At 37.5% G+C, this 208,535-nt stretch overlaps 2 protein-coding genes and 2 long non-coding RNA genes across 9 annotated transcripts; 3 read left to right on the top strand and 1 right to left on the bottom strand.

Annotated features, from left to right (window-relative positions):
• Window positions 1-7,435: 7,435 nt before the first annotated feature.
• On the bottom strand, window positions 7,436-12,686 carry f9a (coagulation factor IXa). Its single transcript, XM_048176998.1, has 8 exons — window positions 12,530-12,686; window positions 12,183-12,355; window positions 12,091-12,115; window positions 10,752-10,865; window positions 10,531-10,665; window positions 9,897-10,201; window positions 9,628-9,754; window positions 7,436-8,257 (listed from the first exon to the last, which is right to left on the bottom strand). Exons 1-8 carry the CDS (start codon window positions 12,582-12,584, stop codon window positions 7,677-7,679), a joined length of 1,515 nt encoding a protein of 504 aa, XP_048032955.1. The 5' UTR covers window positions 12,585-12,686; the 3' UTR covers window positions 7,436-7,676.
• Window positions 12,687-12,968: 282 nt separating this feature from the next.
• LOC125259486 lies at window positions 12,969-27,186 on the top strand. The gene is made up of 3 exons (XR_007182831.1): window positions 12,969-13,389; window positions 24,094-24,520; window positions 26,874-27,186. It is a non-coding gene; the product is annotated as an uncharacterized LOC125259486 (long non-coding RNA).
• A 7,396-nt stretch (window positions 27,187-34,582) lies between these two features.
• fgf13a (fibroblast growth factor 13a) lies at window positions 34,583-184,163 on the top strand. Of its 6 annotated transcripts, XM_048175912.1 has the most exons (8): window positions 36,181-36,383; window positions 36,538-36,540; window positions 36,632-36,805; window positions 99,931-100,098; window positions 143,039-143,149; window positions 154,218-154,321; window positions 174,100-174,298; window positions 182,433-184,163. In XM_048175912.1, exons 3-8 carry the CDS (start codon window positions 36,757-36,759, stop codon window positions 182,567-182,569), a joined length of 768 nt encoding a protein of 255 aa, XP_048031869.1. In that variant the 5' UTR covers window positions 36,181-36,383; window positions 36,538-36,540; window positions 36,632-36,756; the 3' UTR covers window positions 182,570-184,163. The 6 variants fall into 6 exon arrangements, with proteins under 6 accessions (XP_048031868.1, XP_048031869.1, XP_048031867.1 ...); XM_048175911.1 differs by lacking the exons at window positions 36,181-36,383; window positions 36,538-36,540 and adding an exon at window positions 34,583-35,002; XM_048175910.1 differs by lacking the exon at window positions 36,538-36,540.
• LOC125258808 lies at window positions 76,826-78,866 on the top strand. Its single transcript, XR_007182683.1, has 3 exons — window positions 76,826-77,458; window positions 78,302-78,411; window positions 78,584-78,866. It is a non-coding gene; the product is annotated as an uncharacterized LOC125258808 (long non-coding RNA).
• Window positions 184,164-208,535: the final 24,372 nt, after the last annotated feature.

The raw sequence follows: 208,535 nt of genomic DNA, 5'->3' as shown, positions 1-208,535 counted from the left end.
GAGCATGGCCAGGGCATGGATGCCGAGCTCTTCCGCATCCTGTCTAGGGCCGTTGAAGAGCTGGACCTCGAGTGGGCCCCTCCAGAGGAGCCGTCTCGCAGCCGCCTGGACGAATGGTTTCTGCCAGGCCGCCGCCAAGCACCTCGCCAGCGTTCAGCGCCCTTCTTTCCTGAGGTCCACGAAGAGCTGACGAAGTCGTGGCGCGCTCCTTACTCTGCCCGCCTCCACACTACGCACCGCTCCGCCCTCACCGCCGTCGACGGCGCCGAGGAGAAGGGATACGAGCACTTGCCACCCCTAGATGAAGCGGTGGCTGCTCACCTCTGTCCTCCCGCGGCTGTGGGTTGGAAGACGAAGAGGGCCCTTCCTTCCAAGCCCTGTCGGACCACCTCTACTCTGGCTGGACGGGCTTACACCTCGGCGGGCCAAGCTGCCTCTGCGCTCCACACCATGGCCATATTTCAAGTATTCCAGGCCAAACTCCTCCGCTCTCTGGATGAGTCTGGAATCGACGCGCCAGCCTTCAAAGATCTCCGCAGCGCCACGGATCTTGCCCTGCGAGCTACGAAGGCTACGGCCCAGGCCATCGGTCGTTCCATGGCCAGCCTGGTCGTGTTGGAGCGCCACCTGTGGCTCAACCTAACGGAGATCAAAGACCTAGACAAGACGGCCTTCTTAGACGCCCCGGTCTCGCCTTCTGGTCTCTTCGGGCCTGCAGTGGATGGCTTCACTGAGCGCTTTACTGCCGCGCAGAAATCGTCTCAGGCTATGAGGCATTTCTTGCCTAAGCGCTCCAGCTCCGCTTCTGCGTCTAGCCGCCCCAGGACTGCGCCGGCTCAGCAGAACAAACCAGCCCCACCTGCAAAACAGGCAGCGCCGCCCCAGGAGCATCGCCAGCGCTCGCGCCCTGCGAAGCGCCCTCCCTTCCCGAGGCGCCAGGGACCCCGGCCCAGGATTGTGCTGGACCCGGTGCCTCCGAAGTCGTCCTGATTCGTCGGACAGGAAGAGGATGGGGGACCGTCCCGTTATGACCGGACCACCCCAAAAGCTCCCACGAGTAATTTCCCCTCCGCCTCGTTTATTTCCGGGCGTGGGAAACAAACTCCAAGTGACAGCTGGGCCCACACCTGTTGCGCCCACTCCAAACGCCGTTTTCACGGCGAACAAATTTTTACCTCATCACAAAAAGAGCAAATTTCCTCTTCCACCCCTCGCGGTGTACGACCCTCTCAACGACGGTCTGTCACCCAACATTATTCAACCCCTAGCCACTCGGGCCGAGGCCTGGCAGGCCATCCCCGGTGTGTCAGAATGGGTCATGGGGATCGTAAACCAGGGCTACTCGCTCCAGTTTGCACGACGGCCCCCCCGCTTCGCTGGGGTGCTTCAAACATCGGTCAATCCGGACGACGCTCATGTCCTCCGGGCCGAAGTCATGTCGTTGCTGGAAAAAGGAGCTGTGGAAATGGTTCCTCCGTCAGAGAGCGAGACAGGCTTTTACAGCCGCTACTTTCTGGTCCCCAAAAAGGATGGCGGTCTCAGACCCATCCTAGACCTCAGGCTTTTGAATCACTCCCTCATGAGACGGAAGTTCAAAATGCTGACGCTGAAGCAGATCCTCGCGCACATTTGCCCCGAGGACTGGTTCTGCTCGCTGGACCTGAAGGATGCGTATTTTCACATCCAGATAGCCCCCCGTCACAGACGATTCTTGAGATTCGCATACGAAGGGGTGGCATACCAATATACGGTCCTGCCCTTCGGGCTGTCTCTGGCTCCCCGCACTTTCACCAAGTGCATGGACGCGGCGCTTTCCCCTCTGAGACAGATGGGAATCCGGGTTCTGAATTATCTCGACGACTGGCTCATCTTAGCCCGTTCGCGAGACGAGCTGGAACGCCACAGATCCGTGCTCCTCAGCCATCTACAATGCCTGGGTCTCAGGGTCAACTTAGCCAAGAGCTCGCTATGCCCCACTCAACGAATCTCGTTTCTGGGAGCAGTTTTCGACTCGGTCCGTATGACGGCAGTAGTCTCGCCAGAGCGCGCCCTGGCAATTCAGCAGCTCACGGCATCTGTCACGAACAAAGCCTATCTCCCTCTGAAGTTTTTCCAGAGGCTGCTAGGGCTGATGGCTTCCGCCTCCCCGGTGCTGCAGCTAGGCCTTCTTCGGATGCGGCCTCTTCAGTACTGGTTGAAGTTCCGGGTTCCTCCCAGCGCATGGCGGCACGGCCGCCTATGTCTCAAGGTCAATCGGGCCTGTCTTCTAGCCCTGAAACCTTGGATGGATCCAGTATGGTTCCAGCGCGGAGTCCCTTTACAGGCGGTCTCACGGAGGACGGTGCTCTCAACAGACGCCTCCAACTTGGGCTGGGGCGCTGTGTGCGAGGGCAGACCGGCCTTCGGCTCGTGGAGCCACGAGGAAAGCCATCTACACATCAACTGTCTAGAGATGCTAGCAGTGATGAAAGCCCTTCAGTTCTTTCAGGCTTACTTGACGGGACGTCATGTTCTAGTTCGGTCAGACAGTATGACGGTGGTGTCATACCTGAACCACCAAGGCGGTCTTTCGTCCAGCCGCTTATGCGCTCTGGCGAAACGTCTGCTGGAATGGGCTCTTCCGAGGCTTCAGTCGCTCAGAGCGACTCATGTTCCTGGCAGGAACAATCTGGGTGCGGACATGTTGTCACGGAGCAACATCCCCTCCGACGAGTGGATGCTCCACCCCCAAGTGGTCCTCACGATCTGGGAGTTCTTCGGGAAGGCAGAGGTAGACCTCTTCGCCTCAGAAGACAACTCTCATTGCCCAACATTTTTCTCGAAGGAAGTAGATGCTCTGGCCCACACATGGCCCAGCACGCTCCTTTATGCTTTCCCTCCGATCGCACTGATCCCCCAGGTCATCAGGCGTATCAGAGAAGACCAGCACAGAGTCCTTCTGGTGGCCCCGCTCTGGAGGAACCAGGTTTGGTCCTCAGAGCTATTCAGGCTCTCTCTAAGAGCCCCGTGGCCGATTCCCCTGAGACGGGACCTCCTCTCTCAGGCAAACAGAACAATTTGGCACCCACAGCCGCAGCTCTGGGCTCTGCACCTCTGGTCCCTCGATGGGAGCCGACTAGCCTCCCCGAGGACGTCCTAAATACCATTTCTCAGGCTAGAGCCCCGTCTACGAGGCGCCTCTACGACCAGAAGTGGTCAGTCTTTGTTGATTGGTGTTCAACACGCAACATAGACCCTGTGGAGAGTGACGTATCTTCCATACTGTCTTTCCTCCAAGAACGCTTGGAAATGGGGCGCTCCCCTTCCACGCTTAAGGTTTACGTAGCAGCCATTGCAGCGTTCCACGCTCCTATTGCTGGCCAATCAGTGGGACGAAACGGGCTTGTGATCCGTTTTTTGAGAGGTGCTAGGCGTTTGAATCCTCCTCGCCCTCTCACTATTCCCTCCTGGGACCTCTCGTTGGTCCTCAGGGCCTTGAAAGGAGCCCCATTTGAACCAATGGGTTCAGCCGACCTCAGGCCCCTAACGCTAAAAACCGCTCTGCTACTAGCACTAGCATCGGTAAAGCGTGTTGGCGATTTGCAGGCCCTCTCCGTGAACCCTGCATGCCTCGAATTCGGGCCTGGTGACTCTAAGGTCGTTCTGAAACCTAGGCATGGCTACGTCCCTAAAGTGCTCTCAACTCCGTTTAGAGCTCAGGTCATCTCGCTCTCTGCTCTTCCTCCCTCGGCGGACGAACCAGAGCTGCAGCTACTCTGCCCAGTCAGGGCATTGAGGACCTACATAGACCGATCACAGTCTTTCAGACAGTCGGATCAGCTCTTTGTTTGTTTTGGCGGCCGCACCAAAGGGTCTCCGGTCTCGAAACAACGCATTTCCCGTTGGATAGTGGATGCTATTAACCTGTGCTACTCCTCACTGGGCACTAATTGCCCCATAGGAGTCAGGGCCCACTCCACTAGAGGAATGGCTTCCTCGTGGGCTTGGTCCAACGGAGTTTCCATCCAAGACATCTGTGAGGCGGCCGGCTGGTCTTCGCCGTCCACCTTTGTCAGGTTCTATCACCTCGATGTCCCGACCTTACAAGCTCGGGTCCTGTCGGTGTGATTAGCGGCCTCCAACAAGTCCCGCTTCACGCCACCATAGGAAGTATCTTCCTTCAGTGTAACCATGGGTTCGGTTAGGCTTTGCCTCCGCTTGTCCTTTTGGCCCCCCTCTGGGTTGGCCAAATGCAAGCTATATCGTTCCCAGCCGTGGCACGGCGTGGTTGAATTCGTTCCCCATACGCAGTACGAGTGAAGTATCGAAAGGGAACGTACTCGGTTACTAACGTAACCTCGGTTCCCTGAGATACGGAACGAGTACTGCGTCACTTGCCGTGCCACGAGGCTGCGGCTCAGGGTCGTCGCTTCAGTCGATTGACACTGAAATCCTATGGCGAAACGCCTGCTTATATAGCCCTATACCCCGCCCATTTCGGCGGGAATATTCGCGCGCTTTGTCGCCATAGGCCGCGCAGCTATGCCGCGCCGCCATTGGTTCAACAACTTGTCTATGAGTGAACCAATGACGGTGCAGTTACACTGCGTTATTGAAAAAGGCTTCAGCAGCGGGGAAAAAGGGAGACCTTTCCCCATACGCAGTACTCGTTCCGTATCTCAGGGAACCGAGGTTACGTTAGTAACCGAGTACGTTTTCTGCTTTAAAGGAAGCTAAACTTACATTGCTGTATTGTTTTTAATCATTCATCAGCTGGAAAAAAATCTCTCTGTGTTGTTATCTTTAGAGTTGTGGTGTGGACTGCTATTCTTTTACTTTCAGAACGGATTTTAGAAGTATCTTTATCTTTATTTTATATAGCTTTCCTGGTTGAATGGGCCTTTAGCCATATGTACTGTCAGTTTTTCGTATTTACATGCTTATTCATGTCCTAATGTCTGAGACCACATAGCATTTAATCCTGTTTTTTTTTTTGTTTTTTTGTTTTTTGGGGAACTGGCTTCTAAATTATTCTTTTTGAGGGAATGTACCTGTATTGACTGTTGTATTGTAACAATGTTCTGTTTAAATTTGTACAGCCTATTGAAAATTAAGAAATACATTTTTTTTAATCAACTTGGGGTCAGTAAGATTTTTTAGAGTCCCCTGTAGTCAATAATTTTATCCCTTAAAACTCATCTTTGATCACCAAAATTACATATTTAAATGTTTTTTTTGTTGTTGTTTTTTTTCATTTTTTTTAAAGCCTTAAAATACCTTGAATGTAACTCTACACCCTTGCCTCATTTAATATACACGGATCTATGAATAAGATAATTAGCCCCGCCTCCACTCACTCGCACGAGCTCAGATGAGATCCACTCGGTCAACTTACTGAGGTAAACGCTGCACAATGATAGAGCTTTTTACAACGTCGGACACATCACGGTAATTAATATAATTAGCGTTTTGGTTTTGCTGATGCTACACAAACCATGTTCACATTTACGAGTTAGACAGCTTTCTTCTAACAATCAGTATCCTTAGAAATGCTTTGAACAACTCAGAACGTCAGTGGAGAAAGGCATAAAGTTCATAACACTGTAATATGCATCATACACCCGCCATATTGCTAAATCTACCTGATTTTTCATATCAACAGAAAAATATACTGGGATAACCTTCCTTTGAGACTCCCTTGCACGGTCAGTTAATGATATGCTAAAGCCTGCTGGCACATTAACTTGATTGGTTACAAGGTAGTTTGTGACGTCAGAAACACCAGCGATTTCAAACCGCAGGCTTCTTTGAGGCCCCGTTTACTCTAGTGTGTTTTCGTTTTAAAACGCATAAGTTTTGCTACGGTTATGCCTGTCATTTACACAACGCTGGCATTTTCGAACCTCGAAAACGGAGACTTTCAAAAACGCTGCAGACCACGTTTTAGTTTAAAAATGCCGGGGTTGCGTTTCAGTGTAAACAGACCAAAATGCAGACTTTTGAAACCGATGACGTGGCTGCCCACGTTTGCTCTGCGTATCCTTGACGACCGTGTAAACAATACCGTTACTGAATTGCAATCTTTGCTGGCTTTGTTGTAATTTTTAGCAGCCATTGTGCAGTTAAACTCAGCATTTTTTTAAATACTGCAGCTGCCTACATGCACAAGAGGCAACTATTTGTTTACACTTATACACGCATGCCCAGTGTGCAACTGTGCATGAACAGTCATGTGACATGCATTTTCGGCCTTGTTGTGTAGACGTGGATCGTTTCTGAAACGCTGTGGAAACGCCAGTGTAGACGAGGATTGTTTTCATTTTAAAACGCCGTTTTAAAACAAAAATGCACTAGTGTGAACGGGGCCTGAGACAATCTTTGGTTTACTGCAGTTTTAAAGAGAAAATACTCACCAATGGTGTTGACTTATGAATTTGCACATGGTTTGTCTTAAAGCATATTAAAAACACCACATAGATATATAAACAACATTAAAAACGTGATTTTCACCACAGGGGGACTTTAATATTTTTGAAAGAGGTCTCTTATGCTCACCAAGGCAGCATTTTTGATCAAAACTATTACAAAATATTACAATATTCAATATTACAGTATTACACACTCCAGTCTTCAGTGTCACATGATCCTTCATAAATCATTCTAATATGCTGATTTGCTGCTGAAGAAACATTTTTTTTATGATCAGTGTTGAAATATTGTTGAATATGCTGCCTAATTTTTTTTGTTTGTTTTTTTGTGGAAATCATGATGCACTTATTTTCAGGATTATTTGATGAATAGGAAGTTAAAATAGAAATCTTTTGTAACATTATAAATGCCTTTACTGTCACTTGATCAATTTGTGTCCTTGCCAAATAAAAGAATTTCTTTAAAAAAAAAACAAAAAAAAAACTTTATAACCCCAAACTTTTGAATGGTAGTATTTATATAATAATAATAATAGTTTAATTTACATTAACAAGATGTGAAGTCAAAGGCACATATACATCATAAACATTAACTTTATCTCCCAGAGATTGGCCTGAAATGATGAAAGGATCTTTCACAGGTGAGAAGTGAGTGATCCGATGCCTCCGGTGTTTATGGGTAATATCCAGTGATTTTCAGAACTAGGGCACGAGTCTTTTTAAGAACGCTGTTGAAATCTTAAGTAGGTTTCTAGTGTCAGATATTTTCAGTTATCCCATCTCTCACGCTCTTCTAGTTTTCCCTCTTAATGCGGTGGCAGTTCAAAGCTTGAGGGGCTACATTTTGTTTCCTTTGCTGTTTGAATGAGAGGTTCTAACCATGTAGCAAGACAGTACTTTGCTTAATAACATACTTGCTTTCATTAGACCACAGGAGAAAACAGTGCTACTGAGCATGTGTCTACTGAGTATAATTATTGATTATTAAATGTCCTTATGGGAAAGTGAAGATACTAAGTAATGCATAATTGATGAAATGCTGCACAGGCTTTAATGATGAAATCTCATTAGCCAGCCAGGTTTTGAGGGGCGGAGCATGATTACAATCTATTACAATGGGATCAATGGATTAGGAACAATGTAATTTTTTTTTTTTTTATTTGACTTGATTAGGCAAACATCAACTTAAATATTAATCAAAACCTTCTCTCAAGGTTTGAGCGTTGCTTTCACCATGTCTGAGATGACATTTTTAAATGAGACTCAAGATCATTGGTCCACATTTTTAAGCAGTACTCCTTTAGTAACACCCATCACATGCTGTATCCAACGATAATAGTTACCAACCTGTGTGTACACACCATACTTCCCTTTCTTGGCACATTCTTCTCCCCAACTGACAATGCCTGTGAGGAACCAGGTGTTGTGGTAGCGCATGGCATGAGGTCCTCCGCTGTCCCCCTGACAGGCGTCTTTAGGAGAATCCGAGTAGCCCGCACAGAACATCAAGTGTGTGATTTGGTCACTGCTGCTCTCCTTACACACTGTTCTGTCCACATAAGGCAATTCAACCTTCTGTAAAGTCACTGCACTTCGTCCTTGGAAGCGCAGACGGCCCCAGCCGCTGACGGTGGCCAGAGATCCAGACTGCAGCAGTGAGTTGGAGAAGAGCATGGGTCCCAGGCAGATGGGACGTATTGTTGGAGTTAACCGGATGGGGGTGCGCAGCCGCAACAAAGCAATGTCATGATTGTAGAGGCTTGATTTGGAGTCATAACGAGGATGAGAGAAGAAACGGGTGACGTCCAGATTCTGTTCTGTGTCTTCAGTCTTGGAGACGTCATGTTCCCCTGTGAAACATGGTTGTTAATAATATTATTAATAACTGGTCTTTGATCAGTAAAATTTCAGTAAAAATATCTAAAGATTTGTAAAACATTCTATTTACTTGATAAGCAAAGCTGCATAAGATAATGTTTTTGAAATGAAGTCTGTTATGGTCTCCAAGGCTGCATTTACTTGATCAAAAATACAGTAAAAATTTGTGGAATATTATTGCAATATTTTGTTTTTTTATAAGGTGTTTTTTTTTTGTTTTTTTATAAGGTGTTCCTATTACAGTGTAATTATGCTAAGTACTGATTATCTACATGTACTTATAATAGGGTTAGGCTTTGCTTTAGGGTCAGTTGCATGTAATTATGGATAATATATAGTTATTACTATAGTAACTACATGTAACGTGTAACAAGGACCATGTAAAATAAAGTGTTACCTAATTTTTCTATTTTAATATATTTAAAAATGTATATTATTACTGTGATGGAATTTCCAGTCATGATTCTTCAGAAATCATTTTTAATATGCTGATAATTTTGTTTTTCATGATTCTTTGATGAATAGAAAGTTCAAATAAACAGCATTTATTTGTAATAGAAATCTTCTGTAACATTATAAATGACTTGACTGTCATTTTTTGCCTGTCTTGAGTAGTAATTTCTTTTTTTATATATATAATCTTAATTACTTTTTTTAAATGGTAGTGTATATATTTTAATATATTTTTATAATTTATCTTATTATTGTTTTTATTGCCCTATTGGCAAAATGTGTTCATGTTTTAAAGATCAGTCTAAAAAAAAATATATATATATATATATATATATATATATATATATTTTTTTTTTTTTTTTTTTTCTTAACAAAGTCTTTATTATCTTCAAATGATTTTGTTCTTATGTAATTTTATCTTGTTGTAAGGATTTAGATACTTTTACTGGAATTTGAAGTGTATAGCCAAACAAGGAATTTGTATTGTATTTTATTTTATTTATTTTTTTACATTACATGTTGTTTTTTTGGTTTGGTTTTTTTTGGTAACGCTTTATTTTAAGGTGAAGTACGTACTTAAATAAGTACTGAGTAATATTAATTAACTACATGGACTTACTAGAGAGTTGTGTTTAGGGTTAGAGTTTGGTTTAGGGTTAGTAACTTGTAATTATGCATAATTTATTATTATAGTTATTACTGTAGTAAGTACATGTAGTAACGTGTAACTATGTCACCTTAAAATAAAGTGTTACCTTATTTTGTTAAATTTTTACATTTTTTTTTATAATATGCTATATAATAAATGTAATTGGCGCCATATATCAGTTTATATTAACCTGTTTCATTGGCTGTAAAATTCTGCTGTTGTTCTGTTGTAGGGTCTTACCAACTCTGATGAAGAAGGATCCATTCTGGCTCCCTACCAGACAGTGCGCTGCAGTAATGACCCATAAAGGGCTCAGAATGGAGCCTCCACAGAACACCTGCTGTGTTGAGTGAGACACCAGCGCCACCTAGGGATCAGCAGTCAACTGGGATAAATGACATGATTTTAGGAGCATAAACAGTTTATATATACAAGAAACTGTTTACTCCTAGATGATTTGATCAAAGACATTTCTGACTGTTAAAACACCTAAAATTTACAGTCTTTACCTGCCAAGGGATTTCTCCAGGTAAGGCTGGATTGCCACCAACAATACGGCTTTTTGGAGCACTTACTGTAGGCATCGTCAAATACTCAGCAAATGTCCATTCAGGCAGTTTAACACGAGGTGACGAGATTTTCGCTTCTTTCTGTTTAGAACCTGTTGGGATTGTCCGATTGTCTGTTTTGAGTATGCTGGAGGTTGATTTGATTGTACGATTGGAAGACTGTGCAGATGTGTTCGTTACAGAAGTGGGGCCACTGGCAATTATTCTCACAGCTGTTTTAATAGCTCTGCCACATGGGAACTTCACTGGTAATACATAAAAAAAAAAAAACACATTTTGGTTACACTTTATTTTAAGGTGACATAGTTACATTGTACTTACTCAAATAAGAACTGAGTAATATTAATTAGCTTCATGTACTTACTATGAAGTTCTGGTTAGGGTTTGGTTTAGAGTTAGTTACTTGTAATTATGCATAATTTACTGTTATTACTATAGTAAATACTCCTTAAAATAAAGTCTTTATGATATTTCATCATATAATACTGTATATGAGAAGCTTTAAGAATGAAAGTAGCTCTTTGAGATGTTTTTGTAGAAATCAGGACAGGAATTTAAGCAGTAAATAAATCACCTATAGGCTCACACGTGAATCCGTCGTCTGTGAGCTTGTATCCGGATGCACACCGACACTCTGTCCCACGAGACTCCAGCAGAACACAGAAATGCTCACAGCCACCATTATCAACATCACACTTTTTGGCAGTCACTGAGAAACAGCACAGAACATCTTTTAACACTGTAAACACGGTGCGCTCAAACTGTGTGTTTGAGGAAAAAGAGATCCTGTCTCACCTATTTCGCAGTTTTTTCCAACAAAGCCTGGTAGACAGTTACAGGTGTATGTGCCCATCTGGTCCTCACACGTGCCTCGGTTCTGACAGGGTGATGATTTACACTGGTCCCCATCTAACAAAAAATTTGCACTTAAATTTGCACTTAAATCTACCTTATTTGTCCAATAGGGTATTGACACAAATGTCAAGATTCTATTCGATTTCGATTCACAAGCTTGCAATTTGATTCGAATCAGCATCAATTATTTTGGATATATCAGGTACATGGTACATGGAAGATTTTCTCAAAGTAAAAAACGTCTCAACTAATGCTGTAAACTAGTGAGAGTCACTTGATAGCTAGACTTTATAATAATACTGAAGGTTAAAAATTAACTGATTTGTTTACATTACACTCAAGGAAGTTTTTATAAAAATAAAGTTATAATGCTAACTTTACAATCACATAATTATATTACTACTGCAGATTTTTGAAATATTAACATTTAAATGGTAGCTGTCATAAAAACTTGACGGATTCAAACATGCATTAAATATCGAAGAACATTAAAGAATTATAATGAATATGTAATATGGTGCATATATATCCTCTCTAGAGTTCATTTTCTAGCTGACTAACGAGTTTATGGTCACTGAATATGGTTTTTCTGAGGTAAATTTAACGTTTTATGTTTTATTGACGTCTTTTAGCGGTTAAAACACTGATTGAGCGATTACATGAGACATGATACGGATTTCGGTAAGTTGTACGGTATCTTTTAAAATACCTTCAGATGTTCATTCACATTTATTTTGCGCTGTAAACGGTATAAAAGCGGAGGAATGGATCAGTTCACGTGCTCTTCGCGTTGCCGCTTATCTTGAACCTGTCACGTCACATTAAACGGCGCCAAATGGTATTTATTTTTTGAATTTCGTAATAAAATGGACAGAATTTGAAAGCCGAGACTTTGTTTCATATCAAAATTAACAATGCACAAAGATTATTGCGATTCATTGGATGGGAGGCGCACTACAAATTTCTGTTCATTCATCAACTGCAAACAGGAAAGACCAATCGATTCTTGAAATTTAAGAATCAATATCGGTTCGTAAAAATGAGAATCATTTAATATCGAGAAATCGATATTTTTTACCCAGCCCTATTGTCCAATAATTAGGTCTAAAACTTTGTATAAATTGTTTCCTTAATTTCTGAGTTAAAGAATGAATGGTATTAATATCCATTTCAAATATTATCCTATAATTTATGTCTTTAGGTGGAACAGAAACCAACACACATTTGCCTCCCTGTTTAGTGTAGGTAAATATAAAAGTTAATGATCTAACAGACTTACCAGTATAACTCGCCCAAAACTCCATCTGAAAAACACACATTTGCTGTTACACAATACAATGACAAATGACGAACCACAACTTTTCTACTCACTGTCTTTTCGTCATTTTCAAAGGCTTCTCGGGCCTCCTCCAGGACACACTTTTCCTCCATACACTCCCTCTCCACATTCCCCTGCAGAAACTCCTCGAACAGTCCTGTGTTTGCTCGTCTGCGTCTCAAAATGCTGTCAGCTTTCTCTCCATCTAGAAACACTGAACTTGGGGCTGTTACAGAGTTTGAAAGTTACTAATCTTTAGAGGGGAACTACTCAAAGCTTTCTTTTTAATTTGATTATTAACCCGCAGAGAGTAAGGCGGCAAATGCCAGGTCTGTCTGTTATGTTTTCTGTCAGCTTTCAGAAGTGTGATTTATGAGGTAAATGGTTTTGTAGGTCTTACCTGCGAAGGCCTGCAGCCAAATATATGGGAAAAGAACAAGAATAAATGAAGCCATGTCAAACCAAATTCAGTCCCTTATTATTCCACAGTGATCTGACAGATAACCCGATCCTACGCTCCAAAGTACACACTGGCACAGGACATTCTGTCGAGAGACAGAAATAAAAGTACAACAAAATAAAATTGATTTTACTGAACATTTCACAATCACACTTAAAGTTAATCAAAATTAATACTATTTCACTATCATTATGTTTTCTTATTCAGGGTACTTTCAAACTGGTGGTACTGTTAAATTTAATGTTAGATAGTTTTTAAAAAAAAAATAATTATTATTTGTTTTTTTACATTCATATACCATTTTATTTTGCTTTATGAAGACTGGTGTAATATGTAAATCTCAGATATGCTGTTAACTTAACCTATTTAAAGTAATTGCAATGCAAATATGTAAATTTAATAACATGTATTTACTTTGTAGTATTTATAATATTACATTTAATATTTTCCCATACAATATAGATGGATTTTTGTACATTGCTTTTATATTTTAGGAAGAGTGTCCATCGCAAACAGATCGTCATGTTCGGGAGTCCTTGGCATGAAAAAGTTTCAAAATCAAATCTCCACTAGATGGTGCTGCTGGTTCCAATGACTAGATCAATAATGAAACATAGGTTTTACTTCTTCTTGACACAGTTTAGCATTCACTGGTTTCCTTTTTCACTAATAGAGAAAAGAGATGACACTATAATGCAATATTGTATGCGATATTTCTCCACAGACGGGCTCTGTATTGGGGACTGTGGGAGGGGCTCAATCGGCATGTTGGAGATCAGCCCAGTACGCTTCAGTTCACTGTAAGTGCTCTTGATGTCTTCTCTCCCCATGGGAATCGGTTATCTTCTCAGATGGAGCTTTTTTATTGACTGTGGGCTTTTCGTTTTCATCCATCCATTACGAGGCTGAATTATTCATTTCTAAGTAATTAACACTGGTCATCAATCCCACTGTATGAGTGCCAATCAATCTGTAACTGAGATTTTTCATTGCTGAAATGGGCTTTGGCTCACAGCCTCTCAAGGAGCAATCAACAGACTGTTATTGCAGCTATAAGAAAGAACATGAGTAAAATGACTACATCACTCAAAACTTTCTCATTACTTGGAAAAGCTTTACCCCCAGTTAGCCTTGAATTCACAGCCATTTTTAAAAACCAACACCACCACCAGTCAGTGAAGCTGAACTCTCTAAACGCAGAGATACATTCAGACATTAACTACTACCACGGCGCTCTGGAATACTTTGTGATTGGTCCATCGCGGACTGGCCCCCTGTCCAAGGTGTTTTCCCGCCTGCGGCCCGAGATGCTGGGATAGATTCCAGCCTCCCGCGAATCTAGAGAGGACATACAGTATGGAAAATTTCATACAACGCAACTGCCGCCATCTTGCGTCTCAGTTATCGTGAAAGTTACCTCAGATGACCTAGGTATTTGTATACCTGTAATATTGTTGCACTGTTTGTTTTGGACTATTTTTTTTTTTAAAGTTGTCGGTCATCCAGGTACCTTTTGCCTGCTGTTTTATGAATACTATGAATTCAGGCATAGGTATAGCCTACTACTTGGCTCACATACTGTTTTTACCTTAGTAGGGAAGTAGGCATATTCAGACACAGGGACGGTCATTGTACTTGACCTGACAACTTGTCAACTTACTCTAGCCTACATGACGTATTTCTTGTATTTGATGTTTAAAGGGTTAGTTCACCCAAAAATGAAAATAATGTCATTTATTACTAGGGCTGTGCTCAGAATATCGATACAACGATATATCGTCATGAACTCCTGACGATGCGCGTATCGATACAGCAGCTGCCGTATCGAGTCTGTCTTGCTTTTAAATCTAGCCAATCACGTGACGTCAATTGACGCTAGCAAGCAACGCAAGCAGACATTCACGTTTCTGTGAGCTTTCATTCGTAAATAATCAAATGTTTTGTCGCGGATGTGAACAGGAAATGCGCTCTCGAACGGAGAAACACGCGATCTCCAAATCATCGATCAAAGCGTGCTAACGTTTTAGGACAGGTCGATGGTATATAAATCATGCCCGAACGTTAGCGTTTGTCAATCAAGCCAAACCGTCCATTCAGAAACCGAGAAGTTTGGAGGCTGATATCTCAGGTTGACGCGCGAGCTGGCTTGACTGAAGTTTTCGTGAGGATATAGTTTATGGACTGTTTTGATTTCGGTAATTACATCTAGAAAGGTAAAAGCAGTGATGGCATATATAATAGATATATCTGAAAGCGAAACGAAAATGATATTGGCCTCGTCCAGTGGGGAGGACGCACGAGAGGATACCTGCGCATTTAATTGGTATGTGTATACTGTAATACTACATTTACAATGCTTATCAGTGGCGTGCACTTTGATCGTGAAAGTGAAAGTGCCCTTTGCGGTCACATCGCATCATTTAAATCTTGTTAACATTAGTTAATGCACTGTAAACCAACATGAACAAACAATCAACAACTGTATCTTTTATTAACTAACATTAACAAAGATGAGCTAATACAGTAACAAATGTAGGCTATTGCTCATGGTTAGTTCATGTTAATACATTATCTGATGTTTAATAAATGAACCTTATTGTTAAGTGTGTATTGTAAACTCATGTAGCCCATATTTTGTAGACCACGTTAATAAAAACGTATGTTGTTCTAGAACATATTTTGAGTTGATATCCAAAAAAATCTTTTTTACAGATGGAAAAAAAAAACAGGCAGTATAGACATTATTATAGCCGATATAATTAACTAACTTAGTTTTCTTACAGTCAACTTACTGTTGCAAGTGAAATTAGTCATTGAGCTTTGTTGATATGCTTCAGTGTCACTATAATTGTCAATTCAGTTACTGAGGGAGTGACTTTAAAAGCAAAAGGAAGAGCCATTCTAAGCTTTTTTTGTGACAATTTTTTTATATTTAATTTAAATCATTGTTTTTTTTAATGACAAAAACAAAATAGTTTTTTCAGTTATCACGACATGTTATAACACTGGTTATTCAATAAACGCATATTACTGTTACTAAACTCTGCTCAAAAGAAATTTAAATTCTAAATTGAACCATATCGTGATACGTATCGTATCGTGGCTTTAGTATCGTGATGCGTATCGTATCGTGACATTGTTGGTGATACACAGCCCTATTTATTACTCATGTGACTTTGGCGCTCCGAACCGCTGATTCGACACAAAAGATTCATAACGCTCTGAAGCTTCATGAATCAGTGTTTTGAAATCGTCCATCACTATAAGTCGTTATTTTGTTTGTTTTTTTGGCGCATCAAAAATATTCTCGTCGCTTTATAATATTAATATTGAACCACTGTACTCACATGAACTGATTTAAATATGTTTTTAGTACATTAATGGATCTTGAGAGAGGAAATGTCATTGCTGGCTATGCAGGCCTCAGATGAGCCATCGGATTTCAACAAAAATATCTTAATTTGTGTTCCGAAGATGAACGAAGGTCTTACGGGTGTGGAACGGCATGAGGGTGAGTAATAAATTACATTATTTCAATTTTTGGGTGAATTAACGCTTTAAGTAAGCATGAAGACTGCAAGTTGTGAATAACTTTTCATTACACAAAGAGACACAATTGTAAAATCGCATACTCTTAGTTACTTATTTTGAATAATAATTACTTTGCGACTGCTAAAAAATGTTCTAAATAATATGAATGTGTGTAGTATGAACTATGAATGAAATGTGGACATACTACATCCGTCAGGTTGTCATTATCACGTGACCTATAAGCGTCATTTGCGTCGCTTCACTGCCATTCACAAATCCTCTCCAGTGTCCTCATGGGATAGTAAAGTAAAGTCTTTTATGAGTTCTGTGAATTCTTTTGTCACATACTGTTTTTCGCCTACTATACAGGGAAGTATGTGCGATTTTGGATGCATCCACAGTGTTATATAAATGCAAGTTAAGCTTTATTTACACATTTTAGTTTCAATAGCCTACTTAGTTTGCAATTTAAAATAAACTTGTAAATATCTGGTCAGTAGTCCCTACTGTATGTAACAGATGACAGTTTAATTGTAATGCTTCTAATTAACTGATAAAAAGCAGTTGTAGACATTTTACAGATACACAATTATCTCTGTACCAATAAAATGTAGAATATAACTCTTTATGTTTCACTAACAAATAATGCAATAGCCTATCTAACACTGTAAAGTTTTACTCAAATCTTGCAGTTTCAGGGCAAATAAGTTTCTGAATGTGATGAATAATGGGATACGCTTAGCTTTACAGAGTAACAGCTTTTGCTTGATACCAAGCATGTGGGATGATAGCAGGGCAGGGTGATGTGGTTATTGTGGAGCATGTGGGAACTACAGCTGATTTATAACACAGCACCATTGATTTCAGCAGTGATGTGCGTCTGTCTAGCTGCCCTGTGCTGCTGGGAATTGGTGCCGTCTCCAATTAGATTAGAGTCTACTGCGAAGGATCAGCCCAGTGCAGTAGATAATAAAAATGTAACGCCTGTTCAGTGCAATCGATTATGGAGAGCATCTTCACTTTGGGTAGGTAAGCAGATTGCAGAGGTCCCAGGCCTTGTGAACTCTGCGTAAGTCCAGTGTAGCTCATTAGAGTCCCCAAGCCATTTGTACAAACTTATTTTTGGCTTTCGAAACAGCACCTGACTGGGTGTATCGTAATGTGCAGATAGAAGGGATGAAGAGAGGTGTAAAGTTGTGAATTTTGCGGTGTTAACTATATCAGGAAATAATAACAGGTACAAGACTGCACTGTTTTCAGATGCTTCATGTTCCCATGATCCACACTACATTATTAAAGGAATAATTTCATCATTATTTTCTAACTCTCATGTTGTTTCAAACCTAGTTTCTATTTTGAACACAAAAGGAGATGTTAGGCATAATGCTGCTCTTTTCATGCAATGATAGCAAGGGACTGTTGAGCTACAAAAATAGATCCAAAGCACTATACTGTAAAAGTGGTACATACAACTCATGTATTATATTGGCAGTCTACTGAAGTCGTATTATAGCTGTGTGTGAGAAAAAAAATGAAATTAAAGTTTTGTTTAAAACTCTACCTTATATCATAAATCTTACTGTTTTGGATATATTTAAACACTGTGCATCAAGACATGCTAAACATTATTGGTTCTTGTGTGTCTTGTAACCAATCTGGATGTGCCACATTTAAATATGCGCTTATTTAAATAGCACAAATGAGATTTGTGAACTACAGCACCAGGAAATATTATCTGGGGATAATAAGAAATAACTGTAGTCTGTTTCTTGCATCAAGCTATTGTTTGACTTCAGAAGACTAAAAGCATCTGGTAAATTAATAAATGCACCGATCATTTATATGGTACTTTAATGAAGTTGGGGGTTTTTCTTTCATTTTTGGAGCTTGACATGCCCTGCTTTCATTTGTAAGGAAAAGAGCAGCATGAATATCCTTTCTAACATCTTTTTTGTGTTCACTATTAACTCTAATGCTCAAAGTAATTCATTGGTTTGAGTAGGACAAACTTAAATTAGACAAATTAGTTCAGTAAATTATATTTTTTAGTAGTATTTAGCACTTTCTTTTTCTTCACGAACTGACATATTTTAAGTAAACTGAACTGTTTCAATGATTTGAGTTTTATGAACTTATTTCTTTTTTTATTTAGATGAACTTGATTTTTACTGAAACTGGGTTGGGATTTATATTTCCCAGAATGATTTGCCCATGGCACTCAAAAGGGAGAGTAAATGTTAAAATTAAGTGTTATTTCATGTTTTTTTGTGCAAGATTAATGTTAAGAGGGAGATTTAGTAGTGATTAATGTTTTGTTATGCTAATAAGTTTCTGTTAATGTGGGTTTTTGGAGAGTTACCATCAAGTGGTGCACGCGGCTTGGTTTGAGAGCAGGTATGTTAAAGTTTTTATATTGCTGTATTCATTCAGCAAACCATGTTAGCAAATTATTAAGTTATCATTTTCTGAATTAGCTTGTTATAGCTATAGCTACACTGTAAAACCTATCTGTGAAATTCACTAAATGAAATAAGTTTTACATTATTTTACATTACAAAACATTGACGTCAATTTGATGATTTTTTTTTTTTACATCAATTGGACATCAGTGTGTGGACATCAAATTGACATCAAAAAATTTGTCAATTTGATTTTTTTTTTTTTACATCAATTGTACATCAGTGTGTGGACGTCATATTGACATCAAAAAATTTGTCAATTTGATTTTTTTTTTTACATCAATTGTACATCAGTGTGTGGACGTCATATTGACATCAAAAAATTTACGTCAATTTGATGGGTTTTTTTTTTTACATCAATTGGACATCAGTGTGTGGACATCAAATTGACATCAAAAAATTTGTCAATTTGATTTTTTTTTTTTTTACATCAATTGTACATCAGTGTGTGGACGTCATATTGACATCAAAAAATTTACGTCAATTTGATGGTTTTTTTTTTACATCAATTGGACATCAGTGTGTGGATGTCAAATTGACATCAAAAAATTGACGTCAATTTGATGATTTTTTTTTTTTTACATCAATTGGACATCAGTGTGTGGACATCAAACTGACATCAAAAAATTTACGTCAATTTGATGGGGTTTTTTTTTTACATCAATTGGACATCAGTGTGTGGACATCAAATTGACATCAAAAAATTTGTCAATTTGATGGGGTTTTTTTTTACATCAATTGGACATCAGTGTGTGGACGTCAAATTGACATCAAAAAATTTGACGTCAATTTGATGTTTTTTTTTTTTTTTACATCAATTGGACATCAGTGTGTGGACATCAAATTGACATCAAAAAATTTGTCAATTTGATTTTTTTTTTTTTTACATCAATTGGACATCAGTGTGTGGACGTCAAATTGACATCAAAAAATTTACGTCAATTTGATGATTTTTTTTTTACATCAATTGTACATGAGTGTGTGTACGTCATATTGACATCAAAAAATTGACGTCAATTTGATGTTGTTGTTTTTTTTACATCAATTGGACATCACTGTGTGGACGTCAAATTGACATCAAAAAATTGACGTCAATTTGATGTTTTTTTTTTTTTTTACATCAATTGGACATCAGTGTGTGGACGTCAATATTGACATCAAAAAATTGACGTCAATTTGATGTTTTTTTTTTTTTTTACATCAATTGGACATCAGTGTGTGGACATCAAACTGACATCAAAAAATTTACGTCAATTTGATGGGGTTTTTTTTTACATCAATTGGACATCAGTGTGTGGACGTCAATTGACATCAAAAAATTGACGTCAATTTGATGTTTTTTTTTTTTTTTACATCAATTGGACATCAGTGTGTGGACATCAAACTGACATCAAAAAATTTACGTCAATTTGATGGGGTTTTTTTTACATCAATTGGACATCAGTGTGTGGACATCAAACTGACATCAAAAAATTTACGTCAATTTGATGGGGTTTTTTTTTACATCAATTGGACATCAGTGTGTGGACGTCAAATTGACATCAAAAAATTTACGTCAATTTGATGTTTTTTTTTTTTTTTTACATCAATTGGACATCAGTGTGTGGACGTCAAATTGACATCAAAAAATTGACGTCAATTTGATGATTTTTTTTTACATCAATTGGACATCAGTGTGTGGACGTCAAATTGACATCAAAAAATTGACGTCAATTTGATGATTTTTTTTTACATCAATTGGACATCAGTGTGTGGACGTCATATTGACATCAAAAAATTGACGTCAATTTAATGTTTTTTTTTTTTTTTACATCAATTGGACATCAGTGTGTGGACGTCAAATTGACATCAAAAAATTGACGTCAATTTGATGATTTTTTTTTTACATCAATTGGACATCAGTGTGTGGACGTCAAATTGACATCAAAAAATTGACGTCAATTTGATGATTTTTTTTTACATCAATTGGACATCAGTGTGTGGACGTCATATTGACATCAAAAAATTGACGTCAATTTGATGTTTTTTTTTTTTTTTTTACATCAATTGGACATCAGTGTGTGGACGTCAAATTGACATCAAAAAATTGACGTCAATTTGATGTTTTTTTTTTTTTACATCAATTGGACATCAGTGTGTGGACATCAAACTGACATCAAAAAATGTGTCAATTTGATGATTTTTTTTTTTTTTTTTTTTTTACATCAACTGGACATCAGTGTGTGGACATCAAATTGACATCAAAAAATTTGTCAATTTGATGTTTTTTTTTTTTTTTTACATCAATTGGACATCAGTGTGTGGACATCAAATTGACATCAAAAAATGTGTCAATTTGATGATTTTTTTTTTTTTTTTTTTTACATCAATTGGACATCAGTGTGTGGACATCAAATTGACATCAAAAAATTTGTCAATTTGATGTTTTTTTTTTTTTTTTTTACATCAATTGGACATCAGTGTGTGGACATCAAACTGACATCAAAAAATTTACGTCAATTTGAAGTTTTTTTTCCGACATCAATTGTACATCAGTGTGTGGACGTCAAATTGACATCAAAAAATTTACGTCAATTTGATAATTTTTTTTTTTTTTTTTTTACATCAATTGGACATCAGTGTGTGGACATCAAATTGACATCAAATTGACATCAAAAAATTTACGTCAATTTGATGATTTTTTTTACATCAATTGTACATCAGTGTGTGGACGTCAAATTGACATCAAAAAATTGACGTCAATTTGATGTTTTTTTTTTTTTTTTTTACATCAATTGGACATCAGTGTGTGGACATCAAATTGACATCAAAAAATTTACGTCAATTTGATGTTTTTTTTTTTTTTTTTACATCAATTGGACATCAGTGTGTGGACATCAAACTGACATCAAAAAATTTACGTCAATTTGATGGGGTTTTTTTTTACATCAATTGGACATCAGTGTGTGGACATCAAATTGACATCAAAAAATTTACGTCAATTTGATGATTTTTTTTTACATCAATTGGACATCAGTGTGTGGACGTCAAATTGACATCAAAAAATTGACGTCAATTTGATGTTTTTTTTTTTTTTTTACATCAATTGGACATCAGTGTGTGGACGTCAAATTGACCAAAAAATTGACGTCAATTTGATGTTTTTTTTTTTTTTTTACATCAATTGGACATCAGTGTGTGGACATCAAACTGACATCAAAAAATGTGTCAATTTGATGTTTTTTTTTTTTTTTTTACATCAATTGGACATCAGTGTGTGGACATCAAATTGACATCAAAAAATTGACGTCAATTTGATGTTTTTTTTTTTTTTTACATCAATTGTACATCAGTGTGTGGACGTCAAATTGACATCAAAAAATTGACGTCAATTTGATGTTTTTTTTTTTTTTTTTTTACATCAATTGGACATCAGTGTGTGGACATCAAATTGACATCAAAAAATTTGTCAATTTGATGATTTTTTTTTTTTTTTTTTTTTACATCAATTGGACATCAGTGTGTGGACATCAAATTGACATCAAAAAATTTACGTCAATTTGATGATTTTTTTTTTTTTTTTTTTTTTACATCAATTGGACATCAGTGTGTGGACATCAAATTGACATCAAAAAATTTGTCAATTTGATGTTTTTTTTTTTTTTTTTACATCAATTGGACATCAGTGTGTGGACATCAAATTGACATCAAAAAATTTACGTCAATTTGATGTTTTTTTTACATCAATTGGACATCAGTGTGTGGACGTCAAATTGACATCAAAAAATTTACGTCAATTTGATTTTTTTTTTTTTTTTTTACATCAATTGGACATCAGTGTGTGGACATCAAATTGACATCAAAAAATTGACGTCAATTTGATGTTTTTTTCCGACATCAATTGTACATCAGTGTGTGGACGTCAAATTGACATCAAAAAATTGACGTCAATTTGATGTTTTTTTTTTTTTTTTACATCAATTGGACATCAGTGTGTGGACATCAAATTGACATCAAAAAATTTACGTCAATTTGATGTTTTTTTGTTTTTTTTTTACATCAATTGGACATCAGTGTGTGGACATCAAACTGACATCAAAAAATTTACGTCAATTTGATGGGTTTTTTTTTACATCAATTGGACATCAGTGTGTGGACGTCAAATTGACATCAAAAAATTTACGTCAATTTGATGATTTTTTTTTACATCAATTGTACATCAGTGTGTGGACGTCATATTGACATAAAAAAATTTGACGTCAATTTGATTTTTTTTTTTTTTTTACATCAATTGGACATCAGTGTGTGGACGTCAAATTGACATCAAAAAATTGACGTCAATTTGATGTTTTTTTTTTTTTTTTTTACATCAATTGGACATCAGTGTGTGGACATCAAACTGACATCAAAAAATGTGTCAATTTGATTTTTTTTTTTTTTTTTACATAAATTGGACATCAGTGTGTGGACATCAAATTGACATCAAAAAATTGACGTCAATTTGATGTTTTTTTTCCGACATCAATTGTACATCAGTGTGTGGACGTCAAATTGACATCAAAAAATTGTACGTCAATTTGATAATTTTTTTTTTTTTACATCAATTGGACATCAGTGTGTGGACGTCAAATTGACATCAAAAAATTTACGTCAATTTGATTTTTTTTTTTTTACATCAATTGGACATCAGTGTGTGGACGTCAAATTGACATCAAAAAATTGACGTCAATTTGATGTTTTTTTTTTTTACATCAATTGGACATCAGTGTGTGGACGTCAAATTGACATCAAAAAATTTACGTCAATTTGATTTTTTTTTTTTTTACATCAATTGGACATCAGTGTGTGGACATCAAATTGACATCAAAAAATTTGTCAATTTGATGGGTTTTTTTTACATCAATTGGACATCAGTGTGTGGACGTCAAATTGACCTAAAAAAATTGACTTGCTTGTTGACTTTATCCTGCTGGTGTGGCTTACTTGGAAGAAATAGTGAGGATTACTGATCTAGGTGGTTATCCATGCTTGTTTAGTTTCCACTAATAAAAATGTTTACATTGAGAATACATGATCATTTTAAGTTAAATGTATTAGTTTACTCAAATATTTTAGATATTTCAATTTAATAACAATTAAAATGTAGAGTACAAAATAAAAATCTGCCAGTTCTGCTTACTTAAACTTTGAATTTCTTAACTTAAAAATTTTGATGTAACCGATTGAGTTTTGCCAACCATTTTTTCTGAGTTTTGCCAACTTTTTCGGGTTTACAATGTTCCATGGAAGAAAGCAAACACAGGTTTGAAACACTATGAGAAAATGATGACTATAATTTTTTGGGAGAATTATTACTTTAAAAATCTTGGCACAAAAGTACTTGTTTATAGCATTATACTATATGTGTCCATTTAGTATCATGTACATTTAGTAGCCAGAACAAGTAGAGTAAGTATATTGTATATTGAAGTTGTTTTAGATGATGCACTTAATAAAACCGCAAACTGAGGTTGAGTTTCACATGAATTCCTTTAGTGAGATTGATTATTCTCCAGAGACGGCGAGGCAGCAGGCCAGACCACAGATATATAGCAGCGAACATCACAGTGAACAGTGAGAACAGAGAAACATCACACCAAACGGCACAGAGAAGACTAAGAAAGGTTGTAATTACTTCACTTTCCTTTGTACGTTTTTGGAAGAAAGAGAGAAAAATAAACTTTGCACCATCTCAGACGAATGCAGACAGCCTAAGAATAGCAGGCTGTCTGAGAATAACCTTCACATCACGCACGCACACAATATCTGCCTCTGTTTCTGCGGTTACAGGGATTAGCAGTGACTCACCATGTAAGTCCTTACTGTTTCCCTCCCTCTCGGAGAGCGCAATACGGACATCAGTCATTCCACACCGTGTGTTTACCCTGCTGCAGGTCCTGCGGGATCATGGGAGCGTGTGTGGGTGTGTTTTCAATCACAGTGGCATAATGAACCAAAGCTATTATTTATGCAAATTATATATAATTTTATTGAAGAACCACTTCACTTGCAGAACTTTGCCCTCCTTTGGGTCATGTGCTGGGTTACAAGTCTTGATTTCTGCTTCTGAAGTAGTCACTTCATCAAAGCAATCTTAAAATTATAAAATTAGGAACTGTGAAATAACAATGAATAAATTAAATGAAGAATTTGCTTCTTTTTTTTTTTTTAGTACTTTTAGTAGTTCAACGTAAAAGTTATTTATTTCAGTTAGTTGTCAAGGCAGCATTTCAAAGTTTCATTTTTTTTAAGTTTAAGTTTTCATCTAATATTTAGATTTTATATGATTTCAGCTTTATTTCATTTAACAGAAAGCTTTAGTTTAATCATGTAGTTTAATAATATTTATCAAGAACAACACTGGTTGTTGCTGGCGTCATATCAAAGTAACTATAAGGTTTTAGATTAGAACCACAATTCAGGCAGATTTTAACAGAAAGTACTGTATATTATTGTCGGGGCAGGTTGTCACATTTTTGAAGGGCAAGTCATTTTTTTTTAAATTACCATTTTTTAATTAAATTGAAAATGAATAAATTAAAATATATTTTTGATCAAATCTTCTTTTCATTTTTTGCTTTTTCATCAATTGTTTTGTGTTTCATTAAGCTGATAATAAGCCATTAAATGGCAGGTTTCCATTGAGACAAAACCATAGTAACTGGGTAACCATGTGTCAAAAATAAACCTTAAAGAGATAGTTCACCCAAAAATGAAAATTCTGTCATTAATTACTCACCCTCATGTCGTTTGACACCCATAAGACTTTCGTACATCTTCAGAACACAAATGAAGATCTTTTTGATGAAATCTGAGAGATGTCTATCCCTCCATAGACAGCTACACTGCAAAAAATGCTGTTCTTACTTAGAATTTTTGTCTTGATTCCAGTCCAAATATCTAAAAATTCTTAGATCAAGAAGCATTTTCTTGACAAGTAAAAATTATTTTCTTGTTTTTGGGAAAACTTTTTCCTTAAAACAAGCAAAATAATCTGCCAGTGGGGTAAGTAAAATAATCTTATATCAAACCAAAAATAAGCAGTTTCAGTTTGGATTAAGATTATTTTACTTACCCCACTGGCAGATTATTTTGCTTGTTTTAAGGAAAAAGTTTTCCCAAAAACAAGAAAATAATTTTTACTTGTCAAGAAAATGCTTCTTGATCTAAGAATTTTTAGATATTTGGACTGGAATCAAGACAAAAATTCTAAGTAAGAATAGCATTTTTTGCAGTGTATGTGACTACCACTTTGACGCTTCAAAAGTGGTAGTCGCATAACTGTCTAACTGTCATAATTTGTTCATAAAGCGAATGGAGTCCTTTCAGAAAATTTGGACTAAACCACTCAATTCATATGGATTAGTTTTATGATCATTTTGTTAACTTTTTGAAGCGTCAAAGTGGTAGTCACTTTGCCATCTATGGAGGGGCAGAAAGATTTCAACAAAAAGATCTGCATTTGTGTTCCAAAGATGAACGAAAGTCTTACAGGTTTGGAATGACAATGAGGGTGAGTCATTTTCATTTTTGGGTGAACTATCCCTTTAAGAGATGTTGAAAATAGTGGCCTAAATAGTGGTTGAAAAAAAGTGTGACTAGCCCACATCTCCCCTTTATTCTCTGACCTGAGAATCAGGGGCTACCTAAGGTACAGTAGCACTGGTTGTTCATATGACAAAAAAGTGAAAAGAAAAAAAGAGTATCTGTCCCCTTATAAGATATTTAATCATGTCAATGACATGTTAAGATATGTGTTCCAGTGTGTTTAATCAGTTTGGACTGATGACCGCTTGTTTAATCTCTCATGCTAGACATGTGTCATGACATGGAAGCATCCCATTTATTTTCTTAAGGTGAGTATGGGGGCATTTACTGCTGCTGGCTCTGACATCTGTCTCCCTTTCCACCATTAAATCACACGGAGCGCTCAGACTCCCTTCCTGTGGGTGCAGTACTGCAGTTATAAATGGAACCTCTGCAGGCTTGAAGAATCTGCCCATGCCTTATATAGTCTCCTGGATGTGGCCATTGACATTAATCTGGTATTTGTTCGAGTGCACCTTTGTTAATTAGCACAGTCATTCTGTGAGTCTGAAAGGGTAATGTTTCACACCCACAGCCCCTGTGCACCACTCCAGTCCGGCCCAATCTAAGCAGCTGACATTTAAACAATCTGCTTGATATTTAGTGGGAGGATGAAAAGAAATAGCCACTTTATGTGTGCTCAAAACCGTAAACACATCTTTTGACTCTCTCTCTTTCTCAATTTACAGACTAGCAGTGCTTCATTTTATTGGATGGGTCTTAACTGAAGAGCTGTGATGAGCCATTGCAGTGGAGATGTCTTTTGCTCTAGAAATGTCTGAATTTGACACTGAGTCTGAAAGTAAATGAAAATCCCACTGACACTGAGAAATTATTTTGAGTCTACTCTATGGATGATCAACAGTTAAGATTGTAAATGAACTGCTAAGTTAAAATATAAACCATGTCTAATTTGTAACTTTTGTGGTAATGGGCATTCAAATTTTTGTCAAAAAATTTACTTTTAAGACCTCTAAAACTGTTTTTGGGACTCCAGTTCATTCGTCCACCCTGTCTAAATTAAAAAAAAAAAAAAAAAAAAAAACTAATCAAGACCAGTATCATTGGTATTACATATTATCGTTATCATTATCAGCAGCTGGTGATTAAAGTGGCTAATGCCTAAAAACAGTGCCAATGCTCCCATGTAATTCTCCGATGACCCAGTTCACAAGTTTCCAAACATTTTTAAATGCAGGACTAATTTTTAGATTGCAGTGGGCAACTGCAGATAATGTTCTTACCACAGTACACAAAATCTTCTCCCCATATTTAAGAAGATATTCTGCTAAGCTGTTAACATTTTAGAAAGTTCTCAGACCTCCGGGATTCATCAAATGCCAAAACAAGACAATCGCACATACTTTGTTCGTTCATTATCATGAAGAAAAGTTCACATTGTGCCTAACAAAATATCACAACACTTCCAGCTCTATAACAGAATCTTTTTCTTCCTCTAGTTTCTTCCCGAGTGTGTATTTCCAACCCTCTGCAGCTTTGCTGTTTAGACTAGTCTTCTGGGGATCAGTCAGGCCAGAGCTCCTCAGCTCCGAACCCTCCAGGACAGACCTACAACAAAGCCTAATGTTTACCCATGGAATGTTAAACAAAACTCTGCTCAAGGCTCTATAGCAGAGATGGAGGACTACAGAGGAAGAAACAAGAGGGAGATAGCGAAGGATAGGGAGTCATGCCTGTTCATTCCAAGGGATATTTCATGTATCAAGCTCAGGTTAACTAATTGACAGGAAAACAAATAGTGTTTCTGCCCTGGCCTTTCCTTATTTCTTAAAGGTCCCGTTCTTCGTGATCCCATGTTTCAAACTTTAGTTAGTGTGTAATGTTGTTGTTAGAGTATAAATAAAATCTGTAAAATTTTAAAGCTCAAAGTTCAATGCCAAGCGAGATATTTTATTTAACAGAAGTCGCCTACATCGAACGGCCAGTTTGGACTACATCCCTCTACTTCCTTCTTTAATGACGTCACTAAAACAGTTTTTTGACTAACCTCCGCCCACAGGAATACAAAGCGTTGCGATTGTAGAGTGTGTTTGTCGCCATGTCGTCGAAACGCTGTTATTTTCATCCCGCAGTCCAATCACCGGGTCTGATTCCGGCTCAAATTGATAGGGTAAAATTAAAGACATGTTTACAATAACACTGAGCGCGTTCATCTCCACGTTATGGTAAGAGGCGTGACCTTTCCGGGCAAGGTTCGCTCAGAGCCATATAGAGATGGCTCTGGGTTCGCTAAGCTGCTGTCGAATCACAACACAGGAACCGCTGGCACAATCAGAACTCGTTACGTATTTCTGAAGGAGGGACTTCATAGAACAAGGAAGTCATCAGCCCGTTTTTATGACAGTGGAAACAGCGGTATACAGATAAGTAAATTATGTGAAAAATACTGTGTTTTTTTACACGCGAAACATGAACACGTTATATTGCACACTATAAACACAATCAAAGCTTCAAAAAAACCACGAAAAATGGGACCTTTAAGCCTCGTTCAGACTGTCAGTCCAAATCTGATTTTTGTGGATATTGAAATCCGATCAGATTTAGCAAGTGTGAACAGCAAAAAATCACATAAAATGTGATTTTTACAAATACGTTTCAAGCTACATTCAATTGTGGTTTGAAATCCGGAAATTTCCGGAAATCCGTTTCTGTCTGCCTGCTCTGATCGGATTTTGCCTGGTTTATGACTAACGTTCACACTGTCAGTCCAAATCCGATTATTTGTGTATCCAATTGGAATCTTATCTAAAATTATGATCTGAAAACATTTCTCTGTTATATTGTCATTTTCTGCTCATCCTTTCACTTTGCAACAACACAACCTCATTTCAGCAGCAACTTTCAACATGTTTCCTATAACAACGTATGACGTTTATGTGTTACATGGTGTGAGAAAGTCCACGGAAAATCCGATCAGAGCAGTCAGACTGAAACAGATTTCCGTTTTCTGAAATGCGATTTGAATAGGATTTCAAACCACATATGGAAGTTGCTCAAAACGGATTTGTAAAAATCACATTTTATGTGATTTTTTTGCCATTCACACTTGCTGAATCTGATCGGATTTCAATCGGATATGCACAAAAATCTGAGTTCTAGGAAATATGCTTATAGGGTTAGTTCACCCAAAAATGAAAATTATTTCATTAATGACTCACCCTCATGTCGTTCCAAACCTGTAAGACCTCCGTTCATCTTCGGAACACAGTTTAAGATATTTTAGATTTAGTCCGAGAGCTTTCTGTCCCTCCATTGAAAATGTATGTACGGTATACTGTCCATGTCCAGAAAGGTAATAAAAACATCATCAAAGTAGTCCATGTGACATCAGTGGGTTAAGTAGAATTTGTTGAAGCATCGAAAATACATCTTGGTCCAAAAATAACAAAAACTACGACTTTATTCAACATTGTATTCTCTTCCGGAATCCTTTCCATTGAATTGATTCCATTGAATTGATTCCATTGAATCCTTTCATCTGTCGGCGTTGGTAATGCACTTTTACGTCGCCGTGATTGTTTTTGGCGATTAGGACATCCACGACATTTTGAAGCATCGAAAATACATTTTGGTCCAAAAATAACAAAAACTACGACTTTATTCAGCATTGTATTCTCTTCCGGGTCTGTTGTCAATCCGCGTTCACGACTCCGCTTCTTCTTCTTCTTCTTTCCTGTTTTACTGCGGTTGGCATCCAGCTTATTGGTGCATTACCGCCCCCTTCTGCTCCGGAGTGTGGTTCACGACTCCGCAGTGACGCTGCTGATGTAAGAAGCTGCTGACGTGTATCTAGTGCGCCTGAGCTTCGTTTACAGTCTGAGGGAGACGCACACTGTATTCAAGCTATTCTACAATGTTTGTATTTTGGTATTGCTACATTTTTTAAAATGGTGCGTAAGTGTGCATGTCGCGGATGTCCTAATGGCCAAAAACAACCACGGCGACGTAAAAGTGCATTACCAACGCCGACAGATGAAAGGATTCAATGGAATCAGTTCAATCAATTCAATGGAAAGGATTCCGGAAGAGAAGACAATGCTGAATAAAGTCGTAGTTTTTGCTATTTTTGAACCAAAATGTATTTTCGATGCTTCAACAAATTCTAACTAACCCACTGATGTCACATGGACTACTTTGATGATGTTTTTATTACCTTTCTGGACATGGACAGTCTACCGTACATACATTTTCAATGGAGGGACAGAAAGCTCTCGGACTAAATCTAAAATATCTTAAACTGTGTTCTGAAGATGAACGGAGGTCTTACGGGTTTGGAACGACATGAGGGTGAGTCATTAATGACATCATTTTCATTTTTTAGGTGAACTAACCCTTTAAAGCTGGATGAGCAGAAAATAACATCATAATGGAGACATGTTTTGAAATCGGGTTAGAGACGACAGCATGAAATAGAACCCAATGCAGATATTCCAGAAAACGAAAGAGTGGCATAGGACACACAAAAATCAGATCTGAACAGTTGCGATACACAGTGTAGACAGCCAATAATTTTAGATTGGATTCCAATCGGATACACAAATGATTGGAATTGGACTGACAGTGTGAACGTAGCCTTAGATTCTTACATGTATCTCTACCTTTTTACACCTTTTGAATAACAACAATGTAAGATAAAATTTTTATGGTATGTATACACCATGGGTTGATCACACTCACTGACTGCCAGAAAGCAGTAGATCACCAAAGGTTTAAGCCCCCGATATACTTCAAGCAAAATTGAAGAATGAACTGTTATGACGTCAACTTCGAACAAAATCAGGCCAAAACAAAGTTTGTTTGGAGTTCGTTTTGCGAGTTCAAAACAGCTTGAACTTTCTGGAAAAGTTTGCTTCAGTTGGTAAACACCTTCAAGCTGCCGTTGGTCCATGGCTATTACATAATAGGTAGGGGCTCCACCCTGTTTGATGTAGAAATCTTGTCCGGTTCATTTCCTCTGTTGAGTTTGTCAAGGTCAGACGTCTGCGAGTGAAAACAAACACTGGAGAGTTGCTTTATAGTAAAAATTGAAGTGTAATTCTAATTGAAAGCAACACTGATACTGTTTTTTCATGTTGTAAAAATGTTTGATTCTGAAGTGTTGTATTGCAAAGCTCATGGAAATGATCAGATGTTTTCTTAACTGCTGTTTTCTCACCGAACGAACTTCTCTGTGAGTATATAGGGGCCTTTATGAGTGATGACACTTTGGGTAGAAAAAGCAGCCGTAAACCCAGTGGGGACAATTGTGCCAATTTTAGACTGAGGGGATGACAGAATTGTGGTGTCAGGTCAAGGCTTTTGACCTCAATTCTAACAGTTGCCTAACCCCATTGGGACCTGTCGTTGCTAGCATATGTGCAGCATACAGCACTGGAAGAAAACAGTGCTGATGCAGCAAAGACAGTGAAAATTAGAGATCCTCTCTTAGATATTTAATAAATACCTTTGTGGGTGGTGGGCAATTATCTATACTACAATGTCAGCCATATAACCCTTCAGTGTGTATGCTCTTGGTATGATGTCATACTGTTGTAGCAGAAAACTGATCATAACAGTAAGTTAATTACTCCCTTATCAGCCTCGCCCACAGCACTGGACATAACAATATTTACAAAATAAGTCTTCTAACCTCAGCATAACAGCAGTCCATAAATCACTTGCACTTAAAACTTGCACTTTTCTCTCTGTCCCAGAAAATTATTTTAGGAACAATCCCATATGACTTCTCTAAGATAACACTTTTCAAATGACATATTTTCCCATCCAGCATTCGGTTTGTAAAAAAAAAAGAAAAAATCTATTTGATTGACCATTGACTAGCTTGTTGATTTGAGCTCAGATGTTCATAGACTTTATTTAAAGTACACTTAAAAATACTCAGATTAAATAAGACAGAAAAGTGTCTATGACTTCTTTGATGAAACTAAAAACTTCTACAAAAGTTATTCTTGTGTTCTCCAAAGTCACTTTGAAGTGTGTGCTTCCTAACAAAACAAGTTAGAGAAAATCACCATGACTGTGTCCTGGCTGTGCAAGTAAAGCTGCCATTAATGTCAGCCCATAACTGAGCGTTCACAGCTGAGATTTTCTTCATGAACATTTGGATAATTGTTGCCCACATAATACCATCGTTCCAACCATTCATCAGTAAAAGCATTTCAAGGACACCTCTGGAAATCAACACCCCTGACTCACCGCTGTGAAATAATTCATAGTCTTTAATCTTAACTACTGTTATTTTAACAAGGTTGATTGAGTGAATACTGAGTGGCACATTGGACAGTGTGGCAGAGTCACATTGGATCTAAAGGCATGTAAAGACCTGATGTATCATAGTTTGACTCGATCATTAGGATTGAGTTTGCTATTACTGTTTAGGGAAATTAATAGAGGGGCTAAAAATATATATACTTTATACAGCACAAACTGTTTTCACTAACCGGTTCTGGATTTCATTTTTTAATTTGAACAAAATCTGTGAGTAAATATTGTATATTAAATATGGTAAGTCTGCAATTTTATTTGCGACATGTCATTTACCATTATTAAATGTGACCCTGGACCACAAAACCAGTCATAAGTCGCACGGGTATATTTGCACTGAAAATATGCATGGCTAAGGACTTCATTTGGACAACTTTAAAGGTTATTTTCTCAGTATTTTGATTTTTTTGCACCATCAGATTCTAGATTTTCAAATAGTTGTATCTCAGCCAAATATTGTCCTATCCTAACAAACCATACATCAATGGAAATCTTATTTATTCAGCTTTCAGATGATGTATAAATCTCAATTTCAAAAAACGGACCCGTCCAGGGTCACAAATTGAATTGTGTATATTAGCATTACTGCATATACCCTGGTCTCTAGACATCAGTATGGGAATCAGTCATTGAAAGACCTATAGCCGACCATTAATCAATATGGCCCTAACAAATCATTTACATTAAATGTAACAACAAACCAAGGTTGAATAAGTGATATGTTAATTTAATGCATGAAGTCTAATTTATATAATCAGGGTAGAAAATCAAAATGCCACTGAAGTGGAACATGTGTAACCGAATCAAAAATGCAATGTTTTCACACATCTCACTATTTCTCTTAACTGACAAGTCAGTTGCAGCGTAGTGATATCATTTTTCAGTCAGACGTTTTCATCATGTCATTCAGCTGGTGACCCCATTCTTCATTATTGATTAGGAGCACACTGACCTCCATGACCTTTTGCTTCTGATTGGACATTGTAAATATTGATTCCCCGTTTGGAAATCTGTTCCTCTCTTTAATGCTACCAGACCCTGCACAGAAATTTCTTATGCATCTCTCACTTCTCATGAATATAAATGGAGGAGGCCATTAATCGACACTGAAGTCCTGTCTTACCACAATGTACATGCAAAGATACTGTATGCACGTCACTGTTGTACAGTACACATATTGTGAGGTAGATCTCGTCATAAGGAAATGCCAACATAATATACTGCACACCACAATTCAAAATCTATAAATTCTCCAAACAGTATATTTAATCGAAAGTGATTCTGTTCAGGGAATGTAGTTGTTCAGTACATAAAAACTAAGCATTTATTGTTCCATATTATTTGAATAAGCACAATGTGTTCAGCATTAATGATGGTGGTACTTCATTTCAGAGGACGATGACAGATTTGAAAGGAAATAATTACAATGTGAGAACAAGAGACTTCCAACACTAACTGTTTTGTAAATAACTGTCACTGCAGTAATTCAAGCATTTAGCTCCAATAATACACATAACTGTCAACATTGTTGTCCACCATAAATCACCATTTTAACATGTTTAAACAAGCATAAGGCTGTCAACTCAAATCTAGTAGATTTTATTGGTGAAAGCTTTTTTGTTTGGTCAGCAGAGATGTTTGAGCATCAACAGAGGAAGGTTGAAGGGCAAAGGGAGGTTAGAATAGCCTTCAGCTCTCTCAGGATGCGAGCTCTTGCCTGACAAACTGCAAACCCAGAAGATACACTGCTCAGATAATCCACTTTAACCCACACATCTTGGATGGCCTCTTTTTATGCCTGCCATCTTCTTGAATTCTCCAAGGTGACTTTGTAGATTGCAACCTAAAAATGCCATCATTATTTGTGGAGGCAAACTTCATTCTGCTGGAAATCCAGCTGCTACAAATGATGTTCCCATTCTCCCCCCTCCAGTAAAACCTTTACATTTTCCCTTTTGTAGGATTCATTTGCCCATTTGAGAGGAGTTGCTGTGTATATGTAGTATTAAATAGCCTAAGACTACAAAGTTTAAACATCGTGAGTGAGGTTAGAAAGTTACATAGCTACTGGAGGTGGGACCTATAGTAATGGTTCAGAATAGTCTTCCATAACCCTTGTTTGTTGTATAATTTGGTTCGAATTATCAAATGAGAAAGCAGCACTGTCAGTTTAAAGCTCTGGATAGCGTTTTAAGAAAGTCTGGAAGAAACTTTGAAAGGCGTCCAACTGTCGCTAAAAATAGCAAGTATGGATCCTGAAACCATCGCCTTCTGTTTCCTTCCACTCAGAGCAGCAAAGGAGTACAATCCGTCAGGTGATAAACACAGGTCTGATGTCGTTTTTCTGTCAACTCCAAATTAGCAGGGACAAAGAAAGACCGGCATTTCAGAGTGAAACTGTGGTATTGAAAAAAAGGTCTCAAAAGCGGACAAACTGATCTTCAGATTAGGCTACGTGGAGAACTTTACTTCGTGGTCGAGTTACCTAGAGTGGAACAATTCATCGGTCTTGATCTCTTCATCGATTAAACAGGTAAGATCTTTTGATTGATCTTTTATATGAGAGACTGTGTCAGGACTAAATTTAAGACCATTCTCGCCTCGACATTTTCCAATTTGATTGGCAAATCTGAAAATGCGTTTTCACGTGTGATCGCATGATGCAGATTAAAAACATGTATTAAATCTTTTTTTTTTTTTTTTTGCCTGATAATTAGCCATTAATACAAACGTATCGGTTCACATTTAAAATATGGTGCATATACAGTCTAAAAAGTATTGCTGTTTACAGTTTTTAATCCTCAACAATGTGTTTCTCGAGATATATGCAGATATCATATTCATACTGTAACTCGTAGCTTATAGAGTAAATGCCTGAGCTTCTTCAGTTGCCTTTGTGAATATTGTTAGGATAAGACTGTGCATTGTCCACTCTGGGGACTTTATTAATGAAGTTTTGAGTGCTACCAGTATTTTATAAGGAGAATTATAAACGGATATATATAGACAGGGCTACTTTAATGTTTTATAACAGGATTCAGAGCGAATTAGTCATTCATGTTTGGTCATATTAAACGGTGCGATTTATACAATGACTTTCAGGGGGTTCAACCGGGGGGCGGAGGGAGGCGGGGTGTTAAAAATGGATGCCCCTAGTGGTTAACATTGGTACCACATGTATCCTTTTTTATGCTGTACAAAGCCACTTTCATCATGAAACAACATTTAGGCCTATACTTATTGAAATGTAGGCCTACATAGTTCATATCCATATAACAATTAAGGAAGTTTCCATGGGCTTTGTTATTAACTTTTTCAAGCGTGAGTAATTTCGAGAAAATAAGGTGCTTACATTACATTTTTATAGTATAATTATATTAAGCTAAATTTCATGAGCGACTGAAAAGATGAATTGGAAATTAATTGGAATTCTGGGATTGTTGGAATTTATAACATTGTTAAAAACAAGAAATATTAGCCTACCTTTCTTGAAAATATTTACTACATTTTCTACCGTAAACCGCCATTATTATGGATATCAGTTTTATTTCCTCTACATAGTGTAGGTGCTAATTCGTCTTTGACTCAACAATATCTGTTGCTCACACTACATTATGCCTTGTTTTACATCAAACCCAGTTTCTGTAAACGCTGGCAACAGGCTGGTATGTGTGAATATCTCTGTTACAGTATCAAAAGGTGGTTCCTCGTTATAGCAGCGCTCGCGACCAGTGTGTCACAGCTGACGTCGACTAACACTCGGTGGAAGCCCCTCTCCTTCCATCGCGCTTTTTGTTCTCTGGTTTGCTTCATTCGCGAGGGTTCGTCTTATTTGCATCACTTCGAGCTTCATGCGGGAGCCGTTTTTCTATATCAATGTGCATTAATGTAGGAGACAACGTGGAAGAGATAAGGTGAGATAACCTTGTTGATAACAAATAGCACAACGTGAAGGTCTGCGTTTGATTGTGACATTGGCGGACTTGTTACTAACCACGCGCTTTGTAAACTCGACTTCTGTTGTCTGTATGTTTAACTGCATTGACGGCTGTTGATAAATGTCGATAGAAGGTACGAGAACCATCACTTTCTCTCTGATGTTTTCCAAAAAAAAAAAAATTAAAAAATGTACTTTTGTTTATTTACTATGCGTTTCTTGCAGAGCTCTTATCTCCTCACCTGGCACCTTTGTTTTGGATTTGCCAAGGATTTTCTAAAGCGACAGTGGGTATACACGACTGAAGGATTTTACTCTAAATCGGGATCTATACATCCAAACTGGGATCTATGAGCGGAAAAGTGGCTAAGTCTAAAGAAGAAAAGGATGCTTCAAAGGGTAAGAACAGTCTTAAATCGTCTCGATTCCTCGCCGTGCATCACAGGTTTAAAGCGACCGTGAGCTCATTCATCTCCCACTCGTTGCATTGTTGCTCAATTGTGAAAACATAAAAGCAGTAATGGAAATTGGCCAAAATACACGTGAAACGTTGGTCTAGGACAAACGTTTATATATCCACTGTATTAAAACAATAATGAATGATTAGCTGGTCAACCGAGCATAGGACAAAACTGCCACCTAATAATAAAGACTGAAAATCAGCTTCCCATTCAGTCTGTTCTGCAGAGATGAATTATTGGGCTGTCGCTTTAACGTAGCCTGCAATAAAAACAATGATTATTCTGTTGAAAGTCCTTTTTTATGTTTTCTTCCTTGCACAAAAGGTAGGTCTGAGTAACTATTCAAATAGGCTATTTATCACATTTGCAAAGATCTGCGCTGTGTGATGACGCTTAATCGTTTGTTTGGGTAGCTACTGCGCAAATGACCTATTGCGTAAAACTGAGCTTCTGCATGTCTCTGGAACAGCCGCGCTTTAACGGGATGTAAACTGGCCAGCCATTGCCATGGAGACAAAGGGGCTACAGGGTTGCCAAAGAAACCTCCGCGCGATTAATTGATGTGCATGCTGTCTGCCGAGGGGTTTTCGTTCCAGTTTACAACGACATGAATATGCTGTGGTCCTTTGTTCCGACTGATGATAAACCCGAACTTGATAGCAAGCAACTTTAGAAGATATTTAACGAAATCGAATCTGTTAGCCTACTTTGTTCCAATAAAACGTTTTGTATTGATTAGAGTGACTTTCCGACTCACAGATCTTTGATTCTTTTGTGAAGTTAGTTTAATTATCCCATAGGCTTACTGATACAAAGGTAGTGTTGATCAGAAATAAAGATGATAAAGTGATAGATTTAGATTTTATCACGGAAAATATTGTTTACAGCAAAATATAAGTAAAAACAAAACTCGCATGTGCATGAGGAAAAAAGAAGGAAATCATTCCATTCCCCTCTTTAGGTAGAGTAGACTGACAGACAGACAGCTATCTCATCATTATGTTATGGAAAATATAGCATATCCTTGTGTATTTTTTATCATTAGAGTTTATAGTAAATGTACAGCAGACTTGGTTGAAAACCGACAGGAGTTAATTTTTCTTTTTGTTTTAGGCAGCATGTGTCAAAGCGTTGTATGTGACTCATTGACTCAGCATGCCGGCTTTCATCTTATTTGTTTAACTTTGGGATTCTCACCACCCCTTGTTCTTTTGTTAGTTACCTTGGATTTAATTTGTGAAATTTTAGGTTTTGGTTTTCTGCACTCTGTATTAGAACGAGCAGTGTTGCCATTGAGATCATTTTTGTTTTCATAGAAACTATGTGAAGTCATTCACACTTTGTGTGGTTGGTAAGTACACTGTAAAATAGATGTGGGCAGTTGTTGCATTAAGGGTTGTTTCTACTTAAACTTACCCATAAAAATGCTTTTGGCTGGTGTAGCTAAATGATGTCAGGTTGATTCAGTCACATAAACTGCAAATGTTGACTTAAAGGATTAGTTCACTTCAGAATTAAAATTTCCTGATAATTTACTCACCCTCATGTCACCCAAGATGTTGTCTTTCTTTCTTCAGTTGAAAAGAAATTAAAGGGTTAGTTCCCCCAAAAATGAAAATTCTGTCATTAATTACTCACCCTCGTGTCGTTCCACACCCGTAAGATCTTCGTTCATCTTTGGAACACAAATTAAGATATTTTTTCATGAAATCCGATGGTTCAGTGAGGCCTCCATTGCCAGCAAGACAATTAACACTTTCAGTGCCCAGAAAGCTACTAAAGACATATTTAAACAAACAGTTCATGTGAATACAGTGGTTCAACCTTAAAGGATTAGTTCACTTTCAAATAAAAATTTCCTGATAATTTACTCACCCCCATGTCATCCAAGATGTTCATGTCTTTCTTCAGTCAAAAAGAAATGAAGCTTTTTTCCAGGATTATTCTCCTTATAGTGCACTCAATGGCCTTTATATAAACAAATGATCGCCTTCCAAGTGGTTCCGCCAAAACCGCACTTTCATATTCTTCAAAAAGCTTACACTGTATGTCCTACGCCTTCCCTATTCTACTTACGGAACGAACGCAGCTCCAGTTCCATTTTTTCCGTAAGTAGAATAGGGAAGGCGTAGGACATACGGCGTAAGCTTTTTGAAGAATATGAAAGTGTGGTTTTGGCGGAGCCACTTGGAAGGCGATCATTTGTTTATATAAAGCATATACATTTACATTTAGTTTCACTAGATAAGACCCTTATTCCTCGTCTGGTATCATTTTAATCCCTTTGAAGCTTCACTGAAACTGTAATTTTGACCTTCAACCGTTTGGAGGCCATTGAAGTCCACTAAAAGGAGAATAATCCTGGAATGTTTTCATCAAAAACCTTAATTTCTTTTCGACTGAAGAAAGAAGGACATGGACATCTTGGATGACATGGGGGTGAGTAAATTATCAGGAAAATTTTATTTGAAAGTGAACTCATTCTTTAATGTTATGAAGCGTCGAAAATACTTTCTGTGTGCCAAAAAAGCAAAATAAGGACTTTAAACAACAATTTCTAGTGATGGGTGATTTCAAAACACTGCTTCAAGCTTCAAAGCTTTACGAATCATTTGTTTCGAATCAGTGGTTCGGAGCGTGTATCAAACTGCCAACGTCACGCCCCCCCCAGTGGTGAACCATTGAAATTTCAAAACACTTATGATGTAACAAAGCCTTGTTTACTGAAATCATGTGACTTTGGCAGTTTGATACACGCTTCGAACCACTGATTCGAAACAAAAGATTTGTTAAGCTTCAAAGCTTCATGAAGCAGTGTTTTGAAGTCACACATCGCTAGATATTGTTGAATAAAGTCCTTATTTTGTTTTTTTGGCACACAAAAAGTATTCTCATCGCTTCATAACATTAAAATTGAACCACTGTATTTACATGGACTGTTTTAAATATGTCTTTAGTAGCTTTCTGGGCATCTGAAAGTGTTAATTGTATTGCTGGCAATGGAGGCATCACTGAACCATCGGATTTTATCAAAAATATCTTAATTTGTGTTCTGAAGATGAACGAAGGTCTTATTGGTGTGAAATGACATGAGGGTGAGAAATTAATGACAGAATTTTAATTTTTGGGTGAACTAACCCTTTAAGGTTTTTGAGGAAAACATTCCAGGATTTTTCTCCATATGTGGTTGAAGGTCCAAATTGCAGTTTCAGTGCAGCTTCAAAGGGCTCTACACGATCCCAGCTGAGGAATAAGGGTCTTATCTAGCAAAACAATTGGTCATTTTCTAAAAAAATAAAAAAATATATACTTTTTAACCACAAATGCTCTTCTTGAAGTAGCTCTGCGACGCGCCAGGCATTACGTAATCATGTTGGAAGGTCACGCGTGACGTAGGCGGAAGTACGGTCGAAAAACTCTCATTTTCTCCTCCAACTTCAAAATCGTCCGACATCGTTGTTTTACCATTTTTTGTAAAGGCCGTTTGACTTATGGGACATTCACACCAGACGCGACTTGCACGAATAGTGCGAATAAATCACGCTATTCGCGCGTAATTGGACGCTTGAACATTTTGAGTTTACTCGCTTCATTCACGTGTGAAATTCGCTTCATTCGCATGTGAAATTCACTTCACAACAGACACGAATGAGCGTCATGAGAGGGGCTCTACCTCTCCTTTAAATATGTGTCCCTCAGACTCTTCCATTTCTTTCTGCACACTTCCTCTGAATAAACACAACTCGTCAGTGGGATAGTAGTTGTAAAATATGGCGAATAAGCTCAATTTGTAGCTTGTAGACCAATCGTTTTGCTAGATAAGACCCTTATTCCTCGTCTGGGATCATGTAGAGCCCTTTGAAGCAGCACTGAATCTGCAATTTGGACCTTCAACCCATTGGTAGCTGTTGAAGTCCACTACATGGAGAAACATCCTGGAAAGTTTTCCTCAAAAACCTTATTTTTTTTTGACTAAAGAAAGACAGACATAAACATCTTGGATGACACGAGGGTGAGTAAATTATCAGGAAATTTGAATTCTGAAGTGAATTAATCCTTTAACCAGTTAATTTAGATATTAGTCATTAATTTACAGAAAGTACTTACAGTGTGCAAGCTTTTGACACATTGTAGTTGTGGTGATCAAGTCTGAATCTGGCCTGAAATGCGCACAGATTGCATCCCGCTTCTCTCTTTCTCTCTTTTTTTTTTCTGTTTATCGCCACTATCTCTCTAATAAAGAAGGCAAAAACTCAAAATTAATAATGTAAACTATATGCTCAACATTGATTCTATTATGATTTTTTTAGCCATATGCATCTTATTTAGGGCTTGATAAATATCAGAGTACCCTTGCAATGTAATTTAGGCCAATGGTGCTGAATGCTCAAGGGCACCGGCTAATTAGCCGGAGGATGAATGCCACAGGCTCTGGACTGGCTGAGCAGGGCTTGCAAGTCTTTCATATTTTCTTGCAGATGAATTCATCTCCAGGCCAGATGCAGTGCCAAATCAATAGGCATCCAGAGCATAATTTAGAGAGGCTTCATTAATCACAAAGCAGCAGAAGCTCTTTTTTTTGTGCCCTGCTCTGACACCTGCTCTAATCTTCTTGGCATAGCGACACCCTGACTGCTGCAGCATCCAAATTGGTGGAGTGACTGAAGGTGGGAAAAAAATAAAATAATAAATGCTGTCTTGATCTGCTGGACCCAAGTAAATTAAATAGCTGAATATGCTTTGTGTATAAAGGGATGTTTTGTATAGTTCCAGTAGGTTAAATGCTGCCAGTAACAGAACAGACTTTGAACTTGTTTGGATGTAGCCACCCACGTTTCACCCACAAAGTAAGGGGAAACACATACTTTGACATTCAAATGCAAAAACGCTGTAAGTTCCTGAGGTCCAGAATTAAAGCATTACATAATTAAAGGATTAGTTCACTTCAGAATTAAAATTTCCTGATAATTTACTCACCCCCATGTCATCAAAGATGTATTTGTCTTTCTTTCTTCAGTCGAAAAGAAATTAAGGTTTTTGAGGAAAACATTCCAGGATTTGTCTCCATATAGTAGACTTCAACAGTTACCAACGGTCCAAATTGCAGTTTCAGTGCAGCTTCAAAGGGCTTCAAAATCTAGCAAAATGATCAGTCATTTTCTAATACAGTAAAACAGTAACATTGTAAAATATTATTACAGTTTAAAATAACTATTTAATATTTTCTGTCATAATATATTTTAAAATGTAATGTAAAAAGTTGTATTTTTCGCAGCCATTACTCCAGTCTTCAATGTCATATGATCCTTCAGAAACATACTGTATGTGATTTCCCCCACACCCCAGGATTCTTTGATAATTGGAAAGTTCAACAGAACATCATTTATTTGAAATAGAATCTTTTGTAACATTTTAATGTCTTTACTGTCACTTTTAATCATTTGAATATGCTGAAATACTCTTAATTTCTTTTATTAACCCCAAACTTTCTCCATCAACAAAGGTAGTTTGCATCCACATTTTACCACTTACATTTAGTGTGGAACAATACAAGCACAGACTCCCCGTTATCACAAACTGACCAGTGTTGTTATTAAGCAATAAGGTACTCAAGGCTAGTGCTGTATTGTGAATGAGTCACGGCTGAAGGGCGTTGTTAGGCATGATGAGAAGCGGAGTGCCTGCAACCCCTTCAGCCGTGACTTATTCACGATACAGCACTAGCCTCGAGTACCTTATTGATTTTATAAAATGGTTACCACACAATACAAATATTGAAGCCAAAAATATGCATCAATGCAACTTTCATGAAGTAAACTTTTACGAAAGCTTTCCTTTGGGGGGAAAAAATGACATTTTTTCACAATAAGTTACATTATTACGCCATTAGATGGTTGCAAAGACTGTCTTTATGAGTGTGTCAGTCAGTAGCGAAGACTTTTACATTAAAAAGACTGAATTGTTGTGAACACGGAACAATACGCAACTGACAAATGCTTTGACTAGTGCTGTCAGTCACGGGAAAACCCCTTAACTGTTAAAAGGACAGGATAATACATCGGACATTTAAACTGATTTTTTATTATAAGCATAGGACTGACCTGAAGGAAAATGCTAAATCTGAATGCAGGTAATAAACTCGCTCACTCGATCTTTATTCTTCTACATAATACAGTAGAGCTTTAATGAACAATATCAGTTGAGAACATACAGTTTACGTTGCTAAGAGTGGTTGCTAAGGGTATTGTGTAGTGATACACAGAACCGTTGGGTGAAGCGGTCATGTTTTATCGTGAATACAACACAGCTATTGAGCAATCAGAATCAAGGACAGGAACGAACTAACCGTTTTATAATATCAAGTACTTATTTTAGTAAGCAAATAATGTGCACAATGCTCTGCCAGAAACTTAATAGTTTTTGAAGGGTCTGACGTTTGTATAAGTGTTTTGTAAAGGCTGTGTAAGGACAGTGTGATTCAGGACAGTGCTACACGTTGTAGACTACAGCTTCCTCAGCGCTGACAGAAATCTCAGCATGAAGCCCTAGAGCAAGACTCTATCTGCATTAGAGAGCTGTCACTCTGCATTGCCGCCTTGCTCTCTGAAATGTTTGGGAATGTCGCGGGCCTGTCTCTATAGCTGTTCCCTCCACCTCGTAAATGACGGCCATGCTGGTGAAAGCGGCACGTGTAGTGCTCTCTGATTGTCCGGCCGTTTCTCGCTTTAGCTTAATCTCCAGCTCCTCACAAGACCCCACCGTTTGTCATAACAGCAGTCTCAAATCATGCCTGAAAAGAAAGAAGAGAATAATGCAAATTTGTTTTTGTTTTGGAAAACTGTCATAAAATGTCAAGTGCCTCTCCTTGCTTTGGCAATTTGCCTGTGGGATGCATATTCATGCTGGAATTAATATTCAAGCAAATCATGGTTATGTCACCTTCAAACATAGAAGAGCACAAAGTAGCCAGGGGTGTCATCTTAATTAAATGCTGTGACCTTAAAGTCTTCAAACACCTGGGGTGATGTGAGAGGAGCAGTAATCCAGAGAGCTCTGGAGGTGAGGTGACTGAAGGGACTGGAGGTCTGAGCTACCCTCTTTGTTCCTGTGGAAATCAGCTTTGCTTCAGATGGCAATTTATAGGTCGCATTGCTCAGATCAGAAGGTCTGTTCACTTTTCCCAGTCTCAGCCTTAGTGCATGGGCCCACAATCTACTCGCTGACCACTGATGCATATATTGCTCACAAAACTGGACAGCGCTTTTTTGATCTGGCAAGGTCTTATCTGATTGGCTGTCTTTGCGCAACTTCTGAAAGTAAAGAACACACGGGATTTATCAGTCTGCCTTGCAAACAAAGTTGTGTTTTCAAGGATACAATATATCCCCTAAACATCATACAGTATAATACAAACATGATCTGTGGTTGCTGGTTTCTCTCTTGTTCTTTTCAGCCCTTTTACAAACCTTAAACCTTTGATTTCTTTGTTTTTTACTGTTAATTTGTCATTTGAATAATTTGGACATTTTAATATAACGTTACGCCAATGCTGAGTTCACAAAAAATTTCAATTTATAAGAGGAAAAACAATTGATGAGAAAGAAATGGCAGAGAGAAAGAGAGCGAGTGACCTTAAATGGTCTATTGTGCTAGAGTTTTCATATTATGACTGATGACAGCAATGGCCTAGTGATGGTTGTAATGGGATTTATGCAGAAATGCATTTATAGGGATTAAAACCCAATCAGTCTTTCTGTGTTGTGCATGTAGGCCACTGCCACACATCCGGAAGTATTCACCTTCTCAGCGTTCACCTTCTCAGCGTTCCTCCATTCCCTTTAGTTATAACGAATCCTTTAATGGTGAGGATATTCAGCAGTTCTGTATTTAATATTTTCCTGTCTGTATCTAGTGTGTTGTACATTTCTTAGATAACAGTATGTCGGGTGTTATTTTCAGGTGAGTCATAATCTCTGAAATAATCACGTTCATAATCGCATCTTACTGATCTAGTTATCTGTATTATTTGTTGGGTTCTTTCATTACACTAATGGCTTGATTCAGGGACATTGTTTTTTGTAGGTGTGGGATTACGTTGCAATTCAGGATTTTGGATTACAGGTCTGAATGGAATTGTTTGAGATTTAGAAATGCATTTTCATGCCATTTGTTGATGTAAAGATAAGCCGCTTCGTTTACTGTCATTTATGGACAAAGGCAATTTTTATGTTGCCCTCTGAGTTTTGAAGTACACAAACCATTGTCAGTTGCTGCGTCCCAATTCAGAGCCTTCATCCTTCGAAGGCCGCATTTGAAGGCTGTTTGTTTCCCAGGCAATAAAGGATACAACAGATGGATCCTTCGCAGCCTGCAGAATTCATTGCGTGCCGGTGAGAACAGGATTTTTTTTTGGGACACACCTCCAAATCTGTTCCAGTCACTTCCATGGCCACAGGTGTATAAAATCAAGCACCTAGGCATGCAGACTGCTTCTACAAACATTTGTGAAAGAATGGGTCGCTCTCAGGAGCTCAGTGAATTCAAGCATAGTAGGTTGCCACCTGTTTAATAAGTTTGTTCGTGAAATTTCCTCACTACTAAATATTCCACGGTCAACTGTTAGTGGTATTATAACAAACTGGAAGCAATTTGGGAACAACCGCTCAGCCACGAAGTGGTTGGCCACATAAAATCACAGAGCAGGGTCAGCACATGCTGAGGCGCACAGTGACTTTCAATAGCTACAGACCTCCAAAGTTTGTGTGGCCTTCAGATTAGCTCAACAACAGTGATAGAGAGCTTCATGGAATGGTTTCCATGGCCGAGCAGCTGCACCCAAGCCTTACATCACCAAGTGCAATGCAAAGCGTCGGATGCAGTGGTGTAAAGCACACCGCCACTGGACTCTAGAGCAGTGGAGACGTGTTCTCTGGAGTGACGAATCATGCTTCTCTGTCTGGCAATCCGATGGACGAGTGTGGGTTTGGCGGTACTTGCCTGACTGCATTGTGCCAAGTGTAAAGTTTGCTGGAGGGGGATTACGGTGTGGGGTTGTTTTTCAGGAGTTGGGCTTGGCCCCTTAGTTCCAGTGAAAGGAACTCTTAATGCTTCAGCATACCAAGACATTTTGGACAATTTCATGTTCTCCAACTTTGCGGGAACAGTTTGGGGATGGCCTCTTCCTGTTCCAATATGACTGCACACCAGTGCACAAAGCAAGGTCCATAAAGACATGGATGAGCGAGTTTGGTGTGGAGGAACTTGACCGGCCTGCACAGAGTCCTGACCTCAACCCGACAGAACACCTTTGGGATGAATTAGAGCGGAGACTGTGAGCCAGGCCTTCTCACCAACATCACTGCCTGACCTCACAAATGCTTCTAGAAGAATTAAAAAAATCCCATAACCACACTCCTAAACCTTGTGGAAAGCCCAGAAGAGTTGAAGCTGTTATAGCTGCAAAGGGTGGGCCAACTCCATATTAAACCCTACGGATTAAGAATGGGATGTCATTAAAGTTCATGTGCACGTAAAGGCAGGCGTCCCAAAATAGTGTGTGTGTGTGTGTGTGTATATATATATATATATATATATATATATATTATAATATGCTATTTATATATATATTATATATGTATATATATATATATATATATTATAATATTAGACAGTTGAATATAACTTTTAAAAAAGTAAAGGACAAATGTTACTGCTGCTTGTCAATGGCAGCTGTCACAGTTGCTATTGGCCTTATTGGCCTTTGAAGTCAGTGTCCTTCGAAGGATGCAGCCTCTGAACTGGGACACAGCTAATCTGCTCCTTTTGTTTAGTTTTCACATTGATTGTATGCACATACCATGGGTGGGTCTGAGCCTCAGACCTAAATTTCCAAGTTGCACTTAAAAGACCCACTGTGCTGAAAATCAAGTTGTTAATGTTGTTTTATGTCTATGTGATGTTTCAATATGCTTTGCAAACCATGTGCAAATTCATCAGTCAACACCATTGCTTAGTATTTTCTCCTTAAAACTGCAGTGAAACAAAAAAACTCTCAGTCTCAAAAACGCCCCAGTTTTCTACCGTCACAAACATGTAACTAATCCCGTCAACATGTGGGGCGGGCTTTTCCACAGTGAGCACAAGAACACCTTCAAGAAAGGACAGGAAAAATCAGGTACCTATAGCAATATAGCGGGTGAATAATGTATATGATGTTTATTACGATGTTATAATGAATTTTGTCTTTCTCCACTGACTTTCTATGATGTTCAAAGCATTTCTAAGGATGCTGATTTTCAGAAGGCTGCTGTCTGACTCTGAGATGGTGAACATGGTTTGTGTAACATTAGCAACGTATTATTAGCTGTTTGATAACGTAGTCAAGCAAAAGGCTAATTATAGAGCATATAGAGCGATACATAAAATGCATTACCATTCTAAAATATAGACTTGTAGAAGACGACCCTGTATAATTCGCTCTTCCTGAATCTCTTTCTGTTTAAAACATATATGGCTGAATTAAACCAATATCAGTTTGCCGTTATGTTTACTACAGTTGACCGACTGGATCAGGTAGTCCAAGCTGGTGTGATTGAGTGGAGGCGGTGACTAATTTGCATATCTTTGGGTCTCACGTATACTAAATGAAGCAAGGGTGTAGAGTTACATTCAAGCTATTTTATGGCATAAAGAAATTATTTTCACATGGGAAAATATTTAAATATGCCACTTTGATTATCAAAGATGAGTTTTAAGGGATAAAATGATTGACTACAGGGGGACTTAAAGTAAATAGTTCACCCCAAAAAAAGTCAATTACTCACCTTGGTTTTGCTATGTTTCACAGAACCAAGATATGCTGCTGTTGTTGTAATGTAAACAACAGGACAGTTTTGAGTGTCATTGTCTGGAGCAGGTGTGCTGCTGCCGACTAAAACAAACTCTTGCTTGTATATACTCTTGTGTGCTGTTTATTTTTGTTCTTTTTGTCATTCTTCACTTTTATTTTGCGCAAAGCATTATTTTGCTGCGCTTCAGCTATGATAGAGACATGCTAATACAATTGCAGAAAAAATAACATTACGATGTCCAAAAATCAAATTCAAAAGTACATTGAGCTTAATTTATCGACACAGAAGTCAAGTTTAATGTGATTGTTTCATCCTTACATCTACTATAATACAATATATTGTTAGTCCCGAGATTCTTAACTTCAGTGAATAAATACATAGATTTGCAAGAAATGTTTGTGTGCTCTAATGGTCTGGTGGTAGAACTTTTATTAAGCGTGTCAGAGGTTCTGGCTTCTCATCCACCCTTGTATAGTTTATTCTTTTTTTTCTCATTAAATCCAAAGATGTTCATCAGTGATTATACATCAAGAGCAGAGACACATCTGTGTGCATTTTGTTTTGTGATTTCACTGGAATAGACAAAGAGTCTCCGCATCAGCATTAAGCGATAGATTGAATCGATTATCGGTGTGAAGACAAGCGCAAAAAAAATTACATCTCGTGGCAATATCGACACTGGCAAAAAGTAGTGGGGACATGTCCCACCTTACAATTTAATGATCAAGCAAATCTCTTAAAATAATACATTTAAAAAAATATTTAAAATGATTTGTTCTGTGACAGGGTTTATATATCTAACCTGCAACATAGAAAACTCAGGTTTGAGATTTGATTTGGGCTCCTTTCAAAAGGCTCGAACTTGGACTCGGTGTGAACATGTCTGAGACAAACTATGTAGACACACACAGAGTCCATGTGTCTGGAGGGTTGTACTGAATTGCTTTGTCATGAATCTCAGCGGTTTGTCTCAGCAAGTCACAACCTTGTGGCTGAAATGGAGAATGTGATAATTGTTATTTGAAAACATATATGAGTTCTTAGACATCAAACTGGCTTCAGCTGCTTCTAACAAGGTTACACAGTGCATTCATTATACATCTTAGCCATGGTATATGTAGGGGAGTGAAATTTTCATCAGACTCCTGCAGTTTAGTTTTATTTTTGCTCTCCAGAGCAAGTATAAACCTTGCAGCTACAGAAACTCTAAGTGCATAATTACTGCAACGCTGATTTCTGCGTGATGTCCAGTGATCTGCGTCACCTGCACTGACAAATATTTTACCTCAGTCACGCATGACATTTCAAGTATAGTGGCAGTGGTTCAGTTCTAAAACCACCATGACACCTTGTTGATTTATGTACCTGTGTCAATGACACCCTGAGCTGGCTGCTCGGACTCAGAGCCTGCTGTGGATATTGTGTTATGTTTAATTACACTTCCCTCGGGCCTGAACGTGGTACTGCTTAATGGGATTTAATTTTCTGCTGCAAAGCCTACAGAAGACAAGTTGTTTGTGAATTAACGGTCAAGTTTCTCACTCAGTGATTGATAAGTATTTCAGTGTTATCAAATTAAGGGAATGACTCTGAGTGACACTACGCTTTTACATCCAAGCAGTTAATGATCAGAGCGGCTCGGTTTACAGTAAATGCTGCTCCACACAAACTTTTGTACAAGTTTGGATTGCTTATAACATGCATTTGGGAATGCAACATTTGGGAATGCAAAAATTGAATTAAGACAGACATAATTATTAGTATTGTAAATTTACAGTTGTACTGTAAAATAAATTATTAAATATATTATTATTATTATGGTTGCTATTGTTATTGTTTTTATTATTTCTTAAGTACTTTTTATTATTATAGTCATGTTGATATACAATCACTAAATATTTGGCCACATTTTTGTGCAGCATTACAAACAAGCACAGCAAACCTTGAGTTTTTTTAACTTCATATTTTAAATCATAAGTGCAATTTTATAAAAAAAAAAAAAAAAAAAAATAGAAAAATAAAAGTAAATAGATTTTTTTCCCCCTTAAAACATACAGCCCTAATAGCCCGTCAGCAGAAGTATAGGACATTGAGCACACTCCATTAAGGGCAGTGATTCCCAGACTGGGGGGGAGGTTGGGCAGAGTTATAAAAAGGGGGCAAGGCTAAGGGATAGTTAACAGTCAGCAGATTATGCAAAAGAACCCTCTCCAGAGTGATACAAGTCCTCACTGTGAAATTATCCAAATTATTATGTGGCTACTTTCCACACAAGTAAATAATTGAACACAAAATATTAATTTTAACGTATTTTATTACCTCAAGATGAATCGCAATACCCGCTTGAGCGGTCTGTTATCAGTTGTAGCAGCAGTTGTTGTCATGGAATAACAGACTGCTAGATGATGCGATTCAGAAAAGCAGAGAGCAGTAGGAAAATATAAATGAATGATGCATGGTTCTGCATTAAGCATGGGCAAGTTTGTGAAAGTACGGCTAGTACCAGATAAATGTAAAGCAGAGGATGAATCTTTCAAACATCACAACTATCAAAACAACGTGACTACACCAAACGTAAGCACCACACCGCGATGTGACAAAAGCAAATAGAACCCATTATAATCAGTGATGCTGTCTACACTGGACGTGGCACGACGCAATTCTCAACAGTAAACTGATGCCCCATTCTGTTTCTGGCATACTCCAAGTGCTCACCCAACTTCTGACACAAAGGATGAATGAATTTGCAACATTCACTTTGTCGCATCCAGTGTAGACTGCCTCAAGTTAAGAAAAGATGATGAGGCATATTTCGACCTCAGATTTATCAGTACAACAGTGGGTAAAGAAGAGAGATCACAGTGTTTTGCATGCTTCAAAGTATTAGCTTTTGACACTTAGAGACTTCAAATCGCAAGTGCAATGAGAAGCCCATTGAAATTGTAGTACTTCATTAATTACAGTTTTTTTAAATAAATCCTACAGGAAGCAAGATCATGTCTGAGTGTCTATGTGGGTGTGTGTCAGTGTGGGGCTTGAAAGTATCTTTCTCTACAAAAGGGGGACCACTGGTACAGAGAAAGGGAAATGTCTGTACTATCATTTGTAAATCTGGTTACCCCAAATTAAAGTCATTAAAAGCTGACCACGATGTACATGGCAAAAACGTAATTTAAGACAAGTCGTTCTTGAATCATATGGATGGAAATCCTAAACTAGTCCTCCACTTTTGTCCCTGATGTCAGTTCCCATGGGCATTTTACTGCCTGCGATCTGCCATAGTTCAATAAAGAGATCCATAATTAAACTCTGTGCTTTAAATGGTAATTCCCATTGGTTGTTGGGGTCCAGCTGCTTTTTTTCCCATCTCGATCATCATCGACAGTGTAAGAAATGGCTGAAATTTTGCAGCGCAGGGCTGAAGGGCTAACTGAGGTCACACATATAATAATCAGGTGACTCAGAGTCCTGCTTCTTTAACCTTTAACAATTTAACAATTGTCCTTTCGTTACAGTGTGAGAGATGAAGACTGAGGAGAAGATGCCACCCATCCAGTCTGTGTAGTTCTGCTATTCAAGTAGTTTAGTGAAATGGCTGTTAAATCAAATAGCTGTGATTATGACTCTGTGTGTGCATATGTTTGTCACATGTTAATAGTCTGTTTCCTGGTGTCCCTTACTGTTCTGAGGATTAGTCATTGGTCTGATCATGAACAAATTAAAGCTGGGGGGCAGATTACAACAGGGAGGTAATAAAGCATAACAGGGCTTGAGATGATACAGAGAATAAGAAATAGAAACAGAGAATAATTGCTGGAGGTTATCTGTGATATATACAGGGTGTAATGCTTTGTGCCTGAAAATGGCCTTGACAGCCTCTCAGGCACAAAACAGGGCACATTTTACCAATGCACAAGTTTATAAAAGCAGTATGTGGATGCTTTCTGATTACATACATGTAGAGGAAGATTTGATTGACATTCAACCATCTTTTCATTACAAGTAGAGTGTGTTGAATCTCCCAGTGCCTCTCTTTACAAATTGTCCAGTAGGAATGATTAGAGAGGCCCGATTGCCATCACAAAGACTCCATTAGTCCACAGTTTGACACCATTCTGGCCAGAGCAAACATTACCTAAATTTGCACTGTTAGTGTCTGGAACCACTTCCAGCATCTCTTCAAGACAAGCATAATTAAGCACTTCTGTGGAGGTAAATACTTTGCACTTTCTGGCTGGATTTTTAACTTGAAGTCTTAAAGCAGTAGCTGGTCACCTGCAGAGTCATAAATATCGGTTTAAAGTGTGAGCCAGTTTGCAACTTATTTTGGCCAATAACTGCCCATGCAGACTACACTAATCAAGCAAGTTCTGACTGACATGTAACCATCAACCTTGTACTATTTTGGCATGGGTTCACTTTAAAAAAAGATTTTTGTAAATAAAAAAAGATTATTAGAGTACAGCTTACTAGAAACTGTTATAATGGGCCAGTGGTCTCTGTTAAATGTTGTTGACTGGTAAAAACTTCAGAAGTTGCATGTAATCTTGGCATTTAGATTGGAACTGGCGATTTCATCCAGCTTTTGCCATTTTTGTCTGTAAATGACCGTGAGAGGTCTGTGGGTGTGCCGTCTAAGGTTGAGATTAGCTGGTTGTGTGTCACAGGATTAATGCATTTACTGTGCTCTTTGGATCTTTGATTTTAACACTGTTGACATCATTGATCTCTGGGGTCACGCGGGTCAATAGTTGTTGCATTCAAATGCTGAAACGCAGTTCTTCCTGTAGAGCGGTGGACCCTTCAGCAGCACATGGCTTGAAATCAGACAAATATCCAGTCCAGGGATCCTTCTTTAGCAGTTTATTTCAGGTTAAACCAGGGAATTTAACCCATGTGCATTTCATTGCATTGCAGTTCCTCTTTGAGTGATTTAGAGTCTACCAGATTTGAAGAGAATGCAATGACTCTCTATCTACCTTGTTATTGTGTTGTAATGATATTTAGATGAGTGATGAGCTCTCCAGTGCTCAGGGGTTGCTGTTTACATCGTTTCTCAAATGTCTGAAAAATGTTGTAGATACTCAGGTTTTTGGATATACATATACCAAAAGTGTTTTGTGTACACTGACATCCACTTCTGTGTCTCCAAGCTCAGTCTCATCCATGATAGACTCATGAAGAATGGAAATAAAACGTTGCGAGGATGACAGCAGCTAAAAATAGCTTCGCTCTTGTTCTCTAAAGCACACAATTCACACACTCTGGAGTGACGATTATGAGGGGTGTGTGTGCATGCACTTCGGTGTTAGGAGGAGCACGCACACAGGGGAAGGAATCATTTACATAAGCAGACAGCCAAGACAACAAATCAGAAATAAGTGGGAAGCAAACAGTCACAGACTCTCAACTGTCGTGCACTGTAACATGAGGGAAAAAAAAGGATAGATGTCTTAAGCAGTAGTTCACCCAAAATAGAAAAATATTTTAACATTTACTCACCCCCAAACCAGTACCTGTTTTTAATTTCATAAAAAACCAAAAGGAGATGTTTTGAAAAATGTCCTGGATGTTCTTTTCCACAATGAAGAGGTGGATGGAGATGGGATCTGTCCATATTGATGCTATATTGTAGCTTTGTGTGAAGTTTACCTACAGTTGTTGGTTATTTCATTTGTCAGCCCAGCATCACATATTGCTTCTAATCTTTTGATTTCTCCTTAATATAAATGCATACCTAATTTTGGCCATGATTTTAAAGTAGCTTAAAAAAATCCCTATATTAGTTACTTTTTTTACCCTAGTTTTCTAATCTAATCTAATCAACTGCGCTAGCATATAATCAGTAGTGTGCATGGCATTTGAATGAATTACTATAAACTGATCTTAAACATTGTAATTTTTACAGAAAAATAATGTCAAAATGCTACAGTAAAACCCTGTTCATTGTAAGATATCTTACCATATATGGTAAAAAATTGTAAATGTTTTTTTTTTTAAGTTATATATTATATTATATATCATGTCACATCCTATCTACTGAGAAACCTTCATCTGATTGATTTTTGAAGGTATAGATGTATCCTTCGCTGCCTATGATGTCCCACAATCCTGTGCGCTCAATTCCGTAACATTAAGCTAAAAATTAAAATGGAGTCTGAAAGTTGCGTTTGGTGTTGCATTTGTGTAAATATACGTTTTTTGGGGGTTTTTTTTCACTTTTTGATTTCATTTTTAGAAAAATTTGTATTGTAGTAATTAAATATTATTCTTCCTCAGAAGTCTATTCCGAAATCAGTTTTGGGAGACGCAAACGCTGCAAAGTCGCTGCCTGATAAGTCAGGGAGGCAACAAGTCCGCTGCCTAAGCTTTCAGACGCAACCTATGCACATTTACTGTAAAGTAATGTAATAATATGTATGGTTTTTGAGGTAAAAACTACGAATTAGGTTGAAAAACAATACAATACAACAGAAGTCTTTGCATCAACTTTTTATTTTTACGTTTTTTTTCTTAATTTTCTTCTTATTTTTGTTAGTAATGTGCATTAGTGTATTTCTTACATTTTCTGTTAAGTGTCATTTTAGTGTTGTGATGATGACGTGACAAGACGAAGTGAAAAGAAAAAGTATATATATTTACAATTATATCACTTAATGACTTATACGGTTAAAAGTTGTAAAATATACAGGCAACAACACGCCACTCCGTTATACCGAAACATTTTTCTCTGTGAATTTCTGGTGATCACAGCTGCCTTTTTTAACCATAAATTTAACAGTATTTTTAACAGTGTAGATTACACAACAGAATATTTATTGTATTTATTGTATAATTGCATTTTTAAGCTTTCGGATAGCGGAAAAGATGCTCTCTTAACAGTCTCTCTTTGGAGAGCGGTGACTGTCAGTAAATACCCAGTGACAGAGACAGAAGCAACTGATTTCATTAAGTCAGGCCCATTTGCTTGTAATGAAGTGCAGCATTTGAAAGGCTGACAGGCTTATAAGCCAAGCACACAGTACGTGACGTTTGTTGCCCTTTGATGTTTTGAGTCTGCAAAGAATTCTGTGACAAGAAGTCTCAGAATGTAGCCAGCTTGCTCCCATTGCAGATGCTCTTTTAATGTGCACACTTGTTATACACACTAGCTATGTTTCCATCCACCTATTTTTAATGCACATTGGGGATATTGCATAAAAAATGCTTGATGGAAACGCATACATTCTAAAAATGCACATAAAAACGTATGTGCTCAATTGAGTCAGGTACATTTTTTATCTGACAAGAAAACGTGTATAAACTACGATGGAAACACATTTACCAAATAAATTCCTCGATGCGCATCAAAAAGTCATGTGATAATGCACAAATATGCACAGGCTGGTGAGCTGAAATCTTGTAGTGTGCACTTGGCATTACTGAACACATGCACATATGAGGAAATCGGATGGACAGAAATCATTGACAGTCAGAAAGTCTAGTTCAGATATGCCTGACAAAGTGAAAGCACTTCAGTGCATTAGCATGTCTCTGACTGATGTGCGTCTGCAGTTTTGTCATTTTCTTTAGCAAACTGAGCATGTCTTTGTTTATGTATTTCATATAATCCATTACCTCCATCCTTCTGGACTATCAGCTGAATGTCGCAGATGTCTAAAAGCAGTGTCTGGCAGCATTCTAGCAGTGTCTGTCCTTTCTCTTAAAGGCATAGTTCACCCAGAAATGAAAATTCAATCTGTTCATCACATAAAGTGATTGTGTCTCTTCAGAAAATTTGGACTGAACCGCTTAATTCATATGGACTAGTTTTATGATCTCTTTATGAACTTTATGAAGCGTCAAAGTTTCAGTTGTGTAGGCTGTATGGAGGGACAGAAAGCTCTCAGATTTCATCAAAAAGATCTTCATTTGTGTTCTGAAGATAAACGAAAGTCTTATGGGTTTGGAATGACATGAGGGTGAGTGATTAATGACAGAATTTTAATTTTCGGGTGATCTAACCCATTAAATATTTGAAGATATCTTTTTTAGAAGCTCTTAGAAGTATGAAATGGATTTTATTTCATCCCTGGCTGCTTTTCCCATCACAGCTCAGGTTAGTCACTATAGTGAAGGGGCTGTACATGATCTTGTGCTGTCTTTGGGTAAGTAGCCAACCATGACATCATTTTCCTAAATGATTAGTCACATGGCATTCATGGCTGAGGTGACTGGCTCAAATAAACATCGTTAACACACTGGTCCAACAAAACGCAACAGCCAGTGCAGTATATTGGTGTTCAATGAGGCAGTGTGAACTAGTCTTTAGTTAGAAGAGTGTGTAAAGATGTAGTAGTGATAAAGTCATTGGGTTCACTTATGTGTATACACTGAGTATCAGAGAGTCAGACAGCTGAGGTCACAAAGGCAATGAAGCCTCACAAAGCAATGTGTTAACCTCCCAGGCATCCACATAATTGAGCCTTTGCTGTGTTCAGCATCTCTGTCTCTCTCTGTTCTCATTCCTTTCTCCTCATCCTAGAGGGTGTGGGATGATTCCTGGTGAGTCCACAGGCAAGATACCTGCTTTGCACATCTCTGCTTTAGATCGGTCTACCACAGACGCCTACGTGTTGTCAAGGTGGAGGCATTGATACATAGTTGTACATAATGTGATATGCAATAAAACAGTGTGGCTTTAATCCAAAACCATGCCTTTTTCATGCCTCTTTGCTTTATCTCCATCAGCACCTCTTTTAGTAATAATGCAGCCTTGCACTTTTTTCTGTTGTCTGCCATGTTGTGTTCTTGTGAAATGATCCAGCACGTGCTATATAAAGACAATAATTTGGCACCAAATGCTGTAAAAAGTGTTGTTTATGCCAGTGCTATGTATTGAGAAGGACAGTGTTGGTGGATCTCTGTAGTTTAATGACTGGAGACTCCCTTCAGAGAAAAGGCAGCTTCTGTAAGAGATAACAGGACACCACCTGGCACAACTGGAGCTCCTCATTAACTTACCACCAGCTCAACACACACACACACACACATACCCACACCCACACCTGCACATGCTTATCTCCACATACAATGACCTGTATGTAACATCATCAGTATCTGAAAATATTTATTAAAGGTGCCATCGAACGTTTTTTTACAAGATGTAATATATAAGGTGTCCCCTGAATATATAAGGTGTCCCCTGAATGTGTCTGTGAAGTTGCAGCTCAAAATACCCCATAGATTTTTTTTAAATTAATTTGTTTAACTGCCTATTTTGAGGCATAATTAGAAATGCGCCGATTCAGGCTGCGGCCCCTTTAATTGCTTGCGCTCTCCGCCCCCTCCCGAGCTCTCGACTCTATCACTGCATAAACAAAGTTCACACAGCTAATATAACCCTCAAAATGGATCTTTACAAAGTGTTCGTCATGCAGCATGTCTAATTGCGTAAGTATGGTATTTATTTGGATGTTTACATTTGATTCTGAATGAGTTTGATAACGGCTAACGCTACACTGTTGGAGAGATTTATAAAGAATGAAGTTGTGTTTATGAATTATACAGACTGCAAGTGTTTAATAATGAAAATAACGACGGATCTCGTCTGTCTTAACAGATGGATCTTAACAGTACATTAGCAACATGCTAACGAAACATTTAGAAAGACAATTTACAAATATCACAAAAAATATCATGTTATCATGGATCATGTCAGTTATTATTGCTCCATCTGCCATTTTTCGCTGTTGTTCTTGCTTGCTTACCTAGTCTGATGATTGAGCTGTGCACAGATCCAGACGTTAATACTGGCTGCCCTTGTCTAATGCCTCGATCATGGGCTGGCATATGCAAATATTGGGGGCGTACACCCCGACTGTTACGTAACAGTCGGTGTTATGTTGAGATTCGCCTGTTCTTCGGAGGTCTTTTAAACAAATGAGATTTACATAAGAAGGAGGAAACAATGGAGTTTGAGACTCACTGTATGTTTATTACCATGTACTGAACTCTTGTTATTTAACTATGCTGAGGTAAATTCAATTTTCAATTCGATGGCACCTTTAAATATAAATAAATAAATAAATAGTTCACCCAAAAATGAAATTTCTGTCATTAATTACTCACCCTCATGTCGTTCCAAACCCGTAAGACCTTCGTTCATCTTCAGAACACAAATTAAGATATTTTTGATGAAATCCGAGAGGTATATGATATAATCAATATAATCAACACTTTCAAGGTCCAGAAACGTACTAAAGACATCGTTAAAACAGTTGACGTGACTGCAGTGGTTCAACCTTAATGTTATGAAGCGACGAGAATACTTTTTGTTCGCAAAAACAAAACAAAAATAACGACAATTAACAATCTCTTCTCTGTGATTGTCCTTACGCAGTTGACGCAATAAGCATAGTGAAGGCTTCCGTGTTTACGTCCGAACGGCGACTCATTATTGGCCAAAGCTGTTCACGTGAGCAGCATGACGCATGTGTGATGCTGACACAGGAGCCGGCCAATAAGGAGTCAGCGTTTTGACGTAGAGTCTGGAAGTGCTGGACGAAAACAACATATGAGAATGACACAGAAGAGAAGATATTGTTGAATAAAGTTGATATTTGTGTTTTGTTTTTGCACACAAAAAGTATTCTCGACGCTTCATAAAATTAAGATTGAACCACTGTAGTCACGTCGACTGTTTTAACGATGTCTTTAGTACCTTTCTGAACCTTGAAAGTGTTGATTGTATTTAAGTCTATGGATGAGTCATATACCTCTTGGATTTCATCAAAAATATCTTAAGTTTTGCTCCAAAGATTAATGAAGGTTTTGAAACGACATGAGGGTGAGTAATTAATGACAGAATTTTAATTTTTGGGTGAACTAACCCTTTAATTTAAGAATGCTAAAAACAGCATCTGTGATTGCGAAATAATGACATTGCTATACTGCACCATTTTGCTGTGCCGTTACTGAATTGGCTCAACAGAAGAGCTCTAAATCTGGTTTAAGAGTCTGATCACTGCACACGTAGCTCAGAGCGGTGTTTGCTTTGCTCAAGGGACAGATGGCCCTTCTGCCATCCTGCTGTTCTCCTGTTCCCCATCTCTATGTTCTCATCCTGTCCTGGCACACAGAAAGAGTAACACTCTTTGGCCCTGACAGCCCTTTTCTATATTTATCACAGTTTCAAGCTCTTCTTCAGCCTCTGGCTTGCTACGCTGCTTCACACCAACTGTAGGGCTCCAGGTGACCGGACCTAGCACACTGGACGCTACACTAATCACCCTAATATGATGTTATTCTAGCACCTTCTCCACACGATTCTGTTGCGCTTTCTGCTCAGCTTGAGAACAGGACTTAAGCTTAGCTTGGACGCCAACATGTAGATGTAGTGAAGCAATACAGGATCACTTATGCTGAGACAAGGGACTTATGATTTATTCAGAGGTTGAGGTGGGGGTACACGAATGTGCAGGAAAAGTTATTTTTCCAGCCCGCGGAGAAACTGATGACCTTCCGCACACGCTGGCTGCACACTGCAGTCAATGAAACCTCAGGCTCTGAAAGCACCGCACCGCACCACATGTGAGAGAGAGAAGCTGAGAGTGAGAGAGGGTGAAACGAGTGATAGCATGCAACTCACATCTTCATGTTTCTGTTTCACAACATCTTTCTCCTCTTGTATGTGTACCTGTAAACAGAGGACGTGACAGCAGTTCAGACTGCATGTGGTGTGGATGTGTCTCTCTTTGCTTCTCTTTCAACTTCCTTCACAGGAGCAGCATCCAATCTAAGCTTGTTTTTGTCTGTGCATGTCATAGCACATTATATTTATAAACCTCACACACTCTTGCATCACCCAAAGATATATTCTAATATCTCAATTGTTTTTCTTAATCAACAAGATGTTTATACAATAAGATTTACATATACATTTACTTATACATTTCATAGTTCTAATACGTTGATTTGGTGCTCAAGAAACATTTCTTATCAATGTTGACAACACTTGTTTTCTCTTTTAATTTTTAGACATCTGATACTCAAATGACAAATAATATAAAAGAAGAAATCTCTGAGCATTAACACTTTGGTAGTGGCTTTCTGTGGCATTTCCTGAACAGGTTTCATCTTTAAACATTGTTTACTATAACACATGACTTTCTTGTTACCATAAACTGTTCTATGTCTTCTTCAATTTATCCATCTAGTAATGAGATATGTCCTTTGCACATCCTGTAATTTGCACACACTGTTTAAATGTCTGGTTGCACTGTAGATAGTCCTAATAATCTATCTCATGATGACTTATCAGTAGTGACCACATGCCTTGTAACCATTTGTTAGCACTAGATCTTTAGTAGGGCTGAGTTTAATTATTTGTCCATAAAGAATAAGTGAGTGCTGAAATTTAAGCAGGCCGTAATTACAGGATTGCAACTATTATATATTAAGAAGCATTTTTACACTATTCTGAGATGCCGTTAAAGGCTGCTAAAGCTAATTAAGTTGTTTGTCTTTTGAAATGCATTATCTCCACCCACTTCCACGTGTTAATGAGCTGTTGTGCCTTCACACTGCTCTGGAAGATCATTGGAAATGGGACTTCAACACGAGCGGTCTGGCTGAGTTTACCTTGTGAACGGGGGATCTGTGATCTCTTTATGAAGGAGTATAATGTGATGACTGTGCGATTCACAGTGCATGAGAGCACCAAACACATCGCTGCCACATACTGAGGACAGTCTGAAATGTTGAGCGTCGTGTCCAGTGTCAGAGAGCGTCTAGCATTAAAAAGGCAATTCACCCTCACCCTTAAAGGTCCCGTTTTTCGTGTTTTTTTGAAGCTTTGATTGTGTTTATAGTGTGCAATATAACATGTGTTCATGTTTCGCGTGTAAAAAAAACAGTATTTTTTACATAATTTACTTATCTGTATACCGCTGTTTCCACTGTCATAAAAACGGGCTGATGACTTCCTTGTTCTATGAAGTCCCTCCTTCAGAAATACGTAACGAGTTCTGATTGTGCCAGCGGTTCCTGTGTTGTGATTCGACAGCTCTGAGCGCACCGTGCCCGGAAAGGTCACGCCTCTTACCATAACGTGGAGATGCACGCGCTCAGTGTTATTGTAAACATGTCTTTAATTTTACCCTATCAATTTGAGCCGGAATCAGACCCGGTGATTGGACTGCGGGATGAAAATAACAGCGTTTCGACGACATGGCGACAAACACACTCTACAAACGCAACTCTTGTGTATTCCTGTGGGCGGAGGTTAGTCAAAAAAATGTTTTAGTGACGTCATTAAAGAAGGAAGTAGAGGGATGTAGTCCAAACTGGCCGTTCGATGTAGGCGACTTCTGTTAAATAAAATATCTCGCTTGGCATTGAACTTTGAGCTTTAAAATTTTACAGATTTTATTTATACTCTAACAACAACATTACACACTAACTAAAGTTTGAAACATGGGATCACGAAGAACGGGACCTTTAATAAGTTATTACAAACCTGTATGGCTTTCGTTCTTCAGTGAGATTCATTCTTCAAAATGAGAAATTCTAAAGGATGTGTCTGTGTTGCTTTTCGACTCTGTGCTAGATACATTATAAGCCATTATTGAACATAAATATAAGAAATAACTGCGTAACTACATTTTACTGCTGAAGCCACTGGTATTTTGAGTATTTCTGTATGATGTACCACATTACCACTGTAACAAGTCGGAGCTCTCAGAAAATTCTTCTTGTAAAAAGTCTTGTAATTATGGTATGCACCTTTGCACAGGTTCATGGTACAGGTTGATGGCAGCATTTTAATTTTTGGGTGCATTATCCCTTTAAATGAGTAGTAAATTCCTTGCTATTAGTTTTTAAAGCTTACATTTCATGGCAATGTAATTTTTATAAATGAACAGAGCTGTCTTGTGACTGTAATGGAGGCTTTTATGAGGATGCTTCTGATGGATTATATGGAGGTTGTTGTGTCAAAACTGGGAGAGCTTAGTGAAGACATATCCTCAAGAGTTGACCTTAAGCCTCTTCTTCTGCTACTCCTCCTCAGCATTTCTCAAGATATCTGCATTCAGCTGACTTTGAATTTTTCTAGTTCTATTGCAGCCTCTGACACTTTACCAACAAATACTGAAAGTCTATCCACAAATCTGTTATTCTTTTTCCTATAATTTCTGTTTCTGTTTCTCTTTACTTTGATGTCAGTGTTCATCTGGTCTTCTGCTGGTTTGGTCAATGTAGTGTTAGTGCCGGATCACACGGAACGTGAGACACAGGTCAGTGGAACGGAAAAAAAGCGCAAAGTCTAGAGATGCATTTTTTTTTTTTAAGTTAAACTTCTTTTAAATTGAGCGCCGCGTTTTTAGAATGCCGTGTCGTGCACAAAATGCTGCAAAAGATGTGTGACGGGAGCGCAGCGGTTAAAGATGTCCATCTACCACCTGTTTACATTAAAAACAATGCAAAGTAGGACAGTGGAATGCAAAAACACATTCTGTGTGAATGGCCTCTTAAAGGTACGGGTACTGACCGTCTATTCTGTCAGTAGTTTTTTGTATAATCGCCTGTGTGAATGTGGCTGAACATATGTGGGAGCTGTTTTCATTGTGATTTGTGGTCTCTTAATCATTGTTGTGCACATGTGTGCAAAAGACAGAAGGAGAGAGAGATATGAGCGCAAGCTGCAGTCCTTGCATCTGCTGTCAGTGTTTTGTAAAAGAGTAGTTCAGCTCCCAGCCCTGTCCTGACGAGTGTCTTTTCAGATAACTCTGTATACACACTGCAGCTGCTAGGCACACATGCACATTTCAAAACTATTAAAAGTTCACTTCAGAATTAAAATTTCCTGATAATTTAATCACCCCCATGTCATCCAAGATGTATGTCTTTCTTTCTTCAGTCGAAAATAAATTAAGGTTTTTGAGGAAAACATTCCAGGATTTTTCTCCATATAGTGGACTTCAACAGTTACCAATGGGTTGAAGGTCCAAATAACAGTTTCAGTGCAGCTTCAAAGGGCTCTACACGATCAATAAAACAAGAATAGTTTAGACATTGTGCTGATCGCAATCAGATAAAGGGACATAAAACTGCAGAAGGTAAAAATTACAACACCATACTATACATCTGTAATTCAAAAGTAAAAAAGCCGTAACATATAAACACATATTTCTGATGATATCACACATGAACTGCTGGCCACATTTGTACCGTTTAATGTTTATATGGATAAATGGGGTTGGAATATTTGATTTCCCTCAATGACAGAATTTTAGGACAGACCAGTCAGGACAGATATTAGCGTTAAAGAACATCAGGTGCAATGACTTGTGAGCAGAGGATGTGAGGTAACATTAAGGTCACCGTTAAAGAGTCATGTCAGTTTATGAGGCAGAAAACAGTTGATGGTCCGTAATACAGCGGCAGGCCTGAACCTCGAGGTGGCAGACATCACACCTACTCACAGACACAGACAGAGAAGAGAACATTGATGGCATGGTGGAGGAGGAGGAATGGAGTGTGAGAGCATTGCTGATTTCCAAATCGTGTTGCTAACATCTACGCTTATGTCACCATCACAAGGTGACCAAAAAAGAGAGAAAGTGACACAAAACCTGTGTTCTGTGTGAATGCTAACATTTGAACCAAAAGCACTCACATACAGGTGCTGGTCATATAATTAGAATATCATCAAAAAGTTGATTTATTTCACTAATTCCATTCAAAAAGTGAAACTTGTATATTATATTCATTCATTACACACAGACTGATATATTTCAAATGTTTCTTTTAATTTTGATGATTATAACTAACAAATAAGGAAAATCCCAAATTCAGTATCTCAGAAAATTTGAATATTACTTAAGACCAATACAAAGAAAGGATTTTTAGAAAACTTGGCCAACTGAAAAGTATGAACATGAAAAGTATGAGCACTCAATACTTAGTTGGGGCTCTTTTTGCCTGAATTACTGCAGCAATGCAACGTGGCATGGAGTCGATCAGTCTGTGGCACTGCTCAGGTGTTATGAGAGCCCATGTTGCTCTGATAGTGGCCTTCAGCTCTTCTGCATTGTTGGGTCTGGCATATCGCATCTTCCTCTTCACAATACCCCATAGATTTTCTATGGGGTTAAGGTCAGGCGAGTTTGCTGGCCAATTAAGAACAGGGATACCATGGTCCTTAAACCATGTACTGGTAGCTTTGGCACTGTGTGCAGGTGCCAAGTCCTGTTGGAAAATGAAATCTGCATCTCCATAAAGTTGGTCAGTAGCAGGAACCATGAAGCGCTCTAAAACTTCCTGGTATACGGCTGCGTTGACCTTGGACCTCAGAAAACACAGTGGACCAACACCAGCAGATGACATGGCACCCCAAACCCTCACTGACTGGAAACTTTACACTGGACCTCAAGCAACGTGGATTGTGTGCCTCTCCTCTCTTCCTTCAGACTCTGGGACCCTGATTTCCAAAGGAAATGCAAAATTTACTTTCATCAGAGAACATAACTTTGGACCACTCAGCAACAGTCCAGTCCTTTTTGTGTTTAGCCCAGGCAAGATGCTTCTGACGCTGTCTGTTGTTCAAGAGTGGCTTGACACAAGGAATGCGACAGCTGAAACCCATGTCTTGCATACGTCTGTGCGTAGTGGTTCTTGTAGCACTGACTCCAGCTGTAGTGGGAATTTTTAATGGGTTTTGTTTCACAATCCTCTCCAGGGTGCGGTTATCCCTATTGCTTGTCCACATTTTTCTACCACATCTTTTCCTTCCCTTCGCCTCTCTATTAATGTGCTTGGACACAGAGCTCTGTGAACAGCCAGCCTCTTTTGCAATGACCTTTTGTGTCTTGCCCTCCTTGTGCAAGGTGTCAATGGTCGTCTTTTGGACAACTGTCAAGTCAGCAGTCTTCCCCATGATTGTGTAGCCTACAGAACTAGACTGAGAGACCATTTAAAGGCCTTTGCAGGTGTTTTGAGTTAATTAGCTGATTAGAGTGTGGCAGCAGGTGTCTTCAATATTGAACCTTTTCGCAATATTCTAATTTTCTGAGATACTGAATTTGGGATTTTCCTTAGTTGTCAGTTATAATCATCAAAATTAAAAGAAATAAACATTTGAAAAATATCAGTCTGTGTGTAATGAATGAATATAATATACAAGTTTCACTTTTTGAATGGAATTAGTGAAATAAATCAACTTTTTGATGATATTCTAATTATATGACCAGCACCTGTATATACACATTGCGTTGATTCACACTGGGTATCAACTGTCTGCTTTAAACAACTTGAGTAACTATGTCTTTGCTCTGATTCATCTGGCGAGTAAGTCTCAGTATGTCTGTTGTCTGCCTGCACTCAGGTTATTGACTGCTCCTACTGGTCATAAAAATGGCTGAAATAGCCAGTTTCATTCTGGATGGCTGGTTTTATGCTACTTCTAGGAGCACAGTTTTTTTTTTTTTTTTTTTTTTTTCAGTCCAAAATGAAGTCAAGGTCCTGGGGTTCATACAGTTGCCATTTTTCATCACAGATTTTTGTTTCAATTCAGTGTTGTTTTTGTTAACTAAAACTATTAAAAATCACTTTTGGTTATTGAAATAAAATATAAATATAAGATGAAAAACTTAAAAATGACAAATTTTGCCTTAGTAACCAAGTTTAAGTTGAAATACTAAATGTACTTAAAATAAAAGCTAATTCAAAACAAATTTAACACCTTAAATACCATTTAAAGTAGATATCTTCTAAGTTATGTCTGTATGATACACAGCATTTTTGTATTCATTAGTTAATGGTGTTTTCTGTAAAGGTAATCACGTGTCACTATATTATACACCTACTGTATCTATTATATTGTTACCCATGTGGATAAAACCACCCCTAAACAGGACAAAAAAACAAAACAATCTATGATTGGTCTTTTCATGTCTGTCAGATGGTCTCTTCCTGTTTAAGCGGGCACTTCTTTGCCAGAATAAGCAGACTTTTTGGTGCAGTACGCAGCAGAGGTGGTTGCATACGTCAAAAATCAGTTTTACACATTTCTCCATGTGTTTACCACATTTTCACCTTTTTTGTTCTCTAGCTCAATTGCCTTTTCTCGCTGCACATGTAGTCTTATTGACCTCCACAGCCTCGTGGAGACACTGCAGTGCTCTGCTGTACACGAAAGCGTCTGCAGTTCTTTTGAGGTTGTGTTCGTTGTTGTACCCTGACATCATCTCTAATCTCATCTCTGAGGAGCCCTAAGTTGATTATTACAGTTACAAGGTTGTTATCATGACTGCTCTCAGAATAACAAAGACTCGGCGGGTATCTCTCTCCACAATGGGATGGGGCTCTGAAATAGCCTCCCCATGAACCCCCCCCCACCCCCCTCGCTCCCCTCCTCCATTTTGAATCAGCAATTAGATGCTGTTCTTTACAAGATTCATCTAGAGCAAATGGACGTAATGGCAGGAATTGGTGTGGCAAGAATGAATGAGCTGGCAGGATTGCTAGTGTTTGATTGGGAATAAACTTCATTATGGAGAGCCTTTATAAAGCCCGTGCAGCGTTCTCTACAAGACAAAACACACTACCTTAAAGCCAAAACAATGCTTTTATAAAATATTCATGAATAAATTGATCCACATCTAAATGTATTTACACTAATGCACAATTTTGTCATTCTCTGAGGGACATTTTGGAGAGTTTAGTATCTGGAAATGTAATCTTTAGGAATGATTCATCATCGTTTGGTAACCCATCGTAAATGCCTGACAGGTGACAAAGCCCTAACCTTACATCACCCGCCCTTATGAGACTATAAGATTGATCAACCTATCAGACACAAGCGGGGAACCTTCCACCAATGTGTCAGCATGATATTTCAGCCTTGGTGTAGAGGAGTTCATGGACATGCATTGTTTCATTCTACATGCTTGTCCTTTTTTGTGACTTAGAACTAATGTGAATATATCTTTAGTTATGTCTGATCTTTACTTGCAGACATTCAGTGGTCAGTGGTACAGCGCCGCTGATCAGGGCTGCTCACTATGACTTTAATGCAGATGAGCTTGTGTTTAATCACACCTGTAATCTTAATGCTGAATTATGTATGGGCTGAAGTCTAAATCTGGAAGCTGACAGAGAGCTACATTTGAATAATGTAAAAAAAGAGAAACAAGACATGAGGTTTGCATATCCTCTAAGCGTTCTGTCTGCATGTTACATCACCATTTGTCCTCACGCTGGACTGTGAGGATAAGCTCTGTGACAAACACTGATGCTAATTCAGAAAGATGCTCTTTTCCTAAACCTAGTGAGCTGCCTAAACAGGCTACATTTTAAAGTGTCAGAAGCATGGATGTACCTGACTCGAAAATGTAAGGATGGAATTAGGGCTGGGAGGTATTACGATATATATCGTTACCACAGTATAAAATGTCCATCTTTAGAGATTGTGCTTGTGTATGTCACGGCATGTAAATATATAGCATTATTGCCACAACGCATGAATGCGAATATAAGAGCGGGACTTGCTTGATGTTAAAAAGAGTTATAAGCGCAGTATATCCTGAAAAGGAACTTGGTGCTTGTGTTGACTGTGCGCACACAGAAAGCTGCCTGTCTCAGAAAGCGATCTCAAATTTAGGATTTGGCTCAATGATATAAAGTGTTATTGAGCGCAATAAGTAGTGAAAAAGAACTCAATGCGGTGCACACGCTGACACACAGTATAAACGTGTGCACAAAAGCCTTGTCTTTCAGCATGCGATCACTAATTTAGTTCTCTTTCACATCTTATGGCACTTGAATAATCGAATACACACGCAATTATGTCAAAATGCCCACTGTGTGGAGTATTCATGTAAACACAGCTGGTTATGTCTCAGTTGAAAGTAAACAGTTGGGTGTAAACCGGATGTGTAACAGTGTAATGCGTTTGGTCTTAAAGTGACAGCAGCCAAACATATACCCACCTGCTGCTCTGTCATTAATGTGAATCAAACAAATGAGAAAATAACTTTCTGCTCTTGACTGAATAACTTTTTATTTGCTTTAATAAAAATGTCACTTCGAATATCGAATACTTCTACTGTATAGTACGTGAAAAACAGTATGCAAACATAGTAGTATGTTCGAATTTATAGTATTCGAAAAACAGTAGGTGAAAAGTACTTGGATGACTTACTACTTCCGGTGAGATCCTGAAGTGCACATACGATGGACACTTTACTATCCCATGAGGCCACAGGAAAGGATTTGTGAATAGAGTGAAGGGTCGCAACTGATGCTGGTAGGTCATGTGACAGCAACAACATGGCAAATGTAGTACGTCCGAATTCATTCATACTACACGCATTCATACTATATAGAACATAGGTTTTCAATGGTCGTGAAGTAAATTAAAATTCAAATGTAGTACCTACTCAACAGTATGTGATTTTGGACGCAGCTATAGTGAAAATAAAATTGTCTCAAATTACCAAACATGTTTTATATACTGTGACTGGACGGAATCATAGTCTGAAGCTCAAAAATCTGAGTCTATTTTCATCGTACATGATGATTTTGCAAGAAAATCTCATTAAGTCCGATTGCCCAAAATTTCGGCAACTAACTTTGACTCTTCAGACTGTAAATCGGGGAAAAATTCTGGGAAAAAGTCGTGTAGTGTATTCCAGCCTTTAATTATTCTGCCTCCTAAGATTTTCATTATAACCAAATTCTAAGGCACCATAGCAAGTACCATTCTCAGAGACGACAATCCCAGAATGCAATGCGAGCTCAGTGAAAATTAAATATTTTAAATATTATAAATAAACAGTTCATTGTTACTAAAAAGTATAATTAGTGTTTTTTTAAAAAAAATAATAATTTTACCCAGTTTATGCACCAAACTATTGAAATCAGATACGATTTGAATCTCCTGTGCAGAGTGTTATTTATAATATGTGACATGCTGCCTAAGTAGAGTGCTCCAAATTGGTTACTTATGAGGTTCCATGCGGTTAGGATGCTGCCTATGTAGGCAGCAAGGTAGCAGAACAGAGCTAAAATAAGGTTTATCATACTTCTACCAATGCAGTATGACCTTTTCTATGTCTAGTCTCAATACACTACTTTTTAAAAGTTCAGAGTCAGTAAGATTTATTTTCTTATGCTCAACAAGGCTGTTTTTTTAATCAAAATAACTGTTTCCTATTTTAATATATATTAAAATGTAATTTATTCCTGTGATAGCAAAGCAGAAATCATTCTATAATGCTGACTTGGTGCTCAAGAAAGCATTTTGTATAATTATCAGTGTGAAAACAGTTGTGCTTCTTAATATTTTTGTGGAAACCGATGCATTTTTCAGGATTCTTTGATGAATAGAAAGTTCAAAAGAACATACACATTTTGTTGGTGAGGTGCAGTAGAAAAGCAGAGAACTGCCTGAAGTGAAGTTCTTGTAAAGAACACATCCACCATTGCAGATGCATTAAACATGTCTGCCTGTAAATCAAAGACACAGCTTCCTGCAGTGGATGACAACTGTTAAAGCTGCGTGTCATCTGCAGAGAAATAGCATCTTCATTTCAATACATTTTCGTTTTTTCATGCCGGGCAATTTGCATTTCTCATTTTTCTGGTATATATCTTCAGCATGTAGCAAAAAGATCAAGGACAGAGGTAATTGTCATTCCATTTGTGTCTGCTTCATAGTCTGCATGCATGTTGAAACTACAAGTTGTTATGTGTAAGGTTACACACTGAAGCCAAGTTATGTGGCCTTAGGTTGGGTAGGTCAGTGTGTGAAATGATTTAAAGTGTGAACATTAAATTGGCCACTAAACAGCTGTGATCACTATGAGCTTTGGGTCAAAAGGTCTCCAGCAATGTAACAGATGTATGTTGCTAAGCATAGAGGTCAGAGTTCAAGGCATGAGAGTTACGGAAGGAATGAGGAGGCAACAGTTTTTAAAGAGTGCTGATAGCTGTTGAGATGGTTGCTGCTTTTCCTTGCCGCTTGTTCCAGCTTTCTGAAGTGGTTGGGTTGTTGCTGGCTGACAGCTGAGAAATGATGAGACAAACTGAGGTGCCTTATAGCCTGCTGCTGAAGTGATATGCTCGCTGAAGCTGCACAACCTCAGCTCTCATCCTCCCATCACTCTCTTTAAGGGCCTGTCTGCCTGGCCTTTGGCTATTGATCAGTGCTGACTCAAGACTGCACAGCCACACAGATACACATGCTACCAATAACAGTATGAGTAAAACATCAGATGTGCTCTATAAGGGCTAGTGTGGAGAATTTCAGCTAGTTTTATCAATATCGTATACGAGTGTTTTGGTGCTACTCAACATGACTGGAAACTTTTGACCCTAAAAAAGTATACACACTACCATTCAAAGGTTTGGGGTTGGAACGGTTTTATTTTATTCCTGTGATGGATTTTATTTTTTATTGCTGTGACGGAAAGCTGAATTTACAGCATCATTACTCCAGTCTTCAGTGTCACATGATCCTTCAGAAATCATTCTAATATGCTTATTTGGTAATAAAGAAACATTTCTTATTATCATCAATGTTGAAAACATTTGTGCTGCTTAATTTTGTTAGGAAAATTCTGATCAATTTAGATTTTTTTTTTTTTATGAACAGCATTTATTTATTTATTTTATAATAATTTAAATGTTTTTACTGTCACTTTTGATACATTTATTGCATCCTCGCTGAATAAAATTATTTGATTCTTTAAAAAAACTTACTGAAATGTTAAACTTTTGAACAGAAGTGTTGATTTTTATTAATATTTAATTAATATATTAATATTTTACTATAAATTATACTACAGTAATATATTAAATAATATATTTTTGCTAATTTTGTAATAAAAATGCTTTTAATTTGCACAGAAATCAAACAATTTTATTAGAAGTTTTATACCAGATAGGATATAACCTTGTAGATTTTTTATTTTTTTTTAATGTTCTGTTTTACATTTATTCCTAAAACTGAAGTACAATTTTTTTACATTTGGTTGCAATTGCTTGTGTTTAGGTTAAATAAAACATTTAATTGCTTTATACATTGATATTTGTAAGTAAAATGACAATGCATTTGCAATTGTAATGACTAAATTAAGTTTATATGTACAGATAAAAATGTTCTAAATTAAATCAATAGCTAAATTTGTCTTTAGTCTCTTATATATATAGTGTGTGTGTGTGTGTGTGTATATATATATATATATATATATATATATATATATATATATATATATATATATATATAATTTCACTCTAACCAGCTGGATAATGTTTTTATGGATGCACCGAAACCAAAAATTCTGGATGCACTTGCCCAAAAACTGAAACCGAAAATTACTTAATAATAATTATTAATTTCTTATTTTAAATTAGTTTTTTTTTGTATAATTGTATTACTATTAGACTGTTTAATTAAATTCAATAATTTTATTGAATCTGAATTTAAAAAATACAAGCCAGCAGACTTTTTGAGCAGCCTTTGCTTTTCCAGACTCGGTTTGGAGTCGTGCATGTTCACAAGCGGTGCCGCTCGCAAAGTTATTTAAAAATGCTGCGTGAGAGTGAAACCTGAGTGCTGAACACTGAGGGGCAGGGCAGCATATATTTTCGGCTCACATTTTTGGCCTTTTTTCCCTTTCACCCAAAAACCGAATTTCGGTGCATCCCTAGTACTGATAACATCTGTCTGTGTCCAGGTCGCTGGTTGAGATTTTTAAGTGTCTCCTCAAGCTGTACTTATCATCTTTGTGAAGAGAGAGGTTGCAGATGTCAAACAGAAGTACTTTTCACATGTGTTTTATTTATCTTAGCTGTAGCTTTATTTTCAACTTTGTAATATAGAAATATCTGTTGTTTAGTGTCATTAATTATAATCAGAGATATAATTGATATTAAATGATCTCAGTATCTGATATGTTCATCTGCTAAACAGTTGTAAACAGGCATTAAAATCACATTGATACAATACAGACATGAATAAATTGTGCATTCCTAGTCATGATCTCATTACATAACTGCATCAGTCAATTGCCATGCTTACAATTCCTAGATAAAGCATTTTCTTTTACAGAAATCAACTCTGAGTTGAAATCCCATTAGGCCATGTGTGGCGTACACAATAACCTCCACTTCTCTCACAGAGTGTGTGTCCTCCTCAGGTGACCTCAGGTTCAGAGTGCTGACATTAATAAGGGTAGTGATGTAAAACCTTGACATACATCTGGAGGGAGAGGCAGGGAAACAACCGACTGAAAAACAATTTAATGCTTCCGTGCTCCCACTGCGCCAGAGGCCGCGGTCAAATGAAAAGAACTTGCCATTTCCCTCTTATTTTCTCGTTCCTCAGATCTGGCCAAAACTAAGAGACCATCCGTGTGTATCATTCAGGACAGCAGCAATGGGGGTGGGGGCGGGCTTTGATTAATGTCCAAGTCTTTGCTGACCCAATGTTCATGATTGTTTTGACTGGTTTGTTGTTTGGTGGGAGACCAGAGTTAAACTTGTAAAATGCAAGGTCTATAATATACAGTTGTTTATCTAAAACAGACTGAAGTATTTGGCCCTTGTTGTTCGGTTGTTTCAGAAGTCCAAAGGTCAAGTCAAATTTATTCACAATACACATTGTTTCAAAGCAGCTTTACAAAACGTCATATTGTTATGTCTGCAATTTTTTAATGCTTTAAAATAGAGCAAGTTTTGGGTTGGGCGACATGTTACAATAGGATAAATAGATCTTTAGGTCTAACTATATTTTATTTATTTTGTGTTGTAGGTATATCAGTACCATGGTGTCTTGGGCACATACCTGAGCATTCAAATGTAATTAAAGTCTGATGAAACGGAAGTAGCAACAGATCTTTTCTTCTGTGCAACTTTGCAACTTAGTGTAGTAGATTATTGAAAACAAAGAAAAACCTTCAGTTGTGACACAAACTTTTAGTGTATGTGTACAGCCAAGCTCGTAGCCTTTAAGTACACTCCATACTAGTATGCATATACAGAGCATGTGCTTTGTACATGTGCACTAGAAAGTTTATTCTTGTCTAGTGCCTGTGCTATTTCTCTTCAGAATTTATAACTGAAAAATTCAAGCTGCATATACTAGCTGAGCACAGATACAAATCTGAGTGTGCATGTACAGTATGCATGTACTATGCTGATGATTAAATTTAAGTCATGCGCACTGTACACATACCCTAGTGTACATGCAAAAACTGAATACAATTTAGGCTTATGTCACACTGAAATCTAGAGGAAAGTCTTGCGGACTGGTTCTTTTGGACAGTTCAAATGTTTCAATGCTCCAGTTAAAAAAAGCATTCACCAGTTTGTTTTTCATCATGCTATGATGTAACTAATATGTAATGCTATTATCCTGGTGGATGAAGCAGTGATGTGCAAAAGCATGTAAAGTGATTAAGGTAGTATAAAACCATCTAACTTTTTTTTTTTTTTTACAGAAACCATTAGAATCCATGAAGAAACATTTCGCCCCCTCATTCAAGTTTTCAAAGAACAGTTGGCAAAAAAGCGGCATCCTGTAAGGATCATTTGCTGTATGCCGGGATATTGGCTCATTTTGAGTCTGAGTGACTGTCAGGCATGTCTTAAAATTTGTGTTAAATTGCAGATCAGTGTTGACTCAAGCTGTGTTTTAGACCAGTGTTTCTCAACCAGGGGTCCATGGACCCCTAGTGGTCCTTGACATAATGCCAGGGGGTCCTTATAAAATATCTGAATATGAATTTTTGTATATTTTGACATTTGACATGTTCCAATAAAAGAAGAAGATAATATATGTATAATATAACTGACAATATGATATTGACAAGTCAACTCTTAGTAGTAAATTATATTTTGAGTCTCACAAAGACATTAAGATACCAATGCCACTTTTATTCTGGGGTCCTTGAGGATGTCAAATATGACGGGGGTCCATTACTCAAAAAATGTCTGTTTTAAATTCAGTCCGGTTAGGTGAACTGTTCAAAGAATGATTCACTCTCAATCCAGACATCATAATTGGAAACCTGTTTTCAAACGGTTCAGTTCCATTGTTGAGAAATTAAACTCCTCACCTTTGAAAAGCTAATGATTCATTGTTTTAGATGTGTTCTTTGCATTGACATTTGATTTAGAGTTACACACTTGTTTCTCATGTTCCGTACCAAAAGGGAAGATATTATTTCTGGGTCTAATGGCATGGCTTCTCAAAACAAAATCCTGCCTGTAGAATATGACTAGAATCACTGGTCCTCAGTGACGCGGGGGTGGTTGCATGAAAGATGAGATACTGTATGTACTTTCCTCTTGATTCAGTTTTCTCCCAAAGGGTCATTACTTTGTCAGTCTGAAATGACAATATGTGTCCTAAGGGGCTGTAATATGCCCACCACAGCTTTTGATTTGAATATGAATTAGGGAGGCAGACAGGTTTGCCACCACAACACAGATCATAGTGTTATTTTACAAGACATTTGACTTTTTCAAGTATGTAACACATTACTTTTTCAATTTCAAAATATCAACTTTTTAAAAGAAGAAGACTTTTTAATATAGCTCTCCTGTATGAGAGAAATATAAGGTGTTGTGTGCGCTGTGTGACATGATGTTATTGTAGTTCTGGATATGACTAAATATAGAAAACATTCAATATTATAACTATATTAAATTACACAAATATACTTTATGTATTTAATCTCACTTTATTAACAATGTCTTTGCTGCTGACCTTCACCTTACTAAGAAAAAAACTTTAGATTAGATTTAGTAGTAACTTCCATCGCCTTATATTCTTCTTTAATTGGTAGCACAGCTGAGGTTTGTTTGAGCTGCCCTCATTACAGGTGTAAATATGCATTTCCTTTCTGAGGCTTATTCATTTCACTTTTGGTGTGAAAGCCTTAACATGCCAGAAATACTTTTTTATGATAAAAAAAAACAAAACAAGCAAGCCCACAGGTGTGAAAAAGTAATGCAAAAGTAATGTAATGAGTAACTCAAAATTGTAATGCACTTTAAAAGTACTTTCCCAACAGCAACACTGCTGATAATAGAATAACTACTGTCTGAGATGCTGTTTTGTCATTATAAAGGATAACAGGCCCTTACTTGTTCAAGACAATGCTCATAGCTGCTGACGATTTTTGGCCCTCTAGGGTTAATAAACAGTCCATTGCGGAGGAACACTCAGCTACTTTTCTCCGTGTATGTCTATGGCGAAGGTTTTACTCTGTGGCGGGACCATCCGGTCTGAAATAGTCCGGTCCTTATTATAAGTGTACCATAATGTCAGGATAAGACAAAAACAGGTGAACATGTTGATTCATTATAAATTTTTGTAAATTTTTAACACAAAAAGTTGTGGATGCTTTAAATATTCACTATTTAATCTCAGCCTCCTATCTTTTATTTCAGCCCTAAATTAATACATCTTGAAAATATGTGATTGGCTTCAAAACCTGTTTTCAAACGGTTCGTTATTATATTATTTTGTTCAGATATTTCATGTTTTTCTCTTAGTAGTGTAACCTTCTCCCAGACCCTTTGCTAATTAAACTTGAAGAATTTATGTAATTGTTCCTCACCTTTGAAAGAGTCATCATAACACAACACTCAATTTCCCCTAATGACTAGTAAAGAGCACAACGACTAGTATAGCCAAACATTTTTAACAGCATTAACAACTTCTATCACGTCGTATCACGATTTCCACAAAAATATAAAGCAGCACGACTGTTTTTACAATTGATGATAATAAGAAATGTTTCTTGAGCAGCAAATCAGCATATTAGAGTAACTTCTGAAGGATCATGTGCAAAAAGACTGGAGTATTGCTGCTGAAAATTGAATTTTCAAATACATTAAAATACAAAAGACTTAACATTACCGTTTTCACTGTATTTTTGTAAAATGAATGCAGCCTTGAGCATAAGAGACGACTTAGCATTAAAAAATTTATTCTTATCAGCCAAAATTTTAATATCAGTACATCCCTAAAAAATATAAAGTCTTAGGCAGGTTTTGAAACAGATCTTCAAAAGGTCTTAAGCGTGACTCTTTTGACCGATTGTCTCTGAAGTGTATAAGTTAATTCTCCTTTGTCTTAATGTAGAGCATTATTTGTTGCATTGAGCTGAGTTGTTCTCCCATAAATCTCTCCCTGGCTTTGGTATTAGGTGTTGGACGCTTCTAGAGAGTTCTGGAGAGTACAGGACAGATGTCAGCAATTATCAGAGACACAGAGTTCTCGTAGCTTCTGCCAGCAGGTGTTTACTTTCACATACAAACACACCTCCCACTTGACATCTCTGATATCCCTGACATAAGTCTTTTGGCAAATCAACCTTCTTCTTTTTTTTTGCAATTTGTCTGCTTTACACATACCTTTGACTTTAGAACAACCACTGGATTATGTAAAAGGCAGCTGGCTATATTTGTGTAAGCTGTGAAAAGTGAGTCTTATTGAATTGGGCTTTATATTTCTGTCAAATATGTCTTGCCAACTGTTCCCATGGTGATTCTTTGAGCACTCAAGGTCATAAAGATACTGTAAAGAGCAGTTTATCAAATGAAAGAATGTGCTGTGTTATAAGGTATAGCGGAGCAACGTTTTACTGTTTTGAACCAAGCTTAGGACTAGAGTTAAATGTTTATCTAATTGGATGTACAGAAAAAATTAACAGTATATTTATTATTAACAGTTTGTTCTTTTCTTTGATTAGCCTGTGTGTGTTTTCAGTTTTTTCATTACAGCCCGTGTTTGCGTGTTCCAGACTGACATCAACTTTTTCTTCACGTTACATTGATACATCATTGGCCAGGGACTGCCCAAGAGGACGTTTGACTGACATGTATCACAACGAATCACAGTTCGTTTTGTTCAGCTATGGTTTAGGGGCATGAAAATGTGAAGTTGATGACAATAACAGACCGGCGTGAATCTAATAAATTACTAATTTAAGAACATTGTGCAAGTTTACTGCAACAATGGAGCTGCAAAATTCACATACTTTTGAAAATCCAGCGTCTAGTTGATACATACTGGTAAGCGCTCATTCTCACTGTTGTAAACACGATGGTGTTCTTCTTCCACAAGGGGGTCACGGCATTTGTTTCCAGGCGGACCATTAAAGAAAGCGACACACACGTCTCCCAGAAATCCATTAGAATTCAACCAACCAGATGATGATGATTTAAAAAATCCTGAAGTGTTTCCAGGGGCGGTCACACTGCACTTTTCGTTCCATTGACTTCCATTCAAACGCATGCGAATGCGTCAGACCGGAAACGCAAGCTCGTGCGAAGAATTTCGCATTTCGCTGCGTTCCAAAGTTCAAGTTTGGTGAACTCTGACCTGCGAATTCGCATCACATGAAGACGTGCGACCAGTAGAAGATCGATTCGTCACGGCATGACCTCTTGGCTGAATTAAAAGAATTATATTTTTGCAGTAAAGTCGAGTAGGTTCTATATTTTTACATTTTGAATGTATTGCTTTAAGTTATGTGTTGAATTCATGTTTATAAAAAAGACGTTGTAGACCGTGACGTCATATCACGACCGTTACAGCATCCGAATAAATTTCGCACGTTCAAAGTCTAGTGTGACCGCGCCTGTGTGCCATATGCATCAGACATTCAGTTATCGATCAGTGGGTGTGATGTCTGAGGCTGAGACTATCCACAACCTAACCATAACCTGCCCATAAACAAACGGTGAACAGTTCTGAGAACATTTTTTTAACATCCGAATGTAACACAGTTCGTATGTACGGGAAGGAGGCGGGAACCTGCGAACGTTGAAACAAACTTTAATATAAAATAAACAAAGAACAAAACGAAAGTAATGCTGGCAGACCCTCGCGGACGTCTGCCGGCCACACAAACATAATAAAACATGACGTAAAGTCCAGGCCTGGTCCTCTCTCGTCCTTCACGGTCGTCGCTCCTCCTTTTATGCTTCCGGAGCTCCTCCGTGAGAGACTCAAGGCCGGTGCGCCTCCCAGGTGATGCTCGTTATCACTTGCGTCACCGGCCTCGCGCCGTTCCCTCACGGCTCTCGCCAGCCCTGGTCGCCACACCGAAGTACTTAGATTTAGTATCTTTATGAATAAGATCATTTGTTTTATGCAAGGTATCAGGCGAAAACACAGATGTGACACTCATTTAGGTGACTCACATCATGTCCCTGTATGTTGCTTTGCATAAAATGAAATGATTTACAGCACAGTAGCGATTTTATAGATGAAATAAAACATACACAGACCTGTATTTCACTGACGAAATACACCAATTGTATGGCACTGCAAAAAGCCTGCACTAAGTAACTCAACCGCTGGGATGTTACATCTGACCCAGAAGCTGGGAAACATAAAAACAAAAAACAAAACAAAAATGACCTAACAGGCTCAACCCAGTGTTTGGGATGAAAAGATTACCCAGCATTTTTTTAGACTGTATAATCCGTATACTAACAATCACGTCAGTGCAATGAGATAGTTATCGCACCCCTAACTCAAATGTGTGATGTTCTCTTATCAGATTATTTCTGTCCTCTAGATCCTTCCAGTGTGTGTTTATAAGGGTCTGTGGCAGATCTGTTCTTCTCAGTGGGATAGTTCCCCTGCAGCACTGATGTGTTCAGCATTCATAACAGAAGACACAGACAGGTGGCTGCACTAAACATGCCTCAACATACATACCTATTCTCTTCCTCTCTGTATTGGTCTCAAGCTTGCTGACTTGGGAGCCTGTAGTCATTATCTCAATAGTCTTGTATTGAACAGCAGTAGCGTCTAGTAATTTGTGCCACACTTAACTGAGCCTGTGCTCTTCTCCCAGGCCACCTTCTCTGTCAACACGAATTATTCATGAAGCTATTCCAGCCATCAGCCCCCACCGTAGCAGAACACAAGCTGATGCTAGACCTGAAGGTCAGATCTGAAGGAGTTAAAGGACATCGGTGAACAAACGTGTCTTTGTCCTTTTATCTGTACCGCAGCGCTGCAGGTTTTATAACAATCATACAGTATGTACTTCTTACGTAACTCACTAGTGTTAAATGAAACACTACCTATTGTACAAATTGCAGTTCTGCTCTTTTACCAAATGCATTGTCCGTAAAAAAAAAAAAAAAAAAAAAAAAATATATATATATATATATATATATATATATATATATATATATATATATATATATATATATATATATATATATATATGTGTGTAATATGAATGAATATAAAGACACTTTCTAAAAAATGTTTATTTATATATATATAATATGTTATTCTCGTTATTCCACCAAGCGCACTATTGCTTCATTTGTATTAGTTTCTAAGATAAAAGCCTTCTCAAATTATTAAATGGCTATTTGTCTCAGTAGAGCTCAACACTTTGCAGACAGAGTTAGTGTGTTTGTCTAGGCCACCTCTCTTTCTTTTAAAGAAGTAGTGTCTGACAGAATGGGGTTGCTGTGATGAGTACAGAGTTTGTAGATTTATTTTGGGTCATTTCAGGTGTCTTCATATTAACTGACAAAAATAGCTAATTTTGCCTTTTTGTCTTCAAAATTAAACTTTAATTGCCTTCACTTATCTTCTGATGCGTCTTCCTAATGGATGAGCAGTTTTGCTGTTATGCAATCCATTTATATTTGGATCTGTGCAATCTTGTTTCTCAGCTCCTCAAACCATTAGGTTGTGAAAGTTAGATGGCGTAAAACTGGGATCATTATCTCATTTGTTTATTACTCTAGTGCCCCAGTTGTAATGGGGGTTGTTCACCTCAAGAATTGTATACAAGACAATGCCGTATGTTTCATTTATATTCCTGTTGTCCCAGATTAATGCCACCCGGACGGCTAATCAATACCTGCTGCAAAACCCATTACCAAAACCTGCAAATTGAAAAAAAAAAAAAAAAAGTTAGATGGTTGCCCTAAGGTGATTTAGAGGCTCAACCCATTTGTCTGTCACAGGTTGTGCTGTACGGAGAGTTTGAGTTGTTCAAGACCGTCTGGGATGTAGGTCTAGACGTTATGGATTTGGACTGGCAAATGTGTTTGATGCTATATTCACTCTGTACGTCAGGCACTATTATGCAAAGCTAGGTCAGGCCAGCAGGAAGGTGTTTAGCGATGCCGGTCACGGTGACGGACCCAGCTGGAGATAAATCAGAGAGCTTTGTACTGAAAGCTTTGACCACTGGTGCTCCACAGCTGTTTCCTATATGGACATAATATAGATAGTGCTGACAACTGGGGAAAAAAAAAAAAAAAAAAAAAATTCAGAGTTTGCTTTGAATACAGATGCTTAAAGCACAAACTTGTGTTTAGTGGTTGAATAGAAAGAAATGAGCACATCCTATTGCTATTCTGAATAATTTGACACTATTAAAAGTAATAATTAACAGATAAATGAAAATGAATATATATTTTTCATGTTGATGTGATGCTTACGTTCACTTAATTTAAAACAGTTTTATTTACTTACTAGCATACATACATAATTTACTGACTTGAGCACTTTATTTATTCATTTATTTACTGTATTAACTACTACTACTAATTTAATTGCTTGCATTCTTGCATTTATTTATTTGTTTACTTTTTTTACTTATTTACTAATTTTACAGTGGCCTTGTTACATATGTTAAATGTACTGTAGTAATAACAGTAAATTATGCATAATTGCATGCAACAAACCCTAACTAACCTTATTTACTAACCTTAAAATAAGTCTAAATGTGTAATTACACTGTAACAAGGACATCTTAAAATAAACTAACTATATATATTTATTTACATGTGTACATATTTATACAAAATAGCATTTTTTTTAAATATCTGCCATTTATCGTTATTAGCCCTAACATGCATTTCTAGGTAATGGGACAGTTCACCCAAAATAACATAAAAGTCAAAACCTTGTTTTGAACAGTAGTAAAATTCCTCGTCTGACACAGTTATCATTTTCACGTTTGTTTAAATTGTAAATGCACTCGTGCCCATCTGTTCGCCCATGGATGTGCAGGTCTGAAAACGAGGTGTGTTCAGGTGCATTGTTGGCACATTGCTATTTTGAGGCAACTGAAATATTTTTTTGCAATATTTCTTTTGTTATTTAAAGGGCTCGTTAGTAATATGCGCCTTTAGGTCGGTACACTCTGCTTGTTACACACAGGGACATGCAGTAGCACACAAACATTTTTAAATATTAAAAATATAAGTATTCCTCTCTGGAGAAGCAGTCTTTCCGCTTGCAAATTCTGCCATGTAAATAGTGAATCCGCCATGGTGCAAGTGCAACTGGCTTTTGAAGGGAACTGGAGATGAGACTCTGATTGGTTTATTACATGTTACACCCAAAACACACCCATGACTCATTAAGAGACTAGATACAACCCTTTTGGACCATTTTTTCCATTGTTAAACTAGCAAAGGAGGATTCGGACACACCCTAAGTGCACCTGTGCCATGTGCTTCAGACCATGGGCTTAGATCGTTAAAACAGGACCCATGTTCATTTTTGGGTGGATTGTTCCTTTAAAGGATTGCTAATGTTTGGCTAACTTTACTTTAACTTTACATTTTTAACCAAGAGACAACTTGGCTTGTGTGAGATGAACCGTAACTGGTTGTTTCTTGAAAATTGCCTATAGAAATTCCTATCTAAAAGTCAGTTCTCCTCCCTCAGTCTGATTTGCAGACAAGGCTGTGTGATCACTGCTGTTCTCATGAGGTCCTGGGGCCGCCGGGCGAATGAATGGGCGATCCGCTTGAGTTCACAGGCTGCAAGTGTTGCTCTCTGTGCTGTTGCGTAAGCACATTAAACACACGACCCACACGTGTGAACCTTTGCCAGTGGAAGAGAGAACTGTGGTGGGGTCTCTCACCTCTGTGTTTCTCTTTTGAATCATCTGCGCTGGCTTGAGGGAAAGTGTCATGTGGTGTTTCTCTTCAAACCACCTGTCTGGAACAGAACATTTATGAAGCTGCATAAAGCATTGTGAAAAACACCTTATCCCTTACACATATAAAGAATGAATGTGACCCTTGAAGCAAAATGACCTACACATGCATGGATTCACATTTTTTGTGGAGAGGGAAAGAAGCAGAAGGAGTTCTGACATGACAGACAGGCAGTAAAACAAGGCTGTCTGAGGCAGTTGTGTGTATTTCTCAGTACTTGGCTCAATACAGCCGTTTATGCCAAGTTTGAAAATATGATTAATTGCTTGTAATGTTTTTCCAAGATTAACAAGGATGTTGATACAGGAACATGTGCTATTTAGGTAAATCACTTTAAGTGTTTGCCATCTTGCGTTATGATTTAAAGGAACAGTTCACTGAAATTAATTTATTTCATTCATGGAACACAAAAGGAGTAATTCTGAAGAATGTGACAATGATCAAAAATAGACTTGACATGGTATACAGTAGCTATGTTTCCATCCACCTATTTTTATGCATATTTTGGGATAAAAAAAAAAAAACTTATTTTTTTACGATAAGATATAAGAAGGCATAAGCTATGATGGAAAAACATTTACCAAATAAATCTCTCGATATGCAATGAAAAACTCACGTGACTTTGCCTCAACAGTGGATGTGATTGGATAACTGGACTAACCAGCAGACCAATTTCATTGCATCATAGCATCTCAAATGTAGGTTTGATCATTCGTTTATGATGTTGGAAAAAAGAGCCACCGTGGCTTCCCCGATTGCAACAACTTGCAGATATTTTGTGCCGATTTTCCAGGAAGTGACGATTTTGTTCTCTTGAACACATGGGATGTAAATGCTGCTTTATTCGCAAATGTTTTATTCGATATTCCAGTTTTGAGCATAAATTAAATTTGCAACTTTGGATGGAAACTTGTCTAGCGAGACCGCCTATACTCTGTATGAAGGACACTATACAGGTTCGGAACAACAATTGAGTGAGCAAATAATAACACAGTTTAAATTTTGGGGTGAACGAAGAACCAATACAGTATGTGTAAACACTATGAGTCATGCCATTGGGATCAGATCAGAGCCCTTTAGAAACCGAAACCTCAACAAGAGCTTGTCTCCTGGCACAATAAGCCAAAAATTTGAGCTTGCAACATGTCATAGCCTCTGGGAAGTGATGACCGCCCGCGTGTGAAGCGCTGCTGTCACTATGCGTACGGACAGCGCCTCCAGACAGAGCTGACGACTGTTGTGTAACAGCCCAATTGCTTTCGGTCCAGTGGGTATGATCAGGAAATTTGTGAGCCTGTGTTCTTTGAAGAAGTTTGCTGAATGTGGATCTGAGGTGACAATAGGAGACGTTAACTCGCCTCGTCTTTTGGAGAATGAATTCAGTTACTTCCTAACCTCCACTTTGTACTTTTCACTATCCATTTACTCTCTGTTAGCTCAACATTGACACGAGGGAGTCTCGAGTCTCTTTGGCTCCGGTCTCTGTTTTCAGGCTCCACACACACAGAGATGGAAGAGTAAACAGAACTGACATTAAGTACAAACACTTTTCTTTTCTTAAAAACCACAGTGTACTGTGAGACCAAGAGCAGAGATAGTGGCATAGCTATTTCTTATTAATGGCAGCGTCACTAAAGCTTACTGTAGATATCAGTGTTTTAAAGGGATAATTCAAAGGGGGGTGATCTATGCCTTTAAGAGGAATATATTGACAGTTTTATCCAGAAATAGCAAACCCTTTCAGTGTGGGAGAGTTCATATAAAATTGATGTAAAAAGAGGCCCATATGGCTATACATACTATATTCCAAAACCACCCACTTGAATCAGGCCATCTGACCGACATTTAAACTTATTTATTCATTTTTATTTTGTTTTCAAGATTTGATGAGAACCTGACAAACCAAATCCAGTCCAATCCAAATCCTTTTATTTATTTATTTATTTTTACCTGGTATCTATTGAAAATGAATTTGTTTCCAGACAGACTAATAAAAAATGTGCTTTTACTCCTGGAAGTTGTATCAGTCAGCCTACCAGATTAGAGCTTGCCAGATCGAGAAATTAAAGAGCAAGTTTAAAGATTTGTGAGCAATATGCATCAGATGGTCAACGAATGGACCGTGGGCGGTTCGTGGGCATGCCGACAGAAGCTGAGACTAGTCTACACATAAAAATCTTAATGTATACTCTTACTGAACACTGAAACAGTTTCAGCTTTAATGGTGAGGCAGTTTTCAGAGTGCCGAATGACGACACAGTTGTAGTATCTGCCTTTTAAATGTGCTTATACATGAATGAATGGAGGTTTTCTCTGCAGGGCCGTTTGGGGAGCTGGTGTCTGGTGTGTAGAGGTGTCGTCTGACTGTGAGTAGGGGTTGTGTGTAATCCCACTCTTTCACCTCTGAGACACATGGGCTCAGAGGGAAGCCTCCTAAGTGTAAAAGGAGTGAAAGCAGTTAGCTGACAGATGGAGGGAAATTTTCTTTTTCATTTTCTGTGGAGAAGTTCTACATTTTAATCTCATTGCTGATTTGGAGACACAACTGAGTTCAAGAATATGAATGACTCTCTTTTCCTGTGTGCATCCTCAGCTTTACGACCATAGGCGGAGCGTGTGTAAGGCTAGGCAAGGCTTAGCCTTTCCCTGGCCAATGAGTTGAAACTAGGGTGGAAATTTCTCACTCAAAAGCAGTGCCTAATGCTGCTTCTGATTGCTTTTAGAGGGAAAAGCTGCCCATAATTGCTGGTCTAGGATCAGTTTTCTCAGTGAAAGTAGTATATTGGCGAAACAGATTTGGCAAACAATCCAGAATGTCAAAGGTTTGTATTTACAATGTGTTTTTGCAGCAATCAGGCCAATCAGAGGTGTTTAAGTTAGCACTGAACAAAAAAACTCTGTCATTTGAGCGGTGAGTGAATTCTGAGTTCTGCATGCTCGCAAATCCTTTTATTATAACAAAGTTTAGACATTATTTGTTCTACCATTCCAAATCCTGCATACAGTATGCTTGATTTTCTGTTAAAATTAACACTCTGAGGTCTGAGGGTATCGCCGGCGATACCACCGCGGTTTTTTTCTTACCAGTGTGAAAGAGACTCAAAATACTCCGTTAATGTTGCACATACAATTAAGAGTTATACACCATTTTAATCTGTGGAATATCTTCTTTTATTTGTGTACACACAAAATGTTGTGCTTTTCGTAAAATAAAGAAAACTAACATGGTGCATGATCTCTCGTCTCCCTCTGAAGGAAGTTCAATCTGATAGTTCTCAGAAAATGAACTGTAACTTAGTGAATACTAATCACAAAAAAAATTGACTTATGTCTAAAAAAAACGTTGAAATGTCAGGTTTTAAATCGTGTAAGTCAAATCGAAAACAAACATTCTGTGTTTATGTAATCTGTATGAAAAGAGAGCCATGTCAGAAATCCGTGATTCAGCTCATTATCCACTAATGCGGCCACGCCCACGGAGCCAGCGCTATTCAGACGCAAATTCTGAGTCAATACATGCATTCATCATCTCAATCGTGTATTTATTGTCTTGAAAAGTGTTTTGAATAGCCATAGTTAGCGATCTCTGTCCTCTGTTAGTTCGGTTAGTTCCTGGATTGCCTATTCTTCTTTAGTGCTCAGGCATTTGTGGACTAAAAGTGCACAGAGCGCCCTCCGGCTGCAAGTATGAATTGAAAAAACACAGTATCCAGCACTCATAGTAATGACAATAAATCCTGAATAAATATTACTCTTCTGTATAGAAAATTGACAAACATATGAGAATCCATCAATATTTCTCCAAATGTGCATGCTTTTAAGCTAAAAGCCTATATGAAATGCCATAGAGGTAACATAATTGTTCAGGCACTTTGCATCACAGAAATACATTATATTTTAAAGAATATAATAGAATACCATTATTTATATTGTAATAATATTTCACAGTATTGCTGTTTGTTCTGTATGTTTGATTTACACCATGATGAGATTTGAATCATGATCACAGAGGGTTTTTTCACAGCCTACCTGACTGAAAGGCCTCATTAATATGCAAGTCATTTCAGGTCATTATTATGTGATTCTTTTGTCTTCTCAGGTGAGAATCACCCATTATACATGAGGATTCACGCCTCCATGCATACTGTGTTTCTTGACCAAAGATGTTTTTAGAAAATTTAAATCTCTCTATTGTTTTATATGAACAAGCAGGCAGCATAATTTTTACCTCATTTTGAAGCAAAAACTCTAGTCTACAACCTCAAATACCCAGAAGTCTTGTGAACAAAGATTTAATATATATTTTTTGGCTTTATTTCAGTGACTTAAGTTTTTTGTTTTTTCAATAACCACGCATAAACGTTATTCCTTCAAAAACACAAACATGTACATACATGTTCCTCACGTATTATTGTAGCCTAGTTTGTGCTGAATACAGTGTAATGACACTTTTTCCATTAATATGTTTATGAACAACTGAAAAAGCACAAATGTCAGGGCATGTCAAAACTTCTCCAGGGTCCCAAAAAACCTCAGACCCCTGAGGGTTAACAGTGGTTTGTGAGCAGATGATTTAATAAATCGTTTTTGTAGCGTTTATGCTGGGATATGTAGGTTTTGCGGCAAGCATTTCAAGGAAATCTATTTAAATGATTCAAATCTCCTTTGCCTTACCCTGGATTTGGTTCACCGTCTGCCTATGTTTAAGACATGGTATTAACAATCCAGTTTAACTCATTTAGTGTTTGCCAATTTTATCAAAAATAACTTGAATTATGAATTATTTGAATTACTTTTTTAAATTATGAATTACTTTACGCAATTGAGCACTAACACAAGACCCCAAAGTCATCATATAAATCTGTCTCCAGAAGCCTTACAGTACATGAAGAGTTCTTCAATTTCTATTTACTATGTTCTGTACTGTATGTTGTCATATTTTAATCTTTTAATTGGCATAATGAATGATTTAATCATCCTCTAACAGGCCTGGTATTGTACTGAATCCCATTAGCTTCCATCAGCTGTTGACTGCAGTAAATGTGGTCCAAAACATTAATCCCACTTAATTCTTACATCTGTTTGCTTTAAGCTTCAGTGCAGATGTCTTGCAGTGTGTGTATGTGAGATAGAGAGAGTCTGTTTTACCTATAAAGAAAAATTGGCTCCAGTGTCTCAAAATATGTAGTCTGGTGCATTCAGAAATCATCTCAGTTAACAGCTCTGAGGGTCCTGTCAGTGTCAAAACAGTCTGGAGAGCCTTTGTGATTCACACGTCATCTTTAGAGGCTTTCCTCTCAGGTTGTGAAAAAGGGCCACAGTGAAAGTTTCAATAATGTGAATGACTCAGCTCTGACTGTGAAAAACCACAGAGGAATCGCATCAGCTCTGCGCTGAGCAGAAAGTACACTGTGAGAACACAAAATCTTTATGGATACAGGACACGCTTATCGCAATTGCAAGATGTTTACTTGGAACTTAATGTTTGATGTTACCAAAATTTAACTCTTTTGGGCCTACAGTGCAGTCACCAGCTGTTCAATTCAGTCCATTTGTTCTTTTTTTAAATGTTCTTTTTTGAACTTTCATAATCCTACCAACAGTATAATCATATCAGGGTTGCATTAATTGCTTTTGAGTTCATAGGTCACACAAAAATACAATGCTAAATGCACATAATAAAATGCAAGTTAGGAGTTAGGATGGTAGGCTTGTCAACAAAATGGAGAAAAAGTTTCCTGTATATTTTGTTGACATCAAAGTCTGTGAGTCTAATCAACTCAACAGGATTTTGATGAAAATTCATCTGTCACTTGGTATAAGCAGCCAAATTAGACAGATGCCAACATGGACAGGTTGCGTGACAAAGCCTCACACTCAAAAACCATGCACAAATCTGTGCAAGGTAAGGAAAAAAAATATGACCCAGACTATAGGAACTATAATTATATTTATAATTATATATTATATACATTATTTTATGTAAATGTACACTTTTAGTTGTGACCACTGGAATTTGTTTTACACTGTGAATCACTATTTAGAAACCAAAATGTTACATTTCTTTTTAATCTAAGGTCACATTGCATATTGTTTAATATATAAAATATGTCTCTCTCATTAATGTTCAGTAATGGCTTTTAGTTGGCTGTGGCGTTGCAAACCACATAAATAGGCAGAAGCGCAGCTGTGCAGTCCTGTAATATTAAATGTGTGCAGCCATGCACGCCGAGACCTGTGTTTATGTTGTTACCTTAAATCCAAGGGCAGGTCGACAGGTTTTCAGCCAGAGGGGAATACGTTCTGCTCTCTACCTACCTACACACACATAGTGAGCGAGAGAGAGAACCTGTTTGGCATTGATGGACTGTACTTTGTCCTCTCCTGTGAAGAGGAGTCTTGTTGAATGAGATCTTGAGTTGGAAAGCAGTAAGTCAGTCCGTGTGGCCTCTCCATGTGCTGCCATCTTTAAATGCAGCCCATCCATATTCTCCCTCACAGCACACACACACACAACCGTGGCACTTCTGCTTGTTGACTGTCAGCATGTTGGGTTTAAGATCCACAGTGCATGGATGAAAAAAGGTAATCATTTGTTATTCAGTTGGAGATTACTCTGCTGGAGATAAGACGTGTTCAATAAGATTTTATATAACAGATGAATCGATTAGTCTTTACATAATACTTGAAATATTGATGTTATCATGTCATCATATTACTGATACTAAGTGTTTATTTAACAAACATTTAAACCTCAGACTGCCGTCTCACACTTCTGATAGCCAAAAGATGTTGTGACTGAGTCCCTATAACCAGAAGTAAAGAGTTCTGAGACATATGAACATATTTTACCATCCAAAGTATTTATAAAATAAAATAAAATCAGTTTGTTTTTTATATATCATGTGTAATGACCATGACAATAATAAGTGGGAGGCCTGTTGGCCATTGTTTAAATTGGCTTTGAGTAAATAATAATTGTTTACATTAGGGCTGTCAAGTGGTTAAAATTTGTAATCTAATTAATTACATGATGTGGCGAATAATTAATCTAATTAATCGCACATTAAATTTGGCTTACTCCCAAAAGATCATTTAAAGTGAATATCTTGTAAAGCATCAAATAGACATTACAAAAAGTAGCTTCAGCAAGAAATATTTTATTTGATTCAACATGGAATTTATTATACTTACTCTTTTGGACCTTAAGGGTGAGTAAAGGATGACTGCATTTTAATTTTTGGGTGAACTATAACTTTAGATTAGAGATGAAATGGCTATGTATGCTTTTGAATCGCTCTGGTGGTACTTTGATGTCATACACCGATCGGTCTGTGCAGCGCTGCTTTCAGTCCAACAAGCCTATGGTTCACCCGATTCGTTGAAAACGAGGATTCAGAAATGAAATGCCGCTGTGTGTTGCTCGGAGACGAACAGTTATGCTTTTTCTGCAGTTCTGCTCTTTAAAGTATCATTGGCAAAATTGAGCAAAACAGACAATATTGTGTCTATAATAGCACAATATTAACTTCTTATTTATTGAACTGTTGTATAAATTCAGTATCACATTTGCACTTGTGCTATTCTGGACAGAAAAACAGCACTAGTTGCTTGTGTGATAACTTAAAGATGCCCAAGAATGCTTTTTCACAAGATGTAATATAAGTCTAAGGTGTCCCCTGAATGTGTCTGTGAAGTTTCAGCTCAAAATACCCCATAGATTTTTTTAAATTAATTTTTTTAACTGCCTATTTTGGGGCATCATTAACTATGCACTGATTTTTTTCAGCGCGCCGCCCCTTTAATTCGCGTGTTCCCTGCCACATGAGCTCTCGATTATATTACAGCACATTAACAAAGTTCACACAGCTAATATAACCCTCAAATGGATCTTTACATGATGTTCGTCATGCATGCTGTATGCATGCTTCGAATTATGTGAGTAAAGTATTTATTCTGATGTTTATATTTGATTCTCTATGAGTTTGAGGCTGTGCTCCATGGCTAACAGCTAATGCTACACTGTTGGAGAGATTTATAAAGAATGAAGTTGTGTTTATGAATTATACAGACTGCACTTTATAAATGAAAATAGCGACGGCTCTTGTCTCCGTGAATTCAGTAAGAAACTATGGTAACTTTAACCTCATTTAACAGTACATTAGCAACATGCTAACGAAACATTTAGATAGACAATTTACAAATATCACTAAAAATATCATGATATCATGGATCATGTCAGTTATTATCGCTCCATCTGCCATTTTTCGCTGTTGTTCTTGCTTACCTAGTCTGTTGATTCACCTGTGCAGATCCAGACGTTACTGGCTGCCCTTGTCTAATGCCTTTCATAATGTTGGGAACATGGGCTGGCATATGCAAATATTGGGGCGTACACCCCGACTGTTACGTAACAGTCGGTGTTATGTTGAGATCCGCGTGTTTTCCGGAAGTCTTTTAAACAAATGAGATTTACATAAGAAAGAGAAAGCAATGGAGTTTGAAACTAAATGTATGTCTTTTCCATGTACTGAACTCTTGTTATTCAACTATGCCAAGGTAAATTCAAATTTTGAATCTAGGGCACCTTTAAATATATCATATGATGTAAATATGAGACAACTCAAACAGGGGCATTTTTGCCCCATATCTGAGCTCCTCCATGAGACTCGAGACCGGTGTGGCGCACAGTTGACGCTCATTAGCATTATCACTGGCCTCACTCCTTTCCCGCAGCTCTCGGCCCCACCCTACTTGCCACAACATACAATAACAAAAAATATATACAGTAATTAGAAATTACGATATGGAAAAAAGGTGAAGGAAATGAATTGTCATAGCTAATATATGTTGATGTATGTATGTTGTTGGGCTGGTGTACTAAACCAGCTTCTTAACTTTTTTCAGCTTGATCACCCAGCATCACCAGAAAAGTTGTGCTGATCCACCTAAATGGAAATGCATGCTGGTCTTGTCAGAAGGTGTTTATGTGTAAGGATGTGTACTCTTGGTTTCTGCAGTGTTCAGAGAATGAGAATCTCAGTCAGATGTCATGCCAGACAGCCACAGAGCCTCCAGGCAATAGAAAGATTCAGTCCACCTCAGCATTTAATCCAGTCCACCTTTCTCCACAATTCCACTACTGCCTCTATAGCGAGAGAGTAAATACCTCAAGAACTAATTAGACTGTGCTGCTATTAATAATGCATTCAACCCTACTGTGACCTGTCATTGTGATTTCAGCAAAGAACATGTTATTATCCTGATTTTGTTCAATTGTTTTAAACAATATCTCTTGCTTAAACTCTCTAAATACACATGTAAGCAAACTTACCACCCCGCTTTCATTAAGACCTAAGGGAGCGTGTTTATATTTAAGCTGTAAGCCAAGGTGACTCATGATGATAAATGAACGTGGGAAGGCGTAAGGTCATCCTTTGAAAGCATATCAGCACCTTTATGTTTGCATTTAAATTGGGAGTATCTCCACATCTAAATTAATTTTAAAGCCTCTGAAGAAAAGTGAGGTCGGTTCAGAGAGCCAAAACTAGACCCTTATTAAGTCACGAAGGGGATGTCTCTGATGTTCTCATGCTCTGCTGATTGAGTATTTGTTGTGATTCATTTGTGTGTTCACAGCAGTAACAGTGAGTTAACTACATGGCTTCCCGGTAGTGAACTGACATTAAATTATTTTAATTTGTCTTGTCCTTCAATATATATTCATCCTTTGTTGCAAAGTTGACCATGCCTGAGCTTGTGTTCCAAAATTCATGAAAAACCTGGAAATACTGAATGTTATAATTGTGTTTTCAAACCTAGAAAAGTCATTTTAATACACTCCCATTCAAAAGTTTGGGGTTGGTATTATATTTTCAATGTTTTTGAAGCCTCATGCTCACCAGGGCTGCATTTATTTAATCAAAAATACAGTAAAACAGAGAATTATTATTTTGATTTAAAATGATTTTTCTGTTTTAATACAAAGCTGAAATTTCAGCATCATTACTCCAGTCTTCAGTGTCACATGATCCTTCAGAAATCATTCTAATATGCTGATTTGCTCAAGAAGCTTTTTCTTTTTATTATGTTGAAAACAGTTGTGCTGCTTAATATTTTCATAGAAACTGTGATTTTTGACAAATAGAAAGTTCAAAAGAACAGCATTTATTTGAAATATAAATCTTTTGTAACTTTGTGTCTTTACAGTCACTTTTGATCAGTTTAACGTGCTGAATAAAAGTATTAATTTCTCTAAAAAAAACATATTGACCCCAAACTTTTAAACAGTAGTGTATATTAAATACATTTTATATATATTTAATAATAAATATATATAAAATTAAGTCTATAATCGTATAGAAAATGCTATTTAGTATGCATATATTATTGATTTTGTGTAGGTTTGTGAGGAAATTATTCTTTTTTGAGTTTCTATGAAGCTTTTGAACTGCTTTACAACAATACCTGGGAGAGTAGAGGCATAAGTGATGTCAGTCTGCTCCTCGTGATCGCTGGTGTTCTTGTTACGCGTTCGCAGTTGCAATTTTCTTCACGCCTGTTTCTATTTTAAATTGAACCTGGAGGTGTAACTTTCCTCCACATGAATCATGTAGGTGTGACAGGCCTATTTTGCAGTTTTTAAACGACTTCAGAAGATATGTATTTACTTACATTTAAATATCAATTCATCATTTAAAAAAACTTAAAAATGAATGTCTGTAATAAATCAACTTTTTTTCATTAAGTTTTTTTTTTTCTTCTTATAAATAACTTTTTAAGAAAAAATTTGAGTCTCATTGACCGTGACTCATTTTACCCCATCCACCCTGCATTTTGTCTTTCTCATACGGGCCAGTGACGTTAGCTCATTTCCAGCAAATTTGTCTTTGGAGATGGCTGGGGTCATAAAAGTGTCCATTCAGGGTCATTTCTGGTTGCCCTCTGATTAGCTGTTAGTCACTGGCTGAATGGGCCAGGAGGAGCTGAATCTGCCTGTGTGTGTGTGTTTGACAGACGCTGGGAGAATCAGGCATGGCCTGTGCGTCATTGCTGTGTGTTCCTGTGGGAGGGAGGCATCAGGTGGTCTGTGTTGTGTTAAATGGACTGATTCGACAGGGAGGTGGGGCCGATGACGAAGGGTGTAATGTCACTGTTACACTCTCATGTATTCCTGAGGTAGAGGCTGAGGGGTGTTGCTTGGATGACGTGCGAGAGGAAAGGGTTTTGTGGGGTTAGTTGAGAGAATTTTTAATGATTATTAAAGCATAATATTTCTGACAACATTCTTAATTACAACATTGTTTTGCTCAATATGGTCATTATGTAATAATGAAAGAAATCAGATGAAAAAGAACCTTCTAAATTAGCTCATTAGTATTTTAAGGAGTTCTTTTGTGATGTTTTTACATGGAGTACATTTTTGTTTGCTTGGTTTGATACTGCAACATAAAATGTCAACATTGGCAGCATCTTAAATGTGAAATGTGTGTTTTTGTATATTATATGCAATTTCAGAGACTTGCAAATCTTGACAAATCTGACTGATCAGAACAGAAATTTCTCATACTTTGTGCTGCAGAATCTCATAGTTGATGTAGACACTTTCAGTAAAAGATGAAGAAACTTTGTTCAAGACCTTCTAAACAAAATATATAGATAATGTTTAAATTACAGCTTGTATTGTGAAGCTGCAGTGGCTTTCTTAGTGACAAACTCTTATTCTTATGTTGCATATTATATTTTGAAATTTTTAAGAACTGTGTACCAAGTGTTAAATAGAAAAGAAGATTTTCGTTTTAAAGCCTTTTAACTATCTGAATTTTAATATGAATTAAATTGAGATTTCAGATCATTAGAAAGAACTCCTACTTTCACAATTGCCTTTTTCTCCCTCTGCCGTTGCATGCTGACTGCTCTCAGGCATTTGAAACTGTGTAAAATATGGATTCTGTTTTTAAGTAGAGAATAAAAGAGGTTTACTGGTGTAAAGAAAAGCTCCAATTTCACCTCAGCTTCAGAATGACACAGCAATAAAAATTAAATCCATTTCCTCAAGGCTGCGGAAGAAGATCCCATGAGACCAAAAAGTAGTCTTGACTCAGATACAGATGATATTTAAAGTGCTGGTATTTTAAGCACCCGGTCCCCCAGGGCTGCTAGAGCAGCTGATGATGATGTTCTGTTCGTTTCCAACAGACGGTTAACTGGCATTTCATGCAAAATGAGAGTGATTGAAATTGCTTCTGACTTCCCTTCATTTGAATTGTACAAACTGAGACAGTCCACCTCTAAATCTGTCTTGCTGCTTAAACTTCTTGACCTCAATCTGCTGCGAGTTCTCGGCCCAAATGTGCAAACTGCAACAGGGCCGTAATTCAGAGCTGTTGATAGCATCAGTCCTGTCCTTGAAGCCTTTGTGCATTGAGGCCATTGTAAATGAACTGTTCTGATCTTTGACATGCAGTGTAACTGTAACCCATGTACACTTCTGGGCTGTTATGGATTAAGCCATCACCAATCATTTAGTTTTTGACTTTTATTGCCTCCCTTGATTAAGGGTCATTTTGCATCCAACTTGTGACACATGATACCTTCAACTCTGGGACTGAGGAGGCAAGGTGATGTAAACAGAGGAAGGTTATGCACTCTGTGTCATTAAATCCTTTCTCCCATCAAGTTCCTCTCTGGAGTGTCAGCTATTGGCTTTCAGCACCATGGACAGGGACATTCATCAGCGCAGAGCTGAAGCGGTGGCAGAACCATGAGCTGTAGATCATGTCCCATCAGGCCATGGGCTGACAGCTCATTTTGAAGGCCCAGCTGATAGGGAGGGCAGAGCTATGACAGGCTGCATATCCATCAGGCTTCCTGTGACCCATCCGTGCACTCTCCATCACGGTTTGGCACGTTGTGCAGCTCCAAGTCGTAAAGAACTCTTTTAGCACGGTCCAGTCCTAAATATGCCCCTCATTTTAATTGAGGTTTATGGGGCTGCAGTTAACATGGCTATTAATAACCATTGATGGACTAAGACCTTCAAAATTCATTGGAGACAAAAGGAGACTGTGTTCTGGAGCGAGTAATCAACCACCCCACCCCTCCCTTCAGGTTGTATAAATGAAAAGCACCTGTAGCTTCAAGGCAGTGAATATGAGAACCTGGCATATACTGTATGTTTGAAATTATTTAATAATAATAATCATTTAATAATAATCTCAGCAGAAATTTATGAGCACTATTTATTCATATTATACATATACAGGGAGTGCAGAATTATTAGGCAAGTTGATTTTCTGATCATATTTTTTTCCCAAGCACATTTTACCAATTCCAATCCACATCAATCTTAATAACTACTATTAATATTGTTTTTAATCATTTATAAGTGATATATAATTGTTCATGAAGGCTGGAAATGAAAAATGCCTTATATTCAGGTGTGCAGAATTATTAGGCAAGTTTTCTTTTACAGGCAAAATGAGCCAAAAAAGAGATTTAACTCAGACTGAAAAGTCAAAAATTATTAAATACTCATGAGAAGGACGCAATACTAATGCAATACTAGAAATTGCAAAGTTAAAGCATGACCAAGGGACAGCAAAATGCTCATTGGGTCAGCGGGGTCAGACAAAAACAGGTGGAAAAGAAAAGACACATGTTAACTGCAAAATAATTAAGAATTAAGGTGAAGAATTAAGTGTGAAACCATCAGGAACCCTTTAGTCTCCAGCGCCACCATTTTCCAGAGCTGCAACCTACCTGGAGTCTCCAGAAGTGCAAGGTGTTAGGATCTCAGAGACTTAGGTTAGCTAAAGAATCCTAAAAAATGACCTGCACTTGATAAGAATCACAAGCTGAAGTGTTATAAAATACATGAAGACTGGGTTTTAATAGGGCTTATAGACAGACAGCTTGAGAATGACTCCTGATGGACCAGCACCACATCCTCTTGTACCACTGTTTGAAGAATTTATCCAGAATCTGGCAGTAAGGTGTTTGAGTTCACTTTTAGTCCATCTCTTATCCTGAAATGTCTGTCTTGCAGAGATGGACTAAAAATGATCTTCCAAAACTTACTGCCAGATTCTGGAAGATAAATTCTTCAAACAGTGGTACAAGAGGATGTGGTGCTGGTCCTTCAGGAGTCACTCTCAAGCTGTCGGTTTATAAGGCCTATAAAAACCCAGTCTTCATGTATTTTATAACACTTCAGCTTGTGATTCTTATCAAGTGCGGGTCATTTTTTAGGATTCTTTAGCTAACCTAAGTCTCTGAGATCCTGAGACCTTGCACTTCTGGAGACTCCAGGTAGGTTGCAGTTCTGGAAAATGGTGGCGCTGGAGACTAAAGGGTTCCTGATGGTTTCACACATAATTCTTAATTATTTTGCAGTTAACGTGTCTTTTCTTTTCCACCTGTTTTTGTCTGACCCCGCTGACCCAATGAGCATTTTGCTGTCCCTTGGTCATGCTTTAACTTTGCAATTTCTAGTATTGCATTAGTATTGCGTCCTTCTCATGAGTATTTAATAATTTTTGACTTTTCAGTCTGAGTTAAATCTCTTTTTTGGCTCATTTTGCCTGTAAAAGAAAACTTGCCTAATAATTCTGCACACCTGAATATAAGGCATTTTTCATTTCCAGCCTTCATGAACAATTATATATCACTTATAAATGATTAAAAACAATATTAATAGTAGTTATTAAGATTGATGTGGATTGGAATTGGTAAAATGTGCTTGGGAAAAAAATATGATCAGAAAATCAACTTGCCTAATAATTCTGCACTCCCTGTAAGCTAAGCATTTACTACAGTATCCATGCTCACGGCGTCCCAGACACATTTTAATGATTTATAAAAAACGAATCACTGTATGGCCATCTAGGATTTTGGTATGGAGATAAAAGTTAGGATTATAATTTTTTGGTAGTATTACATCACATCGTGAGTGTATATTAGTACTGTTTGTTGTTTTCTTGGGGCATCTGGTAGAGCGTTTGGACCCGGAGGCGGTGACGCGTGACGTAAGATTTAAAGGTGCTAAAGAGGATCTTTTCGGCGACTGAGAAACCAAAGACTGTTAGTGAGTTTTTGAAATGAGCGCATGCGTAAGAACAACCCCCCTCCTCCACAGCTCGTTTCGAGGGAACGCCTCCCAAAACTCGTGCACGAGTATTGGAACACGAGTGTTTACAACCGGCATTCGCTGTGTTGTGTTAGTGGATTCATTATGTCGGACTCACCGCAGGTAACTCATAATATGCAGTTGTTACTCCTGTCTCCTGACAAAAACATTGCATGCGGCGCCTGTAGAGTGTGGAAAGTTACTGGAGCGCGCAGCCGCGCACGTCTCTCACAAGGAACGTCATGGCAGTGATTGACAAGCCAGAGGGCCATGTTTTTTTGGCTGATGTTTTTAAGGCCCTACCTCATGCACAGATGATGTATATTAATATTATTACTTTCAGTGCACCTAATAAATAGTCTTTTATCAGTTAGTAAAGACAGTTTCAAGTAATATTGCAAAAATGTATAAAACAAAACATCCTCTTTAGCACCTTTAAGCGGATAAGGAGCAGCAGTACACACATTTTACAAGATAAGATATTTGTCAATGACACTCAGGATCTTTTGCACACCAAATCCTCTGACATCATCTTGTCAGTCATCTCTCCTTAATATCTTCACTTGAGAAGTGAAATCTGATGTACAGTAATGTAACCAACTACTGCGGCAAGCCTAACCGTGTCCTTTTAGAGGCTCCGTAGAATGCGTTTTTCATTTTCTGTGCCTTCCCGAATTTGGATTTGGGCTTCGGATGTAAATAATTTTATATTATTCCTGTGAGATCAACTGCTTGACAATAAACAAATGTTTTGCACTAATATATGTCAGTCCTCATATAATATAACGCTCTTTTCAGCAATTTCGGTCACAGTTTGACTGAATTAAAGTGGGAAACTACTGTAATATCGACAGTTGCAAAGTCAACACATTCTTATTGTATATTAAAAGTTAGTAAAAAAAAAAAGGCCACATAAGTGACTTCCTTCACAGGAAGAAAATCGAGAGTCAGACTTCAGTCTCCAGTATAATACATTTCATGGCTTAAAATAGAATGTGGCTGTCAGAGCGCCTACACTTCATACCAAAGTAAATTGGTCCCAAGTGTTTCGATGTGTACTTAAACCTACCTGTACCAGTGAAGACCGTACCTTGAGAAGATGACAGGTCTTCTCTTAACCACCATACCTTGAGAAGATGACAGGTCTTCTCTTAACCACCATTCATGTTTTTGTCTTTAATAACATGAGAGAGAGAGTGCGAGAGCAAGGGATGAGGAAGAATTTTAATACCTCTGCTGGCAGTAGTTGTGTTTGGCCCCAAATCATGACAATGGAAAAAGAGATGCTATAAAACACCAGCCTGAACTTTATTAGTGCATTTCATCTCAGGGAAAAGTAGACTCTGCAAGCACCAGGAAATGAAACCCTCTATTAACCTCTCACAGCATGTGCCTGAATTAATAGAGTGAGCATTAGTCTGCACTTACGTTATGAGAGGTTCAGAGGTCAAGTTCAAGTGCACACTACCATTATTAAAGACCATTATTGGGGAAAGATGTTTTTACTTAAGAATGCTGTAGTCTGCTAAATTTCAGCAGGGGGTTAACTGAAAAAATCCTTACCATCCAAACACTGACCACTTGAAAGAGGGTCAGTCCTTAAGGGTCTTCTTATTGATATAATCAAAGCTTTGTAGATGCTTACCTGTCACATTCACGTGAATCCCGCTACAGTTCAAGTGCAACTGAACTCACACCAGGTAGTTTCGGGTTCACATACGCAATTTTTCATGCAAACCGTGCCCCATTTTGAACTAAACTGCCATTGTGAAAGCACCCTATGACAAAATGAATATCCAGGACAGGAATTAATTACATAAATTTAGTCATCAATGGTTTCTAAAAAGGATTTAGTTAGTCTATTTTTAACATGTATGAGAGTCCAGCTACATTAGCTCATTATCAGTACCGGAACAATGACAGCTGTTCATATGTGCACGTTGTATGTAAATAATGTCCCATATACAGTTTGAGGTGCTTCCTCTGTGCATGTGTAATGCCGAAGATGCCTGTGCTGGAAGATGATGCATGCCTTCGCTGGGTTGACTTTCTTTAGTACTGAAAATCACTTTAGAAATATTCTCTTATCTCCTGATCCAATGCAGTAAGTTTGCATGGGCTCTGTCCACACACACACTATTGACTCTGGTCATCACCCTCTGAAATATTGGATTTCAGTTGATGAGAGCCAGAAGAGCTCCAAATCCCCTGCCTGCTCTGACTTTACCGCCTTATCCCAGATCCCAATGCTTAACTAACTGCTGTCATATTGTTTCATTCATTGTGATGTAGTGTGTTTTAGGGCTGGGCGATATTACTAAAGTCCTTTTCTCAATATTTTTCACCGTTTTGACAATATTTGGTATATATCATGAACTTTGCTTAGAACTGGTTTAAAAAAATCAGGAACCATCATTTCAACTAAACAGTTGGCTGGATTTTTGTTGAATTTTTCATTAAACCAATGCAAAATGTTTAATGCAAAAAATAATGAATCTAAATATATAAATGTAGTTAAAACTATAAAAAAGTCACTAATGAACAAGAAATAACTATATTTAAGCATTTTCTTTAATATGCACCAATGCATAGTCTTGCAAAAACATTTTTTTACCAAAACATTTTAATACACAAAACATGCCACACAGAGCCTGTATTGAAATGTTTTTAGTCCATTTTGAACCGATTTACTTCCTAACTAAATCTCACTCACCAATAAATAAATATTCTCAACACAAGGTGTGAAAAGGAAGATTGTGAAATTATTGTAACGACACATTTTTCAAAAATTCACATTAATTGATCATTTTAGTATGTATTGTTGATATATCGCCCAGTCCTACTGTGTATTAAGTTTTTCTTTGTCTCTTTCTTACCTTCTTCTCCTCCTCTTTCTTCTTAATACCAAGCTATTATGTGTTTTTGCTAATCTTGTAACTGTTGTTGCTTATTATTATAACCTTGTTGTTGTCATTTATACTTTGTCTCTTTTCTTTGCGTATTTCTCTCATTGTGTTGAATTAGTTCTGTTGCTTTGAGCGCTCTCTCCCTTTCTAACCCTGCGTTCATTTTGTTATGGCCCGACCGCAGTCCAGGATGACGCTGCCCCAGGTACCCAGGAGTACATTATGTTGCGGCAGGATTCCATCCATTCTGCGGATATAAGGGGTAAAGGCTCCCCTTTTCGTGCTAAGTGTCACGAAATCTTCTGCTGCCCACTGAAGCAAGTCGTCCTCAAAGAGAACTCAGAGCCCGAAGGTTTGTGTGCAACACATATCCATGTTTTTCTTTACTTTGCTGATGCTTTTGTATCTTTTACACAAGTTTAAGTTTCATTTGAACTTACTTTTGTTTTTTTGCCTTTTCTTAAAAGCATTTGGCTTGTGTGTCTTGTAGAAACAGCTTGAAGCCTGTGATGTTGAATGCCCTAAGGACACACTCTCTTTCATTTCTCTCTCTATGTGTGTGTGTGTGTGTGTGTGTCTGTGCTGAATGCAGACCTGTGATCATGATCCTTCAGATCGTATTCACCAATGATTACCAGATCACTGATGATGTCACACTACCTGATTTGAGGTTTCACACTTCTATTTTAAAACCAGGGCTCTACACTCAATTTCTTAAGATTTTTAGAGGCACAGGCAAAAATTTAGAGGTGCATTCAACATTTTGATGACTGTAATATTTATATGCTACTGTACTAAATACATATGCACAAATCTTCATTTAAAAACATATTAAGGTTTACTGTAGAATTATATATAATAGTGTTGTCAAAAATATTGATATTTTGATATGTATCGATAATGAAATATCTGAAACGGTTCCAGTGCTCATTTTCTACTGTATCGATACACCAATACCAGCTGATAATATGTAAGTGATTTGTAAATATGTAAATGCCATTTATGTAAGTGAGGATAGCAAAATAAAGTAAACTGTGACATACTATGCCCGAAAATTATTCATACAGTGGACTACCAGTAAAATTGACAATTTTGAACCAAAAATTATTCAGACACTTTGACCTGACCATGTTTTGCTTAAGTGTTATCTGACATAATTAAGATTATTTTTTTCTGACACAGTTTAACTCAGAGATCTTTTCATATTTTATTATAACTAGTGAATAAACTATTAATGAATGAAATGTTCAAGGTGTCTGAAGAAATTTTGGTTTGACTGTAAGTGGTGCGCACATAAAGCCGCCCCTCAGACAGCTTGCAAGTGATGAACTGAACTCTTTTTCATGGCTTATTGTGCTTAAACGGTCATATACATACAAAATTATGTCAAAATGCCCATCTTGCTGCGTATTACAGTCAGTTTTGGAACGTAAACAGTTGTGATGTAGTATATTGGATCTGTGCATAAGCTCTTAAAGTGACAGCAGCCTAATATTCCTGATGCTGTCTGTCATGTTAATCAAAGAACAAAAGACAAAGAGAAAATCACTTGCTGTTCCTGACTGAATAACTTTTGTAACTTTAATTGTAAGTGGTAAACTATATTTAATTTTTACAATGAAAACTATCCAGTGTTATTTTACATTTGATTACTTTCATTTCTGTAGTATTTCTTACCTGAATATTACTGTTAGACCCGCCTGAAAAACTTAAAGCCATGTTTATTTCATTTGTATCTTTATTCTGTTGTATTTATTGTTGTTTATTTGTTCTTATTTTATTACTGACTGTTTACTTGTCTTACTTTTAAATTTAGTTCAACGATTCTAGTAAAAACGTTGTGCTGTGTGTGTAAGCTATTACAACAAAATTACCCAAATTATTAAAAAATTATGAGATAATAACAGTTTATCTGTATGGCGGTATATATGTCAGTTTTCCCTGTGGTATTGAAAATTGATATTCAAGGTATCGTATCGAAATTGGAAATTCCAGTATCGTGACAACACTTATAATATAAATATATTATAAACTTTAATATATTTTACTTATTATATTTATTATATTATATTTTCAGGTGCCACTTACACTGGGGCGACCAATTAACGTTCTATATTGTTACTAGTTTTTGACAAACACAAACACAAAACATGTTCTGCAAATACAAAACATCCACACAATAAAGCCCCTTTATCACTAACCCTTCAGTCTGAGTGAATGAGTGATCCACGCCAACCCCTTCCCATAAGCCCCTCCCCTTTTGAAATACAGCTCATCTCTTTCTCGTTTTCCCTCTGTATCTCTCATTCTTCTCTTCTCTTTAGACATCCCCTTCCCCCACATTACTATAGGTCCACACGTTTCTACATTAGATGAATATCAGTTTAACTGCTGCCCATCTGTTTCTTAAATGGTGGTGTGTTTGCTTTCAAAAGGACCTGGACTCTCTGTCTCTTTATCTTTCTTTTCCATGTATCTCGCTCTTTCTGTCAGGTGTTTTCCGATGCATGAAGGTTGCTGGTGTCTTCTAATAGTCATGGGTATACAGGTCCGATGTGCTGGGTTGTTATGGGGTCCTGCATGCTGTATTGTCTTTATGTTGGGGGTGTTTTGGAAAAGTTGTAGAGTGATAAGATTGTCCAAACATGTTGTAGAGTAAATGTGATTGTAAAAGTGTTTTTCTTTTCAGACTCTCAGATCACTGGGTAAGCCATAAGCAGTCACCTCAAACCTAAATAAATAAAGTTAAACACACAAATGCACTCATCTCCACCGCTGTGCCGGATGACATATGAATTGTTCACGCATCACTAGAATGCAGCTCTAGATTGATGGATAATTTAGTTGTCATAGATACAGTGCCATTGCTGCTGACAAACATGTGCCTAATCAATTATTCATTAATGGTTTATATTCACAGTCATTACTACCTCATTTCTGTGTGGTATAGAGTTGTAGAGAGTCTCTGAGGAGCAAGAGTGAGTTGGGCATGGGGCATCTTTTTGTGTCTGTTTGTGGTAAATTTTTATCTATCTGGATCATGCTGCAAACAAAAGGACACAAGTAAAAAAAAAAGAAGGAGGAGAAGGCTTATAAAGAGACAGACTGGAGTACTGCAGATCTATTATTCAGTCTGACTGAAGCTCTGCTTGGACGTGACTGAATTTGCAAAGAAATTCATGGGTTTCTTATGAAATGCGTTCATAAGCACCGTGCCGTGGAAGGTTAAGGGATAGTTCACTTTGAAATGAAAATTATGTCTTCATTTATGTTGTTCGAAATGCCTTCGTTCCTCAGTGGGTCACAAAAGGAGATGTTTGGCAGAAAGTCCAAACTGCTTTTTTCCATACAATGAACGTGAAGGTGGACAGAGATGGTCAACCATCTAAAATGAAACCAAAAGCACTACCCATGGGTTTCAAAGACGTCACTTCCTATGCCCGCCGCCATATTTGTCTCCGAGATGGCAACTAACACAGCAGCGCTTCATTGTATTGATGGTCATCTTTAGCTTCAGCGCAAGTGCTCAAACAGCAACACAAAACATTATCTACGATTGTGGCTGTCATATTAATAACATTTTAATTGTCTACACTATTGTATTAAAATATTGTGAATTCTAGTTGCTGTGTTTCGGCGTGTTGTTACAGGAAGAACGCATACACAACAGGAGCTATTCTGACTACGTTACTAGTTCAAGTTCATGCGCGCATGATTTTGTGCAAATATAAGTTGTAATTTTATGTTTATCTTGTATAAATATATATTACCATATATAGGATGTGTTCCGTTGAGTTAATTAACCTAGCAAAGCGCTTCAGTTTACAGTTGTTCATTCAGCGCGTGTAACGTTAGCTCAGTCAGTAGGCCTATGTTAATATCAAAATGATATGATTTGAGGAAAAAATCTGTTATTGTTCGTGATCCTTATTATTAACCAAACCATGCGTTTATGAAAATAATACGAGAACAATATAAGTGCTAGTTATTAAAAATAATGCATTCATTTTTTTTGAAAACATGGAAGTTTTAATATTACAGTAGTAAACATTGCCGTTTTGAGCTGCACACGCTGAAGCTGAAGAGAATCAAAACCCATAAACTGAAGGTTTACTCAACGGAACACATCCTATATAAGATAATTCAGACATTTATAAAAAATAAAAATATTACAACTAGTATTTGCACAAAATCACGCACAGATGAACTTTAAGTAACGTAGTCAATAACTCCGAAACACAGCAAATAAGCCCAAAGAATTCACAACGTTATATTACAAGTGTATACGATTAAAATATCATGTATAAGAAGACAGTCCCAGTCATATTAATGTTTTGTCTTACTTTTTGAGCCCTTGCACTGAAGCTATATGATCATAGCGAAACACATCCTTTATGAGATTAATCAGATATTTATACTTAATTTAAAAAAATGACGCTAATGCACAAGTGAAGTTTGAACAAGTTGTGTAATCAATGTTTAACTCCAGTAGACGCGCTCTTCCCACAACAACACGTTGAAACAACAACATATAGCCTATAGAGGATTCACAACGCTTTATTACAATAGTGTTCTCGTTATAATGTTATGTAAATGACAGTCCCAGCAGTTATTAATGTTGTGCATTGCTGTTTGGCTTCCAGTGGTGTGGTCCCTTCTGATTGAAGCCAACAATTCCGCCGATCTAACTCCTTTGGGATCGAATAAAATTGTAGTTCGGGAATTCTCTGACGACTGTTAAAACGGCTAATAACACAACATATCCCAGATATATTGTAAACTTGTTGTGAACCTTTTGAGAGCGTTTTGTTGGCCTTCCTCTGGTAGTTGTAGCTGCTGTCACCATAGACCCCTTAATCGCCTACGTCACTGTGACGTCACCGCTCTAGCTGGAGGCAAAACATAAATAAGAACTAATAGCGGGCGCACTAAAAGTTTGAGGTTTTGACTTTAAAATGTCGTCTTGTTGTGTTTTTGGCTGCCAGAATAGAAGGAACAGGACTTTTGGTTCAAAACTAAAGTTTTACCAGATCCCGGCAGACATTCTTTCACAGAAATCAAAAAGATAATTGTGGTTGAAAGCAATACGGCGTACAGACTGGATGGAGACGATCATAAATAATACTCGTGTTTGCAGTGCACACTTCATATCAGGTAAAATAATCGATGCATATGTAATGGTGTGTTGGTTTTATCTAGTACAAATTAGCAAGTTTCTGTTTTATAGGCGAAAAGTCGCCAACTTTCAGCGCGCTAGCTAGCTTAAATGTTAAACAAACATACAGTGATAGATGTGTGTGCCATCCTTTGAATGGTCTCTTAAAATAATCCACATTGCTAGCCATAATCATAGTTAGCCCAGCGTTAGGTTACATTAGACAATAAGCCTTGACAAAATTCCCCGAACCACCCGAAAGTAATTCATATGTTGTCTAGGAAATATCCAAAACTTAAGTTAATTTACAAAAATAGCTGTCACGGTCCCGCAGAGTCAGTGACTGTACATATTCGGACAGTTCTGAACCTTCTTCTGCACATGTTTAATAAATCCCTCCTAAAACATGCTATCTTACGCTTGTCAACATTGCGTCCAGTGTCTATTTTTGCCTCCAGCTAAGCCCCGCCCACCATGAAACGTTGCAATGTTTACAAACTTTTAAGGGGTCTATAGACTTAAACATGGCGCGCAGCTGTGACCGGACACAAATATGGCGGCGATAACATACAGTGACGTCACATGAAACCCATGGATAGAAGTACTGAAAATTGTGTGAGATGCAAAATCTTCCAATCTGCCATCTCTAAAATCTCACATCATGACATAAAATGTAGTCTGTTTCATAAAGAAATCTATAATGTGGTTTCAGATGATGTGGAATATAGTGCTCATGTAGTATAAACTACTTTTAGGATACTTTTTTTGGAGCTTCAAAACACCTTTTTATAGTATGGAAAAGAGCGGCATGAACCTCCTGCTTAACCTTTTCTTTTTGTGTTCTTTGTACAAAAGAAAGTTATTGGTTTAGAATAACATAAGGATGAGTAAATGATTAACTATCCCTGAACCACTGTGTAGGAGAAAGACATGGGGCCCTATTTTAACGATCTAAACGCAAAGTGTAAAGCGCACGGCGCAGGTGCACTCAGGGCGTGTCCAAATCCACTTTTGCTATTTTAACAACGGAAAAACGGTCCGTGCACCGGGGTGCATTTTTGAAATGGGTTGTCCCTATTCTCTTAATGAGTAATGGGCGTAACGTTCAATAAACCAATCAGAGTGTCATCTCCCATTCCCTTTAAGAGCGAGATGTGCTCGCGCCATGGCGGATTGCTATTTACATGGCGTACACGCGATGAGTCAGTTAATATATATGTGTGTGTGTATTGGCACGATTGTTCAATTAATTAGCCAATTTCGTTCATCATTATAAGTAGTAATAGGCTGAATTGAAAATAGGGAGCCTAATTCTAATACACGCAATGACTATTCATCATTACATTTTTATATTTATGTAGCCTACACAATAATATTCTTTTACACTGTAATCCTTTTGTTTTTAATATTTGGCATGTTTGTGTGATGCGCATCCCTGTGTGTAATAAGCAAAGTCAACGCGCACTGTGGACGCGCCCAGAGGCGCAGTTTCTACCAACGCGCTCTAACAAAAAAAAATATTGCGCCATTGACTTTAGACTTTAGACCAGGTTTGAGTTGGTCTATGGCGCAGTCTATTTTCAGCTCCTTAAAATAGCAATGCGCCGGCAATGTGCCTGAACACACCTCTTTTTTTAGACCAGCACGCCCATGGGCGCACTAACTGGCGCAAATGCATTTACTAATTTAAGGACATGGCGCTGAACGGGTAAACGCGAACGGCGCCGGACGCAAACTAGCAAACACACTTGCGCTGCGCCTTGCATCGCATTGCGCCGGGTGTATTATAGGGCCCATGCTGTTCTGTGTTACAGAGACTCAGAGTCACAGTAGATTGGATATGCTTCAATGATATAGGGGGCAATAGGTCCAGGTGCTGTTCCTGTAAGATGAAAATCTGTTGTCAATTTCTTAGACTACTTTCCCTGATCAGAATCAGGATAAATATTGTCCTCCCCCCACACAAACACAAACACACACACATTAGATGGACACTTAGATCAGCAGTGGAGTCTATAATCGAAACCCCTTTCACTCCACAAGTGCACCAGAATCTGTCGCTCTCTCTCTTCAACTTTTCCTCTCTCTCCTGTTCTGTTACACTGCTTGCCCTCAACATCCTTTATCTCTTTTGCGTTCTCTTGACATCTCTAAATTCATCCCCCAATCAATATCTGCCTGATTTCTGTCTGTTCTTATCCTAACCTCTTTCTCCAGCCCCATTTCTTCTTTACTGTGTCTTTCTCATTCTTTCTTACAGTGAAATGTGTCTCAAAGGCCTGTTTCTCTATCATATTTAATCAATAACTGAGAACAAGTTGTACTTTTGGTATTTATCCTCGAAAGCACATATTCAAACCTCAGTGCACATAACATTTGTTATTTACAGGCCAAACTTTCTTAACTTTTAAGTTGATATGTCCTTGTCTTCTTCAGAAACTCTCTGTGTGTGTGTGTGTGTGTGTGTGTGTGTGTGTGTGTGTGTGTGTGTGGTGTCAGAGATTTTATTTTTTTTAATGATTTTGAAAGAAGTCCATCTGAGGCTGCATTTATTTGGTCAAAAATAAAGTAGAACAGTAATATTGTGAAATATTATTATAACATTGTTTTCTATTTCATGTTATCAATGCTTAATATTTTTTGTGGAAACTTTGATACATTATTTCAGGATTCTTTACAGAATTCTTAAAAGAAAGTACAAAAGAAATTGAAATCTTTTGTTACATTATAAATGTCACTTTTGATCAATTTAATGTGTCCATGGTAAATAAAAGCATTATATTTTTTAAAAGTGTTAATGACCACAAACTTAATGTATATGTTGGTAATGTATAATATTATGTATTATGTTGATAAATTGATATTTGATTATTATAGTAATAATAGTATTTGATTATAATAGTAATAATAGTATTACTAATATTTTGGAAAATCCAATTAATTCTTTACAGATTAAAGCTAATTCAAATAATTTTTTCCCTCTAGATTAACTGAATTTCCTCTTTTTATTTTGAACTTGATGAGTGCAAACCAGATTTACAAAAACATAACTTCTTTGTATGCATTATTTAACACATTGAGTCACTTTAAAAAGACTCGAGCATAAATAACATTATAAAATGCAACTCTTAAAAATTGCATTAAATATACTTCAGAATACATAGTGTAATATTGTAAGACCTGTACCGGGTGATGCATTTCTAACATTACACGGTATATAAGAGACTATTGAGACCAAGTGTTGTCCTTTGTTGTGATGCCATCTATATGAAAGCCATCAAACACATAATATTATTGCAGTTAAATCACGGCTACGTCCATAGCCATACTTAGCAGAGTTTGAAATTATGGCTGGCTTGCTCATTTCACAAACCGTGTGTATCAATTTAAGCGCTTGGCAGCTTTACCCACTCTCCCACCTGTGTAAATGGCATCAGTGGGACTGATGAGCTCTGAAATTACATTACAGCTGACCCCCACTTCTCATTTCAGCTGCTCCTCTCATACTGCATGATTCAACACTGTTATCTCTAACAGCACAAAGTCTAGCTGGACTCTAATAATGGTGTTTTTGTTTGTTTGTTTCCTCATTTAGTTGCATCACGCTTACGGGATCAGGCTGGAGCTATTCATGCAAATGTTTGCGCAATAGAGAGAGCATGAATAAATCATGGTTATGATAATAGGTGTGATCTGGGGGGAATCAGATGGGCGGAGCAGAGTGAAGGACCTTCTGCACGGCACTGTATTTTTTAGTGTATTTTATATTTATAACTCAGGGGCTTTTGTGCTCACATTTACAGACAGAGTTGTATTTCTTGCCTGGATGTGATCCCAGCAAGGATGTCTAAATGGTAAATACTTTGAGAGAGCAGATAGATGTGAGATAGTGCAGCTGATGGGACTGGTCATTTGGGTAGCACTTCTGTTGTAGTCATGCTCCAGGACACACAGCCAGTGTTTTAACTGCTGTGAAATGCCACCAGTGTGATAGAGGGGCTCCAGTACGCCACGCTCCGGTCTTATTCAATTGAGCTAGGTTTTCCCCCATTATAATTCAGTGTCAGTGTTTGGACACTTTAGCTGCAATTTGTCATTTCATTAGACAACACAATGTCAAACCAGATGAACACAATTTTGTTTTACTCTAGTTTTCTTTTTCCTTTTTTTTTTATTTTTGTTCATTATTTTTAAGGTGATGTAGTTAAATTGTACTTCCTCAATAAGTCCTGAGTAATATTAATTAACTACATGTACTTAGGGATAGGGTTAGGATCAGGGTTTGGTTTAGTGTTAGTTGCATGTAATTATGCATAATTTATAGTTATTACTACAGTAACTACATGTAACGTGTAACGGAGACTAAAATAAAGTGTTACCAATCTTTTTTAATGCAACATTTCATTTGCATTTTTATAAAACATTTTCATTTTGCTTTATAAAAATGGACAGTTCAAATGTAGGCATAATCAATGAACTTTGACTAAAAGCAATTTGTAAATGATTTATAAAAATGGTTTAAATATTATGACATTTTTAACCAATAATTATATAAACAATTTATTAAATGTCTAGTTAATTGTCAGTTTTATATATATATATATATATATTTTTTTTTTTTTTTTTTTTCTGGGGACATCCAATTTTTTTTTTCAAAGCAACTTACATTGCATTGAAGGTTTGCATCTTTTTTTTAAATGAAATATGGAATTTATGGAATATGTGGAATTTCATATGGAATACTGGGAATCGAACCCATGAACTTGCCATTGCCAGTGCCATGGTTTACTGTTTGAGCTACAGGAATAATTATTTATATTTATATTTAAAAGGATAGTTCACCCAAAAATGAAAATTCTGTCATCATTTACTCACTCTCAAGTAGTTCCAAACCTGTATGAATTTCTTTGTTCTGCTGAACACAAAAGAAGATATTTGGAAGAATGTCAGTAACCAATCAGATCTCGCCCCAATTTACTACCATAGTAGGAAAAATAAATACTGTGTCAGTCAATGGGGGCGAAATCTGATTGGTTACTGACATTAAAATATCTGGTAACACTTTATTTTACAGTGTCATTGTTACATATGTTACATGCAGTTACTGTAGTAATAACTATAAATTATGCATAGTTACATGCAACTAACCCTAAACCAAACCAAACCCTAATCCTATCCCTATGGTAAGTACATGTAGTTACTTAATATTACTCAGTACCTAAATGTATATTTACAGTGTAACATAGACACCTTAAAATAAAGTGTAACCAAATATCTTCTTTTGTGTTCAGCAGAACAAAGAAATTCATACAGGTTTGAACTACTTGAGGGTGAGTAAATGATGACAGAATTTTCATTTTTGGGTGAACTATCCCTTTAAGTAATAAACTGATAATAGATTCCTTCATTTCATTCTTGAGTTGCACTTCTGGTCCTTCATTAATTAAGGCTCTACTGCAAAAATATTAAAGCTAAAAACATTAGATAACCTAGTCGACTTTACTAAACAGATTGCTGAATGCATAGTCAACTAGTCAAACATTGTGACCCATTCATAGTCTCACTGAACCCAGATGAGTCTCTGACGCATTGAGGTAAAAATGTAGCGTGAGTGTTTATTAAAGAACAGCAAAATATGTGAATGGGAGGAAGAGAGCAGGAGGGGATTGCCTCACTGCAAGCTTTCACTCCTCTCCCCCTCTTTTTCTTAAACACTCGCACAAAACGCACACGCTTGGTCTTTTCCTCTCGCCCACACCAGTGTATTCCACATGCCTGTTTAGACGGGTAGTCATGAGTCATCTCCCCACACGCTCTCACCTATTCTCCTCTTTCATCAACCTGTTTCACACCTCTTCAATCCCTCACACTCCTGGAGAGTTGAACTGAGAGGTGTACAGTAGGTAACTTCTCTCCTCCACTCCCTCGCTGAACAGATGCACAAAAACGAAACCTAGTGGAAATATTCCATCCTGTCAGAGTGGAAATCAATAGGCGAACACTCTACATCTCCATTGAAAGTCATTTGTGCTCTTGCCTAAGCCGTGCCGCTTTACACACTGGCGATGCCCCCATTTTTGTTGAAATGTTTACTTTGGAAACGGCTGGAAAGTTTCGTTTCCTGTCTGTTGCAAGAGTATGAATGTTAAGAGTGTTGATAGTTGAACCCCAAGCCCTCATTCTGTGATATGGTTCTGTCCCTTGGGCCAGTGGAACACAATGGAATAGCACAATTACATAAGAATCCAGAGCGTCTTCTCCCAAAAGGCTTCTGGCAGGCTAAGGCCTTGTCGGCACTGATTTACACAGACACCCAATTTGGAGCATCGTCTTTGCTGCCAGCCCTGGTGAAGAATCTGAGAGTGTTGGGCTGGACGGAAGTCTGCCAGCACAACTCTCTCTTCCTCACCCACCAGAATACCAATATATAGATAGAGATGTCTGGAATCTTTATTTATCGACCTACCATCTTTTTTTCTGCAATATGATAGTCACATGAACTTATTAAAGGGATAATCCCACTGGAGCAACCTTGGGTTAAGTGTCCTGCTCAAAGGCGCAGTGGTGAATACTCAAAGCTCACTCCTTGAGGAGACTCAACCTCTTCAAACCACACCACTAAAGAATGATCACAAATGTAGTCTCCAATATAACATTTTTGTATGATACAGATAAGCCGATAATTATTTTCACGTTATGATAACCATTAAGTGGCTGATGTAACAAAATCCTATACGGTTTTATCTAAATGAATAAAAAATTAAACACTACAAACAAAAATCATTCGAGCATCACAACATGATTAATGTACAGTATGAAAAAATGGATATTGCTAAAGCTTATATTTAACAGTGTTATTAAATTATTACCAAGACAAACCAAGCTGATGGTCAGCCATCAGCCAACGTCGTATGTCGGGCAAGTTTTTGCCGTTTGTTCCACACGTCGGCGTCAGTTTGTCTGATTCAGAATGTTGAATCGGGGCCATCAGTGAGAGTGGGAACTCTGATTGGATGTTCAGTTTAGCAAATGAGTCAGGAGTGCAGGAGAATTAAAGCAAAAGTGATGAAAGAGAGTTAAGTAAATTAAGACGGCACAGACAGAAGGATGGTCTAATGTTATGTTATCCTGCCCGAGCATTCCGAATATTTTCATAACAACATGAGCCGCTTAAAATGAAGAAAGTTATCAACAAAGCACTGCTTTGTTTCTGTTTTGTATATCTGCGTATATCTCATATAAGATATACCCTAACCCTATGAATATAGACTATTGATACCTGCTGAAAAAGGGCCTAAAACTAACATTTTGCCACACCTGCCAATGGCTGGTGACTTAATAGAATTTACTGTCGAAAACTATTTTTTACCAGCCAAGAAAAAAACAGGCAGTTATGACAAAATTATTTTAGATACTAGTGAAAATTCACAATACTATATTCCAATTTCAAAACTACTAGCTTAAAGGGTTAGTTCACCCAAAAATGAAAATTCTGTCATTTATTACTCACCCTCATGCCGTTCCACACCCGTAAGACCTTCGTTAATCTTCAGAACACAAATATTTTTGGAGATATTTTAGTTGAAATCCGATAGCTCAGTGAGGCCTCCATAGGGAGCAATGGACACTTCCTCTCTCAAGATCCATAAAGGTACTAAAAACATATTTAAATCAGTTCATGTGAGTACAGTGGTTCAATATTAATATTATAAAGCGACGAGAATATTTTTGGTGCACCAAAAAAACAAAATAACGACTTATTTAGTGATGGCCGATTTCAAAACACTGCTTCAGGAAGCATCGGAGCATAAATGAATCAGTGTGTCGAATCATGATTCGGATCGTGTGTCAAACCGCCAAACTGCTGAAATCACGTGACTTTGGCGCTCCGAACACACTGATTCGACACGCTGATTCATTATGCTCCGAAGCTTCCTGAAGCAGTGTTTTGAAATCGGCCATCACTAAATAAGTCATTATTTTGTTTTTTTTGGCGCTCCAAAAATATTCTCGTTGCTTTATAATATTAATATTGAACCACTGTACTCACATGAACCGATTTAAATATGTTTTTAGTACATTAATGGATCTTGAGAGAGGAAGTGTCCATTGCTCCCTATGGAGGCCTCCCGGTGCTATCGGATTTCAACTAAAATATCTTAATTTGTGTTATGAAGATTAACGAAGGTCTTATGGGTGTGGAACGTCATGAAGGTGAGTAATAAATGACAGAATTTTCATTTTTGGGTGAACTAACCCTTTAACTAATATAATTTTTATAGCCTACATTTTTAAAGACAAATAAACAGTAAGAACAGATAATCAAATTACAAGCAATAGCACAAATAAATATAATACAACAAAGATACAAATGAAATAAACAGTGCTTTTGGCAGGTGTAACAGCAGTTTTCAGGTACAGAAATTTAATAAAGTAAAGTAATCTAATCAAATAAATAACACTGCTGTCACTTTGAGTGAATGCACATACAGATCATGCATTTTCTTTCTTAACTGAAGACATAACTGACTATGTTTACTAGGATACTTACTAGGATTTTATGTGAATTTGTCCATTCAAGCACAGGAAGGCATGAAAGAGAGCTCAAATTAGTATTTGCACGCTGTCTCAATGTTTCAGATGTTGAACTTCTCACATTGCACGCACTTTCGCGTATTCTAGTGCTTGAATATTTACACTCACCAGTGCCGATTTTTACTCGCATTTGGCACTTGGCGAGTGTTAATTTTAGGCCTGCTGATATAGAGAGGTAATTCCTTACACACAGGTGCAGAACGCACATGCTAGTTTGCAGTCGGCTGTAGGTTGTGTTGTGTGTTTAAGCGCAGCCTTTTGGTCCAGATGAAGCCAACGCGAGGCAACAACACCGTCGGTTTTCGTCGCTGCTAGTTCTTTGAAGTCGGTTTGGTGTGTCCCAGGCTTAAGCAGTTTGCACATGAACATAGCGCCATACTATATTGTTACATACTGCTGTAGGTTTAAGCAATAGGCTTAATGGGCCAGTAATGTCTTTACAGAGAGGATGAGATTCAGTGTATTCAACCACTCTAGGCGAGAAGCTATTTATAGCTAATCCTGATGTGACAGGGAAGAGGGGCTAAAACACTGTTCTGAGACACACATTCAGGGTAGATGCAGGGAAAACAGGTTGAAAAGAGACCATTGCAAAGCATCTCTATGTGTGTGTGATAGGAGGATGCTGACCTACTATCCTGAACCATGTTGTCTCCATGGGCATCGTCGATGTTATGTGCTGCCTTAAATATTTATTGTTCTGGGTCTTTTTTTATTAGGTCTTGACAGACATCTTGTTCAGAAATGTGATGAATTACTTAAGGATGAATTACTTAAGGGGCCAGTATGTGACAAGTTGGAAGTGAAAATGTGTCGACTTGATTGTGTTGACTTATCCTATTTTTATGGTGTGCACAGATTTACCTGCCCAAGTTACCATATCGTTTAATTTTCATTGAGTAGAACCTATGAAACTGCCCTTAATTTACTAATTTGTTAATTTTAACAGAGTTATACATCCATAAACCATGGATGTTAAACAGTAATACATATGGAGAAGATAAAACATTTTGGTAACATTTACTCTGAGATGGCATAGTGTTTCAATCTTAATAAACAATGTGTTGGTTGGACTTGCAGTCAACTGAATCAGAATGCAGGACACAGGAGTGCAGGAAAGAAGTTATCACAGAACCAAATCAGATTTGTGGGTGAAAGATTGAGGAGGTAGAATAAATGAACACTGCTAGGACACACAAGCTGAACCAGAGCATAAGAGAGAATAGCCACATGCCTAAGAGTAGACAGTGAGTGATGACAACGCTGCAACACTGGCCCGACGCTGAGTCGGCAAAAATCAAATATGTATACACTCACATGCTTTATTCATATTGCCACAGCGATATCTGATCGGATCTTGTTGCATGTATCTAAACAGCAAAAACAGAGTAAATCGCATTTTTCCGCATCCGATTTGGTCCATTTTCATATGTTGTTTGATACTTATCCAATATCTGGTCATCTGACCTACAGTAAGTCTAAAATCTCATCCGATTGTTCTCTTATTTCACGTATTTATGTCATTAATATCCGCTGTAACATAATATTTGTTTACAGTATATACTGTATGTGCATGTCTTGCAAGATGTGAAACAGAAATGTCAAGTATGCATTTTAACAATGCTACACTTTATTCTTAGAAAGGCTTATCTTCCTTTAATTTTATTGCGCTTTATACAAAACAGATTTTGAAATCAGCTTTACAGTGAAACGGGAAAATAATGATTCAGTGATGCAAACTGTATTGCCAAAAGTTTTGGGACGCCTGCCTTGACGTGCACATGAACTTTAATGACATCCCATTCTTAATCTTTTGGGTTTAATATGGAGTTGGCCCACCCTTTGCAGCTATAACAGCCTCAACTCTTCTGTGTGTTTATGGGAATTTTTGACCATTCTTCTAGAAGCGCATTTGTGAGGTCAGGCACTGATGTTGGCGAGAAGGTCTGGCTCACAGTCTCCGCTCTAATTCATCCCAAAGGTGTTCTATCGGGTTAAAGTGATTGGAACACCTGAATTCAATGATTTGGAGGGGTGTCCCAATACTTTTGGCAACACAGTGTAGTTCACTTTGACTGTAAAGAAGCTCTAATAAGAAAAAATGTCATTGTATAGTTCAAGTCAGTTCAGTGTTTATTCAGTTTTGTTGTGAAGATCGTCAGTTATTAATTTCAATTTGGCTATAAAGCAGCTCCGCAGAAAACAGTGATGTCATCGCCCAGCTCAGTTCAGTTCTCATCCAATAGTGTCATTGCAGTCATATCAATAATATCGTTGAATATTAAGCGTCCTCAACAAGCCAGTGGCGACAGTGGCAAGGAACCAAAATCCAGTGCCCGGTTGCATAAAGCACCTTAAGTTTTTCCCTTAAATATGACACTTAAGGCGTGATTTCCCTTTAACTAAGGGAATGACTTAAGGGTGTTGCATATAATCTCTTAAACTGTTCTCTTAGGTAAGGGAAACCGGTAAGTGTTTTTTTTTTTATGACAGCATCCCAGGTTTTGCCATTATAAAATTCTTCTGTTGCCATGGACACGTTATTTGTTCATACATATCGTGGTAAGTTTCCACAGAAAACAACATAAGATGGATTAGGAAAACAAAATATGAAAGAGAACGACCAGACGAGAAACTCAAATTGATAGTTTACTCAAAATTGAGATTTCTGCCGTCATTCACTCACCCTCATGTCGTTCCAAACCCATAAGACTTTCATTCATCTTTGGATAACAAATAAAAATATTTTTAATATTCTCTCATCATTTATGTCCATTTATTGAAAGACATCCTTATGATTACGGCTGTGTCGGAAGCTCAAACGTGCGCGCAAGAACCAATGAGGTTTGTTTTTGCGTGTGATGCACGCACGTTTGCGCTTCCGTTGACCATATAAGATATGTGCTACATATGTGATTTCATCAATGTTTATGTGAATAAACCGCTAAAGTACAATTTGTTTATCATATAAAGCGGTCGATTGTGTCTCGTTAGAAGACTTGGATTGAACCTGCTCACTCCGTGTAACACTTAAGGTGAAGTTTTCCTAACCTTATGTTATACTTAGGGAAATGGCGGTTAAGGGGCTTTATGCAACACTTACGGTTTTTTAAGGGATTACTTAAGTGAAAAATACATACTTAAGGGAAATTCTTCGGGTTTATGAAGTTTCACCTAAAGAATACTTAACGGTTATTTTCTGCAACACCCTTAAGTTTAAGGGAAACATAAGGGCGATCTTAAGGGAAAATTACACTTAAGGTGCTTTATGCAACCGGGCACAGGTGATAAAATGGTGGGGAAAAAAACAAAAAACGGATCAGTCCTCCTCTGGCCAAAAACGAACCAACATAGTATGGTTTAATTCCAGGCTGCATCACAAGTCAGAAGCTCGAAATATTCATGGAAAGTGAATTTTGTCAATTCTCCATCCATGGTAAGTGTTGCAGAAATGTAAAAGGATAGTTCCCCCAAAATTGAAAATTCTGTCATTATTTAGTGAATGAGTGACTGAGGCTCTCAAGTTCCAAAATGGAAGTATCATAAAAAAAGAAGTCCATACGACTTCTTTATGGTGCTTTTGTGTGTTTTTTGAAGCTTGAAAGCCTCATTCCCAATTTGTTGTAATTGCATGGACAAGGGGAACCAGCTATAGAGTTAAGTTCCTCAGAAGAAAAAAAGTCCTCTGATTTTGGGCTAATAAAAGCTAACAAAATGTGTAATGTTTAGGTGAGCTATCCCTTTAGTTTTGATTGGCAGTATCTTAGTACGTAGTCTCTGTCTGACAGAGGTGCTAGAATGTGGGCCATGAGTGCGTTCTCTCTTTTTCCTCCTACCCCGTCTGTCAGACACGAAGCTGTCTGATTGGCTGTCGCACCATTCAGACGCATGCTTTGGATGATGTAATGTGCAGCAATCAAGCGTCATCATCGTCACAGGACCCAGCATACAAAAAACAGCGCTGATGATGCCAGCTAGCGCTAATCTCAGCACTAACACTGATAAAGGCCTGATTAACGTTATCCCTCCGGCAGTGGCCGCACACTTTATCAGCTGATTAGCGGGGACCGCCGGATAACTCTGTAGCTTTGTGTGATGATCTGTACTTAAGCCTCACTAATTTTATAGCAGAGTGAATCTGACTCCTTCTGCAGTGTGTGCTTATGGCAGATGTTTTAAATGGGATGAAATGGCTGCTTCCAAACCAATCCCAATCTACCCTGTTTACGGAAGTAAATCATGGTAATGTAATACTCGGTGAGAGGCCCTAATCGCTTAAACTTATCACTCGGTCTTTCCAGAAAGCTCAGTGTAATCTTCATATTGAGATTTATTACACGGCTTTCTAGAATCCTTGAATATGATTGGTCGAATGTGGCCGACAAGTATTTGGGTATAATGACTATTTAGCTGTATAATTGCGTGCTGTCCCAGGCAACTGATTTCAGCATAGCTATGCTAGTTTGAGCCTCTTCACACATAATGAAGAAAATATGTATTTGTTTGGTTGGGTGGGTGTTTGTATAATAAACCCCTTCAAGGTGATACAAGACCTGATCTCCCTATCTGGTTTTATTTTGTGATAATGACCAGATGAATGTACATGATCTATTATTTAATACTCAGCCTCTTGCAGTCTCGGACTCCAGCATATTATAATCATGCCTTCTGAAGAGGGGTGGGAAAGAGAGAAAGAAAGAAAGAAAGAGGCACAGACATCAAAAATGAGGAAAAACTCATTGTCTAAGATATTGAGGTCTCAGCCGAGACAATTGGGCTCTGTAAAAAAAGGGTTTTGGCATAAGGCTTTGTTCTTAGCCCTCACTCTTCCTGCTTCATTAATGTCAGAATTATTATTATTCCACTGGCTTTCAGATATGAGAGCGCCTGCAGCCAAAGGACTACTGCGTTTTCGTGAGGCAGCAGACGAGAGCGCAGAGTGGCAGAATCAAAGGAATTTCAATTGCTATTTACTCTTCGACCTCCTATTCAGACAGCTCACACTGCATGAGCGTCTGCTTAGATCACAAACTATGCAGGGTGGAAAAAAGGAAAGAATGTAAAAAGATGAAAAGAGAAACTTTGTCTAATGCATTCGCCGTGCACATGGAAGCAACTTGAAGCTTGGTTGTCCAAAGAGAGATGCATTAGGAGATGCTTACATACTCCAACTTAAAGGGACGGTTCACCTAAAAATGAAAGTTTTGCATTTGCTCCAAAGAACAACATTAAAAAAAAGTCAAGTCACCTTTATTTTCATAGCCCCCGGTTTGACAGACGAGGCTTAAGCTAGTCCTAGACTAAAATGCATGTTTGAGCTGTTTTAACTGAAAGCAACTTATGTATTGATATGTCTTAAAATATGTCAGTGCCACTGTTTTGTCTCAAGATGTACACCAGTAATGTTTTTTCCTAGTGAACGTTTATAAAAGGTACTTAAAGGTGCCCTCGAATGAAAAATTGAATTTATCTTGGCATAGTTAAATAACAAGAGTTCAGTACATGGAAATGACATACAGTGAGTCTCAAACTCCATTGTTTCCTCCTTCTTATATAAATCTCATTTGTTTAAAAGACCTCAGAAGAACAGGCGAATCTCAACATAACACTGACTGTTACGTAACAGTCGGGATCATTAATATGTACACCCCCAATATTTGCATATGCCAGCCCATGATCGAGGCATTAGACAAGGGCAGCCAGTATTAACGTCTGGATCTGTGCACACCCAAATCATCAGATTAGGTAAGCAAGCAAGGACAATAGCGAAAAATGGCAGATGGAGCAATAATAACTGACATGATCCATGATAACATGATATTTTTAGTGATATTTGTAAACTGTCTTTCTAAATGTTTCGTTAGCATGTTGCTAATGTATTGTTAAATGTGGTTAAAGTTACCATCGGTTATTACTGTATTCACGGAGACAAGAGAGCCGTCGCTATTTTCATTTTTAAACACTTGCAGTCTGTATAATGCATAAACACAACTCCATTCTTTATAAATCTCTCCAACAGAGTAGCATTAGCCGTTAGCCACGGAGCACTATCAAACTCATTCAAAATCAGAAGTAAACAATATAACAGTATACAATACTCACATAATCCGACGCATGCATGCCGCATGCATGACGAACACTTTGTAAAGATCCATTTTGAGGGTTATATTAGCTGTGTAAACTTTGTTAAGGCACTGTTTAAGGCAAGCGCGAGCTCTGTGGGCGGAGAGCATGGGATTTAAAGGGGCCGCAGCATAAAATTGGCTCATTTATAATGATGCCCCAAAATAGGCAGTTAAAAAAATTTATAAAAAAAAATCTATGGGGTATTTTCAGCTGAAACTTCACAGACACATTCAGGGGACACCTTAGACTTATATTACATAAGTCTAGGTCTAATCCTGGCTTAGGCTAAGCCCTGTCTGTGAAACCGGGCCTAGAAATAGTTTCAAAGCAACTTCACAATAATAAACAGGAATGTGAACTTCATCAAATATGAGATGTTCAAATTCTGCTGTAAAGCAGCTGTAACAAGATAGTGTAGTGATGATTCAGTTCTGTAGTTCATTCATTATAAAACAAGTTTCATCTATAAGCAGCTCTACTGAAGACAGTTCAATGTTGATTCAGATCAGTTCAATAACAGTGTCGATGTTGCAAATTCAGCTATAAAGACGATAGTGTCATTATTCATCTCAGTTCAGTTTTCATCTGGTAGAGCCATGCAGTTAAATAAAAAACCTTGAGAGATTTTTCAAAATGATCTTTTGTTTTCTGCATAAGAAAGTCATATGTCAGATTTAGAAGGACATGATGACCGAAGATTTTAGGTAAACTATCCCTTTAAAACACTGATTCGTGAAGACTGTTTGGACAGTAGATATAGGAAAGCAACAGAATTGCATATCTGAATCTCTCTGCCACCTTCCTCATCATTTTAATGCTGAAATGAGTTATGAAAAGAAAAAGAGGCAACAATTTATTCATGCACTGCAGTACAGCGGTGGCTGATCTCCAAGGTTTTAGAACAGGTTGTGTGTTCGGAGTTGAGGTCTATCGGAGAGAGCAAAGGCAAATCAAATAAAGAAAGTTTTGAGAGCATCAGCATGCCAAGCAGGCATCCTAGAAGGCTGTGTAGAAGTGATGCCTTGCCTGGGATCTCTCTTCTGGGGTAAAAAAAAAAAAAAAACATCATGGTGGAAAAAAAGGCAAGGGCCATCAATAATGCAGAAGGTCAGATCTACTCTGACTGTACTGCTCAAATCAAAGCTGGCTGCAGCTCAGATTCATAAAAGGAATTCAGTCCTCTGGATTTAAAGTTGTGAAACTACAAACGGGTATTTTTTAACAGAGATGTCCCCCCTTGAGGCGTTTTTTACCTTTTGCCAAAACTTTGCATTCAACTTAAAGGGATAGTTTATTCTGTTATTATTCTATTGTATAGACAAAAAATACAATGCAAGTCAATGGGTACCAAAACTGGTTGGTTACCAACATACTTCAAAATATCTTTTCTCACAGTAGAAAGAAATATATACAGGTTTGGAATAACATGAGAGTGAGTAAATGACAGAATTTTCATTTTTGGGTAAATTATCCCTTTAAAGGCACAATATGTAAATTTTCACCTCTAGAGGTCGCTCATTCAAAACAAAGGAATAGTTTGATGACACCTTGATTTCACGGAATCATGGGAGGTGTTGTCTTCACGTCTACAGCCGGTGGAAAAGAATCGGGATGGGACTTGGGCAGAAATCACATTCATGGATGAGATTATTAACGTTTCTATAGTATGAAGCAGCGCAGGAATGAGGCCGCTGGAGCGATTGCTAATGAGAGACGAGCGTGACACACGTCTCGAGAGCAGCGGAACTTTTATTATGCCGCAGTCGCCGTTTCTGCTTCTTCTGGTCAAGCGTATATGGGGTAAAGCAGCACTATTTTATCATATTAGATACATTTGTGTGTTGAAAGTTGTTATGGTGCTACTCTGCATTCGCTCTGTGGCTACTATGAGACACTTAATGCACACTGCAGTAAGCTAGATCGATATTAGGAATGGTAAAAAATGGTACTCGCTGTAAATCAAGAAAACAAGATTTAAAGGTGCCCTTGATTCAAAAATTGAATTTACCTTGGCATAGTTGAATAACAAGAGTTCAGTACATGGAAAAGACATACAGTGAGTCTCAAACTCCATTGTTTCCTCCTTCTTATATAAATCTAATTTGTTTAAAAGACCTCCGAAGAACAGGCGAATCTCAACATAACACCGACTGTTACGTAACAGTCAGGATCATTAATATGTACGCCCCCAATATTTGCATATGCCAGCCCATGATATCATAATATTTTAAGTGATATTTGTGAATTGTCTTTCTAAATGTTTCGTTAGCATGTTGCTAATGTACTGTTAAATGTGGTTAAAGTTACCATCGTTTCTTACTGTATTCACGGAGACAAGAGTCGTCGCTATTTTCATTTTTAAACACTTGCAGTCTGTATAATTCATAAACACAACTTCATTCTTTATAAATCTCTCCAACAGTGTGTAATGTTAGCCGTTAGCCACGGAGCACCATCAAACTCATTCATAACCAAATGTAAACATTCAAATAAATACCATACTTACACGATTAGACATGCTGCATGGCGAACACTTTGTAAAGATCCATTTTGAGGGTTATATTAGCTGTTTGAACTTTTTTTATGTTGTTTAAGGCAAACGCAAGCTCCGTGGGCGGAGAGTGCGAGCAATTAAACGGCCAGCAGCCCTGAATCGGCTCATTTATAATGATGCCCCAAAATAGGCAGTTAAAAAAATGAATTAAAAAAAATCTATGGGGTATTTTGAGCTGAAACTTCACAGACACATTCAGGGGACACCTTAGACTTATATTACATCTTTTAAAAAAAAGTTCTAGGGCACCTTTAAACAATAAGACTTACTGTGTTGAGCTGTGTAACATAATTAGTTTTCTGTTGATGAATGTATCAAACAGTTGCTCACCTGTCTAATAAAACACATAATATATTAAAGCGTCTTTGATGTTTCCATGGTTTCTACAAAATAAGACCGGGAACCGAGGGTAACGCACGCACTTGGTCACGGTCCTTGTCCTGATGGTTAAAATTGCTTATTTCTCTGGATTTAAACATTCTTGGAAACATTTGTGATAATGTAAGTACAGAAGTCAACAAAATATAAAACACTGTTCTAGTGTTTTTTGGATATTTTAATCCAAAATTCTGTTTCATTTAGTGTAATGTTACAGAAAGCTCTGTGTTTTCCCACTGATCTCTAAACTTAACAGAATTTTGGTCACAAATGTGTATACGAGTTAATCGCAAAAAAAAATTTTGGTCCCACTGTATATTAGGTGGCCTTAACTATGTACTTACATCGAAAAAATATGTACAATGTACTTATTGTGTTCATATTGTATTGCAAAGCACTTTTGCTGCTATTGAGGTGGGATACGGGTAAGGTTAGGGACATGTTTGGTGGTATGGGTTGGTTTAAGGGTGGGTTAAGGTAAGGGATGGGTAAACAGTGTAATTATACAGTGTAATTACAGATCTTTAGAGATTTTTTAAAAATTCAGTACAATGTAAAAACATGTATGTACACAATAAGTGCATTGTATCAAATTATAGTACATAGTAGTTAAAACCACCTAATATAAAGTGGGACCAAAAGTTTTTTATAATTAATCACATTAAATGTCAGCCCTGGTTTTTATTGTTTGTGCTAAAAAGCTGTTAGAAACTGACTAGCAGAAGATGTGAAGCACATGTGAAGTCAGTTCCTTCCGGCTGACTCTACCTCAGCCTGCTCCACTGAGCCACACTCAGCTGTCACCGAAGCTATGCCAAACCTTTACGCAATGCCGCCAAGCAAGGCAAAAGACATCAGATATCTCCTGAAGGAAGCATGGTATTAGCATGGGAAATGAAAACCGCCTGCCACAGTAAATGGGTTTTGCGTATGATCTTCTGCAGGAAACTTAGCAAAGTAATCAGACAGCTTGCGCAACCTCCACGTCTGTTTCTACGTGCCAGAAGCAAAGAGGAGATTATTAGTGCTATTTTTGAGCAGTTGCTAAGCTTAGCATCACACATTCTAGAATGGGTCAGACTGATGCAAAGAATTCTGACAGTCGACTGTGATACAGCTGTCACCTCTGAGCTGAGGTGGAAGACGGTGCTATTTGCTCACCCATCAGGCTGGATGAGTTTCCTTTGTTCCTTTCTCTCTTTTTATCTTGTATCTCATTTTCACTCTGTTGAATTAGCATTTACAGGGTCATCTGCCCCTCATTTCCAACCATTTCCATTTATATCTGTCTGACTGGGATTCGATATAGGTCAGCGGCCCCTCACGCAGCCTGTGCCCGGGTCCCGCTGCCAGGATGAAAATAGAAAATGAGTTATTAATACACTTAGGTAGTGTGTAATTCAGCAGCTCATGATTATTGCAGAGGGAATCCTGGTGGAATACGTGTGTGAGTTTGCAGACATAAAGTGATTTTTATTCTCACCTTGGTGATTAGTTGGACTGAGTTGTGGGCTCAGAGCCACTGAGGAAATGAAACCATGTCGTATAAAAGCGATGAGTGCTTTCTTAGCCCCTCTCATGGAGCGCCATTATAAGCCAGCATTTAAAATGAAACATTTTTAGTGTAGATCTGCCTTTTCGCGATTCCATGCTGGGAAGTTTACTGACATTACTAGCAATCTGAATGCTTGAAAATAGTACTCTGTGTCAAACAGATGAATGCTTCATTCTCCATTTAATTGGATGCAGTCTTGCCCAGTGAACTGGGGTTTGGCAGGATATCAGTGTTTTAATAAGCTGTGAATGAGTTTTACAGAGAACAGAAGTGGTCTGTTAACTTTATTGAGCTCATTATAGCAGTAAATACTGACCTACGTGGGTTACATAGCAATAAATTTACAGAAATAATAAACATGCAGTGGCCCCACAAACTATGTGGGCACTTAATAAACATTTAATGTATGAATGTCTGCATTGTGTACAGTAACAAAACATAAAATAAGTGAAACCAAACATTTTACTCAAAACTGTTTAAAGTTTCAGTAAAGTGAGTCAGAATGGCTCAGAAAGGTCTGAGAAAATACACAATTTGTTTGCAGATGTCACTTGGTTTGGTATTTTGCTATCTGAAGCAATGACTTTTAGATTTTTTTTAAGTGTCTAAAAGTGTCCAAATACTTCTTGGGGCCAGTGTATGTAAAAAAAAAAATGTTTTTGCACGACTGCTGGAACAACTATGTGAATGTGTTACTCTACAGGTACAAGTTGGCATTATAGTTTCTTAAAACTTTCTGTAACTGGGCCACCTGTTGTATATATGGTGTCTTTCTTTTTCTGATCTCCACTCACTCAGTCCCATGATGGTAAGTAGGGTACAATCTTTCAGCAACCCAGAAACGGCAGTAATCTGGGCTAGGCTCATCATGCTGCGCCTACGTGGCCTCTTTCTGAGATATTAGCCACTTCCTGGCTGAAATCTGGTCCTAGAAGACCATGATTATTTGCACTCTAGCCTCTCAATTGCTGTGACTCATAGTTTACTTTACTGTATAGTTTATAATGGTGTCATCCAAGTACATATGATTGCTTGCCATGTTACCCAATATGAAAATCTGATCTCTGTCCATGAGTGTTAGCAACATGAGGTAGGGTAGATTCAAGGTTCAAAGTTTATTATAAGCCCAGAGGGCGATTTTTGGTGTAGCATAAAATTTGTAAACATATCATACAAAACACAAACAGCAAACACAACATTCTGACATCCTACGAGTTTAAAAGTCTTACAGCAGTGGGAATAAAAGAATATCTATAGCGATTGCTTTTAAGTTTAGGCATACTGTAACATATACCAGAAGGAAGCATTTTAAACCCATGGAACAGTGGATGAGTACAATCTGCAAGAATAACTCTAGTAAACTGTTCAAAACTATTTAATAACCCAGTCTGCTTAATGCCAATAATCTTACTACCATGGTTGGCAATGCTGTTCAATGAATTTCTATGTTTAACATTTACATTACCATACCAACAGCATATAGAAAAGCAAAGTACAGATTCAATATAAGATTTATAATACATAATACATAGTCATAAGAGTCCTACTAATATTACCTCCGAAGACAGTGTAACCGTTGCTGGCCTTTTTTGCATACATCTTCAACATGAGTATCGAAACGCAACTTATTATCAATGATAAGCCCTTGAGTACCCTTAAAGGTGGTAAAGAGGATGTTTTGTTTTATACAATTTTTGCACTGAAAGGAATATTATTAATATACATCATCTGTGCACGAGGTAGGGCCTTAAAAACATCAGCCAATCGTTTACGCGATCATCGCGTAAACGATTGGCCCTCTGGCTTGTCAATCAAGCGCGCTCTAGTAACTTTCCACACTCTACAGGCGCCGCATGCAATGTTTTTGTCGGGAGACAGGAGTAACAACTGCAGATTATGAGTTACCTGCGGTGAGTCCGACATAATGAATCCACTAAGTGTGTGCGCGGCTTAACGATTGTAAGGTCGATTATGAATGTAAATTGATAATTATGACTGATCGCGCTCAAACGCGTCCAGTCAGAGCCAGTTGCGTTTAGTCTGCGATTACAGTCGGTGTTCAAATTCCATGTGAAAGTATATAAATCTGCTTCAGGAGCAGGAAACTATCGCTGTATGTTGAGCACAGTCAGAATGTTTTATCTAGTCGTAAAATGTGTGCCCGGCTTAATAACACAGCGAATGCCGGTGGTAAACAAACACTCGTGCACGAGTTTTGGGAGGCGTTCACTTGAAATGAGCTGTGAAGGAGGGGGATTGTTCTTCCGCATGCGCTCATTTCAAAAACTCAGTCGACGAAAACATCCCCTGTACCACCTTTAAGGTACTTGTAACTGCTGGCCCATTCCGCCATTTGACCTTTTATTCTGGTTGGTTGAGGAGACGAAGGACTGGATCTAAAATCAATTACCATATCTTTGGTCTTTTTTATGTTTACTTGCAAAAAGGCACTGTCAGACCATGTCATAAAATCATTCTCCACTGGATCATGACAATTCTCATCTTTAGTCAACAAACTAACCATAACAGTATCATCAGCAAATTTTATGATGAACCTGTCTTTGTGTCTACTCACACAATCATTAGTATATAAAATATAGAGCAAGGGTGAAAGAACACATCCTTGAGGAGAACCTGTGGACGTAATAAGGGTGTCTGATAAGGTACTGTTTACTCTCACTCTCTGCATTCTATCACTTAAAAAATCTAATAACCACCCTGACAAAAAATCTACAAAAAGCAATATAACATGGGTTTTACTTCCCTCCAGATGTTTTATAATCATGTTTAACAGGATGGATGATGCATCCTCAACTCCCCTTCTGGCCTGGTAAGCAAACTGCAATGATCTAAAAGACTTTAAGTTTCTCAAATTTCTCAAAACATTTCATCACCAATGATGTCAGAGCAACAGGTCTAAAATCATTTAGACCAGAGTCTTAGGATAACTTGTCTTCCCTAAAGGCACAACTATGGCTTCTTTCCACAACTTAGGAATTTTTTGAAGATAAAGCGACTTTTGGAATATTTTATAAAAAACAGGACCCAACTGATCCGCACATGTCTTTAATAAATGTCCCCCAATCTTATCTGGTCCAAAGGATTTTCCCACCTTTATTTATAACATCCTGTTGATTGAAAAATTTACACTCCATATTACACATAGTCTCATTCCTAAGTGCGATCATTACACTAGTAAAATCCTCCACATCAAATCTAGTAAAAACGTATTCAATTCTTGTGCCAACTGTATATCGGATTGATAACCAACCAGTTTTATGGGGGCATTACTTTTACTCTTGGATCCAGTTATAGTAAGCATACTCTCCCAGGCAGAGCCAAGTCTGTTTCTTCTAAGATCCTCCTCTACTTTCTCCTTGTATTTATTTTTGGCCCTCCTAATTTCACACTTTATTTGTTTATGCAAATCATGTTTCCTTTCCAAGTCACCTGCATGAAATGCCTTGTTTCTTTCAATCATAAGGTACTTACAAAAGTTTGTACAGTTTTTTTGAGAAAAAAAATTAAATAACTACTTACAACATTTGTTAATTCATCAATATCAGAACATGAGTTGCTGGCCAAAAACCTCCCAATTTGTACAATCAAAACATCCTTGCAATGCTAAAGATGAATCCACAGACCATTTCCTGATAGATTTGTTTTCAGCCTTATACTTTTTTAAAACCGTTTTATAAACAGGAATGAAAAACACAGTGTTATGGTCAGACAGTCCCAAGGGTGGATTACTAATGGACTTATATGCACCTCTGACAGAGTCATAACATGAGTGCAAAGTCTGTTAAATCGTGTTGCACAGGTAACATACTGTTGAAAATTTCGCAGAGGGTGTTTCAAAGAGCAATGGCTAATTGTGCAACTTATTTATTTATAGTACTGTTCAAAAGTTTGGGGTAATGTAAAAGTCATCAAAGCTGCATTTATTTGATGACAAATACATTAAAACAGTAATATTGTGAAATTGTTACAATTTAAAATAACTGTTTTCTATTTTAATATATTTTAATTTATTCCTGTGATGGTAAAGCTGAATTTTCAGCACCATTACTCCAGTTTTCAGAGTCACATGATCCTTCAGAAATCATTATAATATGCTGATTTGGTGATTTGGTTGTAACATTGGAAATGTCTTTACTGTCACTATTTATCAATTTTAATGCATCCTTGCTAAATAAATGTATTCATTTCGTTGAAGTCGGCATGAAACATAAGTTGTGACAATCTTTTCTTCCTTATCATTGGAAGGATATCATTGCAAGAGGGAGAGGAAGCTACTTTAATTAAAGATTACGAGGGCACAAAGATTAAAAAATAATAATGATGTGCACTAATGAATCATTTATAATAAATACTGCAATATAGAGGGTATTCATGTGACGTCACCGTCTGCCGAAGTGACTGCTGTTACATCCACTGACTGGCAAAAAGACCGAGTGGCAGCATTGGTTTTCAGCGTGAATGCTGCAAAAAAACACACAAAACGCTTTGTGATTGACTCTACAAATAGATTTGACAAGAAATCTGAGGTTTATTTTTACAGACTGCCAAAAGCTACAGAAAAGAGAGGCAATTGGATTGCTGCAATTCACAGAACTCCAAAACAACATGGATTTGCAGTTATCATTTTGTCATAATGTTGAATTTTGGGGTAAAATCATACCCTATATATTGTATTGACAACTCATCAATTAAATTTTTACCATCTTATATTCTGCATAATTGGGTGTGACAAAAACTATACGAGTTTTAGGGCTGGATGATATATATAACATTGATATAAGTGATCACCTGGATTTACAGCTACATATATTGAATTTATATAAAGCTTTAACAGGCAAATTTGTACGGAAGAGGATTAGGGCCAAGCAATAATAAAAAAATAAAACCATCTCGAGATTAAAGTTGTTAAATTTCGAGAAAAAACTCGTTAAATTTCGAGAAAAAAGTAGAGATAAAATGTTGAGAATAAACTTGTTAAATTATGAGAAAAAAACTCGTTAAATTACGAGAACAAATTCGTTAAATTATGAGAAAAATGTTGTTAAATTGAGAAAAAAGTCGAGATAAAATGTTGAGAATAAAATCATTAAATTATGAGAAAAAAGTCGTTAAATTACGAGAACAAATTCGTTAAATTACGAATTTGTTCTCATAATTTAACGACTTTTTTCTCGTAATTTAATGACTTTATTCTCATAATTTAATGACTTTATTCTCAACATTTTATCTCGACTTTTTTCTCAATTTAACAACATTTTTCTCATAATTTAACGAATTTGTTCTCGTAATTTAACAACTTTTTTCTCGTAATTTAATGACTTTGTTCTCAACATTTTATCTCGACTTTTTTCTTGAAATTTAACAACTTTTTTCTCGTAATTTAATGACTTTATTCTCATAATTTAATGACTTTATTCTCAACATTTTATCTCGACTTTTTTCTCGAAATTTAATGACATTTTTCTCATAATTTAACGAATTTGTTCTCTTAATTTAACAACTTTTTTCTCGTAATTTAATGACTTTATTCTCAACATTTTATTTCGACTTTTTTCTCGAAATTTAACGAGTTTTTTCTCGAAATTTAACAACTTTAATCTCAAGATGGTTTTATTTTTTTTATTATCGCTTGGCCCTAATCCTCTTCCGAAAATTTGCCTTATGTATTTCCACAGCGTCAAAATCAGGCACATATAAATGTCAGAAAACGCGATTCCTCACTGCATGTCAATATCCATAAATTACTGGGTCTTTGGTAAGTTGTAAGGAATGCTATAAAGTACAGCCTATAGTTTAATCATTTGTTTTACTCGTGTTTTATTTCCATTTTCACAGTTTCCCCTATTAAATCCAGTCATGCATCTGGCTCTTTTGCCACTCAGTCTGGCTGAGGGGGCGTGTTCCGGCAGGAAAGTGATGTCAATGCATACCCTCTATTCCATAAAACAATAGGAAATGCCCATTTTAATTTCATGGTGACTTTACACAACAACAACAAAATATTTTGACCGGTAGTGTATTTATTTGTTTTTAATTATTTATATTTTGTTGCATTCAAGATCTAAAAATGGGGGGACATGTTTGAATGGGCATGACAGTGGTTGTAGTTTAAGCATCTGCTGTACAAGTATCCACTCAGAAATGAGACCGTACAGATGCGTAACAGGGTTTGCAGCTGTCTTTGGCTCGCAGCATCAGCTGGGGCAGCTCTCTCTCAGGCTCTGTGGAGCTCATACAAATGAAACTAGTGCTTGGATTTCTCATTCAGGTCAGATGGGCCCTAGCACTGAGCTCCAGTGTTGTGTGCCGTTTCACAGCTCATTTGACTCTGGAGATTGAGACTTCTCCCACTCATCAAAGAGTGCAAGCTTTCAGGCCAGGACCGAGACCGAGTTGATGAACTCATGCTTAACACAGGAAATGGGCACCTTGTTCACAACATAACAGATCAGATTCTGTTACATCACTGTAACACACTATACTTTCCATATGTTGTGGTTGCGTTATGTTAGGAAACCTGTTTGAAAATGAACATTAATTTTGCAGTTCCTTTTTTTGATGTTAATGTCTCGAATGCACAGCTTTTTGTATGACCCACATGTAAACTGATGACTTCAAGGGTGTCAGAACGACTCCTTTATCTGTTCTGATTGCACTCATTTAAAGTGTCCTCATACTGTGAAGTAGACAGAGCGGCCATCTGTAATTACCTTCTCTGATTATTGATGCTTACACTTCTGTTCCTATGAGTCAGGACTCACAATAGCTATACATAGTGTGTTTCTGAGAGCACTGGAGACGAGTCTGTGAATTGAGTTTTCCTTGAAGCTAAATGGGAATCCCTGGAGGCCTAGAATGAAATTAGCCGTAGTTGTGTACTTGGTCGTTGCAGAATAATCAGCCGCCTGGTTTGTGATGGACTCTTGCTCACCCCAGCTAATGCAGCTGATGGTCTAATGAGGACACAACTGCCTGATAATTGGGGCAGTGTTGACTTTATGAGGTATGTAACTGCTTAACCCTGTTATTCAATATCCACCTTGCATTACTGAGATGCAACAGTGTGATGCAACTCTTCATTTCTATTGCTGTTTAGTAAGGATTCATGTGCAATTATATAATTCAAATTACAATCATGTAAAAAAAAACATTTAATATGAAGTGTAACATTCATGCTTGACTTAAAGGGTTAAAAATTGAAAATGAAAAATTAATTACTTACCCTCATGTCATTCCAAAGACTTTCGTTCATCTTCAGAACACAAATGAAGATCTTTTTGATGAAACCTGAGAGCTTTCTGTCCCTCCATAGACAGTTACGCAACTACCACTTTGACGTTTTAAAAAGTTCATAAAAAGACTGCAAAACTAATCCATATGAATTGAGCGGTTTAGTCCAAAATTTTCACGCTTTATATGATGAACAGATTTAATTTAGGCTTTTATTCACATATAAACATTCATCTACTCGCACATCAGTTGCGGTAAACGGAAGCTCAAGCATGTTTGACGTGTGTCAAGCAGGTTCGGTTCAGCTTCTGTTTATGTTCGCTGATCAATGTTTATATGTGAATAAAAGCCCAAATTTAATCTGTTTATCATAAAAAGCGATCAAGTCTCTCGATGCATCCCACAAAAACATTAAGCAGCACAAATGTTTGTTGAGAATAAGAAATGTGTCATGAGCACCAAATCTTCATATTAGAATGATTTCTGAAGGACACTCATGTGACACTGAAGTCTGGAGTAATGATGCTGAAAATTCAGCTTTACTATCACAGGAATAAAATATATTTGAAAAATATACTCAATTATAAAACAGTTAACTTGTAATAATATTTCACAATATTACTGTTTTTACTGTATTTTTGTTCAAATAAATGATGCCTTGGTGAGCATAAACATAAATATTACAGATGCCAAACTTTTAAACAGTAGTGTGAATAAATACACAATTAAAGTTGCACAGTTAGCCATCTACCCGCATTCATGTTGCTAAAACATTTATATATTTATATTTTAAATTGTACATTTTTAATTTTTTATGTGTAGACATTGCATATAGACTCCAAACATTAAAAACATGGTCACTTTCAACAGAACATGGAGTTTTGAATTTATTTAGGCACTGATGGAAAGAAGTTTTTTATTACATCCTCATCTTATTCATCCTTTTTCTGCTCTTTCTCCTTTTCTTTCACTCACCATCTCTGCATTTATCTTTTCTTTATCATAACCCTTCGATGACAAATATGTCCCATCCCTCTCATATTGTTGAACCCTATTATTATTTTCTCAGCCTCTCCCTTTCATCTCTTCCAATTACACTTTATTTTATTTCTCACCATCTAACACTTATTACATCAGCAGCTCAAAGCAGACCGCATGTGACAGGTAACCTGGTTGTGGACATGATTTGAAAATCCCATTTTGCTATTAACGAGAGTGCGAGAGAGACAGAAAAAAGGGGAAATGGGGGGTAGTAGAGGGTTGAGGATGATACTCCCCTTCCCCCATCTACTATGCTCACACACATGCTCTGATATAGACACTGTCTCCATGACAACGCCTGCCATTGCCATGTTGTTAGTGGCCAGCGCTCAGCAGAAGGCCCTCCTGTTTTTAGCAGCAGTGAGATGCTGTGAACTTGCATGGCTTGTGGGCCACATTAGGACAACACATACTTCACTTTTACTGCTTTTTCCCCCCACACCATTTTCATCTTAATCTCTGTTGGTTCCACTTGCTGTCTAAATGTAAGCCTTGACAACCAATTGACCGTGCGCAAAGACCCTTTAGTTACTGTTGCTATGTCTGACAAGCCATGCCGATCTCTCGCCACACATGTTCTCAGTGAAAAATACAACGCGGAGCAAAGAGGACATTGACAACGCATCGACAGACAAGGCAAAGCAGGTTACTTTTAATATGAAACAAAGTCTCAAATTTTGTAATTTTTAAAGAAATTTAAACAGTAAATACTAATTTTGTGGCTCTTTAATGTATCGTGACAGATCGCTGTAGCGCCTCAGTTCAAGCTGCTCGTGAACCGATCATCTCTTCCTACTACAGTAGTTCAAATAAACATGAATGAACATCATAAGGAATGTTGTTTCAATCACGGAAAGACGTCAATACATACAATTTTTCAACTTCAAGTCCACCTATGTTAATCTGCTAACTGCTTTGTTGGACAAAATGGTGGATTTGGTGTTATGATTGGTTAGGTCGCCTGTCAATCAAACTCCTGGCGAAGGGTCAATTGATCCTCTGTGATTTAATACTCACACTATCATCATTTACTGTTTCCATCCAAAGTTGTGAATTTAAGTTATGCGCAAAATGGACAAAACATTTGTAAATAAAGCAGTGTTTCCGTCCCATGTGTTCAAGTGATCAAAATCGTCACTTCCTGGGAAACTGGCACAAAATACTTGTAATAAAGATGGAAGTAGCTACAATTGGGGAAGTCACTGTGGCTCTTTTTTCCAATGTCATATATTACTTGCGCCTCAGACAGAGCACGCATGAGGACGAAATGCAATAAACAGAAAAAACTGTCCATGTTATCATGCATTCCTAATATTTGTGGATGTAATTGTGAGACAGTTGTTGGATACCCAATCATTTTGATGACAGACTTTGATTCAAGAATTTCAGAATGACCAAATGAACATTTGAGATGCTGAGCAATAGAGTACCTCAGAGATGATGTGTTTTTGTAGGCCAGCCCGGAAGTTAGCGGCGCACGGGTTCCCTCGATGCATTTTTCCCATAGACTTTTGGAAAATCACAAAAAATAAGCTCTGTGTTTAACAAAGGGTTATGACACTTCCACGTTTTGTCTATCAAGATAATCTTTACAAGTTAACACAACATTTATAGATTTTGAAGCCTAGATAAAGTCGTGAGATATAAAAGGCTAACAGTAGGCTATAAACGGACTACAGCACACCATGGTCGTGGATCAACGTCACAACCACTAAGCTTCCTCAAACTTTATTTAAAAACATGCTCGCTGATTATGATCTGCGCTGTGTATGAATCCACTTTTTCATGAGAAATGCTGTCAAAATGTCCTGTTTGTCATGATGACGTCTAAAGTCCCCGCCAAAGGAAGTAGTCCCTTTTAGCAACTTGTTAGCAACCACCGTTTTTAAGACACAATAAAGGTTTAAAAAAATCACAAGCGGGTTATAACTGGTGTGTTTTATGTCATAGATCAAAACATGAAAATATTTAGAGGCTTTGTTAACCACAGACCTTATTTCAAGCGATTTAGCAAAAACCCATTCAAAAAACCCATAGGCTTTAGGGCGATGGAACCGGAAGTCCTAAAATGCTAACTCGCTTCCGGGTTTTGCATACAAAAACACGCCATCTCTGTGGTAGGCTACTCTATGGTCCACTGGTTAGTCCAGTTATCCAAATCTCATCCTCTGTTGAGGCAAAGTCACATTTTTTTGTTTGTTTTTGTTTTAAGAGGGAGATTTATTTGGTAAATATGTTTACATCGTAGTTTATGCACGCCTCCTTATCAGATAAAAAAAATCCGTCGCTATCAAGCACGCGTTTTTATGCTCATTTATATAATTTAAGCGCATCTTGCCGTTTCCATCCAGCATTTTTTTAAAACAATATCCCAAAATTAATATAAAAATAGGTAGATGGAAACATAGCATCATTTAAAATATTGCATTCTAAATACTTATTAAAGACGAAAGCTTACATCTTTAATAGAAAATAGGAATGTGGAGGTCAAAAGGCTCTTTGCTCTCCACAACTGGCCATAGATGTCAAAGTCCATTAACAACAGCTCCATCTAGTGGCCGTTGATGGCGCTCACAGCCATGATGTCTGCGCATCTCTGAGAGATGATGTCATTCTTTCTGGCTGTATGTTGCTGATATCTGAGCATTCCCAGGCGTTGAGAGAGGATCAGTATGGCCATCTGTGTGCCCGTGTGTGTCAGCAGGAAGCGCACTGCAAACTGGCACAATTATCACTTGTGTGAGAGTGTGTGTGTGTTCATGTCTCTACTTGGTCATAACACAGCAAATGTAATAAAACAGGTGCTGTATTGTAGTCGTTTCCTCATCTCCAAAGCATTTGCTGCAGCAATGTGTGTCATGAATCCATTTCTGTTTCCATGAACCTTATTATGTGCCCAAACATGCAGAACAAACATTGGTTCGGAGATGCACTTCTTTATAACACCCTTAGTGAAGAGAGGATCTCGCGTTCTGAACCACCTGAGGATGTTGTAAAAGCATAGATCTGGTAAATGCAGCTAATGCATTAGTTAGAGGACAGCAATCACACTAATTGTGTGGCAGTGTCTTTCAGTTTCATCAGAGCTCCTATAACCCATAATCATCAAGCCGTTTACATCATCTGATCAGCTGTCACTTCCACTGTGACTTTTGTCTGCACTTTATCTCTCACACACACAGAGATATACACATATATGTGTGTATGCTATCATACGCTTTTTATTTTACGCAAGCTCTCTTACTTTTCTTTCTCAACATCAATGTAATTATTATTGATCATACAATGTGTGTAGAAAGGACCCTTTTTGACCTATGCATTCCATCTAGTGAAGATAAGCAATTTTTTGTTTGTTTTTAAAGATGTTCTTGCTGTCCTGTCTTTAATGGTCTCCAAAATGATAAATATGGAAAAAAAATTCAACCTTGACTTGTTTAAAGATTATAAAAATTAATAAAAACAATTTTAAGTTAGCCTAAATAGATTATATTAATCTAGCCTAATTATCAGTAATAGTTATATATTAACTATTTCATAATAATGTACACTACTGGTCAAAAGTTTTTGGACTGTAAGATTTTTTAATGTTTTTAAAAGAAGTCTCTTCTGCTCACCAAGGCTCCATTTGATTGATTCAAAATATAACAAAAACAAAAATACTGTGTGATATTTTTAAAATTTAAAATATCTGTTTTCTATTTGAATATATTTTAAAATGCAATTTATTTCTGTGTTGCCAAAGCTTAATTTTCAGCATCATTACTTCAGTCTTCAGTGTCACATGATCCTTCAGAAATCATTCTAATATGCTGATTTGCTGCTCAAGAAACATTATTATTATCAATGTTAAAAACAGTTGTGTGCAATTTTTTTTTTTTTTTCAGGATTATTTGATGAATAGAAAGTTCAAAAGAGCATAATTTATCTGAAACAGAAAGCTTTTGTAACATTATCAAAAGTTTGGGGTCAGTAAGAGTTTTTTTTTTTTTTTTTTTTTGGAAAGAAATGAAAAATTAATATTTTTATTCAGAAAGGATGCATTGATTTGATCAAAAGTGACAGTATAGACATTTGTAATGTTGTAAAAGCTTTCTATTTCAGATAAATTCTGTTCTTTTGAATTTTCTATTCATCAAATAATCCTGAAAAAAAAAAAAAAAACTGTTTTCAACATTGATAATAATAATAAATGTTTCTTGAGTATCAAACCAGCATGTTAGAATGATTTCTGAAGGATCATGTGACACTGAAGACTGGAGGAATGATGCTGAAAATTCAGCTTTGGCAACACAGAAATAAATTACATTTTAAAATATATTCATATAGAAAACAGTTTTTTTTAAATTGTAAAAATATTTCACAATATTACTGTTTTTCCTGTATATTAGATCAAATAAATGAAGCCTTGGTGAGCAGAAGAGACTTCTTTTAAAAACATTTTTAAAAAATCTTACCGTCCAAAAACATTTTACCGGTAGTGTATCAGACAAACATAAGTGGCTTTGGTCAAGTAGAACCATTTCTGGTCTGAAGTAATGGATGGACTGCACAGGTTCATAAATATGTGTCGCTTACTCCATCTAGTGGACAAACCACTGATAAACACTTTTGATGCAGTGATTCATGGATCTTTCCTTCTCTAAATGCCACTTTTAATAAAAATGCAGTACTTGCATGGTTATGGGCTCCTTTAAAAGTTACGGCAGGGATACACAGAGCAAGATTAACATACAACACGACTTACCTCTAGTATAAACAAGGAATATTCACTTGTTACCATGATGGTGTGTGACATTTGTGTGAGTGTTATTTGCAGTGTTTACTGATTTGTGTTTGATCCTGTAGATCCTAGGTATTTTAACAAAAATGATCTCAGATAGTTCACAGGTAACATAGCAGTGTGCATTGAACACAAACAATAACTGACACTAACGGCAGGGAAATGAGGAACTTAAATACACACACATGACAAACTAAAGGACTAACAGGCGTAATGATCAAATGAATCACCATAGTAACTAATGATAGTAGAAACAAAGACAACAGGAAACAAAGAAAAGCAATCTAAAAGTCAATGAAAATGAAATTAAATGAACAAATAACTGAATAATCCTGACACTTGTTAAGTTTCATAATGTATTTGTATTCGGCCTTTGCAGAACAGATAATGTTGCCTTCATTAATACACTTTAAATGAAAGTATGATTGAAGGTTTATTTGGCCTGACTTGAGATCAGCCTCGTTTAACATTTTCCACTGCAGCATGAACATATTCATCGCGACTGTTATATGGGGCTGATTAATTTGTTCGATATGTCCAACGATAAGTGTGACCACACATCAATGTTCTCATGCTTGTAAATGTACAGACCATGGCTTGATTTAAAACTTCAGTTCAGACTGCTATTAATATACTGAAATTCATCCTGCTATTTCTGCATCTTAAATCTTTTTGTCATGAAAGTTTTACTGGACCACCAGCAGCTTTCACAGTTGTTTGTATTAAAAGAATTGTTCTTTTATCTGGATGCTTGGATCGTTGTTAAATCCGTCAGGCGTGTTCAGAACAGAAGTGAAAGGCGCAGCTAATGTTTGCTGTATTTCTGAGTGGAGAATGGAAGGTCTGGTATAACTGGTTTACACGACGCATTAAAGGATCACTTTACAGCCGTTTCTTTGTAACGTGAGAGGAACGAAAGCTCTGCTCTAGTAGGAAGTACGATGTTCGATTTTCTCCCTGCAATTTTGACCCAGAGCACTGCAGTTTAGTGAACACACGCCCAGTGTTTGCCGGATCAACAGCGCTTCCCAATGAATCTTTAATGACCGCTTTAGAAGTCGTAATGGCTAGTCACTAATGTCCATTAATGATTTCTGAATGCAGCTGGCCCCGCCTTGATGGCCTCTCGACTGATCCATTAGGATTTCTTTTAGTATGGTTAAAACTTTGAAAACATCCTCCTGCTTGCAGTGAATCAGCACTGTCTTCCTGCTTTGTTCTTTCCACTATTTAACTGCTAAATATGACATTTCCTCTAAGAAAATCAACATCAGGTAAGAAGTATCTTCACTTTTTTTGCTCTTTGGTTTTAAGGAATATTTAGAATTGCATTGAGATTGACCTGCTGAATTCACTGTGTGTCGCTTTCAGCGGATTTGATCTAGAAGTTTTCTGTGGGCTTGTGTAGTGCAGCGCTGTCCGAGGTGCTGAACTGCAGATAAAGCTGCTCTATTGAAATTTTGTTCATTTCAGTCTTCTTTTTATCTTTATCTCGTTTTGTTTTATTTAGGCTTTATAGCTTGTATTCATAAAGATTAAAGGATTTAGTTTTAATTTTAAGAACATTTCAAATAGGCTAATATTTTACCCTATGTGAATACTAAAATCGCTTTTTTCTATGTGGACTGAATAACATTTGCGGAATCCACGCTTATTTAACTGCACTAAGAATGTCTGTTACTGACATGAAAAGGACAGAGATAGTTTTCCTGCGTTTTATTTTCAGAATAAATGTGCATTACTGAATTAATATAATACTACAATATTTGTTTTTCATTCGTTAGATAAGCAGATCTGATATTTTGTCTTAGGTTCAAACGTCTAGTTTTTTTGTTATTGCGTTTCATAATTTCCTGATTGTACAGTAGATGGCGCTGTTGATGAACATATAATATTCCGTGTGAGGGCAGGGGTCTGAAGGGTTGTGTTGGGCCGTGCTTCAAAATGGACTTTTCTTATACCCCTGGCGGTTTTTTAAGATATTGGTTGAATCCCTGTGATTAGTGCAATAAATGTGTGTAGATTTAATTCAATTCAACAAGTATAAATATTATCTTTCAGTAATAAGGTAGGCCTATACCATATTTAAAAAAATATATATATTTGAGAATAGCTAATAAAAAAAACTTAAAAAAAAAAAAACTAAAAAAAAAAAAAAAAAAAAAAAATATATATATATATATATATATATATATATATATATATATACATACATACATATATATATATTATCTCCATCAAATATCCAACAACAACGTTATTCATTATTTAAAATATTGTACAGTGCAAATATTAATATGCATGTTATTATTATGAGTGGGCCAGAAGACAGTTTTTGTCACGCATGCAGGAAACTCACTGCCATGGCAACCGACTGCTCCAATCAGGACATCGCAACTCAGTTGTTTCCACGCGATCCTTTATGTTTTGGGAAAGAAACATAACAGATGATTATTAGAATATTATATTCGACTATGTAACTGTGTGAGCCTTTAACACAGATTCAAGAGCTGCAGTTCACTTGCATTTGTCACATTTGTGTGCGTCACCGTCTCCCCGCGAGTCTAAACGGGAGAGGCAGCCGATAGATTCGTCTTCCTGTTAGAGATTGATCACTCGCGCTTGCTGTTCACACTGAATGACAACCAAATATTCAGCCTACTTTACTACAATATTACAAAAATAAAAAAATGTTTTGCTGTTCCACACCACTCTCCGCCCACCGCCCAATTTACAGCTCTGTGGTGGTAAACGTTCACGAACTGTCTGTCCGATTCGTTCTAGTCTGATATAAATTGAAACGATTTTGAATCAGTCACAACGGTTCTCGTGTCAACAACTGACCCAGATTAAACCGAGAACCGTTTTATTGGACGTCAGATGTGCAGGCGGATAAACGATATTAGTATAAGTATACAGTACAAATGTATTATAATATAGGCATTTAATCAGCAATTTAATGACAATTCAATATATGTATTAATAACAATAATAATATCAGATTTGTACTGACCAAAGACCTGAATATGAGTGAGCTGTTATTAGGAACATTTGGAGTTAGACTTATTTTATTCTAATAGCAAACCTATTAAAACCTACTGGAACTGGATGTATGTTTACATTTCACTAAAATAAGAAAATGTATTTATTAAATTCATTTCGTTTCAAATTCATTAGGGACAGACGGATTACAACAGACCCATATACCCAATAAAACTTAAAATTAGTTAAAATAACAAAGATAACTACGCCATGACGTGAGGAATTGCTGAATCGTTTTAACCGGTTCTTTGAAATGAATTGTTCGAAAGAACCGATTCGCAGTAATGAGTCGGACTTAATCACTTGCCGTCAGATACCACTAATAAACCGAACTGCTTTTGTCCTCTCGTTGAGTGGTTTCTTTTCCCGAATCTTCCATGATTCAGCTGTCATATTAAAACCTGCGAGAAACTTGTCGCTCTCGTTGTAGTTGTCTGGGTCTCCACATTACAAACGGATTCAGAAGATTAGCTGAAAACAAACTCTCTCGCTCACACACCCACACACACAAAGCGCGCGCGCACAAGAGCGCCGAATCGCTCTCGCTAACAGGTGTTTCTCTCACATGGCTCTGTTCTGTGTGCTCTGACTGACTGCATCGTGGGATGCTGCGAAACGGGTGTTCGGTGTCTGGAGGAACGTCTCCGTTATTAGTCGAAATTGCAAGGTAGTGACATTATCTGGAGACGGATGCGGTAAGACCTCAAGCCAATTGAATGTAGAGCCGTCTAAGGACTTTATCTCCGAAGAAAAAATGAGCGTTGAAGAGATGCACCGTCACCTACATATTTTGTGTTAAAGCCGTTTTAGTTAACTCTGTCACAATGATGGTCTCTGGTGTATGAAGCCTCGGATGTGAGCTCAGTTAAAGATCCTCTTAAAGAAATCGTGTTGTGGAAGAGGTGGGGAAACGGATTTGTGTCCTCTGAAAGTTTTGGGTGTCGCACCGTCAAACTGGCCATGGCTGCGGCGATTGCCAGCTCCCTTATTCGACAGAAGAGGCAGGCAAGGGAGCGAGAGAAATCAAACGCCTGCCGCTGCGTGAGCAGTCCGAACAAAACCAAAGGAACATGCGAGAAACCCAGTCGACTCAGTGTTTTCTCCAGAGTCAAGTTGTTTGGCTCCAAAAAGCGCAGGAGGAGACGACCAGGTCTGATGTTACCTGTGTTTTTAATATGCTTATTATATTTGCCGGCATTATCAATGCATTTGTGTCTGTACTTTTCGAAATATTGCATTTTAAAATGATGTAATTCTTTAATAAGTGCTTGCCATGCTTAAGTCAGACTGTAAGTTTACTCTCTTTAAAATTGAGCCAGCATGTGCTTTCACACTTCATTGTGAGAGAGCTCATTCAAACTGACCTTACAGAACTTTTCAGGCATTTTGACCCCCAAAAAAGGCATAATTGTATACAACTTTTTGTTATTCTGCAGATATTGTGCTGCATTGATGTTGATGCTGATTCAGTGTCAGCTCTCTAGTGTGTTTAATCCCTTCAGAGGGACAATAGAAAGCAAACTAAGCTGGTTATTGCCTGACATGTTTTTGGACAGCAGCTAACTAGCAAGCCAGATAAATCCCTGGAGATTCAATCTCACACAGTGTGCCATATAGATATATTATGCAGCAAAATCTGCTATTATGAATCGTTCAGTCTTCTGAATGATTTTAATAGTTTTATTAGCTACAATTCCTTTACCATATCAAGTTGAATCAGTTGTATCTATTAAGTAACATATTTCATTAATTGATATTATTCAGATCTGAGGGTGGTCAGACTGGATGATTTGTAGTTTACAACTCCCTTCGTAAGCAGCAAGACAAATCAGATGCTCAGAAGTCAGTAGAAATACTTAATTGTGAAGTACCGAATTTGAAATCTTCTAAAACGTATGCATTCAGCTCAACTGTTTACTTACAGGATTGTTGTAGTCCCTCCCCAGACAGCATCTTACATAACCCTTATGTGACACCTTAGCAGAAGTGTGGAAGTTTGTGTGTAGAGTAGCAGCTGTTTACAGCAGAGGTTTGGTTTCATTAAACAGTCTCATGCTTAACAGTCTTGTTCACAGATACACATGGAGCAACACTCACACGAATGTGCTTCTTTATGTGAACTTAAATGTGTGTACGTTTGATATGTTGAGGAGTGATGCTTCTGCAAATCAATGCTCATTCACACCTTTATTTAGTCGTACTTTATATCTATACCATAGTATAGCATCTGAATGGTAGTTTATTTTGGTGTATTATTCCGAATTGGTATCTAATAGGCTTATTTTAAATATTCAGATTCTCTTTGTGTGTTCTTGACTGAAATTTAGAGTATGTGTTATAGTTTGTATTTTATAATATCCACACGTTTTTTAACCTCCTATGATAAATGAAAGTTAATCAGTGTTAATAGCATGATCCACCAACTTACTAAGCCTTATTAACTACAGATCAGCTGATGGAATCTGGTATTTTGCACAGGAGATCTGTGTCCTGTATAGATGTGTTTTTTTAGTTCTAGTAATCCAGATTAGACCCATGATGGTGATATGGCCAGCAGACTGCAGTTTCTTTGCAAATTGCAGCTCTCACCAATTTTCTGTGTGATGGCTCTGGTGACTTTTCCTATATGTAGATTTGTTTCTGTTCCTGTTGTCAATGTGATCTGTTGTTTGTAATGCAAGCTCAAATCTGTAGACTATGGAATGCTCTTGCTAAGCCTGAAGCTTTAAAGTCCATAACACTGTCACTGTGGCAATGCCTGTTTAACCCTGTCTTTTTCTCATTCTCTCTCTCTCTACCTTCTGTCTCCTTGCAGAGCCCCAGCTGAAGGGGATCGTAACGAAGCTGTACAGTCGACAGGGCTTTCATTTGCAGCTCCAGGCAGATGGAACCATCGACGGCACTAAAGAGGAGGACAGTGGTTTCAGTAAGTCAACTGGCATCTTGTTAGAATATGTTCTCAAATTATCACCTGTACAGACACACCTTGAGGTTCGCTGTTAGAAACAAGGAAGTGCTAGATTAACAGATTGATACAGTGCCCCGGAAATTTGGACACCTTGTTGTATGAATGTTTCTGCATTACATAATAATATGTCAAACCAAGCGGCATTTCATTTTAAAAGAACTATAGAAACTTTTCAAGCAAAAGTTTTTGATACCGCAAAAAATATACTGTTGAGAATAAAGCATACGAAAGTATTTGTCCATAATTACTTAGCTAGTACACTGACTTCATTCTTCCTAGTTAGACCAGTTGGTTAAAAGTAATTACAAAAATGGCTCAGAAAAGTGAAGTTGGTTCTGGTCTTGCATCATTTATTTGCAAATGCCAATTGGTTTTGAATTATTGCATCTAATGCAATGACATCCAGGCACAAGTGTGATTTAAGTGTCCAGATTCGCTTTTGGGGCCACTGTATGTCTACTGGTACTGCTTTTCAATGGCTGCAGCTGATGTTATTGTTTCCTCTGCAGCTGTACTCTTCCTTGCCTTAAGGCCCTGATATACTTCAAACGAAATCAAAGAAAGAACTGATGTGACGTCAATTCGAACAAAATCAGTCCAAAACAAAGTTTGTTTTGTGTTTGTTTTGGGAGTTCGAAACGGCTTGCCAAAGCAAACTCTCAGGAAAAGTTTGCTCCAGCTGCTAAACACCTTCATACTACCATTGGTTTGTGACAATAACGTAATAGGAGGTGTGCGCTGAAGCTCCACCTTCTTTCACGTGGAACTCTTCTCTGACTCATTAAAGTTGCGCACACACTTATCGATTGTAAGGCCGATTATGAATGTAAATTGATACTTATGACTGATCGCGCTCAAACGCGTCCAGTCAGAGCCAGTTGCGTTCAGTCTGTGATTACAGTCCGTGTTCAGATTCCATGTGTAAGTATTTAAATCTGCTTCAATATTCTAATAGCTAGTCGTTAAATGTGTGCCCGGCTTTAGTCTGTTGAGGTAAGATCTCCGCGGGTGAAAACATGACACTGGATAGCTGCTTTATAGAAGAAAATTAAGTTTTGCTTCTGATGAAATGAGGCACTGACACTGTTTTTAATGCTTTTAAGCAATCTATTGAATAAAATGTCATATAGACAAAAGTGATGTGACTTCACTGGAGTCCTAATTTGCAGAGCTCATGCTAACATACACACGTTGTTATCATCAGATGCTTTTCTTAATGCTTTTTATAAAAAATGCTTGATTGTTTTTTTTTTTTTTTCATTTTTGTTGTTTATTTTGTTTTTGAGAGGAAAGCGTGCATCAGATATTTACATATTCATCTAAACGCCACTCTCAGCAATGTGGGCGGCGTCAGATGTTTGATATATTATTACAGTGTATCGCTACTCACATATTTCGAACTTCGTTTTACCCCTGAACGAAGAACGAAGAAGAACTTCGCTGTGAGTTTATCGGGGCCTTTAGACCTACACTTATAAAAAGCTTCTTTGCTTTTTCACTAATACCTTTACAGTTCCTGTATTGTCTACATAGGCTCAGTTCTGTATTATCCTGAAATGGAAAATTCAGCAGGAGCGGTCGCATAAAAACCACCATTTCTCAGAAAGCAATTCTTGTGAGAGCACAGTCAATGTAGCTGCAAAGCCCACAGTCAAAAAATGAACTTTCACTGTTGTTAGTTTCACTCAAACCATCCTTGTTCACATTACTTAAACTCATGTAACTACATGAACTTAATTTAACTTGAGTTGTTTATACTAAAAATGAGTATTGTCAGCTTTACTATTTAAGTATTTAAATACTAAGTATTTGTTAGTTGAGTTTAAAATTAAATTGTGTTCAACGAGAGCAGATAGTTAATTTAATTTAAGGTAAATTAAGTCAATAAATGTGTTCACCACATAATAAACTTTTATAAATTCATCACAACGTTATTACTTAAACTGCACATAAAAATATTATGTAACAGTGACAAATTCAAATGATTTGTATTTACTCAAAGAAATTTTGTCAGCGTTACTTGAATTTCTTTTGTCCATAGAACTAAATTGTTATTTGTAGAAATTACTTCATATATTTGCGTGGAACCACTTATTTAAAAGTGCTTTTTTAAGTAAATCCAACAATTCATTTTTTGAGTACAAGAGAAACATTTTTAGGAAGGTGTCCATAATGTTTGAAAAACAACCCCCCCTTCGTCCACTGATTATTTTGTGTGTCATTTGAAGTCATCCTGCTGGGCACCTGCAAGTGTGAATTATTTAGTCCGTAGGCTAGTGCAGCATCACCCAGTCAGTGTTTGAGCTATACTGCGCATATGAGCGAGGATGGAGCCGGCTGGATGGTTGGCAGGGCTCTAATTTAATATGTGCTATATCTCACTGATGCTAAGTGTCTGTGGCATTCTGGGGCCTGTAAATTAGCTTGACTCTATTCAATTAGTCACTGGGTGAAGATGACGTTCATATCGAGCAAATGAGTTTGTGGTGATCGGAGTCATTTGGAACTTTGATAACTCAAGGCTCCGAATCCTCTGATCCATCAAGCTCATCTAGATTAACACAAATTTGTTTCTTGTGCACATAAACAATGTTTAACATGAAGAGCCGTGCTAATTGAAATAACTACCTCTACTTGAATTTAAATAGTGGGTGTTTGACTCAAGTATACATGTTTTATTCACCCTTGAGTTGAATCTGCGACACTGGTGCGGTTGGCCACTCCTCTCTCCTTGCATGCTCATTTATTTTCTTGTCTGTATTCTTCCCCTGTGTGATTGACTGTAAGGTACAATGAGTTATATAGGGGTGAGATTACATAATAGCTGACCTGCTTTTCCCACCACACTCCCTTATTTTGTTAAGAGAATGAAAAGCTGTTGCTGGAGAGGAGAAGTGGGAAAACAGGGAGCTTCTATCTCTCACACTACAAAAATAGAATTGTTAGGAGCTTGGTGCCCTTGTCTCCATAGCGACGGCAGTGCAGTCCTCTTGGCTCTTCTCTTGGTGTGTGTGTGTGTGTGTGCGCGCGCCCCGCGTGTTTGATAGGGATGAGGGTCTGCTCCAATGCTCTCTTTACTCTCTAGATGTGTGTCTTACCACATCTCTGTGACTGATGCTCATTGCACTTCTTAGCAGTGCCAAATGTCATTGTTTCACTTAAATCGCTTAAATATCACATAAGTGCCAGTTTTTAAGTGTGTTTACAGCAGATCTCAGCCAAATGCTAATTATTTTTGCCCTGAAGTCAGGTCATTATGCTATAAATAATGAAAAAAAAAAAAAAAATCCATTTACTTTTAAAAATTGTTTTAATTTTTTTTTCTAACTGAGTGAGAAATGACAGCCAGAATCAGAAGATCGAATTGATTAAATTGGATCAAAGTGATTTTATTAGATGAGATTGAGCAGATCAGGGGGTTGGAAAGTGGGCATTTAATGATAAAGACCTTATTGAAAATCAGCCTTTCCATCTCTCAAGTCTGACTGTGATGAGCTCTTGGAGGAACAAAACAAAAGCTCATTCTGAGCAGTAAATGTCAGGTATGGCTGCTCTATTGGATTATGTCACTTTGTGCAGAGTTTTAGAGCTTAATTCAATTCCTAATCAATGTGTCTTGGCAGGAGGCCTTTCTCTCCGTCAACATTAGGTTTTTATCTCTGCTAACTCGTCTTCTGTCTAAAGAGTGGGCTGATGTGTTTTTCAGTCAGTCCCAGTCATATTCTAATCAGTCTGATGTATCTCCAAATATAATAAACTGAAATACTAACATCTGAATGAAATGCCAAAATGCTTCTCTAAACAAGCAATAAAAATATACAGAGGTTTATCCAGACATTTCAGATAAACCACCAGAATTAAAACATCCAAGATCCTTTAGTAATAACATTTAAAGGGTTAGTTCACCCAAAAATGGAAATTCTCTCATTGTTCACTCACGTTCCAGTCCTGTATGACTTTGTTCATCTTCAAAACACAAATTAAGATATTTTTAATAGAACCTGACAGCTCAACCATGGAAGCTCAACTATACTTGCTTGATGCGTGAAAACCTCATTTATTCTCGGGCGTTAAACGAGCACGTTTGAGCTTTCAATTACGTGGTCTATGTTTGTGTGTTGATGTTTATATGGTATTGGCAAAAATATCATATCAGGATTTTTTTCAGACAGGATCACGAACCCACGCTCTTATTACTAATCTATTTCATGTTGGTTTCTATGCAGTTACTATAGATTTCAGCCAAACTAATTTCCCTATTTTAAAAATGTAGCCTCACAAGGTAACAAAATAAAAAAATTAAAAAGTAATGACAGACCATTTAGGCCAAAGTAGGGGTGCACGATACAACCAAAGTCTTATTTTATCTTTAATAGGACAAATACAATATAAGATACAAATATAAAAAAATAGTGCATTAAAATTGTCAGCCACAGTAGGTGCATTTACTGTAATGGTAGCATTAAGAAGAAATTGAATAAACAAATGTAAAAATAAAACACTTTACTGTATGGGTTAAATATACACTGATTCTTAAAGCTACTGAAATTTAGTCAAGAGCAGTGAGTGATTTTCTCTTTATATTTTGTTGTTTGATTAACATTAATGACACAGACGACAGTAGGGTTATTAGGAGGCTGTTACTTTAAGACTTTAAAGTAACACATGCATATCGTAATATACTGACATGCATCCGAGCTGTTTACATTCACTTAAGATATAAATAACTGTTTATGTAGATCTTGTGTATATTTGACAGTTTAAGTGCAATAAGATGCGAAAGACAACTTAGTTCAGTACCTACGCCCTGTGTTACAGGCTTTTAGTGTGCGTGCGCTTCGGGTGTGCGCTCAGAAAAGCGCATGTCAGAACAGCCTGCAAATAAATTGTTAAACTGTCAAGGCTTTAAAATGCATGCAAATAATAAACTTTATTGATAGCGAAGAACTGCAGTGACACGTGAGTGTAACTCTACCGCTGCGTCACTAAACATGATGTGAATGTACACCGCTTTGTACAGTATGTGGAGACAGGTGCCAGAACTGAACTGATCGAATGGACTGTAGCACAATACTACGATCTCTCTTCAAAGGCAGATTGTGGAGACATTTTAATCGTTAACGATCTAAAATCGTGATATTTCACACCCCTAAATTAAATCTGTTCATCATATGTGCGGACTTTCAGTTGAGGGACAGAAATCTATCAGGTTTTATTAAAAATATCTTCATTTGTGTTTTGAAGATGATTGAAAGTCAACTACATCAGGGTGAGTAAATGATGAAAGTCAGCTACATCAGGGTGAGCAAATGACAGAATTTTAATAAATAAATAAATTACATTTATTTTAATTACCTTTTTTCACTTAAATATTCTGTTCGTCACAAAGCTGTCATAATACGCAACTATAGAAGAGAAAAGAGTTGTGTGGAGTGATATTTTGTGTCCTTTTTAAAGCTTGAAAATAATTGTTTTTGGATAAAGTAAATGATGACACAATTTTCATTTTTTTGGGTGAACTAATCCTTTATGGCCCGGTTTCTCAAAAAGAGCTTAGATTAAGCCAAGAGTAGACCTTTTTTAAGACAATTTAAGAAACTTTTATTAATGTGTCTTGGGGAAAAAAATTACTGGTGTGCATTTAGAGACAAAACAATGAAACTAACATATTTGAAGATATGTCAGTGCAAGTTTCTTTCAGTTAAAACAGCTCAAACATGCATTTTAGACTGGCACTAGGCTTAAGTCTTGTATGTGAAACTGGGGGATAATGTTATATGTGAACATGAAGGTTTTTCATCCATGTTCTCAGTAGACCCTTTCACACAGAGATTTCGGAAAATACACTGATAATGTGTCACGGGATTCGCCCCGGGATCGTTTGATTTTGGTGCATTCACACTGCCAGAGATTTTCTGTAATCCGTGCGTGCATTCACACACATCGCATAAAGATCCCGTAAAGAAACATGACATCAGGGTGTGATGTGTAATAATGTATCCGCAGCGTCTTAAGAAACCACGCTTGTGCATTTTTTTTTTTTTCTGATTCGATCATAAACTAGCACTTTGCGTACAGTTCCACTAAGCTGGTGAACGATCTCAGCTTCAGCGGCATCACTACGACACACCCCTTACGGCATTGGTCCTGCCTTTTGTTCACACAGGGCCCTTTCCGGGACTGATCCCAGCAATGTTACTAGGTCTCCATCACAGGATCGATCTCGGGACGTGTTTGCGTTCACACAGAAGGCACTCTAGAAATTCTATAGCAATTTTCTGGTATCAACACTCTGCGTGAAAGGGGCTAGTGATTGGTGCAGTAAAAGAGACACTTATTTGAATTCTTATAGTTGTTATTTTGGCCTTTTTGCAGAGATGATTATTGTGACCTCTTGATCTTCCCAGATCTGTGTGCTCAGGTGCTCTATTAGGTGTGAGTAATTGAGTCTCCTCTCCACAACCCCCAGCGGCCAAGCTCTAATCCCTCTGAAATGAGGTCCGCCATAACCGTGTGTGTTTGTGTCTATGCCACAAAACAAAAAAAAAGATACAGGTGTTAAAATGTATTATCTTCCTATTGAATTAATATAATCAATACCACATTAAGTAATCTGCATTTAGCATCTAAAAAGTCTTAATATGAACTCAGTGGCTGTAAAGCACAAAGGGCTGATCTCTACAGGTGGACCTGGCTGGTGTCAGAGAGGTTCAGAGGGGAGAGGAAGGACCTTGATGTTGGATTAGAGGGGATGGAGAACACTCCAGACTGTTGTGTAAAATAGCAACATGGCCGTCGATTGAGCTCTGCAGGAAATAAAAAATATTAATCAAGAGCTCTCATGTTTATGATGAAAGGCAGAAGGGGTTACTGTTTATGTTCTCTCTGGAGAATGAGCAAGCAGGAATGTTGGCTGAGTTAAAGTTGTTCACTCAGCCAGATTATACAGATTTTAAATTAGATGAGAGTGTGTAAATATTGACAGAAATGTAATCTTTGGTGGACTGTTTCCTTTTGAAAGGATACTTCACCCAAAAATCAAAATTGAGTCATCAATTACTCACCTTTATTTAGTTCCAAATGACTTTCGTTCATTTTCAAGCATGCACGTTTGATATTTAATTTACCATATTTGATGTGCTCTAAATCTGCTAAAAATATAAAGCTATTGTATCTCTTTAGAAAACCTGGATTAAACCGTTTGATTCATATGGTTTACTTTCTCTTTATATGCTAACTTTTTCGAATAGACTTTCAATGGAGGGGCAGAAAACTATCAGGTTTTGTTAAAAATGTCTTTATTTTCATTTTGAACAATAGTCTAATGGGTTCAAATTTTGTATTTTTAGATGAACTAACCCTTTAAAAATAAATTGCATTATATTTTTTGTTTATACATAATAAATTTTGACTTGAACTTAAGAAGAAAAAATGTGCATGAGTGTGAGTACATGACTAGTGAACTAACCCTTTAAGAGATGAACGATGGATATTATGTTAGATGATATATATTCCTAAAACTCAAAATATTGTACTTAAAGGGTTAGTTCACCCAAAATGAAAATTATGTCATTAACGACCCTCATGTCGTTCTAAACCCGTAAGACCTCCGTTCATCTTCGGAACACAGTTTAAGATATTTTAGATTTAGTCCGAGAGCTTTCTGTCCCTCCATTGAAAGTGTATGTACGGTATACTGTCCATGTCCAGAAAGGTAATAAAAACATCATCAAAGTAGTCCATGTGACATCAGTGGGTTAGTTAGAATTTGTTGAAGCATCAAAAATACATTTTGGTCCAAAAATAACAAAAACTACGACTTTATTCAGCATTGTCTTCTCTTCCGGAATCCTTTCCATTGAATTGATTCCATTGAATTGATTCCATTGAATCCTTTCATCTGTCGGTGTTGGTAACGCACTTTACGTCGCCGTGGTTGTTTTTGGCGATTAGGACATCCGCGACATGCACACTTATGCACCATTTTAAAAAATGTAGCAATACCAAAATACAAACAATATAGAATAGCTTGAATACAGCGTGCGTCTCCCTCAGATAACACCAGATAACACGTCAGCAGCGTCTTACATCAGCAGCGTCACTACAGAGTCGTGAACCACACTCCGGAGCAGAAGGGGGCGGTAATGCACCAATAAGCTGGATGCCAACCGCCGTAAAACAGGAAAGAAGAAGAAGAAGAAGCGGAGTCGTGAACGCGGATTGACAACAGACCCGGAAGAGAATACAATGCTGAATAAAGTTGTAGTTTTTGTTATTTTTGGACCAAAATGTATTTTCGATGCTTCAAAATGTAGCGGATGTCCTAATCGCCAAAATAACCACAGCGACGTAAAAGTGCATTACCAACGCCGACAGATGAAAGGATTCAATGGAATCAGTTCAATGGAATCAATTCAATGGAAAGGATTCCGGAAGAGAAGACAATGCTGAATAATGTCGTAGTTTTTGTTATTTTTGGACCAAAATGTATTTTCGATGCTTCAACAAATTCTAACTAACCCACTGATGTCACATGGACTACTTTGATGATGTTTTTATTACCTTTCTGGACATGGACAGTATACCGTACATATATTTTCAATGGAGGGAAAATGGACAGAATGGACAGAAAGCTCTCGGACTAAATCTAAAATGTCTTAAACTGTGTTCCGAAGATGAACGGAGGTCTTACGGGTTTGGAACGACATGAGGGGGAGTCATTAATGACATAATTTTCATTTTTGGGTGAACTAACCCTTTAAATGTAAACTTGTATGATCGCCATATAAAGCAGGATAAATCTGGTAACCTATATCAGTGTGCATTAATTACACACACACACACGTTCGTTGAATTGTAGGGACATTCCATAGGCGTAATGGTTTTTGTACTGTACAAACTGTATTTTCTATCCCCCTACACTACCCCTACCCCTAAACCTACCCATCACAGGAAACTGTGCACGCCTTTACTTTCTCACAAAAATTCATTCTGTATGATTTATAAGCCTTTTGAAAAATGGAGACATGGGGTTATGTCCTCATAAGTCACCTCTTCTTGTAATACCTATGTCATACCCATGTCATTATACACATTTGTGTCCTGATATGTCACAAAAACACGCACACACACACACACACACACACACACACACACACACACACACACACACACACACACACACACAGACAGCAGGTTTTTACTTTACAAGAAGTTAGTTTCCTTCTTGTTTTTTTAATCAAGCTAGGTTACATAACCAGCGAAATGGCTCACACATTTTTTCTTGTGCTTGTGCTTTTTTCTTCCCAAGCTTATGTTCCTCAGATACTCCCAGTGTCAAGGGTGGCTGGCTGGCTGCTTCACTCTTCCCACTGGCAGAAAGAGGCTGTGTGGATGGGAGAGATTGTCAGCTTTATGGCTTACGTGGTGACGGGGGGGGGCAAAGGTGTGAGGAGAGTTGGCACAGCCAGTGGTATCAGGGAGACAGAGCCCCACACAGCTCACTAACTCTGCTCAACAGAGAGAGAATGTGTGAAAGAGCCAGAGGGAAGAGTGTGAAACAGACAGACCGAGAGAGAGGGAGAGCGTGTGTGAATGGGGAAAAGAGGAACTATGTTAGAGGCAGCAGTTTTTCATCTAATATTTTTTTTTTTTCCCCAGCTTTTCAGTTAATGATGTAGATTGTTAATAGTTTTAGTTAACAAAAACAATGTAATGTTAAATAAATATTCTAATGTTAAATGTAATATTTTAAAAACATCCTTCATGCATCAGAACAATGCAATATTCTAAAATAATCAATCTTTTTTTCTATACCTTATAACTTTTTTTTTTTTTTTTGCATCTGAAACAACTTTTCTACTGACAAAACAAATAGACAAATACCATCAGACAGATGGTTCTAGGTGGTTCCTAGAGCATTGCAAAGCAGTTACTAAGATGTTCTGGCCAGTTGCTAGGGTTTTTCTAAAGTTTTCTATAGAGTTACTAAAGCGTTTTTTAGGGTGTTTCTAGTTTAGCTGTGCAGGTTTAGTGGTCTGCTGATTGTGGTGATGAAATATATGTGAGTGGACAGAATCTCAGCATAGCTGACATAATGATAATGATGCATATCTGCATTCTCAGACTCATTCTACTTGCATTTTTGTGTTATGTCCACCTCTGAGTGGCACTTTATCAATTTCTGGGGGCTATACAAGAATTTTGCAATGCATGTGAACACTTCAAATGAACTCAGACCATCTCAGTTATGCAGTTTTGTGCTTCAGGTTTACTTTTTCACTCTCCCTGACATCACATATAAATTATAGGTCAGTGGTTCTCAACTGGTTTGGCCATGGGAAACATTTGCGCACGCAATTGAAAAGTGCATGCCGCAAGCACACTATAACATCTGAGAGGACAGTAAAGTTCATTTTTCTCAGTTGAGATACTTTTTATTTTATAAGTCTGATAGAAGTCTGATCGAAGACTCAGCAGCTTTCATGCACGTCTTTTAAAATAAAAGTCAAACATTTAGAATTACGTTTTTTTGTTTTTATTGTATTTTTTGACTATAAATTCTGCAATGCACTCAAAACGATCTTGCGACTCACCAGATTACACTGTTAAAAACAATGTTATAGTTTACTATACAAAAACATGATGGTGATATCCTAATTAAAGGGTTAGTTCACCCAGAAATGAAAATTGTCCCATTATTTATTCACCCTCAAACCATTCTTAGGTGTATATGACATTCTCCTTTCAGTGAAACACATTGGAGTTACATTGAAAAATTTCCTGGCTCTTCCAAGCTTTATAATGAGAGTGAATAGAAACTGCGATTCTGAAGCTCAAAAAAAGCACATCCATCCATCCATATAGCTCCAATTGTGTTTGCTGAAAGAAGAAAGTTATGTACATCTTGGATGGCTTGAGGTTGAGTGAACTATGAGATCATTTTAACTAACTAGGCTAATTAATTAGCTGTTCTAGGCATAAATGTTTGGAAATATAATTGTGACTTTTCTTGTTTCCTATACAGCCATGTTCAACCTCATCCCGGTGGGCTTGCGAGTGGTGGCCATCCAGGGAGTTCAGACCAAACTCTATCTGGCCATGAACAGTGAGGGCTACCTGTATACATCAGTAAGTAACTGCAACTTCTTCTTCACTCCTTCAGCTGTTTTAAATCAGGAGGGAAAAAAATCACACCAAGCTGCTTCAGTACAGACCAACACCTGAGCTCTAGTCATTAACACTCAATCCACTACCACACACACACCACTCATCTACTGCCAAATCATGATATCAGATACTCCGGGTAATGTGACCTCCATAATGTCACAGACCTCCATGTGATCCAAGATCAAATGGTCACATAGCCTTTAAGATGTGTTCTTTCTCCTCGCTCCCCCTTACTGTGCTGAAAAAACTGACACTCCCAAGAGCACAGCACAGTATTCACAGATTTCTCCATATAAACAGATGATGCCTCCATTGTGCGCTAGTCTCACACCCTCTCTCCATATGGCATGCTGTCAGAAAATGAGTTAAGTTACAGCTGTGACAAATATCTCAAGATGTTTTCATAACCTCAGCTCCACACTCGTAGTTTAGATTATGCGCAGCCCCACATGCTAAGTGGCGTGATTACAGAGTAGATGGCTTAGAGATGTTTGTTTACTGGCTGTGGTTGGGCCACCCTTTGCCCCCCTCACCCCCTCACAATCCTGACCTCACGCCTTCCTGTACCAGACGAAATGTCGGCACTCTGGCATTCGTCTTGGTTACTATGGTGATGCAGACAAGGCAGTATGTGGGTTGTGTGAATGTACACCAGTCCCAATCATTTTGTTAAGTTTCAGCAAAAGATAGATGAGCCTCAGTGCTTTCATAATATCCTCCATGTGAAAATCATCTGTAATTAGCAAAATACAATATGTCCATATGGGGGACTGTTTGTAATTGCTCCAAAGAACATTGAAAATACTATGAATCATCAGTGTGTTTACTTTTCAAGATTATTTGTTTTTTGACTGTTGCAGTAATAGTGAATAATTACCATTATTGATACATAGTTGTTTGCCCAGAAGATGTTTTAGTCCCTTGCGGAGAGGTTCTTCTCCACCTTTCTCTGAAATAGAATGGATGAGTTTTCCCAGTGCATGAATTGAGTAATATGCCCTTCATTACAAAGATGACTAATATCGAAACATTTAGAAACTCGTGAAAATATGCTGAACAGGCAGCCTACACCCCAACATTCATTGACTGCATGAAGCATGAATAATGCAACTACCTACCTGGCAAACTTCTGCTGCAAGACAAATGTCAGAATTTCACTATGTGGTTGGCTTTACTGGAGCTCGTGTTGTCTGACAGGAGAGAGTGGGCGCAAACGAATACACAGTCTTAACAACAACACTTTCACTGAACCTCAATTTTGAGGCTGACAAAAATCCTCCATATTATGAATAACAGTGTAATGATGGGACAGTAAAGGATCATTGTGGAAACTTATCAGAACGCAGGAAGCAGACGTTGCCTGAGAAACCTGGCCTGGGCCAGGATAGGAATGGATCAACTAATTGACTTCAAATGACCAACTTAACAAAGTTTGACTGATTTATCTATATTTTACACACACATGCATTGGGTTTCCATGTTTTATGGGGACTTTCCATGGACATAATGATTTTTATATTGTACAAACTGTATATTCTATCATCTGACCCTAAACCTACCAATCACAGAAAACTTTCTGCATTATTACATTTTCAAAATACATCACTTTTATAAACTGTTCTCCTCATGCGGACCAAAAAATGTCCTCACAGTAGCAAGGATTTCATATATTGCTATCGTTGTGGGTAAATTTTTTTTCTCATAACGTAGGGTTTACCTGAATTGCACACACCCGCGCACTCACACACACGTTTGTTTTCGAGAATTGTGGGGACATTCCATAGACGTAATGGTTTTTATACTGTACAAACAATAATATTGTGAAATATTACTACAATTTTCCTTTTGAATATATTTTAAAATGTAATTTACTCCTGTGATGGCAAAGCTGAATTTTCAGCATCATTACTCCAGTGTTCAGTGTCACATGATCCTTCAGAAATCAATCTAATATGCTGATTTGCTGCTTAAGAAACATTTCTTGTTATAATCAATATTGAAAACAGTGTTGCTGCTTAATTTTTTTTTGTCAAAACCATCACTGTGGTAAAATTTTCAGGATTCTTTTATGAATAGAAAATTCAAATTAGCAGCATTTATTTGAAATATAAATCTTTTGTAACATTATAAATGTCTTTACTGTCACTTATGATCAATTTAATTAATTTGATTCAAAGTAACACGTAAAAATAATAATATTTTAAAAAATTAGGCCTGTGAACCTCACTAATATTGACTAATTGGTTGTAGCAAATTAGCTCAAAAGGGAAAATATGAATAATTAATCATAACTCATTATAATTAATTATAAATATTTGAATCAGTTAATTGAATAAACTCGATGTAGCTGAATTAATATTACAATCAATTAATCTGTTCGGCCAGCGAACACTCAGTATTGATCGTCTATCAGCTTACAGAAAAATATTGCTTTCTTAGCTCGTAGCTGTGATCTTAATCGTTATCAGGGACATTGGTTTTATAAGCAGATCAGAGTCAACTGTGCACACAAGTTTTACTTAACTAAATCACGAACACATAGCTAGACTAAACACACACAGACATACAATTCACGCATACATCGGAATTGAGAGAGTGGACATGAATTTGAACTGTAGCAATAACAAGGCAATGAAGCTATGAAAAGAGTCATTTAACGAACTGGAAGAACCATCAGTTTCAATACTATAAAGCATCTTTGTTAACAAAGGTGTTCACAATCTTAATACTAAATCACTGTTTAGTGTTCAAACGATACTTGCAAATGCCTTAACTGTTGAGGAGCGTCAGGATCTGCAGGTTCAGGAGAAATCCTTGATGGTTCGGTCCGATGGTGCTGAAGTTGTAATCAATATCTTCTGCGTTGAATGAAGAAAATGATGACAAAAATGACGGCAGACTTTATGGAGTTTGCATGTTGTGAAGATTGACTTTTACAACTTTTTGTGTTTGATCGCTCCAGACGCTACATGGTTGTTGGATGATGTATTACTGATGTAAAAAATTTTGTATATGTCATGTTAAAAATAATCCAGTCTTTAACCATAAAATTTGGTTAAAGATGTTGCTGCACTACATCTGTCTAGCTTTTTTCAAATGTGTGTTATGTAAACACCACTTAAGAAACACATCAGATGAACCTCAAACTTACTAATTATTAGTGCTGGGTATTGACAATTCGATTTTAACAATTCGATTCGATTACTAATCACATGCTTTCGATTTGATTCGCTTATGATTTCGATTCGATATTGATTATTTTGGATGTAGTATTTCAGTTACAGTACATGGCAAATTTTCTAGAGGAAAAAATCTCTCAACTAATGCTGTAAACTACACATGTAAGTCAGTTGGTACTACTATAATAATAATATTGAAGGTTAAATTAACGTATTTATATACAAACACTTAAATTACACTCAATGATGTTTTTATTATAAATGAAGTTTAGAATTACATAATCATATTTGTACTCCAGTTCGTTTTTTTTTAAAAAAAAACAACAACATTTAAATCTCAGCTGTCATAACTGATTTATTCAAACATGCATTAAATATTGAAGAACATTAAAAATTATAATGAATATGTAATGGTGCATAGCTATATTTATCAGAATGTTGTTTATGGTCACTGAATATGTTTTTCTGAGGTAAATGTGACGTTACGTGACATTGTTTACAAGCTGTTTTATTGACGTCTTTCTGAGGTTGAAACACTGATTGAGGTATTACACGAGACATGATACGGATTTCGTTAAGTTGTACTGTATATTTTAACATACCTTCAGATGTTTAGTCATGTTTATTTCGCACTGTAACTGGTAATAAAGCGGAGGAGAGGATGTTCACATGCGCTCCATGCTGCCGCTTCTCTTTAACTGAGGCGCTAAAGCGATCCGTCACGTCACGCCGCATTTTTTGAATCTCATAATAAAATGGACGTCATTTGAAAGACTTTGCTTCATATCAAAAGTAACAAAGCACAAAGATTATTGCGATTTATTGGATGGGAGGCGCGCTACATGTTCTGTTCATTCATCAACTGAAAACAGACTAGACTAATCGATTCTTAGGATTTAAGAATCTATCGCTTCGTAAAAATGAGAATCGATTAAAATCGAGAAATCTATATTTTTTCCCAGCCCTACTAATTATGTCTTCCCTGAGACCAATTAGTTGACTAATCATTTAAGCAACCCACCAACTAGTCAATCTAGAAACCTATTCAACCTAGTCCAGGAGCAGTGTTTTCAGCTCGCTCATCCTCACTACATACCTGTTGCCATCTAATCTGTCCTGTGTAATGCTGTTTTCAGGAATCTTTGTGCTGGTCTCGCTCACAGCAGGCAGGAGATAGACAAACAAGGCAGCAGACAAGAGACTCTCGCATGAAGTCTGACAAAAGCATGTAATCTGATCATAACGTTTGGTGTGATGCAGCCCTAACATATCCAGCAGGAGCCTTTGGGAACGATAGGGAAGCAACGGGATCTAAACACAGACACACACGCAAAGAGCTACTGCACATCCCAAACACAAGCACACTCTAACTCACGGCTGTTCTCTGTTCCCGCTCAGTGACTTTAATGATGTATGCCTCAGCGTCTGTAATTAAAACATATGTGCCAGAGTGCTCATTAAATTAAAGCTCTGTTCTCCACAACAGTAACGTCGTGTTTCCGTGTGGCATCCTGGTTGACGGCAGAAGGACGGAGGCTATATTTAACAGTTTTTCTGAGTGACAGCACAGCAAGGTTCTGTAGGTGTTAATATTTTATTCCAACTGTATAGCTGTTAGTTCTGGAGAGCGTTAATACACATAGGGATTTGAACATTCATCTTCATTTACTCCCTGTTTTCATTTCCATTTTAAAAGCTTTTCCTGCAATTGCATCCTCTTGATTGTGAATCGTATGTAATTGTCCAATATTGGATCTACTCTTTAGTTTTGTAAAAATTTTAATGAAAGCAGAATGTGCTGATCTTATTGAGTATACAGTAATCCAGCGCTTACAGTGGTGGAGAGCATTCAGCTGGCATAAGTGGATACTGAGTGTGTGGCATTACAGCGTTCTAAACAGTATTATAAAGTATTTTAATGATTTAGTATGCTGTAATTCTGAAGTCTCTCTGTATTTGTAATGTGTATGTGTGCTGCTTCTGGGCTCTTTGATCTCCCTCATTGACTCCGTGTTAGCTGCTATGGAGCTAGCCAATCACACACCAGTGATGTTGGGAAATCCCCAATCAATGAAGAGTATAGTGAGTGATGTATGAGAGGTTTGAAGCTGCTCTTGTGCTGCTGGAAGGGTTCACGCCTGCTTCTCTTCCTCTGTTTTTTTTTTTTTTTTTAGATTTTTGACTTTAGTTATAGCTACACTACCGTTCAAATGTTTGGGGTCAGTATGACTTGAAAAAAATTGATACTTGTATTCAACAAGGATGCAGTAAAGTCATTTATGATGTTGCAAAAGATTTCTACTTCAAATTAATGCTGTTCATCAGAGAATCCTGAAAAAAATGCATCACAAAAATATTAAGCAGCACACAAAACGTTTTTTAAACATTAATTCAATATTACTGAACAATATTACTGTTTTTTGATCGAATATATGCAGCCTTTTTGAGCATAAGAGAATTCTTTTTTTTTTTTTTTTTAATGTAGTAAACAAACTTTTGAATGGTAGTGCATTTCCGTTTTTGTTTTGTTTTTTGTTTTGTTTTGTTTTGTTTTGTTTTTTTAGACATTTGGCGCAGTTTAATATACTTTATCTTGATATTTATTGTTTGCTCGGAAATTTGCATCACCCATTTGCTGTCGAGTAGATTAGTAAAGTAGACAATTAAAATAAAATATTTCAAATACATATTTTCCACACAATTTTTTTTTTCCAGACTATTTAATAATTTACATTTATACAAACATAGCAATATAAATTCATAAACAGCATTATTTATCTCCATAAATCTTTACTAAAACAATAGGTTGTTTGCACATGACGTCACAGCAGCAGCGCAAATGAGTCTGGAGGGCAGGGATTGATTTTTCTATATAGGAATCCTATCAAAAACTCAAAATTCATATATTTTGCGTCATTTGTGGTTGCTCAAATCGATAAAATCGAGAACCCAGAAGGTGTTTATATCGTTTACATAACTTATACCGTTTTTTATAACTTATATAGTTTTTTTACCTTTAAAAGTTGTCGCCTTTAATAGCGTTTTGCATCTGCTGATACTGAATTGAATATGGATACCTGCTTACCTTATTTGTTTTTGACTTGGTTAAATGTCCACATTCTTCATGGTATCATTTGCAGGGAAGAGAAGCTATTTTATCCCATTGAATGATAATTTGATGTTTTCACTTCAGTTTTGTAGTATTCCGTTAACAATGTTGATCTGGTTACCATGAGAACAGTGTCACGCGCTGCTGCTTCAGCCATCATAGTAGAAAATGTCCAAATAAATAAATGTTTAACAAGCTGACATTAGTTGATTCAACAACAAAGACAACACTTTCAAAAACACTCAGCTATGTGATTATTTTATTGAGTGATAGGGAGTGGGTTACACAATTGTATTACACCATCCAGTTTTTCCCCTGAACGATGACGTGAGCTCCTGTTGCAATTCTCGATTCAGCATAAATGACCTACAATGGCGACATTTTTCACAATCGCGACAGAAAATCAAAATACTGCCTTAACGTCACTAGCAGAAAGGCAGCGCGATATAAACAAACCCAGATTAGAACTGAACGCGACGTGACGGCAGCTTCACATCCTCCTCGATGGCAGGAAAGTCTTTCAATTTAGTGGAAAAGTCGCTCCTCTTCATAACATAAAGATCACGTCCAACATATGTTGTGATTTTCTGTTTATACCTTTCTAAATCAGCACAGAAAGGACTTTTCTCCATCTCTTCCATTCTAATTTTCACTGCTTGCCCTCCACCAGTATTTCGCGCATCACCAGAACCACGTGATTGCAAACAACCTATTTTTATATTTTAAAAAATGCCACACTGAGATTTCCATGACCATTTTGACTGTTAATGCAAACTAATCATTTAATGGTTTTTGACATGATTTTGAATCGATTAATTAAAACAGAAAATTTGGACTGATTCATTGAAGTGAATCACCCAATCAAATCTTTGTGTCTCTGTGTCTGAGAAAAGAGGAACCAATCAATTATGCCTCATTTCCACGAAGTGGTACAGGACAGTACAGTGCAGTTCCGTACAATTCGGAATGGTAAACTCTGATCTGGCTCGTGTTTACACTGCCATCAATACCCTTACTTGATAGGCGTAGCGATCAATGTCATTCTCACACGAAGAAGAAAGAGACACGGTAAACAACAATGGAGGACATACAGCAGATCTTGTTCTAGCTTCTCGCCATTTGGCTGTTTGTCACAAGAAGAAACGGTGGTGTGTTTTAACTTTATTAAGAAATGTGTTGTCATTCCCCTTGTAGCACACAACCAATCAATGTTCTGGAGTAAGTTTTGCTCCACCCTTAGGTACCAGACTACTGTGCTAGGTACCCCAATGGAAGGGTCCAAAAAAGTAGTACGGTATGTTTCGGAGTACCATTCACAAAGTCCGACAATGGAAACGGCAAAAACTGCGTACCATACTGAACTGTACTGTACCGTACCGCTCAGTAGAAATGAGACATTAGTTTACAAACACAACATGGGTGCACGCACAAACATCCATAGTAATTATATGTCAAGCAAAAATGCATGGAAAATAGCCACATTGATATTTCTGTCCATAGTGTTGCATGTTGTGGTCTATTATAAGCAAATCAACCATAACATGTCATAAAGTATTGTTCTGCAATTCAGTGAAGTGAATTTACTACAACACAGTCAGTCATCAGCACAGAATTAAGTCAGAATTGACTCATCATTGGAGATCACTTAAAGAAAAGATGCTCAATGACCTTTTTTGTGTGTGAACTTTACAATAATTTTCTTCTGGAGATAAAGTTGGCAGTCCATGAATGAATTCATTCTTTTTTTTACCACTTGAAAGCATAGCAAGAGTGTTCAACCTCTGCTGACCCACGGCTTGTTGTAAAGTTTTAATCCTTTTTAAAGGTTCTCTCATATGGAGCACTCTAACCAGATTGAAATGCACAAGAATATTGCAATATGAATGTATCTGAATTTATGTTTGGTCAGTGACCACCCTGAACACCCTAGGATTTGCATAGCAACACGCTATGCAAAAACACACACAAAACATTGTGTGTGTTTTTGCAATCTGTGTGTTTGTGATAAAAAGAATAGAAAGAGAATTCATGCATGAGTGAGTCTGTATGTCTGAGTGCAAATGTATTCATCCATCAGCTTGACAGCGTGTGAGAGAGGATATCAATTAAACATATGCTCTGTTCTTTGCACACTTTCTCTTTACATTTACTATACAGAACCAATTGATTCAATGCTAAGTAGAGTTTAATGATAAACACTGAGTAGTGTTTAATGATAAAAGTTTGATCAGTGAGCACATCAAATATTAAAATAACCTTGCAAATATAAATGGTTTAATCACAGCGTATTACAAATGAACAGTTGATCAGATGACAGTCGATGTACAATGGCGACGTGCGGGCTGTCCTGTGAGCTGCTCTGCAGCCGCATTTGAAGTCGAAAATCAGTTTAGTGTTGGGTCATTAGGAACAGCAGAGACAGGCACATCAATATTCAAAGCCCACAGACTACACAGAGAGCACAGACAAGGTAGCCTTCAGTAGAGCCCATAAACAGTATTCTGCAAAGGAAGAAATCAGACCGTACAGGGCACTTTCTACCATAACACACTTTGGTATCCCATGACTGTTTTTTTTAGGTGTCTCGTGACTGCATTTAAGGTGCAAATTCTATATATATTTATATATTTTTTTAAGAAAAATTACATATGTTTAATTTAAACTGTTTTATAGTAATCTGTTCTGTTTAGATATTAACAAACTGCAAATACCATAGAAAATCTTCCCTTTAAAGGAGCCCTATAATGCCCCTTTTACAAGATGTAATATAAGTCTCTAATGTCCCCAGAATGTGTCTATGAGGTTTCAGCTCAAAATACCCCACAGATCATTTATTATAGCTTGTCAAATTTGCTCCTATTTGGGTGTGACCGTCTAAATGCAAATGAGCTGCTGCTCCTGGCCCACTTTCCAAAAGAGGGCGGAGCTTTAACAGCTCATGCTTTGTTTGCTCAACAACAACAAAGCTGGAGAATCTCACACAGCCAAAATGACATTTGTCAGTAACAGTGTTCAGCCTTACATTGTTCAAACCGGAGTCGGACAGTGATGGAGAGACTCAGGAAGAAGTTACAACTTTTAGAATGCATCTGGAAGTTTCTGAATGGTTAGTGGATAAATTTATGTCGTTGCTGTGGAGTTGATTCAACTCATCCACTAGCATGTACTGTCATGTTAATCTTTTGTACAAATCCAGCGTTGAATTGACCCTCGTTTGTGAAGCAGTCCAGCGTAAAATGACGGCATGGTAACAACACTCTACTACAGCAACTCTTCCTCTTTTCTAAAGCAGCCCAACATGGCCTCGTCCCCTTTGCTGCGTGCTCTCGGGGGCAGGGTTTATGTAATTTTAGGGTTAGTAATGTCACTAACCTGGGAAGAAGCTTGTTGTAGTCCCTACAAGTCATTTGCTGTAGTCCTTAAACAGCGAATTCTTTAAAAGAAAGTATCTCCCTTTGCATTGAACTTTGAGCGTTGTAACTTTGCAGATGTTTTTTATGCTGTAACAGCAACATTACACACTAACTAAAGTTAAAAAAGTGAAATCATAATCAAGCACCCCTTTAAATTGTAGTGAATTCTTTACCAATAAATTACCGGTATACTGTGTGTGATTACTCAGCTCTGTTCACAGTAAGCTCCACTGCTTTTAAAAGTTTTGTAAATAGATAGACATCTTTGACCATTGCACCCTGTCTCTGAGCTTTTTCAGCGTGTTGTACTTGATCCAGCCTTCTTTTCCATTCATCAGTGGATACTATTATGCATGTCTTGTGTTTTTAAGAGCAAAAATGCGTTCTGTTTGATCATCCCCTCATGCCTGTCACTCAGATGTCAAAAAATGTTGTCAAATTGAACAGACTGTAAAGCACTTCACCTCATGTAGGCAAATTAAGACAATGGCACAGTGTTTAAAGCTTATTTCCAATGACTGACATCTCAAAATTTATCGTTATTTTGGTGCTGATGTATGATTGGGCCAGAACATGTTGCTTGTGTGAACAGCATATTTATGTATTTCCCGGTAAAGTCATTTTGGTAATTTTACAGTAATATACCGGGATTGCTGTGTGAAAGGGGCTATTGATGTCATTTTTAGGCACTGTACTGGCAAACTCATATTCAGTCCACCCACCGTCCAATCAAATATGGATTCAATATATTAAAGCCCTGCACTGCATTTTTTTCTTGTTATAGGGATAGTTCACCCAAAAATGAAAATTTGATGTTTATCTGCTTACCCCCAGCGCATCGAAGATGTAGGTGACTTTGTTTCTTCAGTAGAACACAAATGATGGTTTTTAACTCCAACTGTTGCCGTCTGTCAGTCAAATAATGCTAGTGGATGGGAACTTCTACTATAAGAGTAAATAAAACTTGCATAGACAAGTCCAAATTAAACCCTGCGGCTCGTGAGGACACATTGATGTCCTAAGACATGAAACGATCGGTTTGTGCGATAAACTGAACAGTATTTATATCATTTTTTAACTCTAATACACCATGTCCAACCGCGTTCAGCATTCGCTTAGTGAGGTCTGATCGCGCTCTGACAGCGGCAACGATGTCTCGCGCATATACTTCAATGAGAGCGAGACATCACTGCCGCTGTCAGAGCGCGATCAGACCTCACTAAGCGAATGCTGAACGCGGTTGGACATGGTGTATTAGAGTTAAAAAATGATATAAATACTGTTCGGTTTATCGCACAAACCGATCGTTTCGTGTCTCACTTTGAAATATGTCACATTACAGAAGTAAAAAAGGTTCTGAACAGCAATTCACATCGGCTTGACAAGAAACTGAAAAAGGAAAAACAATGTCCTGTGGTTGTCCTCGCAGTAAAGTTAGTGCCACCAGCAGTGCAGCTCGCTCATTTGAGACATCTTGAGCTTCAATGATAATTATTCAGATGGATGGTTGAGCCAGAGGGAACGATGAGGTACAGGTGAAGAGACCTGGTTACCTAGCAGCTGTACTGCACGGAGCAGGAAGGATCAGCCTCTGACTGGAATAGATTCTGTCAGCTCCCCCATTTACTTTTTTTCCATAAATGGAATTGGAGTTGGAAGAGGGAGAGTGGGTAAAGTAATGAGATAGATCGAGAGCGGGATGATGAGGGAATGGTGGGAGATATACAGAGGCAAAAAAGAAAGGATCTTAGAGAAAAATGGAGAAGATGGCTGGAGAGGCAAAAATAAACAAGGTTAGTGGTTGAAAAAGATATTGAAAGACAGAGGAGAAGATCTGATGGAGAATGGATCAAGAGAGAGAAAAGCAATAAGGGAAAAAGAGGGAGGGTAAAGAAAATATTGGGTGGAGGGAGAGAGCTGAGCAAATGACAGGAGATAGAGCACCTAGACACATATGAAGACCAAGTAGAAACTCTATCCGTTTCTAGCACACACACAAACATCTCTTCATGCTTCTCCGCCAGGGAGGGGGAAGCCCTTTGGGAGAAGGGAGGGAGGGGCAATGCGGGATTTCCCCTGCCAGAGGAAAAGATATTAGATACGAATCAGTGAGCTGGCAACAGCACGACTGCAGCTCCTGATATAATTACACTTCGAGATAGAATGAGCTCGAACACAAAGCACTACAACACCTCAATATCTGCTCTCTTTTACTTTAGCTGTTAAGATGGTAATTTAGTCATGTGGTTAGGGACAGTACTAAGGAACAGGCGGAGCCTACATCATGTCACTCACCAAAATTAGCACTCAGTAAAAATTGGCTTTGGAAAGTGAATATTTGATATTTGAGTTACTGGATTGTTGGTTGATTGTTGTACTACAACATAAAACATGGTTTAAACAGAATTTAAATGATAGTAATTTTTTTTACAGGAACACCAAAACCGAAGTTCTCATTTAGCCAAAAAACATAAACCGAAAATAGTTTTCGTTATTATATTTGGGTAATTGTTCTGTGTGTTGTTCAGGGTGTTGTTCACAGGAGATATTTCACCCTTCCAAAACGGTTTCAGATGAATACGGAATGCGGTCTGGCGGAAGCTAGATATTTTACTTTATAACTTGTTAAATATGGATATTCTTCTTACACAAACACATCTCTTCACTTAAAAAGGCCTGTATTAACCCCCTGAAGAAGTACATCGTGGAGTACATTTAAGATGGATGGATGCATTTTCTTAAGCCTCAATATTGTTGGTGCCGTTCACTCCCATTATAAAGCTTGGATGCGTCACGATATTTATTAATATAACTCCGATTGTGTTCATCAGAAAGAAGAAAGTCATATACACCTAGGATGGCTTGAGAGTGAGTAAAGCTTGGGGTAATTTTCATTTTAAAGTGAACTAATCCTTTAAGCCACCAAACCAATATAAAAAGGTGGATACTGTAGAGCTACAGTAAATGAGAGATTAATATCTCTCATCCCACCACAGTGCACATTATCTCACTTTTCTTGGTTTCTTTGTTTGCAAGTATATGTGTGGTAATTCGATAAAACTGCTTCCTGCCTCTGTTCTCCACAAGACATCAGCGGGTGTCCAAAAACATCTGCTGTGTTACAGCCGTCTCCAGCGTTTTTAAATGATGCCACTGCTTGCTGCAATTTTCATCAGTGTTGGTGATAAAATGGCATGGACAATTAAGAAAATGTGTTTCTGCACAGTGCACCTCTCATCTAACACACTCCATCTGGACGCCGTGTTATGCGGCTATATGACAGCCCCTCTCCCTCTCTGTATGCATGCCGATACAAGTACATTTGTATTGTGCATGATATTGTGGTACTTCCTGTCTAAGCCTATAGTGGCAATCCTTCTTGTGTCCATTTAGTGAAAGGATACGGTAGACACACACGATTGGACCTAGTATACCACAATTACAGGCAAAATAGAGGTTTTGTCTCTAAAATCGATACTGCACCTTGCTTATTAAATCAATACTGTTATGCACTTGTGGTAATGCATTGTGCCTCTATATCGATGCTGAATGGCCCTAGTCTCAAAGTTCTGGGGAAAAAAACATAGGAAAGAATTGATTAATCTTAAAGGGCAGAGGAGGAAGATTGTGTTGAATTTCAGTATTAATGGATGAAAATGATTAATGATTATTTGAGTCAGTTGTGTCAGTTACTTGTTCCAGGACCAGCCCTCTAAAGCAGCGGTCACCAATTAGTGGACCACAGTCCAGATATGAGCCTAGGATTGGTTTCACCCAGATCACAAATAATTTTTCATACATTAACATAATTAGTTTATTTTTTTCTCCACATGGAGAAATGGATATGAAGTGGCATAAAAAGGTGCAGTAGGAGCAACTGTTAACACGCATGTGTAATTAGACACTACACTGTATAAAGAATTGTTGGTTTAACTTAAAACAGTAAGTTACCTGGTTGCCTTAAAATTTTGAGTTCATTGAAATTAAAAAATTGAGTTAATACAAGGAAGGCGATTGGTTTAATCGACAGAAACTCAAAATATTTTGTCTGAACCACATTATTTAAGTTTTGACAAAAGAAAAAATGTTTAAAAAATGATAACAAATCATGAAAATTATATTTACAGTGTAGTTACATTTAGTATTTTTTGGAAATAAAAGTTTAATTCATTCATTCATTTTTATTATAGTTTTCCATTCAAATAAACACTCGTTCACAAATGTTGAACTTTGTTCATCAATGAATTATGAAAAAAATGTATCATGGTTTCCACAAAGATAAGCAGCATAACTGTTTTCAGTATTGATGATAATAATAATAATAGTTGTTTGGATAACCAAACCAGCATATTAGAATGATTTCTGAATGATCATGTGACACTGAAGACTAGTTGCTGAACATTCAGCTTTGCCATCACAGGAAAAAATTTACATTTTAAAATGTTCAAATAAAAATACATTTATTTCACAATATTACAGTATCACACCAAACTTTTGAATGGTAGTGTACAAAGTAGATTATTTGTATTTCTATACTGGACAAATCAGTAGTCTTGACTATTTTGTCTGTGTATGATTTATTATTTCTCTCATTTGAAAGGTATTATGGCTGCCAGCTTGAACACTTACAATGAATTTTTGCTGAAGTGCACATTGTTTATTCATTTTCATAGCCATATATCATATTGACTGAATCTGTTTATTTTAAGACCTTTATTTTTCAGACCTTTGCTGGGAAGGACATTTAGAGAGGCATTTAAAAGCATCATGTTATTGTGCTTTATGGATTCAGTGGTTAGCGTGTGGCACTTACTATCATCCCTGTTTCCTGCCCTCATCCTCCAACACGCCACTCTTTTGTTTTTGTTTGTTATTATGATAATTATGATGAATTATTCCTGATAAGGTAAGGTGCAATCCAGTCATTATTGACATCAGTTCTACATAATGCTTTTGTGCTCCATTTGGTTGTAATTATTATGACCTTCAGCTGAGACATTAACCGTTATAAACAGAATAGCTGTGTGTGAGGCACAGAACATAGCAGTAATCTATTTAAACTAAAGCGATACAGGATGTCTGAGAGGGAGCGTTTCTTCTGACTGGAAGCATCGATGAGAAGTGTTTTGATGAGATTCTGCCTTTCTTTAAGTTCTCACCCCGAGCGAACCCAACACTTTCTTTCCCTCAGTACTTACTGAAGATGCATTTTGGTGATGTTTATCACAGGTGAAGTATCGATCACAGATCCGTCTCTGCGTGCCAGCTCGTAGGATCTCACATGTAATGACAGATCAAACTTTCGCACCAGGCTGACCGTCAGAGTGGAAGTCCTTTCAATGTCCACACTTCCCAAACACTTTCTGTTTCCTGGGTGTTTACGGGATGTAGCTCAGTGCTGAGCCGACAGCCTGTCCCAGAGGATGTGCGATGTCACAGCTGGTCTGTGACATCAGGAATGTTCTTGTCAGGCTGTGTGGGAGCTCAGTGTCTTTGTGAGTCACCCGGAGCAGAAGGACGACTCAAGTCTGTACGTCGAATATTGGAGCGATCCTGTTGGCCCCAGGCCAGCTGGGTAACAGAATGTCCTGTGATGTGTGAGAGTTGAGTATCGACACGAAGGGCATTGCTGCTACGACAGCTGTATATATATGTGACCCTGGACCCCAAAACCAGTTGTAAGTCACATGGGTATATTTGTAGCAATAGCCAACAATACATTGTATGGGTCAGAATTATCTTTTATACCAAAAAATCATTAGGATATTAAGTAAAGATCATGTTATATGAAGATATTTTGTAAATTTTCTACCGTAAATATATCAAAAAATTGTTTTTGTAAGTAATATGCATTGCTAAGGACTCCCGTTTGTGTCTCGCTTTAAGAGCCAATAGTAACTGAAACCAAGTAGGTAGCACAATAATTCTTTTTGCATACAAAATCATAGACTTTACACATTCAGATCATGCCTCCAACATGCTCCTGTTGTGTTATTTCCACCCTCTACTCAGTCTGCACAAATTGAGTTTACAACAAAAACAGCACACAGGCGCTAACTGTAAACAAATATGTAGATTTCACGTGGAGTTTTTGCTCATAACTTCATAAAAATTGCACAGATCATAGATCATGGCACATCACCATTTACAGCAGATTGTTACGATTAAAATGAGCTCAAAAACATAATCCATTGTGTCGATCACGAGATATTACTCACGGAATGATGTAACAAATTTGGCTAAAAATATGTCTCTCGTCTTTCCGGAATCCAATGTGTTATCCAATGTTCCTGGAACTGTCCATGCTTATTTTCCAATGTGGAATAACACAGAGTAGGTATCATTTTAAAGCTTAGAAACTCGGCTTTTTAATGCATCTAACCATTTTGATCAACTCTTAAAGAGTACTGAGTAGTCCCTATAAACCTGAGTGTACCTCCCACCGGCGTCACCTAGCAACGAAAACATTAATAATCATATTTTTTAAAACTACTGCCTTGAATGTCAAAATAGGACTTTATAATGCATGTAGCCAGTTCGATTTACTCCTAAGTAGTGCAGAGTTATTTGCTGATAAATAGAAAAAAATGTTTTCATAAATTATTTATCTAAAAAGAAATTTGTAGATTTCAAGTGGCATTTTTACTCATAACTTCAAGAAACATGCACTGATCATAGAAAATGGCACCACATTATTTAAAGCAGATTCTCACGATTAAAATGAGTCCAAAATCATAATCCCTTGCATCAATCACAAAATATTCCTCATGGAAGAACGATTTTAAAAATGCCCATTAGGGGGCGTCAAGGGCTAAACAAAAAGGCTACCTTGTTTCCAAATGCTGTAACTTTTGATTACTTTATGCTATCACCACAAAATTTTATACAGAAGCAGCTCATATGCAGTAGATCTTCATCAAAAAAGAATTCTAACCCTCCTATCTTATTTCCTTCCTGAATTATTGCATGTCAAATAAGAAGTATATGTAAAATTATAATAAAAATTATATATATTTGTTTGTTTTTATCAGAAGTTTCTCAGCATGAGAAAGTCCAATTGTAATGTCATTTATATTTTCTAAAAATGTAAAAAGTGTTCTATCAAACGATACCTTTTGACTCTCCTTGCTAGAGTTTTTGATTTATGAGTCTTTACTTCTGTGTTTGTCACTCAGAAAAAAACAACTCTAAAAATGCCTTCAGGTCTTTAAAGGCGATTTTCTCAATATTTCGATTTTTTTGCACTCTCAGATTCCAGATTTTCAAATAGTTGTATCTCGACCAAATTTTGCCTTATCCTAACAAACCATACATCAATGGAAAGCTTAGTTAGTTATCAGCTTTCAGATTATGTATAAATCTCAATTTCAAAAAATTTTACCTTAAGACTGGTTTTGTGGTCCAGGGTCACAGGGTCAGGTATTTGCGAAGTAGGTAATAGGCACATTGTTGTACTATTGTTCAAAAGTTTGTGGTCAGTAGGTTTTTTTTTAAAGAAATTAATACTTTTGTTCAGCAAGGTTGCATTAAAGGATTAGTTCACTTTAAAATAAAAATTACCCCATTATTTACTCACCCTCAAGCCTTCCTAGATGTATATGTCTTTCTTCTTTCAGACAAATACAGTCTGAATTATATTAATAATGACCCTCCTAAGGTTTATAATGGCCTTCTGAAGTGAAGCAATGCATTTGTGTAAGAAAAATATCCATATTTAACAAGTTATAAAGCAAAATATCTAGCTTCCATATTCAACTTACAAAGAAAGTGTAACTCCTCTTGCAGTTCAAAATGCTTACGCTACATCCTACACTTTTTCCGTAAATTGAATACAGAAGGCGTATGGCATAGAGTAAGTGTTTTTTTATCTATATGATTTTTTTTTTTAAACCCCCCCCCTCCCCCCCCCCCAACATATTATAAACTAACAATTGTATCATGAATTTTACAAATCATGCTTAAAAACAATCACAGCCAAACAGAAGATATGTCATGTTTAATATAGAGTTATGTTGCATTAGATTTTCAACCAATGAGATTTCACTCTAGGCGGAGCTACCCAGCACAATCCTAGAAAAATAGAACTCAAGCAACTGATAAAATTCTTGATTGTCTAACTCAGATTAGGTGGAAGAGATCGCTTTTAGCATGTCATGTCTGATTAGCTTATGCATGTTTGTCAGATATTGAAATTGTAGCCACAATATTCATCTGCAAACACACTTATGTAATTTATGCAGGAAGCAGGACGAAATAACACAATTTACTGTTACTTAATCTGTTTTCTCCAAGCTGCTGTAGATTTTCCCTTTAAGTGCATCAAGCTTTGAGAGTTGAAGTAACACTTTCCCCTAGTGAAATTTGCAGAGCGACACGTAGATTATTTACCTTTTTTTCTTCCCTTGGCTCTGATGAAAAACATAATTTGATTTACAGCTCTTTCTGTAATATTTCCACATCATTTGCCACACTCAAACAGTACAGATTACAGCCACAAGACCCTGAGGTGCTGTAATCCATTTTAACTGAACCGTTCAGTTACTGAAACAGCAGCCCAAAGGCTTGGCGTGGATATTAATCTAACCTCTTCTAATGACTTTCTGTTTGAATTTACTTCACTCCTGCATTTAAGGAGATGGATATTGCACGAGCATTTGGATTCGAAAATCAAGCTTAATAAATCCAATATGTGTATATTATTACCAATATGGGTCTAAGATTAATTTTTGACAAGAAATATGCTACGTTTTGTCTTTGCATGGCTGCGTTTTGCATGGTTCACCAGCCTGGACTAGCTGGTGTATATATATATATATATATATATATATATATATATATAAGCAGGAAGTGTGGATCCATGAGCAGTGGGTGTGTTATTGTGGCTTTGCCTAGGCATTGATTTATTTCGAATGCTCTGTTGGGCTGGCGAATGAGTTAGACACCTCTTGAAAAGCAATTAGTTAGCCAGATAACTGGCAGAATAACGTAATTTGCTGTTGCTCCATGCACTGTCTCTCATCTTTTCACCCTCTTACACGGTTTGCAATATCCTAACGAAGCACGTAGTCAATACAGGATCAAGCCTAGTGGGAGGCGAGCATTTGTAATGACTCAATGAAGTGCACACGGTGTACTCGCATACATTCGACCGGATCCATAGACCGAGCTGAAGAGCGATCCATCCCCAAACTCCATTAGCATGTTTATGCAACACTACAACATAGATTGCTTTTGGAAGTATTAATGAGAGAGCGTACAACGGACCAAGCAGGGAAGGGGGGGGGGGACACCAGATAAAAGAGCAAGTATTGGTTTTAAGAGGACGGGGGAGGGGGAAAATACAGTTTATTACGCCGGGACCAAAAGTATTTTTTATATATATGTATATATATATAGTATCACTGAGAACATATTATTAATATTATTTTATTATTAAAATTTTATTATTTTTTATTAATTAAAATTTTTTAATTTTATATTTTCAGTTTTCATTTTAATTTTGGTTCGTTTTAGTAATGTGTTTTGTCATTTTTATTAGTTTTTGTATTTTAAAATGTCTTTTTCCATTTTTATTTCAGTTTATCATGCTAAATGAAAATACTAGCTGTAGTAAAAAAAAATATATATACTTTTTATTTTATTTCAGTTACGAAAATACTGTTTTAAATGGTTTTAGTTTTGGTTAACTAAAAAAATGTCCTCCTTGTCCGCCATTGGTTGGACAGACAGATAGCCCCACCCCAAACTCATGCAACTGGTTGTTTTTATATATATTATTTTAATTTTTTTTTTTACTTTGCAGGGACATCAGCTTATCAAATGGCTTAATTATAGTTTTCTTTGCAAACTAAGCAGAGAAATGATCAATTATTTTATAACTTCAGCTGTAAGTTTTCAGAGTATGCACCCTTGAGATATTGTGTTTTGCTATGAATGTGCAAAATATTACTTCTTACAATCCACTGCCACATAAAAGATTTTTTAATTTCTGGCCAATCCTCATCTTGCATCTGTTTTCTCCTGTCCCTTGCTGTCCAGGAACACTTCACACCAGAGTGCAAGTTTAAGGAGTCGGTGTTTGAGAACTACTACGTGACGTACTCCTCCATGATCTATAGACAACAGCAGTCGGGCAGGGGCTGGTACCTGGGCCTGAACAAGGAAGGAGAGATCATGAAGGGCAACCATGTGAAAAAGAACAAGCCTGCTGCACACTTCCTCCCCAAGCCTTTGAAAGGTAAGTCACCACCGCCTCACATTTTTCTCTGTTATTTATTGACACTTTATAGTTGCAAAGTTTGGGTGCTAGGTATATATATAGAATGATCTGTCTGCTCATTTTTGTTCACTCATTTACTTTTAAATACTTTTAAATGAGTGAACATTTATGTGAGGCAATCAATCCTGGGTTGAAAATGGGTCCCACTCCGGCCCTCCTCGAGTGTGAATGTTTCGAGTTCAGTCTCTATAAATTAATTTTTTAAAAACTTCTAGTTTTTTCTCCTTTGATGAATCATCTGCTGGACAGAAAATAAAACAAAAGGCATCTTGTTAATGAGTATTGTATCCTTTGTCATTGTCAAAATGAAATTCATTAAATGTGCCCCACTATCCTTCTGAATGCTCTAAACTACGAGCTCCGGACCTGTGAGCGCACAATCATTTTCTTTCAACCTGTGTAAAGTGTGGCACCTTCTCCATGCAGCTGTGGGAAACGCTGGTCTCAGGCTCTTTGCTGAGGTGATGAGGTATGGATAGTGGAGTCTGTAAGGAGCGCTGCAGACGCCAGCACAATCAGACCGTTTAAATCATCATCTGTGGCAAAAGGCTTGGCATGGTAAAGCAGCTTTTGACAGCAAACAGACCTGTACCCTTCTATCCAGGCCAAGGCAGCCATCTCAGAGCAGAACACAACAGAGCTTTGTTCAATTGTGAAAGTGACTTTCATCTCTCTTCTGCATACTTCCTTGTCAACAAACACAGAGAGAGTGTGCTCCAAGCGCAAATCCTTACTCTGTGGAAATTTGTTGTTGTAGAAAAAGGATGAAGAAGGTGTCACGTGATAACTAATGGAAGCTTACATTTTAAAACATTAAGACCCGGTTTCACAGCCTAAGCCAGGATTAGGCCTTAGTTAAATTCGGACATTTAAGTAGCTTTTATAAATGTACCCTAGAGAAAAACATTACTGGTGTGCACCTTGAGACAAAACAGTGGCTCTGACATATTTTAAGAAATGTCAGTACAAGGTGCTTTCAGTTAAAACAGCTCAAACATGCATTTTAGTCTGGGGCTAGCTTAGGCCTTGTCTGTGAAACTGGGGATAAGAGACTTTAAGCATAAATATCACTTTTGTTTGTGGGTATCAAAGATGTGCCAATTCCAAGGTAAACATTAAGTGTTATTGCTTTTAGATGGACTTTTAATGACTTGCTCATCTTTTAGTAAAGACGCATAATTGGGATTTTTCTCTTAATGAATATGAGACGATGGGCCGCTTTGCTTTTATGTAAAGCAGTAACTTAACATTTGCGTTGGATAATGTCACACAATTCAAGTACTTACAGAAATCAATAATGCTTTTCATTGCTTAAGGAATTAAAACAACGTCTTTTATTTTATCATAAATTAAAAATGGAGGCTTAGCAGCTGAGAAACATTTTGTTCTAAGAGAAAAAGTCTTAGCCTGTGAAAATGCATTTCCTTTTTCTAAAGAGGCTTGTAGTGTGTTGAGAGGATAATGGTGAGTGTTGGTAATGTAAGAGACAGCAGGAGTAATGCATTAGCTTTGAATGACATTCACTGTGGAGATGGGTTACTAAGGCTGATTTCAGAGACCGTCGCACAGCCATTTAGTGCGATTTATGCTTATAAAATACACTTATTCAGGATATATCAGGATACAAAAATATCTTAAGCAAATTTGCTTCTCAAATTAATGCTGTCTTGTTTTAAGGATGTTTAGATATTTTTACTGGGAAACAAGAAAAAAATGCTGATTTAGTCACACATTCAATAATCCAGATGCTTCACCTAAATTTGGTCAGGTTTGGTTTTTTAAACGGTTCAAATGCAGTAAAATATAGATTACACTTTACAATATGGTTCTGTGAATTAACATTAGTTAATGGAGTAGTTCATTTTAAATAACAATTAAAGCTGCAAGCAGCGATAAAAGGACCCTCGCACCTGTGCCACCGCCACTCGGTGGCTTTAAAAAATCCAACATTTCGGATAAGTACATAAATATTAGGGGTGTAACGATTTATCGTAGTACGATATATCGCGATGCAAACTTGTTACGATATGCATCGTAGAGTGATGCCGATACTTTTACGATATGACAGCAGTTTAATCTTATTGGTTGAGCTGCCGACGTGACCTACTCTGCAAGGTGGCAGTGAGAGAAGCCGGTTGTCACCGCATATAAATGGTGTGTCTCAATCAGCTCTCTAGTTCAGTAAGTGTTTTGCGCACACATTGAATCTTGCATGCAGGTTTAAACGTTTCTCATGTCAGTCTCTTGCATGGTCGCGTGAGAAAAGTCGTGGCTTTCTTTCACCGCAGTGCACAGCAACAGCTGTGCTCACAGAAAAGCAAAAGACGCTTGTGATGCTTTGCTTTAAGAAGTTCTGTGGGGCCGTTCACATATTGCGTCCTTTCCGCGTGCAAGTCAGTTATTTTTTTCAAATGTAGCCGCGCGGCAGGCGCGCTCAGAATGGGATCAACGCGGTCGCGACGCGCATGCAATTCTCAACTTTTCAGAATGCCGCAAGCGCACCGCAGGTCGTGTGACAAGAATCAACCGATCAGCTATGGCCTTTCCGTAACAAAACATCAAAAGCTCAGCTGAACAGCTGATCATAGCTGTACATGGTGGTTTTTATATCTTATCTCCATCAATATATCTCGTAGTAAAACTAATGCAAGGGCTAGAAATCATTTATCCTTTGCAGAAACATCCTGATCCTCTTGGAGAGCTCAGTTCATGGTTGCATAGCAACGACCGACGCCACGGGAGCGCAAGCGCTTTGGAAAGAAGGAGAAGCGGTGCGGCCGCGCCTTCCACACGTTTTTTGACGGGATATGTGAACGGCCCCTATTCATAATTCTAAGTTCATGTTAAATTTAACATTTTTTTTTTTTTCAGTGACAGACAGACCTATTCAGCTGTTAATTTGAATACAGAAGGTTTTTATATTAAACCTTGAAATGTGATCTTGTATGTACAACAAGGAAAATTATTGAAATTTGTTCATGTTTTTTGTATAAATTTTGTTTGAATTTCAGTTTCATTTTGTTCAAAATATCGTGATACGTATCGTATCGTGAACTCCGTATCGAGATACGTACCGTATCGTGACCTGAGCGTATCGTTACACCCCTAATAAATATAGGAGGACTCAGTCATTTGTATTTGTCACACTTCCTGCTACTAGCTGGTGGCGATATTATTATAACTGAATATTGGCATGTAGATGTCTTCAGGCCAGGACTCTAACAAAACATGTGAAGTTTGAGTCAGATGGACATTGTGTGCCTGACTTGCAACAGCTTCCTGTTTCATGGCAAAACATTGAATTTTGTCAGGCTGCCACGGGCACGCCCTTCAATGAAAACTCAAGATCTTCGCAATTTAATGTCGCCAAGGCCTTTAGATTAGACTGAGCAAATATGGTGTTGATCTGATTAAAGCTCTCATAGGAGTTTGTTATATTACAATGTCTGGAAATGGCAAAAACTGCAAAAATTTTGCAGAGAAAACTCAAAATATCTGACTTCTTGATGAGTTTTCAGATTTTGCACCCAGAGCTTTTTTGTAGGCATTGGGCTGTTAGATGTTTCTACCGAATTTTATACTTGTACGTGAAACGTAGCGTGAAGGGCGCTTAATTGAAATTTTGTAGGTGGCGCTATCAAGCCATTTTGCCACATCTAATTCTGAAACGCATATCAGACATACATTTTCACCACTTCAGATGCGTATGCAAAGTTTCATGAGTTTTCAAGCACATTTAGGCCCTTAAAAATGCAATTTATTTCAGAGAAGTTCAAAAGTTTGCCATCAGTTAGATTTTTTTTTTTTATGTTTTTGAAAGAAGTTTATTATGCTCACCAAAGCTGCATTTATTTGATCAAAAATACAGGAAATATAGCAATATTGTGAAATATCATTACAATTTTTAATAACTGCTTTCTATCTGAAGATATTTTACAATGTAATTTTTTCCTGTGATACAAAGCTGAATTTTCATCATCATTACTCCAGTCTTCAGTGTCACATGATCCTTCAGAAATTAATCTATGCTAATTAGGTGCGCAAGAAACGTTTCTTATTATTATCAATGTTGAAAACAGTTATGCAGCTTAATATTTTTGTGGAAACTGTAATACTTTTTACAGGATTATTTGATGAACAGAACAGATTTTATTTTAAATAGAATTATTTTGTAACATTGTAAATGTCTTTACTGTCAAACTATCAAATTTTGATCAATTTGATGCATCCTTGCTGAATAAAAGTGTCATTTCTTTCAAAAAAAAATCGTGCTGACCCCAAACGTCTAACGATAGTATTATGATAGTAATATAATGTATTATGAATAAAAATAAGCAATGCTTAATAGTATATTTAAACAACCTAGATTAATAAATGCTGTAAAAATGTTCATTGTTAACCTCACGCATTAGCAAATATTAACAAATTGAACATTTTTGTTACCATAATCTTTTATGTACTGTAAAAAAGTGGTGATTGTGTAAGTTCTGAGTTTAGTTTGTTGTCGAGGAGAGTTATGTCATTTGAAGAGAGAGGGACTTAGAATTTTGCTTGCTGTCTTATAAAGATTCTTCAGCAGTATTCTTCCAGAGGACCAATTAAGGAACTGTCTCCTCACTGTGAACATGGCTTCAGCTGCCAGTTCTCGGCTCACAAAGTACTGTAGTCTCAGTACTAGCCCAGAGTGTGCACATACACACACACACACACACACACACAAACTCAGCCTGTATAAGATCATTACCATTGCCAAAGAACCAGGCGCCATACGGCTGACATATCTGCATCCATAATCCCTGAGCTTGGGGCCTCATTTATGTCCAATTACTGTAATTAGAAAACATGTTTTAAACATTTAAAAGTACTTAACACTTCAACCGTGTATTGCCATATTGATGCAATCACACTTTGAAGCACATTGTTGAAGAACATTTGACTTTAATGATTAGCTGGTATATGACAAAGCCCAGAGAAATTTCTGCAGAGTCCACTAATAATGACCTGGCCGTGAGTCTCTGAGACTTCTGCATCCCTCCAGCGAGAAGCTCCACACTCGGTTGCACAACCAATACGTCAACTATCGATTCTTAGAGCTTTCCACTTAAGTGCTGTATCGATTGCCTGTTGCAGGCAGAAGCTTTGTGTGAGGTTCACGGAGGTCTTTGTGACGCTCCCTGTACTGCACGTCCACCGTCAAGACGATCAGACGGACACATTTTAGCACGTTGGCTACCTAGTGGATTTTTGGAGTGATGATGTAAAAGTGCTGTTGAACTGCTTGGGTTAGACACGTGTGTCAGATAGCAGGAGTTGGGGCAATGCATTTTCTGCGTAGCAAGACATAGATATTAGCTGCCTAAAACAAATGTCTCTGTTGAAAAGTTGGAGTGAAAAGGTGCTTCTCAGAACCGAAGCACTTTTCTGCTTGACTCATTCTCTCCCATAATCACTTCTCACAGTCTGTTCTGTTCTGCTCTACTGTATCACAATAGTTTTATACTGTGTATCTATAACTCTGTGGGGATTTTAACAATTTTGACTATGTGTATATATAATAGTGCTGTCAAAATTAGCACGTTAACACGTGCGATTGATTTTTTTTTTTTTTTCAGTTATACACGTTAAAAATATGCAATTAAAGGATTAGTTCACTTTTAAATAAACTTTTGCTGATAATTTACTCACCCCCATGTCATCCAAGATGTCCATGTCTTTCTTTCTTCAGTCGAAAAGAAATGAAGGTTTTTGATGTAAACATTCTAGGATTTTTCTCCATATCATTCATTTCAGTGGGCACCAAACGGTTGAAGGTCCAAATGGCAGTTTCAGTGCAGCTTCAAAGGGCTTTAAACGACACCAGACGATACCAGACGATGAATAAGGGTCTTATCTAGCGAAACGATCGGTCATTTTAAAAAAAAATTAAAAAGTTTAAGTCTTATAAGCACAAATGCTGGCTTTGCTCTTTTCTCCGACGCGCGTTCGTGACGTCACGTAATACGCAATTACGTTGAAAAGGTCACGGTTGACGTAGGCGTAGCAACCACAGTTTCATTCGCTCAGGATTGTGTATAGGAAATCTCTGAAAAGTCACAAATTTCTGTCCTGACACCCAGGATACGCACACCTTTCAAGCGTGAGTTTAAAATATTCTAACTGACCGCCAGAGTGAGTTTTTTTTAAGGCGACCCTTATTTTAGAACGTTTGCCCTTATTGTTTCCATGGCGACGCGTGCGTGTCACGAGCGCTGAACGTAGCCACAATAACACTGTATGAGAGATGGATCACTATTATTTTGTTTTTCCTTTTTTATTTAAAATATTCGCAAACTTGCTTACATGTCTTCAACTATATGATATTCCGATTCTCAAATATGTGTGAGTGAGTGTGTTTTGTCGTTTAAAAACCTTTATAAATGATCTTTATCTTGATCTATAATGCGAGATGGGCGCCGCCATCTTAGTTTGCACTGCAGTTCACAGAGTTCTGTCAGTCTGATTTACAGCAGGTGAATACATCAGTTTCTCCTGAAATATATGCAAGTAACGTTAAGTGGCTGGTGAACTGGAAGAATAAGAGAGTAAACTTTATAGTTACTTAGACCCATTATGTGTGTCTGATATGAATAAATGTCGGCAAATTATATTTGAATTCACTGTTTATTGATGCTTCCACTGACGTCTGACATCAGTGTGTATTTTATAAACTCCAAATGTATTGTTTAATGGTGCTTATGCGTATTTAAATGTCTGAAACCTTAAAAGAAACATTATGTGGCTGAAAACACTGCATAGCTGTGATGACAAGAGAGCGCGCGTCCATCTCGCAGCCAGAGCGCGAAAGAATCTGGCAGTTATGTGACGTCGCTGAACATTCTAATGGTGCGTTCAAGTCTTCCTGGGAAGTTCGTATGTACGAGGTGGGAAGTCGTGTGTACAACAGTAGGTGCGTTCAAGTCACTTTCGTCGGAGTAAGATGGCGGTGTGCCTTCTCTAAATTAATTACACAAAATAACAACACTTCTGCTTCTAGAAAATGTAGAGCAAAGAATGTGCATTAGTTGTATGTTGCTTTTTTATGTTGTTAATTAATTTATGAAGCCATTGTAAAATTTATTGTTACATATTACATTTTTATATTGTGATGCTATCGTATTTTTGCTTGGAATCAGCTTACTTCGTTGTAAATAGAAAAGCCTGACAATGTCACGGCTAAATACCTGCAAGTATTGTGGTATTTCGCTATGTTTCTGACTGACACGCCCCCAACTCGTATAGATCGGAGTTTAAAGAAAATTACGAGCTTCCCACTGGTATTTACGACATTGTGGTGGCGTTCATGTCGGTTCTGCTCGTAAATACGATCTTTCCGACATGACTTGAACGCACCATATATCCCATATGTGGAACCGTACACCCAGGGGCACAGAAATAAACATTCCATATGTAGGAACGTACCGCTCAAAGGGTTAAACAATAAACTGACACAAAGACATTTGAATATGTGTATACGATCCTCCTTCCGCACATTTGTAATGTAAACACTGACTCGATACTTCCGCCTACGTCAACCGTGACCTTTTCAACGCAATTGCGTATTACGTGACGTCACGAACGCGCATCGGAGAAAAGAGCAAGGCCAGCATTTGTGCTTATAAAACGTAAACTTTTTTATTTTTTTTTAAATGACCAATCGTTTCGCTAGATAAGACCCTTATTCATCGTCTGGTATCGTCTGGTGTCGTTTAAAGCCCTTTGAAGCTGCACTGAAACTGCCATTTGGACCTTCAACCGTTTGGTGCCCATTGAAATGAATGATATGGAGAAAAATCCTAGAATGTTTACATCAAAAACCTTCATTTCTTTTCGACTGAAGAAAGAAAGACATGGACATCTTGGATGACATAGGGGTGAGTAAATTATCAGCAAAAGTTTATTTAAAAGTGGAGTAATCCTTTAAAACGGCATCCGCTTTTTGCATCATAATTTGGCTATTATAATCATAATCAAGCTTTCTTTCTGCACAGCATCCAACATAAAATGTGGGAAGATTTTACTAACTAAACACTCTTACTTTGTTTGTGTTTTTCAGTGGCCATGTACAGGGAACCCTCTCTGCACGACCTGACCGAGTTCTCACGTTCTGGTAGCGGCACACCCACTAAGAGCCGGAGTGCCTCCGCTGTGCTGAACGGGGGCAAAGCTGTGAGTCAGAACGAGTCGACGTAGCCCGGTTTACCCGGCCCGGCCCGCTACCTTACGCCTTCACCAAAACCTCTGAATGCTTGTGACTTCACACAGACTTCTCTCCAAAAAGCTCTCAGCGGTTCAGGACAACATGAAACATAACATAACAACCATGCTACACTTTGCAATCTAGAGTAACATTTGATTGGACTTCTTTATAAATAGCTTGTTTTTGTTACGTTTAGCTTGTTGTTGTTTTGTTTTCCGTTCACCACTCGTTCATGCCTTTTCCATATGAAACACAACAATTGTAGCCTTTCATACAGCGGGACGTTTCGTTTAGTCCCTCTCAGCAGTCAAGGTTCGTGTACTAGCGTTGCAGATCAAATCCTGATCAAATAATATATTTGTTAAGAGTTCAGGGCAGTAAGTGAGGGTTTAGGAAGCCACCCCTGTCCTCCATGCTTCCTAAGTGTGAAGCGATAGAAAAGCGCGTGTGTGTGTGTGTGTGGGGGGGGGGCTCTGCGATCATGTGCACTCGCTCAGAGGGCTTGCTCTCTAGCATGGGAATATAAAGCCTGCGTTCTGCTCACATGAAGAGAGAAGCTGAGCCTCTCGGAACCAAGAGGCAATGGCTTGCTAATTGTTTGAATTAGCTGTGAGCTTGTCTTATTTTTTCTTCCTCTTGTTCTTCCCACATATCAGTGTTTTTAGAGGTTTAAACAGCGACTGGAGATCCAGCGCACCAAAGACAGAACTGTGAGAGTTTCCCCTCGAGCTGCCAGACCACATCGGGGTGTGTGTGTGTATATATATATATATATATATATATATATATATATGCATGCATGACAGTGAGAGTGATTAGTGAGAGGTTTCAGTATTCGAGGAGATGATGTGTGGTTCTTGAGGGCTGTTTTTTGTCACCCCTTTTGTCTCTTTTGCGTCCCGTTATCTCTTTTCTAAGTTCCTTTAGTCTGTGTGCTTGTGTTTTTGCCTTTCCCGCCCATGTTGACTCTCCTTTGGTCAATGCTGGTCAGCGTTACTGGTGATTTGTGAGACATGGCGGGACTCCCGCCTGGACTCCGTTTTGTGTATAAGTAACTTATGGTGGTGACAATTTTCTATATAAATGAGCAAACAAAAAAAATGATACTGTGGAACTTAAGTTGGTTAAATTTTTTAAGGTATGTCTAATTTGTAAAAGTGAAAAAAAAAAAATGGGGGTGGTGGGGGGGGTACAAAAAAATCTTGTACAGGGCATGTACAAATCAGGTTGCGTACAACAAGGACCCTTTTTGTGGGCTACAGTACAGTATATATTCTTTCCCTCGGGCAACATAACGTCATACATGCTACAAGGGGTTCTTCTCTCTTCTGTTTCCTTCTGGGTTTCTTTCTTCTACAGTATCTGTTGCATGGGAGACTGCAGGGAGGTGAGGAATAGAGCTGCATGATGTAGGCTATGTGTATTAACTCCTCCCTGGATCATATGTTCCAAACTACCAGGATAAAACTGACAAACAACATGTATGTACTGACTGGCACTCTGCCACGTACCTTCAAGTTGTTTCTTATTTGTTGTGTACATACAATGCACTGAATAAAATGTTTATATTAAGATATACTTTTAAAATGCGTCTGTGCTTTATTTGTTCACTTCGATCGGCGTAATTGTATTATCGTTGTTCTCTTGGCATACTGGCCAACGGATCCCGTCTTTCTCTTTGCCAATTCAGTTTGTTTTAATGGCCTCTTACATCTTATTTTAATCTATTTACCCATTTGGAATTGGGATATTAAATAGTCATATCGTGCCAACAAAAACAAATACTGAAGCGACAGCAATTAGGTGGATGTCAGAGAACAAAAAAACCCCAAAAAACATTGGGAATCATACTGTTACACTTTCCTGCGACAGCTGCGGTTGTTGGACTGCTTTTGTGCTTTTTCCAGCGTGAACAAAAGTAAAACAGCACTTAACAGAGCACTATGTTGTAGGAAGGTGACAAATAGCGCTCCACTGGGGAACGGATGTTGTTTTTGATGGTTTCCTGGCTGGTGCTGGCGTGTAGTTGAGCCAGTGATGTAGCCAACTATATCCACTTCCTCTGGACAAAGATGAATCGTCCCTTGAAAAATCTGCTCTTTAATTGCCTGCAGAGTCAAGACTCCTGCATGGCTTCTACCTTGTGGAGCAGTTTCTTGTAATGAATCAGTATGATGGGAGACAGCCTTGTGACCAAGACTGAGGTCCCTTGAATAATATAGTGTGAACATTGGAGATCACTGTTGGGAAAAAAAGTTTATATTGGAAAACCAGCTCACATTATGGAACTATAGGTCTGCACTGTTCATAGTATGGATGTTTATGATATTATCTTGAATAGTATAATGTCAAGATTTGACAAATACTTCCGTTCGAAAGTTTGGGGTAGGCAAGATTGTTGAAAAAGTCTCTTATGCTCACGAAGGTTGCATTTATGTGATCAGGAATACTGTAAGAACTGTAGTATTGTGAAAAAATCTTACTTTTTAAAATAACTGTCTTCTATTTCAATATATTTAATGAGCTGAATTTTCAGCATCCGGTCTTCAGTGTCACATGATCCTTCAGAAATCATTCTAATATGCTGATTTGATGCTCAAGGAACATTTCTGTATAAAATATTATTAGAAACATAATTATCAATGTTGAAAACAGGTGTGCTGTTTAATATTTTTGTGGAAACCGTGCTAATTGTTTTCTTTGATGAATAGAAATTTCATAAGAACAGCATTTATTTGAAATAGAAATCTTTTGTAACATAATAAATGTCTTTACTGTCCTTGCTGAATAAAAGTATTAATTTCTTTTTTTCTTTTTTTAAATTGTACTGACACCAAACTTTTGAACGGTAGTGTAGATCAATGCATGCTCATTTTATTACCTTTACTGTCATCTAACACTCACTTAAGGTTTATCTTTAAAAACAATAGTGATTTTATAACACTGTAACACTGTATGACTTTAATATCAGCAATAACTTTTAATATCAGTGAATCCCTGTAAAAATGTATATTACTGATGAATGTAAATGTTTTGAGTATGTGAGCTATAGAGGAAACAGGGACAGGGAAAAATGAGACGGTGAAAATCTCTTTGATTGTGGTGCAGTATGTATATACAGCAATCAAGTGCTCTGTATGTTATTAGCTCTGTAAGCAGAAATGAACTAATGAGGAGTCTGTTCCACAGCAGCAGGTCAACACATTTCATCTCTTGTGCTGCTGCTCTATGCACTCCCATTATTTCCTTTCTGTGGCCCTTTCTTCTCGTTGATTAGCCAGAACACTCTAATTCATTAACGCAGACAGTTCTGTAGCACTGCGGGCTGAAGCCAACTGGACAAGCTCTTATCCTGAACAGACAGCAGCCCACACACAATGCAGCATAATGAAGACGAACCCTCAGAGGATCCGCGCAACATCATCTTCACTAGTTTCAGGAGACTTCACACAAAAACTCATCTTATAGACAAATGTTTTGAACAAAACCTGAGAGCAGCAAATTGGTAATTTAACTCAACCTTGGTCTGCAGTAGAGCTTAAATATATCATTTAACAAGCCTTTTGTTGAAAAGAGTCTTTCTTACTCTGATTATATTATTTTTTACATATGAAAAATGATTCAATTTAGTATTGAAAAACCATGTTTGTACAGAATGCTAAGGGTTAATGTAGGACTTTAACCGCCAGTTTCACAGACAAGGCTTAAGCTATAGTCCCAGACTAAAATACATGTTTGAGCTGTTTTAACTGAAAGAAACTTGCACTGACATATCTTAAAATTGTGCATTGTTCTGTCTCAAGATGCACACCAGTAATGTTTTTTTTTCTAAGGCACGTTTATAAAAGTTTCGTAAATGTCCCAATTGAACTAAGGCCTAATCCTGGCTTAATCTAAACTCTGTCTGTGAAACCAGGACTTAATATATTGGTCTTCTCAATGTATTATGTACTTTTTATATCATGTTGGTGTTGGAGAGAAACGTGCACGACAAAGGAATGGAAAATCGACACATCGAAAACAAAGAACAAATGAACTGGGAAACTCAAGGCTTAAATACAAGGAACAAACAAAGGGAACTAGATTAGAACAGAATCTAATAATCAGTGATTAACCATATAGCAACAAACTGGAGTGAGAATGAGTAACCAATGGAACTAATGTGAACAGGCAAACTGGATCAGAGCAAACACAAAATGAAACTACAACCCGAATTCCGGAAATGTTGGGACGTTTTTTAAATTTGAATAAAATGAAAACTAAAGGACTTTCAAATCACATGAGCCAATATTTTATTCACAATAGAACATAGATAACATAAATGTTTAAACTGAGAAATTTTACACTTTTATCCACTAAATGAGCTCATTTCAAATTTGATGCCTGCTACAGGTCTCAAAAAAGTTGGCACGGGGGCAACAAATGGCTGAAAAAGCAAGAAATTTTGAAAAGATTCAGCTGGGAGAACATCTAGCAACTAATTAAGTTAATTGATATCAGGTCTGTAACATGATTAGCTATAAAAGGGATCTCTTAGCGAGGCAGAGTCTTTCAGAAGTAAAGATGGGCAGAGTTGTGAAAGAGTGTGTAAAAATATTGTGGAATACTTTAAAAACAATGTTCTTCAATGTCAAATTGCAAAGGATTTGCAAATCTCATCATCTACAGTGCATAACATCAGAGAAACTGGAGAAATCTCTGTGCATAAGGGACAAGGCTGAAGACCTTTATTGGATGCCCAGGGTCTTTGGGTCCTCAGACGCCACTGCATCACTCATTGGCATGATTGTGTCAATGACATTAATAAATGGGTAAACACAATCAATAAACCACTGTCGGTAAACACAATCTGCCGTGCCATCTGCAGATGCCAACTAAAGCTCTATCATGCAAAAAAGAAGCCATATGTGAACAAGGTCCAGAAGCGCTGTCGTGTCATGTGGGCCAAGGCTCATTTAAAATGGACTGTTTCAAAGTGGAAGTGTTCTATGGTCAGACGAGTCCAAATTTGACATTCTTGTTGGAAATCACAGACGCCGTGTCCTTTGGCCTAAAAAGGAGGGAGACCTTCCAGCGTGTTATCAGTGTTCAGTTCAAAAGCCAGCATCTCTGATGGTATGGGGGAGCATAAGTGCATACGGTATGGGCAGCTTGCATGTTTTGGAAGGCACTATGAATGCTGAAAGGTTTGAATGATAAAGGTTTTAGAGCAACATATGCTCCCCTCCAGATGACGTCTATTTCAGGGAAGGCCTTGTGCATTTCAGCAGGACAATGCAAAACTATTTCTATGGAATGTGATTTGAAAGTGTTTTAGTTTTAATTTTCTTCAAATTTAAAAAACGTCCCAACATTTCCGGAATTCAGGTTGTACAACAGAACATATATGTTACAGTTTTCTAGCTTTTCTAACTATAAAAATTGTATTTTTAAGGGATGTACCAGTTAAAGCCGATATTAAAATTCAATTTTGTTTAAATATATTAAAAATGAAACACTAAAAATTAAAATCAGTCATTTTAAATGTTACAAGTGAATTTAGGCATCACAATACTATAGTGTATAGTATGATGTACAAAATGTGTATTTATTTTTTGTTATTATTTGCTATTAAACTTTTAAAGATCAACTTTAAGTAAGCGTTAGTTAAATTTACTTTAAAAATCTGAGGGCAAAAGATAAAAAAAAAAAAAAAACATTTGAGCAAACAGAGTAGATTTCTTGTTATACGTTCAACCAGCTGAATGATGCACCAATCTGAATGTTGTATAATATATATCGGTGATATTACTGCAATATTACAAAAATATTACTGCATTTTGAGACAAAGCAATGACATACAGTGGGTACGGAAAGTATTCAAACCCTCTTAAATATTTCACTCTTTGTTATATTGCAGCCATTTACTAAAATCATTTAAGTAATTTTTTTTCCTCATTAATGTACACACAGCACCCCATATTGACAGAAAAACACAGAATTGTTGACATTTTTGCAGATTTATTAAAAAAGAAAAACTGAAATATCACATGGTCCTAAGTATTCAGACCCTTTGCTCAGTATTTAGTAGAAGCACCCTTTTGATCTAATACAGCCATGAGTCTTTTTGGGAAAGATGCAACAAGTTTTTCACACCTGGATTTGGGGATCCTCTGCCATTCCTCCTTGCAGATCCTCTCCAGTTCTGTCAGGTTGGATGGTAAACGTTGGTGGACAGCCATTTTTAGGTCTCTCCAGAGATGCTCAATTGGGTTTAAGTCAGGGCTCTGGCTGGGCCATTCAAGAACAGTAACGGAGTTGTTGTGAAGCTACTCCTTCATTAATTTAGCTGTCTGCTTAGGGTCATTGTCTTGTTGGAAGGTAAACCTTCGGCCCAGTCTGAGGTCCTGAGCACTCTGGAGAAGGTTTTCGTCCAGGATATCCCTGTACTTGGCCGCATTCATCTTTCCCTCGATTGCAACCAGTCGTCCTGTCCCTGCAGCTGAAAAACACCCCCACAGCATGATACTGCCACCACCATGCTTCACTGTTGGGACTGTATTGGACAGGTGATGAGCAGTGCCTGGTTTTCTCCACACATACCGCTTAGAAATAAGGCCAAAAAGTTCTATCTTGGTCTCATCAGACCAGAGAATCTTATTTCTCACCATCTTGGCAAACTCCATGCGGACTTTCATGTGTCTTGCACTGAGGAGAGGCTTCCGTCGGGCCACTCTGCCATAAAGCCCTGACTGGTGGAGGGCTGCAGTGATGGTTGACTTTCTACAACTTTCTCCCATCTCCCGACTGCATCTCTGGAGCTCAGCCACAGTGATCTTTGGGTTCTTCTTTACCTCTCTCACCAAGGCTCTTCTCCCCCGATAGCTCAGTTTGGCCGGACGGCCAGCTCTAGGAAGGGTTCTGATCATCCAAAACGTCTTCCATTTAAGGATTATGGAGGCCACTGTGCTCTTAGGAACCTTAAGTGCAGCAGAAATTTTTTTGTAACCTTGGCCAGATCTGTGCCTTGCCACAATTCTGTCTCTGCGCTCTTCAGGCAGTTCCTTTGACCTCATGATTCTCATTTGCTCTGACATGCACTGTGAGCTGTAAGGTCTTATATAGACAGGTGTGTGGCTTTCCTAATCAAGTCCAATCAGTATAATCAAACACAGCTGGACTCAAATGAAGGTGTAGAACCATCTCAAGGATGAACAGAAGAAATGGACAGCACCTGAGTTAAATATGTCACAGCAAAGGGTCTGAATACTTAGGACCATGTGATATTTCAGTTTTTCTTTTTTAATAAAGCTGCAAAAATGTCAACAATTCTGTGTTTTTCTGTCAGTATGGGGTGCTGTGTGTACATTAATGAGGAAAAAAAATGAACTTAAATGATTTTAGCAAATCGCTGCAATATAACAAAGAGTGAAAAATTGAAGGGGGTCTGAATACTTTCCGTACCCACTGTATGTGAGTGCAAGTTGCTTTCAGGTAAAACAGCTCAAACATGCGTTTTAATCTAGGACTAGGCTTAAGCCTTGTCAGTGAAACCGAGCACAGATGTCACAAAGCAGCAAGTTACTAAACCTATAACAACAAAAGCAATGATAAAACAGTGTTAAGACAACTGGAAAACATTGAAAAATGCAACCTTATTAATCATTCATGCCCCAGTGCATGATGGGAACACCAGTATCAGAAGGTTGTGTAGGATTTACTTAATTTTATAACTTTGATATTTACTAGAAGAATTTCTACATATTTGAATTTAGTACTAAAAACTTTTTATTCTTGCCTGAACTAACTTATATGGTACCAACATATCATGCTATGCTTATTTTAATGTTTTTCAGTCATGTAATATCCCAAGTTTCAGCAATGCAGACAGCAATTGGATTAATAACATCTTCCATTATCAGCACAGTTTCTCTTTGTTCAGCTTCTATATGTATCGTCTATCTGTGTAGAATATGGTTCCAGCTCTATTAAAATTATATGTGCAGATCAAAGTCATCGTTCCCCTTAATTACATTTAGATCTTTTCTCATAAAATGTCAACTTTCTGATCCTGGAGATGAAGTATGTCTACTGGAGTGGGCTGAAGTCAAATGAAGATGAACTATGCCACGTAAAATATGACACGAGGTGATATCATCAGACATTCTGCATAACCTCTAATGTTGAAGCCCACAGCACACTTCTCTAGTCATGCCTTACCTAAAGGTCTCTGTACTGTAAGTGACTTCATGTGTGTGGTTTGATGATTGCAGTGTCCTCTGGAGAAGGTCTTTGATCTCTATGAGAGTGCTTGAGCAAATGAGACTGATTGGGAACATCTGAAGCCCATGTGTGAGGAAGACGTTATGCAAGAGCTGTTTATGTGCTCAGATAATGCACTATAGGCTCAGTGGAACACACACATATGCACAGTTTGGAAGTTCACTGAAGGACACGAATGCATAGAAAGACAAGCTCTTGATGTGATGACATAATTTTCAGCCTCTTTCTAATGCTGTATCACATATCGAGCACTATATTCTCCCAGAGATTTGAGAATGTATAGATATAATCCAGGGCAGAAAGCACAATCCACTCTGAACGGATAATACAACACTAATCATTTGCACTTTGACTCCTGTGCTTTGCCCTGTGAGAAAAACAGATGATGTAATTCTTTAAATTCCAGAAAGAAAAATGAGCTGCACTTTATAGTCTGACCTACATGTGAATTTGCAATTTCACAACACCTTCATGCTTACTGATTTATATTATCCATATCTGTAGATCTGAATTATAATTTCCTTCACCTGATTTCTTTCCATGCCTCGTGATTATACCCGTCATTTTTTCCTCTCCCCTCTCGCCGCTGCTGTTTGTGAGCAGGTGCAGGAGGGAATCCCGGACTGCTTGTGCTGCTGCAGTGGGAGGGATGTGATTACATAAGAGAGGCAGACAGGCCTCTCCGCTTTCTCCGCCGGTCATGCACTATTCATGAGGCTCTCTGCATCAAAACTGCATTCCTATTCCTGACACTTCCATGCTACTGCCAGGAAAACAGCCACTCCAGCGGCACTACAGCCACTCTGACCATGAAGAATTTACACACCTTGTCTTTCGTTCCTTGCTTTTTCCCTCATTCTTCAGCTGCTTTATCCCACACTCTTAAAAATAAAGGTTCTTTATTGGGATCTCCTTTTAGAACCTTAAAGGGGACCTATTATGCAAAATTCACTTTTAAATGGTGCTTGAACATAAATGTGTGTTGGCGGTGTGTGTACACAATCACCCCCCCGCTAGAAATTTTACGTTCCCAGAACATTCTCGGAACGTTCCCACTGGTGTTAAGGACGTTGCCTAGTAACGTTCCCAGTACGTTCACAGACGGTCACGATGTGGAGTTCTTTTAAGGTTTGGGGGACGTTATTTGGTGGACCTTCACAGAACATTCAAGACGTTCTCTGAACATTTAGGGAACCATACTTTATTTGGAAATGTTCTCAGAACACCCCTGCTGCCCTTGTCAAAAAATGTAATTGAAAATTAGAGCTAAATTGACTAACAAAAATGGCTGTTCAAACAAAAACTATTTTTTCTTAAATGTCTTACAAAAAAATATTTTACAGCTATATAGAATATTTTTCCTGGATTAATATTATGAAACCTTTTCTTTAAAATGCAAATCTCTTGCAGTAAGTCATTGGCTGATAACACTACTGTATCACTGCATCAGCAACTACACAGTTACTGTCTTTAAATAAAGCAACATGCAGCAGAACATCAGTGTTTCTGGATCATCACTGACTGAAGCACAGGCGCTACTCTCCAGCACAATGGTAACCTCACAAAACTCAGATAACAGAAACATCATTAAACACTAACAGATCTCTCTAGATCTCAGCATCTTCACTTATTACACACCACTCTGACTTTGTTTCTTTCATATAAATCTTCTTAATGAGGTGTTGATGTTTTACCAAAATTGATAAATGTCACCGTTACGGTGGTAAGTGCTTGCTTAAGTTGGGCTCCTGACCCTTGACGTTTTGTCTTTATTTTTCTCCAATTGTTGCAACTGTGTTTTTCTAAAGCATTTGTTGAGTTTGATTTCTCATTGTTGAAGATTTTATCATCATACAGTGGTCTTATTCACTGATCTCTGAATATTGTGTATTTGTTTTCTTCATGTTGTTGTAGTCCTATGATAATGCATAAAACCCTGTCTTGCTTTGACATTTTTAAAGTTTTTATCCTTATGCAGAAATTATTCAGACAGCATCATGTAGATTCAAACAGACAACAAGATTCTGCGTATGATCCTCAACAATGGTGACAAAATTTTCAGATAAACAGATTCATTCTGAGCATCACAAAACAAGCTACTAAAGTCACAAAAAAGATTTTTGTTTAGTGTCACCATTGTTGAGGATCATACGCTGATTCATGATGTCTGCTGCTCAAAACTGTCTGTATAATGAATTTAAAAAAACTCAAAAAAAAAAACAAAAACTAACCATTAATTAATGCAAAACTAATATTTAATACATTCATAGCTTAGACTCACTAAACAACCCAATTCATCTGATGAGACTTGCGTTTTTTGCTATAACAAGCTTGTCTTGAAAACACAGTTAAAACAGCCAGAGAAAATCTAAGGTTAAATGTCAAGAATCAAGAGCCCATCTAAAGCAAACGCTCACCTCCATAACAGTGACTTCAAACTTTATTATTTTTTTTATTTATTATTATTTTCCATAAAACACCCACGCAGAAGCCGACGTTCTCGTGACCTTGTGCAACTTTGCCTAAAAGTTCTCTAAAAGTTACAAAAATTCTGAAATTTTACAGAACATTTGTACGGAAGAGGATTAGGGCCAAGCAATAATAAAAAAAATAAAACCATCTCGAGATTAAACTCGTTAAATTACGAGAAAAAACGTGTTAAATTTCGAGAAAAAAGTCGAGATAAAATGTTGAGAATAAACTCGTTAAATTACGAGAAAAATTACGAGTCGTTAAATTTTGAGAACAAATTCGTAATTTAACGAATTTGTTCTCGTAATTTAACCATTTTTTTCTCATAATTTAATGACTTTATTCTCAACATTTTATCTCGACTTTTTTCTCGTAATTTAATGATATTTTTCTCATAATTTAACGAATTTGTTCTCGTAATTTAACGACTTTTTTCTCGTAACTTAATGACTTTATTCTCAACATTTTATCTCGACTTTTTTCTCGAAATTTGACTAGTTTTTTTCTCGTAATTTAACGAGTTTATTCTCAACATTTTATCTCGACTTTTTTCTCGAAATTTAACGATATTTTTCTCATAATTTGACGAATTTGTTCTCATAATTTAACAACTTTTTTCTCGTAACTTAATGACTTTATTCTCAACATTTTATCTAAACTTTTTTCTCAAAATTTTACGAGTTTTTTTCTCGTAATTTAATGAGTTTATTCTCAACATTTTATCTCAACTTTTTTCTCGAAATTTAACAACTTTAATCTCGAGATGGTTTTATTTTTTTTATTTTTGCTTGGCCCTAATCCTCTTCCGTACATTTGGGACATAAAACGTCCTCTTTTGGTAATGAAAGTGCTGCAGTTCAAGGTTCCTTATTTGACTTTAGGGGGACATTCCATGTTGGTTATTTTATGGTCACATAAGAACGTAAGGACATTTGGGAAGTTAACAGAACGTCCTATAGTAATAGTCCCCTAAATATTCCCAGAACATCCTGAATGTTCCCTGAAGGTCCACCAAATAACGTTCCCCAAATAACGTTCCCCAAACCTTAAAAGAACTCCACATCGTGACCGTCTCTGAACGTTCTGGGAACGTTACTAGACAACGTCTTTAATACCAGTGGACGTTCTGAGAATGTTCTGGGACCGTAAAATTTCTAGCGGGGTAACCTGTCACCTAGTAACATTCCCAGAATGTTCAGAGACTCTCATGATGTGGAGTTCTTTTAAGGTTTGGGGAACATTATTTGGTGGACCTTCAGGATATTCTGGGAATGTTTAGGGGACTATTACTATAGGACGTTTTGTTAACTTCCCAAATGTCCTTACCTTCTTATGTGATAAGATAACCAAAATGGAACGTCCCCCTAAAGTCAAATAAGGAACCCTGAACTGCAGCACTTTCATTACCAAAAGAGGACGTTTTAGGAACGTCCCGAATGTTCTGTAAAGGTTCGGAATTTTTTGTCACCTTTTGAGAACTTTTAGGGAATGTTGCACAAGGTCCTGAGAACGCTGCCCTATATGTGGGCCTATAATGATAAAAAGTCCACCCACTCCTTTTTTTTCTAATCCCCATAAAATCTCAATCTCATAGAACAAGCCGTTTTCATTTTCTGAGCAATGTGACATCACATTGTACAGGCCCCACCCACGACTGCTGACGGACTCTGCTGTATTAGCATAGACCCCGTCCTGAGAGAGCCCACCCTGTCTGCCGTTGTCTCGAAGCTGAAGCAGCTGTAGCGACAAGAATGTCTCGTAAACTATTGATGTGTTTTGTTGTTGGATGTAAGAGTGAACAAAACAGTCTTTATTTACTCTCGACATCTGAGCCGCTGAAGATGTAGTGGATTAGTTTTGTTTTTGAAAGGAACACGCCACAGATCTAATATACACATGCGATTTCTATCCCTGCTGTTTACGTTCACAGACATTACTGACTGTGTTTGTGAACTTTGTGTGTTTGACATAACCTTGTGTGTATTTAACACTTTAAACACAATAAGACATGAAAGAGAAGTTAGTTTAATACTCTTGCGACGTGCCGTCTGACAGCCAGCTTTCTGTGCGTGTGCTTTAGATGTGTGCGCTCAGAAAACAATAAATTAGAAGTTTAAACTGATATAAACGCATGCAGATAATAAACTTTCATGATGAAGAAGAACTGCACTGTCCATGAGCGTGATCGTGATATAGATGACAATCAAAACTAAGAAGATGTTTGTGATCATGGAAAGGGGGCGGGGAGCAGCAGCTCATTTGCATTTAAAGGCACAAGCACGAAAACAGCATGTTTTTGCTTGCATTCAGAAATTGGTCTTTACAACATGATATAATAAATGATCTGTGAGTTTTTTTAAGATGAAAGTTCTCAGATATGTTCTGGGGAAACCTGGGACTTATATTACATCTTGTATAAAAGGGCATTATAGGTCCACTTTGAACATCCATGGAAGCTTATAGTGGAAAATGGTTAAACAGATTATTAATATGGATAAAAAATATACTTTTAAGAACTGTACCATGATATGTTCTTTGGTGAAACCAAACTAGCTCTTTAATGGCATGGCTGTGAAGAAAAAATGACTATTTTGGAAACTTTATTTTTAGGAGTGAATGCTGAGCTGTTTTAACGAGAACAGTTGTGTCCATCAAGTTTATTAGTTAGCTTGCTAGTAAATATTGTTTTATTGATTAGGTAATGAGGTCATAGATGAGGGAATCTGTGAATTTGCCAATGAGCGAGTTTCCTGACATAACATTCACTAAGCAGATCAATAACTCTAGTAATGAGTCCAGTGATCCCTCTGGCTTTATACTGCCAGCTTCTCAGTGGTTCTTTGATAAACCCATTAGCATGTTCGGATCTTGGCGTCATGGATCTTCATCAATGAGGCTGTCCAGTGTGAAAAGTTTACTAATGCATTTTAAGGTTTTACTAATGGACTCATTAATGAAGTCACCTTGGATACAGACATGGAGAAACTTCACAGATAATCAAAGAACTCACCAACGGGATGAATGGTAACACTTTAGAATACTGTTCTGTCATTAATGAATAACTACACAGGAACAAATGAGTAACACAATATTAACTCTAGTAACTATTAACTAACAAGAATTCTGATTAACAAATTAGTAGGTAACAGTGCTCAGTTTAATGTGGTAGTTCACTATTAGCTAATCAATAACTAATATTTTTTCATACCTTCCAGAGGACTACTAAAAACGACTACAGGTTCATATTTAAAGTGAATAATGGATAATGTATAATTAATTCTAAACTAAAGATCATGGTAACACACTAGTAATGACTCAAGTATTACCAAATTACCAATTATTTGGATATTTATTTACTTATTTATACTAAAATGTGTCTGTTTTAGAACTATTTAACCTTTCTATCACTAGCTGATATGCTATAAAGTTTTGAATCTTAAATCTTTTTAAAAGCTTGCAGTACTGTGAATATTATTGGCTTTTATATAAACTGCTTGTGATGTTCGTCACTTTGGAAAGACTACATGTAATAAAATTGATAAATAATGAACACTTCGTTTGGTTACCTAAAATGCTAAATTATAAGGTCAGCCAATTTAATTAATGCATTTGTTCATTCATTAGCGACGCTCACCCATGAACTCAATCTATCACCGCAAGGATCAGTTCACTAATGACATTTGAGTTTTGTTTCTTGTCTAATTTGCAGTCAATACAATAATTACTTTAAACGCCTTTCACGATGTCTAACAGGATGTTGTGAGATTGCAGAGATCAATCACTGTCAAAGCATTGTGATTCACATATGTGACATTTACAAATGTGATTTACTACAGGAGAAAACTATGCTCTGAGGACATTTTATCTCAGTGTATTGGTGAATGACATTCACAGATCAACAAAACCTGGAGTGAAGGTCTATTACTGATGAAATGAAGACAGACAGGTAATAAAAAACTAAAATTATGCTTTTGATCAATATAGATTCTTAGTAACTACTGAACTTCATAAAGGGAGTCTGGGATAGTTTTGAACACAGTGCAATAAAAGTAAATAAATGAGGTCAATTCTACAGTACTTTGTTAGTATGGAAGAGCATGCAGGATATTTGACAGTGTGGATGGTTTAATCAGGACCATGGGCTTTATAAAGACATTAACAAATGCACTGCAAGAAAGATCTTCATGCATTTTAACTCAGTTCATTTAGCTGTAAAAGGACAAATTATGCTCTTAGGCTATGTTCAGAGAAATTTTAAAGAGAAATGTCAGAGGATTTCAACATAAGAGAAGAGGAGCTTGAGTTTGTTGCACAGCCCTATTTGTTTGAACCGTGAGAGGCGTCTAAGCTTACGATACTCCTACATCCTGCGTCATACATCACGTCAGTGGGTTACTCATTTGGCGCAAGTCGAATTGCGCAGTATGTGTTCGGACGTCCGTCGGAAGCTAGTTATTTGAATATGTTAATATGGATATTTTTCTTACAAAAACATTGCTTCGCTTTATTAACCTACTGGAGTCATATGTATTACTTTGATTATGGATGGATGCATTTTTTTTGTTGTTGTTGTTGTTGTTGTTGTTGTTGTTGTTGTTGTTCAAAATGCAGCCCCCCATTCACAACCATAAGAAACCTTGGAGGACTAAGGATATTTTTAAAAATATCTCAGATTGTGTTTGTCTGAAAGAAGATAGTCATGTACACCAAGGATGGCTTGAGGGTGAGTAAATCATGGGATAATTTTCAGTTGCATTTTTCATTCAATCCGATTTGAGCCGCCAGATCATCCAGACTGAGAAACATCTGTAAAATCTGATTTGAATTGCATTTCAAACCACCTCCAAATGTGGTTTGAATCAGATTTGAAATTTTTTTTTGTTTGTTTTTTGTTTTGTTTTTTGCTGTCCAGACTTTCAAAAACCTTTCTGGATAGATTCTGGGGGGGATCCAAGTAAAATTTGATTTGGATCTGTTTAGTCACATGTTGAGATAAAAAGTATAAAGTGATGCAGGTTATGGTTTAACTCTGAGGACATCCAAATGATGAAAGCATTGTGAGAGCTAGAGTGAAAAAGAAAGAGATAGAAATACACTTGAGCTGAACCTGTAGCAGAAACAGTATTCTAAAGTGTTACCAGCAACTTTACAAGATGTGAAAAAGAAGTGGCTATAAGAGTACTGGTGGTGGTGGTGTATGCATTGCAACTTTAAGGACACCTAAACAAAGATTTCAAACACTGACACTGGTGAAGTGTGTGATTTCTGCCGCATTAAACAAAACAGCAAAATAATTTACCTGATTTTCAAACAGGTTTCCTAAACGCTATTGGTCGGTCAAACAGATAGCCCCGCCCTGAACTCACACCACTGAGTGCTACTGTGTTGAGCAAAGAGCAAGACTTTCTTTCTTTCTTTCTTTCTTTCTTTCTTTCTTTCTTTCTTTTCTCTCTTTCAGGTTTCTACCACAATTGTATATAAAGCCTCTTTTGCTCTTGGTTTATAAGGACATATACACTAAGCTGGTTCAGAGAGCTGCTTATTGATATCTGAATTTTCCAAGCACAAATCAGTTCATCTCATTAACTATGCCTGTTAGTAACCTCTAGAGCTGAACACAAACTGGGCATGCAGGAGAACGAGAGAGGGAGGATGACGGTCAGGCAGGGGTTGAGGCTCTTGTTGCCATGGTGCCACGTCAGGAGAGAAGCAGCACATTGACTCTTCCCAAGCCAGATGGAGATACCAAGATTTCCAGGAAATGGATCTGACAACAACTCTGATACATGCACACTCCCATCTGGAGGATATGAATTACATCTGCCAATTAAATTACAAAAAGAGAGCTTTAACCTGTTTTTATTTACTTTTGATATAACATTGAAAAGCCACATGTGGTGTGAAATAGCATGTTGCAGAGACTTATTTCACCAAGTGCAACAGATCATCATCCTGGAACATTATTCCAATCAACCAGTTAGATTTGAGGGACAAGTTTACAGTTTATGTCAAGTTTAGGCTTAACCAGGGTTAGGTGCTTTTACCTATCATTTCATTCTGATTTTAGGGATAACTTATGGTTACACTGTAAAAAAAATCCCGTTGTTTCTACGGAAAAAATACCGGCAGCTGTGGTTACCAGAATAATACTGTAAAAATGACATCAAACCGTAAACATACTTACGGAGTTACATGTGAATTTTACATTTTAAATATGTATATTTAACATTGGATTTCAGTACACTGTAAAAAAAATCCCAGTAAAATTTACGGTAAAATAACGTATTTCATTAACTGATATAATGTTAATTTACCAACCTAATGAAGTACTAATATCTGTTTTGTACCTTTATAATACACTGACAGTCACCAAACACAGTGGTGATAAGAGTCACATGATGAATCAAAGTTCATCACAAGCAGCTTTTCCACAAGCTGAGAAGGACAATACTAATATATAGAAGGTGCACACAGTGTCATTCACACACACACTAAACACCATCATGGTAACATGCATTCAATTTTAAAAATGCAATAAACATTAATTTAACAACATTAGATGTAACATAAAACCCTAATGTACATAACTGATTAGAAAAAAATGAGAAAAACTAAGAAGAAACAGTTATTTCAACAAAAATATATAAAATGTGAAGTGTCACGCAGGGAATTGTGGGAATGTCAATTTACGGTTTTTCACTGTAAATTTTACAATGAATTGTTATTTTTCACTTTCAAAAACTGTGAATTTAACGGTATTTTACCGTAAAATTACATTAAATGTACCGTTAGATCTATTACAGTTATTCACCGTATATAGTATGGAAACTTTCTGTAAACCAAGTAACAGTTTTTCACCGCAGCATTTTTACAGTCTTTTACTGTTAAAATCACGGTTATATTTTATACAGTGTAGGGTTAGGTTTAGGGGTAGGGATGAAAAAATTCTGACAAAATTTTCGGACAGGAATATTGTTCCAGGATCAACAATAGATGTTGACCCAATCGTGACGTGCATAATATGTTATGGAATACAATACAGTATGTTCACAAAAGCAAAGACTTGATGGTTAAATATCCTACTTGTGCTACATGCAAAAAAAAACAATCTACAAGCAATAAGAAAATGTAAGTATGTGAGCAGCGAAAGGGCACTCGAAGCATTAAAGAATAGCCTCATTTGTTTTTGTGACCTGGTCACTTTCTTGGAAAAGTACATTCAAACATCACTGCTTTACCCAATTAAAAAGTCCCAGGAGACTCGAGTTGACTCACGACACTGTTAATTAAGAACAAAAGATGAAGCCGTCAGGGCTCTGTAAGAACCTGGAGCACTAATATGGGTCTCTGTAAAGCAAGACCAGCTTATACCGAAATTAGTATTCTAAACAGGAGGGGGTCACCATCTGTTAGAGACAGATCTAACCTCTGTACATCCTTCAGGGCTGCAGTGCACGGTGTAATTATTCAAGTGTAATTCAGAGAATTCACATGTTTTCAGTGGATACAGTGGTTTTCAAAATTTCTGATGCCAAGGACACCCAAATATGATGATCTCATACTTGACAAAATTAAACATTCAATCTGCTATGGTGAGTTTTAGTAGCCGTTTACACAACACTGTTTTCAACTAAAAACTGAAAACTTTTTATGCGTTTTGGCCGTTCATTTAACACGACGACGGCATTTTGGTGGCCTGAAAACTTTTGAAATCAGGTTTCAAAGTGCAAGTTTTTGAAAACGATATTGTTATTGTCTCAATGTAAATAAAAAAAACATGAATTTGTGAAAACGTCTGTAACATCATGCGTATGTGTATTACATGTTCAGTCAGCGCGTAGTGAAACATACAATTGTCGTCGTGTAAACATCCTTAGTGCCTCCGGGGTACACATGCTACTACTCGGGAATCAGTGAAATGTTAAACCAATAAAACCTATATAAATTATTTGCTAATTGTAACTAATGTAATGGTTATTCAGTTCCTTTTAAAGGGGTGGTTGATTATGATTTCACTTTTTTAACTTTAGTTAGTGTGTAATGTTGCTGTTACAGCATAAAAAACATCTGCAAAGTTACCAACGCTCAAAGTTCAATGCAAAGAGAGATATTTTCTTTTAAAGAATTCACTGTTTAAGGACTACAACAAACAGCTGGTAGGGACTACAATGAGCTTCATCCAGGGTTAGTGACATCACAAACCCTAAAATTTACATAAACCCCGCCCCCGAGAACACGCAACAAAGGCTCGAAGCCATGTTGGGCTGCTTTAGTGAAGAGGAAGAGTTGTTGTAGAGTGTTGTTTCCATGCCGTCATTTTACGCTGGACTGCTTCAAAAACGAGGGTCAATTCAATGCTGGATTTGAACAAAAGATTAACATGACGGCACATGCTAGTCGATGAGCTGAATCAACTCCACAGCAGCTATTTAAATTTATCCACTAACCATTCAGAAATGTTCATTTGCATTCTAAAAGTTGTAACTTCTTCCTGATTCTCTCCATCAGTGTCGACTCCGGTTTGAACAATGTAAAGCTGAACATCGTTACTGACAACCCAGACAGAAAGATAATGTGGCCCAGATCCGGCCCACATCTAGTACATGGATTACACACGGACCGGATCTGGGCCGACACTATGATGCTGTCAGGGAATCGTCATTTTGGCCGTGTGAGATTCTCCATCTTTGTTGTTGTTGAGCAACCGAAGCGCGAGCTGTTAAAGCTCCGCCCTCTTCTGGAAAGTGGGTGGGAGCAGCAGCTCATTTGCATTTAAAAGGTCACACACAAAAATGGTGTGTTTTTGCTCACAGCCAAATAGGAGCAAATTTGTCAAGCTATAATAAATGATCTGTGAAGAATTTTGAGCTGAAACTTCACAGACACATTCTGGCGACACCAGAGACTTATATTACATCTTTTAAAAAGGGCATTATAGGGCTCCTTTAAAGGGAAGAATCCGATTACTGCTTTGTATCTCACTGTGAAGATCTCTCTCAGTTTTAACACGCTTTATTGGCATAACAGATAATTGTACATTTTTATTGCTGAAGCATCTACAGCGTAGCTGCATTCAAAGAAAATAAAACAAAAACAGTGTAAAACAATGCACATAAATGATCAAAAGACAAAATATGAAGAATAATTGAAAAATAAAGCTGAAATGAATAACATTACAGAAAAAAAAAATAGAAATAAAAGAAAAGATAAGAGCACCGCTAATAATGAGCATAAGAAACATAGGAGCAAGTCTCTCTTTATCAGCATCTCATTTTCTCTCTTTTTCTTCTTCATACAATGCACAGGAGTCATTAATATGCTAATAGCTGCATTCCGTACTGCACAGAAATGAGGGTATTTAATCAAATGTGCTGTGACAGTCAACTTCAAATCGAATGCCTGGCTCACCTCAATTTCCCCTGTTTTTCACAGTATATCTGTATTGTCAGCATGTTCATGTGGTGTCTCTGTTTTCCTCTCTTTTTCCTGGGTTATGACTGGAAGGCAGTGGTAAGTGCAGACCTCTCTTCTCGGCACAGGGCATGTAAGGTGACGGCTGCACTCCTTTACATGATGATGTGTGTGCGACCTCATCAGTAAGGCATCTCTTTCAGTGTTTCCTCACTCCCTCAGGAAGCACTTCCTCTATTTATCAGCATAGTGCTGCCACAACAGATCCTCTGCCATTACCCGTGGAGTCACCGTGAGCGTTCATTAGATGGAGGGTTTGTGTAAAGGTGGATAAGCACAATGGAAAGAATCCACATGTTCCCCTGCTTATGTCTGAACATCATTAGAGCATCACATAAGCACGGGGGATTTCAAGGTTATGGTGTAAAGGAGCTACTACCCACTCTGCTATTACTGAATGAGCTCTTATGAAAGATGCACTGAAGTGAACCCATATGAGGTTTATATTATGAAACATTCATTAAAGTTTTTCTTCTTGGTTTTATTCTTTGTGAAGTTTAACAAAGCCTTGCTAGACTTTTGCCATAGAAGTTGCATAAGCATTATTCTCTCAATTTAGAGGGAACATATATCCTTTAACACTTTCAAAACATGCAGTCTGAGTTTTATTAGCAGTTTTCTTACGCAACAGCTTTCACACGTTACCCTTGCGAAGTTGCTTTTTGCAGACAATTTTTTGAGCATCAAAGCGTGGTCACATTTATTGATCCTCTGCAAATCTTCACTCTGAAATCCAGTAATTTCAATAGAAATCCACATGCATTTCTTGTGAATGCAGAAAAAAACTTCCCAACACAGATTTTTCTTGTATTCAAGTTGGTCACTGCATTGACCAATAGAAAGCTGCTTGGTTTGAAAGTGACTTCTGTGTTACAGTAATTGACGATACGCAATGGATCTTTTTTAGTCTTTTATGCTGATTCTTTTTTTGTGTGTGTGTTGAGATCATACTTTAGTTAGTTCCTGACATCATACGAACTTCAATTTCACTCTGCATAATCCAAACTTTTTTGCTTGTTGCTGAACTTGCATTTTTTGACAGTAATGGCTGTTTATTTGCTCCATGTTGTTTTGCATGAAAGCCCCTGTGTGCACATAGCTCAGTGTTGAGATTATTTATTTATTGGGTCTTGACATCATGTTGCCTCTGTGCTGGAGGTGTATGAGTTCACGCAGACTCCCTGGAGGAGGGCAGTGAACTCCTCACAGCATGAGAGGAAAGAGAGAGAGCCTGTTTCCCTAGAGGTCACAAACACATGCACATGCACACAGCGCTCTATCTGTATCCCCCGCCTCTCGTCCTCAGTCACTGCTTTCTGACTGGAGATGGGCCTCCACTTAGTGTTAGTCAACACCACTAGTTTTCCCCTGTGCCTAATTCCTTAATCGGCCCCCTGCCGAGGCTCTTAGGACCCCCGGAGAGGGCCGAGTGTGTGGTTAACTGCACAAAGGAGGGCACATGTGTTTGTTACAGGGGGTCTTTTGTTGCATTGTGGCATGCTCTTGGCCTCATGGTGATTACCCGCACCAGGGGTCCCGCATTGTACCGCCGCACCCGAGAATCTCACCTTTACAATCCCCCCTGTCGAGAGCCAGCAGGGGGCTCGCTGATGCTTCGCCAATCACTGTTCTTTTACAGTGAGAGCAGGCACTTATCTAAAGCACTTAAACACTAATGCATACCCTAAACACTCACTTACATACACAACGGGTACACTCCTAAAGGAGACCTACAACACCATTCATTACTCTAAGAGCCGAGTACTCACAAGCACTTAAACACCATACACTTAAACAGCCACGTGCTTTCATTCTCACAATCTAATCTCTGCACGCAAGCACACTTATATGTGCGCTATCATTCAAACGTTTGGAGTCGTGGGGTTTTTTAAATGTTTTTTAAAGTCTGTTCTCTCTCCAAGGCTGCATTTATTTGACCAAAGCACAAAACGTACAGCAAAAGCTGAATTTTCAGCATCGTTATTCCAGTCTTTAATGTCACATGATCCTTCAGAAATCATTTTAATATGCTGATTTGCTTCTCAGGAAACATCTCTATTTTCAATGTTGAGAACAGTTTTGCTGCTTAATATTTTTGTGGAAACATGATACATTTTTCCAGGACAACAGCATTTATTTGAATTTCTTTTTTTTTTTTTTGTAACATTATAAAAGTCTTTACTGACACTTTTAAATCATTTTAAGGTGTCCTTGCTGAATAAATAAGCCCAAACATTTGAATATTAGTGTATGTGGGGCCTACATCTTGAAACAAAACTTTCTTTTCTCATTTTGCTTTATCTGTAATATTATTCTCCCTATTATATCTCACTATTAAAGGTGGTACAGAGGATGTTTTGTTTTATACATTTTTGCAATATTACTTGAAACTGTCTTTACTAACTGATGAAAGACTATTTATTAGGTGCACTGAAAGTAATAATATTAATATACATCATCTGTGCACGAGGTAGGGCCTTAAAAACATCAGCCAATCGTTTACGCGATCATCGCGTAAACGATTGGCCCTCTGGCTTGTCAATCACTGCCATTGTGAGAGATGTGCGCGGATTGGCCCTCTGGCTTGTCAATCACTGCCATGACGTTCCTTGTGAGAGACGCGCGGCTGCGCGCTCTAGTAACTTTCCACACTCTGCATGCAATGTTTTTGTCAGGAGACAGGAGTAACAACTGCAGATTATAAGTCACCTGCGGTGAGTCCGACATAATGAATCCACGGCTTTAGGTCGCGCACACACTTAACGATTGTAAGGCCGATTATGAATGTAAATTGATACTTATGACTGATCGCGCGCTCAAACGCGTCCAGTCAGAGCCAGCTGCTTTCAGTCTGCGATTACAGTCGGTGTTCAAATTCCTTGTGAAAGTATATAAATCTGCTTCAGGAGCAGGAAACAATCGCTCTATGTTGAGCACAGTCTTAGAATGTTTTAGCTAGTCGTTAAATGTGTGCCCGGCTTAATAACACAGCGAATGCCGGTGGTAAACAAACACTGAAGGAGGGGGATTGTTCTTCCGCATGCGCTCATTTCAAAAACTCAGTCGACGAAAACATCCCCTGTACCACCTTTAACTAGTTGCTTATTTGGCTGTTTATTTTTACTTATAAAGCACATATTAATGCCTTATTTTGCATAACCATATTCTACATCCCTTAATCCTACCCAATACTTCAACTTAACTACCTTACTAACTATTAACAAGCAGTAAATAGGAGTTTATTGAGGAAAAAGTCAGTTAATAGTTAGTTAGAGAGAGACAGGGTTTGATCTGTGGTGCTCTTGTCACAGCATGAGATGAGTATGAGCTCTAGCTGATACCTGATGGTTTCAGACAAACACAGGAACACATCAGCTCCACACCAACTCCACAGGAACCAGTCCTCCACAAACTTCAATAATTCAACCAATTTTAGACAGACTACAACACTGACTCAAAATCAGATGACTTGAACCAATGCAGACATTTCAGGGAAGAAACCACAATGGATCTGCCAGCCCATAAAACCCCAGGAGGAGCATGCAATAAAGATAAAGTCTGAAATATCTAATGACAGACAAAGAGAAAGATGGTATCAATAATAAATGAACGAATTTGGTCTAACGGATAGTCTGAGAAAATCTATGGCTGTTCACACAGTAGCAAAACAAGGTCAGTCCTGTTTGGATTGTTAAATATGGCTCTGTTCATGCACGGTTTGCTAAAAGAGACTGACAACCTTATGCTTTAACTAAACTAACTGCCTTAGATTCTAGGATTCGCAAGTGAATTTTTAAAGTGAGTGTGGTTGATATGTGCTGCAGAAATACAGTAGAACTGCAGTAATAATCTGTCATGTCATTGATATGCAGTATGTCATAAAACACATGCTTCAGATTATCTTTTGCTGTCAATCACTAGGGCTGTCAATCTCTCTTTGGTTAAAAAATGGTACATTATAATAGAATAAAAGAAAACTCCTGTCCCTGCTTTGCACACATGGGACCAGCTTGGAACGCTGGTGTGTTTCTGGACCAGCGTATGTCGTCTTTTGGGTGCTGGTATAATCCCAGCAAGACCACAACTAAACTTGTATATCATGTAATCAGTTTTCTTATGGTCCCAATCTATAGAGAGTAAAAGTAACACTGAAGCAGTGTTGCTGTTGGGAAAATGAAGTAGATTCACTCTACTAGTGATGATTGACCATTAGTGTTGACTCCTACAGTTAACATGCAGAATCAATGAAGATAAGAGGAACAACAAGAACAGCAAAAAAAGAGAAGAAACGAGTAGAAACACAGCAACTACAATTGATTCACAGCCCCACAGACTTAGATGAAATCAGTTGTGCAAATAAAATCAATGATATCGCACCAGAGGATGCTTAAAGGTGCCCTAGAATTAAAAATTGAATTTATCTTGGCATAGTTAAATAACAAGAGTTCAGTACATGGAAATGACATACAGTGAGTCTCAAACACCATTGTTTCCTCCTTCTTATATAAATCTCATTTGTTTAAAAGACTTCTGAAGAACAGGCGAATCTCAACATAACACCGACTGTTACGTAACAGTCGGGGTGTACGCCCTAAATATTTGCATATGCCAACTCATGTTCAAGGCATTACACAAGGACAGCCAGTATTAATGTCTGGATCTGTGAACAGCTGAATCATCAGACTAGGTAAGCAAGCAAGAACAATAGCGAAAAATGGCAGATGGAGCAATAATAACTGACATTATCCATGATATCATGCCTTTCTAAATGTTTCGTTAGCATGTTGCTAATGTATTGTTAAATGTGGTTAAAGTTACCATTGTTTATTACTATATTCACAGAGACAAGACAGTCGTTATTTTCATTTTTTAAACACTTGCAGTCTGTATAATGCATAAATACAACTTCATTCTTTATAAATCTCTCCAACAGTGTGTAATGTTAGCTTTAGCCACAGAGCACTATCAGACTCATTCAGAATCAAATGTAAACATCCAAATAAATACTATACTCACATAATCCGATGCATGCATGCAGTATGCATGATGAACACTTTGTAAAGATCCATTTTGAGGGTTATATTAGCTGTGTGAACTGTGTTTATGCTGTTCAAGGCAAGCGCGAGCTCCGGGGGAGGGGAGCACGAGATTTAAAGGGGCCGCGCAGCCTGAATCGGTGCATATTTAATGATGCCCCAAAATAGGCAATTAAAAAAATGAATAAAAAAAATCTATGGGGCATTTTGAGCTGAAACTTCACAGACACATTCAGGGGACACCTTAGACTTATATTACATCTTTTAAAAAGACGTTCTACGGCACCTTTAAACAACTCCAAAAACAGCATTACCATGTTCACTTATTACAAACCAGTTTGGATTTATATCTTTCAGATGGAACACGTACAAAAGCTGTTGATGGTGATTATGGTGATTAGTGTCTCCCTTTAGTTGGCATTTGGCCCTTGACATTGGTTAAATTAATTCACTTTTCAGCAATTGTTGAAAGTACATTACTATTGTCAACAATATGTCATGCTCCTGACGGTAATGACACACCTTTTACTATGTGTACTTTTTGGAATCATAGATCTTGACACACGCACAAAACTCTTTAAAAACAGCGACTTTCAGTTTTGAACTTTCATTACCAAGTTATTTACTGTACCACTGAAAGAGCTCTTCTCCTTCTCATAACCCCAGTTATTGAACAAACCCCTGTTATTGAACCAGCTTCACCAGCTCCGTTTTGCTC

This window comes from Megalobrama amblycephala, linkage group LG23 (genome assembly GCF_018812025.1).
Source record: "Megalobrama amblycephala isolate DHTTF-2021 linkage group LG23, ASM1881202v1, whole genome shotgun sequence".
NCBI lineage: Eukaryota > Metazoa > Chordata > Actinopteri > Cypriniformes > Xenocyprididae > Megalobrama > Megalobrama amblycephala.
Note: the sequence above shows the minus strand (reverse complement) of the source record. Positions and strands in the feature narration are given on the sequence as shown.

Coding starts and splice junctions, on each gene's coding strand:
- f9a (XM_048176998.1), bottom strand. CDS start 12,584: ATGGCTTCATTTATTCTTGTTCTTTTCCCATATATTTGGCTGCAGGCC. Junction 12,356..12,529: donor TTGGCTGCAGGCCTTCGCAG/GTAAGACCTACA, acceptor ACTCTGTAACAG/CCCCAAGTTCAGTGTTTCTA. Junction 10,202..10,530: donor ATTCACGTGTGAGCCTATAG/GTGATTTATTTA, acceptor ATGTATTACCAG/TGAAGTTCCCATGTGGCAGA.
- fgf13a (XM_048175911.1), top strand. CDS start 36,757: ATGAGCGGAAAAGTGGCTAAGTCTAAAGAAGAAAAGGATGCTTCAAAG. Junction 36,806..99,930: donor AGAAAAGGATGCTTCAAAGG/GTAAGAACAGTC, acceptor GCCCGACCGCAG/TCCAGGATGACGCTGCCCCA. Junction 100,099..143,038: donor AGAGAACTCAGAGCCCGAAG/GTTTGTGTGCAA, acceptor GTCTCCTTGCAG/AGCCCCAGCTGAAGGGGATC.